Consider the following 276,685-nt stretch of genomic DNA (forward strand, 5'->3'; position numbering starts at 1 on the left):
TGTCTGATGGTCAGTTAGTGTTTAACAACGCTTTTCCTCACCATTTGACAAGCAGTTAACAACAATGGAATGAAAGGTTACCAGGAGCATGTAGGTGTTTGAAGCTGCCTCGCTGAAAAGGTCAGTTTATGATTACATTATAGGTTTATTCTGGGAACACGATGCACTTTAGCATAAAGACACAAGAATTTATTTAAATAAATTCAGTTTTATACCTAATGTTGGTCTCAAACAAGTAGGTATTTTGTGTAATAAAAACCCTTGCCAGTGTCTCAGTACCATGGAGAGCTCCGTCACTCTGCCCCATGTTGTCCCCTTCCTCCACCAGGGGTCGCAATTCAGCCGGTTTCTGTCTGCGGAACCATCGAGCAACGTCTCCTCAGAACGGGGAGTGGAAAGTGTGTGACACACTTACCAAACAGTAATGAAACGAAGGTAAACAAATGATCTATTTTTTCCTGCCTGCACATAGTATTGTTTTTTGTTATATCACCGTTTAGAGCGACCACTTTTCACTTACATTCATTCATCCACCCGAATGTGTGTTTGTAGTAATGTAATTCTTATCGGCTGGGCTAATCAATGTTAGCTGCTTTTCAATGTCAATGCTTCCTAGACTAAACGAGAATGTGTTTGCTGTCCTCTGACTTAAATTGCAACGTCACAACTGCAAAATACCACAGCAACGTGTAGTTTATTTTCCTAAAATCGTAAAGGCTTATAGCTGAACTGGAAAAGACGACAGTCTCTCGTCCGCTGCATGCTGTATGCTCCTGTCACATGCCCGGATCTCACTTAAGTATCCGACAGGAAGTTACTGATGATATAAAGTCAAAAGCGATTTACCCATAACCCATAAAAAAACTTAATTCATTATTGACTGTTTGCGGTTTACTCACTCATTAGTTCAAAAACATATAAGCCTAAAGTAAACATATAAGTAAAGTTATTGCTGCCTTGTCTAAAACTCCAACTGCATTAGACCTGCTCTTCTAAGGCAAACATCAATATGAATCTTTGTATTAATCAATAAATAAGTACATTTTTAAATACATTTTCTGTGTTTAGCACCTTTAAAGCAAGAAACACTTAGTGGAAAGGAAAACAAAAGCAATATTTTGACACTGATATAAGACAGGATGTAAAATGCAATTGTTGAAAAAAGAGGGTATAATATCAGTAATGCACAACCACCACATAAACAACTGCAGGAGCACGCATTTATAGGAAACATACATGACCGAGCTTTATTATGCGAATAGTATTTGTATTGATCATACAGAATGACACTGTATAACAATAGTTTAGTGCATTATACATTGTACAAAGGTAACTAGTTCACTAACAATGTCCATGTTTAAAGCTAAATAAAGGGGCCCCTAATGGAGGTCAGATGGAAATCCATGTGATCAGTGGACAGGGTCTGGTGTTAATTGGGCTTTCTACACATTGATCTATGCAAATAAAATGAAATGCCACTGCAGTTGTTCTGCTCCTGCAGTATATGACTCCAGCAAATTGCTGCCACATTTATTTTTGCCAGTGTTCCTCACTGCTTTGTGTGTCCAAATGATAAATGGGCACAGAATGTCCATGCTATGGGTCATTGCTCACTTGGGCCACCTGTACTAACAGTACTCATACATCGTAAGGTGCTTTGTGATTAAAAAACTCCCACGAAATGACAAATAGGTTCTTGTGGTGAACTAAAGCGAACCTCTGCAGAATGTAACAGCAGCACAAGTACTTAAAAGTAGAGCAAAACTTCTAGATACATACAGTCTACAGAACACACACTCTCGTGCCAGCTTTCTTCAGTCTTCTCCCCCTTTGAATCTTATCTTATAGTCCTAATCCCTCAATGTTATTAACCCTTTCTTTTACTTCCGGCCAAGGTTCGATGACTGTGGTGTGAGGGGGTAAACCAATATGGCCTGCCACCGTGTTCCACTGGTCCTGCTAGCCTGTGGCTCTTTTAATCCCATCACCAACCAACACATGAGGCTTTTTGAGCTGGCCAGAGACCACATGCACAGCACAGGTATGGTTTTATATTATATGGTTTATTTGACTTTTTGTATCTGGAAACCCTCAGGGCCAAAGCAGCTTCTGGGTAATGTCCACCTATTAATATTCTTTATGTTTACAATAAATTAAATGACTGTGTGTCTTCTAAAAGAGGTTGCTCACAGTAATGAACTAACACAGAATTATGAGCCAACAGCTCAACAGAGTTTTTTAGAGTCACCTCATTATTTTTATTTTATGGCCTACAAATGTACTGTTTGCTTCAGTGTCCTCATTTTCATTATCCTTGCTTCCAGCAACAGCAGCAGCAGGCAGCTGTTTTTTTTTTTAACAAGCCCAGATAAACCGTCTGTCTCCGGTCTAACCAGAACTAAACACAAGATATACAAAGTCAGAAACTAAGAAACTAGCTGGATAAGACAGCTAACAATGCAGAGTTTTGTCTCAGGAGTTGGTTAAATCTGAAAGCTCAAAAGAGAGTAACCTTGCCATAAACAAATTGCTCTTCACCTTCCTTATATGAGAATAGGCTATTTGCTAGCAAAATAGCCTATAAAGGGCAAAAACAGGTCTTTATTTTTCAGATTCTTGTGCCCCCTAGTGGCCCAAATATCAACAATGCAGCTTTAAACACCAAACATATTTTAGTTTGAATCAAGAATCAAGAATAATATTGATAAATAAACAAATAGTTATACGTAAATCTTCTTTTGCTGCAGGGACCAAGTTTAATGAGACGGTGTAACAATGATGTCAGCGAACACAGTTTCCTTTATATAAACCAAGGCCCAAAGCTGCTCTGCATAAGATTACTGGCCCGATCACATGACCATAACGACATCATTGTACCGTAACAGTTATACACTGGTCCTGAGTCAGCTCCCACTCTTAAGATGCTTTGTGAAACTATGCATAGTGCAGCATTTCAGTGGGCAAGAACTGAGAATAATGCTCTTACCATTTCCCTTTGACCCCTCACCTATAAGACATCAGCTGATTAGTTTAACAACAAGAAAATGACTGTTCTTGTGATGCAGGTGCAAAACATCTGATTTTGAACAGCGTTTTTTATATGCACTAGATTTAACACAATTAGCTTCTCCATTCCCCAATAAAGCTTGGGTTTTGGTACGTTTACTAATTGTCGCTTGGGTTAGTCCAAACATTCTCTATACCTCTATAGTCCCAAAGGTCAGAAATGGCCGACCTTTGTTAAATCCCTAAAATAAAGCAGCTTAATTGCATTTCAAACCCTAAATCTATGTAGCATGAAGTAACAGCCTGTCCTTTATGGCCCACTTTTTTAAAAGCTGGGTTTTCCCTTTTCACAGTTTAATAAACAAAGTCACAAAGTGCTGGAGAAGCATTAACACATCTTACAACAGTTGTTAAAGGGAAACAGCTAAACCCCTTGTTTAAAATACAATAAACCTAACCCTGGTGTATAGCTTTCAATGGTCATTGTAGCTATTAAATAGTTGAGAAAAATATAATTTGGGGGGTGGGGGATAGTGGGGTTATTAACCCTTCAGACAACTCAATGGTTAAAAGAGTTTCATTACATTTTACATTACATTACGATTGGCTGACGTTTTTATACGAAGCGACTTCCAATAAGTGCAAAAAGCATATCATTTAATAATCTGAACAACAAATCGATTACACATCGATGACCTGTAAGTAATGACATTGTTTGATAAGCCTGTTTTAAATACATCAATCATAGCATGTGTCTTCAAATGTGAGATCTGGAGAAGCACTAATAATATTAACCTGAGTATCTCACAGATCTTTATCTACTGATTTATATTCCGGGTCTGAATCGACTGTCATGGTCCAGATAACACTGTATTAATCTTCTTCTCTCCCTTCAGGCCAGTACCAGGTGGTGGGTGGCATTGTGTCTCCAGTCGGTGATGGCTACGGAAAGCAAGGCCTGGTTCTGGCTCAGCACCGTAGCGCCATGGCAAAGCTGGCGCTGCAGAGCTCCGACTGGGTCACGGTTGATGAATGGGAGAGCCAGCAGGCAGACTGGACGGAGACCGTGGTCACCATGAGGTGTAAAACAAGTTTATAGCAACATTAGTGTTCACTTCACTTCATTTATTAATGGTTTCCCAGCAAGAAACTGTGGTGTAATATCAGTCTGGACTCTCATTGTGAGATTAAATGGTGTGTGCAGCTAGTCAACAGATTAAGACTTTTCATTAATAATAGAATACATTTCCCGTACCCTCCCATTTTTTTGTGTTGACAGAGCCAAACACATCTTATTCCCAGTTTATATCCACCACCCAGTAGCTGATATTTGTTTCCATTTGCTTTTACTCTCATCTGTTTCTCTGTTATAGTCTTCTGACATCATCGAGTTTCAGCACAGCACCAGCAGAGTTAACAGACTCCTTCCACTCGCCCTCTTGCCAACCTTAACTGCATATACAACAGTGTGTTGCCAGGTTCTGGTCTCTTGTGGGCCTGCCAGACTAGACTGTTTTTCATGAGGTGAAATAAGGGGCACCTGCTGTTAAATTCATTGGCAGAGATGGGAAGCTGTTAAGCAATTGGCTACCTTGGACATGAGTTTGTGGGAAAAGAGGCGTAGGTGCTATGAATAAGGCATGTCCCAGTTTAAAGTGTTAGATTAATTGATTAAATGTCAGAAGACAGTAAATAAAGGTCATCCTAGTTTCTCAAAGTCCAAGAGGATGTCTTCAAATATTTTGTTTTGTCAGTCCAAACCCAAAGATATTCAGATATATTTAACAGAAAGAAGAAAATCTCAACATTAAAAAACAGCATTTTCTGCATGAATATGCACTTTAACAACTATCAAAAACGTTTGTCATTATATAAACTAAAATATAAGTCAACTAACTGTTGCAGCTCTGGAAGGGAATGAATGATCTTTTTTTTTTACTGCATACACTGAGTAATTATTCATGCTTATTTTTAGAAAGGTCTCTTACACTTGCATCATTGTACTTCTTCCGCTTTATTAATTCTCCTTCTTCCCTGCTTTCGCATTTCTTACAAATCCCCTCCTGAGAGTTTGCGCAACAAGGGTGCTGATCAAGGCATGAAGTGGCCTGTTGTTATCCAGAGGCTGTGAGCAGGCCATGTCACAAGTCCTCACACACACACACACACACACACACACACACACACACACACACACACACACACACACACACACACACACACACACACACACACACACACACACACACACACACACACACACACCTACAAGAACACTTTTAAGAGGCTTTACTTAAAAGAGTTTTATTTTTATTTTTACAAGTTCCTCTGTCAATTATCAGCATTTCTCCATTTACTATTCAGTTCTGTTTGATAAAGATTTATTGGCATGATGTTTATATTAAAATGTTGCCCCTTAATGAACAGAATAAGGCCAATTATGTTTTAATACTTGACCAGCTACTGTTAACAACACAAGATGAAGAAAGAAATACTCAATATCTGAAGAGAAAATATATGTATTGCCATTTGTAAAATCAAAGACATTAATTATATTCTCTGCTTGACATGCAGGTATCATTATGGCCGTATCTTGAAGGAGTATGAGCAGAGCACAGGAAAGCACAAACACTCCATCGGAAACACATCTCCCCTCTCAAGTAAGAACCTCTCACTCTTGTGAACTTGGGATCAGCTCAGAAACCCTTTGACCTCTGTCTGTTTTCGGGCATTATAGGTCTGGTTTTAATTTATGGCGTTAGCTGTGAATTTCTCTCTTATTGGGATTTTAATGAAGGTTGGATAGATCACCACTTTGATCCAAATAAAATGAAAAATAAATATAAATGTCCCAAAAGCTTTTCCAGGATTTGACCTGAAATTGAATATAGATATAATGCTTCCCAGAGGATGAACACATGACATTGTGCCAAAATACAGCCCCACAGATTCACTGTCACAGAGCAGTTGTAGGCTTTTAAGGCCTACATAAAATTGGCATTCTTCCATTGTAACAAACACACAGTGCCTGATTATTTAGAGTATATTAGTTCATCAGGTCCTTACCAAGCCCAAGTTGGGCATTATGGATTTGCGTCAATCTTACGTAATGGGCCTGTGCTTAAAAACCTAATGGTGCTCTGTACTCCTGACCAATGGTGATTAAAGAGTATTAGGGATAGGTTTAATACTTTGAAAACTTTTGTGCTTGTGTGTTGTATAACTGAAAGCAACACAATCAGTATTCAGGAACAACATCCAACAACTAAACATCAATAAAAACATCTATCCAAAAATATTATGATTTTAGTTTTTTGGTTCCTTTTAGTTTGCATTATGTCTTCTGAACAAAAGCCACCATCCAACGTTTAGCTTTAGCCTTCAGCCCCATAGATATTTAAGTAATGTACTTGTTTGCAATTAGTTAACCAGCTCTAGTAATGTCAGGTCAATTCTCAAATTGTTCACTTCCAACTTTTTCCTTGATATTGACATCACTAATTATTCCAGTTTGAGATCCCTTTGAAGAGAATTATAAGATTGCCAGCTTTTGTAGTTTCATCGTGAAGTTGGCCAACACCCACTGAAATATTTCAATGAATCTAAAGGAAACACCAGGAGGAATATGTCGGCTTCTTTGCTTTTATATACTATATATACTGTATATATATTCGAGTGGTACCTCTGGCACGTCATTGCATTTGAAATTATTTTCCTGAAATGTATTCCATGCTATGTTTTATAGTTCTATTTTTATGATAAATATCAGTCAGCAGTTGTCACCATTTCTCCACCCTCTCCCCTCAGGCCCCTATCCCCAGTTGAAGCTCCTGTGTGGAGCTGATTTCCTCAACACTTTCCAGATCCCTGGCCTGTGGCTGGATGACCACGTAGAGGAGGTGGCCGGACATTTCGGACTCATCTGCGTCAGTCGGGGGGGGCTTCATCCCGAGCGAGCCGTGGCCATGTCAGACACACTGTCGCGCCACAGTCAAAACATTTTCCTGGTCAGGGAATGGGTGAGGAATGAGACGAGTGCCACCAAGGTCCGCCAGGCTCTGAGACAGGGCTTGAGCGTGAAATACTTGATCCCAGACTCTGTGATAGAATATATTCACCAGCACAACCTCTACACGGAGGAAAGCGAGAGGAGAAATAAGGGCACAGTGCTGAGGCCGCTCGCCAAACTGGCACAACAGCCAATGCAGAGTCTGGATGACTGATAGCTGAGCATGAAGGCCTTGAAGTGTGAACTCACTCACAGATCAGTGCTTCTCTTCAGGGACTGCAAGCTCGGCTAACTTCAACTGGACTGCAGAGTGATAAAGCTTTGAACATCCTGCTAGGAGATATACAAAGGCCCAAATGTGTTTTTCCAGGCATCACTTGTTGTTAGTAAGAAGCATTTTCACAGTGCTGTGGTGTGTTTTCAATCATACACTTGGACTGTTGCAAATACTGAGTCTCATCTTTGTGCCACAGGGTCAATAAACATTTGCAGTTTTTGAAGTGTACTTTTAGTTTTACATATCACATCATTGCAGAGTTGGATACATTTAAATAAAATACTGTATATTTAAAGTATTTTTGTCTAGCTGCTGTTTTTTTCCCACTAACAACCCGAATACCTAATATATGTATAAAAATACAACATATCAGACCCTTTTAAAGATACAATTATAAACCGTTATTTTAACAGTGACAGGCATTCCATTTTTACACTAAGAGCTAACAAACTATCGATGTTCCTTTTTTTCTTAGAAGCAGCGAACATGGGAAATCATTTCACAATAGACAATGGTTGTGGAACATAGTTCAAGGTGCAAAATCCATCAATATTTTTAAAAGTGACAAAATGGGTTGAATTCTTTTTCATTAAAGTGTGATTATCGTGGAGAAATACAAACATATTTTATTTATGTATACATAATTTGGCCCTTGTATCTGAAAACCTAAGGATCTGCTTTTGAAATGCGGCCACGTGGGTTTTGTGTGTCTTTTAGTTATACATCATTGTGTGCATCTTAATCCCTAGGTTACCAGAACGCCTTGTGTACATTTTTAATTGAAGAATACTAGATTCTGTTTGCTCACATATTAAGATCATTGTTAGTGTTTCTACTCTGCAACAGTCTCCCAACAGCAATTTATTGTAGTGCTATTCAGTTCCCCAATTATCATCCACACACCGTGTGTCTGTGAGTCGGTGTTTTTTTTTCCACCAAAGGATTTAGAGTAATCCTGACAGTTGCTCAGCTACAGAAGGTGTTTTTTCATTGAGGCCAATGGCTGAAAGCGCCACTGTGACCGATACTGACTGGCATCCTTTGAAAGGTGGTGTGTCTTTGTGTGTGTCTTTGTCTGTGTCCCAGTCAGTAAAGGATTTAGACAGTTGCTGTGCTGCAGCTAGCCTTTAAAAGAGATTATCAAATTAATTGAGTTATCTAGGCGAAACAAAAGTGATGACAGTCCCTATTGTGCTACATTTAATTGTTTCAGTTGGATCCTTCTAAGCTCAGGTGGTGCTGCTTTGCTATTTTGCTGCATATTATTCACACTGTGTTCTTCACATTCACTTGCTGATCTGTGATAGAACTTTTTGTGATTTGACTACATTAGGCTCATTGGTTTTTGCCCTGTATATTGATTATTACTTTTATTGATTATCAGATATTGCTAATGTTATACAACAGAAGTACGCCAAATCTGCTACACGTGGAACTCTGTATAAGTGCGGTTGTGTCAATTAATAAAGGAAGTTTATTCATCCTAATCCCAAATAGCCGGAGTAAGCACTATCCAACATAAAGCTACTCCACATTATGTATGCATGCCACGTTTTCCCAGCATCCCATATGCTGGAATAGCATGGTGAGGATTGAGTGGTTACGTGGAGGGGAGTGGGAGGTAATCGGATTAAAGTGAATTTGGTTCAAATTGAGGCTTTTGATAGCAGGTTCTGCACTCTGGAGCAAGTAGCTGTCCACAGCAGACTTCTTCATCATTCACTGGGAGTAAAGAGAGCAGCACAACAACCGCCAAAATGCCAGTCGATTTGAACGGATATTGGAAAATGATCTCCAGCGATAACTTCGAGGAGTACCTGAAGGCTCTTGGTGAGTTTGTAGCAGGGGAGAGTGGAGGACAAGCCTACTAAAGATAGAGACAATGGGGCAAATGTATCATCATTGGAGCTTTTGATAGCAAAGTTCTTATTGTAAACCTGCAAATACTACTATATATACTTTAGTTAAGCGAGATTGCAGCTATTGCACGATGTATAAGTAGTACAATAATGAGAGAAATCCAAATTTGTTATACTTAATATCTTCCAATTACTTTTATTTAAAACTAAAGAATACACAATACACAACTTAACAGAAATGTACAACATAACCAAAAAATAATTTTAAAAAGTCTTACAAAATACTGTAAAAAAAAAAGGAAACAAGTGTATGAGTATACTAAACGTAGAGCTTCCCATGTTTCTTACTCAGTTTCTCACCCTTCTTCTGGAACTTGTTGCAGATGTAAATGTTGCCATCAGGAAAATCGCCACCTTGTTGAAGCCTGACAAGGACATTAGTCACGATGGGGACCACATAATCATCAAAACCCTCAGCACATTCAAAAACTACAACATGGACTTCTATGTGGGCAAGGAGTTTGAGGAGGATCTGTCTGGAGTGGATGACAGGAAATGCATGGTGAGAGTTTTCAAACAATGTAACCAGAAGGGATCTATTATACATTTTAATGAATGTGCTGTATCACACTTCTGAGAAACGTATGGAACCTTTCAGATTTCGTCTCGGTGCATATAAAACTAACTGTTCTCTTTGGCACACTTCCAGACTTTAATGAGCATATGGTGTAGGAAGACTGTATGCAAAACCTCCCATCTACTTACAAAACTTTGTTTTTAACTTTTCCCACTCAATGTGAATGAACTGCTGTAAGACCCAGTGTCAGATACCGTAAGAATAGAAAGTGAGAGAGAAAGGGAAATAAGTATAGACTCAAGTTCTTTTAATCAGATTGTGTCCCTGAATACTGAATAGGATCAAAGATTATCTGGGTCCCCCTTGAAAAGCTTTTTTGTATGCTGATTATAGAAAAGCTGTTTGGAGGGTGGTGAGAGAAAAGGGTTATGTGTGTGTGCAGATTTAATAGGAGTAATTATTTATGGGTATATATTTAACATACCTCTATATGACCATGCAATTACATTGCTAGATTTGAAAAACTTCTACACTAGTGCATAATGTTCTATAATCCCGTTCTGGCTTCATGCAGACCACCATCAGCTGGGATGGAGACAAGCTGGTGTGTGTGCAGAAGGGGGAGATAGAAGGAAGAGGCTGGACCCACTGGGTGGATGGAGATGAGCTTCATCTGGTAAGAAAAACATCAGCTTCTGCCATGAATAATAATTTATGCAATTTGGACACTTTAATCCAAATCCAAAATGCCTCTTAGCACCGTATGTGCGCTGCATTTATTATAATGTGTGACTCGAAAATTAGCCCACTAGCTCCAGCAGTACAGCAATTTATTTTGTGAACTGCATGTGTATGATACTCATTTACTGCCAAGTAAATCATATATTTCTATCTCTAAAGTTACTCTTTTAAGAGGAAAAACACACAATTCTTGAGCGTTCCAGTGATCAAGCACATAACAGACACACCTATGCTATTATCTTGACTTTTCAATCTAATTTCTGTTAGAACTTCAATAACTTTCTCTCCTCTATAATTTATAATTTCAGAGTGTGGTATGCAATGAAAGCATTAGCATTTGAAAAGACTTTAAAGTAATGGCTAGCACATTACCATTTTCATTAGCTCAGCATTAACAGATAACCCACTTTGTGATTACTGCTATCAAAGCTAGGCAAAAAATGATCTGCCAAATGATCTCTTTTAGCTCTGCCAACAGATGTTTTCAATCAACTGGCATGAAATTAGATATCAGTTGGAAGTTTCCAAGGGCTGGCAGAGGGTTATGAATGTTGTGCAATAGTGGCCTCTGGTGGCAGAAATCACTTTGCAGGTTGGATGGTAGAAAGTATTCTATCGAACAGATTCTGTCCTTTAAAGTATCCTAAATTTAGTCAATATTACATTCAGAGACAAATCTAAATATATCTAAAGTAAAACTATTGTCTTTTGTTACCTGCAGGAGCTGAGAGCTGGTGGAGTTGTTAGCAAGCAGTTGTTCAAGAAGTCCTAAACTGGCTCTTACTGAACAGGACGACGCCCCCCGGTTGACATCGGCCTAAACAAACACACCAGAAACATCCCATGTGTCTGACATCCCATCCTACATTCTCCATAATTTCCATCTATCCATGTGTTTCCTGTATTGAAAATGATTGTCATGAAAAATTCAGTTATATTCCATCCTAACTGTTGCCTACTCTTCTGAAGCAAATTCAGAGGGGCAGGGGCAGTATGCATCAGGTAACATCACAACACGCAATACATCTGTGTCAGGTTGGGAGCTCTTTTGATTAACAAGTTTAGAAGTGTTGGCTGCATGCACACTAGGTGAAACTAATCTGATGGGTGACCCAGATTGACAACGCATGCGCTGAAATGACCTAAAGTAATAGATGGCATTGAAGACAAGAGAGCGTGGGTTAATCCCATTTTAGTTCCCTGAAAAATTGCTTTGGATGGCAAAAAATAAAAATCTGAGTGTGTGAGGGCTGTGAACTTCTTCACTACTGATGCTTAGTCTCCAGAATGGATATAGATGTAATGCTGTGTATTTATCCCTCCCAGTCCCTCTGGGAATGTGCCAATATAGTCAAATGAATCAATTAATAAAGTAAACAATGCTTAATTATGTTGGTTGTTTTTGTCTGAGTGCCATTTATTCACTGCCATTTATTTTGATAATCAGACTTGTTTGATTTGGAATGTATTTGTTTGGTTCAGTCATACAAAACATAAACAATTAAAATGATTGCTTCTAATAGACCAAAGTTTCTCACACCAACACATCAGGTGTTGTGGCTCTTTTTATCTAAAAGTGCCTTTTCAGACCCGCACAAGGATTCAGATGGCCTCTGTTTGATCATTCCAGTGAGTGAAGTGAAGCCCGCGGAGCTCTGGCTAGAAAACTCGAGCCAAGCTGTGCTCTGAATCAGCTAATCTGTCCACTCACTTTGTGCCTTGCCATTAGCAATTGGGCAGTCAGCTGTCCAGCTCACTTGCTCATTCTTTGCTTCAGCTGCTGCTGCTGCTCGTCCTGCGGTTCAGCGTCCTGCTGTTTTTTGTGCACTCACAACCCGCCAACCCTTGCATCTACCTGCAGGCTCTGTTTATGTATGGTTCCTCAGGGGGCTGTTATTGATCTCTCCCTGCTCTTGCTATGGCTGGTTGAAAAAAATGATGGTCTCAGGGATGTGGTCCAAACAGAGTCTGGCGCCAGGCTGAAATCTACATTTGCATTTGTTCTCAATAAAACATTTCTATTGAGTGCTAGTCTGGTCTGGAGGAAGGTCAGTTACTCAACTCGTATTTTGATCAGCAATCAACAGGCAGAAGTTATATACAGGGACGATTTTCAGCCATTTCTCATTTTACAAGTTCCACTGTGCTAGAAAATTGGTTTATTTGACTTTTTTACCTTGACTTTGCAGAATGATGTAAGTGCAGAACTTTGCACTTGGAAACTGTTTTGACATTAATGTGCGAAAGCTTAACCCTGCTCACCTTAAATATGGTGTTGAGTTTTTTAGTGTTTAGGACCACACATGATTATGTGAACTCACAAACTTGCAAAACTCTTCATTGTTACATGGACACATATATTATATCATATTGTACCAAAGGAAATGAGGATGAAGTCGTGTGTGCAGTGGTGGAAGTAAAGACTTTAGTCCTGGTTGATTTTGTGACACCTATGGTAACTGGATGTAATTCTGTGAACGTCCCACAGTTCCTGTTTATTGATCACTGCAGGTAGCAAGAAATCCCTTTGAGCCTTAACATGATTAGCTTCCTGGGAATATTTTGTGAATATGCACTGCATATTAATCCAGCATGGAAATGGTTGGTTGCACCACTGAGAATGCACAGTACCATATAGAAAGTTACTGTAAATATGTGACCATTTAATGGCTTTAGCAGTTTAATTGACAACATAAATTGTATACAAAGTTGAGTTTTATATGATGAAAATCACAAGGATTATAACTTGAAACTTAAAATAAGAAACAAAACAGACAGACATTATTATTCACCATCAATGAATTCAATAAATCGTTTAACATAAGTCACAAATGTTTTACTTTTCTCAAAACGTATTGAACTTTAGTTACCTTTTTGTTCAAAATTCTAGGTATTCTGGATCGGCATTTGTACATGCCACAGAGAAGAACAAATAAAGAGCACACACTGTTGGCAGATGTTACAAAACAGTGTCCCCGTCTGTACATTGTACACTGACCATCACTGCACCGTCTGCATGTGCATGTGTGTAAAGGTGCATGTGAGAGAAAGCTTTCTGTGTGTGTGTGTGTGGGGGGGGGGGGGGGGGGCACCCACATATATGCCTATCATAAGCCCCTCCAATGACCATGTAAAGACGGGAAGAAAAGGGTGAGTCCCCCCTCTCACCTGAAAAACAACTGCCACTGCCAATCCTGTTCAAGCCATAAACCCATTTATCAATAGTTATCTGCCCTCATTCCCCCTGATTGTATAAAAGCAGGAGGACACCCTGCACCTTTCCCCTCTACTGTCTAAAGTCTACACACACATCAGCGTAACCAGCTGCCATCATGCCTGCTGACTTCAGTGGAAAATGGATACTGGAGAACAATGACATATTTGAGGAGTATTTGAAAGTGTTGGGTGAGAAATGTTTCATTTAGGTATGGGATGTCTTAGGTATGTGTTAAGTGATGTTACTGGCAGAGCTGCACTAGAGACACATGTATCCACTTCCATGCGTCTTTATATATTTCTGTACATAGAGTATTTTTTGTACTGTTCAATTTATTATGTGGCTAATACAAAATATAATTCTAAGGTTATTTCATTATGTAAACACTATGATGTCAACTGCTAAAACGCTTTCAATATTCCATGCCTTTAAAAATATAATGTATGGACTACAGTCTGTCTCCTCTGGAAATATGTTATAATTAAGTCTCTGTATTCTGATCCTAGACATTGACTTTGCTACAAGGAAAATTGCCATCTCCCTGTCTCAGACCAAAGTTGTATCCCAAGATGGAGACAAGTTTACTTTCAAAACACTGAGCACCTTCAGGAATTATGAGCTCTCCTTCACTGTAGGGGTGGAGTTTGACGAGCACACCAAGGGACTAGACAACCGAAACATCAAGGTGGGTGGACCTCTCATATACGGAGTCCTTGAAAAAAATGTGAAAAAAAGTTAGTGATAGTTTATCTGATGAGTCGCTGTTTCTCCTTTTTGCTTTTGAGAACATGTTATATAAGTGTGTGCAGGGCAATGATTGGTATCTGTGTGTATGACCAAACTTTGTTCCACAAAATGGCGTGCTAAGGGTGCTTCAGTTACTTGTAGGCATATTTGCATTGATTATCAAGCTGGAAAGAAGAAGAAAATGTTGTTGAAAGAGCAAAATAAAAAAACGTTTAAAGGGAAAGCATCACATTTTAGAGGTCAGTAAAATGATAAATTAAGGTTGTCTGTTGATAGTATCGTGTTACTATTTTTGAGACATTATCAGCATATCATTAGTGAGAATTTTCACTTATAAGTTTTCATAGAGACACACTGACTGAGAAATGTAATACATGTTAATGCCAAAATAAGAGCAACTTGAATATGTCTACATTTGGCACTTGTTTCAGCCAGTGCTAATTACAGAACAAGATGAAAGCAAGCCTAAATTGGCGAGTCTTTAGTGGTGGAAGTAACCTTTGAGTCAGAACGTGAAGTGGTAAAAGTAGCCATGGGGGATTCTTGAGTGACAGGGGTCACAATGGTAAACTATTTCCTTTTAAATGTAAATTAAATATATAATTCAGTTATTGAATGAATGCACATTGTGTTTTCTTGTAGTGTCTTGTGACCTGGGAGGGGGATAAGCTGGTGTGCACTCAGAAAGGAGAAAAGGCTAACCGTGGCTGGAAACACTGGATCGAAGGAGACAAACTCTTCCTGGTGGGTTGACAGTATCTGTCATGATAATTAGATTTTTGGTGAATTATTTGAACCAGAACACGGCCTGATGATGAATAAAAGAGAAATGTGTTGGATTAGTAGGATGTATTGCACAGCGGAATGTGATTATTGAGTATGATGAGGACACTGTTATTGCTCTCATTTTTCTCTAATTATCCCTCTTTCCTCCCACAGGAGCTGACGTGTGAAGATGTAGTTTGTGTGCAGGTGTTCAAGAGAAAAGCATAAACGGAAATATCAGGGTTTTTTGTATTTGTGCATATTTGCTCCTCAATCACGTTTTCCCAAACGTATGAACAAAATGAATAAAAGTGCTTTTCAGACATGTTGTGTGTTAATAGAGACGAACCTGATTTTATACTGAGTTTAAATGTTTACAATGGGTCTTAGTTCAGAATAGGTAGAGCTTCTTTTTTAGGGAAGAGAGTGAACGTTTTACCTTACATAAGGTGGCTGAAAGTGTATTAATGAATCTGGTTTTACACTCTAAAACACTTGATACTAACTATATCACGCCATGCAGTCACATCCTGTACAAAAGACTAATAAGCTCAAGAAGGGTTATCATTTTTTTACACATTTTATAAAACACATCCTACCATAGACTGTATATATAGAGTCTATGCATCCTACAGTCACCTCCCCATGGGCATTTTTATAACCAAATGCTTATATCGCCATCTGCTGGTAAAAAGTATGGTGGTATCCTTCAATATGACATCTAATATACAATCTAAGCAACAGACATTACAACTCTGTTTATATGAAATTAGGGAGTGACATGCATCACTGTGTAAAGATTACCTTTTTTAACCATATTTGCAATAAAGTAGTAACAAGTGAAGCATCAATAACTTCTACCGGTATATCCTAGTTAAAAGTCGATAGCAATATGTCATGAAATGTGTAAAACAAACAGAATCTCTTGTAAATACATCATGTTTATTCTCACTTTATTGTTCATTTGGGGACGTCAGCCATCGGCTTCAGCAGACCTTCATGTCACGTCAACACTTCCAGCGCTCAACTCACGCGAGATTGAGATTCAGGAAGTTCCACGTCAGTATCCAGTGCTGTGTTCACTGAAGTCGCAACATTTGGACCCCGTTTTAAACTAATTTATCTTGTTTTATTGTGACACCAAGGGGATACAACATGGTAAGAGATATTGAAATGACTTACCAGCATGTTTGTTTTCAACACAGGTCATCCTCGGCTCCTGGTGTAGTTTTTTTAAGTACCGTGAAACTGTCAAATAATAATGCACTATTGTAAATAGCTTAACGGCTAACTAGCTTGAGTTAGCCTGAAATCTTGTAGATAACGGATGTTAATATTTATGACAATGGCTGTTTGGAAACTTTATTAATGTTAACTGTTGAATCAGTTGTCGAATTAATTTCTATATGATGTACACCTACGTTAAAGATTGTTGGTAGCATTGAAATATAATAGGCTAAATGTTAGCATGCTAACGGCTATGTTGGATTTACTACGTTATCTTTTTATTCTTGGTCTTTTCTCGAACGCTGAGGAGTTTATAACAAATAATTAAATGCCCATGTAATGTTGCGATCAAACGGCATAGAAAATACCCCGATGTCCTTTGTTTTTTTCAGCCTCTGCGGCTCGACATTAAGCGGAGGCTGACAGCCAGGTCAGATAGGGTGAAGAGTGTGGACCTTCACCCAACGGAGCCATGGATGCTGGCCAGTCTGTACAACGGGAGTGTCTGTGTGTGGAACCACGAAACACAGGTGGGATCACTAACCGATGGGCCTCCCGTAACACGTTGCACTACACAGTATTGAAACAGTAATGACTAAACAACAACGCTTAAATATGTCATTTCATACTTATAAACTGACTTAAAATACACCTAAGGGGATGGTGATGATGATGATGATGATGATGATGATGATGATGATGTAGTAACCAAGTTCATTGATTTTCTTTTCCCCCCAGACTCTTGTCAAGACGTTTGAAGTATGTGACCTCCCTGTTAGAGCTTCTAAGTTTGTGGCAAGGAAGAACTGGGTCATCACAGGAGCAGTGAGTTATATCCATTGTTTGTTTCCCAAACTCTTAACAGCTGTCATCTATAACAACAGCATTTTTACACACTACTAGTTGTAGGAACCTGAGAGTATTATCTTGCAGAGATGCTTAATTTAGTGTTGTTTACATGTTTTTTGTATGTGCGCACGTGCAGCGTCATTACAGTAAAGCTTTGTTTGTTATTGTGTTACAGTTAGACTGTACAGATACCTTACTATACAACAGCATATACCAATTGCTTTTGTTATAACATATATTTTGGTCTTTTGTATAGATGTTGTTAATAAACTTCCACTGCGTAAACTGCTCTGATTAAATCTTTTTTTCTCCCTGCGCAGGATGACATGCAGATCCGAGTGTTCAACTACAACACCTTGGAGCGTGTCCACATGTTTGAGGCCCACTCTGACTACATCCGTTGCATCGCTGTCCATCCGACCCAGCCCTATATCCTCACCAGTAGTGGTACGCTTGTAAACTAAGAACATTAAACAACTTAAATTGCAATGGCATTTTAACATAAGGGTCTTCAATTGTATTAGCATTGTGTGCAAAACATCATGAATGTATTTATATTTCTTTGCAGATGACATGTTGATCAAGCTATGGGACTGGGAGAAGAAGTGGTCGTGCAGCCAGGTGTTTGAGGGGCACACTCACTATGTCATGCAGATTGTCATCAACCCCAAGGACAACAACCAGTTTGCCAGTGCCTCTCTGGACAGGACCATTAAAGTAGGGGCCACTTGCTGTTGTCACATTTACTGCTGCTAATTATATCTTGTGTTTGGGTTAGTACTGCAGATTCTACTGCAGCTTTTTAATGACCATGCATTAGGCACATCTTTGCCTTTTTAAAATAAACATATATTTAAAGGTCTGTGTCTAAAGTGCATTGAGTGTTTCTGGTTCCTCTTGGTTTTTTAAGGTTTGGCAGCTGGGCTCTTCGTCTCCTAACTTCACTCTGGAGGGTCACGAGAAAGGAGTCAACTGTATTGACTACTACAGTGGAGGAGACAAGCCGTACCTCATCTCAGGGGCTGATGACCGCCAAGTAAAGATATGGGACTACCAGGTAGGAAAATGTTTAATTCATTTGATTCACTACTATATATCTAATGTATTAATACGCCATACTATTGATTTCACATTCTACTATATTATAAAAAAGTACACATTGCAATGAAATATGTTGATTCAAATCTAATCTTGTGTTAAATGTGTTTAATACATAGCTTTGTTAACAATTATAGCATACTAAAATAGTTGATTGTTCTTTAAATCATGTCACTTTTCTCCATTAGTCTTATATGTTCTTTATATGAGCATCCCGTGGCATTGTGTTTGTACACATGTTAAACGGTCTTCCTCTATATGTTACAGAACAAGACCTGTGTTCAGACTCTGGAGGGCCACGCCCAGAACGTCTCTTGTGTCAGCTTCCACCCCGAGCTGCCGATCATCATCACTGGATCAGAGGACGGTGAGCAGGAACCGTACTCATCCTCACCTACATAGGAAAAAAAAAACCTTAAGAATGCAAGTCACCTCATGGCCTCATTGATCATTGCTTTATTCTACTTTACCTCTTTCCTCTCTAGGTACTGTTCGCATCTGGCACTCAAGCACCTACCGCCTGGAGAGCACTCTCAACTATGGCATGGAGAGGGTGTGGTGTGTGTGCGGACTCAGGGGCTCCAACAATGTGGCGCTGGGCTACGACGAAGGCAGCATCATTATCAAGGTGAGAGGAGATGTGTTATTTTAAATGTACTTTGATTCTAAATAAGCTTCACTATATATACAAGACAAGCTAAATAAGGGGGAAAATAGTTTTAAAAAAGTGGCTAACATAGATTGGATCCGTAAAAGCCATCCAGATTAAATATATAATTGTTGTATCCAAACCTAAAATATTAGTGATCTGTCTTCCTCTGCTGTGTAGGTGGGTCGGGAGGAGCCGGCTATGTCTATGGACTCCAACGGAAAAATAATCTGGGCTAAACACAGTGAAGTACAGCAGGCTAACCTTAAGGCCATGGGTGATGCTGAGATCAAGGACGGCGAGAGGTTGCCTCTGGCTGTCAAAGACATGGGCAGCTGTGAGATTTACCCTCAAACCATCCAGCATAACCCCAATGGAAGGTAGGCATACATTCACCCAGGCCCTTTGACTGCTAATTATTACCTCACATGACATCCTGGTTAGCCAGATTAGAGGTACATTTTCAATAAGATATCTGTCAGTCATTTTTACGTTTTTCTGTGCACCAGGTTTGTTGTGGTGTGTGGAGATGGAGAGTACATCATCTATACTGCCATGGCTTTGAGGAACAAGAGCTTCGGCTCAGCGCAGGAGTTTGTCTGGGCCCATGACTCGTCTGAGTATGCCATCAGGGAAAGCAACAGTATCGTCAAAATCTTCAAAAACTTCAAGGAGAAAAAATCATTTAAGCCTGACTTTGGAGCTGAAGGTAATGTGAACTGTGCTTTATAGCAGACTTCAGTTTTAGAAGTGGATTGTTCTCACTGTCTTACTCACTGGATGTGTTCCCATTCTCCCCTGCAGGGATCTATGGAGGTTTCTTGCTCGGGGTGAGGTCAGTGAATGGCCTGGCATTTTATGACTGGGAGAACACGGAGCTGATCCGCCGTATCGAGATCCAGCCCAAACACGTAAGACTGACTCGTTTTGTGTTTTAAGTCTTGATCTCTGTTTGATATAAATGTAGTCATTGGAAATGTACCAATTTCTTGTGATAAAACTGTAGTGTTTAGTTTCTATTCTTACTCTGTTTCATATTTGACCCAGATCTTCTGGTCAGACTCTGGTGAACTGGTCTGCATCGCTACTGAGGAGTCCTTCTTCATTCTGCGTTATATGTCAGAAAAAGTAGCCGCTTCTCAAGAGAACAATGAGGGAGTGACCGAGGACGGTATTGAAGATGCCTTTGAGGTTGGTGGTTTTAACTTTCATTGCTAAAACATATTATTGAATCTTGTTTAAACCTTGCAAAGTATCCCAGCGCAGAGCATTACCAAAAAAATGCTTTGTAACTACAATAAAAATGTGTTCTTCAATTTAAAACTATACCCTTAATTCATCACCTTTGTGTGCTTGTTTCTTATGTCCAGGTCCAGGGAGAGATCCAGGAGATTGTGAAGACTGGACTCTGGGTTGGAGACTGCTTCATCTACACCAGCTCTGTGAACCGACTCAACTACTATGTAGGAGGAGAGATCGTCACTATTGCTCACCTGGACAGGTATAAATACAGTACATACATTTACAGCTTGTATGCTTTTTTTTAAAGTCCAACTTGTTAGTTTGATTGCTGTGAAGGATTCTGCATCTTTTACACCTATTGTCTTCTCTCCTTGCAGAACCATGTACCTGCTGGGTTACATACCAAAAGATGACCGTCTGTACCTGGGAGACAAGGAGCTCAACATTGTCACCTACTCCCTGCTGGTCTCCGTCCTGGAGTACCAGACTGCCGTGATGAGGAGGGACTTTGGAATGGCGGACAAGGTGCTTCCAACGATTCCTAAAGAGCAGAGGACCAGGGTGGCCCATTTCCTGGAGAAACAGGTAAAGAAATATGATATTCTTAATAATAACCTCAAACTGATTTTTGTATTTAGGTATAGTTTTTGCTTGTAGGATGCTGATGTTTGTTTCTTTGTCTTTTCAGGGCTTCAAGCAGCAGGCTCTGGCTGTTTCCACGGACTCAGAGCACAGGTTTGAACTGGCGTTGCAGCTCGGAGAGTTGAAGATCGCCTACCAGCTGGCTGTAGAGGCAGAGGTTAGGGCATACTTGCTGACTTTTGAAAACTTAAGCAAACTCTATAACATGTCAAATCTTCACATCTTCTAAAACATTACTAGGAAATTCACAATGGCTCCCAAGAGTTTTCCGTTGTTGTAATTTCATGTTATTGTTCTCTGTCCAGTACATTTCTAATATTTGAAATTGTAACCTCTGCAGTCGGAGCAGAAGTGGAAGCAGTTAGCAGAGCTGGCTATCAGTAAATGCCAATTCGGCCTGGCCCAGGAGTGCCTGCACCACGCCCAGGATTATGGAGGCCTGCTCCTCCTTGCCACCGCCTCCGGTAACGCCACCATGGTGGGCAAGCTGGCTGAAGGGGCAGAGAAGGACGGCAAGAACAATGTGGCCTTCATGACCTACTTCCTGCAGGGAAAGTAAGTACCAGAAGAATGTAACAGTGATGGAGATATTAGGTAAAAGAATGTATTCATAATGTAAACTTATGGTTTCTGTTTTACTCTTTTCTCCGCAGTCTGGATCAGTGTTTGGAGCTTCTGATCAGGACAAACAGACTGCCTGAAGCTGCTTTCCTGGCTCGCACCTACCTGCCCAGTCAGGTGTCGCGTGTGGTCAAATTGTGGAGGGAGAACCTGGCTAAGATCAACCAGAAGGTCAGTTCTGTTACAGGGAACATTGTTAAAATTTGACAGAATTTGAAAAATCCAGATACAATAAAGAACTTACAGATTTAAGAAATGATTAGCACCAATGGAGGGGTAGAGGCATTGTAATACAATTCACTGGACTGAGATTCTTGGAAGAAAAGAGAATGAAGTTGTTTAATGTGTAGATGTTTCTTCTTGACCCTGACACACTGTAATGAATCTTAATTACAGGCGGCTGAGTCCCTAGCCGACCCCACAGAGTATGAGAATCTGTTCCCCGGGCTGAGAGAAGCCTTTGCAGCTGAGCATTACCTCAGAGAGTCCTGTCTGGGCACCACTAGGCCTGCCAAGGATTTCCCTCTCGTCACAGTGAGTTGCACATGTTTGAAATTGACAAATGGAGTAGATGTGTCGTGTGCAGACAATATTTCAATAAGTATCTCAATCATCTGTCTTGTATTTTAACGAAACTGCCAACCTTTTTTTAGCTGAATGAAGACAGGAATATTCTTGAGGAGGCTCAGGGATACGAGCCCAAAGGAACCTTCATTCCTTTAATCCCCAAGGTTTGTCTTCATTATCCAACATTTTCTTATGAAACATATTTTTTATAGTAGTTAGCTAATTACACAAGAGTTAAAGCCTTTAGCACCAGACCTCACATGCTTTGTTTTTACCTTTTGTAATCACTAAGAATGGAATTTCTAAAGGGTTCAATAAAAACTAAGAAGGCTCAGCTATATTCAAACTTTATTTCACTCACTCTTCCCTCAGACCCAGGACAGTGAGGAGTCAGTGGCAGCCGCTCCTTTCGCTGCAGCACTAGCAGCTGTGATGTCTTTACAGCCTGAACCTGCTGCTCCTACTGCAGCGGACAAAGAAGAGGAGGAGGAGGAGGAGGAGGAGGAGGAGGACGATGATGATGAAGAAGAAAAGGAGGAAATCTCAAAGTCACAAAAAGAGGTTGGACTTGACTTTCTTTTGTCTTTCTTCTTTTCTGAATATTTGTTTCTCACCATTTAATAATATATACAGTAAGATTTGTATTGTTCATACAGTGGGGACTGATGGTTCATCAGAGTCATAAATAGTCAATCAAATATGGTTTAAGCCAGTTGTTTAAACAACATGCCATTTAGAATGTTGCATGCAATATAGGCAGTTTATTCATATACAGAAATACCATTTAAATTGGTTCACAAAAAATAGTAAATTCACAATAAATAACTGGAACATTTAGGAGAAGAATAATTCTAATGAAAAATCTCTTGTGTGTGTTGTTTTGTAGCATCTTGACGAGCTGGAAGTGGACTTGGACAACATGGAGCTGGACGACATCGACACCTCGGACGTTAACCTCGATGATGACTTTCTTGATGACTAAAACATGACGCCACTCTGCTGCCCAGCACTATTCAGAGAATTCTTATTTAAAAGGAAGAGACCAAACTCCATTTCCCTTTTTTTTTTGTATTTGTACGTTAAAATATTATATTGTCAAGTCCTACTGCAGGGGCAGGATTTAAGTAGATTGTTATGATGATGATGATGATGATGATGATGATGATGATGATGATGATGATGATACCAGTAATGTTTTATTCTCAGTAAAAACATAAATGCATCCTATCTATTTCAGACACCATGGATTGATTGTTTGACAAAACTTTCACTAACTGCCCATTGGGTGATATGGTGTATTTACTTTGGCTTTTTGTTGTCTGTAATTGCAAATCAAATTTCATTTAGTCCAATAAACTGCGGATGCTGTACATATTCACATTTGACTTGAGAGTGTTCTGTATGAGAGGCTTAAACACAGTGATACTACCCCTGTTGAAGGGGCTTTGTGCTTTAGTATAAACGTTGCATCTTCTAAATATGTCAATATATGATATAATATGAACATGTTAATGGAAGATTAATTGGCCAGCTTGTATAATTGGTTGTATGTTGATGCTGATATTATTCATACATTAAAAGCTTAATATCAATGAGGGGGAACATTTGCTTAGGGGCAAATATGATTGAATTTGCTCATTAAGACTTTTAAATTACTCAAGTGCTTGTCTTACTTTGGGAAGTCTGTCCTGAAAAATAGGCCATTATCATTTTAAATCAGTGTAGGTTTTCCACATGTATTTTGCATGTATTAATCTTTCTTAAAATGTATGGGCACCTTTGATATTGTTCAAGTCTGTTACTACTGAAATGGTATGATTGTGAGGACTACCCAAGTCGTAAAAAAGAATAAACATTTTCCTTTCTTTTTTATTTGCTGTATACTGGGAAAATATATGTAGAGAAAATGATAATGTTAGCGAAAAGCTAGCGAAATGTTGCTCAGCAACATTTCTGTCATATTAGCAAAGCTGATATAACTGCCACATCACATACTTTTCTGTCACTGATAGGGATGCCACCCCCCCGGCTGCAGGAGCCTTGTGCCCTCGTCTCTATGCCCGCCTCTGTTGACTCATGCACTGCAGCAGGGAATGATCTCCAGAGCTGTCACTCTCCTCCCCTCCTGTGGAGGGCGCCCCTCTGAGACTGGCTTGGGCGATTTCGTGCAGTTCCGTGCGCAACAAAGTACCGAGCTTGGCAGCAAGCGAGAAGAGAAAACCAACCCGTCAGAAATTGTTTATCGTTACTGCGTTTTCAAACTGGTTTTCAGTCATTTATACGCTTTCAGCGGCGCATTGGAAGTTTGATACATACGAGAAGTTACGCGATTCAATCCTCGGACAGTGTAAGGACGATTTGTGGAGGAGCAAGGTGCTTTTTTGAATAGAAAAGCAGTCTTAACGTTAGCGAACTGGCGTAAAAAGAGAGAACCAGGGCTACGCAGCGAGTCGGTCAGCCAGGGAGAGCCGGGAGGACTAGGGCACAGCCGCCGCCAGCGCCACGGGGAGTCGGGGCCCGAGAGGGAGCCTGCCAGGCCCTCGGCTTGATGCACCCTGCCTGCCTCGCCTTAGCCGCAGTCCGAGATGGGGGAGACCAAAATTATCTACCACCTCGACGACCAGGAGACACCGTATCTGGTGAAACTGTCGGTGCCGGCGGACAAAGTCACTCTGGCAGACTTCAAAAATGTCCTCAAGAAACCAAATTACAAATTCTTCTTCAAATCTATGGACGATGACTTCGGGTAACTGTTAAAGGGTTTATGTGTTCAACATTGAATCAGCACACCACTGCTGGGGGGATCTCTAAGTAAATGCAGCTAGTTTAGTTGATACCTCTGCCAGCTGGCTTGTCACCAGTTTCTGGTTACCTGGCTGTAGATCATTAGCTACGTGCATTGCAGTTCCTTTGTTAGCGGCTAGCAGCGTTAGCAGGTCTGTTCAGCGTCCCGACGCCGTTTGTTTACATTGCCTGTGTGGCTAGCTTATGCGTCTTGTGCCTTGACTTTCTCTGACCAAGTTTGGTATTTGTCAGTTTCACGAACACTAGGGAAAGTCCCAAATGACACATAAACGTGTCTAATGTAAGGTGGGATCAGGGGTATTTGACAACCCTCTGAAAATAAGCAGTTACTGACTGTCAGCTGGGGGCTAATGTATGGTTTGTGCTAACATGCTAATGTCAGAATGTAAACGGTCTCAGTCAGTGAGCCCAGCAGGCCCCTGCTGTTGTTGTCTATTAGCCCGAGGAATGCAGAGTTGGACACAGGAATGCCCTGTTCATCACTCTGGCAGTTTTATGAGTATGTTCTTTTGTGTTAAAACAAGGCTCGAAAAGTAGACGTTTTATGTTCCTCCAGACAGTGTCTTCTTCAGAGTTAAAATGGGGTATAAATGTACTATTTTTCAAACCTTTCAGCCAGGTTTCCAAAGTTGTTTTTGGCTAAACTCAAACTAGGGTGGGGCAAATAACTTTGTAACATTTGCAAGTGGGAACGGCATGTTTTGAATGGAACCTCAGCTATTCATGTTGTGAAGAGAGAAGGTATATTCTGTACATATATTTTGAAAACCTTTTCACCTAAAGGCTGTAAAGATTAGGCAACCTGCTGGACTGGAACAGAGTGGGGAGTCCATATTTACCCAGACTCTCCAAGAAAGCCTCCCTGACCATCACTTTCGCTTCTCAGAAAGGCACAGCTAATCTTATCACCAGCAGTCTGATGCTCTTTAAAATAAGTGCATTTGTTTTAGATTCTTCCTAGTTAGCACAAAAGTATGTTGAAGATTGATTGAAGTTTGCTGGAAACTCCTTCAGTGGAACTGGTTAAAAACACACAGGCAGAACTGTGTTTGCCAAAGGAAATATATATTTGTTTGACTTAATTTTATAGCCAAGAACTTTTCCTTTTTACTCAGCCTTTGATCCAAAGAAAGACAGTCCTTCTATGTAAGACAGGGGTGTCAAAACTGCGGCCCGGGGGCCAAATGCGGCCCGCAGGCCATTTTGAATCGCCCCCCAGCAATTTTCTAAAAGTATTTTGGCCCACAAATTAAACTTTTGCTTGTCTTATATTGTACTTCTCAAATATATATGTTAATATATATTACACAGTATTCATTTGTTACTGAGCCCAATTTTCAAATAATTTCAGCCATTTAGAATTTAAAACATTTTCTGACAAATCTTAGTTGATTTAAAAAATAAAAACAATAACTTTTTTCTATAACAAGCTTGAAATTGAACCTTCATATTAACTCTGATTATCAGCAATCTGAGGCTTCTGTTTTAAGGAATGAGCTGCCAACAAAATAAATGAAACACTAAAGACAGATGGGATGTAGGCTGTTTTTTCCGTAAAGCATTTTCAAGTAGGCTACTGCGCATTACTCGCCTACATTTGATTTATTTTGCTAACTTATAACTTAACTTGTGAGGCAATATTCACCTCTATAAGTCGCCCAGCTCTCCGTATATTTTTCTGTATGTGGCCCTCGGTGAAAAAAGTTTGGACACCCCTAATGTAAGGCCTTAACAAGTTGATTTCAAACTCTAAGTTAGCTTTCAGAAGTGATGTCTTTATGCTTTCTTCTTTCCCTTAAACATGTTCTTTATTCATCTTATTACCATCCAGCTAATGCTGATGCCAACTAAAAAGCATCAAGGAGCATGTTTATCTTTGCTTCAATTTGAACAGTATATACTTGAATTGTTAACCTGCCCTTATCACACAATACTCAGGACTGACATTTTATAATAAATGTTGTATCTCTGGCTGGTAGTGTGCAACAACAGTGTAGTAAGTGCACTAATAAAATCAGCATTTGTTGTTTCAGTTGTCTCATTGCATCCTGATTGAAGCATTGCCCATCTCCAGGCTCATGTTTATTGCCCTGTGAGTGCTTTTGTGTTGTTAAGGTTGCTGAAACCAAGCTTTGTTCTCTTTACAGGGTGGTAAAGGAGGAAATATCTGACGACAACGCTAAGCTGCCCTGTTTTAACGGACGTGTGGTGTCATGGGTAGGTTCACAATACATCTTGGGGTCGTTTTCTGGGTTGTTAACTCTGTTTTTTTTCTCTGTGTGCTTGTCTGTGTTCACTGTATTTGCGAGTTAAAGTGGCTGACTTTGTTGCACTTGTGTGCATGCATGTATAACAATGATTCCCATCTGTTGCTCTGTTACCTCAATCATACTCCGTCTCCTGGGAGATGCCCTATGCATCTGCCCGTTAATATCATTATCACGTAATGATCCCAGGAGCAACAGACTCATTCAAACACCCTGCCCTTCTGCTTTCCTCTTGTTTTTAACATGTTTTCAGAAACTAAGCTACACTATTTTTAAGTAATTTCCTTTAAGACCTGACACACGCAACACATACATGTACTTGCATGCATTTAGAGGCTCTATAATGAGGCAAAATTCTCCTGTCTCCACAACACAAGAAATCTCTTGCTCCCTTCCTCTCCCCTCAACATTGAAATTAGGTTAAGAGCAAGTGAAATCACAGGATAGCAGGAAAATACCCGGTAACAAAGAGCCTCACTACATGTCCTTTTAACAAGAAGATTGAATCTCACAGGGTGTGGAGAATAAAGTTCAGAGAAAGAGTGCTCTGTTTCTGGATGTGAAAGGCTCATGCAGTTGGTTAATTTACTGGAGTGTGGTTATGATTATAGGTTTTATTTTAGAGTCATCAACACAGTGTTATCGCTGGTTGTGTGCGTGCATAATCCAGCAGGCTTGTTCAAATGCGTATCTCTATTGTGGTCGTTTTCATTAGATTTTGTGGTTTGGTTGGCTGTGGTTCAAAGCCCGTTTCTCTTTTTGTGCATGTGTGTGTTTGAATATGTTTGTTATCTCCTGGCTTGTTGAAATGTTCCATGTATAATGAAACGTTATCTTTGTTGCAGTGTGTCCATTTGTTTGTCTCCAGCGTTCATCTGTTGCTTCAATGATGTGATTGATAGTCCTCTGGGGGCCGAGGGGCCTGGCTTGCTATCATCACATCAACAGGCCAGCACCCCAGTCTGCCCTGTTGTATATTAATGTCAGCTGGCAATGAGATTTTGTCTATCACCATATTATTTAGCTTTCTCTTGTTGCATCTTAACTGTCCAGTAGTACTGTTAACTGCCATTTAACCTGTACCAGCACAGTAAACTGGATAAAATGGTACAATGGTAGGGCTCATGTTCATTATGCTATTGTATCTAAGGTAAAAACAGTTCCTCTTGTTTGTATGATAGAGCTGAAATGATTTACTAATTGTAAAAATGCATTGTTTCATGGCTCAAGCTTCTCAAATGTGATCTTGATTTACTTTTTCTCCTTGATGTATTGATAAGTGAACTGAACAACATATTTGTGTTTTACACTTATACTATATACAAAACACTTCACCTGGACTCTTTTTTATATTCCCTGACTTCCAAAGTTCTAATGAACTATCAATAATGAAGATACATTTTAATTCATGAACACTAATGTATCATACGACCAGATTCTTTGCACTGGTCTCTGTTCCAACAGCTGTTTTGCTCCTCATTATACAACAGATGCAGTGTACTTATAAAAATAGTGGGGAATTATAGTCATAAATAGCCCAGCTATGACATAAACTTCAAGCTAATATTGGTTTCACACTGAACAAATGTTAGTTCTTAAGCCTGTTTTTCTTGCAAACCAAGCAAGTACATGCTTTATTTTTTAATATGGACAACCTCCAAGTTGCTGTAAAAACTTAGGATCTATTTCAGAAAGTCCAAAAACAATATTGTGATCACAATTAACTTTGACTGTAAAGGGCTAAAAGAAAACACAGTAGTGGTCCAATAGATCCATTCTTCCCACATTTTGGTGACTTAGGCAACTCTGTCGGGTAGACAAACAATGACTAGGCACAGACTCTTTCTTGCAGCAAGAAAATTAGTGGAAGATTTTTTTCTTTTAATGAGACATTGTAGTCTATAACAATCCTTTATGCTGCCAAGCCTAAAGGCAGTGACAATAAAACAGGATATACCACCCAGCCCTCGAGTACGGAGTAGTGTAAACACAGGAGTGCTGCCCACTTGCTCCGTGTCTTTCAGTAAATGCTTCCCTCTGAATGTCTGTCTCATTCCTCTGACTGACCCCACTCTGGTTTCTTGGTTGACAGCTGGTCTCTGGAGACGGGGCCAACACAGACGCAGGCTCAGTGGCCGACAGCACGGAGGCAGCACCACCTTTGGAGAGAACAGGGGGCATCGGAGACTCGCGACCACCCTCTTATCAGTCAGTATATACAGAAAATACTTTTTGTGTATTTCTTTTATTGTGCAGTGGAGATTTTTTTGTGACTGGGTGCGTGCGAGAGAGGAAGATGCCATGTGTACTTTGTGCGTATCTATTGAATGGCTTCTTCTCTTTGTCCTAATAACCACTGTGAGAGAGGAAAGCGAACTGAATAGGAAAAGTATGACACCTTGTGACGGCACAGGAAGAAATAAAATCCACCTTTTTCTCAAACACTTCGATTATTAGGTTATTATTATCTCCATTCTGTAAAATGTTCTGATATGTAGAGCACTGACTCCCCGTGTTCAAGCTTCCATGTTGTCATGCTTTGGTTCTTCAACATTTTTGTTAAAAAGGATACAGTACAGAAATTGCATACTGTTCAGTGTAGCCTTGTTAGACTGCAAGTAAGAGCAACGTTTAAAGTGTGTATACCACACCTGTTGATGAAAATAATAAAAAATAAATGGTTATAACTTTACTAATATGTTTTGCTTTAAATACAATAAACCCAAAAAGCAGCAAATATGGAAAAAGATACATAAAAGGTCAAATATGAGAGAAACAGATATGACTAAACACACAAAACGGAGATCAAATTAAGAGCAGATTTAATTGTTAGATAAAAGAGTCTGGTCTTGTTAGTTCATATAAAAGCCTATTTATAAGAGGGTGTTTTTAGAAGGTGAAACCCATTTACTAGCTTCCAATAGAAAGGGAAAAAAAAAACTAGAACCAAGTCAACAAGCACCACAATTTGTGCCAAATGTTCAACAACAGAGTGCAACCTCACTAACCTACACTGAGCAACAGAAGGCTTGATGGTAAACACAGATTCTAATGGGATTATAACAAGAAGCATTTAATCTAAACATTAAGTGGCTAAATGAGCTTCACTAACTTGGTAATGCGGTGTAATTCTATCTCTTCTAAACACTAATTCTGTGCACCGTCTCTGTCTGCAGTGGAAAAGCAGCGAGCGCTCGGGACAGTTTGGACAACGACACAGAGACCGGCTCCATGGTGTCGCAACGGAGAGAGAGGGAGAGGCCGCGACGGAAACACTCCAACGACCAAGGTCAGAGAGATGTTTGCTATGTAGGGTTTTTCTTTTTGCCATTATGAATCTCTCAACAAAGCAATTTATTTGATGGTTGCCACACATTTACAGCTGGCTTGTGCAGATGTTTTAAAAAGGAAAAAAGCAAAGTTATCGCCGACTAACATGACGCTGCTCTGCGGTGGATCTTATGAATATTCTGTGTTTGCGTCTGTTGTGTTGTTCTCTCACAATACTTCACCTTTTCAATTCAATTAATTCATTACATATTAATAAATAAGTAACAGGAAAGGTTTGAAGAGTCCTTTTTGTTTACTGAGACATGATAGTTGAAGGCAAAGAGTGGATTCTGACTCCTGACAGATTGACTCAAGGCCTTTATTTATCGTAACAAAACACCTACTGTATACCTACTGCTGTCCCGTTGCAGGTGGAAGGCAAAATGGCTTCCAGTCCCGTTCGATGGGACGCGGCGGCCCCGAGTACGACAGTTGCTCGTCCTTCATGAGCAGCGAGCTGGAGTCTACTTCCTGTTTTGATTCGGAGGATGATGATGCAACCAGCAGGTCAGATGTTCTGTGTAGATGTTCAGAAGTCTCATGAGCGCAGTTTCCAGTGAGAAAAAGCACTCTGGCTTGAGGCATGCATCTGGAATTACAGATGACGGGTTCTGGCTGAGATTAGCACAGTCTAATTGTCTGGCGGTTTTTGTGGTGAGCCCCCCAGGTTCTCCTTCTGGAGTCATAGAACAATCTGCAACCCACTTTAGAGACTCGGCTGTTCTCAGTCGTTAGGCATCTACCAGGATGTTTTTCCTGTCGATCTGGAGAACAGCTTTATTGGTATAAGTTTCAGGTCATAACTTCTAAATGAAGTGGGTTGGCTTTTTAACAAACAGTTAAAGCTGTGTCCTGACTCCTGGGAAGCCTTATAATGGAAATTTGTTTTCAAGGTTTTTTTTCATTAAGTAGGTAACTTGAGGCTCTAATGTGATATTTGGACTAGACTACTTAAATGAAAAAAAAAGCTATGAGGTAAAAAAGCTTATGTTACCTCACTCACAAGTTGATGTTTTAGTTTTTTTAGCTTAATTCAGGTAGCTTAATTATTTTTACTGAATTTATATGGTATAATTGACTCAGTGAATTAGTAATGTAGCTTATATTTAGCCACATATTATACCCTTTTATATGTTTGTAAAGTGTTTTAAATCTATGGTATATTCTGTTCTTGTTTTCAGATTTAGCAGCTCCACTGAGCAGAGCTCCTCTCGTCTAATGAGGCGACATCGCCGTCGCCGACGGAAACCCAAGGCTTCCAATATAGACAGGGTGAGAAAACACACTTGGAGGAAGTAAACAAGTTTTAAAAAAAATGTATACTAGTTTGTGATTTTCTTCTTTTTCTCATATTTTACTTTCTTCCCAATTTCTTCTATCCAGTCCTCCTCATTCAGCAGCATCACAGACTCCACTATGTCTCTGAACATCATCACTGTCACTCTCAACATGGGTAAGACACGTTTAGGCTTCACATGTAATGCTATTTAATTGGCTGGGATAAATACTGTTCCCTTAAGAAAATATGCCCAAATTGTTCCATATTGATCGTTCTTTCTCCTTTTCACAGAGAAGTACAACTTCCTGGGTATCAGTATTGTGGGTCAGAGTAATGAAAGGGGAGATGGAGGAATCTACATCGGCTCTATCATGAAGGGAGGAGCCGTGGCTGCAGATGGACGTATAGAGCCCGGGGACATGCTGTTGCAGGTGTCTGTCTGTCTGTCTGTCTGTCTGTCTGTCTGTCTGTCTGTCTGTCTGTCTGTGTTAGACTAAGAGAGATAGACACACAGACACAGGATGGAAAATGTGTGTCTCTGCATACCTGGGACATGAACCAGGAAATTGTGTGTGGGTAGGGGCTGTGATGCTGTGTTTGCGTTTAGTCCAAGCGCCTGCAGTGGACTGAAAGCACTTAGTAATGTGAGACCGATTCAAGTATTTTTTATTCATTTGCACGTGTGAGGGATGAAAAAAACATAGATCTCAACTTTGATCAACACAATTAATGCATGTGGCAGTTTATCAACACTATTCCCATTATTTTCCGTCTCACTCCTACCTATTTTATCTCAAGCGCATTATAATTTCCTGTATGAATCAGTCAGCTGTGTGTATGGGTCTCATGGTAATTTTCCATTTCATTATTGCAAAGCCTCTTCCAAATTTTAATATGTTACGCCATGTTGAACACTGCCAGTCCCACTAATGGCTATGTGTAGTGGGATTTAATGGAATAATGGTAGCTCTGTCAAGCGTTTATACCCCTTTATAAACAAATACATCAGTTTAGTGAAAGGTCAATCTTTTGTTTCTCATAATGAATTTTCTGAATATGTATGTTTTAATTATTGATTGCTTTTTTTCCCCCCCTGCAGGTGAATGACATTAATTTCGAGAACATGAGCAATGACGACGCAGTCCGAGTACTAAGGGACATAGTGCACAAGCCAGGGTAAGCAGCAATCTGGCAATCATTAATACATACTAGGGTGTTCTAAAGAGTCTGTAAAACCCAGGTGCAAAGCAAGGACATGACTGAATCCTAGGAAGCTGACGTATTCTTTGTCTGTGTTTATCTCCAGCCCCATAACTCTGACTGTGGCCAAGTGCTGGGACCCAAACCCTCGGAGCTGCTTCGCTCTGCCGAGGAGTGAGTGTCTGTCTCTCTTTTTCTTTTTTCATTTAATTCAAATAAACACAGCAGACCAATTTGTTTTGCTAACGGCTTACCCTACATTGAATTAAACAGGTGAGCCAATCCGGCCCATTGATCCAGCAGCGTGGGTGTCCCACACGGCAGCTATGACCGGGGTTTACCCTGCGTATGGCATGAGCCCTTCCATGAGCACCGTCACCTCCACCAGCTCCTCCATCAGCAGCTCTATCCCTGAGACTGAAAGTGAGTCAAATCACACCCTGCCTCCAATTTTTAGGGCTTATCAAGATACTTGTTTCTTTAGAAAACTACTTAAGTCCTATGGATTCAGCCTTTTTTTAAGGAATCAGTTCTACAGTAGGTTATCTGTTTACTTTTTGACAAATATAATTAAATGTTCACAGTACAAACATTTGATAAAAGCACAAATTCCTCCTTATATAGTTGATATTTCAGGATTTAACTTTTTGGAGTTCCCCCTCTCGATTCTTCCAAGTAATAGCAGTATCTTTCTCAGACTTGTTAGTGTGTTTCTAAAGTGTGGCCCTGCCCTCTCTCTGCATTCCTGCAACTTCTCTCTGCTCTTGGTTTTACTGTGTTCAGCCTCACAACTTCCATCTGCTCAATAATTCTTGTCCAAACTAACTCATAACTCACAACTATCATCTTCCCTGTAATCTTTGGAAGAGCGGGGAGTGTCTTCTTTCTTTCTGGAGAAAAATCGTTCCTCTCACAACACCCTTTCTTGAACTAATAGACATAATTTTCATTTTTTGTCAGTTCCCCCCTCAGATTGAACATACGTTTCACATCATCACATTTATGGCTACAATTTAGTTTTTTTTGCTTCATTTTTCATTTTCTTTGGATAATTGGCCCACATTTTTGTTTTTTTGGTGCAACTAAAGATACTTTAATAAGGAGAAAAGAATGTCTACAATCTTAAATGTCAGTGTGTGAGTTATAAACCTTTTTTTTTTTTACTGTTTGAACCAGTGTTCAACAATCATACAGTTTATCTATATGCATAATTTAAACTGGCAATCCAAAAAGGTGTTCACACTTTGTTTGGGATGGTCACTAGGCATTCTGGGGATTAAAGGAAATAACTTTGAGGTAGATGAGACAGGTAGAGGGGAAGTGGGAACAGCAAAAGTAATAACAACACTTCTTATCCTTTCTTGAAATGAAACTAACCTCCCTTTAATGATATGTTACTGCCTGGGAGTGTTTTAGGGAGAGCAATATTTATTATGATCTGACTTTTGTTGGAGTTTTGTGAAGACCTGCTAAGTTGAAGTCTTATTCAAACAAAGACCAGCATAATCGGTCTGATTCATGATCAGGAAATAACAGGGGTCGCATTTCAGTCCAAACCACAGGAAGCCAAATATTATGAGGCAAATTCCAAATCAGATTAAGATTTCTGGTGTTGTCAGAGATATGCTGACACCATGTGCCTGGCTTTCACTAAGTTTATGGAAAACAAAACAAAAATGTGTGCAAGTTTAATTTGTTTGCTCATTCCTCTGATCTTTCCCAGGATTCGATGACTTCCACCTATCCATCCACAGCGACATGGCAACAGTTGCTAAGGCCATGGCCTGCCCAGAGTCGGGTCTGGAGGTGCGGGACAGGATGTGGCTCAAGATAACCATCGCTAACGCCTTCATCGGTATGTCTGCTAAAGCCAAGAGCAGGATCCAGCGTTTATTATTGCCTTCATCAGCATGCATGCAGAGCATTCTCTGATCTTTGTTTGCTCCGTTCAGTTTGTAGAATTGATATGATAAGTTCAATTGCGGGGAAAAAAGTGGCAAAAATGGCTCTTTGATATCAAGATATGCTGTCTTTATCTTAAATAAAATGTAATATCTTTGGGTTTTGGACTTAAAATAAGACTTGGAGACATCAACTTTGATTTTGAGAATCTAGCATTGGACATTTGTTTGTATTTTCTTATATTTTATAGATCAAAATTAGTTTTTTTAATCAAGAAAATAAATGGCACATTGTTTAGTTAGTACAAAACAAATGTTGCAGCCAATTTAAAACCTTTTCTTTTTGCCTATCATAGAATAAGTGTTTTGTAATATGGCTTCATTGCTAACCTAAACAGTTCGTTTTAACAGACAGAAAAAAGGTCACATAAACAAAGATGATTCAAATAATATTTTTCTGTATTTTATATCATGAAATATTTCAAATCTGATGAGTAAAACCATACCTAAAATGTGTGTGTCTTTCTGTCCTCAGGCTCTGATGTGGTGGACTGGCTCTTCCATCATGTAGAAGGTTTCTCAGATCGCAGAGAGTCCCGTAAATATGCCAGCAACCTGCTGAAGGCCGGCTTCATCCGACACACTGTCAACAAGATCACCTTCTCTGAACAGTGCTACTACGTCTTCGGAGATCTCTGTGGCAGTAAGTGGACGCTAAGATTAGCTTATAGTGCATCCATATTTACAGGGGTGTATTGCTGTGGAAAACTAAATCTGTTTTTTTCTTGTTTCTCCCCCAGACATGACCCATCTTTCTCTCCATGACCATGATGGTTCCAGTGGGGGTGCTTCAGATCAGGACACTCTCCCCCCTCTGCCTCATCCTGGGTCGGCCCCCTGGCCCATGACTCTGCCCTATCAGTTCCCCATTCCACACCCATACGACATGCAGCAGCCCCTCCATGGTGGACCAGGTGCCGGCAGTGCAGGAAGCCAGCACAGCGGTGAGTGACGTACATTCAACAAGTATTAAAGAATAGATCAGGGACAATTGGTGGAATAGAAAATGAATACTTCCTATAGACTTAAAACTTGTCTGTGTTAAAGTTTGTATTTTGATCCTTCTCAAAAAACAGCCCCAGCAGTGAGGTAGAAATCATCATGTCCGTTTCAGGATGGAAACATTTATAAAATGTCTGTAGAAGCTTCTCCAATGCCGGGAAATCCCTCTTCCCAATTATTCAATCGTGTGCTGCAAACACTGTGATGCGCAGTTTGGCGTCACAGATGTCCTCGTCCTTGAGCTTTGAAAGGCGCCTAAATAATCGATCGATATTTTGACATTTATTTAACCCCTTTTCAAGCCTATGGAAACAGAGATGTGGCAGAGTTTCATTTTGAGATGTTGTTCGCCATCTTATCCAGAGCCAGATGAGGAAATCCACAGAAATTCTATCTTCAAACTTACTAAAGAGTCGACTTGTTTAAATTAGCTTTCTTCAAAGAGCTCTTTCAAGTGTGAACAAATATTCCATCAAACAGCTCCAAAGCAGCCTTATTTACATGTTTTATTTGTGTGTTTAACATGCTTAGAAATAGAAAACCAGAAACAGTTTGCATAGGCAGTGGAGATATTCACTGACTGACAACAACTGGGCCCACTGGCTATGCAAAACACCTCAGATGTCCAGTCTTTATTTGGTGGTTGCACACTACCATTATTTTATACTGCTCAATAGTATAACAGGGTACAACATGTACATAAGAGATGCTATACTGTGTTTTTTCTTGCTATTTAGGAAATATTTCACTAGTCCTCGCAGGGCTAAGCCACTCTCAAAACTGCCTATCTTAAAGACGGTAGATAAAATATATTCTCATACGTATGTGGGTTTGATGACAACAAGCATGCTTCTTAAAAGGTTAGAAATCTCTCAGCCTGGAGAACTCCCCTCTAAAGCAAGCAGGCAATTTTGAGGTAATAAAATGAAAACATTTAATTGCTTTCAGTAATGGCTGAGCTGTTTTGGCCTCTGAAAGGCAGTGAATGCTTGGTAAGCGTGTCTGCATTAGTCATGCATCTCTCCTGAGAGTCTCCCACTAACTGGGTCAGTACTGCCTGCGTCACTTCACTGGCGACCAGATGGGTGGATGAGGCTCATGTAGGTCACTCAACTTTAAAATAAATGCAAAATGTCAGTTAATTACACACTAATAACACTAATATTCTTTTCTTCTGCCTACAGGAAGCAGCGGCTCCAACTGCAGTAAAAATGAGGGGAAGAAGTCAGGCGGCAGTGGCAGTGAAACTGAGATCAGGAGCCACCGAGCTCCCAGCGAGCGCTCGGTGGCTCCCCCTAGTGAGCGCAGCATCCGCAGCTCTATCAGCCACCGCAGTGCCAACTCCCACTCAATAGCCTATGCTCAAGGCCTTGTCTATGGCCCCCCCGGGCTGCCCCCCCAGCCCCCACATCTGTCTACAACTGCACCAGGCGCCCCGCCAGGCAGAGAGCTCACCTCTGTGCCCCCTGAGCTCACTGCCTCACGCCAGTCTCTGCGCATGGCGGTGGGCAATGCCGGAGAATTCTTTGTTGATGTGATGTAACGAAGGTTGTAGGCCGACAACAAAAGTAGCAGATTGGTCTTCCTCGTGTCATTATGAGACCAGGAAGAACAGGAGGGAGGGAAGATTGCAAAAGCTGTAACCCAAGGCCTTGATTCCACTCTCCTAAAAGCAGAAGTGCAACCAACACTGTTGTGTATGTTGAGAGAAAATGTTCCTCCTCCCTTGTGCTTTTCTTCCTAGTAGTAGTGACCATACTTTCTTCAGTGAAGAAAACCCCCTCGCTCAAGATGGAACCAAAGCGCCTTTGTCAGTTTTCACTCTTCAGTGGGGGAAGAGTTTGTGTGAGGACAAAGAGCAAGAGAGGAAGGGAGGCGGTGGCATTGGACAGCTGGGGAAAATGACTCAGCATTTTTCTACAAGGATGTTTTTCATTTGTGGTCTTCACTCTTCCCTCTGCCTGCCTCCCTTATCTATCATACTCTGTCCTCCCCCACCCCTGTACACGTCAAAAACTGCAAGAAAGAAGCCTTTTCCCTCCTTCCGTTCTTTCAAATTCACCCCTGCTGACCTCCTAACAAAGAAAAAAAAGAAAGCTCAAATGAACACTAACTGTTAACCATATTCAGACTTTTAAAATGTTTGCTTGACTTAAGAGAGAAAGAAATGGATACATGTGTATGTAGTGCAAAATAACTGCAGTCCTTCTAACTGTAAGAATGCATTTGTTTTATTATATACGTAGTTGGTCACAACTAGTTTCATTTTACAATCTAAACGTGAGCATTCAGTTTAGAGTCATTTTTACACTACACAGCTGCATTTTCATCTGTCAACCAGAGCATTTTAAGACTCTGTCTTGTGATAATGTAAAGTCGGGAAATATTTCTTACCATGTCTTTCACACTACTCTTTTATCGAGGAAAAATGTCTTTTTATTTATAAATATAGTTTTATGACTTAACTTTGCTTCTTTGTGATGTTGTTATTTGAGTGTTTGTTAAGCAGTATTTCTCAATATTCTGTTTTTTTTTTTGTTCAAGTTAACTGGGGTCATGTTTGCATTCAAAGGCAGTGGATTCCAGACTGTCCAAGATTAGGAATGTGAAGGTTAGGCAATCTGGTGAACAGATGTGTGTGTGTGTGTGTGTGTGTGTGTGTGTGTGTGTGTGTGTGTGTGTGTGCGCGTGTGTGTGTGGGTTGGGGGGGGTGTGTGCAAGCGTGTGTGTGTGGGTTGGGGGGGGGTGTGTGCAAGCATCAGCCTTGTCTGTGTACATTTAGACTGGGTTTAGAACTGAATGACCCTAGGCAGAAAGTTCTCTGTGGTTAGAGAAGGGGGGGGGGGGAATCCTGTAGAGAGGTGGTTTAATTCAACTTGGACAAAAAAAATAAAGAAGAGTTGAATCAGATGGAATCTGCAGGACAGGATACACCAAGACCACCCAAATAACCTAGTTTTAAGGACAAACACGTTATATTTCTGCATTCAGGATAATCAGTATTTTTGCACCATTTTACAGAAGGTGGGAGTTTAGTAGAAACTAAAAAAAACAATACCACTGTTAGTCAACATTTAATGAAATAAATTGGATTTGTGCCAACATGCTCCAGAGATTACATTTTCAAAAGAGGACAAGCCACCCCTTGATGCACTGTATAGTTACACAAACATAACCCTGAAACAAATAATTGACCAGTAGCCTGTGCAGCTTATCATAACAAGGCCTGGGTGCGGTTTACACATCGCTCCAGCCGCGCCTTTTCCTGTCACAACGGAACGGCTGTGCGTAAGGACGGCGGGTCAGCTGACAGCTATCAGAGGACCCGGAGGAAGGAGCGGAATTAGCGGGTGTGTGAACTGGGAAGCGACTGGATCCTGGCAGAAGCTATATCCGAGGACATACGGGGAGCGAAAGACTGGTGGCGTTCGTGAGAGAACTAGGGTAAGTTCACTATAGCTGAGACGGTAACGTGTTTCTCGTCAAAATGATCAACTGTAGCGAGATAAATGTTTCGGGAAGCCGGTGAAACTGTTACAATCGGGTTCGATGCTAGCATTAGCATTGTTAGCTGCCGCTCCGTTAGCTAACGTCAAGCTAGCAGCGGCAGGTACTATGCTAACCGACTAGAGGCTTCTTTTCTACTAAATATAAAAGCACACAGTATACAATGTCTGTAATCAGTTAACGGTTTGATTTATTTGTGAGCAGTCGGTGTTATACATTTACATTTCTAACGTGTTCGCTGTCGGTAATTAATAGTATTGCGTGTGAAATGGTGGTCAAAAGGTCTGGTTTTCTTTTACCGGAAGTCCGTTTAAAATTCCGCTCGGCTCAACGCTGCTTGGCTGAACACCACCGCCTGCAAGCCTGCTATCGTAAGCTAAATTAGCTAGCTACCTTTCACTCGGTCTATTCTCCATCACTTTGAGCTGAAGGTCAAGTCTCCATCAATGTTGTAGGCACTTAAGAAAGCTTAACACCAAGGTGTACATGCAAACATGTCCCCTATCGATCGACGAGAAATGAGAAAATATGAAAAATGTATGAACGTTAGGAGATGGCCCGACCGAGCAGACATCTTGACTTCGACCAATAAAAGGCCGATTAATCCCGCTCACATCTTTTGCACGATTTACTCTGTCACGACCCGGCCAATTCTTCCAAGGAACATTATTTTTTCATATTAGAAATGGTTGTGTTGTATACTTCCTCTGTCCGCCGTGTGTTTAAGTTGTCTGGCCTCTGTCTTCGTGGAATTTCAAGCATGTCCTTCATCCTCTGGTTTCCAGAACCTTTATTTTTGAATGACAAGAAATTGCTATGATTTGTTTCTCATAGACGCAAGCAAGCTAACACAACATCTTCACTGTTTCTAGTTGATATTAATCATGGTGTTTAAGTTTAATCTTACATTGGATTTAACCAGATTCAGACTGCAGCAGGTAGTAAAATGCAACCCAGTCAGAGCAACAGATTTGTAGCTGGCTACTTGGTGACATCCTGCTCCAAACTGGTGGCTGCTAATCTGCTGTTAATCTTACTTTGTACAGAAACAAGGATTTGACTGTAGAGTGGGGGGGTGGTGGAGTCTCCCCAGTCTTTTTCAAAGGGATTTTTGATGTGTGTATGCACATGCACGTAACTAACATGAGTCACCACGGTAGGGCAGCTGCAGGATATATTCAATTGGCAATAGAGTGATGTGTGTGCATGAGAGAAAGAGAGACAGGGAAAGCGGATGTGAGAGACAAGTGCTTCCCTGTACTGTTGGTCACTCCCTCACTTTTCACTGCTTTCACTTCTTAAGCATCCCTTGTTTCTCTTTCCCCGTTTCCTTCCTGCAGTCTCTCGCTCTTCTCATGCGGGGTTTGGTTTCACCATGGCCAGTTGGGACTGAGAAGCAGCCAAAATGATCGGAGGATTGTTCATCTACAACCACAAGGGGGAGGTCCTCATCTCCCGGGTCTACCGAGATGACATTGGGTATGTTTCACAGGAGCAAAACTGGTATAATATGTATCCTACGTTTTGGGGGACTTCACTTCAAAGAGAAGGGCTTGATCCAGCAGGGGTGAAGGGTTCAGATTGATACGGAAAGGTAGAAGGAGGATTATGTCCCTCTTCCTAGCTTAGTAGTTGACATAGGTGTCTTTTTAAAATTTTTTAGTTATCTTCTCGGAAATGTGGTAAGCCAGGATTAAATTTAGGACAGTATTACTAGCCCTTAGAGAAAAACAAAGTTTGTCATGATTAGAATATGTAGTATTTATTTACAAGTAGAAACTCCCAAAACAATGATAAATAAATTAAAAAAACCTAGGGACTTTGATAAATAACCACAATAATACAAAAGTAATATTGTTGTTTTCATTCAGTATTGAAACTCAGTTTCGATACACGACACAAGTTTTCTATTTATATCAAAATGGGACTTAAATACTGATACCTCATGGTCAATCATCTTAAATAAAAAATGCATGGAGGGATGGGGAGTGAATACGGTCGGTGGCTCATTTTAAATGTTGAACTAAAAACAGACTAAAACAACAAATCAAGCTGAGGCAGGAGCCAATTCCTTTGAGTGAGTATGTAATGGCGAGCCGTACTGTAGCTAAAGAATGTGAATATCTATCTTATTTACTGTTGGTCTTTCTTCCTTTCCTACCTTATTTGTTTGTTTCTTTGTGACACATGCTTGATGTGATTCACCTGTATTGGACATAGCCTTTCTCCATGCATACACCCAGTTATCACTTTTTTGATTGCTTTGAGGGCAGGTGTCTCCTGAGCAGACACCCGTCCAGTGCCATGTAGATTTACACAGTGAGGGTCGGCAAGGTACAGAGAGGGCACATAGTGTGAGTTATGTAGGTACGCAGCAGGTTCAGTAGGTTATTTTTGTGTGTAGACCTTTAAACCAACATTTGTACTCAGTCATTTCAGGATTGATGGTCCCTAAAGTATCAGACTGCATTTGAACGTATTCCTCCTATGAGAAACATTGACAGTACAATGCATGTGCATTTGTTATGATGATGGATACTTATGAATGATCCAAACATATAATTGAGGACCTCTTTAACAGCCAAACATCAAGGGCATCAACAGCATAAGACATATCGAGCCAGCTAATATTACTTAACTGTTATTGTTGACCGCTCGGCTCCTGTTCGTGCACAGTAAAGACACGCACCATAGCTGCATCCCCCCCTTGCCCCAGGCCTGAACACCTTCTCTACGCAGCTGACCAAAACTCCTGTGCTAGCAGAGTAAACATCAACACCTGCCCAGTGCTCCCAGTCCAGGCAGCACGGCTACCTGAGCCAACAGCTAACTAGCTTTTGGCAGTTCCTAGTTCAGTTAGCATTACTTAGCATTAAGCTAAACTTTCTGTCCATCAGATAAAGATAGAGAACACTAAAGATAAGATAAGAGGTACTTTATTAATCCCAAACTGGGAAATTTCCCCCAAAATCAGTCCATTTACAGGAGCCTTACGCTCCCTTCCATTGAGGTTGGTCGACCCGCTCAGCAAAGACGCATAGTGCAAACACTGTCAGTCCGTGCACAGTCAGATGGAACTGACAGACGCCATTATCCCTCCTACAAGTCAGCGTAGCATCAAGGTTATATAGTCCCCCATGATAGGCCCTAAAGCCTTTTAAACATTTCATTCCGTGAATTTGTTTTCCTTAGTTGTAGGGTGAGAGGCGCTAAGAGTCCTATGAATATGGGCACAAACAGAGTAGTATATGCTGCACTGACTAAGACGCCATAAAATATTTAGTTTGCAGGTTTGTGACATGCAGGTTTACTTTACTGCGACAATCCCTTCCATCTTTTGTCCTGTTTCTAGGCAGCAATCAGTAAAATAATGGTCGCTGCTTTATCATTCCAGTCGTAGCACAAATAATATGCAGCTGCTCGCCTCCGCCTCTTCAGACACAGCACAATGTATATTACAGAATATCACTGATTGGTTCTCGAAGAACCAAAACAATTTTCATGCCCCAATAACCACAGTTTCTTTAGCCAAATAATGAAAAAAGGAAAATCGTCATTTAGAGAAATTTCCCTGGAGTGCTGCAGATATGACATATTTTTGAAGGCCAACAGGGAAGTAAGCATTATTCTCTCAACAAGAAAAAGCAACCTCTAGCCTCATTGAGCCCTTTTTAAGGATGCGTAACAGCTAAAAAATGACCTTGTTTCTTGCAATTAACCCAAAACCCATTAAAAGAAAAATCTGAAGTGTAAAAATGCTAACGTGAATCCAGGTTTAAGGCCAGAAATTGAGCTTTCTTATTATGTTCAGTAGAAATCCAGGTTTTGTCTCCACTATGTTCCCACGGCGTCATTTGCTAATGGTGATCCGCCCTGTTGCCGCAACACACAGAGTAAACCAGACTGATAATGTTGCGTTGGAGTCTATAATTGCACTTGTTTTGATATTGCAGTTGAGCTGAAGTAGAAATGGATTCACTTGAAATAAATATGCGGTTATGGAGCGACACAATGAATCAATATGCACTTGCCATGCTGTTGTCAGGCTACAGTATGTGAAAGAGCAATATGTTGTGCTCGGACTTGTTCCCGACATGTTCAGTAACAATGACGGCATCCTAACAAACACCATGTTACTCACTCTGTCTGTGTACACGATGCACGAAAATGTCTCTTGTGCATTTTTGTCTCTCTCCTCTCCTTTTACTTCATCCTTTTCTTCCTCTGTATCACCATTTTCCTCCATCTGTCCATCTTGGCCCCTGTAGGAATAGGTAAGAGATGCTCGAGCCTATCAAGCATGACCCCTCCCCCGCTCATGGCCACCGACCAATGACCCCCCTCCCCTGAAACCCCTAACTGCATGCCCATTGATTCCACAGACGACTTCCTGATACTTCCTCTGAGCATGAGTCACCTGTCATGACATTGCAGTGGTAAATAAACCACCTGATCCTGAAGTGCAGACGTCAGTTCAAACCAAGGCAACACATCTAGCCACTGCCATTCGATTTATTACTTAAGTATTAGAAGTGTTATTGATACTCGCAAGCAGCTTTACAAGTTCCTAAGCATGTAATCTGAGCATGGGGGATGGCGGTTAACGTAGTTCGTACCACCTTTGACAACAAAGAAATTGGAAAACTGTTTCGATATGTAGAAGATATAGTAACGTATAAAAGGTGTATGGTCACAAATAACCTGAACAAAAATATGGAATTTTAAATATTTTAGGCCTAGAAAGATACTCAAACAATCAGGTCAAAGGTTTAGGGGAAAAAAGAGATGGAAATTGGCTTAATATTATCCAAATTAGATAAGACAACTTCTTTCATCATTCCTCACCAATACTTCACTGAATGTTTCATGATTTTTCTTCAGCCATTTCATTTTTAGAGCGTATAAAAATAGTAGTGTTGAATATAAGTGAAGTTTGTGCCAGGATTGGGTGTTCCTGTCAGAGCGTGCTGCATCCTCTGCACTAAACCCTGTTATTTACAAATCCACATTCAGAAAGGCTGCGTCTCCCTAAAGCATTGTGGCACTAAGGTGAATGTTATCGCACTAGACTTTTCAGTATTGGAAGATAACTCGCTATGGAGTCCATATAATTAAGTATTTTGTTGCCTGGGTGTCATCCTAAACTCTTCCCTCTCCCTCCTGGTAATTATGTGCATTTACACAAAACAACGCTCCTGTTTTCTAAGTGCACATACTCAAGGTACCGTCTCCCAGTTGGTTGGGAAATGTTTTGATTATTTTGTGTTCCTCGTAATATGCTGTTGAGGTCTGAAGGGGTGATTTATTTTGAGTCCAGGGGAGAACTGGATCTTAAATATTCTCCCAGGATGTCGTAGGATGGGTTGGTGTTAACAACATTCTGTTATGTGAAAGCCTGAAACAATTCTCCCAACTCAAACGTCCCTGTCTCTTTTTCTCTGTCTCTATTCCTCTCGTCCTCGCTCCCGATTTCAGGCGCAACGCGGTCGATGCGTTCCGTGTGAATGTGATTCACGCCCGACAGCAGGTTCGATCCCCGGTGACCAACATCGCCCGCACCAGTTTCTTCCATGTTAAGCGCTCGAACATCTGGTTGGCGGCCGTCACCAAGCAGAATGTCAACGCCGCCATGGTGTTCGAGTTCCTTTATAAGATGTGTGATGTCATGACGGCCTACTTTGGCAAGATCAGCGAGGAGAACATCAAGAACAACTTTGTGCTCATCTACGAGCTGCTGGATGGTAGGAGACGGAAACTGAGATGTTGGTGTGGAATCCATAATGTTATCCTCAATATAATCGAACAAATCAGAGTCTGAGCATCCCAGGATCTTGTATAATCAAACCATTATTCTATGAAGTATATTTTTAATAGTAGAGATGCCACAAGGACTGATACTTCAGTACCCAGATGATGCTAAAATACTGAACTGTAAGAAAAACAAGTGTTAGCCTCGTGTCTAATGGTGTCCCGGAGTGACAGTGTGTCAACAGAGGCTCCATAAATCAGAATCTGATTCAGAAGTCCTTTTAGTCCCACAAGGGTTTTTATTATCATATGCACAGTAGTTCCAGTGTAGTTATGGCAATGAAATCTTAGGTCCTGAGCTCCTCCAACATAAGACAACAAAATGAAAATAGTGCAAAATGAAACACAGTTTGATGAATGAGAATAAATAGTGCAGGTTAGGTTGCTAGACCAGTCTATAAGTAATGCAGATGAAGTTAACGATATACATGTCAGAAAAATAAATAAATACAGTAAGCTAAATGATGCAGGGAATGTTGATAGTGACCCAGTATATGCAGGATTCTATGTACATGTAAACAGAACAACAAGTACAACAACAGAATGTAGGGGATACATATTGTACAGTGAAACCCAATGAAATACTGTTTGAAGTGATAACTATTAAGATAATAAGTTAAATAAATAGTGAGATGAGCGGGGAAATGAACTTTTGTTACATCAAAAAGTGGCATAGACGCAAAATAGCACAGCATAAGCTAAGCTGACTTATTAGGATATAGAAGAAAAGCACACGTAAATGATACTAGAATAAAGTAGGTAAGTTAAAAGGTGCATTCGGCAACTGTATAAGCAAAGTAATTATGACTGTCCAACTTCCTAAATATAAAATGGTAATAAAGAAGTGCACGCTGAACACTACATTTCTGAAATCGTGACAAAACCAAATTCAAAGGGATCCGTTTGACATTATAAAATTTGACTCGGTTCTTTCCACTGCTGCATGACTCGTCTCACCCACCTTATCTCTTACCGAAAGTTTATCTGTTTGTGTTCACACAGAGATCCTGGACTTTGGATACCCCCAGAACTCAGAGACTGGAGCTCTGAAGACCTTCATCACCCAGCAGGGCATTAAGGGACAGGTCAGTAAGAGGAGTCTCAAACTGTTACAGTCCTGAAGCTTTTAAAGTTCACTTTATGTTGAAACAGCTTCTGAGGTGTTGATTCAGCTACATTTTAATTTAAGAAGCTGTAGTTTGTGGTGCTGTTGGGTTTTATTGCATCACACTCAGATGTATGTGCTTATATCAGTGTGGGTAGACTAAATATCAGAAACGCCTCTCAATATAACCAAAGACTGGAGAATCACGAGTCATAGACGGGTGATAAATGTGTAATGGGGATGCCTTTTTTCTTAATCTGGGTTAGGCGGAGACATTAGACATTTTTATTGCAGTCTACGATGGTGTGATGTAATTATATCCACACTGACAGTGAGTTAGAGACATTCGTGGAAATTATAGGAGGTACTGTAGACACAAAACTACAGGAAGCGATTAGTGGGAAGGTGTAATGTTAAAATACAACTCGTAATATTGTTTTTATTAACATTTATTTTCCTGTTCTCTCCTTGTTTCCCCTCAACTGCAATCTTGGACTCTGCATAATTCAGCACCAGGTAAGAAACAACGTTCTAAGGAAATCATTTTTCTCCAGGTCACCTTTGTTCGTCTCTCTGTAGTGCAAATGATCCTCTTTCATCCCCACCGTCTGTTGGCGGTCTGCTCTTGTCAGTGGTGCTACAGTTTCTCTCCCTGTCTCCCCAGACAAAGGAGGAGCAGTCTCAGATCACCAGCCAGGTGACGGGGCAGATCGGCTGGCGGCGTGAAGGCATCAAGTATCGCCGCAATGAGCTTTTCCTGGATGTTCTGGAGAGCGTCAACCTGCTCATGTCACCACAAGGTCTGTACACCGGGTGGGGGATGGCTGAGCATGAATAATTTATTGGAACTGTATCATACAGAACCACTGCTGACAGTACTTCACCCCGTCTGTTTTTAATACTGCTCCGTATTTATAGTCAATATCTTTTATAGTGTACATAAGACATTTATTTATCAATGCTTCTCGGACTCTATGAACGATCACATACAATCTATTTATAAGGTCCACTTTGAGGCTGTTTGTGAATCTTTCTCAAACTTGATCTATTTCACTTCCAAAATTGAAAATCAGAGCAGAATGATTGCCTACCGACGGCTCTAAACATACTGATGATCGGGAGCCTAGCAGCTAACGATGCTAACAGTTATACCCTTAAAGGGAAAACTGTAGGCCTGGCTTTCCGTTTGCCCCCAAAATCCGCCAGTCAGGACGAAATGATTGCCTGTAACCACCGTGTGAGAGCAAAGTAGAGTCCATTAGCTATCCAGAGGGACATGCATACGGACATACATGAGCAACAAGCCTGTTCATGTTTACCAAAAAAAAACGAGACGTTTGAAATGCAACAGAGGGACGGAGACCAAAACATTACTCCACCATATCGTTACATCGCAAGTAGTTAATGCTTTATCTACATTAGTGTTGCAAATCTTTAAAAGAGAGCAGAGTGCTAAGAGAATTGAGTCCTTAAAACAAGAACCAAGTGGAGGAAAATCTGATTTGTGGTGTGTCCGGTCTGAGACTCACGTTCTTCCCCATCGTGTCCAGGCCAGGTCCTCAGCGCCCACGTGTCGGGCCGAGTAGTGATGAAGAGCTACCTGAGCGGGATGCCCGAGTGCAAATTTGGCATGAATGACAAGATTGTCATCGACAAGCAGGGCAAGGGAGGAGCATCGGACGACGCAGGGAAGAGGTGAGAGAAACATCCAGCACGCTGCAACATTATTTCATAAAATCAACTGTACTTTTAAAAGCAAGGCTGAAAATCATTTAATATGCAATCCCGTTTCTTTAAGAGTGTTACTTCTTAGTCTTGGATAGATATTCACTGTGGAAATGTAAGAGAGCACCCTGTCTGCTGTAGCCCTGTGTCTGTGCTGAGTGTTGTCTGTCTTGCTGTTTGCAACGGGACAGCTTTTACAATTTATTTTTCCATTTTTTCTTTCCTTTGGATGCATCTCTCCTTTCTTTCCCTCTCTTTCTTTTCTATGTGCTGTACCTCAGTGATTTAGGGGGAGGAAGGTACTGTACTGACAAATGTCCTCATCCTCTACAACACACACACCTACACACACCTGTCTTGTTGAAGTACATTAAGTATCATCTCATGCACTCGATACAAATTAAACACTCCATTTACGTATTTGGTGTACATGCTGGTTGTGTCCCTATTCTTTACAATAGATGGTTTATTATTGACTTATTTATTTATTACCCCACCTTACATCTAACGGGGGCTGTGGTGTTTTATTGCACGAAAGTGTCATCAACCACCAGGTTTTCATGTCTTGAAACTAGCAGTTTTATCTCTGTCCTTTTCTTCTGCTTATGGTGTTCTCCCTATTGACATCAATTTAGGGAGAGAAGTAGTCTTATCTATTATTATTATTACTAGATATAATTATATAAAAAAGTGAACTAATGTAGTTGTCTCTTTTTGTGTGCGTCTCTGAATGTGTCTTTGTCTTGCAGCAGCGGGAAGCAGTCCATAGCCATCGACGACTGCACCTTCCACCAGTGTGTGCGCCTCAGTAAGTTCGACTCGGAGCGTAGCATCAGCTTCATCCCCCCGGATGGAGAGTACGAGCTCATGAGGTCAGTCGGATTCTGAAATCATTTTAAAACCCTTCTGTCTGTTATCAAGCTCATGTGACAGAAAAGCGTGGGAGGGCAAGAGTGAGAGTAAAACCTTATTGAAAGCATAAACATGGAGCATTCTATCTATAGATATTTATTGTTCTGAGGAATGAACAAGAGAGGCATTACCACTGAAATAGCTTGAGGAAATCCTTGTTTATGCTAGAGGAAATGTAATTGAGTTACATGATCCTCTTATCTCCCCATCTCCTGGCAGGTATCGCACCACTAAAGACATCATCCTGCCGTTCAGAGTTATCCCTCTGGTCCGGGAGGTTGGCCGCACTAAACTGGAGGTTAAGGTGGTCATCAAGTCCAACTTCAAACCCTCGCTGCTGGCCCAAAAGATCGAGGTGAGCCCTTATCAAAGTTACTGTGCTAATAAATGCTAACAGCCACTAGCATCAAACACAGGGCATCTCTCCTCACAGCTCATGAGACTGTTTTAAAAGCGTGTATAAAGAATGTTTGCTTTGATGTTAAAAGCTCATCTGTCCTTATTATGAACTCCTCAGGTGCGCATACCCACGCCCCTCAACACCAGCGGCGTGCAGGTGATTTGTATGAAGGGAAAAGCAAAGTACAAGGCCAGCGAGAACGCCATTGTCTGGAAGTGAGTGATACAACCTCACACACCGCTTTATGCTCTCTGTCAGGTTAATGATTCACAGCTTCTCTGTGCCGTTTGCTTGTTTAACCGCTCAAAGATAGTCCTATTCACTCTTGTAAAACTGTTGTACTTATTTACTCTTGTTAGGGGTTTAAATTTGGTCCTTGTTGCTGAGTTCTGTCCACTAACAAAGTATGTGTGTGTGTGTGTGTGTGTGTGTGTGTGTGTGTGTGTGTAGGATCAAACGCATGGCTGGGATGAAGGAGTCTCAGATCAGTGCTGAGATCGAGCTGCTGCCAACCAACGATAAGAAGAAATGGGCCAGGCCTCCCATCTCTATGAACTTTGAGGTCAGAACACTCGCATGGTTGTTGCAGTCTCTGTAACTCGTAGCTTGTAAAACCTGTAACGGAAGTCATTTGAAAGAGCTCTGCTTCATCAATTACAGAGCTTTAAAAATGAATGCATTGTTAGTCAAATGTATCGCCAACTATTTTGAAAGTGTTAGTAATCTAGAAAGAAGGGAAAAAAAAAGAGTTCTCTGTTACTAGCTTCCTAAATGTGAATATGTTCTTCACTACTCGTATATTTAGAGTTGATATTCAGTGCTCTGGTCAAAAAGGTTTTTCATCATTTTCTAAAATAATAAACATCAAGTTAATGAATCGAGAAAAGCTCAACAATAAAACTGAGAATAATCCTTAAACGCATCCCTAAACTAGCAACTCATTTACTACCTGATTTAAATATGAGCTATCCTGTTGCGTATACTGAACTTTGTACAGAGTTGGACACCACACACTTTGACTACAGATTAAAAATGATGCCGGTATCAGCCATGTAAATCACACTGCCTGCTTCATTTCCACACCAACAACCTGTGTGGCCTACATCCCCAGCATGCCCCGACACGTCTTCCTAACCTCCCTCTTCTGGTCTCTCCGCAGGTTCCATTCGCTCCCTCTGGTCTGAAGGTTCGCTACTTGAAGGTGTTTGAGTCCAAGCTCAACTACAGTGACCACGACGTCATCAAATGGGTGCGATACATCGGCCGCTCTGGCATCTACGAAACCCGCTGCTAAAGCCGCTCCCGGCAGCGAACTGACCACTGCTCTCCCCTCCTCCCCCCTCTATCCTGTTAAGATTTTTTCTCCTGCTCCTTCCTACTTTGTCTCTCTCTCTCCTCCCTACAATCCTTATAGCTCCTCCCACCCACCACCACCTTCTCACCCCTTCCTAATTAGGTGTTGGAGATTGAATTTACATCGTATGAAAAAAAAAAGTAAATATGATATACTGCACAGATATATGCAAAATGTGAACCATTGTACCGTATATATCTCGTAGTGATGAGTAAAAACCTGTAAACCAACTGGTGTCCGAAAGATAAAAAGACGTGATGCAGGTGTGGACCAGGGGGAGAGGACCGGAAGCACCTCTGGGTGTCCCTCAGGGTCGCTCTCTTGTGTTTATCCAGTGTTATTATTCCACTATCTACTCTCCAGTTACTTTAGAAGTCCCCCACGTCCTAGAGGTAATCCCTGGTAAGATGAGTTGTAGCTGTTGTGCTTTAAATGAATCCCGATATAGTCCCTGTATGATTCTGTCTCAGTAGAGTCTACCCTTTAAAATCCAGATGCGTTGTCGGATTCTGTATTGTGGACTGATTGATATTGATCTGTGTTGTTTAGGACATTTGGATCAAAGGTCTCATTTCAAAGTCTCTTAGAGATGTTTTAAAAAAGAAAGAGAATGAACTGATAGTGGCTGAACTGTTTTTGTACTTTCTGGAAAGTGTATTGTTTTTTTCCCCCCTTGCTATTTTTCCAATACTAGTGAGCAACATTAAACAAAAGGGGATAATTCCAGTTTTGCGGTCTGAACATCATCCCGATGAGCTCGTCTGTGACCCTACTGTCCGGACTCTTTAGCACCGAGATCTACTTTGTCACACTGGTTTGATTCAAATGTTTTTGGGGAAATCAGTGTGTGTGCAGTGGGGTGAGGTCTCCCCCTGGTGTTTCTCCTCGTCACTGTCTGCCTCTTCATGTTTGTAGCCCTGGTGACCATTCTGTCCAATAAAATCTGACTATGTAACCAACTCTGCCTCCTCTCTGTGTTAATGTGTGGCTAAAATAATAAAAAGTTGTATTGGTAAAGCCCTGTTTGAGATATATATATAAGAAAGATGTATTAAATCCTAAATTTTGATTTGGTAGAAAACATCAATCTGATTCAATTATGGAAAAAGAAAATATTTTAACTATTGATTCTTTTGAGAATAATAAACACATTGTTCAGATGCTATTTGCACCCGGGTGAAAAAAACATCTCACAACAAAAAGAATTGATCACGGTCCAGAAATGCTTTGGCCAACATGTTTAATACACTTTTCCTGTCTCGCCTTTCCTCTACATCCAGGACTAAAAACAACAAAAACTCAAACAGTAAAATAACACATGATTAAAGCGCAGTTTAAAACATTTACATTTGTATCTAGCAGTAGTGAAAGTTTTCGGCTTGCCCTTCAGTCCTTTTGCCACCTCTGACTCCCGGACATGCTGACTGAGAAGTTCATACGGATTTAAAAGAACAGATTCCACAAGAATCGAGACGAGGGTTCCCAAAAGTATCTTAACACCAAAATCACCGCTAGATTTGCTTTTAATTCCAAGAAATAGGAATTAATAACAATGGGAAATCTGAATCACACCCTGGAGAATAGAGGCTGTAGCGGAGATTGATTTGATTGCAAGTTATTTTTGGGAAACCAAGCCTAACAACATTTATATTAGAGTCATCTCACAGTATTGCATTACATCTTCAGATCAGCTGTAATGTTTCATATTTCAGTTATATAGGAGACAACACACGCATACATCACTGGAAATGCAGGGAAAGCAAACCCAGGCCTGAAACAGATATTCCACCCAGTACCCTTGCTTCATTGCTGTAACCACAGCTCCGACCAGAAAGAAAAATAATGTTTAACTTTGTGCTCATCTCAGGAAACAAAATCAGTTCAGGGAAGGAGGAGGTAGCTACGTAAACGTTGATCTGGAGTTTTTAGTACAGAATTATGAACCCTCGACACCAGCAGTAGTCCTGCAGATTGGGGTAAAAAAGCTCTAAACGTTGATGCTTTTATATATTTTGTGTGTGTGTGTGTGTGTGTGTGTGTGTGTGTGTGTGTGTGTGTGTGTGTGTCCAATTTGAATGATTAAAAGGGGGGGGGGGGGGTCCAAAAAAAACCATAACATATACCTCCAGCCTGGCTCATGTTGATTCACTGCTCAAACTGTCCAAGCACTTCCAAACAGAAATGGTTAAGATAACTATCTGTACAGAGGATAAAGACGGATGAAACCTACAAAAATAAGTTTTTCTACATCAACATTTAAATGGGTCGTCCTTTACGGAACTCGTTGCGCCGCGAGAAAGGCGTCCAGTTTAAAACTAGTCTTCCAAAGACTGATTCTGGTCCACGGACATAAACATTTTTAAAGCAAATTTATAACTGTACGCAGTAAAGCTGAACCCAGATCTGTCAACAGGCGTTCGAACATGCCGACTTCAACATCACATGCACACACGCGCACGCAGCACCCCAAAGCAGGCAGACAAACTTGCAAAGCTGCTGTTTAGTAACACACTCGACCCCCAGGTTCAGACTCGACATCCTCTGGAGTTTTCCTGTTATTTTGAAGTCATGTCGGTTCCTTGTTAGTATGAGCAGAGTATAAACTGCCCCACATCATTTAATGGTCCAGTTTCCTGACCTGCTCTGAAAGACTTCCAGGAGTTGTGTCCACAAGCCCCCCGCTCCCACAACAAACTACACGTGCTGCTCCAGCCAGAGACCCAAAGCCACAAGCCGTCCCGCTAAAGCTATGACAAAAACAAAAAGCCCTACTTCACCACGCCACCCTGTAAGAACTCGTTGTGGATGGAAGAGTGCACCCCTGAACAAAGTGCTGGTGAGTGACTGATTAACGTAACATGAAAAAGTGACGGAGAAAATGTAACTAATATTCGAAGAACGTGACTAGTGGTACATTTTACTGACCAATACACAGAAACAAAGAGGGTAAAAATGGCTGTTTAAATCAAGAGCTGTGGAGGATTACAGGTAACGTGACACTGAAGTGCTAAAAATGTTAAATCATAAACAGAAAAAAAGAAATGGAAGCAGGAGCTGGAGGAAAACCATCGACAGCTCGGTTAACCCTTAGCGTCTGACTGCTACCCGACGGATTCACATGTGCTCTAGCTCTCGTCGTCTTCGTCATCGTCGTCCTCGCTGACGAGGTATCCGCGGGCCCCGCTGTGGTGGGGCGGAGGCGAGGGAGGAGGGGAGGTCTTGGTGAAGAAGGGGAGGCGGAAGGTGGGAGAGGGGGAGCGCTCCTCTCGGCTGGGGCTGCTGTTAGGGCTCTGCCTCGGGCTGATGGCCTGCAGCATGCGGCCCTTCCCTTCCTTCAGCATGTGCTTCTGTGGAGAGAAGGAGGAAACGTTAGGAGGGCCGGAACATCCCCAGGTGATGAAATCAATTTGATGCGAGCACAAGACGTAAACAAGGGATGAATTAAGGACTAAACACCATGCTTCAAACAGTCAGAGAGCCGTTGTGAGGCTTGTTTAATTCAGCAACATTTTATTCACCACTCTGTTTTCCCGTCTTAATGCTAAGCTAATGTAGCGGTCTGTCTAAAATACAAGGAAAAAATAAGTACATAAAACAAATGGACATCACAGACATGTTCGTGGATAAAAACACATTCTAAATTAACACTCTTGGAATCCAGAATCCCTTATAGATAGAATCCCTCTTTATTGTCACATACATGCACACAGCAGAGCACACACAGTGAAATTGGTCCTCTGCATTTAACCCATCCTAGTACTAGGAGCAGTGGGCAGCTATTGTGCAGCGCCCGGGGAGCAATGGGGAGGGGGGATTGGAGGTGTCCGGTGCCTTGCTCAAGGGCACCACAGCAGGGCCTAGGAGGTGAACTGGGACCTCTCCAAGTAGCAGTCCACTTTCCATATTTCAAGTCTGTTCAGGGACTTGAACCGGCGACCCTACGATTCCCAGTCCAAGCCCCTACTTACTGAGCCACTCTGGTTCATACTTATTGAAATCATTTATAAAAGGTTGACATGCAAAACAGCACATTTTTACCTCTACCCTGACTTTCTATCGCTGTTAAATGGGCTGTACAGTTTGTACAAACTGAAGGTGTCTCTGAGCAAGGCACTGGTCCCCGGGCACCGTACATACGGCAGCCCACTGGTCGGAACACTAGGATGGGTCAAATGCAGAATTTAAATGTCCCCTCTGTGCACACATTAAGGGTTCCTCCTTCCTTTTCTTTAATGTATGAATACTATTGGAGTGAACCAAACCTGCTTTAATGTTAGGTTAGCATTAAAACCCAACACCCAGTGACCTAACTCAGACCAGAATAGATCATTAGCATGTTTTGTTCCATTCCAAGGTTAATATGTTATTTTGTTAATATGCCATTTTAAAGTCTCAGGTAAATTAAAACATGTCCAATACATTCAGTGAAATAATGAATGCTTTCTGAAGCGTGTATTTATTATTACTATTATTATTATTATTATTATTATTACTATTATTATTATTATTATTATTATTATTATTATTACTATTATTATTATTATTATTATTATTATTATTATTATTATTACTATTATTATTATTATTATTACTATTATTATTATTATTATTACTATTATTACTATTATTATTATTATTATTACTATTATTACTATTATTATTATTATTATTACTATTATTATTATTATTATTATTATTATTATTATTATTATTATTACTACTATTATTATTATTATTATTATTACTATTATTACTATTATTATTATTAATAATAAACAAATATAGTAGCAAAAGGATTAGGCGTTTTTTGGTATGTTTTTACATTTCCACTGGAATACAAAGTCTCGGGGGTCAGTGCAACAGTAAGCAGTGTGACGGTGTGAAGCAGGATGTGTTTGTAGTCCAGCTGCTGGTTAAACAATGATTCAAACTAAACCAACATCCTCACCAGAGCTCCCTCGGGGCCAAACATCTGGAGGAAGTTGCCGATGAATTCTCGGGATTTCTCCTCCCATTTCTGGATGAGGTCGATGCTCTTCTCCTCCACCTTCTGGACAAACTCTTTGCTCTTCTCCTCCACGTCACGCACCTTCCTCTTCACTTTGTCCACGCGCTCCTGCAGGTGGTACTTCTTCTCCTGGTGATGAGTGGGACAGCAAAAGTTAGAAAAAGATGCAAATCACTAATTACAAATGACTGCCTTCACATTAGAAGCACCAGCTGAACGGAAGCTAATTGCCGTACGTTGATGAAGCTGACGTTGAGTTCCTTCGCCGTGTATCCTCTCTGCAGGTTGCGTCTGACGTACACATCGTAGTCTCGGACTATGCGCGTGATGATGTCAGAGGTGGAGATGCCCTCTGTCCGCTGGGTGGGAGCGAACATCCCTGTGGAGGGGAGCGGGGGAGGAGAAGGTCAGTACTCACCAGATACAGATGTAGGAATAGTTCACCCTTCCCTTTAAGGCTTCACTGTAGGTATCTGAATGCATGGAGTTATGCCTTAATGCTGCAATACCAAGGATTACAAACCCGCCTATAATATATCGATACTAAAACTGGAATGACACCACTGCAATAATCTGAAACATCAGGAATAATAGATGACTGAGCAAGGGACTTAAAATTCTAAATGTTGTATTTGTTATTAAAGAAACAAGGAAAATATTTTATACTTCAATTCAAGGCAGCGGAGAAAGGGAGAAGAAGCCACAGAACAACAGGAGGGAGTTATTGTACTATAGGGTGCATATACAGCCGTGGAAAAAAGGAAGAGACCATTCCAGTGTCTGTTGAATTCCAACAGAGAGAAAAATGATCAGTAGTTTATAGAATATAATAAAAAGAAGTTAAAAAAACATTTAACTCAAAGACATGCCTATCAATAATGAAGCCAGAGAAACTGATAATGCTGCGGTGGTCTCTTAATTTTTTGCGGAGCTGTATATAAATATATATATATAATCTTCATTTAAAAGACATTTAATCAGATCTTCACTGCTTCACATTTCTCGGGGTAATCCCTGCAGAGATCACCTAAAGAGCTATTCTACTGAGCTAGCTCTCACTGAAAAGATCTGAGGGAGTTTGAGTTTCTCTGATAAGCAGTGTACACACACATGAGGCTTCAATGTGCTGCAGTTAACAATGTTGGAGCATTTAAGAGTTTGCTATCTTGATTCAGAGTAAAAGACCTCTGTGTTATTTTTTATAAACTTATGGCGGCTCACAAGCCTCTGCTATGATACTGTTGATAAGCCGCCGGCATCACACACACACAACACCTGCTGACGCACTATCGACACAACTCGTAAATACGACTCATCGCTGTCTTTGTACTAATAAAATGTGATATTTAACAGCAAGGTAAACCTCTAGATTGGTATTCAAGCGATACTAATAATGACTTGATGAGTAAAGGTTAAACCACAGTTAAAGCAGGTAACCGCTTCCTGTAATTACATGTTACCACACCCCCACTCTTAGTTTATTTGCCACTCACCAGCTTCTTTGATGTGCTTGTACACGTCATCACTGCCTGCAGAGGAGTATGGGATGTCGTCGTGGGCCACAAAGTCAATCTGGAGAAGTCATTACAACACACGTGAACACAGCAGATTCACATCTACGAATCGTTACGAACACGCAAAGATATGGGGGGGAAGTTACAGAGGATCAGAATGGTGGCTTGTCGACTCTTCCACTCACGCGATGTTTTGCCAGGAACTCCGGCGTCAGCGTCCAGGGAGCGTTTCGCACCACTTCATCCACGTAGCGGCAATGGCTGATGGCATCGTATCGCTCATCCTCATTCATCACTGTGAAGCCCTTGTATTTGTGGGTCAGGTCATCACTGCACACTTTGAAAAGTTAAAAAAAATATATATATATATTGTTGGAAATTGTCAGGCTGAACTGGAACTGTCTAGATTGTTTTCCTGTTTTCAAGCTTCCGAAAGCAGCAGCTGATAAAAGGTCTGCTGCTGTGAAAGCCTAAACGGACGCACTTGTTCACACAGAAACGCTTACCTCCTACGATGAGGTGTGTGTTGGGGAAGAGGCACTTAGCCTGCATGAGTGCTCTGGCGTGGCCTGAGTGGAAGACATCAAAGATACCATCTGCATACACCCGCACAGGTCTGTCGGCTGGACGGAGACGAGGAAGCTAGAGTTATTATTCCGTACAGGGGGAAATTGTGCTTTTTGTATGACTATATTCAAGATTGAGCGGTCTTGTGCTGATATTGGGGGGAGGTGAAAGGTTAATATGATCAGGAGGCAATAAGTAGACATATTAACCGACAGAGTAAAGCATAAGACTCACGATGTGTTCCCCTCTTCGCCTCCTCCATGTTGACTCTCACGTAGGGTTTTTTAGTCACTGGCTCCAGCTCATCTGCAAAAGGCGCAGGGTGCTTCAATCCCTACAGCACCCATTCCAAAAGAAGAACAAAAATGTCAGCCATTTAGTCATTTGTTATTTTTTCACATCAAAATTATAACAAGACACCTCAGTGAATACGTTTCTATTCTTATGTTGACTATGGAAAATGATCGCGCTATCATTTTTTAATATCCTTTCCTGGAATTTTGTGATGTGGCTGTTCGTGAATGTGTGACACAAAAACCTTGGTCAAGAAAATACATTTAAAAATGTTTTAATGATTGTGAATTCTGCGGGACATAAATATAGAAGTTTTTCTTCTGGTAAATAGAGCTATGCATACACATATCTATATGGAGAGAGAGAGACAGTCATAGCGGCCTACTCAGAGCCAATAGAAACTGCTGGACACACACGCTGCTCAATGACAGTCGAAGAACACAGCTGACTCACCACAGTACATCTGGGGATTTTCACAAGCCTCTCTGCCTCCTCTGTGTCCCGAGTGGAGCTCTCTCTTCTCCTCTTTCTGGACAGCAGCATGTCGCTGGAGCTTTGGGCCTCCATCTGTGTCAAATGTCAAGACAAACGATATTAAATCAGATCATACTGAACACACGCCGTGCACTGCTTTCACACCTTAGAGAAAGACAGATGCAGATGCTGCAGTCTGACTCGGTATAGTGTTTCCACATACTGGACATGAACTCACTGGACATAAATATAGTAGTCATTATATATAGCATTCAGAACACAGATATAGAGTTCAGTGACTAATGGCGGATGACATATCCTGAGTCAACCTTGACCCAGTAACAAAGAGAGAACTCAACCTACTCAACCACCAGGAAGCATTGGATAGAAAAAGCAGCTTTCCCTGACACATAGGAAGGTCAACTGGAATTTTTAAAAAACACCACCTGTCTCAACATGAAACATTTTTCCTGCTGCTATCCTGATGCAAATAAGTAAATATTTACTTTTACATGAGAAGATCCAGCCCTGCTTCACCAAAAGTCTGCCAATTTCTGTATTACATGATTTCAGCTGAATGAAACTGTCCATATAAAAGCAAGATGGATGAATTTCCTTATTCCTTCCTTAAGTACTGTATATACATTTTTAAAAGTATAAAAAAATGTAATCAGAATCAGAATTCCTTGATCAGTCCCGCAGCCGAGAGATTTACAGTGTTTTACGGCAAAGGCATACAATAATAAAGGATTTCAAAGCGGTATGTAGATATATCAAAATATGCCTGGAAAAAAAGAAACTTAAGCCAAATACAATACATTTTTCAATTATTCCTTGAATTGTTGGGTGAGTAAAAGACAGCAAACAGTAGGTCAACTTCATGAAACATCTTGTTTTACCAATACAGCACATGAAAACCTAAAGATAAAAGCAGTCACTTCCCACATTAAAGAAGCTGGAACCAGAAAATAAATCAAACCTAGAAGAGTGTAAGTTAGTGTCGTGATCCCATAGCTATCCTGCTATAACAGAACTTGGACCTTTTATCTTTTCATAGCTAAAACCGAGATGGAAATACCTTCAGAGATCCCAGCCACGGAGATGATGTGACATCCACCCTGTACGTCTTATTTAGTTAAACAATAGAAACTCCTGCTGTTGTCCCAACACGACAGATCCTGTGGGGGTAAGGCTCTGATGCATTCCACACATTCCATCAGGCATAAATAAATAAAGCCAGCTAAAAGGGCGGGACCCATTCAGTGTCTTGCCTCATCACTTCTTTAAAGGGACAGTTCGGATTGTTTTGCGGGGGTTGCATGAGATTCTTCAGGAACACCGGCACTGAAGATAAGGGGACTGAAGCTATTTAGATTCTCTTTAAAGGTGCCAGACTACTTTGAGAAACAGCTTAATTTTACCTGACAGAACATGTGAGTTGCTGACTGGACATTATACTCCAAATATAAAAAGGCACACTTGGAGACTAATATCATTTCTAAAATATGTGTTGGTGCTGCCCTGCCCACAGGAAAGTTTGCTTAGCCTCTTTGTGTGCACACCTGACTGCTTCTCTTAGCTGGGGGTGAGCATTGCCATCTACTGTAGGCAATACACTCACTATGGACAAGACCCTCATACACACCCACTTTAAAATATATGCAGTATCCCTTTAACTTGCTCAACAACCCTTGGCTGAACTGAACGGTCAGTTATGAAAGTGTGACTCAGTAAAATGTGTGATAGATCTTATTAGTGACAGCTACCTGATCCAACACCGGGCTCTTGCACAACTATCCCTCCGCCTCTTTATCTTGGCAACAGCTGAGCTAAGAGAGCAAAAAGCCCTGCAGGATTTCACACACTTTCAAAGGAGATTTACATGAGCAGCACATGTCAAAATAACTGAAACAGGCTGCTATAATAAGAAAGCAACCAAGGGACAGTGCACAGTCTTTTGCTTTGCAGCAGAGGTCAATGATAGCCCCTGCAACCTTAGTAAGACAATGCAAAAAATGTGATTGCAATGTGGTGTAGCTTTAAGTAAATTCAGGGCTGTTACTAACACAATTGGAATTACAGATAAGATTCGAGTAAATGATGTCTCTAGAAATTGTGAACACTGCTTGTCACAATTCCCCAGAGCCCCAGATGAAGTTTTCAAATTGCTCATGTAGGTCAAACAACAGACCAAAACCCAAATATATTCTGTTTACAACCACATAAATACTCAGATATGAGAAGTTGGAACCAGAGATTCATGTTTTACATTTGTATAAAAAAACAATAATGATTACTCGATGATCAAAATAGTTGTTAAAGCTATTTTCTTTTGACTGATAACATTGTGGACTTGGAGATCCATTAAAAAGACACCATTATAATGTTATGGTGCTTTTGGTGGAGTTAAAATTCAGAAGTCAAAGGCCCATTTCGCTCTACGGCCTGAAAGTTCCCGGACACAGGCTTCAGCTGCATTTCACACAATGTTCCCCTTGTCTGCTTTCCTACTGAGTTTAATATGTCAGTTAGATAACGTCACACAGGCATGCCAAAACGTATTCGAGTTAGCATAATACACAGTAAGCGTTGTTAGACTAATGACAAAGTTAAATCAGTGACTAAAACAGCTGACAGACAAGTTGACTGGCCCCACTGGTTGTGCAGCTCAACTGTCAAACACTGGCTTTCTGGACTCTTTCGCCTCCGGCAAAAATCATTAAAATCGATGTGCTAATTAAACCCAGATGGTAATATTAGCTAACGTTCAACATCTTGTTCAGATTTCTGCTTACTTACTTGTGTACGATTTAGTCCGGAATGCTGCTTTGCAGGAGTGGGCGGCTTCCTAGACTCGTACTGCCAGCAGGCTAGCTAGCTAACTGCAATAAAGCTAGCTAAAGCTGCTATATACCGTCGAATGCTAGCTAGCAAGCTAGCTGTTAAGCTGATTCGATTGTAAGCTAACTTTAGCCGTTAGCTCGCCGGTTAGCTGACACCAGCAACAACGGAAAGTACGACAAATCTGTAAATCCAACGCCCCGGATATCGCTGTGTTGCTGGCCAAAAACTGTTACTAACGTTACCAAAGGGACATATAAATTATCAGCAGTGACAGCTTGCACTACAACGCTGACAGGTCACCATCCAGGAACTTCTTCTTTTCTTGAGGTAAATTGGCGCTTGACAACCAAGGAAGCATTACCGCCACCTACTGGACTGGAGTATTGAATAATAAATTCAATATTTTTTCAACGTCTGAGTGTAGCCTACAGGCCTTCAGTCAGATTAAGCTTGGAAAACTGCACAGTTTCACTACATTTCTGGATGCCTATGTGAACTTGTTTTTGGCAGAAACTCTACAATGCATGTATTCGTCTCTGACTCAGGAAACAGTTAACCCCCCTGTGTCTATATCTGTATATCTTCTTTGATAATTAATGCAATCGCTAATGTAATATTTGCTATACTTTTGTCCACTGAACTTCCCAATATATACCAAAAGGTTGTATATTCAACTGATTTAAAACCTGCAAGAATGATTTCTCAAGCCTCTTGGGGGCAGCAAAAATCAAGTGTCAACAACACTCACACAATCTTAAGAAGTTTAGGTATGGTAACAGGCAGCAGTAAGAGAAACAAGAGCAAAGGGTGAAAGGACCAAATGTGCTTTGTTTCTAATTAAAACAATTCCAGCTTTTAGTTACGTTTTTTGTATATCTCTAATTATGTTTCTGTATGCCAGAATTTTATTAGGAGTGGAGTATTTTCACTGTCAAAGTCAACTTTCTCAAAATCCAGAGGAGTAGAAAAAATATATATATACGTACACCTACGTATATAGGTTGCATGGTTAAAACAGGAATACGGAGCAGCACCTTGAACAAGCATCATGGAAATATGGCCCAAGCATGGCAATGGAATGAAGGGTATGGTGCTGAAAACATTACTCTAGAGCTGTTCCTCTTGTGTCCTGCAGAGAGCTCCAGGACAAGCTGTAATTTCAGTTGAAGATCAGAGGGGCACACGTTACGATAATTGATACCCTGAAGGTGCTAGAAAAGCTACTGTACATTGCAGTTATGCTGCTATTCTGTGGTCGCCTCCATTCTGGTTTCATTCAGAGAAAGGAGAGCAATAAGGGTATTTGATGCTGTTAAGAAGTGTTTATCGCCACAAAGGTCACTGGTAATCCTGTTTTGAAAATGTGTTTTAATATAGTGTAAATGTTCCCAGATGTGAGATCCTGCAACCCTCATATATTTTTGGGATTATTAATCACTAAACAATGGAGATATAACTTAGAATCTTATTCAACATTGTAAACGCTTTGTAGTTTTTTATTTCCACAATTTCCTTCTACAACAAGACAAATCCATATGCGCTTTTATCCACTGACAAGTAATGGCTCAATTTATTGTTTGAATACAGCCAATATTTAGAAATAATGTAAAAGTGTTACGCTGACAAGCCTGCAAAAATTGAAAAGATAACGTCAGATTCCTACGGCATTTGATGTTGTTTTCTTATTTTATTTTTGCCATTCTAACAGCTTCTGTAAAATAGGTAGATTTATTCTGTACGGCTGCTGTTTGTCCCAGTATACAGGTAAAATAAATGTATACCATTTACAAGTAACAGGTACCCTGACCCTTCCATTTTTGCGTGCAAAGCAATTACCAGATGATGTTCACCATTAGCCACCTGGCAAAGCCCCTATAGACTCCCTGTCTCCTTCTTGCTCTCTTTGATCGCAGCCTTGCCTGCTGTTTTGAAGGATAGAATTAGCTTCACTGTTGAAATGACAAACACTGAGCAGGCAGGCGAGCCCCGAGGATGAGGGTAGTCAAAAGATGACCAATAAATTCATTGAAGCCAGAAAACAAGGTATGTGGTTGCTCTGAGGGAGGTTTTTGGTCTGATATTATCACTCCATTGCATTTTCTAGCCAATGGGAAGTCCAAAACAAAGACTAACACACATGGCATTTGACTCTAATGGGTTATACAACAACTTTACTACCAAAAGTCATTACTAAATTAAGCCTATTCAAACGTTTAGAAATGTGGGGTTGTTAATATAACATGGCCACATTATTTTATGGATAACTATCTTAGTTTGACAACTGAACCCACACTTTTGTCCTTAAGTCAAAATAAAATAAAGAAAAATGTTTTCTCAACATTGTATTTTCAATGGAGAAGGGACGGACAATGTGTGTGTATGTGTATGTGTATTTTTCTATTTAGGCATTCAGAAATATATGCATCAATGCGGAAACTAATAAAAGTGGTGTTTTTAAGTCCCTACACAACAATTTCCCAGGCTGCGTTACAGTGGTGTTTGGAAGAAGCTAGCCCATAATTCTTGCACATTTCTTGGGGACTTAAACAGCAGGTAACTTGGCTCGCCCTCTATTTTTTGACTGGCCAACATCAAGTTAAAAGGACATATCCAGCTGTTTTGGGACAGAGGGTTAATTTCTACCTTCCAGGCATGTTTTGTCAAGAATTAGGCTACAGTAAGAGGGGTGCATGTCGCAATGGTTTGCATATTTTGGCCGTAAAACTAAAATGTTGTTATGTGTTTGGCAGCTAAAGATTTAGGAAGATGGAATTTTTCTTTAATGCATACATGCTACATCCACTGATGGCTTCTTCCAGGAATATGACACCATAGCAAGAGCTGAGAAACTGGACTGCTTGGGCACCCATAGGTGCCCTGCTGTTGCAGGACCATTTCCTGTGGCTTTACAAGAAGACCCGTTTTGTTTGAAGTTGGTCTTTTACTGTTGGTGCACACTCAGTGTGCTAATGAGATGTTCCACGTCTCAACAGAAAATGCATGAGGGTGGAGTTATACGCTAACTTGCTGCTCAGTGGCCAATGGAAAGGCCCCGGTATTATCAGCAGTATTTATGAACAGTTATGTTGTGCAGCACATTACAACAGGACTGGGGAGATGCACCATCAGGTGAGTACGTTGAATTTTCTTTCTCACTTTTATAGGTCAAGTTTAAAATTCTCATAAGGAACATTTGCTTCGCATTTGTTTAAAAAAAGACACATTTTGTGCAGATATCTCTGCCAGATGTTTGGAAGATACTAGTTAGTTACTTCACATGAAATTAAACATCTTTGGAAGGTGATTTTCTTTTTTTGGGTATTTTGCTTTGCCAGCAGGGTATCTTCAAGTGTCCCTGCATATTTTTATTTCAAAAATGTTTTGTGTTTTCAATATGCATGTACCTGCTTATACTTATTTAATAGACTTATGTTTTACAGCAGTGATGTAAGACTGAATGTAAAATAATGATTTTGCTTGATATTTCAACTGCAGATGCTGAGGATGATTTCCCAGGTATCCTCATTGAGGGCATTATGCTATGTGTTGTTAATGCCAGGTTTGTCTGAATAAATGCATTAAATCATTCTATTTTCATCTGACCTTGACTTTGCAGTAAAAATCGTTTCTCCTTAGGTTGCTGTGTAATATCTAAAGTGGGGTGGCTAATATATTCTCTACTTCTCTCCAGGTTTGCTAGAAGCAACATCGCTGATGAAATTAAAGAACCCTGGAGGTATTCTAATGTGTTACTTTATTTCAGATTGGAATGCTATAACACAAGTCATTTTGTTAATTAGAAAGTAATAATATACATATGAATAATAGGTTATGTGTATATGGTAAATTCTTGCAAAGGATCGCATTACAATTTTAACTTATATTTCAATGATCACTTAAGAACCGATTAGTACCTTTGCTAAAATTAAGATAATTCAAGACATAAATGTAATAAATTAAGGAACCAAAAAAAAAAGGGCTTGCCCTGTGATTTCAGTGATATTATAACTAAAACTAACTTTCTTCAATTGTTATCTTGTAAGCTGTTACTAAACGTTTAGTTGAGATTGTATTTTTTTTCATAGAGTAATACTCTAAGGAATTAGAATACCTCGGCTAACCCTTGGATAAATAAAATATAAATATAGAGATGATTTAGTTTTTTTTTTCTTGCTGCATATAAAACCCTGGTTGTGTTTTAAACTGTGATGTGTGCCTTGTTAAAGCACTAAACAAATAAATTGTATTTTTGTCAATGATTAAACAAAATAAATGTTCCCCATTAAATTCCTGATTCTGTGTTTTTCCATAGGTAATGTTAACATTGGCTCTGCTCAGGCACATGATTTCCTGACTAACTCTCGCCCTAAGAGGGACATTGACCCAAAGTGGTACAAAGGCACTCCTGATTTCCAGTCCTACTACCGCTTCTACAACAGTATTGGACACACTGAAGGAGTAAGTCGGATTGAAGATGTAGATTATTACATAGATGGTGGTACTACTTGTATTACAATATTTAGCCAAAATTCTCGTCTTAATTTTCCATCTCATATGTTTCTGTGTTCAGCTGTATGAGATCGACAGGATCCGGATGCTGTATCAGCAGATGCGTCACTTGGAGTTGACCTATGGCCCAGATGCCTCCAGTTACCAAAGTGTCATGGGTGTTCTGACTACCACCGCACCACCAACTACTACCACTCTGCCTCCCCCACCCCCCACCACCCCTGCTCCAACACCAGACCCTCTGGAGAATGCTCAGAGGATCTATCTGTGTAACCCCAAAGACCCCCTGTGCAAGCCTAACATCGTCTACCTGCCAACAGGGGCTGTTCCAGTACTGTGTGACCCACGGGTTAACCCCGCCTGCAGGCCCATAACAGAGGCGGAGATAAAAGCTGCTGCTCCTCCCAAACTACCCCCACCCCCACCCCCCCCTGCTCCCAAAAAGGCTGTCCCACCTCCACCAACTCCTGCCATCACTGCTAAAGGTATGGAGTATGACTGCGATCCATACTGGGACCCTGACTGCCTCATCGACCACCCTCCCCGCCCTATCGAGGCAACAGCTGAACCAGAGGCAGCTAAAGTCGAGGAACCTGTCCCTGAAGCTCCAGCCACAGAGGCAGCCCCTGCCTTTGACCCCTATGATTTCAAGCGTGACCTTTATGACCCCTTCCGTTATGCCGATCCAGCTCCCGAACCAGAATAAAAATAAAGCGCTTAAGATATGATAGTTTTCTATGCAGGGTACAAAATGAAATCAACAAACCAAACCAAGACAAGACTGTGAGCAAATCCAAATAAAACAAGTGTGTGGATAAAAAGGGTCAAGTTCAAATCATTCCAAAAATCAAATTTCACATGACAGTGTAGAAAACGATTGAACTGTATACCCCATACTATAATTCCTTTGTATGGGTGTTCATGAAATATGCACAACAAAAACTTTTGAATGGAATAAAAACAATAAATAAGAATACAAAATGACTGACTTAAATAAATATGTGTGTTTTTATATGTCATTGTGGTATTTTATTCTGGCACTGGTATTAACTTTGGCGATAAATATTTTTCTTGAATACATATCATTAGTCTAGAAAATATTAAGAAATATCTTTGACTGAATAGCAGAACAGTACATACAACAGCTAAAATCAGCTCCATTTCAGGTTGTTGTTATGTTATATGTTATGATTTATATGTTAACAGAAAAAAATCCAGCATAATAATAGGTTTTTTTAATGTGACTTATTTGACATTCTGCAGTATTACCTATGCTCTCTCTTCTATACACATCAACCTCAATGTTATTATCTTTTTACCATCAGCCAGACATCTGCTTCACTTACTGTTTTATCACTGTTTACACATACTTTTATCACTTCTCAAAATGGATTAGGACCTACATTTACATACATAAACATTTCTGTTTAAATTCAGTCATAGAGGTGCTTAACCTTCTACTACAAATGTAGCCTATACATTTTAATCATGTTTATATTTTAGCTGTACAATTGATCTCAAAGTATTTAATGTCTCAGATTCTCATTTTGCTTTAACTTGGAACATTTTTTGATGAATATTTATTAAGCATGATCCAGTCATTTGACAAAAATTGCTTCTCTATAACTGTCGTGCGAAGAACATGAAAATTAAAACTTGAATAAAGAACCTCACAATCCTTCTGTTGCAGTGTAATGAAGGACTTTTAATTGTAATTAGATTAGATAAGATTAGATTTACTTTATTGATCAAAATGTGGGATGTTTTTTTGTTAAGGCAGCACACATAATGTGAAAATGAAAAAAAGAACAAAACAAACGAACATAAAACATAAACATATCAAAATATAAAAAATAAAACAGAACTAAAAAGTAAAATATATGTAACCATGTTTGTGGCATTATTTTATTTTTTTACTGAAATAAAAGATTTGAATACTTCTTCCACCTCTGCAGATCATTAGAAAAACTACAAAACCCATGAAGCGTTGAGAATCGTTCAGTGAAATATAACTTCTGCCGCTAGTGGCGGTAAGACCGTACGCTGTGCCGCAACCACAGAAGAAGAAGGCCGCCGCTGCCCTCTCTCTTCCAGCATCATCAGTTTCTCCACCATCAATTCTCTTCAGATTTAACGAAGACACAACTGGATTATATTGTCATCTGTCTCCTTAAATCTAACATCTGATATCAGGTATTTCATCAAGTCTTCATAATTGCGTTGCTTCTTGGCGGGTCAGCTAGCGGGACGGTGAAGCGGAAAGGCTCGGGCGTTGGTTCCCAATGCTACCGTTATATTCCGCTTATTGTGACAGTAGGCCCGCCGGCTGCCATGGAGATTAGCATGCTAGCCTGTTAGCTCTCCATGGTGACTGCAGACGTTAATCAGATTATAAAATGTTTGACAAATCCTCGACTGAGAAAAACGGTTTTATAACACAAAGCGTTCACAAAAACAAAAAAAACGTTATAAAAAAGATGAAATGGACACAGTAGCATCTTGGTTGTCCATCTTCACTGACCCTCACGACACAACTCTTTAATAATAGGATTAGGATATGCTTGTGTAAATTACCACTTTTGTAGCTTTTATGTGTGTAATATCATATTAATGCTTGCTACCCTATCAATAACTACAACACCAACACATCCACTCCTCCCAATATAGCTAATAATTCTGGAGTTAAAAAGTACACCATTTTTAAATAGCTATAAAGAACTGTGATCTGTCACCGTCAATATAAATTATTCAACCTGTATTTAAAATATGAATACATGCACACACTTTAAGTGTTGTTATAGTTTTGGTTATTTTTTGCTTCTTATGTGTTTTTATGTATTGGTTAGATTTATATCCAGTTTTGTTTTCCTAGCTGTCTATTACTGTGTGAGTACAAAGAGAGCAAAACTAAAACATGTTGTAATTCAGATTGTTAACACTGCTCTATGACTTAAAATGTGTTTATAAGAATAAGGGTCAAATTCAGACCGGAAATATACTTTTTTTGCAGTTATAAGTGAAGTATTTATAATATTCTTGCCTAATTTTTTGAATAACACACCATCCCTGTTATCTAAGATTATCTGTGTCATTATGGAGAAATCTCATAAAGAGAACATTGTTATCAACAGCTGGGTGGTGTTCACATGTCATGGGTATGACAGGCCCAGGGCTACTGTTAACTACTGCTTTAAATATCAGAATCAGGATATTGCAGCGCTGATGTGTGTAGTCTGAATGCTGTATCGGCTGGTTTTCTGATGCTATGCTTAATGATCAAAGAAAGACTGGCTTTTTCTCAATTCATTTATTAATCGGATAACATTTCATTCTTTGTTTTATCCATACAGCACTCAAATATATTTAGCTTTCTAATATTTATGACAAAGAAAAACAGTCTTCAGATTTAGAAAGCTGGAAACGCAGGATGTTTCCGGGTTTTGCCTAAGAATCACTCAAATAATCAAGATTTTTTTTAAATCCCATGTATCATCTATTCATTTCAGCTTTAAAAAGTCCCACCCCTCTCTCTTATCCATTTCTACATAATCCCCTCTCAAATAAGTATAAACAAATGGCAAGAAAACAAAAACAAGCTGTCTCTTTCTCCTGCAGCATGTCTGACAAGAGTGAGCTGAAGGCTGAGCTGGAGAGGAAGAAGCAACGGATCGCCCAAATTCGAGAGGAGAAAAAGAGAAAAGAAGAGGAGAAGAAAAAGAAGGATGTAAGTGGTAGAAACTTTACTGTAAACACTTCTTACTTCATGAATCACTGAACGACCTGCGGGGCTGCTGCTTAGTTTTCAGCTTCTTCTGCTCTCTGCAGGGAGACTCAAAGCGTGGAGGTGAGGCGGGCGGAGGCTCCTCAGGTGGCCATGACGACTCTGACCTGGAGAGGAAGAGGAGGGAGGCGGAGATGCTGCTGCAGAGCGTCGGCATCAACCCTGACATGCCCCACGGTAAGAGACGCCTGCATGCTTCTATCTTTATCCTTCACCCTCACTTATCTCCCATCGTTTTCTGAGTGTCTGCTTGGATTTGCAGTTTTTACAAAAGTCACCTCTAACTTTGTGGTTTGGCTTGGTTTCCGTCACTGCTGCCTCCCCCCCCGCCCTCCCCCCACCTCACAAAATATCTGAACATTATACATGTTGTTTACTGTTTATGCATGACACCTAAAAAACCTGCCTGCCATTTATTTTCATTCTCTCTTCTCTCCCCTTTGTTTGTCCTTATGTCTTTTGTCCTCCTTACTGCATGCAAACTCATCCACTCACTCACACACTCATTCACACACCTCTTCCATACCTCACTCCCTTTCTCCCTCACTCCCCCACTCGCTTCCTCACTCACTCATTCATTTACTTACCACCATGCACACACACTCGCAGCTCAGCCGCTGAGGGTAGTAACAGAGGATACGTGTCTGTTTCACTACCTAGTCCCCGCCCCCATGTCTCCCTCCAACAAATCAGTGGGCAGCGATGCAGGAAGCCAGGATTCCGGGGACGGAAACGCAGGACCAAGGTGTGTGTGTGTGTGTGTGTGTGTTTTAGGTTGTACCTGCATGGAAATTGTGTATGTATTAATATGTTAAAAATACTTGATGATTTCTGACCTGTCTTTTCTTTGCCTTTTCACCGGCACGCTGATGTTTCTCAATTAACTCGCACTCCTTCTCTCTCTGTCTCTCCTCCTCTCTGTCTGTCCCACCTCTCACATCTTATTGGCTTACCTTTTGCCTGTCTTTTGTGTTTGGTTTCATCCTCTCTGTTTTCCTTTTTCTTTCTGTCTGTCCTGTCTTTCTCTTACTAACACCGTCTGGTGGTTTGGCTGTATTAGGACATTGCATTGGGATCCTGACCCCTCTACTCTGCAACTGCACTCCGACTCTGAGCTCATGGGGTACTGCTCCTCCTCTCTCCTTTAGCTTGTCTTCCAACTTGATTCAATTTTTTGTGGTTTCATCTTAGATTTGTCTAAATGTGTTAATATTATGTCTGTGCATCATTATTTATGTCTCTAAATGTACATTTTGCATTGAAATTGGCCTGGTTTTGCAAACCTGTGTATGTGTGTGCTTATTTCCATTATGATATGTTTGTGTAGACGTGGAGCCGTGAGGCTGGGCATGTCCAAACTGACCCAGGTGGACTTTGTCCCGAAGGAAATGGTGTTGTACTGCAAAGAAACACAGACACCCACAGAGGCACTGACACACACTGATCAAAAAGCAGGTAAAACAAACATCCACATGTTTTCCCAAAGTTTTACCTTGGCTAATTTAAAACTGAAGGTAAATGAAATTAAATGTTTGCGTGTTGCAGATGAGGAAGAGGATGAGGAGATGACTGCTCCTCCTACAGTGGATGATGGCCAGGAGGAGAAAGAGGATCAGGGTGAAGGGCAGGAGGAGGGTAAGGAAATAGTCTGAACTGATAATCTTTACTACTTTTTGACTCTTACCGGTACTGATTTCAACTCATTTCTATCCATCCAGAAATATGATACCAGTAAGCAAGATCTTTTCTGGTCATTTTCATGTCTATATTGAATTCTTTGTGTATAGACGGTCCCAAAGAGCTGACGGAGGAAGAGAAGCTGCAGGTCCTGCACTCTGAAGACTTCCTGTCGTTTTTCGAGCGAGGCAGCAGGATTGTGGAAAGAGCTCTGGCTGAGCATGTGGACGTCTGCTTCGACTACAGCGGCAGAGATCTAGAGGATAAGGAGGGGTGAGGCCCTCACAAAAGAAAAAACGTTTTGTTAAATCACAGATAGATGGATGGACAGGGTTGATTATTTTTTATTATTTTCATGGTCCTTCGCAGTGACTTGCAGGCAGGGGCTAAGCTGGTTCTGAACAGGCAGTTTGCAGATGAGCGCTGGACTAAAAACAGAGTGGTCACCTGTCTGGACTGGTCCCCTCAGGTGAGTTTGTTTTTCATTCAAACAGATCAATATATTCATTCATTTGTGACTCTTAAGTAAATATTTCCTTGTTTCGCTGAGTCTATAATTGTCTAATTTCTCCCTCTCAGTATCCAGAGCTGCTGGTGGCCTCGTATAACAACAACGAGGATTCCCCCCATGAGCCTGATGGAGTGGCTCTGGTCTGGAACTTGAAGTACAAGAAGGAAACGCCAGAGTACATCTTTCACTGCCAGGTGAGGAAAGTATTCACATGGAATTGCGCTACAAACAACTGGCATAAAGACATTATCTAAAGAACAGTCTACATTACGAAATAAATAGTTCTAGGCTTTCGACAAAACAAATATTTCGCAGATATATTGAAATGGTTTTATTTCTCTTCCTCCAGTCAGAGGTGATGTCAGCCGGTTTCGCAAAGTTCCACCCCAACCTGGTGGTGGGCGGGACGTACTCTGGACAGATTGTCTTATGGGACAACAGGAGCAACAAGCGCACCCCCGTTCAGAGAACTCCCCTGTCTGCAGCTGCACACACAGTAAGGCGCTGGAGCTTACACACCTTTTTTCTACACACACTCACAACTGCTGAAGTTGAAGGTTCAAGGGTTTTTATTATCATATGCACAGTAGCTCCAGTGTAGTTATGGCAATGAAAATCTTCGGTCCTAAGCTCCTCCAACTATGCAACGTATTATATATATAGGACACAAGACAAAGAATTCGAGCAAAATGAAACAGAGTAGGATAAAATAGTGCAGGTTAGGTTGCTAGACCAGTCTTAAGTAATGCAGATGAAGTTAACGATATACATGTCAGAAAAATAAATAAATACAATAAGCTAAATGATGCAGGGAATGTTGATAGTGACCCAGTATATGCAGGATTCTATGTAAATAGAAGGAAATATACAACAACAGAATGTAGGATTAAAGATTAAATATTGTACAGTGAAATCCAATTAAATACAGTTTGATCTACGGATATTAAGATTACAAATTAAATAAATAGCGAAATGCGACCAGATAAATGCTTTGGGTTATGGAGGCACTCAGCTTTAGTTTTTCTAATGTGATCAACACAACTGTGTATATTTGTGTTTGTTTTTGTGTGTCAGTTGTCTAACTCCTCTGTCTGTGCTCTGCTGCCCTCAGCACCCGGTCTACTGCGTGAATGTGGTCGGAACCCAAAATGCTCACAACCTGATCAGCATTTCCACTGACGGGAAAATGTGCTCCTGGAGCCTGGACATGCTCTCCCAGCCACAGGTACTTGGAACTTGTGTGCGTGATGCTCAGACTTCCTCTAATAGCATCAGATGTCAGAGACTGAGGCTGTGTGTTGTGTTACCTGCAGGACAGTCTGGAGCTGGTCTTCAAACAGAGCAAAGCGGTGGCCGTCACCTCCATGGCGTTCCCTCTGGGAGACGTGAACAACTTTGTGGTGGGGAGCGAGGACGGCTCGGTGTACACAGCCTGTCGCCACGGGAGGTTTGTGACCTTTGACCTCTGCCTTCATTAGCACCAAAGCACAGATTTACGTCTGGTTCACAACCAGCATGCAGCAACACTTTGACTTCCAGGTGCTGGAAAAGCCTTCCGGGGAAACCAGGTATTAGTTAGTGGAGAGTCCTCATAGTCGTGTGTGTGTGTGTGTGTGTATGTGTGTGTGTGTGTGTGTGTGTGTGTGTGTGTGTGTGTGTGTGTGTTACAGTAAGGCAGGTATTACTGAGGTGTTTGAGGGCCATCATGGTCCGGTGACCGGGCTGAGCTGCCACAGTGCCGGAGGGCCCGTCGACTTCTCTCATCTCTTCATCTCCTCCTCTTTTGATTGGACCGTCAAACTCTGGAGCACCAAGGTGAGACATTTACAGTCACACACACACACACACACACACACACACACACACACACACACACACACACACACACACACACACACAGTTATTCTATTCAGTGCAGTATTAGTCTTGTTTCTTACTCCCTCTGTTCTCCTGCACAGAGTACCCGTCCTCTGTACTCATTTGAGGACAGTTGTGACTATGTCTATGATGCCATGTGGTCTCCAACACACCCTGCTCTGTTTGCCTGTGTGGACCTGGCTGGACGTCTGGACCTGTGGAACCTCAACAATGATACAGAAGTACGCACACACTCTAGGGAAAACCTAAAACTTTAATCTTTCAAAGCACGAGTGTCATTTTTGAAACACTTTTATACAATTCTCAATGGTTACTATGAGGCTAGCTTAGCATTATCACTGGAGACCGAAAAATATTGGATTACTGAGAGGTTTGTTTATCTTTTCATCTAAATTGAATACGCATTTATCCTACAGACATAACAGAATTTATTCCTAATATTATTCTTCAAAAATGAACATGTGGTGGTTTCAGAATGGGAACACTGTGGATCATCTGTAAATCTGCCATTTTCTTATCTGTTGTGTGTTATTTAGGTTCCCACCGCCAGTGTGTGTGTGGAGGGGGCTCCAGCCCTGAACCGTGTGAGATGGGCTCACTCTGGCAAAGAGATTGCCACCGGGGACTCGGACGGACAGGTACAGGTGTACGACGTAGGGGAGGTGAGAGGCTGCTGAGTTACCTATGATGCTTTGTTTATTTCCATATGGAACTTACTAACGTTTTTAAACCATAAACTGCTTCTTTCTTGACATGAGAATAACCTGACTTGTCCTTTATTTTCTCTGCAGCAAATCTGCGTGCCTAAGGCTGATGAGTGGACGCGCTTCGTCAGGACGCTGGCTGAGATCAATGAGAACCGAGATGAGGCTGAGGAATTGGCCAACGCCTGATGCTACAAACCCCACACTGACAAACGCTCATAAACCTCCCTCCAGTACACTACACCCCCTATAGCACACTACACCACACTGCCAGAGGAGCTGCGCACTCCGCTCACTGGCTTCCAGCTTTTCCACCTACTACTACATGAATGGGCCTGAGGAGATTTGCAGAGCTAGAATGGATAGAATAGACCGCTTTAGACAAGTTTTAGATGTGTGTTTAAATGTGACGGTAGGGACAGAGAATGTCACTCGTAGCAGCAGTAGTACAGATACCACAGGGAAGTGGTTGAAAGTTTAACTGACAGGAGTACAGGGAAGTGATTTTCATAGATGGGACTTCTAGCTTTGAGGAAATCCTCAGGGCTGCAGACACTGCTCTTCTCCTGAGGCCTCAGCAAATGGTCCTTTTTTTAAATATGCAAACCTTTGTACCTGCACCTTTTATTACCATTTGAGTGTTTTTACATGTTTTAATATTTTTCCCAGACACGCTTGTGCACATGGCTGGTAAAGTGTTTCTGCAGAGCGAACAAAGAAAGCTGACATATCACTATCAGACCTCTTTATCCTCAGCAGCACTTGGATTTGATGACTAAAATCAGCTCTCTTGCCTGTGCAGAAGTGTGCCATTATTACATTTCAACCACTACAATATTTAATATTTATTCTGGTGGTTGTGCTTATTTAAATATTTTGTGTTTTGTTTAACAAATGCTGCTTTGTACTTAAAGCTTGAGTAGTACATTCCTAAGATAAGCACTACAAGCTTTCTAGCAGGCATAATCTGTTCCTATACTTGCCTTGATTTTATTGACAGTAGTACAGTTGAAAGTGATTTCTGTACCAAAGGTTATTGTTTTATACTCTGTAACTGTAGTTGAAACAGTTTCCTGACTTGTCCTCTTTATGAGGATCCAAATAAACTACGTTAAGGTTAAAATGAAGGCGTACAGCTGAGGTTGGAAACGTTTAACCCAGACCATGAATTGATTTTTGTTATTTTCATTTTCCATCCTATGTTTAATTCCCTCCAGGATGCAGCAGTCCAACTTCAGCAGGCTGGTATAAATTTCAGCTTCAAACGCTTTATCTCTTTTATCTTTAAAATGAGCTTAAAACTATAAAATGCACTGTAGCAACCATATTTGACATAACATGAACAAGATCAGTATTGTGCAATGACTAATTGTACTGTATTCTTACCCTTTCAACTGTTCCTGATACAGCTAACGGTTGCACTTTTCCATTGGAATAAAACTCAAGACATATTGTTAAAATTAAAACCATATGGATGATTTATTTCAATAAAATACAATGGCTGAATTGCGATACATTTAATTTATTAATATCTAATTCTCTTCTCATGATTATGTTTCAACAAGAAAACACTTAATTGAAAAGTTCTGTACATCAGTAAGAGTGATTCTCAGAGACCAGGACCGAAGACCCCACTGTCTTCACATTACAGTAACTGTATAATGCCGACTGAGCGTTACGGAGCTTATAACTTTTTTCCTTCCTGTCATCACGTTGTCTCAGGACAGTTATACAATATGTACAGTATGTCACCTCATGAGGGAGTGAAGCCCCGCACACCATGCCGACCAATCTAATATTTGCTATGCCCGCTGTCCAATAAGAGAGTCGCACTGAGTATCAGACAGAAACTGAATATGAATCAAATCAGGGACTCATGAGAAAGAGAGGAGTAGTTTCATAAGAAAGCTGGAGAGGATAACACAAAAGATGGAGAGGCCAGGAGCGTGCAGCCACTGAAGACACAACACAGTCAGCATTCATCCACAGCAGCACCTTCACCCCGCTGTTGTTTTATTCCTAAATAAAATGCCCCTACTTGTGCAGTGAGTCTAAACTGTGTGTATCTATGCAAGTGTCTGGCTCCTGGTGGAGGAGGATAGGGATGGCAGAGTGACGTGGAGATTTAGACCTCTATGGGTTCTGAGCCGGGGTGGCAGCGACAGGCTCTGGGTGATGTATGGACACCACGCCCGAGGACTTGAATTTGGGAAGGTGGAGGCCGAATTTGTTCTCCACCCCTGCAAAGGTAGCTGCTGCCAGGCGGTAGCCCCCGACGTGGTCGGCGTTGATGGGAGGAAGTTCTGAGATGCGAGACTTGGGTGTGGGCTCGGATCCGGCAGGACGACTGCAGAGAGGAGAGAGGAAGTGATCACGCATGTTTTTGAATTATGGTTAGGAAAAAGGTTGCTTTAAACCTTTATAGTTACATTTATTATCAAGTATTCAGGCATAATTTCAAAATGTAATGACACTATTATCCTGGCCAAAATATCCCAATATCCTGATAATCATAAAAATATGCTGAAAACTAAAAAAGGCACTAAACTGCATTTCTTGCATCTAAAGCCAGATGTTCTTCAATTCTATACACTTACTGTCCTCCGAAGTCAACGTTTAACCACTGCTGCAAGAGCTCGTAAGTCACCAGAGTCACGCCAAACTGAGGAGAGGACCGGCACATACGAGCTGGAGAAAAACCAAGAGACAATTAAACACTGTTTACATGCAAAGAAATACCCGAGACACACACAAACACTGTGTGTGTGTGTGTGTGTGTGTGTGTGCATGCGGAAGTACACAAACACACACCTCCTGCTCCCTTCCACAAAGCCCTGAAGCCCTCCTCTCTCATAATCTTCCTGAAGCAGTCGATGACCCCTGTGTAGCTGGTCTGTCCTGCCCTCGCTGCCACCTGCAGACGAGTCTTGATGACGTCGGCGGGCGTCACCAGGGAGGCTGCAGGGATACCTGGGAAAGACAGTTACAAAGAAGTCAGATGACGCATGTTCCCTTAAACCTGTGTAAAATGTTAAGGAGAAGTAAAGGAGAAGTCCGTTTTAATCAATAACAGGTATCTGTTAGAGAACAAAACAATGCTCTCACTATTATCAATGAAACTGGCTACGACAATATTCCCTATTTTTATTTTTACGTGATGTGTGCATGGCCCTCTTAAATGAAAATGTCCACAAGAATACAGGAAATGACTTAATGCCTGTCGATGGAGCCAATTGGCAGACAGATGGAATAGTTGAACTTGATGATTTCCTGACTAAAACAAATCTGATTTCCTGATCATTAAAAACTGTTAAAGGGTATTCATTTCTCTCATTGGCAGTATTTAGTGCCTCTGCTTTTCTGGGTCATAATGTGAAGTTACCTGCAATCGCTCCAGCAGTGAGAAGCTGCAGAGGGCCCAGCTTGCCTTGCTCGTCAGTAAACTGAGTCTTGAGGTGGGCGTACGCAGGGAAGTAGATTGCAGAGAAGGGGATGTCCCTCAAGAAACAGGCTTTAGCACCCTAGACAGACACACAAAGAACAGACACAAGTATGAGACTTGAGAGTATACTTTAAAAAGAGTATGGTGAAGAGAAAGAGTGAGAGCCAGTGATTTAAAAAAGGACCTGAGAGAAGATTATATTACCTTGTATAGGCCGAAGAAGCCCAGGTCACGGATCACGTTGAGAGCGCTGACTCGGGGTCCAGTGGTGATCTCGCCCGCCACTTGCAGACGAATCTTCACAATCTCCAGAGGGTTGGTAAAGATCACCTGTGAGCCTCCAGCCTGGATACATGGGGAGAGGAGCAGCTTGATCACATATTTACAATTTAAAAAAAAGATCACTCCTCCTGCATCTCACATGCACACTGCTGAGGGATCAGGAGCCAAGTCTTGCACATGAAACATATCAAAAGTAAAACATCAAATCCTGATCATTCATTTACTTTGCCAATTCCTCGGAGGGTAAGGTGTGCTGGACCAATGTGTGTAAGGATGCACAACGCTATCAAAACAGAAACAGAAAAAATGTTGCATTGGACAATGGCAATGTAACCCCAGATGCAATGTAGCATCGCAGCACTCTGTTAGTAAAGTCATTGTGAACTCTGCAAGCAAGTTATTACAACACATAAATTCACTGTTCATGCAGGACTTACTTTCAACAGCCTTCACAACAAAACAGTCATAAGCCCTCAGGGAACCTTCTCGTCTAGTGTTTATTCATGCATTCACAAACAGGTCGAGCAGAGTGTTTTGGACCTGGTACTTACACAACCTCCAGCCAAAATCTCAGCAAGCAGAGGAATAGAGTTGTCATTGCTGGTGAACTTGTCTCTGACAAAGTCATTCATCTGAGGGACACAAACAGAGACAATTCTGAAAAATCTATCCGAAAATCAATCAAAGTCTTTTGCGAAATGTTACCGTGTATTTACAAATACATCCTGGTCATGTGATGTGATGATGTGTAGGCTTGTATTATTAACATTGATGTGAAGAGGATCCAATAAAATACATCACATTATTACAAACGGCACATGAAAAGTGTGTAATTATGGAGGATTAAGGTGAGGGGAGATACTCACAGTGAGTTTGATAGCCTTCTCAGGTGCTACGCCTATAAGCTGAGGGACCAGACCTGTGGAGCATCATGGGAGATTGAGTGACATGAGGATCTCATTGTTATTTCAAGACTGCAATACTGTGTAGTAAAGCTACAAGGTGGTCTCATTTTCTATGGGTGGCGCCAAAGAGGCATGTTATTGTGACAAATGATGGGCTTCATTGCACTTCAGCGTGGATATGCTCAGAGATAGATGGGTGTGAATTTTCAAATTGGCTTACAATTAATTAACTAATTGTTTTCAGTTGGATGTCAAAACCTAGTGTTGGATTTGCCTCATTCAGAATGTGTATCAAAAGAACAAAAAATAAAATTACTCAACTGATCAAATGTATTTTTTAAATTCAAAAAGGACAGGAGCGCACCCTCGACCACATACTGAAGGTCTTTTCAGCCCTTGAATGAATTTCATAATAAAAGCTCCAGAGAAGGAATGGCATGAAACGTGTACAGAAGGATCACCCACACAGCTAAGATGAAACAGCACAAGGACTGGAGTCTGAGAAGACAGGACACAAAAAAAATGAATCCTTGGTGTTGTGGCTGCAGCTGGCCTACCTCTATAGAAGCCGAAGAAGCCCTCGTAGCGAAGCACCTTCTTAGCACAGTCAAAGCTGTTCTTGTACATCAGCTCTCCAACAAAGGATCCAGTGGACCTCTGGTTCTGCATCCGAGTCTTCACCAGGTCGATGGGGTACACTGCCGTGGCTCCCGTAGCTGTGCGAACCAATTCAGTCTTCGTAAGATCCCATATACATAAAGTCAGATACATTTCATGTTGCTGTGCGTCAGGAGCACTCACCTCCAGCGATGGAGCCCAGGCCGAACCGGTAGGCAGACTCTGCAACCTGGAGCCACATGGGCCTGGAACTGTCCCCGTGGGTCTGATGCAAATTCACATATGGAATTATAACATATTTTGAAATGAGTTGATGATGATGACAATGATACCTTTTCTGGAATCCTACCTGTTTTTGGGCTTCAGCCAGGTGGTAGGGCATACATCCTTCCTCTAACGGAGCTATCCTCTCAATGTCAGCGAGATTCAGGCGCCTGAGAGACAGATGTTTAGTTCCCCGTTATTTAGATTACTGTCATCGAACAGATCTGTTCCTCAGTATTGGTCAGTTTAGTACAGAGCATTTTAAGAGCAACACAGATTCTATCACAGATGTTATCCAGGTCTCAGAGTGATTGTTTACCCAGAGGGGGAGTGCAGGCCTGACAGCTGGTACAGGATGTCAATTTCCATCGGAGTGATCTGACCGAACCTGTTGGCAGCATGAACAAACTCCTCTGCAGAGACATGGAATAAGAGAAAATTACTTTTTTTTTTTAGGACATTCCGGTCACTCTTATGCAACATCGGTAGCTGAAGGTCAAAGATACAATGTAAAAGCAAAGTAACAATTTGGGAACCTTTGGTCACGAGGGTGTCCTTTCGCGTGCCAGCCAAGGTGCTGTAGATCTTGCGAATTATCTCCATGTTGTTCAGAAGGGAGTTGAAGGCATTGAAGTAAGAGAAACTGACCAGGTGAGAAGTGCTGCCACCTGCAGCCTGGGAGAAGAAAGGCACATCACACATAGATTTTACTTTAAATAAGATGTTTGTGTGATGTATGTTTTAAGCTGAGAAATACAAGATCCAAAGTTTCAAATATTATAATACCATCTTGTGTAAATGTAAGCTTTTTTTATCAGAAGGGCCCAGGAGGAGTAACTTTCTCCTCTATTGTAGTTGTCATTGTACCATATCTTTTTTTTTTTTTAAATAAAACCGGAATTAAGGGAACAAGTGAATGAATATATAGCAAAAAATATAGCCTCAACTTAGCTTAAAAGATTATGAAAACTTGAAATGCACCAGGCCCTAGTTGAAAATAGCAAGTATTATCCTCTAAGACTAATAATCCCAGATGTTAGTCTTAGTGTGTACTTTCGTAACCCGCAGGTCAGAGAGAATCACACTGCCAACAGCCTGGGACCAAGTCCTTTTTTAAAGTTTGATTTGAACAGTTTGCTAGTCTAAAAAGTGAGATGCCCTAGCTTTGTAAAATCTTAGAAAAATGCAAACAATGTATGCTTCCAGCTAGGAAAAGTCATTTGAAGACGTCAAAGCTATGTTATCTTTAAAAAAAAGTTGATCAGAACTGAATGTTTTCTATGCCCTCAACGACTGTCAGTAATGTTTCCATGCACACAGAGACACTCACAGAGACGAGGTTTTCCTCCACAAACGGCGTCAGCACATGGTGTCTGATGGTGGCCATAATATCGCTGAAGTCCATGGCGGAGATGACTCCGTTCTTCCCCTTGTCCTTCTGGGCGAACGCTTGGCGTGCATGCTCCAACTGCAGCTCCTACAAACAAGAAACCACAAGGCTGAGTGTATCGGTATTGAGAAAGACGGATAAAAGTGAACATGCAAGAAAACAATAACTCATTAGTGATTGAGTGTATCATCTGCACACCTGTAGGAACTGAGTGAACTCGAGGTAGCTGAGGCGCTTCTTGCGGTCGTTGCCGAAGTGCAGATGGATGAACTCACAGTCCCAGTTAAAGGGAATGTGGTGGTGCACTGTGGTCTGGCTGAAGATGTCCCGTGCATTCTCTGTGGTACAATCATATATAAAAAGATCAATCAAAAAGCAATCTTTTAACATTTAAAAGTTAAATTATTTTAATTCCACTCAATAAAAAGTGAAATGTAAGAAAAGTAAATAAACGTAGGAGGGGAAAAACAAAAAGGTGCATGAGTGCTATTATGTAAGTCCAAGACCGAGTAGTAATGTGGTTAGCAATGTCACATCAGGAAATTCTTTCTCAAAATTGCACTGCAAGGAAACATGGAAAATGCTGTAATGATGAAAACACAACAGGGATTGATTCAGTGCCACTGCAATTCAACTAAACAATAGAGTATACAGAGCTATATTTCTTTTGCTCGTACCGAAGGAAATGTTTCCAGTTCCATTCTTGTCAAAGAGCTGGAAGGCTACGATGAAGAGGGTGTCGGGCGCACACAACACCGATTCAAATGCCAGGAACTCCTGGAACGAGATCAGCCTGTTTTGTTTGTTGGAGGAGCAAAATAAATATCGTCAAACACATGCATCGAAAAATTCATAAAGTATTGCTTAAAACGGCATAATTCACAGAAATCACACAAAGTGCATGTTCTCTGTTCATTGGGACAGCTATCACCATTTATTTGTTACCTTTGATATAAAGATGTTAATGGGCAACACAAACAGTCACATGCTATAGTGTTAACTAAAAGGCCATAGAAACATCTACCTACAGCTGACAGATAAAAAGATGTTCATTTATGGGTGAAAAGCAATTTTGTCACTTTTTAAACACATCCAAACAGTAATTTGTTTGGTAAGTGTGTTGGTGAATGTGCACTGATAACTGCATGCACCAACAGTCTGGGAACCAGGAGTCATTATCTTATCAGTTAGTAGCAATAATTGCAAATACAGATCAGACAGGGCTCAATAAACTGCCAATTAGTAAAGATAAGCTACATGTGTGTTTATGCAGTGGGGCTGTTGGAGAACGTACCCGTCCTTTGTGGTGTCGGCGACAGCAGCGATGAGCTGCACAGTTTTGGGGTTGTGGTGGATCTGCGTATGGAGTCCTAGATACCTCTGGACAAAGTCCCCTGAGGTCATGAACCTCTCTCCATCCTTGTCCGCTACACTGGCATACTGAGGGGGTCAAAAAACTGAAAAATCACATCAGCACAGACAACAAACTCTTTTCCCTTAAGCCTAAATGAACTAACCAACTGTGAGTCTTTTTGAAAAACTATTATAGGAAGGGTTCCTTAAACACAAATAGTAAACCACACAAAAGGTTTATATAATCTACAGAACAAATAGTGCCTTCACACTTCATGTTAGTTATATTTGTAAATTGTGTGCAGCATTTACATAACTTACAGTTAATCCATCTCAACAGCATGACTTAATATTAGTAGTAGCAGCTTTGTTAACAGTGCCCTAGCTGATAACCTCTTAGGCCAGAGGAGTGTGGAGCATGACACGTGCATGGCTTCATGAGAACCACTGGTCAGCATGATGTAGGTAAAAAGATGCATGTAAAAATGTAATATCACAAGCTGTATAAAGCATGATTTATTATGCTATATTGACATCTTTATTCAATGCTACTTTGACCTTGTTACAGCAGCAAATTATTAACAAAATTGTTCAAATAGACTATAATTAGGTCAGTGGCTCACACAATCATCAGCACTAGCATTGGTCTTGTTACTGAACTTTGCTGGGGATTCATGCTGCACCTGAACAACCAAGGTCATTCATCTTTGCATTGCAGCATGACATGTCAGAATGGTCCACGTGCACTCATGTTTTTAGCTTGAGATATTTGACCTATCAGGATCTTGACAACTGCTGGTCCGCACAGTGGATCACACACTCTCAGCATGCAGGACACAGTGAAGTAAGGTGAAGGTTAACCAGATCCACTCCTATTACACATTGCATGCTTCGACACAGATCAGTCTCTCGTATCCTCTGACATGCATTACCCTTTAGTTTGACTCTAAATGTTTTGACATACATAACACAACCACTGATGTGACACTGTGCTCCATGTTCTGTTAAGTAAAAGCACATTCAGGCCCTTGCTTTTGCTGCACTGCAGGTAGTGAAACAAAGCGGACAATTATGCCTAAATAGGGACTTGAAGTTTGGACCCTCAAATTAAAAGTAAAATGCTCTACTGACTACCAATGCTAACATGGAAAATACTGACTCGAAAACCCACCAAAACATTCCCTGAACTTGCCATGATAGTCATAGCAGATTTTGACTGAGAAGAGCATCACTTCTCTTAAATCACTGAACCAATAACAGCCTCTCCATTCACAACAGCTGGTGCTGACTCAACAATTATGTCACAGTCATGTTTAGGCTTTAAACTTCTGTCAAAAACACAATTCTTTTATGTTAACTTGTGGATATAACCACAGACAAGCTATTCCGTTACATGTACTTGTGCTTCAATTTAACAACACGAGTCTGTGCTGGACTTTTAACTGTGGCTAATGCTGTAATTCAAACCCCATGACAAACGTACATGCTCATTCCACAAACAGTCCTGTGGAGCTATTTTCTACACTGTTTCACAAATACATCCGACACATATATACATGCTGGGCACACACATTAGGCCTATTATCATGACACAAAGATGAAGTGACATTTAAGGCTGATTTTGTTATGATGTAATCTGTGCAACACCTTACCTTCTGGAAGATTGATTTCAGCTCAGTCGGGTCCCCGCGCTTGGTAGATTGCACCTACAACGGTGCACATTAATATAACGTTAGAAAACTGTTGGACAATTCTACATCTCCAAATTAAAAGGTGCAGGCGTTGTATGGGGCACAACATGAAGCCAAAAAAGCGGACTGCTTTGGGTAAAGGTCTCTTTTACAAGACTGCTGTGAAGGAGAAGTAAGCGGCAGTCAGACGATCACAGCCAGCTAAACGACTACACCTGGCACATCCTCAAGTAACGCATGTTTATACAGCTAAATACACAGTAACCCATCAGCCAAACAGCTAAAAAGCCCAAACTAACATCACAACTGGGTAGCCGGCTAGCAAACACAAACTACTCTTATATGAAGAGGACACACACCGTGGCAATGTCATGTTAAGCTTTAAATCTGCAAAAAGCGAGAGGGCGAGGGTCAAATGACGAAACGTCGGCTGCTGCGTAAAGATGCAACTTCAGCTCGCGTGAGTGGGTTTTTCACGAAAGCAATAGCAATAGCAATAGCTGTTTAGCATTATCTCGCTAACTTGGAGGTTGTGGATGTCTCATCAAGGCCAGCCACCGCCGGGCGGCAGCTAGCCCAGTGATGCTATAGCAGCCTCAAGAGCACATCACTCCACAGACCCCCTGCCCGGACAGCACCAGGAAGTCTGTCTGTCATAAGTCCTACACACGAAAACCAACAGAAGACATGCAGACATGTTAGAGTAGAGGGTTGAAAATCGCACAGAGAGCGATGCCGAAGTCACCTTGGCCGCCATGCTGGTCTGACGTCACGTACAGTGAGTGAGCCCGAGAGAGGGAGCAGAGCCGAGCAAGGCGCAGCAGCGCACGCCCTCGGAAGTGTACGAGTCCCGGCATGAAAATGAAACTGCGCAGCCTGTCAGAAACAACTGCAGAAATATCACTTAATCAATAAATACGTTAATCGTCTATTAAATGAATGTATAATACGTTACAGGGCAGTACAAATGAAGGTGTTATTGTGATGGCGAGGGACTGAATCCAAACGTAAGTTTTTCTTTAATCGTGCGCTGAAAAAACCGTAGATTCAGTAAAAATACCAAATTGCAGGAATTCCAGGAATGAAATCCCCTCTATTTTAAGAGAGCTCGAGGCGATGGTTGTGCTGTGCACCAAAAAGTTTCACAGACCAAGTGAGAGAGATTTCATCTCCAAATGTTGGGTTTTGGCACCATGTATCGTAATTGGAACAACACTGATTGTTGATTAATGGAACTTATATGGAATAAAAGAAACTGTTATATTCACAAATGTATGTATGGAGCCTGCAAGCTCTGTTTTTATTCCTTTTCCTCCACTAGTACTGTTACTCCCACTACTAAAGTCACCCTCTCAGTCACGTGATATGCTGTTTGTCCTTTATGCTAATTGCAGCCTTTTGTTTGAGGTGTGCATTTTTGAGGTTTTTTGTCTGTTGCTGGTTGCCTGTTCTCCTGTCCCTCGCAATTTTACCCAACCTGCCAGCCAGCAGTCATTCCTGGGATTTGCCCCTCTTTGTATACCTTTCCCACTCCTTAAGGAAAACTCCTGCCAGTCTCCCACTCACATTTCCCCTCTTAAATAAGTACTTTTCCCTCTAAACTGTCTGTCCTGCATCTGGATATGGGTTCAACCACGGATTCGAAGCCTACATTGGTGGAAGTACTCTCATTTAACCCAAATAAAAGTGTACAGTAAAATATATATAATATAGTCAACTTGATACTACTGCTGTGAAAAGTGCCTATACTATTGGCTTTTAACTCTCCTGTATTCCTTACTAAATACTGGGGTTGTTTTAACAATCACTATTGATAGTGAATATAGTAAAATTGAAAACATTTCTCAGCACAAAAGTAAACAATTGCTATCTCGTGGTCAGGTGTCCATATTGACATGTCAACAGTGTTTGTTGTTACTGATAAGGCTTCAGGATGCACTACCTGCACATATACAGTATGATAAAAAAAAAGTGCTCTGCGTATCGTAGCAGAAATTATATTATTGCAGCATTTACACGTTTTAGGCTGATTTGAAACAAATAGCTAAATGAAATGTTATTCAATGTAACATAATACCATTATCATTTTTCTATATTATTATTGCCAAGGGTTTATAACAATGGATTGAAAGATGAATTTATAATGTGTGTGCAATGTCAATCACATATTTACAAGTTCTAAATACGTTTTGGGAAATTGGCTGTGCCCTATACTACAAATAAGTGACGTAAAAAAATGTAATTGAATTAAATTAAAACTAAAAATCATTATCTTGTTCGTAACACTTAGAAAGGCTTGGCTCATTTGTAGCTAAGGCAGTAGCAATTACAATGTTGTGGCTTATTAATTGCTAAGGTACCTGGAGTATTCCTGAATAAAAGAAATACTCTTACGGTAAAAACAGCATACAAGAATAATGGGGGACAGCAGATGTCAGTCTTTGCATTAGACATTTTATTGTCACGGAAGACATACAACCAAATAACGTTTGGAAACAACCAGCTGCAACAAACATGATGAAAACAAGGCAATAAAACAAGAAGAAGCAGAGCAAATAGGAATTATTAAAAAAAAAAAACATACATAATAAAATGCACATCAATTTTAGAAAGGGAGTGTTTTTCTAAACTGTTTTCGGAAAAGGAACAATAGTATATCCTACACGTGTAGGAAAATCGTCACATAAATATTCAAAGGAACAAAGATGGGCAATAAAACACATTAAAGAGACAACACAGCTTAGAATGTAAATTATATAAATACAAGACTTTATATATAAACATGGACTGGGCGAACATTTATAATGAAGTAAAGTAAACAAAATACACAAAAACTTTATATAATACATAACACTTGACATGGCCTGGATGACAGCCTGGATAGTGCAAGAGCGTGAACCTTAGTATTCGTGTGGCACGTCACTTCCGTACCACATGACCATCCATAAAAATCCATGGCGGCGCACTGTTCTGCACGACTTGCAACAAGAGCAGCAGGTACTCAGATAAACAATCACTGTCCACACTCTACAGACAGCTAACAGCAGCGGATGCTTGCACTACACATGTCTTCGTGTTACTGATAGATAAAATACTTCTTTAACAAATACATTAAAACACGACAGCAGCTCTAAGATTGTGTCAAAGAGTGGCGGTGTTTTACCTACTGTTAGCCTGCTAGCTAACGTATCGTTACGTCAAATTAACCCATGTATCCCGACTAAGTAAGGGGTCAGAATATTAGAAAACACCCCTGATTATTATGCAATCCAGTACAACACAAACAACCCCATGAAGACCTCCTTGTGAAAATGTGTGACACTTAGTTGAAACAGTTGTCCAGACTGCATTACATTGTACAGGCGTACCTTATAAATTGACCACAAAGTGTACGTTGCAAACAATTAGATTTTACTCGCACCCAATTGAACTGGATATTTTCCTTTTTGCCTCCCAAGTTTCCATTGAACAAAGTGTACATTCTAGATAAATTATTGTTGGACCGCTTGCCAAAGTTTATTTTACATATAGAATTGTAATAATAAAGTATACTAGTGTCTACAATGTCTTACTTCTTATGGCATGTAATGTGTATAGCAAAACTCTTTATTTGTACAATTCAATTGAGATGTCATAACCTACTCAAAATTATATTTTCGTTACAGAGAAATGAATGAAACAATGCAAATAGTACAATTACACCAAGTAAAGTGTGGTCTTCATGTAATGCCAGTAGCCCTGACTTCTGATCACATGTTTAATTTTATTCTATGAAGGGGATAACATATAACAAAGTCTACCTTGTCGGTGTACTAGAGCTCTATGTCCAGGACATCCCATGTACTTGCATATTTGAGGATGTCCTCGTCGGATATGGTTGAACACACATGGTCAATGTTGTTTAATTGATTCAAAAACATTTGTGAAGGTGGTTCCCAGACAGCCCTATCGTAAATGTGCTATTTCTACCAACCCTTCTATCTTCATTGTCTTGCTTTACTTTTTTCCAGGCCTGGGTGGTTTTCTGCAGAGGGTTTGCTCTTTAAGAAGCTGTGGAATTCCCACAGCCCTACTGTGTCAGCAACATCGCCACCTCTTCTGGAGGAAGTGGAAAAGTTCTCAAAATGTAGTTCGCCCAGCTACTGTTCGACCTGCCTATGCAGTACCTAAGGTAAGGCCCCTCATGATTTTCTAGCCAGTCAGCTCAAATATCATATTGTCGTTTAGTTTGTATCTCTAAATAATGAGTCCTTTGATTTCCCCACCCTTTATACTCTGTCTATCCCCCCCTCCCTTACTGTAGCACATTGTGCAGCCTGTCTATGTAGCTAGTGGGCTCGTCCCGGAATGGCCAGACTACCTAGAAATAAAAGACCAAGAGCAGATTGATGGCCTCGCCAGAGCGTGTCAGTTGGCCAGACATGTACTGCTCCTAGCTGGACGCAGCTTGAGGGTAAGCACCTAATTACAACAGGGGGCATCTATGAATTTCTAACATCAAAAACAATGCTCCAATCTTGATCTGTGACTTCCAGGTAGGTATGACAACAGATGAAATAGACTTCATTGTGCACCAAGAGACGATCAAGCACAACGCCTACCCATCCCCCCTCAGATACGGGGGTTTTCCCAAGTCAGTCTGTACTTCTGTGAACAACGTGATCTGCCACGGGATACCTGACAGGTAAAAGCACAGTGTATCACAACCTTTAGATGATGGGTGTCCAAACGTTTTCATGGAATAAACCTTTTTGTCCTTTGTCATGAGCCTTTTTATTTAAGCGACTATCATAATAAGTGAGTTTAAGGGATTTATACAGTAGGAACTTCATTTGAATACATTTAGTGAGCTAAATATAATTAAAAAATGATCTCGAGTCACATAAATTAAGATGTCCTACTAACACACCCTATTTAAATCAACACATCTTTATTTGTATTAAAAGGTCTAAAATGTTTAATATAAGGAAATGTTAATCTGGAAAAAAAACCTGTCTCAAAAGTAGAACACATTTAACCACATGCAATATGATGTTGGTTAAGTTTGGAAATAGTTTTTATGCAAAAAAAACCAAATTATTTTTGAACAGAATTCTTTGTCATACCATTTGTCTGCTTAGATAAATATAATAAATACAGAATTTTAATATAGTTGTATATTATAAGCTGAGGTACTATGGTGACGCCCAGTATCAATTACTATAATTACGCAGAAGTGATATATGGTTAAGGATATGAAAGATTCTGCTTATGTCCTGCAGTCGGCAACTGGAGGACGGAGATATCATCAACGTTGATGTCACTGTGAGTTGATGCCTTAACAGACTCAGAAACAAACTCAAGACATTACTGCAAACGTTACCAAAACATCACTGACCTCTGCCTGCTCCTTACAGGTGTATTTAGAGGGTTACCATGGTGACACCTCAGAGACCTTCTTGATTGGCCAGGTGGACGAGGTCGGGCGGCGATTGGTGGAAACTGCCAGGCGCTGCCGAGACGAAGCCATCGCTGCCTGCAAGCCGGGTGCACAGCTCTGTGTTATAGGAAACACTATCAGGTACACACAATGTACATACATGTAAAACTAAATATGTCAAAAATAATCACATCATTCATTCTTATGTTATAATAATAAACTAAAAAATAAAGCTAGAACAAAAAGTGTGAAAAATATTGTTAAAAGTGATAAAAACAATATCTTTTAACAACAATAACTAAAGTGAAACTTTAATGGGTGAGTTAAATCAATAAACAATTAAATCAATTCATTTCAGTTTCAACTTTAAATATACAGGAAGTCTGTTTCCTTGACATTCCAGGAGATGGCGCTATGCCGCAATATTAAAAAATGTATGAAGCATTGTTTTTCACATGGAGCCTACTCTTGTAGACATAAATACCAAGAATGTGATTTAAATATTGTAGTAGATCAAATGCCATTTAACCAAGATGTTTAGTTCATGGCTTATGTTAACAAACAGCCATTTTCTCCTGAACATGAATGAGAAAGGGATGTTGATTACCAAAATAAAAGATTTTAACATTTTACCCATTCTTACACAGTTCTCTACCCATGTATTTTGTAGCTACATACTTCATAGACATTATGCCTGGCCCTAAGAAAAAAAACTATGACTAAACAGGTAAACTAAACCCTTCTGAAAAACTGAACTAAATTAGCGAACAAACTCTAAAAACAAATAGAAAAAATCCAACTATTCATTGTTTCTAAAATGCCAATTGATATTTCTTATTCTTGTGGCAGTGAAGTCGCGCATGCCAGTGGCTTCCATGTGTGCCCTTATTTCATTGGACATGGAATAGGTTCCTACTTTCATGGCCATCCTGAGATTTGGCACCACGGTAAGTTTGAATGAGCCTTTGTGAGATGTTATCACATGTGTGTTTTTGCATGCAGACTCTGCGTTTTCAATATTTTCTTTGGGATTGTATGGGTTCCTTTAATGTAGCATGTACTGTCTGGAGAGAATGTATATGGAATACTAATAGTCTTTCAGAAGCGGCTCATACTTGTCTAGTGTGTAAGTCTATGACATTAAAAAGCTGTAATCTGGAAACCTTGCCAAAAGTCATTCTTAATCATTGAAGAGAATAATCTTTTTCTTTATTTCCAGCAAATGACAATGATATGGTGATGGATGAAGGGATGTCTTTCACAATAGGCAAGGGACTTTTATTCTTCTACAGTATATCCACATTTAGATGCCACCGTATATAAACCTGGGGCTAACATCTCTGTTTCTTTGTAGAGCCCATACTGATGGAGGGGTCTGCAGAGTTCAGGATACTGAAGGACAAGTGGACTGCAGTTTCTACAGACAATAAAAGGTACATGGTGGACAACTTCTAATATTTTGGCTCTGTGTTTGAGTAAAAAATATTTTCCTGACCCAATAGTTTACAAGCTAGTACCATTATAGCACATAAAAGTGTTAAAACTAGAACTGCATAAGATATTGCACGGCTTGGGATTTTTTTAAATTGAAATGTGTGATGTTACCCTTAGTCTCATGTTTAATTTATTCAATAAAATAAAGAATTTCCTTTCAATTGTTAAGAGTTCATCAAGAAATATGTTGTATTTAAGCAGTACACTGAATGCAGCAGAAAGGAAGATCTGAACACCCTCTTATCATTATTTTATAACACAAGTATTAATGTAATGATGAAATTCAAGGTATCTTGTTTTTTTCTTATATGACGCAGACGTACATTCAACAAATCACTGTTTGGGTCTATGTTTTACCAAATTAACCAACGGAAGTTTCATTCTCGTACGAATTGTTCCTCTTAAAGCTAACACGTGTTGTTTTCCTAATTGACATTCATGCAGGTCGGCTCAGTTTGAACACACGGTGGTCATCACATCTGACGGGGTGGATATTCTCACCAAACTGCCAGAAGAAGAAATTCTAGACTTGAATAAATGAGACTGCTCACGCCAACAAGTTAGGAATTTGTTTACCTCAAAAAGATCACATGGTGATTCACCTGGACAGTTAACGCCTCTACCTGTAAAATGTATGAAAAATATTTGTTTTCTTATTTTGCTTGTATTTATTAAGTAAGGACAACACGTACAGTATCTGTATTTTTAGTTAGGGTGTTTTTTTCACCCTAGGTTTTAGCGTACACAGAGATAAAGTGGCTACTGGTGCATCGTGTTACCCCAGCAGAGATCTATGCATGTCTTGAGTGTTAGAACTGTCACTTTTAGAAACCCCATTTGTCAGTCTGTTCTATTGCTATCCATCAGCAGCTGACCAGCTGATACATTGGACAATGGAAGTTGATAATGATTTGTGACAATTGAGAGGGACTTAAATGGAAACAACCCGAGTAATGCCTTGGTGTTGATGTCTAAAATCCAAATTCGCCCGTTCACTTAAGAAATTAAAGACTTGCATCAACCAAACACTGTAAAATATTCTTTCTGTTTTACCTTTCATGCAATCATTTAAGTGTTTCATTGTATTATCTCTAACTATCTCTCATAATAATGGTCTAAATCTTTCAAAGATTCCTCTACACTGTAATGCATGTAATTCAGTTATAGGAAACCAAATCATGTTTGAAACATCTGACAATCCATATTTTTGGAACTTTAGAATCCAATATTCTCTATTTCATAAAAATACAAATCCCCACGAAAATTACATTAGCAATAACAGTGGAAAATAAACTCAGTTGTAGGATCTTAAAACAAGCTTCAGGGTGTTGTGTAAATGTGCTCATGACATTTTATGCACATTTCTACGACTGTGTTATGAAGTATAACCAGTAGAGGCCAGCAAACATTTAAATAATGTTTTTTTTAGCATGTTGTAGCAAGCTCAGGCTTCACATCCCCCCTCATGTCTGTCCAGATGAGCAGAGGCACAACACACCGCATCTCCCCATCAAAAAGCTGTTTGTGTCACATAACCATACAGAAAGCACTACTAGATTAATTTAAACCAACTATTAACAACATTGGATTGCAGGGCCTGAGGCAAACCTTATGATTAACCACTCATGGCCGTCCAATGACAAGGGTTTTTCACAGTATTACCCAAAGCACTTTCCAAAGCATGACAGAACTTGTTCATTAAAATGTGCAAAAACAAGAGGATCCACAGCATTATACTTGTTCTAATGCTCTAGTTCATCTCAACTATCTATATATTTTGTCCAAAGGTGAATTTAATGAAGGAAATAACATGTGATCAAATATCTCATAGGGTCTTTCTCCTTAATTCACCATCTTTGTGTTTTTTACAGAAACCCTCCTGCATATTATCTGACAGCTCTTAGTTGAATAGCTAAAATGACAGGTTTGTTAATTGTCACAAATTAAATCTCGGTGTGCAGTGGTTATGTGATCATTTCTTTAGGGAGTGCTTTCTCTTATATGTGAATTAAGCACTGAAGTACATATGCTACAGAGGAAAAAATCATAGAAGAACCAATTGGATTCTAGCCAACAGGGTGTGTTTTCACTTCCTGCCAATGTGCTCTGTGTGCATGCCTGTGCCAGTTTGTAGGTGGGGCAGGAAAGGATTAGGCAAATAAAGGTGGATCAGCTAATCAAGAGTCTGGCAATGTCCAGCCAGGAAATTATTCATACAATTGTCATTTTATTTGACGGAAGACAAATGATGCTGCCGATAAGGATTGCTTATTTATTCACCTTAAATAAACTTGAGGGATTTTTAAACTGCAAAGAAAGACCTTCTGAAACATTGCAGTGAAGTGAACAATCTTGAAGCAATACAGTACTCCCAATGTGAAGTTCGGGCAGAGTGTAGTGTGTGTATGTTTGTGTTGGTGGGTGTCTGAAGGTGTGCAAGCTTCCTGTGAATCAGTAAAGGAGTCATGTAAAAAATGTTGAATGTTCTCCCTCCCTTATATGAATGATTTAATTTGAAACATAATAATATTAAAAGATGTATGTCAGCTGGAAGGAGAGAAAGTGAAGGCAGAGAGCAGAGGTTGAATATTAAGGGGAGTAGAGGTGGGAAAGATTTAGGGAGGAGCAGGGAGTGGTAGGGCGAGGTGTTGGATTGTGGTCATGAATCCTCTCTCTCATTCCTGTCCTGCATGTTGGGACTCATTCCTGCTCTCTCGCCTGCTCTTGGTTTTCAATCTTGAAAAAACACATCTTTAAAAAGGTGATAAGGTTCAATTAATTCTTCTGACTAATGAGGAGTTTGTTCCTACTTGACTATTCCAAGGAAATTTGGTGGAAATTTAGGCCATGAGCCAAAGCAAAACACATCAGTTGTTTGGTACAAATGTACAAAACTACAACTTTATATTAAACATGCAATGTAAGACTTGGATTTGGTGCATGAGCAAAAGTTTATTTTTAATTATAGTTAGCTGTGTTCCTATGGTTGCTTGCCAAATCCATGTAAGTGTGACATTTGACATCCATTGCTATAATGAATACTTTGTTTAAAATCTGTGTAAGAGCATTCATTCAGACGTCTGACACAAGATACATCTTCAGAATATAATGCAACGTGACATTACAGATATTAGTGATTTATTGAAAAAAATATACGGCGTCTTTGTTCATTCATGGTGGATGCTGCTTAGACGTCAAAACACTGTATGATGATATGTGATTTAGCTTTACGATATACCAATTACAATGTTCTGCTCCCCTAATGCTAAAGATTCAGTCACATGTGACGTTCATATCTGCCTTCCTGCATTCCTAATTTTGTTCAGTATGTGTAAGGATCTGTGTGTGTGTGTGTGTGTGTGTGTGTGTGTGTGTGTACATATTCACCCTCTATATTGTTCTGTAACTACTGGATGAGTAGAATAATGTGTTCTCCCACGTTTCCACATTCCAGGTGTGCATACCTACATCCCTGTGTATGAGGCTGAGACTGTTATATATCACACTTACCTGAGATTTCACTGAGGAGCTCTGCAGGAATTCTTGGTTACCTTGGTGACCTGTAAACTTTTGGCATTAACAAGGTGAGTTATCATTTTCAGACTAGTGAAGACAGATCTCTCTGACACATACACAAACGGCATGTCATGTTTTTGACTGAGCAACCCTCTCTGTAAGGACTTAGTCACCATAAGGCCAACAGCAGAGCTTGTCAGTAGGAATGAAATGTGCACTGTGCCGGGACATGCAGCTACAGGGTGATGCTGAAGGTGATTAAACACCTGTGGTCCTTGACACGAGGAAAACAGAAGAAACAAACCTTGAAAAGAATAGACTGTAGAGGCTGCACGTCTGAACAGCGAATGGCCTACTCTGAGCTAAGATGTCAGTATACTAACATGCTAACAATGACAATGCTAACATTCTGTACTAATGTTAAGCTGAATGATGTTAACCATGTTCACCATCTGTAGTTATTTTGGTCTGGGAAAAAGTTTAGGACACTTGTATGAGGGATGTGTTGGTGTCAATTTAACCCACATGGGCTACTATAGTATGGAAATGTTTTCTGAATTAATAAGTTTTCATGTAAAGAAAATGTTGCTCGTTTTTAATTAACAAAATAACTCTAAAACAGAAGAGAGGCTTTCATTAATTGAATACAACTGGATTAAACTAACAAGGGCCAGAATTGTTTTTTTCTATGAGGGTTTTTAAATAAATAAGAGCTTGTCACTGATTTTGAATTTTTTTGATAATTCAGAAAACCATGCAATTTCTTTCCTTTGAAAACTTTTCTCAGAAATCTGAGATGATAATCTTGTTAATTCATTAGAACGGTGCAAATATTTGTTCTCTCAAGTGAATGCATTAAGCTTCCGTAACAGAGTATGTGTATGTCACAAGTTACAGTTAATGTGCAGGAATGTATTTGTGTGTGTGTGGCAGAGGACGGTTGTAAACTCGAGTCACCAGACATGGTGCAGGGAGGGTTCCCTCTTGATTGACACTTACAAGGCGGAAAACTTTCACTTTTGAACTCATGACACTTTCACTGTGAGGAATGCTTTTTTGTCTTTTTAACACAATGGAAATATTTTTGTAGGAGTGATCTGGTGCTCCTCAGTGTATCTCTCTGGCTTTTGTGTGTCTCTTTGATCCTTTGACACCCTTCTTGGCCGTGCGTGGATGATATGCATCGCCTGAGGCAGCTCTAAAAGGTGTCTGATAAATGGTAACTGTCTGCTCTGTTGAATTCTGAGATTCCCACACTTTCACATAAACACACACTGGAGCACACTGCCCTCTGTATGGACTAGAGGAAAACCGGTTATGCTGCTCAGAGCAGTGTGTGTTTGTGTATGTCTGGGCCTCACTGGAGGGTGAGTAGACAATTAGGTGGGATCAGATAAGCCTGAAAGAAGAACAAGCATTTTATTACTTTAGTCCTCACAAACTTCCTTTCCAAAATTCCTTTGATTTGCTAAACAGGTTTTAGCAAAACAAAAACTTGTACATAATGAGATAAAGCCCCCACAGTGCCAAATATACCGATATGATTGTGATTGTTAAAAAACATTATCATATGTTATATTCATAATAGAGTGTCTTGATTACTGGACAGCAAGGTGAGTGATAAACATTGCATTTAGCTTTCCTGCTTTGACTGGACTCCTTCCTACAGAGTGTGGAATGTGTGTGTGTGTGTGTGTGTGTGTGTATGTGTGTGTGTGTGTGTGTGTGTGTGTGTGTGTGTGTGTGTGTGTGTGTGTGTGTGTTTGAATGTACAGTATAGTGCATGCCATGGACAAAAACAGAGGGAAGGAAGCTTTCTCCGTGGAGCCAAAAGTAATGGTGGAGGAATTTCCAAAACACTCCTCTCAAGTTCGCAAACAACGCAGTGTGTGTTTGGGTGATTACGTGTATTTATGTGTGTGTGTCTGAAACTGGTTCAACCTTATGTTGTATAGCTCTATCTGGCAACAAAAGCAGGCCATTATGAGGGAAGCTGTTTTGTTGTTCTGGCAGCTTTGAGTTATGGACTATGGGAATGCATCTGTGTGTGTGTGTGTGTGTGTGTGTGTGTGTGTGTGTGTGTGTGTGTGTGTGTGTGTGTGTGTGTGTGTGTGTGTGTGTGTGTGCATTCCTTAGAGAAAAGCTATGATTGTAGTGTTAAAGGGACACTTTTTCCATATTACACTAAGGATCAAATACATCAAATCAGATTTTTAAGCTAGATTTTGATAATGATCTGTTTTTGCATTATCCACTCTATTAACATTGTAATTCAATTCAACTACATACACTGACCAAGAGTCTACAGCTCTGTCAGGGTGTAATTATGCTAGGGTGCTTTGACATTAATGCTTATGTCAGCATGCTAACATGTTCACAACAACAATGCTAACATGCTGATGGGTTGGAGGTATCATTTTCACCGTCTTTGTTAGTTATGCAGGTATTTTCTGGTAACTTAAACACTTTGAACTGATTTTAAAACTAAAGTTCAGGGGTCACCAAAGCTGTTACAATTGTTCCTCGGGAACCATGAATGTCTTTACAAATTTCAATGACAACCCATCTAACCGTTATTAGGACATTTCACTCAAAACGACAAATGTCAACCTCATGCTGGCAGAAGAGGAAAAGTCAGGGAATCAAGTATGATTGAACCTCGGGGCACCATAAATGTCACCTCAAAAACGAATTGCAACCTCCTGAAAAGTTCATATTTAGCTATATTCATTTAATTGTGGCACAACAATAATTGTTTGTGAGAAGAAAGGTTATTAAAAACGTGTTGTTTTATGTTTCTGCTGCTTCATCCTGACATGTGAGCATTACGCAGTACTGTCACAGTGTTTTATTGTTTGCCTCTGAGCTGCTTTACTGGAGCAATAACTTTACTGTCTTTCTTAAAAGCGTAGGGAGAACAATATTTGCAACCCTATATTGCCTGGTGAAAATGGCATTTAAAAAAAATATCTATCCATCACAAACTTCACAGTGATACTGGTGTCAAAGAGAGATCCAAAAAGTGGTGTGTGGTGGAAATTCAATTTGTGATTTCAAAGTGGCATATTTATGTCCAGAAGCTAAAGTAAGGGTTAAAGACACACCATCTGAAATTATATTGGAGTTGAGTTGAAGGGAAAATTATAAGACATTACAGTACATCTGACTCTTATGAGCAAAGACAAACATCTACCTCGTCCTAAATCTGTCAGGGGAAAACCAAACAGAATGAAGGTCACATTTTCTCCCTCTGCACCTCCCTCAAGTTAGCTTACATCTTTCTGTAGCACACCTGGACCCACCAACACTCTGTCTACTGCTGTCATCTCACATTACATCCTCAGGCCTGGGACACACACATATACGGACACTCTCAGGAGGTAAATGTACAAAAGAGGGCTGCAAATTTCCCCAGGGTGTTACAAGAGATGACATCAATTACTCCTTATTTACTGTAATCAATACACTCATCAAGAAGGGTAAAGGATCTATTACTGCATCCGCTTTGTGTGTATCTTTATGTTTTAACCATGAGTATACGTTCTATAGAGGGTCAGGATCAATACTGTGAATAAGAGATGCCACATAGGGGAATGTTTATTAGACGTTTGTCCTCGCAATGTCACTTGCGTGCTAACTCATAGCTTTGCTTTCTCTTTATCAGCAGGAGACTAATCACACATGCTCAGAAATAAAAGCATTGAATCATGAATTTATTGGGTATTATACTTTAACTTGGTGTTAATAAATAAATAAATGCATAAAAACACACTATTTAACAGGAATGTGTTGACATGATTGGGTCGTGTAGATAAAGTTGTCTGTGATCTCATGATATAATTGACTATAGATATTAGAAAAATACTTTTTTCTACCAGTTGCCAGTTCAGCTATGAAATAGGAAGGAATAGTATATTTGGAATAGTACATTTTGACTTTTGTTTTCTATCTTAACAACAGTTAAATGAACAGATGTATACCACCTACAGTATATAGGATTGTTTTTTGACCTATTCCTTTAAGTTATGCTACAGCACAACATGTATAGTCTGGCCTGCTGTTACTTGAGAAGAGCTGCTGTCGACAGTCATTAATCTTCTGTCTGTCATGTGTTTTTGTTAGGTTGTTCTAGGTTTTCAGTTAAAAACAGGTTTTCATAATCAATAGAGCCCAGGGAAAGTCAGTTAATGTGCTGCTTGGTGCAATATCTCAGTCTTGGAGTTCAATGTGATTGTGGAACTGTGTGAGTGCGTATTTATCAGTATCCCCAGGCTATGTGTTTCTACTGTGTCATAAACAAACACACACACACACACACACACACACACACCCTACCACTCAGCTTATTTCGCCACACCCTCAGGTGAGTGTGCGTTTGTTTCCCTTAGTTTACCTGGAGCTGCAGCTTTAAGGACAATTACAGGGATGTGGCCCGGGCGAGTCTAGGCGCTGAGTTTTTGATATGTGTGTGTGTCAGAGAACATTGCTTTCGTTGTCATTCCTCTACTTTAGCACCCGGGGCAAGGTTTGTTCTCCTCTACTGTCGCAACACTGAACATGCTCTCCACGGAGCCTGACTCAATTCTTTGGTGGAGGTAATTTGAATAATTTGCAGTGTGTTCATCCATATATGATGTTTTATAAGGAAATCTCCTGTTTTAAAAGATTGATTAAAACTTTTCAGACCCTTTAGAAATAAGCAGTGGCTAATAGTAGCAACTTGTTATTACTATGGTTAAGGGCCATTAAGAGTTAATCATTGATTATCCATAAAATGATCAGGAAGCATATGCAGACATGTATTCAACCAATAATTTATTTCTTTAATAGTCTGTTCTCAAGCATCATATCTATACTATGTGTTTATTCAGAGTAGTTGGGAACTACTTTTGGATCATCCGCAGTTAATTATTGATACCTCAGCAGAATTCAGTGTGCCCTGACCATAAAATCATGACTGAATGTCGATACTTTCTCAACGCTAGCTGCAGTGGCCTTTTCATCAGTTTATGTGCAGGGAAAATGTGTGACCTTTATTTCCCCGGGGGCTATGAGAGGACAAGAGGAAAAGGGAGGATAATTATGTTGACAGGTTGTGTTGTGTGTGGTGTTGAGTTTAAAAAAAACAACACAATCAACAATGATTTTAGGCTGCCCTTAAAACCAGCAGTATAAGCCAACATCAGACAAAGGACGTGTGATATGTATGTTAATTAATTAGGGGTCCTACTGTTTTCATTATGTCAATATGTTTTCAAATGCACTTTGAGCATGGAAGTTTATTGTGAGAGAACAAACCAACTGTGAGCTAACACACCTCATCCTGCTGTTCTTATCAGTGATAGGGCCAATTCCTGTTCCTGGCCTTCTGCAGACAGAACCATAAACACCCCGCTGGCTGCTTACCTAGAACTGGGACAACACAAACTGACAGGGAAAACAACAAAGATGCAAAGAGAGTCAACAGGCAACTACAAAATCTAATATGAAACATCAAGGGTAATCTTCTGTTTTTATCATGTTGAATCACAAATCTGATCTGAACATGAACATTTCAGTGTGTTAAAGACCTGCATTTCAACCACATTCCCCTGGCCTTTCTCTCTTTTTGCATTCCCCTCTTGCGCCATTACTCGTTCCTTTTATACTGTACTGTATGTGGGCAGGTTCTTTCCCCCTCTCCCTTTCTGTCTGCCCTCTTTCTCAAAGTGAAGACAAAGCTGGTGTTGTATGCTGAAATGCTGTGTTGTGGGGACTGGCTTTGGGTCAGCGTCTCATGAAATGCCTTGAAAACCATCTTGTGAGGGAATGTGTTAATATGCTGGTGTGCCCAGTCTAGTCTGTGACTCATCGTATAAGTCATTACAAAAGACACAGGCCCTGTAGGTATAACATGTCATGATCTGAGGGAGAAAGGATTGTAACTCTAAATTTGACTTATTTCTAGTTTGGGATTTCTTGGCTTGTGGTTTGTAGAAGCCAGGTACTGTATTGCAAACACACGACTGCATATCTTAATTTCTTTCTGAAAATCAGTTTTTGTATCCCTGATTTTCTCTGTCTCCCCCACTCTAGATCACGATATATCTCTACTGATCATTCAAAGCTAAAAATAATTGACATTTGTATCAAAATGACTATATTGACAAACTTCTGAGCAAGAATAATTCTCCCTCTCCTCTCTCACAGCCTATTGTCTCTGCTTATACTTGTTAACTGTCAGGATGTCAGTCAACACAGTTTACTGTGAGAGTGAGGAGCAAGTGTACACATTGCACTCTCATGTCACTGGGTATTTTGCCAATTTTTCCCCTCTTGTGGGACTTAGCATATGTTTTGGTTACGCCTGTTTTCAAGAGGGTTCAGCTGAAGTCTTTACTATAAGTTACTGGTGCTTATGTACCCAGAACCGAAGCCTAAAGCACTATTTTCCTGCTAATGTGTTTTGACAAAGCCTCAGGCATCATTGAACTGCTTAGGTTACAGTATTGATCTGCTAGAAACAAATAAAAGGCAAACAAAGCGTTGGTCTCCTTTTAAATAAAATAAAAGTCAGATAACAAAACAATCTGAGGTGTGTTATAGGGTGGTTTGTTCCAGGAGTAGGAGGGGCTGCTGCGAGTAAAGTGCACAAAATGCACCCCCTCAGCAGCCATTCGCACTCTGCACCTCCTTCAGTGAGGACTCACCTTTCACCAGTTCAAGGGGAGTTTTGAATTGTATCTCATGGAGGTTAGGATCACTTGTGGACTGTGGTTGTTCGTCTTTGTTTTGGGATGTGGGCGATTATCGGCGTTCAACCTGGACACCAAGAATGTCATGCAGAAGAACGGGGACCCGGGCAGCTACTTCGGCTTCTCTCTCGCCATGCACTGGCAGCTTGCTCCGCAGGATAAGAAAATGTAAGATTTCAACTTCTTTACATTTTTTAGCATGTTTGGTGGCAGGTAAAGCAAGTTACGTATGTGAAATGCTAGCCTTAAACACGTCGTTAAAATAACTTTTGGAATTTAATTACAATGTCGCTTTAATGTAGACAACGGTAAAAGTATTTCAAAGCTGCTACATAAGATGTCCCCCCCCCGGCTAAACCACACTTTTCAAGTCACCCTTCAAATGTCATAAAGGGCTAAATGCTACATAAAGATTTGAGCTCAGGTAAATCGCAGGTAATCTCCTATGAGAAATGAACTTTTTCCACTACATTTAAGTAAACCACGTCTATCAGCTTCTCAACATAACTTTATACACATTTTGTACGTTTAATTAGTGGCCAACACATTGTTAATCTTTGCTGAGTCTTTCCTTCCAGGTTATGTATTTGTGAGTTTCTATTGGACCTCTACAACAGGTTTTGTCACGTAACATAACGGCGCGCGTCCACATTTCCCTACCCCTCTCCCCTCTCCCCTCTCGTGCTTTTGGGACCAAAACATCTCATTGAATCATTGTCGGCATTTTTATGGGCAGTCATTCAGAGGGATTTGTCATTTTGCACAAAGGCTAACTGCCATCAAGTGGTCACTGGTTTGAATAGCATGAATATCAGCAGACCCGAAAGCAGTGCAATCAAATTCTTTAATCTAGGAGTCTGTTTGACTATAAGGACCAGTCAGCAAGAAATACACGTTTTCTTATGTTTGTCACTAAAGTACTTTAAATTGTGTTGGTGGCAACAATCACTGGGGGAGTAATTGTTCAGACTAAAGGTAGCAAAAACCACACTATAAAGTCCTGCATTGAAAATGTATCATACGTTAAAAAAGGTAACTATAACAAATTACAACTATTAAAAGAAAATGCACTTAAAGCAGACAAATAATAACATCATCATCATTACAACTGTGGTGACCTCAAAGCATTAGTTATACAAATACAAAACGCAATTTGGATAACAAGAGTTACCTGTTGACTAATTACGAAGAAGAAGAAGAAGAAGAAGAAGAAGAAGAAGAAGAAGAAGAAGAAGAAGAAGAAGAAGAAGAAGAAGACATACTTTATTAGTTCCCTCCAGGAAAAGGCTGTGTATCAATGACTTCTGAGTAAAAAGCCGGTCAAAAGCAGCAGAAATAGTCACCCTGATTAGATTTGGATTATCACAAGATGCACTCATGGAGTTTCGGGTAGTGTAAGGTAGCCTATTTAAAACGACTGCAATCTAAATAAATAACATCTTGTGCTGTATAAGGGACAGTGGTGGAATGCTACCACTGCTACACACACACACACACACACACACACACACACACACACACACACACACACACACACACACACACACACACACACACACACACAGTGGCCGTTTTTTTCTAGTTTAAGGCTGTTTCTAAATGAAAGACACATGGTGATCAGCACAAGACCAAAGCCCCCCTGCTCCAGGTTGAAAAAAAAAATATATATATAAATAGATAATGTATATTGAGTCAGTGGTTGTGTCAACTGCTAAAGCACTGAATTAATTAACAAAAAACTAATATGCAATTTTCAATAATTCATTAATTAACTAACAGCTTTTTATTTGCAAAGATATGCTGAAATCTACTTACCTCTTTGTTGGATAGAAGTTTGAATCCTTTAAATTTTAGGACAGTAAGTTAAACAAAATGAACTATTTTAATACATAAATTGGGACTGGCAACTGCAATAGGATATTTGTTGGGCCAAACAATGCATTTACTGGAGAAACAGTGTTGAAAGGGGAGATAAAGGGGTTGCCATTGCCTGACATTTCTGTGGACATGGGAGACAAACCTGCCAGCTCTAACCACTGAGCTCTTGGGGCGACCCTGCAATATGCATTTGAACATCTGTCTGACATTTTGTGGATTTAACAATTAAATTCTAACTGATTTAGAAAGTAATTGGCAGATTTATAATAAAGAGTATATGTTATGTTTAGCTCCAATCCTCATCTTCAAGTTGTTTAAACATATTTATTTATCATGATACAAGGCAATTAGCCCTAATCTGTTGTCAAAATACAATTTTAAAACTGTAGCTTGAACCATCAACAGCATGTCTGTGTTACATTATAACACAAGTTTGAATGTCTGTGTGCATGTTGGAGCAGGAAGCCATGTTTGTTGACGGTGCTCCTACTGCTGTTGTAGAGGTGGAATGTGCTCTCACTGTGGACTGTGAATGTGTGTGCACATGTACGAGTGCCTGTTCGTTGTGTATTAATGGTGCTGATGCATGCTGTGGCTGAGCACTGAGGCGTTGCCCTGTTGTCAGTCATTTGGAAGGGTGTCAGAGAGCTCAGTGTGCTTCTTGAGGCAATAAAAGTAGAAATTCGGAGAATAGAAAAGAGTTCATGTGCTGAAGGTGATTTAGTTCACTAATCTACATTGCAACACCACGTGCGCATAGTGTTGGCGTGTGTGTGCTTGTGCCCCCCCACCCATGTGTCTTCCACTGCTGGGTGTGTACAGTGAGTCACAATCCTTTAGCAGCCATGCATGCCAACTTTATTCAGTCTTATATATTCCACTGTCTTTCTATCCCCACAGGGATGAGTTTTACATGTACCTGCAGGAGAGGGCAAGAGCTAATGGGATCATGTATATGCATGTGTGCACGTGTCAGTGTGGTTGTGTGTGTGTGTGTGTGTGTGTGTGTGTGTGTGTGTGTGTGTGTGTGTGTGTGTGTGTGTGTGTGTGTGTGTGTGTGTGTGTGTGTGTGTGTGTGTGTCTTGCATTCCATGGTGGGTCATAATTGCAAGATGGAGCTGTCTGTATAATAAAATCAAGATCAAAATGCATGAGTGGGGCAAGGAGGGAGAAGGAGACAAAGTTACGGGTAAGGGAAGTTTAAGACATTGGATCAAATGTAAGTGTATGTGTTTCTTTGTGTGATTCTGAGGATTTAACCCTGCTCTGGAGAAATGTAGATGTATCTAGAGTAAAGGATATAGGGGCACACTGTGGGAAACAAAAACATGCGGACATGTTAAATGTTAAGTAGTGATGTCACATGCTGTGTCTAGATTTTCTAAATGATAACAGCGAAGATGGAAGAGTTTAATTCAGCTTTTTTGTGAGTGTACATGGCCTGTGTACAAGTATGAAAGTCAGTCATTTCTTCCTTCCCACTCCCACCTCCCCCCAGGTTAGTTGAGGATATCCAACATCAAAGGAGGAAAGAAAGAGGTGATGCGTGAAAGAATGCTGAGAGGAACATAAATCAGTTTTACATCTGGGCACCAAATATCAGCTGCTATTCAGACTCAGTCGGATTCGATCCTGGCAGATTGATGGAGAGAGTTGGGAAACCGAAATAATATGAACCTCAAGATCTGCAACCCATTTGGAGGTCTAGTTGATAGGGTGCAACTTGCTGTCGCTAAGCAACGGGCTTAATCGACAGCCAGTTTGCTGCTGTTGAAAAAAAAGACACACCTCTCTCAATGGGATGTCTCTGGTCACTCTGCCTGTGCCACTGCCACTGCCACTGCCACTGCCACACACACACACACACACACACACACACACACACACACACACACACACACACACACACACACACACACACACACACACACACACACACACACACACACATTATGTCAGCACTTCACTCTTTAACAGCAAAACACAAAAATAATGTGTTGCAAATAAGATTATATACAGTCTATCTACCAAGACTAGTCTCCAATTCAGATTCATGAGCAAGGCATTTTATAATTTTGATCGAATGTAAGTTAAAACGCTGCCACTTCTTCATGGAATAATTTACAGTAGAACATTAAATTGTCAGAGAGAGTTAATATAGGGGAAAGTAAGAACACTTTAAAGGACTGACAATATTTGTACAGCACTCATGGGCAATGTGATAACTCTTCCATTTTTTACTTCACTAAAATCATTTGATAGTCAAAAATGATTTTAAATGTATTATTCAATACAGATTTCTGTTGTATTGCATATTACCTGGATATCAGTAATCTTGGTCTAATGCTGTTTGTGTACTATTGTTGGTTATATTCACCCAGGAAAACCGCTGAGGACTGACAGAGTATCACAATGTAATTTATGTAAAAGTAAGAACCCAGTGACTCCAATTCCAAGTTTCTGTTTTTGTCTTTGCAGAGCTTTTAGTGTTTATTCTCCTTCTTGTGTCTCTGAGAAAAATGGAAGATAAGGTGTGCCCTCATTGGGATTCACTGTTAGTCAGACATCTTTAAAGTGATTACACGTTTTAATCCGTCTCATCTTTGATAGACAAGCACTCGTTGTGAAAATTTGTTTTTCTGTTCAGTATTGTAGTGCACCTTAAGGTGGAGATTTGACCTCAGTGTCAAGTGTCATTTACTCCCTTAGTAGTTTAAAAAAAGCAGCATTGGCCACACACTCGTTTGGTTAGCGGTGCAAATTACAGTGTTCTGGTTTTTGAAACAAATCCAAACCAATCCAGTGGTTCAGATTGGATAAACAGTATGTGACTTTATTTCTGTTGCGTTAACTTGTCGTAATGCATTTTATTTAGGAGAAATAAAAACACATTTGAATCCATCTCCTAATGGCAGCATCATAAGTCTGTGGACAATTTTAACCAGTCATATTTATGTAATATAAATAGATTTATTGTCTTTGCTAATCCACATTGCGCCAGCTTAAATTCATAATCACGGTGATTTATGCTGTTACATTTTATATTTAAACATTTCCCACATGCAGACAGGTTTAGCAGTGTTGAAGAGTGGATCTACCGTGCAGACATGCTGATCACATTAGGTCTCAGCTCTTCACTCTGACTATACGTCTCTGTTGATTAGCTCCCAGATGCTGAGTGTGTCTGAGAATGCTTTGTGTAACGGCTAAAAATGGCTTTCCTAATGTCATCTGGTGAAGACAGGGTGCTGTTTAACATTAACTCTGGATGTCATCAGCCACACTGAGCTAGCCAGAGAGCATATAAGGATAGGATGTTATAATGACACTAGTGTTAACCTCTACAAAGTATCAGTTGAAAGGATGACATCCTCAACTTCTTTGATTTACTCTGTAAGAAACCCTGGGAACTGGACGCCCATCGTCAAGTCTTGGGTGTGGCATTTGCCCGTGACCTTGGTCCACAATGGCAGCCTGTGTGTGTGTGTGTGTGTGTGTGTGTGTGTGTGTGTGTGTGTGTGTGTGTGTGTGTGTGTGTGTGTGTGTGTGTGTGTAAAGAGATGGAAAGCCTGGCTCAATCAACCAAAGCAGACGTTTGAAAGGGGTCTTTGACTCAGTGGGACCGTGAGGACATGGAACATCAGTTTGGTGGCGGATGTGTGTGTTTGTGTGTGTGAATACAACTGCTGTGTGAGACAGTGGACTGGAATGTGTGATAGTATGATTTGCAAGAAGAAGAAATTCTTACTCTGAGTCCTAGATGGAAATGAGTTTCACTGCTTAAGACTTTTTCCACAGCGTGCATTTGATTAAAATGCAGCTGAGAATCAGTGGTACATATCCTCATGTCTGTACCTTGGAATATTGTGTTGGATAAAAAAAACTCCAAAACATTTCAGATTGCAGATTTCCATGTTCCACTTTAAGAATCACTTGTTTAACGGATTCCTTTTTGCTTCTGTGGCAGGCTGCTTGTTGGTGCCCCGAGAGCAAAAGCCCTGAGGGGTCAAACATCGAAAGTGACAGGAGGATTGTACAACTGTGACATGACCTCCACTTCAACGTCTTGCTCCAGAGTTCAATTTGATACCAAAGGTGAGATAATTAGTTACTTAGCTAGTGAAAAAGGCTAATTTAAAGACCCCTTTTCAATACTTGATAATCCTCTTTGTCTCTATTTCTTTCAGAGGATACAGAATCAGAGAGCAAAGAGAACCAGTGGATGGGAGTGACAGTCAGCAGTCAGGGGCCAGGTGGCAAAGTTCTGGTAAGACTGTCTGACTTTGGGAAATGTTTCACAATTTCAATTAAACACTATATTGTTTAGTTTATACATTGTCAAACAAGCCATTAAAAAGTATCAGAGCCAAAGGGGACATCTTCGCATTGCTTCTGGTTTTGTTGTTGTTAAACTGTTTAGAACATCTACTGAAGTTTCAGCCCGGCAGAATGTATAGGTCAAATATTGTGTAATATAAGTGTAATTTAGCTTTGTAGCTACTTAAAGTGAAATTTAACAGGGATTGGTGAACCAGTATTGCATCCACCTCTCAAGAATCATTTCAACACTAGCCTTTTTCTTCCTATGATCAACATTACTTCAGTACTACCATGTGTTTTTGTTTTCCTGTTAGACCTGTGCCCATCGCTACCAGCAGCGGTCCCATGTAGGTAAACCATTGGAGTCTCGTGACATAATTGGTCGCTGCTACGTGCTGAGTCAGTCCTTGACTATCAATCCCAGCACGGAAGAAGAGGGAGAAAGATGGCATTTCTGTGGAGGCCGATCCAAAGGCCACGAGATGTTCGGCTCCTGTCAGCAGGGCCTCTCTGCCACATTCGACAAGGACTACCATTACCTCATCTTTGGGGCTCCTGGAGCATACAACTGGAAAGGTAGTCTAGTGTGTGTAGTGTGTACTTTGTATATCTAAATTTGACTGCACATAATGATCACTTCCAAGACATGCTTTTATTTTCAGTCACGTGCTCCACATTCCTGCTAAAACGGATTACTTGTGCTATACTTCTACTCCATAGAACGTCACGTTCGGCATTGCCCTTCCTTGATGTTTAAACATAAACACATCATGCTAAATGTCTCATCATTTTTGTGCAAAGGATCACATCAAAGGAGAACAAACTGTACCCAGGGTCATCTTTCAGCCCACTACACAGTGTGCACATAACGCACTACCAATAAATTTCAAACTTGGCAGAAACCAAATAAAAGCCACCAAAACTGTCCTGGGTAATCTTTAAATTGTGCAAACAATCACTAACTCTGGTTTTGGTCAAAACAATTGTAATTCCTTCAGACTGATGTTCAAATATACTTGCTATACTGTATACAACTAATGTAATTCGTCAGTGGCAGACCATAAAACGAGCAAAAATCAAATGACGAAATATACAGACAGAGACTCCTTCCATATTAGTTATCGGTGAATTTCGATAACTTTCCATAATTAACCTGTACTCCTCTTCTCCCCCCTCAGGTGTGGTACGCTTGGAACAAAAGAATGAAACACTTGTGCTCCAGGGAATCTATAGTGATGGTCCTTTTGAAACGGGAGGCGAGTCCAAAAGGAACCCTGAATTGATCCCCGCTCCTCCCAACAGCTACTTGGGTAAATCACTGCTCGCTTTCTTCATCCATTAATTTTTTCGCCATTGTCATGTACACAACTACCTCTGACTATGTAAGCAAGCGTTTCTTTGTCTCCTTCTCCCAGGCTTCTCTCTGGACTCAGGGCAGAGTCTGATTAAGAAGGGTACTTTGACGGTGGTGGCGGGAGCTCCAAGAGCGTACCACAGTGGAGCGGTGGTGCTGCTGAAGAAAGAAGGGCAAAACAGCATGTCAGGAGAGCACACCCTGGAAGGGGAAGGGCTGGCCTCGTCTTTCGGCTACGATTTGACTGTGCTGGATCTCAATAACGATGGGTGAGTAACGCAGGGTGATTCGCACAACATGTAACTTCCATTATTGCTGCTCCAGTATACTCACAAACAGGTGTTGTTTGTTAGTTGGCAGGACATAGTGGTGGGAGCACCACAGTACTTTGAGAAAGACAGAGAAATCGGAGGAGCCGTCTACGTCTACATCAACAAAGGGGGAAAGTGGAACAAAGTCACGCCAACCAGAATAGACGGACCAAAGGACTCCATGTTCGGCTTGGCTGTGGAAAACCTGGGAGACATCAATCAAGATGGTTACCATGGTGAGGTTGCTATTTGTGTTAGCGTGTCATTGTTCATGTGCTTTGTTACGTTATTTACTTTACTTTTGTTGTGGGCCAACATAATAATTACAAAAAAGCACAATAGAAAGAACACATTAGAGTAAGGTACATTTTGTAAAATAAGTTAGCTGAAATAGAAAAATAATATTGTGCATGATAGTGGCAGTAATGTTGGGGGTTATATTGAAGAAGAATGAAATATGTGTACCTCTATAACTTAACTGTAAGTCACTGTTATCATTCTTGCTGTCAGATTTTGCAGTGGGAGCTCCTAATCAGGGTGCAGGACATGTCTACATCTTCAACGGAGGACCCTCAGGTCTCCACTCCAAAGAAGCTTCACAGGTATGTAGCCTATTAAACTGGACATCAAGATGAAGAACACTGGAGAAGACAGCATACACAACACACAGGACTAATCACAGACAAGAGCACCTGGAAAGGGCAGGTGAAAACACAAGGGCAGCAGGTGTGTTAACATGCTTATATTTACATACAGTTTTAATTATGTTCACGTAACTATATATAAATGCCTGTATAAGTGTTGACATAGTTTAAGGAAGTAGGGTATTTTGCACACGGCTAAAGTCTTAGGACAGGCAGGCAAATCTACAGGTAAATACAAAAACTGGTACAATCTACTTCACATTGAGCCCACCACTGATGCCGGCACTACAGAGTCAACTAACATGTCAAACATAGATAATCTTCATATAGAAACTACTGTTACTGAGACTAATGGCACAAATGTGTGTGAGGATGTATTTGTAACAAAATATATGTCATTTGACTCAGCAAAACAAGAAGAGATAAAGAACTGGAGTGATAACAACGTTTATGAAGAAGTTAGGGATGAGGGACAAACGTGCATTTCTACCAGATGGGTGTGTATACTCAAAGATACACACGCTGGATTAGTGCCAAAAGCACGGCTTGTGGCTAGAGGTTTTGAGGAGTTCACTCCCGAGGGTGACTGAAGGAACAATATGGAAGCTCAAAAAGTGTGTCTATGGTCTGGCAGATGCTTCACTATACTGGTACAACAGAGTCTATGAAATAATGCTTACAGCAAGAGGAAAAATGTCCCAAGTTGATCCAGCTGTTTTCTATTGGCTAGATCAAGACTGTACTGTAACTGTGGTACTTGCCTGCCATGTGGATGACTTTATATGGGGTGGCACTCAAAGTTTCTCAAGAACAGTAATACCCCATCTCAGATCAGTGTTCAAAGTGGGATGGGAGGAGCATGACAACTTCTGTTATGTGTGAATAGACTTTGTGACTGTTGACAGGAAAGTGCAAGTCCAGCAGGAAAACTACATTCAGCATATGCAGCCCATACATATGGATCCTGCACGAGCTGTGGAACAAGACTCACCTCTCTATGAGGAGGAAAAGGATCACCTCAGGTCTAAGATAGGGCAAATTCTCTGGGTTGCAAGACAGAGCAAACCGGATGTCATGTTTGATGTTAGCAACTTGGCATCAAGCATAAAAAATGCGACTGTGCAGACTGTTCACGAAGCAAATAATGTGCAAACTTAAGTCGAAGAAAGTAGCTCTGATTTCCAATACTTAGGCAGAAACAATGCTCTGAGGTTGACTCAGTTCAGCGATGCTTGCTTTGGAAATCTTTCAGATGGAGCTACTCAGGGAGGACACCTAATTGTTCTTGTGGGAGAAAATGGAAAGTTCTCCCCCCTTTCTTGGCAGTCAAAGAGAGTCAAGAGAATCGTACGGAGCACACTTGCTGGTGAAACATTGGCAATGTCTGATGGAATTGATAATACTATCTTTCTGGCTACACTCTTCTCTGAGCTAACAACTGGTGATGCTGAACATACTACACCAATAACCTGTGTTACAGACAACCATTCACTGTTTGATGCACTCAAGTCCACAAAGTCAGTCACTGAGAAAGGACTTTGTCTGGAAGTAAGCAGCATCAAAGAACTTATTCAAACAAAAAAGGTGGAGTGAGTCCTGTGGTCCAGCACAAAAGAACAACTTGCGGACTGCCTTACTAAAAAAGGGGGCATCAGCTCTCCAGTTACTCAAGGCACTTGGTGAAGGACAATGGAAACTTGCTTAAGACCAAAGATATGCATTTGTGTCACATAAAAAGAAACGGACTCAATAATAGAAGCCTGTAAAAACATGCAATGTTATTGTTTTTGTTGTATTGATGTTCAATGTTTTCTGTTTGAGTCTCAAGTCTCAATGCGTGAACTCAGTACTGGAACTGGAACTCAGTATGTTCACGTAACTACATACATGCCTGTATCAGAGTTGACATAGTAGAAGGAAGTATGGGCTCTTATTGTGAAATAAACAGGAAGTTAGTTGTTGTTTGTTTCGCTTGGAGCGTGGAGTGAACTATGGCTAGCGTCAATAAAGGAGTTGTTGTTTAACTACAAAAGTTGTCTTCTTGTCGAGTAACAGGTGAACACAATCAGACACAGGCGGCCAAAAACAGGAAGGAAAACGAGACGCTAAAAACAGTAGCCGATGCCAAAATATAAGATTAAAAACAGTACGGGACTCTGAAATGTTGGGGCATCTCGCCCGGGCGGCGCGGTTATGTTGTATGGCAAAGAAATGTTACAAATGGGATGTTAATGTCTTTATTTGCTGATTATGTGTTGTTGTATTGCTTGGGCGGTGGCGATTAAAACACCATAATTCACAAAGCTGTCTTATTTTAATGTAGGTATATATACCTTCATCTTCAAGCTGGGACAGGATAGGTCTACTTGAGTCTATGTGCGTGTGGAAACTTCAAATCATAGTGGGCATTAGGCTACACAGGATGCACACATCGCCATTTCATAAATCTGCATTGGATAAAGCTAAATCTCCGTTTAGCATGCTAATCACGAGCAACATAAATGCACTTAAACTGTAGACACACACTAACGAACTCGAACTTTGGCTACTTTTACAACTTTTTGTGTTGGCATGTCAATATCCAGTCCAAAACAAACATTGGCATAATGATTGATGCTGGATTTGAACCATAGATCTTTCGTTGTAATCCCGCTCCTCTAACTGCTAGTGTGCTACGACACTTCTCATGAATGATGAAATTGAAATAATTTACAACACTTAGCCTCGGTTGCTGGGTAACGATAAACTAACTCAAAGATCGTAATTCTTAATTTCGCTTACAAACTGACGGTTTTATGCGTTCCCTAAACAAAGATTATGGAAATTAAATACCACTTACCCATCAAAAAGCTTGTTGTAAAGAGCATAAGTTGTTAGATCTAAGACCTAGGTTCGCTACCTCTGTGCCTGCCTGTGCGCGCTATGGTGCCCGCCGACCCTCGCCAACAAGAACCCTCATATGAGATGTGACGCAGTACGTAACCCCGCCCCCGTGGCCACTATATCTATCGAAAACACACACTATAGCCTACCTAGAACAAACATAATGTGGGACTACTATTCCTTATTTCATGGGCTATTTTGGATTCATGGGGGGCAACACACCAAAAGCATGCATTTGAATACTTACTAGGACATTGAGGTATATCTTGTAGCGATGTTTGTGAAGATGATGAAGAAGTCTCCGGAGACACCAGCTTGTATATAATACGGTTTATTACAACAGCATAGTATCATACACCAACACGGGCCATACGAGGTTCCCAGAGCCAATTGTGGAAGTCCCCCAGAAATATCTTTGTGCATGCCATTTGTAGAAGAACATGTGTGTGCGCATCCAAAGTGTGTGCTTTGTATATCCCCAAATTTAATACACCACAACATCTTTTACCATGTTTGAAACATTTGGGTCGGCCTTAAAACATGCTGTAAAGTAAGTGTCTGTTCTCTTCCTCTAGAATCTGTTTCCCTCGTCTCCAGATGTGAAGATGTTCGGCTACTCTTTGGCAGGCAACATGGACCTGGATAGGAATGCCTACCCTGACCTGGCCGTCGGGTCCCTCTCTGACTCAGTCTTTGTCTACAGGTGAGTGAACTGAAACATTTTCGTCACTGTTTATCTTTTATCACGGTTACAGAGTTGCTCACTTGAGTTCTGTCCTGCCCAGAGCCCGTCCTGTTATAATCATCAAAAAGGAAGTTAAGTTCACACCAGAAAAAATCGACCTCAACAACAAGAACTGTGCCCCCAACGTCTGGTACGTGTGTGTGCAACAGGTGTTACTGGACATTCATAAATCTGAGGGAAAGCTGCGCTAGTACTTTGTCTCATTGTGGTTTTATTGTGTCCACTGTGTTTTCAGCATTGAGGTTGAGGCATGCTTCACCTACAATGCCCAGCCCAAGAGCTACTCTCCCAGACTGAGTAAGTAGAGCCTATTAAAGTCCAATTATGTCAGATTGTGTTGCTTTTTGTTCTTATTATCATAGAAGAAAGAGCAAGAAACAATACTTAATCATTTTCTTGTCATTCTTTATCCACCTCTCCTTCACGTCCCTGTCTCCGTCGAATCTAGCGGTGGCATACTCCCTCGAGGCAGACATTGACCACAGGAAGAAACGTTTGAACGCCAGGGCGATCTTCCCAGATTCCCCTGATAATAAATACGAGTCAAAAGGGATGATCACCTTTGACACCAAAGACAAGAAACATTGCATCATGCGCAAGCTTATGATTGAGGTTGCGACTTTCTCTGGACATTTTTTTCACCTTCTCTCTCAAAATGCACTGTGGTCGGGGAGTAATTTTGTGTCATTCTGCAGGACAATATTAAAGACAAGCTGCACGGAATCCCCATCATTGTGTCCGTGGACATCCAGGATGAAAACCGTAAACGCAGACAGAGCTCCGCGGCTCAACCGGCACCTGTCCTGGACACCAAAGAGCCATCGTTCATTCGATCTGAGGTGGGTATGTATGGAAGATTTCATAGCCGTGCAGCAGATTTGATGCTCCTGATGTATCTATGTAACCGTTTTTCTTTTATTCGTGTTTTAGCTGCATTTCGTGAAGGAAGGATGTGGCACTGACAATATCTGCCAGAGCAAGCTGCAGTTGAAATATCGCTACGGCTACGGGGTCACCGACAACGAAAAGTTCACTCCGTTAGAGCTGTAAGAGGATACACACATGCTTTGTTTCGCAAGAGCACCATATTAATTTTCTCCATGGTCTCATAACCACTCCCACTGCTATTTATTTATTTTTTACTTTATTTTTTGCCCTCGTTGTTTGTTTGTTTTTTGTCTGTCCTTACAACATGTAAAGCTGCCTTCGGTCCATTGAAAGGCGCTATAAAAATGTAATCTATTATTATTATTATAACTTTGATCTGATCAAAGGGAGGGCGGCGTGCCGGTGATCTTGCTCAGCGACCAGAAGAACATCGCCTTGGAGGTTACAGTCAGCAATCACAATGGAGACGATGCACATGAAGCCTCTGTGCTCGCCAAGATCCCACACTCCCTTACCTACTCTACTTACCGCCCATCTGAAAATGTGAGCGTCTTCTTTAAAGTCCATCTCTCCTAACATACACTCAATTATATGTGGTTCTGATTGGTTCTTGTGATTGATTTCAGGGGCTGCAGGTAAGCTGTATAACCAGTGATGACGGTTCTAAGGCTGACTGTAACATTGGAAACCCCTTCAAAAGAGACTCAGAGGTGAGAGACAATCTGTTTTTTGGACAATCCTCTGTACAAGTGGAACTGTAAGTACTGAAATATTCAGTTTATGCTTTTAGGTGATCTTCTACATTATCCTGGGGACATCGACCATTTCTTCGAACACTACCGAGCTTGAGATTGATCTTCAGCTAAACACGTAATAATAAGATCTTGTAATGGTATCAATAAATGAATACCTAATACTATAGATGGATTATGCATTAACATTTTACTACTGCCTGTGTGTAATCTCTGATCCGACAGGACAAGCAACCAGGATAAATTTGTCACTGTCAAAGCAAAGGCAAAGGTGACTATCATGTTGCAGCTGTCTATATCAGGGTAAGAAACACACACCTACAGCTCAAATCCAAAAACACAAAAGGAAATAGAGGTTGATGCTACTAACTGTGTCCCAATTTGTTTCCAGACAAGCCCAGCCTTCTCAGGTGTACTTCTCAGGAAAGCCCAAGAGGGTTACGGACATTAAGACTGAAAGCGAAATGGGCAGTGCCATCACACATCGGTTCAGCGTGAGTACAGGACAGCTTATAGATCAGGGTCAATTTTCTTTCCAGAGTAGTTGGTTAACCCTCATTAATCGTTCCATCTCACTGTTTCCTTTCAATTGTAAAGCACATTTTAAGCAAAGTTTTAAAATGTTGAAAATAAGAAATACAAAAATTCATCCTATTTCCATCAAATGGTTCAGTGCGGATAAACTCCCCTAGTTCTGGCAATGTTTCATACTGTCTGTAGACAAAGCCCTCTTGTTCTTTTTGTGCATTAACATTATCACTGCTACTGGCATGTCTAATACTCCAGCATCTTGCAAGTACATACTAAAGATCAATATTATGATCTGAAGTAGGGCACTGATCCTGTCTTGGTTACAGATAATCAATCTGGGGAAGCGCTTGACAGACTTTAGCACCGCCACCCTTGACATAGACTGGCCGAAAGAGACAACGGATGGGAGGTTGCTGCTGTACCTGATGAAGATCAGTGCTACCGGAGTGGAACAGATGGACTGCACTCCTAAAGGGGCGATCAACCATCTTGGCATGGTCAGCAAAAAGGCATCATAATAAGACGTGTTGGTCCTCAGCTGAGGCCATCTCTTCTTAAAGCAGTATAGATGTGTGCTTTCAGATTTTTACAAACAAATATGAAAGTTAGTTTAATATTTGAGTGTACCTCTTTTCCTCTGCTTTAAGGAGCCAAGTAAAACCAGGAAGAGAAGAGAAGCAGAAAACACTGGTAACGAGGGCGTTATCTCACGTTTACTTGACAAGAAGAATTCTGATACTCTGGTAACACCACTCAACCAAGTTCTATCCCTTTGTTATACTACAAGGTTTTATGTACATTGGCAAACATTAGTACAGAATCCCCATGGTACCTTTGCTCCCTTCTTTGTTGACAGTCCTGTGGTAGCGGGGCAAATTGTGTAAGGATATCGTGCCCCCTGCGAGGCATGGACAGCACTGCAGTCATCACTCTCAACTCTCGCCTCTACAACAGCACCTTCATCGAAGTAATAAAACAAACATTTTCTGTTTTTGCTAAACCTAATATTGAAAATCATTCTCACTTTCCTGACAGGCAGGAAGTGTCATTTATTATAACTTGTGATTAGTTAAGTTTAAATGTAAGTTTTTCAACAGATGTCCTTTTAAGGACATAGCTGTCATTTCCATAATTTAACATTGTCAATCACATATTGTCGGCATTACATTTAAAGGTTTATTGCAGAACATTTTTGGTGTGTATTTTAATGTTAAATGTTGTCCTACTCGCAACACTTTAACATGATCTTCTTTTTCTTCAGACATTTTCCAAACTCCATCATGTGGAAGTGATCGTTAAGGCCTCACTGAATGTCGATAGCAGCGCAAAGAACATAGTGCTGAAAGATGCTTTGTTTCAGGTATTGTTTATTGATCTGAAAATATTGTTTTGTCATTCAAATATAGAGCCAAAACAAATTAGCGAAACTATAAAACTGATGTTGTGCCTCTGTATCGCATTCCCAGCTGAGACTGACGGTGTTCCCAGAGAGGCGGGAAGCTCAGTACGGAGGCGTGCCGTGGTGGATCATCGTGCTGTCCATCCTGTTCGGGCTGCTGTTGTTGGCCCTGTTGGCTTTCCTTCTGTGGAAGGTAGGACAGTCTCACCCAGCTAACAAAGACACATACCTAATGAATTTTGAAGACTCAGCAGTCTATAAAGCACCTTTTAAATAACAACTGTATCTATAAGTATCCGTGACGGCAATAACACACGTGTTATAACAATTCTCCTTTCTTCAGTGTGGAGTGTTTGATAAAAAGAATAAAGAGGACCCAGGCGAGAAAGAAAAACTGACATCACATGCATAAAAAAAGAGAAGAGGGTAACATTACCCGGCCTGCCATGAATGAGTGACACTTTCTCTCTCACTCCCTTTTTTTCTACAAATACGCTGCTTTCTGGAAAAAGGAAATGTGACATGAATGCAGTTATTAAAGCTGACTCATTATTTCTGCAAAGCGCTAATGCCTCTAAGATTTTCACACATGATCATGTGTGGATCATTACAGTTTACGTGCATGACCAGGGGAGGTGATGGCTGATAAGCAAAGACTGAGGATTTACACCATTGGGGCTGATCTGCATCTCTTTCATTTCTCTCGTCCCACTTTCTTTTGTTTCCATCTCACATACGGCCTGAAGGTGCCTTTCTCTCTTTATTTAAAAGCCGGGGCAAACTGTTTTTCTTTAGGGAGTGCAGGTGGTTTGTCTACACTCTTAATGGATTCACTGCATCTTGGCTCTCGCACATTAAATGGAGTGATGAAAATACATGTCTGTTCAACCCTCTCTGCTTTCTCTAAATGCCTTTAAATAGCCTTTTTCCCTGAACAAAATATTGATTCTGTTTCCCTTTCTTCAGTGTGGATTTTTTAAGCGTGCCAAATATGAAGACAAGGTTCCAAGTTACAATGCAGTGCGGATTAGATGGGATGAGAGAATGCCAAACCCTGTGAGTGATAACTGGGAAAACGTGGAAAAGAAGCCCTGGATGACAACCTGGCACGACAAAGAACATTTTTCGTAACAGTGAGATCTGATTCCACACAGACTTCCTGTTTTTTTACTGATGAACTCACATTTTCACTAATTTTTCTTGCCTTGTCTTCGCACAAAGTGGATTGTAAATAACAAAGTAAATCATTTGTTTAAAAAAGAAAGAAAAGAGAAAAATATTTGTAGGGCCAAATTCTTGATCAAACTTCTGCTTCAGTGATCGAATTGATCTCAGACAAAGTCTGTATGAATCACTGGAAGGAGAGTTGCAGTGTGGGAGATCTTCCTGCACAGCTGCTGTCTGTGAGTTTGGGGGGGGGGGGACAGTGGGAGCCTTTTTTAGAGATCTTTGTACATGTTTTTAAATGTTTTGCAGAATTGTTTTCTATTTATTCTTGGTGACGAGTACTTAATGTTACGTGCCTTACAGGCCAAAGAGTCCTTTGAACATACACATTCAATCTGTGTTTTTCACCATTTAAAAATAGCATCTTCCTAAATGTCCTGATCATTAGTGCCTTGGGTTGTACATAATAGAGATTTCTACTACTACTCCTTCTGCAGAATTGATCTTTTATTCACTGGCTGTAAAATGGGAAGAGTGAAAGCGAACAAAGGAGTTTCTTGAATAAATAATTGTTATGTCAATGTGTTCTGTGTCAAATCATTGAGCTTTAAGCTAAAGGATTATTTAAAATGTTATTTATTAATACATAAAAAAGCATTTACAGCAAACACCCGAGTGCCTTAAATCAGCACATTGTTAAATATTAGAATAGAAATAAAAAAAAGAAACATTCTCACTGTAGACATATGCCAAGATATACATAGCTGCTGTTGTGGGTGTGAAGTTTGGTGCTGGTCCAACCATTATTTCTATCAATTGAAATAAGTAGTATTCTGTGTCCTAAATGACAGCTTTAAGATGTGAACAACATAGGATGTGCCGAGTAGTTCTAGGTGTTACTATCGACTAAATATAAAATTGGTTCAAGTGTATTTTCTGTGCTTGCTGGGCTGCAAACACTCACTCGTGCTGCTGGTTGTGTATCTCCGACATCACCTCCGTCTTTCCTTTTATAAGAGTGACTCAGTTCTGACGGTTTTGACACTGCGTCTGGCATCTTTCACACACTTCTCCACCATTATCTGCTCTTTGTCTTCTCCCTCCTTATCCAAAATGATGTTCTTCTCTTTTTCCTGCTTCTTCTCTCCTTTCTTCAGTTCTTTTTCTTCTCTTTTCTTGATCTCCTTCAGCTTCTTCTTGAGGGCAGATCGGTCACTGTGACTGCACACCCCCAGAGCCTGACAGAGGAGAAAGAATTAGGGCATGGAAATATAAAAAGAATATGCATGTTTTTTTTACAGGTTCATGTAAAAGTAATGCCCTTAAACTAAACCAGATAAATTAGAATATTGTGAGAAAGTTCAATATTGTAGACTCACGTTGTCACTCTAATCAGCTATTTAACTCAATACACCTGCAAAGGTGTCCTTCAAATGGTTTCTCAATCTGGTTCAGTGGGCTTCAAAATCATGGGGAAGACTGCTGACATGACAGTTGTCCAGAAGACAGCCATTGACACCCTCCACAAGGAGGGTAAGCCTCAAAAGGTCATTGCTAAAGAAGCTGGCTGTTCACAGAGTGCTGTATCCAAGCATATTCATAGAAAGTTAAATGGAAGGAAAAGGTGCACAAGCAACAGGGATAACCGCAGCCTTGAGAGGATTGTCAAGAAAAGGCCATTCAACAATCTGGGGGAGCTTCACAAGGAATGGACTGAGGCTGGAGTCAGTGCAGAGCCACCACAAACAGACGTATCCAGGACATGGGCTACATATGTCGCATTCCTCATGTCAAGCCACTCCTAAACCAGAGATAACGTCAGAAGCGTCTTACCCGGGCTAAGGAGAAAAAGAACAGGTCTATTGCTCAGTGGTCCAAAGTCCTCTTTACAGATGAAACTACATTTTGCATTTCATTTGGAAATCAAGGTCCCAGAGTCTGGAGGAAGAGTGGAGAGGCACAGAATCCCCGTTGCCTTGAAGTCCAGTGTGAAGTTTCCACAGTCAGCGATGATTTGGGGAGCAATGTCCTCCGCTGGTGTTTGTCCACTGTGTTTTTCTCAAGTCCAAAGTCAATGCAGCTGTCTACCAGGAAATTTTAGAGCACTCTGCTTCCTTCTGACAAGTTTTATGGAGATGCTGATTTCATTTCCAGCAGGACTCAGAAGCTGCCCACACTGCCAAAAGTACTAAGAACTGGTTTAATGACCAGGGAATTACTGTGCTTGATTGGCCAGCAAACTCGCCTGATCTGAACCCTATAGAGAGTCGATGGGGTATTTTCAAGAGGAAGATGAGACACGAGACCCAAAAATGCAAACGAGCTGAAGGCCGCTATCAAAGCAACCTGGGCTTCCATAACACCTCAGCACTGCCACAGGCTGATTGCCTCCATGCCACGTCGCATTGATGCAGTAATTCATGCAAAAGTGAGGCCAAACCAAGTACTGAGTGCATACATATGAACGTCCTCTTCAGAAGGCCGACATTTTTGTATTTAAAATCTTTTTAAATTTTTTTATTGGTTTTATGTAATATTCTAATTTTCTGAGATACTGATTTTTGGGTTTTCATTAGCTGTAAGCTGTAGTCATCAACATTAAGACAAAAAGGCTTGAAATATTTCACTTTGTGTGTAATGAATCCTTGTAATGAAAATATGACAATATTCTATTGAGCTGCACCTGTAGTAACAACTAGCAACAAAGTGACTTAAGTCCTTACCAGTCAAGCTTAGCATACATCAAAACTTAATAAATAAGCATGGCAAACTGTATGAAATCTCAGATAAATAGTACGACCACATACTGCATGTTGACTGATAAGCACAAGATTTTACAATTATTTATTTTACAGAAAATAGACAACAAGTTGCATTCAGAGCTTCAGTTCAGATTAACTAAATATGAAGCAGAGCAATAAGAAATACACCAAAATGTTAATTTGGTTACCTAGGAGAAATAAACATCTTATATTGCAACATTAAATGTGTATATCAAAATTATATAATTTTGTGTACAACAATGAAAGACACCACGATATAATCCAAATAAGTAAGGTACATGGCCCAGTTTGAAAGTCTGAGATGACAGGAATAGTCACTTGAAACAGCATATGAATGCTTTTTAATTGGCAGAAGTAGTTGTTACAACAAAGTTTTCTGGGAGTTTAAAACATGATAATTGAAAACGTTCACTCACATTGTAATCATGCTCACCTTGAGTTTGTCATTGTCCATGTTGAGCAGCTGTGTCCCGTCCACTCCTCTGGCAGCAAACTGTGGCGCGTACTCCTCCATGTTCATAGTGATTAACCACAGACGCACCTGCTGGCTGTCCCACTCCGAGATGGGTCGATTTTGCCACTGGTTGTTGTTATTGGTTGGATTTGGGTCATCGTCCAATGTCTGACGGGACACCAGAGACAATAAGCAGACAGAGTGAGGAGTGGGGAAGAAAAGAGAGGAAACTGAAATTAAAAGAGAGTAGGCTTGGGGAGACGAAATGAAGGGACAGAGAGTGCTCCAGGGGCAAGATAGATAGAAACAGGAAGGTAGGGACAGACTCACCTCAGTGGAGGAAAAGGTGAAAGTTTGAGAGTGTCCAGAGAGGGAGACAACAGAGACATGACCCACCATGCTGGAGCTGCCCACAGGAGAGCCAATACTCTGGAAACAAGAGGAAAAACACCTCGGCTGCCTGGCTGCTTCACATCAGTGGCATGCTCACCCATGCACATGTTTGTTTATAAAGATTTTGGATGGTTTAAGATGTCTAGAGCCATTTTTAGATTGGAAAGTTCTAAAAAAAAATGGGGGAGGAAGGCATGCAGGGAAAGATAATTCACACTTCTCTCTCTCTCCATCTTTTCTTACCTGATCTCTCCTCCCCCTGGTGGTCAGGTAGGGTAAGCTGCTGCTGGACACAGACCGCAGTCTCTCCCTTCCTCTCTCATCGTCCACCTCTTTTTCTCTCCCTCGCTCTCCAAACCAGGGGAAGGGGAGGCAAGAGGGCATGGAGGTGACTGAACCTGATGGAGAAATGCCATCCGGCTCATCCACCAGGTCACCATACGACCCTCTGGTGGGGAACAACGGTTGCATTTTATAAACTTCCTTTATTCAATTAGTTTTCAAAAGATGATCAAATGATGGTTCTTGTGTAACCCAAAAAAACATATTGTCTGAATTTTTAAAAATTTTTTATGTGTGTGTGCGATTTCATACCTGTTGTGTATAGAGCTTTTGCTGCGTTTTTCACTTCTCCTTTTGTTAAGAGACTTGCGAAGGCCACTGAAAAAGAAACAGACTGTATTCATCAAAAGTATACCAACAGCAAAGCAGTCAGCTAGTGTCACTACTAAATGGGAGCTGGGATTGTCTCTGAACACACTATAACACAAATAGAATCTATATATAATAGAAATCTAAACTATTTTGAATTTTTCTACCAGAAAATATTAATAAATATGTTATGGCGTCATGAACTACATCTAAGACTGAAGAAACAACAGAGAAACTGCACCTAAAGTCAGGAAATATCTTTTTGGACTTTCTGGAAGCGGAGGATTTGCAGGGTGAAGTAGTGACGGTGTCGCTGATGTAGATGGGAGGGGTGAAGACGGAATTGTTTGAAAGTCGAGTGCTGAGGCCCGAGAAAGATGAAGTATTGGACATGTCACTTCTGCTGTTCCTTTGGGTCATCGAGGGAGCAGACCGGGATAGACTCTCCTGTATTTTCTGAATGTCATCTTCCTAAAAGCAACAAAGAGACGTGTGTGAGTTTCAAAGCCAGAAAGAAGCACATTAAGTGTTGATCAGAACTGTACAACCCTGTCTCCTACCCGATTCCTAAAGCTCTCTCTGAGTTTGTCTCGAGAGGGCGGATGCCGCTTGGATTTCTGGGCCAGCTGAGCTCTGGCTTTGTGAGCACTGGAGTCTAGACGTCCTGTATCAGGAATACACCAGTCTGGACCTGAGAAACACAATTAATTTCACAAAGCATATTAAGATGGTTTCATTTTCTTCACTATTATTAGTTTGTTTAAACAATAGAAACAGCTTTGAATTTATTTTCTACATCAATACAAATGGGAACATCAAAACGTAATACTAAACTGGTTTTGAACTTTTACCAGCAGCTACACAAAGTCGTAGAGACATACAGACACATTAACCTGCACGCTTTACAGTGACTGTAATTCGGCTACTTACGTGTGACTGAAGTGTCCAGAGAGTGGTTCTTCCCCTCTTCTCCAGGCATTTTTCCCTCTAGCTGTGCTATCTGAGATACGCAGCGAGAGACAATGACTACAGGGAAATGGCAGGCTGACCAAAGTAGATCCATACAGGAATGAGGAGCCTCTTTTCTCACCTGGATTTGCAGTCTTTCAACAGTGTCTCTGTGCAGCTTATCTTTCTCCACCATTTCTCTTCTTAAATCTGCTTCTCCACTCTCCCTCTCCTCTTCCCTGAAACTCATTTGAAAAACACATTTTTACTAGCATACACTCCTGGTTATTTAGGAACATTATTTCAAATTGTGGTAGAGATAATCTGGATTAATTGAATACCTGCTCTGGTATTCTCTGACCAGTCTCTTGGCCTTGCTGTATTTGATCTCCAAGCTTTCTGATTGACTCTGGGCATCAGCCAGTCGCTGGCTCACAACCCTGCACAGGGTCTGGGCCTCCTGCCAGTACCTGATAAATAGAGTAACGGGGCTTATAAAGAACCATTGTCTTCATAAAGTTTCTTTACATCATTATCCTTGAGCATGCATTAGGGTCCCACTTGAACTTTAAGCTGTTTTTTACATTATGACAGATTAGTCCTCCATCATAGACAGTGGCAAAATACCCTTCTATGATATGCTAAAGAAAATGGTCACAAAGCAAAAAGGTCTAAAGCATTGTACTTCTCAAGTTTGTCGGCTTTCTCCTCTCCATCCTGCACTCTTTGCTCCAGTTCGTCCTTCTGGTCTTGCCAATGGGCCTGCTGCTCCTCCCATGCCTTTAACTTGGCAAAAATAATGTAAAATAAATATTATGTTTGTTTTTGTGGATGGCTGTGATAAATGTCTTATGCACAAGGGAAAAGAACGGTCTTCCAAAAAAAAGGCCCTTTCGTTTTAAGCGTCACACATGCCAAAAACTATTCTTAGAGTTGGAGAAACTGTACACTTCTTAAATCCTCTTACTTCACGGGTTTTGACACAACAAAGGAAGTGCCCACTGTTCTAACACAGTTGGGTAGAAAAAAAGCCAGATTTTCTTCTGAAATGTTATCGCCAACCTAATTATGTCTCAGCGGTGATTACTTCAAGGCAAAGGCAGAAAAAGAGGGGCCGTCATAGAGAAGTGTTGGAACGCGTCCTGTGTCCTAGTAACTCTACAACCGAGCCATCTCACACAGTTAAATGGGTCAGACTGTTCTAAAAGTGGATGCAAAAGGTAGCATAGTAAAGTGTGTAAAGTTATTGGATTGCTTTTGAGAGAGATCTCAATCTCAGTTAAGTGACCTACCTTTTCTCTAGCGTGGTGAAGTTGGGCTGCTTTGCTTTGTAGTTTTGACTGAAGCTGCAAGAGACGGAGGAAGATTCATTTGATTACAGTACAATGTTTGTAAAAAGGAAAAACAGTTACCTTTTTATACTCATAAGTGTCAGTATTTGTTTTGAGAGATTATTCTCGAAATCCCATTTAATTTATCATTGACCTGAACCAAAATATGACTGTGTACACCTTCCTAATATACGTGGTTTATGGATGTTGATCAATTATTTGGAATGATTTTTTAAAATAAATATGGCACATTAAATAGGAAAACAGTGTCTGTTTAACAATAAGAGTCACATTTTAAAATGAAAAACATACTTGAATCGAAGTGCTGAGCACCTTAATAGATGAAAACAAGAACAAGGCATAGTTTCGGATTCAAAAATCCACGTTGAATGTAAAGTACCTGCTTGTATTTGAGACAGAGTTGGTAGTTGTCTAGATGGGAAAGAACAGACATGTCCTCCTCTTCAAGTTCCTCCTCTTCCTCTTCTTCCTCAGCCACTGACTTCTCTGACATGCTACGATCATATTCCTCATCCCCACTTGCTCTTCCACTCTTCATATATGAAAGAAAGCACAAAAAACCCACTACAATTACACCACATGGGATTGTAAACAGATAGAAACAGCACTGCTTTTTTCTAGAAAAAACAAACCTTTCTGGGTGTTTTATCCATTTCCAGGCTCTCGTTGATCAGTCGAGCCACCTCGCTCTCCACACCCTCCTTCTCTCGGCCAATCACAAACCTGGAGCCGAGCAGAGAAATCACTCTAAGCTGTGAGCAATCAATCCAACAAGAGGAGCACCGGTGTTGCCAATACCTCTAACGACAGCACAGAGCGTTATGATAGTGTGAAAACATGCACAACACCATATAATTCATACATGTGAATTTCCTTCTGTGGGGGCCTTTTTGAATAAAAAACGATTCTGAGGTTGCAGTATGTCTTAATCTGCATTGAGTCACTAACTACATATCCAAAAGTCTGTGGTGTTGCTGAAAATAATCCCATTCACCTTCCTTGAAACCCCCATTTTAGAGGGCAAAGGAAAAGCTTGTGTTGATACTGAGAAAAAGGTAACTTAATGTTAATGTGGCATTAAAAGCCAAGCATTGCTTGAATTGGCAGGTTTAGAAAGAGTCTTGAAAGTGCCAATGGAGAGTTTTTAGTTTGAATCTAAAAGATTGATAGGCAATTTAAAACAGAGAGTGTAATGTCAGGTGTCCAAGTGTGTATCATGTGTTGTCAGGCCAAAAAAAACATTTTTTAAAACAACATCTAAGGGGAGGAAAACATATTTTTATCTTGCTACTACTGTTTCATCTTTAAATAACTCCAATTATGTAAAAAAACATTTAGCAGTCTGACAGTCACTGATCAGATTTTTTTTAGAAACCAGGCATTGTAATAGCCTCCAAAGACCTCACACTGCATCACTCCCAAATTAGCAGCAGCATGTATACAAATACTGGGAAAGATACTAACAAATGAGCTGTTTATTAAGATATAAGGCATTTATTTTTTAAATGCTTGCCTACTTCAACATGGTTCAATCAACCATCCTTTACCAATAGTAAAGACATAATGTCATCCCACATTCCCAAGCAACACACTATTCGCCTGTCATTCCAATTTGCTGACACCTTGTACACAAAAACTTACTTGACAAGGCCGGACGTATTCTTGAGGACTGTGGCTGCAAACAGCTGGGTGACTCCAACCAAACTCACCCCATCCACCTCCACTATCTGGTCATTCACCTGAATCCTAGCAAACCGAGTAAAATAAAATATTATGTTTTTAGAGACACACTCAGTGTCCAGTAAACAGGAGTCTGGTGTTGATGAAATGTACCTCCCATCCTTTTGTGTTGCTCCTCCTTCAGTGATGGTCTTCACAAAGATCCCCAGTTTTTCCAGTCCCTGGTCAGCTCCGACACCCATTCCTATTATACTGATGCCCAGGCCCTCATTTCCTACAGGGAGATTTTCAAAATGTATCCTTTAATTAACAACTGACTATTAGTCAGGGGAACACTAGCATAAAAGCATCCTCAGGAGAAACATAGGACTTGAAATAAGAGGGGAGGGCTTGTTTTTTTTTACCTATTAAGAATCAGCCTTGTTTAGCTAATCAAATTGACTTACGATGCATAAAAAAGATCTCTCAGAAATATGCCACTTGATATTTCTGGATTCCAGAAAGAAAATATATCGTTACTGATGTGGATTTGAACACAGATATGAACACCAAAAAACAAACATATAAGCAAAAAGAAGACAGAGAGAAGGAAAGAGCAGCTACTCACCCTTCTCTATCTCCACAGCAAAGACATCCATTCTCTCCACTCTCTTCTCCAACTCAAACTCAGCCGAGGCAGACACCGGGTCAATGTCCTCATTGTGTCTGTCGTACTCTGCATTAGAATAAGTGTTGTACACCTGAAAACAGCATAAAACATGTTTAGGGATATACAATATATTTTTTAGACACTACAGGATTCTTTTTTTCTTGCACTGGTCCATTTTCAAAGTTTGGGCTATTTTCTTCTCTCAGGCCTGGTTTAAAATGAAAATAAAAATGTTTCAAAACACTTTTGGTGCCTGTATATTTCCCGAAAATGTACCAGAAGATAACACTCCCCCCCCCCCCCCCCCCCCCCCTCACAAAAACTAAAATATGCAAGATTTCTCTGATAAGGTTATGCGAAAACTGCCAATTTAACCTCAACATTTCAGAAAAAAAGTCTAAAAAAACCCACTCTTAACATGAGTGATCAACTGGGGAGGTTTCATAGTAACATGTTTTACTTAACTGTGACAGCTTCGGCTTATGTCAACACTGATGTCAAATGTATGCTTACTGAAAATATTGCTATATAGATTTACAGCTGGTTCATGTGTTCACCACAGAGGAGAACCATCTGCTGCTATTGACACAACAAGAATCTGTTTATGTAGGCAAATCTGTCAGAGTGTGAGGGAGAGAAACAGGAAGTGCAGAGACTTGTACAAAAAACTACAATTATGCAAGCATGATTATAAGATTGCAACAAATCAAATTGTACACATGCAACTTCTATAAGTCAGAACAGATACACTGCAATATCTTGTAATGAGCTGAGCCACATAAATGCCATAAACACACAGGAATGTTTTCTGTGCTTTTACATACTGAGGCAACTCTGAGCTGGGTGCTGACAGAGCGAGGGGAAGCATGTGGGATCTTGCCTTTCCTCCGCCTCCAATGGATTAGAAACATGGCTTTGGGCTAACACTTCTCTTATATGGATTCAAAACCCAGCTGGAACTGACAGTCACACAAATCTACTATAAAAGGCTTCAGCATGACTTTATAGACAAGTGACCCTGCAGCTGTCAACTAAGCACATAACAAAAGCCAAAACATGTCATTTTAGTTTAAAGGTTTCTCTTACCTTGATTGGTGCGGAGGTGAACCTGACCTTTCTCTTTGAAACTTCTGATGCATCCTCCTCTTCTTCTTCTTCCTCCTCATGATCATCCATTTCAGGCAAACCAGGAATTTCCTCATACTGCAATAAATGCAGATTTCCGTGTATAGAAGTCTCTGGATTAGTCTGAGATTGCTGCTCATGCACAAAAGCCTCGTTCTCAATCCAAGAAGTAACTTCAGATCCTGTCTGGTCCTCTTTGCCTCCTCCTATATAATCTTTTCCATCAGTACGCTCTCTCTCCTCCACATGCTTGACCTCCTCTTGCAGCTCAGAAGTTGTTCCCTCTTCTTCAGTTTGTACCTTTCCTTGGCTTTGTTCATATTCTGCTTCCCAACCTTTCATGTTTTCCACACTGCATCTCTCAGCTTCTTTGTCATTATCCTCCTCTTGCATCATGTCTCTCTCTGTCATTCCAGCATTTTCTTCAACTCCTGCAACAGCCTTATTTTCCACGTTGTCCCTTGTTTCTGTTGACTTCTCAGCCAGTGCAATATACCCTCCGTTCTGCCCCTCCCCTTTACCCTCCCTTTCTTCATTCACCTGCTGATACTTGTCTCTTCCACCTTTCCTGTCATGCTTAGTCTGTATTTTACATGACATGCTGGGCTCTTCAAACACATCATCAACCAGCTCCTGAACATGTTCCCCTGCAACTTTGTTGATGTCCTTTCCCGAATCCTCCATAAGCCTGTTTTTGACACCTTCCCCCTCCTTTTCTTCTTCATTGTCATCACTTTCTGATGACCCGTTCTTTACATCCACTAGTTCTGCCCTCACTGGTTCCTCAGGGGTCAAGTAGGGGTCAAGAGTTGTGCTTGCTCTCCTTTTTTTCTCAGTTTGTGATCTGTGGTTTGACCATGTTTGTGAACACAGGAGGGAGATGTGTTGGGTGATTCACTAGGGCCAAACGATGCAGGAGATTTAGGGTGGCCTGTCAGCGAGTTTACAGGAGGGTTCTCCAGGAAAGTATTTATGATGGGTAGGTTTATAGATTTGTCTTTATCAAAGCTATCCTCCTCTGCCTGGCTCCTATTCCAATTTGTGTCTTCCTCTCTTTGCACTTGGTTGACTCTCCCTAACCCTTCCTCCCCTTCTTCATCCGCCATTCCCTTGATTCGTCTGCCAGCAACACATTTTGAGTCAAGCCCTCCTTCACCACCATCCTCAATCCCCTTTGTCTCAAACAATCTCCGGGTTACAGAGAATTTCTGAGCCAGAGCAGCTCTGTCAATATCAGCAATATCCTCTGATCTGGGAGATTTATCCTGCGGACAAGATTCTGGAATAGAAATGGTGGTGGTGTAGTTTAAAACAGACGAAGAACTGAGAGCTGAATGTCTGGATTCAGGGAAAGGTGAAGTTTGGAGCATTGGGGTGGAGTTTTGGGGAAAAAGAAGGGGTGTAGACCCAGAACTCTGCATTGGACCATCTTGATTCAGCTGCTGGTTGTCCATTTGCAGGAAGATGTTGTCTCTTATCTTAGTCCCCCTGGTGCTGTGGACTCGCCCTCTGCTGCCTGTACTGCTGGACATTATGTTATCTGACAGGCTGGATGGCAGCCTGGTTGTGTGCACGGCAGAGAGCTGGACAGCGGCAGCTTTGGGCCCCGGTCGTTGACTGGTAGCAGTGTCAAATGAACATTTGATGGCGTGGAAGTCAGACTTATAGGTTATTCTGTGAGGAGAGGCGCTTCGGCCTTTGCTGTCTGTCCGCATCATCGGGGAAAGTGGATGAGCTCCTCAAAACTAATGAGAGCACCTGATCATGTGTTTAACAGTCAGATACTGTTTGAGTAATTCCCAGCAATGCTAGCAATTAAGAAGAAAATGTTGGATAATAGGGATATTGTGTTTCAAGAGGTTATACTGCATTTGTTTGATGACAGCAGGTGACAAAGGCAGGGTCTTGAAAAGTCATTGTCGTCAGGTAGTCTACCCATATAAATTCACCATCCCCTCAGCAAGAGTCCCCTGGAAGAGTGGAAGGAGATAGGTTAAGTATTTATATCGTTGTTTGTTGAAAAGACACAGAAAGTATTACCTCATGGTACGAAGGATGAATATTAAATAAAGATAATTATACAAAAAAACTGAGAGGTAAAGAAGCACACATTAATTCAGGTTTAACTGGCACAACTGGCTTCGGCTACTGGAGATTTACAGTTATCAATGCTAGAACTAAAATGACCAATATCCAGGCTCAGTAGGCTACTTACACTCACTCTGAAACTGGAAGTGTAACGATTGTAATCAAAGTGAAAAACACGTTGCCAGCAGAACACACATTAAATAGTTTGTAGCAGAAATTAGATCCTCTGCACTACCGCAGCTTTCGCGTGCAGTCTGAACATAAAGTGACACAGAAGACTACACAGGTATGGTAGAGCTCTCTAGGCAAAAAGACACATTTTATATCAGTCGGTTTGATTTAGCTTTACCTTTATATATTTATATATATAATTATATATATATATAATTATATATATATATCTTGTATCTTGCCATTATGCGTCAAACTAGAACCGAGGCTGGGATTTGTACATTTCAATTTTGTTTACTCAACTTGAGTTAAGTTAATTAGTGTGACTTAACCTCAATTTGAATGCTGGTGGGTTTTACCTTTCTCTTCACTGTAATCCTTCAGTACACGATGATGACAAACTGCAATGTTTTGTACGATTAACATAGATGATATATGTGTATAAAACGGCCACACGAAATCAGAAAAGCAGAAGTTTACGACAGCATTTAAAGGCATCAAATCTTACCCACCTGGCTGTAGTGCGCGCGCAGTTTAAAGGTCGTGACAGGCGTAGGGTCGCCCAGAATGACAACAACCGCCCAAATAAACTGAATAATTAGCATTAAAGGTAGCTGTGTAGCATTGTCTTAGACTATCCTCCTTAGCGTTCAAATGTTTCTTTGCAGCCAGCCGGTGCTGGCGGCTCCCTCGCTGTGATAAATACAGACAGATGGCGACTCATGTCTCTAAATACTGTAAATGGATTATCCTCCGGTAATCCTGTGTAAACTACTCCAGTAACTGTGCAACACTGACGGTGTATGAGTACCAGCAGTAGGGCAATTTAGCCTACATTTTGGAGGGTTAATTGTTATATTTGTGTCCTGACATTTATATACCTACAAGTCTGAACATTTTAGTCACAGTTTAAGCAACTCCAACTATTGTTACATTATGTTAAATGATCATTTTTTAGAAGTTTAAGAATAAAAGATCATTTAATGGCTGTGATGCCTTCCATCATAACAAATACTGATTTTATTGCCATTTCACTTTGTGTCTCCATTATCATTTTGCATCATACATTTTACATATTATCTACTGTAGTTGTATCTCACACTTCTATTAAACATGCAGGTTGCTGATACATGCACCTACCTTTACCTGTCTTTCAGCATCCCTGCAAGCGTTGCCATCTGCTTTGTCAACCGTTACCCCACTTACAGAGGTTCTCTTTGGCTCAGAGGTAAGCTTTGTGTGAATATTCACCTGTGTGCATGATGCGAAGTCAGCCAGATCTCACACTGTCTACCTGTGCTTGTCTGTGAGTCAAACGAGAGCAGTGATGCAGCACCTGCTGGTGTGTGTGTGTGTGTGTGTGTGTGTGTGTGTGTGTGTGTGTGTGTGTGTGTGTGTGTGTGTGTGTGTGTGTGTGTGTGTGTGTGTGTGTGTGTGTGTGTGAGACTACCTACCTGTGTGTGTGATGCCAGTGGGAGCGTCGGTGCAGTACCAATGTCTGTCTGTGAATCTGGCTTGTGTGACTGATGGACTGGACTCTACTGGACTGGACTGAACCGAGCAGACCCGAAAGAGTGGTTCTGCTCGGTGTGACCTGGATCTGACTGAAGACCATTTGTCCCAGGTGGCACTGGGACCTAGTTGATATAAATACTGTCCAATCACGAAAGCCTTCTTCTGAATGAGGCTAACCAAAGGAGGGAGGGGAAGGGAGGGGAGTGAATTGAAGTAGAGATTGAAAATGAGGGAGTGATGTCAGGGTGGGTGGCAGAGTAAATGTAAAGAGTTGTAGGCTGCAAGAAAGTGAGCAAGGCAGAGACAAAGACTCGAGGCAGAAATTTAACCTGGATTGGTAGCAGCAGTGGAAATGTGAAAGAGGGTGACAATCATGTGAATTGAGTGGTACAAGTAACAAGTGCAGTACATTACTGGTGTGGTTGCAGGCTGCTGAGGAATAATAGCAAATGCCTCCTTTTTATGGTGGGTCAAATGAGTAATACAGGGATCTGTGTGTGCTGACACAATCCTCAACTCCCATTTCCTTCACCAGCAGCAGGTCACCTTGACTTCCTCACAAGTTGGTGTTCTTTCCTCCTATGGCTTGCATATAAGGCCATAAGGGGTTTCTTTTCAAAAGTGAGAATGACAGGAATGCCTACAGACACAGAGTTAACACCACTGCCCTTCTGTTTCAGATTGTGGACAATATTGTTGAGCTGGATGATGATGGTTGTGCAGGTTAAGGAATGACTAGGGTGTGCAAGAGTTAACTTCCTTTCACCTTTCAATGACTGCAAATGCAAATGTATTATACACAAGCACGTTTAACTTTTTATTTGAACTTTGCAGACACATTGGATGGTATCAGATGTCTGATAATAGATAACAAGAAACAAATGTTTTCAATTCATTTTTCTACATGGTCCCTGAAATAAATACATTTCACACTTATATTTCCAACTGGGTACATGTAACAACTTTTTCATAGGATTTTTCCTTCAAGCAACCCTTGTAAGATGTTTATGAACATACAAATGTAAACATCTGTATCAAAACTCTATCATCTGTGTGGCTGTGAAACTAATTATAACTTTCAATCCTGCTTTAATGAACTGCTCCTAAATTAACACTGTTAATTTAAAGAGTCAAATTAAGTGGAGAGGACAGTTGCATTCTTTAGACTGATATACTGTCTGACAGCTGATGATATTAGCTGTGTGTGTGTGTGTGTGTGTGTGTGTGTGTGTGTGTGTGTGTGTGTGTGTGTGTGTGTGTGTGTGTGTGTGTGTGTGTGTGTGTGTGTGTGTGTGTGTGTGTGTGTGCACGTTTGTATGTGTGCTTTCGTGTCATGTAGCCTGCATTTGGCAGACACTCATGCCCCATATGGTTATCTGTTCAGTCAACCATATTTAGAGTTTCAAGCTTCATAAGGGAATTGCACTCCATCCTCTGAGCATTTAAATGCAGACACGTGCATACACACACACATACACAAACACACAAGAACTCCATAACACACTTTCTGTTCTGGAATGAACACACAAGTCAGCATTTTAAATGAGAAAAGCACTATGTAGCATTTCTGCAGCTCTGCACACTATACGGTGCTGTTTATCAGTCTGGCATATCCCTTAAACGGCACCTTTTCATAGCTGCAGTGTTGCATTGTGGTGGTGCATTTATGACTTCATAAACAATGATACTGCCACTTTGTGTCTAAATGAGAGAACTGCACATATACTATTTTTACAACATCAGTCATAATGATGCGATTCTGCGTAGATAAATATGCATAACTTTGCACTAACACACTGACAGTTATGGATTCAATTCTCACCATGGTGAAATGCAATACTGATCTTTGGCAAAGCTCTAGGGGCTTTAGCATTTATATTTACATCCTGCATAATCCTCAGATGCACATGCAGTTACTGCATTAGATAACAGCTTTTGTAGAAATGTGCTGTGATTTTGGAACCCCGTCAAACCCCTAACCGATGAGATTACAATGGATTGGATAAGCGGATGGATTCTGCAAGACACATTCTGAATGTCAATAGATAACTTTTTCATGCTGTATTAATCGAGCTTTAATTTTCTCAAAATCTTTGACAAAGCATATTTTAAAAATTGAATTCAGAGACAGCTGGCTTTGAAACACACTAATGCATGCACGCTGCAGTTTAACATCATGTTAAAAACTTGCTCAATTACCCTCAAGTATTACAGTCATGCATGCTAAAGTGCCGTTTCAAACAGATGCAGTGAGGCAAGCATAAACACATGAACACTCACGCAAGTACACACACACACACACACACACACACACACACACACACACACACACACACACACACACACACACACACACACACACACACACACACACACACACACACACATACACATAGTTGCAACAGGTTACACATTGAAATTGTTGAAATTCAAGATGAACAGAGATAAGGAGGGTTTAAGTTTGAGGACAATGAGATGCATCAGTTACTCTTCTCCTTCCTTTTGTTACTTTTTATTATGTTACAAACAGTCCTTGTGCTCCTCTTTGCATCTGGCCTGCCATGGTTTCCAGAGCAGCCACTGAATGCAGAGCAAATCCCTGAATGTCTTTTGCATCATTTGTTCTCTCGCCTCTCTGTAACCCCTTATTTTCAGCTAGAGAATGCATTGAACATAAGTAATGGTTTTAGGTAACGCTGGATGCTTAAAACCTCCCTGCTCATCCTCATCCCCCGCTCCCTCTCTTTCTCCCTTTACTGAGGTGGTTGCAGTCATCCTGGCGACAGGCTGCATCTCTCTCTCTCTCTCTCTCTCTCACTCTCTCTCTCTCTCTCTCTCTCTCTCTCTCTCTCTCTCGCTCATCACTTGGGTTGAAACCAAACAAGTGAAACTAACACTGCTTTGTTTTTGTTCGTACACCATTTCACATGAGGAATCCTTCAAGGACACAGCAGCTGCATCTAGCACTTATCTTTATTAAGACACACAACAGTTTCAAAATACAAAAACAATGTTCATAAGCAGCTTGTTTATGCTAGTTTCTTTATGTGGATGACTTAATTCTCACAATGCTGTGATTAGGCTACTGTTCTTTATTTTGTCATATAGTTCTGGGTCATGTTTAAATGTATATTGTGATAGGATACCACATAACTTGAATTTCCATTGTGTTTTTCTTGTTCTTAACTCAGGAATAGCATTAATTGTTTAGCCCAATCTGAGATTGTTACTGAGCATTGTGTAAATCAGCAGCCCATCAGTTTCTCAAACAGTGTGGAATTGAATGCCAATTTGATGAGTCATTCTTCAGTAGTCAAGATCGTGTAACCAGTCTGCCACTTATTCTTCTGTCAGCTTTCGGTAGATCACTTTGATATTTCCTGACCCAATTCTCTCTTATTTGAATAAAGTTAAACATGTTTATTATACGCCTCCCCTTCCCTCTTATTGCATATAAACCTGTTCTCCCTACATTATTCCTCTGAAGGTGACTCATCCTATTGAAACCAAATAGGGACAGAGATATTCTTGCGATTCATTTTACTGCGAGGATTTTTACTGTAGGGGGAATATTTTTCATGCAACATATTTTACAATACACAGCATTTTTAAGAATCACAAGAGTTCTGCAATCCTGTTTTAAGACTACAAAATATTAGACTGGTTTATAGCAGGAGCTGGCAGGCCTACTGTAGTTTACCTGCACGGATATTGTATGACACTGGGAGTTGGGCTTCACAATCGATCATTTTATCCTGTATAGTGAGGAGTGAATGATTTTCAAGATGAGATCATTTCAACGTCTGTTGACGTTTACATTTGACCTGTCAATTCAAAAGTCATACAATTGGCATGAGCATACAGGAGCTCTATGGAACTGTTTATTTATCTGCAATTTGCATTCCAATGTTCTCTGTGAATTTGTAGTTTGCTAATCTGTTGGATGTTTAAGCTGTATTCACAGCATTTACTGACCAGAGAGGCCTACCAAAATGACAGGGGGCACTTGCCCTGCCCTCCCCACAGTGTTCACCACTGGCAAATCCCTTCATTTGATGAAATATTATAAATATAGTTTCTCTAACTCAAATGTGATTACTGACTGTATCCAATAGTAGGCCTACATTTCACTTCTAAGCATTAAACGTCCTATACTAAGCTTATTATAATCCTTGCACATTTGCACTATTCCAACAGACATGTGAATATAAGTTATACTTCTTTTTTAAATTGCCAGGCATTGAACTGCAGTGATGATATTGTTAGTCAGTCCTGCAGATGACCCTTTAAAACGCCTGTAAGGGCAGACTGCATGCCATGATGAAGGCAGCAGCAGCGGCAGCGGTAGCCAGTAGTTGTGTGAGGCAGCTCGAGGCAGAGGGGCGGGGAGGGGGCGCAGCCAACGACCACCGACAACCGGGAAACATCCTCCGGTAGCATCGCAGCGCTCACAGACACACAACTGGGGAAGATGGTCGCTGTGCAGACGTCCCCCAACTCGTCTCCGTCGGCGGAGTGGATCGGCTGTCTGGATAAAAGGTTAGTGGATACACTACCACGAGACACTTTCACGGCGTGCATCCCCACACAGCAATGGTTGTGTTTTTAATTCATTCATCCGCGTCAACGTGATCAATAGCAACCGGTGATCGCTGCGTGTGCAGTGTGTGCGTGTGCAATAATGGCATGATACGCCTTGTTTTTAGCTCACAATAGGTTACTGTCATTTTCAGTGAATATAGCCCTCATTCAGTGCTGCAGTGCATAACAATATACTCCCTCTTCTTGTGTGTGCACGGTCAAAAAGGCGTTGGTGGCTTCGAGGTTCACTGGGATGGCTCTGCACTATGGGCAGTGAAATATAAGACGCACATGGTTTATGTCTGTTTGCTTGAATCAAATAGCCATGCATTTTTAAAATACTACCGGTGGCGTGTATGTTGGCCATTTTATTTAAGGACGGATAAGAGGCAGGTCTATGTATTATTTTTTTCTCCAATGTTTGCCATAATGCTGCATGCCAGCCAGTATTCTCTCTGATCAGACCGAACAGGTTAGAATAACTGAACAGCCAATTTAGAAGAAAAAAAATGTGTTATAGAAGCTGTAGAAAATCTTATAGTCCATTCTATATGTTCACTTAACATTAAAGGTGCCATGCAGTGCCAAAGCATACTATCCAAGGGAGAGGGCTTGAATAAATAAAGTCAAATAAAGGGCAGCTATACAGTAATTACTGGAGATGAGGCACCTCACACCTTAAACAAACAATGATACATAAAACATGCAACATACCGCTCACACCCACACATACGGTACATACCTCACTATGACACATCCTCACGTTACTATGGGCAACCTGAATCTACCATCTTGTCTTCTCATCCTCACCTGTATGCGCAAAGTTCAGCATTTAGTAAATTTTTGAAGTGAGTAAGTGGAGGTATGCAACAACTGATTTATTCACATTTGATTAAATAAATTATTGTTTTCTCAGTTGTCAGAAAACTGAAGAAAAAAAAAAATGCTGGGGCCAAAGGTGACATGTACTTGAATAACCACTGATTATGCTTTGAGAAAATCAAACCACAAAACTTTATTTGATTTATTTATGTTATTTATTTGAAAAATGTATATATATATATATATATATATATATACACACATTATTGAGGTTATATATATATATATATATATAAGACCAATTAGTTAGTTGTCTCATTGTTTCAGCATTAGTTAAGTGTAATGTTTTGTTGAATTAAGTGAATTTGGTCAAATCAACATGTGACATTCATTTGTTGTTATGGGTGTGGTCTTTATTGATATTTTCACAATATGGTGTAGGATAAAAGGAAAATTCCACCAAATATCACACTACAGTCCTATATATTTTCAGCTAATTGCAGCAGTAGGTGGGTGTGAGTGAGGGGCAGTCAGGGTCGTAAGATTAAACTGGACAAGATCTCATTGAAGAGCACTCAGTGCTCCTCAGCTATGCACCCCCTCATTCAATCAATATCCGTCTCTGTGTGTATGTGTGTGCCCTGTGTCATCTACAGTAACTGTTGATGTGAAGACTATGAGGCGAGGAGAGGGAGAAGCTGAAAGGAAGACAGAGGTTAAGATACAACTGTCTTTATATATATATGTCCAAGGACGTTTATTGCAGTGAGTGTGAATTATATGACATAAGATTAGATTTGTTTTGCCCCTTGTTTTGCCCTAGGTAAAGCATCTGTGTCAACAGAAAAGAAAAGAAGTGCTCTAAGTTAAACCTGTTGTCTCATACACACATTATTGAGGTTAATTTGCAAAGATGACAAGGCTGGATGAGTAATATGATGAGTAATTATTAAATAATAAATTGTTAATGGAGATGTGCTGATGCTGCTTTAGTATTCAGTGTTTTTAACAGATCTCAGTTTTGATAGAATGAGTGTCGAGAGGGCCTGCATTCAAGGCTATCCCTGCTAAAGTAACGTGTTTATCTCCCACCTCTGGGAATGTGTTGGTATTGGTGGTCTGACATTTTGGTTGGCTTCCACAAATAAACCTATGATTTATCACAAATAAACCTATGATTTATTTGTCCGGAAACAGATGGATGTTTTCTAAAACAATCGGCAGAACCTTCTGGTGCTTCTCTGTTTTCTCTTCAGTGTGCTGGTCGATGTGTTAAACCTGCATGCGCATACGTGCGTGTGTGTGGCCATTAGTTGTGGTTGAAAGCTGAGATCTCTGCTGACATGAACTGAGGCTGAGGAAGGGAGAAGTCAAGGAAGAGAGACAAGAGGGCTGGGGGGAGAGTGAGAGAAGGTGAAAAGCTCTCAGGTCACATCCGTCTCACACCCACAAGGGAGGAAGATTCCTCTGGACAGGCAGGGAGTGAGAAAACAGGACAATGATAAAAAGAAAAATACCAGAATTCAACCGGGGAATTAAAACTGACGTAGCTTAACAGTTTACTGCAGACAGATGGGTGAAGGGTGATTCTGGTATTGCTCATTCAACCCTAGTTAACCTGCCTGTCTTTCCCTATAGGAGTGTGTGGGAGTCCACCTGTCTAAACCATTAACCCCCAGCCTACACTGGGATATGATGCTCTATTGCAGGACCAAGGACACATACAGTAGGAGGATGATGGGAGGATGAGTCAGACAAAAAAGCGATAGAAAGACAGAAAGAGAGAGAATAGACCCTCTCTCTAATGGCTTTGAGCTCGTGGCAGATGTTGTGTTGTGCAGTGAAGCCCTTCAGGCTCAGTGTGTTTATCTGGGAGCAGCGTCCAGGCTACTGCTCAGGAACACAAATATATGTGTTTATCTGTGTATATGCATGTGGGTGAAAGAGGAGTTGCCTGTGAGCTTTCAAAGCAGAAATAAGGGCATAATAATGGGAGGATGGTGAGTGCCGGTGTGTTAGTGGTGTGGCTTAATGGATAGAGGGAAACCAGGATTTGCAAGTAATGGAAAGGAGAAAATTGGTTGCTTTAAGATGAAAGAGGGTCATTTGTTCTTTTATCCGTCTTGCCTACCGTATTCCTGTGAAGAACTGGCATGTCTTGAGAGCGGAGAGGAGACAAATTTGAGATTAGTGAAATGTTTAGTGGAGGCAAAGAAGAGAAAGCTGGAAGCAATAAAAGAGGAAGCAGTGGAAGTAAGAGAGGGGATAGACAGCCTCTTGACTGTGAAAGAAGAAGCCTACAAGCATTAGCTATTCTGTATGAACACACACACACACACACACACACACACACACACACACACACACACACACACACACACACACACACACACACACACACACACACACACACACACACAGAATGAGCTGCTAGTAAATAAAAACAAGTGAATGAATGGGACTGACTGCTGTGTGTCACTATGAACCGTTTTGGCGCTGTGTTTTCTTTCCACCACATCACAGAGCAGAATGTTTAAGCTCTCACATCAACCTTCTGTGGGCTCTTGTGTCCGTGTAGACGTCCAATAATTATGTGCTTCTGTGTGTGTGTGTGTGTGTGTGTGTGTGTGTGTGTGTGTGTGTGTGTGTGTGTGTGTGTGTGTGTGTGTGTGTGTGTGTGTGTGTGTGTGTGTGTGTGTGCGCGCGCTCGGAATTTAACGTATTAGAAATAGCAGCAGTACAAATTAGATCTTACATCAACACCCTGTGGGGGGTCCAAGCCCGGAGAAGTAACGCCTGCAGCTCTCTACTCTTATCGCTAAGACACCAGACCGAACAATGAAACACGCACGCACGCACGCATGCACGCACACACACACACACACACACACACACACACACACACACACACACACACACACACACACACACACACACACACACACACACACACACACAATATAAGTAGTTAACACGAAAACAATAGAGCTGCTTTTTTATTTTAAAAGGACTATCTATACCAAGCAATTTTTCACGTGCCAGTCCATTAACTCCTGATTGCAAATGTTCAACATACTGTTAACTGCTTTTCCAAAGCATTGTACTGTAGGCTTTTGATTGATTTCTTACTCTCCACATGCAGATGGTGAGTAAGATAATCCATCACAGTTACCAATTGACGTCATGCAGTTAATCATTTTATGAAAAATAATTTTACAGTTAAAAGGCCAAATCTAGAAATAATGAAATAAAAACTATGGTTCTCTAAAACCTAAGGTTAGATCTAATGATGTTATTTCTCCACACAGGCCTTCGGAGCGCTCGGGAGAAGATGTTGACATTATTCTGACCAGACTGAGAGAGGTCAAAGCTTTCCATAGGTTCCCACCTCCCCTCCTACTGCAGATCTGTGCCTCGGCCTTCTATGAATGCCTTGACAAAGGCATCACGTGTATGTAACTACTGACAATTTGCAAATGGTTGGATTATGAAATATAATAGTGCACATATGTTGTCATGTTATCATGTAGCAGTCGTGCTACAGAAAATTATGTTTTATAATACTTACTCTTTTCATTTTCATTCATAAACACATACCTCTCCACAAATTATGCAAGCTATTTGTGGCTTTTATTGCATTATTTATTAATCCGTACATTTTTCCAATAATTGTTCTGTTTATTTCCCAAAGCCTGAGATAAGGTCTTTACACTGTTTCATTTCGATATTCATTTACAATAATTATTTTTTGATCAACCTATCCATAAACAAACCAGTTTATTCAGTCACCAATAAATCTTTGCAACTATTTTACAATTTGAAATTACAGTGGGCATTTTGAATAAGCATAACAACACAAGGGTGATCAGAAAATATATTAAACATTTTGCCAAAGGAACTTTGTGTGTTAGGAAATAAGATAATTTTATTGTATGGTGTAAACATATTTTACTGTCCGCAGTGTTCCGACAGGGGGACATAGGCACCAGCTGGTATGCTGTCCTGTCTGGCTCTCTGGATGTCAAAGTGTCGGAAACTGCCAACCACCAGGTAAGAACAAATTCAAGAGAGATTAAGTTATAGTGTAGATCATGCATCATTAATTGCTTATTTGAACTTGTGCTGCTGTGTGTCTGTTCTGTTTCCTGTTTATCATTTGAATCACAAATTAATAAATGAGGATGAGTTGAATCTTTAATCATCGACACTATGGAATGCATTTGGTAATTTCCTTTCTATTTGTATAAAGTGGTTGATTACCATGGCTGCCATTGACCTATTTGTATTATTTTTGTCATAAGATCTTTGTGAAGATGTAGCCTGCTCTACAAGTGCTTCTCATTTAGATTGCTGCTGGTCCTGTACGACTCTTCTCAATGCGGACATCGTTTCAGTACATCAGCTCATGTCTCCCTGCTTAAATATGCCAGAGCAAAGCTGCACAAAACAAGTCCACTGAGAGTTGAGCCTTCTGCTGCGTTATACCCTTTATGGCAGAGTGTGGAAAATAGGGTATACTGTACATAGCACGAAGAGTCGAACAGCTACTGGGGGAAGACAGAAGGAGAGAGAGAGAGAGTGAGAGAGAGGATTTGTTCCCTGTTTAAGATGTTGATAAAAAGCTCCTCCATTGTGTGTCCTTTTCATGTATTTTGTATGTAGCCCTAAAGAGCCACTGGTGGCCTAGTTTCTGTGGCTATATTTGAAATGTCAGTTTGGACAGCTGTAAGGGTTTTAAAAGCATGCACAGTATTTGTCTAAATCAATGGAGTGTCGGTATGTGGGTTTTCACATTTATCTGTACTCGCTTGCCTCTAGACTGTCCAATTATATACAGAGCCCAGGGATGTTTTTCTTACAGAAGACTCTGTTTACCCGTCCCTCATATTTGAATCTATTTGCATTATTTACCATATATTAATCTGTCTGCTCTTCATGTCTGTCCATTTTTATAAAGCAAACCTTTTGATATATCTTTTTGCTACCGCTGGGTCGTGTGTAGGCCTGCAGCGATTAGTCTGAATGGGTCATGTTACTTTGAAATTTAGTCAGTTACTGAACAAATTACATTTCTTTTTTAATTACCAATGTTATCCATTGGATCACATTATAGTATTTTTTACATTTTAAATCAAACATTGAAAATAAATAATGCACCTTTTTTAGAAGTAAAAAAAAACTGCTTCCTCAATAAATTGCCGTATTTTAAAGATTGCATCAAAAATGTAAGCATGTAATCTCTCTAATGCCACAATAATCAAATTGCACAGTTCATATGAAATCAGGGCTTATTGAACCCATAATTTGTAACCTGAATACATATTCCTAATTTATGAAATCGGTTACTACCCACCTCCTTTACTTTGTCTTAACAAGTTAATATAATTAATATTGGTTTTGACCTGTTGGTCAGACAAAACAAGACATTTAAAGACAACACGTTGGACACTAGAAAGTGTGATTAACTGAAAATGTAATGCAGTTTAATCGACTATGAAAATATTCATAAAGTTTGCCAGCTGAGCAGTTTCACACTTGTGAAATTCACTTTTAAGCCACTAGCAGAGCCAGTATAGGTGACCATTATTACTGTGTTAAAGTGCTCATTTCACTTTCACACAGGCAGTAGTTTAAACTAATATTTTGTATTGTTGAACAGGATGCAGTCACTATCTGTACACTGGGGATCGGGACAGCGTTTGGGGAGTCCATCCTGGACAACACACCACGCCATGCTACCATTGTCAGCAGGGAGACCAGCGAGCTGCTCCGTATCGAACAGAGGGAATTCAAGAGCCTCTGGGAGGTGAGAGACAAACTGCGTTTAGTTGTGAGTGTGAGCAGCAACCTCATGATTCAACATGAACTCGGTCTTGGTATCCAAAGCTTTTCCTCCCTAAAAACGTTTCTCAATTGAGACGATCATTTCAAGACAATATCCGAATGTAATTGTGCCTTCAACCACAAGAGGGCTGTCCACCGTAAGGGTAAATTCTGCTGACACACACCTCAGGTGCTGGATGTTTATATTATTTACAGTACAAGGCATGATGATCTATATACAGTATGTGTTACATATTTATTGCAGGCAGTGTAGTGGCAGTGTACATATTACCACTGTGGGCTACAGTTTCCTCCTGGGCTCATGTGCAGATATAATTTTTAACACATTTTGATTGTGTTACAACGGTTACATACATAGAGAGGATTTTATCGTCACATAATGTAGACTGGTTATAATGAAACTCTTGCTGATTAGGGAACGTAGACAACAATATGGGGTGTCCAGTCAGGACACGGGAGGCAGGTTTATTAACTGGATATGGATATGGATATGGATGGATGCACAGGCACTCAAGCAATACACTATTACCGAAATGTGTATACATGGTTCTAAAAAAAAGAAAGAAACAACAGCATTAACTAATATTAGATCTACACTTTTCTACAATTAAAAACACAGTTACTTATACACACATAAAAGGTTACAACTCAATATAAACCAACAAAGAAACAGCTGATAAACCTATAACTTAACTTTACAAATTACTAACAGAGTACTACTATTTAAATAACAAATACACATTACTTACTTGTGGTCACGGAGGCACACAAGCGCAAACTGACTCTTCGCTGTAAGGCTGATCAGCCACTTTTTTGTTTAATGAGCCAGCAAACACAAATTTGAAGGCGCTGTGGTCTAGCTACGGAGTGATTGTCTCTAATCCGTCTCTAAGTGACCTAATGATATAAAAAAACAAATATCTTAAGGTTTTGGAAATGGATTTGAATATATCATGAATTTATGACGTATAGATTGATGATATTGAAGGGATTAAGATATTAGCCGATGCAGATAGACACTGTCACCTCTTCTTCCAAATCGTCATACACTGGGGGCATTACAATAGGTAAGAGTATTGATATTCCTGGGTACATGCTGCAGATGCAACCTCCTTCAATAAAACACACCACACCTAAAGCTGGGGGAAAAGCCAGTTCAACCATAGTATTGAATAATTTTGATCACTCCTGAATATAAATACTCCGCAGATATATCGGATATAATGTAGCAGAGACTGTGTCATGGAAATTGGAAGCTTTGGATTGGATGCTGGAATCTTTTGTTGTGTGTTGGTTTTGTAGTGGATGTCTCTCAGGGGGTCTCCTTGTTGAGGTTAGCCCCTCCATTCACCGGGTCTCTCTCAGACAGGAAGTGCTGGCAGAGCAGTGGATACGTTTATTGTGGTTCTTGTCGACTACATGTGTCTGCTATGTTGTTTGATCAGGCTGTCTAATTTTTGCATTGTCATGTCAAAAACATCCAGTTTTCCATGAGAAAAAACTGCAGTTATATTAGATATTAATCAAGAATATAAAGGTTGTAATTGTTTTTGCTTTGAACAACCTCTTTGTAAAATGTCTCTAAAAATGAATGCTGCTTTGCTGGCTATTTTGTTTTCAGTACAAAACAGATTCAACCATTCATAGTTGCAATTAAAAAAATAATGACCTCTCCAGTTTTGTTATAACTAGATGAATATAAATTGGGTTTAGCGAAACGTGATATCTGAACTTTAAGGGAGGATGCAAAAGTGAGATTAGACAATAATTGGTTATTAAAGCGTGTGCCCCGTTATTATCAGGCTTGTAGTGAGTTTGTTTGTCAGCTAAGTGCACTCAGCTCCCCTCTGCTGTCTATTTCAGGATTGTAAAACATAAAACATAGCCTGAGGTTTTAAATCTCATTCAGCTCATAGTAAAAGGATCTTTGTGTTTTGTGTCTGTGTGTGTATGTGCATGGACTAATTTGTGTGCATGTGCTTGTGTGTGACGAGGACTATAAAGCCAAAGGATAAATTCGGCCATGTGTTTGATGAAAGGATAAAAGTAAAAAAAGGGCTGCTCCATAATTCAAACACCAAGTGGAGAATAAAAGGATGAATTAACAACAAGGTATAAATGTTAAACAGCGTTTCTGACTGATATGTAAACCTGTTAACACACAATATTGCAGACAGCTGATTGGTTGGCCTGTAGTGTGGCAGGCTTGTATTGTTAAGTCTTTCTCACTTTATTTCCCTTTCACCTGCTCTACTTTTCTCCTGCCCACTTCCTCTCTATTGGCCATGTTCTGTTTTTTGCCAGCCTCCTTCCTCTCCTCCCTCTCTGTCCTCAGCCTCGCTACTTTCTTTCTCTTTTCTGTCTCCTTTTCTCTGTCTCCCCCTCCCTCTCTCTTTCTCCTCCTCCACTGGAGTAGCTCGGTCATACAGAGATTCGGATCACCGTGGTAACCTGTGAGAGGAAATTGGTCTGGTTTTTGGCTGGATCGCTGCGAGAGAGGGAAAGTGAGAGACAGAGAGAGACACTGGAGCGACTATGTGCGAAAGAGAGAGAGAGGAAGAGTGAGCAGCTTGTTTTGTGCAGGATACTATCCGGTGGCTTGTGTGTGAGTTGTAAAGGAGCAGAGGGCAGCTCTCTGGGGTTTCAATTCCCTCTGCAATAGGGGGCATTAGGCTGAAGTGTGTTCCTTCAGGTGAGTCTTACTCCTCAATGTGGGAATGAAAGATAACTGTAATGTTTTCTTATGTTTATTTCTGTTGTCTTTAACCTAATTAAGTTATTTAGCCATGGTGGTCCTGGTCGTGTGTGTGTGTGTGCAAGAAAAAACAGGGATTATCAGGGAAGTGTTTGTGTCTTTAGATAAAACAGATGCCTTTTCTGTCTCTCTCTCTGTAAGTGTATGAGTTTGTGTATGTTTAAAAAGGCATGATTTGGTAATGACCTTGCAGAAGTAGAAGTATGGCACACTCAAAGTAATCTGCTGTGTTTATTTCTTGGAGAATCACTGCTTTAGAAATGCAAATATGTTTAATTGTTTCAGATGCTGTAGAGGCAGAATCTGTACACATTGAGAGGCACCGGATGCTCTCATTAAGGCTGTTGTTCAATGCTGCTGTGATTGTGCGTGTGTGTGGGTTATATAATGTTAGTTGTTCTGCATGTAAATGATCTTGATTGTACAAAGGGCTTTGTTTTGAGGGCACTTGCAGTGTGTGTTTGAAACAATCTCTTTGTGTGTGTTGGAGGAAGACAGAAAGAAAAGAAATGACTTTTGAAATTGAATAACGGAGGATTTCTTACAAATGATGTAATAATAGGATGTCCATTGATAAAATAGACACACATTGTGATGCAAGTGTACCTTTGTTTTGTAGAAGTATCGTCAGAGCCTGGCTGGACTCTTGGCCCCTCCTTATGGAGCTATGGAGAGTGGATCCAACAATGACAGTGAGTAGACACTAGAATTAAAGAAACACTGTACTGTAAATACTGCTTTACGGTTTAATTACTAAAGTGTTTACTTGTTCATAAACAATGGATATAGTAACTGAGCATATTGAAAGGTCATACAATCAATGATGAATGTAGCATAACAAGTATTTTCACTTGAAAAGGAAGGAAAGCCACATTTTTGCAAAGAAAATAACACAGACTAGAAAATGTTGAATATCTTTTATTTTACTCCTGCTTCCTTTTCAGCAAATTATACTTTTTTGACATCTAGTGTTATCAGGATCTACAGTGTAACATGCCTCCCAGTATTTTCATTGGGATTTTGGGTTCTATGCCTGGATCTGGGCTTTAAAGGTTAATGTCATTGTGAACTCACTTTTTTTTATCCAATTCTCATGAATCCAAAATCTTAAGAAGGCTTTTAGGGATTTTTCTTAAAATTGAGTGTAGACATTCATTTTAACCGGAGAATGAAGTGATTAGAAATTGGTGATCAAAGGTCATAATAATAATAATACGCTAATGAGGAATATTTAACACAAATGTCTATAAGGTTAAAATGTTAAGGGCGATAAGATGTTTAGCAGACATGAATGTGAGCTGCAATTTGATTGGTTGGCAGAGGCATGCAACCGTATAACCGTTGTATTCTAGTTTAGCACGTTCTGTGTTCGGTACAAAAGGAATAGTTTGTATTCATAGTTTTTGTAGTGAAAAGTATTCACACTTTGTAAGAAATCTTCAATTTAACTTCAACATTTGTTTCCTCCTCAGGACTCACCGACAGAGACAACATGAACTCAGACTCTGCAAACAAAACTCAAAACAAGGTAAACACTCTCCGCAGCTCACTGCCCAGATCCTGAAGGTCTGTCCTGGCTTTGTTTAGGAAGTAAAAACAAGTTCTGCATGGCAACTTGATCCTTTTAATAAACTCTGCCAGCATGTTTTGGAGACTTATGCACTTCCTCTCGGCACACAAAGCATGAATGAACCAAAGTCACAACAACCAATATACTGTGGGCCAGGCCGCTTCAGTTTGTCCTGTGTCCCTCTACGCCTCACTGCTTGTGTCAGAATATCTATAGAGACAGGGCATTGAGGTTTGAGGAAAATGTACATTTTAGTCTTGTATGTTTGATAGAGCTGGTGGTATATTGAAGGATGTTGTGATGTTTGCCAAAATGCTAAATCAGAATAAGGTTTAAAAAACACAATCCAGGAAGTCTTACTTGATTTAGGTGTCGGAGGCAAAGACACTGGTAACTGTTCAACTCTTAATGCTATGTACCAGTAGCAGCTATGTACCGGGAAAATAAAGTAAATTCAACCAGTGTCATAAAATTGGTCACTGCTGCATACTTTCATGTTTTCGTGAAAGAATCAGAATGCCAGAATGCATTTTGAAGGTGTATGCGTTCGGATAAGGGACGAGTGATGACTCACAGCTGTGATCCTCTGTAGTTATGCTAATGCGAGCTAATGCATGCACGTAGAAGAAAGATCCCATCTGCCCAATTAGCAAGCCTTTCATTTGTTGTTTTCAACAGCAGTTGTATGTGTGTACACATCTGCTTTAACACTCTCTTTCTAAGGTGCAGGTGTGATTTGTAGAGGAGGTTTTGCATGTAAGTTATGGGGTTTTTGGTACAGTTTTATTTTGGTTTGGCTGTTTAGTGCCATTACAAGCACAAGTATTGCAAGTATTGACTCTTGGATTAAAGTTAATCAACCAAATGACTCTGCTGTGTGTGTGTGTGTGTGTGTGTGTGTGTGTGTGTGTGTGTGTGTGTGTGTGTGTGTGTGTGTGTGTGTGTGTGTGTGTGTGTGTGTGTGTGTGTGTGTGTGTGTGTGTGTGTGTGTGTGTGTGTGTGTGTGTGTGTGTGTGTGTGTGTGTACTGTAGATCCCTTCAGAGAAGCTGCAGAGAGCGGGGAAAGTTCTCCGCAATGCCATCCTGTCCAGAGCTCCACACATGATAAGAGACAGGAAGTACCACCTCAAGACATATAGGTGAGTACATTTTTCCTTCCATCTCTTTCTGTTCCTTCCTTTAACTTATTTATATAATATTATTATAATTTTTTGGATGTCTTTTTTTGGGGGAATACATTTAACTTTGTAATATGTTGAAATGTTTTTTTCCACTTTAAAAATAAATTAAACACAACATTAATCCCCATATACGTAAACCACATATAGGGCATTATACTCACACATATTTTCTTATCATTAATAACACAATGTGTTCATTTGCTCTTATATTGATAGTATCATTCTAAATGTGTACATCTTATGCTGCTTTTCCTGCTTTAAGTATTATGCTAGTACTATAATATGTACATAAGTTACCCTCACATTTTTACATATTTGAAATGTTTTCCTATAGTGTGTCATTGTAAATACTCTATATGCTTCTGCAAATTGATCCCCCGAGGAAAACAAAAGACTTTCACATTTAATTAAACTTGAATTTATTTGAATTCAAATGTGTGTTTACACAAAATTATGCATGCAACAGCTTTAGGAAATGTTATGGTTTGTGTGTATTGCAGACAGTGCTGCGTGGGCACAGAGCTGGTGGATTGGTTGGTGCTGCAGAGTGCCTGTGTTCTCACCCGGTCCCACGCTGTTGGGATGTGGCAGGCACTACTGGAAGAAGGGGTGCTCAACCACGGTAACTAACACTTTGGCTATCTCCTCATAGTGCTGTTTAGTTTCACTACACTGCATGGATGTCATAACATCCAATACTCAGTTCCCAAACCTCATTTCAAAGTAAGCAATAATGTGTCTCTCTTTGACTCTGAATTGGAGCAGTGTTTATACTAAAAATGAACATCAATCACAGTCAAAGTATAAGCATGAAAACCAGTCTACTAATTAATTAGATGTTTTGAAGCAGGGACATAAAATATAGATTCCAATCTCCGATTCATACACTTCAAAGAAGATGTCTGAAATGTTGTCCTGATGAAAGAAAATAATGAATTACTAAAAGGAAGAAAAAAACAAAACCCTATGGTGATCCATTTCCAATCTAATATCCTATCATGTGACATTACTGTGAAAGTATCGTCCCTGATGCTACTGTGACAATGATGGTACTTAGCTTGCTCACACACAATAAACCTTGTGTAAGCGTGCATTGAAAAATACAGTTTCACCTTTGGACAAAAACATGAATTCTTTAGTCCTATTAAGAACATGGTCCAAGTGGCTCAATTCAGCCTCTTGTGGTTTAAATGAGAATTAAGTGTTTTTTCCCCAACCTGTTTCACACATTATTTTTTTAACTGTTAGAACCTTTGTTGCTTGTTTTTGAGTCCTAAACATCTGAGGTTACTAAAAAAGCTTTGCATGCACAGACTGATTGTCCACAAGTGTACATTGTGTTGTTTGTCCGCTCTTCAGTGGACCAGGAGCTGGGTTTCCAGGACAAATACCTGTTTTACCGATTTCTTGACGATGAGGAGGAGGACACTCCATTACCCAGTGAGGAGGAGAAGAGGGAGAGTGAGGAGGAGCTGCCGGAGACCATCCTCTTCCTTGCTCAGATTGGCCCTGACGCACTGCTGCGCATGATCCTCCGGAAATCGTCAGTAACAGTTCATTGTATTGCTTGAACTCACACTAAACTGAAAATCACAAACCACTGTTTCCTGTTCATGACATTTAATGAAAGCATGTTTAACTAAATGTAATCCCAAAACAACATTTATAGTAATACTATTTTGTGAAGAAATCGTCTGTGGGGACTACATTCTAAACACTTTATTTTAGCATTAGAATGTCATTAAACATTTTTGCTGCAGTTTAATAGGAAGTGAAGCATGCATGAAATGTCTCTGGTGAGTTGATGATGACAAACCCCTGCGTGTGTCTGCAGGCCTGGTCAGAGGACAGGGGATGACCTCGAGATCATCTACGATGAGCTGCTTCACATCAAGGCCTTAGCTCACCTCTCCAACACTGTGAGTCAGACGCTGCACTTTTCTTAAAGGGACAGTACAGGTTTGCAAGAAGGCTTTTCATTTATCAGAACCACTTGCTACAGTTTCTTTGTTTTAAAGACCAGAGGGGGATGTTGTTGTCACTAGCATTAGCGTTTATCTCACCAGTGTAATGGGACTGGTACAAACACCAATCTGCAGTGTGTTGGCAAGCGAGTCCCTAAGTTTTTGTTTTAGCTGCTGTTTTCATAATCCTAGAATCAGTTTTATGTGTATTATGTGGAATCACAATAAATGCTGTTTCATTCAGGAGATTACAGTGATTCACAAAAAGTGTGTTTATTCCATTTGTTACGTTTTCATTCCTCTTTCTCTATTCTGACTCAAAGTGTCCTAAGCTAAACTCTCCATGCACATGATGGAAGGTTGCTATAAATAATCCTTAAAAACCCTGATCTGTGCATATAACTGGTGTCTCATATGTTTTTGCAGTGCAGCTAAATCCATTATGACTTCTGGTTTGTAGGTGAAGAGGGAACTGGCGAGCGTTGTGATCTTCGAGTCACATGCAAAAGCTGGAACAGTGTGTGAGTTTTCCTTTTGTGTAGAACTGCATTTTTGTTTGTTAATATAGGCTAGGGTATTGAAAGTCTGACACTATTGCAGTTGCCTGAGACAAAATTGAGACACCTAAGTCAGTTACTGTGATTACCTTGAGGGCTTCAATTTGAGCACTGTTTGTTTTTGTTTACCTTGTGTTAACCTGGCACCACTTAAAGTATGCTGAGTTATCAGTGAGCATTTTTTTGATTGAAATGTACTTATTACTTTTATAATTAAGAAACATTTATGATGTGATATGTTCACATTTATCCTGCGGCTCACAGTTTGCAGACCTTTGATGTACGTGATGTATGCTTTAGTCATGTTTGTGGGGTGGATTTATGTTTGTCATTATCTTCCAGTGTTCAACCAAGGAGAGGAGGGCACATCATGGTACATCATTCAGAAGGGCTCCGTGAACGTGGTAATCTACGGCAAGGTGTGTTCTTCAATGCATTCACTTACATGTTTCTGCTTCATTTGATACTATTTTAAGAGTGTGTTATGGATTGAAAGGTGTCGCCGATCATGTCTGTTTGGAGCTGACCAGCAGTTTCTGCCCTGCAGGGCTGGGGAACACCAACAGTGGATTTTGGCAAACTCTGCACAGTTAACCATGACTCATCAGTATGATTAAATGGCTTAAGGGATTGTGCGCATACACTATTTCACACCACACACTGATTTACAACCACTGCAGATGCAGAGATGTACTGCACATACTCATGTCCATGCATACACATTGATCACACATGCACGCACAAACACAGACAAGTGCAAATGAATCATCCCAGTCCTGAGTTCTCCAGCTGCTTCCTTATTTATCTTCAGGGCATAAGATGACAGGGAAACTGCCATGTGTCTAAACTTGAATGTTGGAACATGTTTGTTTACGTGTAGGTTCATGTGTATGTGTGTCCCAGGGTGTGGTGTGTACGCTCCATGAGGGTGATGACTTTGGGAAGTTGGCCCTGGTTACGGATTCACCTCGTGCCGCCTCCATCGTCCTGAGAGAAGACAACTGTCACTTCCTACGTGTCGACAAGGAAGACTTCAACAGGATACTGAGGGTAATCAGATGGACATATATCGTGATGTGATATAAATGTAGTACACATGCAACAAACCAGTACATTTGGTCCAAAGAAAGTCACTGCAAAGCCAACGTTCCTCAACTTAAATAAAAAATGCATTTAATTGAACACTATCTGAATACATGGCTTTGGGCTATCTGAAGCCTCAACCTTCACTTTATAAGGTGATACTTCCTGACTGTGATGTCTTTCGCCCTCTTCTGGTAGTGGAGCTGCAGTACATTTATAATAAACCGTTTTTCTTTGTATTTAAAATTGAGCATGCATTTTATTGTGTTTTCAGGATGTTGAAGCCAACACGGTGCGTTTGAAAGAGCATGAACAAGCTGTGCTGGTGTTAGAAAAGAGTCCTCGAGCCTCCACCCTGGGAAGCATCAAGTATGTGTGTCAGTGCAAGTTTTGCATGCTTACTTAAAAGTGTACAGTAGAATGAATCCCTTCTGACATCTACCTTAACTCACCTTTTGCAGGTACACTGTGATATCAGGAACACCAGAGAAGATTTTAGAGCACTTCCTGGAGTCCATGAGGATGGACATACATCAAAGTGAACCAGGTAGCCAATGCAAAATGAATGAATATGCTTTATAAAAAGTAACTTTGAGTCCATTTTTACAGAGAAAGTCCAGAAATTCTATCAAAAAGTATCGCAATGAGAGAGTGAAGGATGGAAAGAGAGAAAAAGCCATCTAGATGGATAAATGATGAGTGTCATGTTCAATTCCTTTTGATTATTTCCTTCCTATCCCATCTGACTCTCTTCCCATTTGCCATCTGTTTTTTTCTTATCTGTTAGACCCGGCAGTGGATGATTTTGTCCTGATGCACAGTGTCTTCATGCCCAACAGCCAGCTGTGCCCTCTGCTCATGGCACAATATCCTTTCCACCATTACTCATACTGATTGTGATACCCTGTAGGTACACTCACAAATTTAGAACTGTTGACAACTCATCTCAGACATGGACTGACATGTTTGTCTTTTGCTGCATACTATAAAAGGGTTAATTCAGTTCTGTTTATAGAAGCGCTGCAGCAATAGTTGACCATCCAGTAATGAACTGTTCACAGAGAGAGCACCTCTTTTCACACCATGTCTGTTAAGTACAGTGCATATCAATCGCCAAAAGAGGTAACACGATGGTGACTGTGGATTTGACCCACTCAAAAAAAGACCTTGCAGTTTTACAAACTGCATTTTATTTCTGGTCTCTGCTAGCATTGCGTGTGAACAGTTACTATGGATGACAAAAGATATGTTTGAGGACTTCAGATGACACTTATTAAACTGAGATCCATAAACTCTCCTGCACTTTCAGCTTGTGGCAATAGGTGCCACTAAAGACAACAGAACAGAGATCTTCAGGATTCTAACTCTCTTGCAATAAAAACATCCAATACTGTGTTTGTACAGGATTTGACAGAAAGTGGATATCACTGTCTCTTTTTGCTACCTCTTTGTATTTATCTTTAACCTATTGTGCACCTACCATGCGGCGTCTCCGCCTGGCTCTGAACAGGAGAGGTTGGAGTATGCTCTCAACAGTAAGAGGAAGGCCCTCATTCTGGCCCTGCGCTGGGCTAACTCGCACACCTACCTGCTACAGGAGGAGCCTGCTGCAATCTCCTTTCTCGAGGTGACCAAAAACAAACTTTTTAATGCAGGAAATGACATACCTTATTAAATGCCATGCATATTCTCAATGCCGTTCTTCTTCTCTGTCCCTGTAGGAGTTGTATGGGAGTGTTTCAAATGATTCTCGGATATTGAGAGGTTTGAAAGACTTTATTCCTGACCTGGAGAAAATTGTCAAATTACAGTACGTTTCCCAGCTGCTGCACCTTAAACTATCACTGTTGTGTTTTATGTATAAGCTACATTATTGTATCTTTTGTGTGTTTCTACACGTTTTGTAGTTCGGAAGAAGCCAAATCCATAAAAAAGGTATACCAGACTACATTTTTTTTAACAAAATTTCCATTTTACTTGTTATATTTCTGTGGAGGCTGACTGCACACTGTCTGGTGTATCCCAACAGAAAACCTTAATACGACAGTTCAGCAACGGAGAGGAAAGGCTGCAGAAGAAACAGCCTATTAGGAATCACGATGACAGTAAGTTGGTCCATGTGTGTGAACATATATATAATTATATTTTAAGCTGAAAGATAATTTGACAACAGTTTGCTGGAATTCTGTGTTATTGTTGTTGTTGTTGTTGTTGTTGTTGTTGTTGTTGTTATAATTTGGCTCGTAGGATTTTTTATCTTTTTTTGTCTGCATCTCTATCTTGTAAACTTTATTTGTAACAAATCTGAATCGGTCACATACCATAGTATTGTATTTCAATGTTATTTTTGTGCGTATAGTCCTATTGAAGGTGTACTGCAGTGATCACACATACACCACTATCCGGGTAGCCGTGGCTGCGACTGGAAAAGAGGTGGTCAGCGCTGTGGCCGAAAAGCTGGGCACCACTGATGAACTGGTGCTGGTCCACCTCGGCTCTGCAGGTGAGAAGAATACAGAAACATTTAGATATGAAGGAGTATTTCACAGCAGCGTTACCTAAAAAGACAGATTATAAATCAGTTCACTCATTGCTAATGAATATTTCCTCGAGCAGGATGAAAACTGTTTAACTGGTTGTACCACGAGCAATGTGTATGCAAGGAGGAGTTGAAGTTGAAAATGGTCTTGGTGTGGGACATATTAGAGTGGTGACGAAAACTCAACTATCCCCGTTTTTGTTACAGAAAAACAAATGGTGAAGCCTAATGACGTTTCAGTGTTTTCTACTCTGAGCATCAATGGCAGATTATTTGCTTGTCCCCGAGACCAGCTCAACGGTCTGGTAAGAGATTCATATTGTCCCTGTTTACTTAAAATGTATGCAGTTCTTTATAAAATGGGATAAAAATATTACCTAGGTGCAGTCTTTGTTGTGATTTCATGTGACAGTGAGGAAACTTAAGCAAGAGTTCACAAAGTGATCGTCAAAGCGGAGACAGCTATGCTTAAAGCAAATTTAAGGCAGTATAAAAATGGATTTTGCTCAAATTGTATTATTTAAAATCACCCACATGTGTAAAAATGTCTTAAATGTAATACATTAGTTGTTTAATCTGTACAAATCTATACTCTGTGTCTTTTTTGTTCTGCAGTTTATTGTAGTTCATGCTCACAATAAACAACTGAATAGAAGCAGAATTTACATTATTAATAAAATAATACATTATTGTATAAATTATTGTATATCACATTATTCTATGTACATTTACAAATCCAAACCTTGCATACAACCAATTATTAATTTAAAAAATGGCATAAAACAACAAAATACAACACAAACACACTTAAACACGGAAAAAATCACAAGCAAAAAACCCTGGACAAGCAGAAAAAAACCAAAGGACTTCTTTGTGAATTAAAGGTGTGTATTTTTGTCCTTGTGCCTCAGACTCCTCTTCCAGACCAGGAGGGTCCGACTGCAGGCTCCATGTCAACCTTTGAGTTGATGAGCTCTAAGGACCTGGCTTACCAAATGACTATGTTTGACTGGGAGCTCTTCAGCTGTGTGCATGAGGTATCACGCACTGTATACACATACACATATACATGTAAAACAACCCCAGGCCAGTAGAAGAACAACAGCATGTACTGTGTTGCTTCATTTACACTTTGAAGTTTATATTCAAGTGTAACCTTTAACAGCAACTGGGCTATTTACAGCTCTTCTTTTAGATTGGTGATGTATCATTGTTCATGATAGAAACCCTGCAGGAGAAATGCTTGATAGATACACTGTAGCAGTTCCTGCTGACTGGCTTGACTCCAATCCTGCTCCCTTTAATGTCCCCCCCTCCCCTCCCCAGCATGAGCTGCTCTACCACACGTTTGGCCGGCAGAGCTTCAGAAGAACCACGGCTAACCTGGACTTGTTTCTGCGGAGGTTCAACCAGGTCCAGCTGTGGGTGGTCACTGAGGTTTGCCTCTGCGCACAGCTCAGCAAGAGAGTCCAACTCCTCAAGAAGTTCATCAAGATTGCAGCACAGTGAGTGGGACCTGCTGCCGACTGTCACACACTTCATACACAGGCCGCTTTGCACACATACACGTCATTTCTTGCTTTTTTGTGTTTGTCCACAGCTGTCGGGAGTTTAAGAACCTGAATTCATTCTTTGCCATCATTATGGGGATGAGCAACCCTGCTGTCAGCAGATTGAGCCAGACGTGGGAGGTAAACTGGATCTAATATGCCTCGATCTAAAGTAACGTGGATGTATGACATTTCTCACTGACGACTTTTGTGTTTCCTGGCAGAAACTACCCACCAAGTTCAAGAAGTTCTATGCTGAGTTTGAGAGTATGATGGTGAGTTAAATTAAATATCATTCAGCACAATGTTATTGGGGTGGCAAGAGAAACCTATAGATGTATGTACTATAGATACATATCCTAAAAAACAACTTGCTGAACAGCTCTATCAGTAGAGATAACAATGATTGTTTGGTGACAGGACCCCTCAAGAAACCACCGATCCTACCGACTCACTGTCACGAAACTGGAACCACCAATCATCCCCTTCATGCCACTCCTACTCAAAGGTATGACTCAGGGCAGAGCACATTAGTACTCCAGCCACGGAATAAACCCTCAGAGGAACATGGCTCTCATTACCTTTCATTCTTTTCCTTAACAGATATGACATTTACACACGAGGGCAACAAGACCTTTATCGACAACATGGTCAATTTTGAGAAAATGGTGAGCTTTTGTGCACATTTAAAGGGCATACGATTAATTTAAAGGGTATGTTTTATGCTTTCATCTCTCAAGTTGTTGTAATATCTAAAGAGCCTCTTATCCCTCTTATCTTTTCAGCGTATTATAGCAAACGCAATTCGGCAAGTGAGGCACTGTAGAAGCCTACCATTCAGTAAGTCTATATTGCTTTATTTTAATAACATTTCCATGATGGATTTAAACATATCTTACCAACCAAATCCCCTTTTCCCTGTTTCCTCTTTTACTGCATTAGATCCTGAGATATGCCAACCCAACAAAAACCAAGCGGAAGTACGGGGTTACGTGAGGAAACTCTGTGTGATCGACAACCAGAGGGCACTGACGCAGCTCTCCTACAGGCTGGAGCCTCGGCGGACATGAGCTCCAGAACTTCCACCGCCATCGCCTTCTCTGTGACGTTAGCATAACAAAAAAACACACACACATTACCTGGATGAAGTAACTCAACACGACTGGCAGTTCAGTAGCAAATCACAATGACTTTAGAACTATGATGGATGACGGACTTATTACTGTGCCATTAAAAGCCTCTTCTTCCTGGACAGACTGAAGCTGTTCAGCTGCCCTCTCGTCGCTGTGTCTTCGCCCCTGGATTGAGGGTTTTAACCTGTACTAGTTGTTATTTTTTGGGACCTGTTAGATAGAACTGTAATGTATAGAACTTGAATCGATTTCCTGCATGACTGAACTTCATAGGCTTTGCGTTCTATACAGTGGATTTCTATCAGAGTGTCCTGTAATGTTGTGCTACCCCAGATGAGATCTAGTTTACAATATATTACTGTACCTGCCTGTAAAACAAACCTTACTCTCCTGATGGTCCTACTCATATACAGAAAGCACCATAAACTGTAGAAACCTAGACTCTTCATTTTCCCTGTTGAATATACAGATAAAAGTGAAATACTTATATACTTCATAATCTACATGATTATATCCAAGTCTTTGAGGATCTTTAGGATTCGTCCTTCTACTAGTCAGACGTTCAAAACTACTAAACAAAGTATTAGCTGGATTAAATCCCTAATTGTTTTGCAAACAGTGTTCAAATTTGTCACTGCAGTATTGCGTTTTATTTTTGCATCGACTTGCAGCTCCTATAGGATATGAATTAATCTAGATGATGAGGCTGCTTGGTATAATGTGTTCTGAGATCACTTTTTCCAAATTGTACTTCTTTGATTTGGAAGCACTGATCCTCGATGCGAAGTCTTTAAAGGCGTCATATACTTCGAGGGGTGGGGGTGGGGTGGGATCTTGTCATCTCAATCCGTGTAATTTTATTTTTATATATATGTGTGTGTAGATTGTGAGTGTGTTCTTGACAAGTGTCATTAATTTTCTTTGATCTCAGGAGCTTCTGATGTGATGGTGTGTGTTGAAAGGCTGCCTCTCCCCGGAGCAGCCTGTAACTGTGCTTGTATGTGTGGTCTGCCTTGTAAATAAAACAATTGCTAATTTAACAGTGCTTATGCTTTGATGACCGTCTTAAAAAATTTTTTTGTGACTAAGGGTGACGCATATCAACATGTACATACTCAGACTGGATTTAACTTAAAAGGAAATTTCTCTAATTTCAAAGTAATTTTACCAGCTCTTATGAGTGGCACTCTGAGATAGACGTATCCTGGTGCAAAAGGAGGAAGCTGTGGCAGATCTGAGGCAATAGTACGTCATATTTTTAAAAATCTGTTTACAGAAAGCCTGCTCTCTTTACTTAACAAGTCCAGTGTTGTTTTTCGTTAGTAACTGTCTTTCAATATATTCACCATTAGTCATCTAAAATGCCAGACATTCTCCTGTCAATGAAAGGTAGAGTTTTGCTTGCAATATGAAGATTAGAAATAGAAGATATTGTGCACAAGTGTTGGAGAAATGGTCGACTAGATCTGAGTGAGTAAATCTGTAACACTGACTTTCATGCTTCCCTGAAGACAAAAGGTCAAAACTTAGTTCATAGATTTGTATACACTTTGACGCATGGTTCCCACAGGAGGAACCCTATGAATTGTTGGACATTATTCTCCCTGACCATTCCTGTACTATCCCTATAATTCCAAACTTTCCACTTGCAGACAAGATATTTTATTTTGTACCTGAATGCTTGCCTTATGCCTGCTTCTCAGAGGAAGAACATTTATCCTCTGGTAAGTCTACAGTCTCTGTTCTGTAGTGCTAACTGTGAGACACACATTTAGTTCTTGGATTGTTTTATGCAGCACGTTTGTACTATGGTGTGTTATGATTCATCACAGCTTCTAGGAGTTATTTTTTATTTATGCAATGAATCACTCTTATGTTTCGTCTTGCACTTCATGACCGACTGAGAAGTGTCCTAACTTCCTCGGTCTGATCTCACCTGTCCCTACGCAGTGATGTCAGCTCGGCTATCTTGCTTGATGTCGTCACTGGGTCATTCCTGTCAGGCTGAGTAACACAAGAGTCCCTCCTTGGCTTCTCTGGTGAGTGAGTGTGTGTTTTTAGATGTGTGTGTGAGATAGATTTAGGTATCTCAGGCAGTCACCCTTGTTGCAAACTGATTAACAATACCCAACACTGTGTCAGACATAGTAAATCAGCCTATGTCAGTGACACGGTATAGGCCAGAGCTGTATATCTGTGTGTGTGAGTGTGTGTCCGTAGAGCTTTATATAGCCACAGTTATCCAGGAAGAAGAAGGAATGCCCTGGATGCCAGTGACCATATTTGAACGGTGTGTCTGCTACAGCCTGACTGCACATACTGACTGCAAACTTACAAACTCACCTCCCCTTAAACCCAACTGTGTGTGTGTGTGTGTGTGTGTGTGTGTGTGTGTGTGTGTGTGTGTGTGTGTGTGTGTGTGTGTGTGTGTGTGTGTGTGTGTGTGTGTGTGTGTGTGTGTGTGTGTGTGTGTGTGTGTGTGTGTACTGTAGTTCCCCTGGATCACCACTATCAGGCAATGTAATACCTTCTCTGGTCTAGTAGGGAGAGGGGAGCTTGGACTTTTCCTGATTCACAGGGAGCAAACTTCTCTCTCTCTTTCCAGCACTTTCTGGCTTCTTCTCTCTGCCAGTCTGTTCCGCTGACTGACAACAACTGTTCCGAGCCTGTGGAGGAAACTACCCCGCCTGTCGTTATTTCTTATCCTTTGCTCTCTACCTTCTGATCTGGGACTTTTAAACTTTTTGGTGGTTGAGCGTGCACTCCCTTTAGTCTTTGTGTGTGTGTATGTTAGTGTGTGTGTGTATATGTGTGTGTTTGTATGCACGTGAGTCAGTATGCCATGTCGTCCCCTGGCTCGTCGTTTGTGCAGATAAAGCATGAGGACCTGCTCTTCTATGAGAACTGTGGAGGAGGCAGCTTTGGGAGCGTCTACCGAGCCCTCTGGATATCCCAGGACAAGGAAGTGGCTGTAAAGAAACTTCTAAAGATTGATAAAGAGGTAAGGGATGCACACACACACACACACACACACACACACACACACACACACACACACACACACACACACACACACACACACACACACACACACACACACACACACACACAAACACACACACATACACAAATAATCATGAACTTCTGCAGCATAGACACACAAACATAATAACATAATTTCCTAGAAGTTATTGACTCCTCTGAGGCATGTTACTGCTCTAGTTTCTTGTCATTTCCTAGATTCTCTTTGGACACCCATAACCCCCTCTTTCCCACCCACTCCTCCCCCCCTGTTGTCTACGGTTGAACATGTGTTTATATTAAACATACCTCTCTTTTTCCCCCTTCTACAGCCACTCTATGTAGATGGTTTGTTTTTTTTGATTCATGCCAGTAGTCCCCTGTTCCTCCCATTGTATGTTAAGTGTGTGGTCGTTTGCAGCTTCACGCACTGCAGATCAGGCCGGGCCGTTCTCCATGAGTATGACCCCGATACTAATCCAAACAAAATTTCCTTCCATGTTCCATGTTATTAATACTCGGCTGGTGGAGGCTCCTGACCCCAGTGTCAGGAAGCAGTTAGAAGTCATGGTGACCTATGGGTTAATCAGGCAGTGGGATTGTTGTGGTTGCAGATTTAAATATTATAAATGTAAAACGCATTTAAAAGAGAAGAACAGAAGTTAAGGAAACAACATGCATGGACTGAAAGGAAATAATTTGACTTTCTCACAACTACACTAAAACATAATGCAGACATGCTTAAAGTGTTTGTACAAAATATGTAAATACAAAATGATGAATCATAGGATGAATCTAGCTTGGTGGATACTTTAAAATGTGATTTCACATTTAGATTATATTTTTCACAAACACTTCAGTCACATAGTAATGGAAAAAAAATACTGACATCAATCATATAGCATCACACCATGATACTACTCATTACTATTGAATTTTTACGTAAGAAACATTAGCCAGGAAACGTTTTTAAAGTATAAAAAATAAAGGTGTTCATGCAGAATGGCCTCTGTCAATGTTTTATTAAAGTTTTACACACTTATATCTTCACACATGGATTAAAAACCATAGGTTAACTATTTATTGCGAGAATATTGTGGTGCAGCCTTTAGTGTAACCTCATATTATTGGTTGGTTAGTTGTTATGTTGCTTGGCAATGGTCACATATTCCACCGATGCAGAGGGTATGACCTATATGTCAGTTCAGATTAATTGGCATGTTTGTCACTGCTGTGTGGAAGGTCTTTGTTTAGAGACACAACCTGTGGTATGAGCGAGGTTCAGATCTCAGTTCAAGCATCGCACACACACACACACACACTCACTAACCATCCGGAATGATTTACACTTTATCTTCTTAAAGATCATGTTTCTTTGTCAATGGCAGTTATTGGAAAACTGAGAGGATGCTAATGAATTTAATATCTCTGTTTCTCTTTTTGTCTTGTCTCCTCATCCAGGCTGAGATTCTCAGTGTCCTGAGTCACAAAAACATCATTCAGTTTTATGGAGCTGTGCTGGAATCTCCCAACTATGGCATTATCACAGGTCAGACCCCACATGTGTGTGCAATTTTTATGGGACTCATCCTCTCAGAACATAAAATCTAAACATGTGCTTCATTCAGATAAGAGTTCACTATAAATTTAGATGAGTATTATTATCTTTGGGGTTGCGGCCTTATAGATATAAGTACCATAAGGTCGGAGATCAGGTCAAGGTTTAAGGTAAGGCATAAAGGGTAAGGGACAGGGCAAAGTATCCCCACATATAAAACTACAGTAGTATGTGTACATGTTATCTTTATTACTGTGTATTTGATCCTCAATGTGATACTTACGAACCCGTTAGCACATGCTCCGACTTATGTTTATGTGTGTGTTTTGAAATATTGATGTTTACTCGCAGCGCAGGTTCTTGCTGGGTTTTCTGGCAGGACATTTGTAACTGAGACCAGCATGTTTGGATGTGTTTGTAATCCCTGATGGGGTCATATGGTTAAGATATAGCACCGACACACTACTACAGACTTGCCGGGCAACAATTCTAGCTGCAGCTGAGTCAATATAGTCCAATGCTTACTAAAAATAAAAGAGTATAGTAGGCAAAAAATAAGAACTGGAGTTTGGTGCCAGTAAAATGCATTTTGCAAATAGTAAAATTGCATGAGCAAAGGACAGATTCTACTTGTTTTCAGGCTATCCTCTGTCTTCTACTTTCCTCTTTTAATTGTCTGATTTAACAGGAAACTGGAAAAGGTTCAAAGTTCAGAGATAATCTGGATTAGCTAGTCAGGGTGTGAAGGGTTTTGAGCTTTTCCACTTGTTTGAGTCTCTGTTTGATGGTCTGTGTTCAACTGTGTGTGAACACAGTTGAACACAGTAACAAGGTTAATGGGTAGCCCCATATGCTCTATATATTTAACTGTTATCCTATAATGAAAATGTGTGTGTGTGTGTATGTGTGTGTTCTCACAGAGTTTGCCAGTGGAGGGTCTCTGTATGAGTACCTCTCCAGTGAGCAGAGCGAGGAGATGGACATGGAGCAGATCATGACATGGGCCATACAGATAGCCAAAGGTACACCAAGAAGCAAAGATTGTACTGTAATAATAACTGAAAATTGAATCACCTCGCTTCTTATATCAAGAGGAGGTCAGAGCCTTGATATGATGACAAGTGTCCTGATACTGTGATACTCTAGTCGTCATGCATCAGAGTTAATTATAGTTTACACAGGTTTTTATTTGCTTGTCAATCACCGTCTCTATCCAAGCTTTTTCCAGTCAGCTGTTGCAAATGCTACGAACTGCGAAAAGGCAAAATGAAATAATAAAATAAAATATAAAATATGCAGGCTAGTGAAACATATTACTTTGGACATAATGTACAGTTATAAGTTTATAATATATGTGTTAGAAATATGATTTTTAAATGCCTGCCAACAGAAATGAGCAAAATTCACTTTTTTTTGGGTCAACCTGAAGCTCAAACCTGCACCAAAACACAATAAACATCAAAATGTTTTTTGCCATGTATTTATGCGTTTTATCCCCACAGGGATCCATTACCTCCACGCTGAAGCTCCAGTAAAAGTCATTCACAGAGACCTCAAGTCACGGAACGGTAACACACTATCCTTAACCATATTTAGAGATTGATATTATAAAACTCCTTTTCTCATGCACATCTAAACAGTTGCTTTGTCAACAATCTGACCGCTGAAGTATAGTACTATTTTATGTTGCACAGCTTTGACTCATTTCTCTTCGTTTCAGTGGTAATGACAGCAGACAGGGTCCTGAAGGTGTGTTTCCTTGTGCTGATAGCTGCATATTAGTGTTTATCATCCAGTTCAGGCCCTCATGTAAACTTGTGTTTTCCTCACTGCTCTTTGGATTTCAGATCTGTGACTTCGGGGCGTCTAAGTTCCTGTCCCATACCACCCATATGACGGTGGTGGGCACTTTTCCTTGGATGGCTCCTGAAGTCATTCAGAGCCTGCCCGTCTCCGAGACCTGTGACACTTACTCCTATGGTGTGGTGAGTTGACAGTCCTGTGCAAATCTCAGTATAGTCTGCTGTGGGAGCTACTCCTGAAACATTCTATAGGTCTCTGGCATGTATGCTCTTTGATTTCTCTTGTATTACGACTCAAGAGACATAAGTACGTACCTCATCCGGTAATTTTGAAGCATTGACGTGTCTTGAAAAGGCAGTTGCTAACAAGTGGCTTAACAAGACTGCGTCATCCCTGCAGCACTCTAATGATTGAAATTAATTCATGCTAGTGCTGACAGTGATGAAATGATTTCCAACTCTACTGTAGTTGGTATTTTGGTTTGTTTTTGTGGTGATAAGACTGAGATAGTACCAACCCATTGGTGAAATCCCATCTGTCTGAACTAACTATCACCATCTGATCCGTGTCCAGGTGCTGTGGGAGATGCTGACTCGGGAGGTTCCTTTCAAAGGTTTTGAAGGGCTGCAGGTTGCATGGCTGGTGGTGGAAAAACAAGAGGTATCCCCCTCTACTCCCAACACACACACATACATACTTTTCTGAACACTGTCAGCGTGTAGACCCACCAGAGTTTGAGAAGGCTGCAGGAACAATGCGATGCTCTCATGGTTTCCACTGCGAGCTGGTGAGGCTGGGGCTGGGTATTTTTAGGCCTGATGTCAGTTCTCTGCTCTTGTAAGGCCTGGATACACAGCAGTGGAGCTGGGCCAGACTCCCCCCTGGCTAAAGCCTTTACGAGAGGAAGAGAGACAGAGAAAGCCAGAGAGAGTGAGAGAAGGGGGGGGGGGGGGGGGGTACAGAGGAACGATTGCAGGGAGAGGAGGGTTGATTCAAGAGATTTATAGGAGGCGGGGGATGCTGGTTATACAGTGTATGTGTTTCTGTTATTGACACATACTCTCTCACACACACACACTGGGAGCTAACAAACAACTCAGAGAACATGATTCCTGCGTAGCTGTTGGCTAATCTCCAAATACTCTCCCTAAATAACTCTCCCTCTCTTTCTCTTTTCCTTTCCCAGTCTCCCTCTGATTTTCCCCTCCATTGCTGTACCTCTCTTCGTGACCCTTTTACTTGCCCTCTCTCCACTCAGAGTCTGTGATATTTTAGGATTAATCCCCAGGGAAAACTGTTTCCATTTACTGAACTCTACTATTGAGATGTCTGTGCTCATTCAGACCTTTGGCCATGCCAGGGATCTTCTAGGGACATTATCTTAATTGCATTGTGTGGTTTACAGAAGGATAAACATGGAGCCAGACTGTTTAAAAGTACCCATTTTATTTCATTAAGGTTAAGGGGAATTTCAAACAAATATACCAAACAGAAAAAGAACATTTATACCAGCCCTTGTGTCATAGTGTGCCTGTTTTCTGTCCCTGGAATATTGTAAGTTATACATTTTCAGTGATATTTAGAGCACATTTGACTTCACATTGAGTTTTGTGTACATGTGTTATTTTCTCTGATCTCTTCTTACTCATTCCAGCTGGGTGGGACTAGCAAAATGTGATGTCACACACTCTGTACCTCTGTCAGCAATACAGAAATGTTTGATTCAAAACATAAGTTTGATATTTTTTGGCTAATAGTAAAATGGCTTGATTCATATTATTTGCAATTATATCTTGTGCAAACATTTATGGTTCTCAGAGGCTGAATATTGCTGACTGATCCTTTCTTCTCGCCACCGTCAGAACAAAATGTCAATTTTTTAAATGTGAAGCCTTTATTGTCATGAATGTCAAAGTACAAACTGTAAAAACGGTAATCTTTGCAATAACACAAGGATGATCAAATTTCCCAGTTACATTTGACTGATTACAGGCCAATCAGCGTTAACAGTACTTTTTGTTTACTTATAATGATGCAATATCAGGAATGCTAACATGCTAAACCAGTTGTTGAACATGGTTACCACTATACATAAATATATTCTAACATTGTCACGATAAGCAAGTCAGCATGTCTAGGTTAGCATTGAGCTCCTAGCTCCACTTTGTTTTAGCACAGCCTCACTGAGCCCCTAACTTGATTGTTGCTTATTTAGTCGTGAGTATTTCATATTTTCATGAGTTTGCATGGGGCTTTAAATGGTTAGTTTATTTATTATTGTCAGATATCTTTTCTTTTAAAAGTAAAACGCTTCCGCTTCTTGTATTTGAATGTGATTAGAGGCTGACCATCCCCACCAGCTGTCCAGCTAGTTTCGCAGAGCTGATGAGGAAATGTTGGCAAGCAGACCCAAAGGTAAGCTAAATGCACAAAGTATGCAGTCCTCGATTCCCAATAAATGGCATTTATGCCTCACTGACATAGAAAAGTGTGTCAGCTGGTTATTATATCTGTACCTATAGGAGCGTCCGCAGTTCAAACAGGTGCTGGTAACCCTGGAGACCATGGCCAATGACAGCAGGCTACCGGAACAGTGTAACTCCTTCTTACACAACAAGGACCAGTGGAGGTACACACACACACACACACACACACACACACACACACACACACACACACACACACACACACACACACACACACACACACACACACACACACACACACACACACACACACACACACACACACACACACACACACACACACACACACACAATCTTAAATAGACATTTAAAAGAAAGCACTGAGAGTATCTGCACTGCGTCTGAGAATGAGGCAGTGTATACAAGTCTTGGCCAGAATGACAAATGCAGTCTGTGATTAACCGTACTCCAAATAAAAGCCAATATGCATGCACACCAATTCTACATAGTCACACATGTGTGTACAAGCACAGCTCTGTGGGACTCTAAAGCTCAGGAGAGAAGTTGAATGTGTGACCCCGTGCTCCACTTCAGTCTATAATAAGCTCTTTGGAAAGTGTCCATGGAAGAGATTCCTCCTCTCTGCCCTCCACCACAGGGGGAGAATAGAGAGGAGAGGGGGTAGAGGAGAAATCAAGAATGAGCGACAGAAGAGGAGAGGTTTGCAGAGAAACAGAAATGTATTGGGTAAATGTGAAATGTAAGATACAGTACAAGGCAGGAACAGAGAGGTTAGTGGGAACTGAGAGGACAGGCTGAAGGGGTGACAGGGGAGAAAAAGAGAGGTAGGGGATGGAGCAGGAGAGAGAGGTGAGAGATTCTGAGCATATTTAACATGAGTACAGCGAGACAATCAATTCTGAGTGAAGTTTTGGGTACGGGTGGAAAAAGTTGGACAAGAAATGGGGGAGGTTGGGAGGAAGAGTCAAGGGGGTTAAGGGGCGGGATGAATGAAAAGGGAGGTACATAGGGAACACAGGAAGAGGAATGGCTGTGCGTCAGATCTGTCTATATTTAGTTGCTGTGAGAGATGATTGTGTTTGTGAATGCAGGTTCATGCACAGTCACTTACAAACACTTAGTGACCTCTTGTGGTAACAGACAGTACTGCAGGGAAACTGTTCAGTCATTTGACACCAGCATTATCTTGTTCTGCAGCAAAGGTCAATTAATGTATATTAATATAACATATTGATTATACAAATATTAACAATAAAATGAATTTTATTTATACAGCACATTTAAAGAAAAGGATAAGCAGAAGGCAATGTAACCAAACAGACCAAACTAATTACACAACTAAAGAGATTATTAATTAATTAATGATTAATTTGTCTGCTTTTTTGTAAATTCTACAGGTGTGAAATTGAGGCGACCCTTGAGCGTCTTCGGAAGCTGGAGAGGGAGCTCTACTCCAAAGAGAAGGAGCTGGAGGAGAGGGAGAGGAGGCTCAAACTGTGGGAGGAGAGGCTGATGGAGAGGTCCAACATGTCTCCCAGTCCGACCTCCCTCCTCATGGAGCGCTCAAACATCTCACCAGTAAGTGGAGTAAATGTAAATCTGTTCAGAACGTTGAAAAGGACACTGAATAATATATTTCTTATAATCACTTCTCTCTAACATTACCAGTTCTTCACACCGCTGTCCATCGGCTCCTCAGGCTCCTTTTTCCGCTCGCACTCTCAGGACTGCAACAGTGCCGGGGTCAGCAGCGCTGGCGTCAGCAGTCTCCTTCGCACCCTCAGCAACGGAGACACGGAGAGGGGGGGCAGTGCCGTGCTGGACAGGGGGGTGGGCTCGCTCGACAGCGGGAGGCTGCATGCCGTGTTCAGAGGTTTGCAGGGGAGGTTCGGAGAGGAAGACGTGGAAGAGGAAGGGACCCTGGAGGATAAAAGCTGGGGGCAAAGGGAGAGAGACGAGGGTGGGAGCGGGGAGGGAGGAAGGGTGCAGGTGACACTCAGGAGCTTCCCAGGTGGTGTAGTGGAGAGGGAGGAGAGGACATGGGAGGAGGGGGACAGGGACAGAGGAGGCATGCAGAGGAGCAGGGTGACCACCATAGTCAGAGGGTATTCAGGCGGGTTTGGAGAGGCTGAAGGGGAGAGGGAACGGGAGAAGGAGGGAGGGTGGGAGATAGAAAAATTAGGGGACAGGCTAGATGAGAGAGGGTTGGAGGGAGGTATAGAAGGAGGGATGCTCCCTACTATGTTCAAGGGTCTTCAGGGGAGTTTAGGGGGTTTGGGCGACATGCTGTCATTAGACATGGATGACATGGGGGAGATGGAGAGACTAGGGGACATGGACATGAACATGGGGGACCTGGGAGTGAGGAAGGTGAGGAGCGAGCTGGGGGTCAGGGGTCGCAGAAGTGACATGGGAGTCGTGGTCCAGGGAGTGAGAGGTGACCGCAGTGAAGCCATAAGCCAAAAGATAAGAGGTGAAATGGGGGTCATAGGTCACTCGGGTGTGCAGGTGAGCATGCGGTCTTCATCCAATCAGAACTCTGTGAAGAGCTGCAGCGTGCGACACGGAACCAAGATCAATATGGCGAGTGCAGCCATGGACGTGATGGAGCTCGATTGGTCCGATAGCGACTAGAAAAGGAGCGCACAAGCACAGAAAACACACAGAAATACACACAGAGGCCAAACTAGAGAGATATTGACTTGTTAGCGCATCTGAGCTACAGTATGTGCATTAGAATCTCCAGTTGGAAAACAGCTGGTATACACACATTTGTTTTGTTATTTTTTTTTATTGAATGATTGAAACTACACCCATGTGTACTGTGAAGTGGGAAGGAGCAACAGGGCCGTAAGAGGTTGTCTTGTCATGTTGTCAGAATGACTTCACATGTGTATTTTACTGTAATGTGCTATTAAAACTGCTGCATAACATACTGTAAGAGGTACAAGTGTTACACAATAACACACTTGAATAGCGCTCTAATAAGGCAGCACTGTCTGTTTTTTTCCTATCCTGCTTTTAGACTATCTTGTAGTTTATAGATGTGATTTGTTCAAAACAAGCTTTGATGCTATCAGTTCTAACTGTGACTTAGTGTGGGAATTTTTGGCATTTCTTTCTGTATATTTTATCATTTTTCAATAAAAAGAAAACAAGCTCTGAGTCTATTCTTGTCATATTGCATTTTAATACATTGAAAAGCAGTAGAAAAATGTACCAGATCCATCTCAATCTGTAAAGTAACTAACTAAATCAAAAACATAAGAAAATGTACAATATTTGCCTCTGTACTAAAAGTATAAAGTAACATAGAAGGGATTTGATCAAGTACCTGAACATTGTACAGTACTTGAAGTACTTGAATTAATGTACCTAGTTGCTTTCACTGTTGAAAAATAGTCAGTAGAAAGCAGAGGTGGGATAAACAGAAATCCCTTTCAACTTCTGAACCTAGACCCCTGACTACTGACCCCCCCCCCCTCACACGCTAAGCAGCAGAGCCACTCCTGCCAGCACCCACTTGGCGGGCCTCTCCCTGGTCTTGAGGCTGAAGGTCCAAACATATGTGGGTCCTCTGATCTTGGTTTTGTAAAGCGGGCACTCATAGATGTTCCTGGTCTCCTGGCGGTCGTTGGGCACCGCTCGGACTGAGATGACGGGCATCCCTGGGGTCAGTTCCTTTAGACGGGCCTCAGAGATCACCCCAGCCTGAGTGTCCCACCTCGCACCTGTCAGAGGAAGTGAAGAGAAGAGGAACAATTTTTATCAAAAACTAAGACATTGAAACCTATACGAGAAGCTTTAGCGTGTAGGACATGATTTTATTAATAGAGAGGGAACATTTTGCGTTAAAGCTAAGATAATATGGTAAAATAGTCTACATCAATGATCAGTAGCAGTAAAATGACCCTCCATGTTCCCCGAAAACAGAGAGTAAATACAATACAATGTTTGTCTACCTTCCATATAAAGTCCATACACGTATGCACCCTCCCTGGCAGGTTGGTTGAACTCTTCCTTAAATTTCTTTGTCACATCCACCGTCAGGTTGACTTTATCCAGGGGCCACTCGTTCTTACGTGCCAAAGTCTGCATCACCGCTACAAAGCCAAAAAAAGATTTAAAATCTACCAAATGATTAGTGCAGAGTAAAAAGACAATGGGAGATTAATAAAAAAAATTTATCCAAGCTTAGGTAGTACTCTTATCTGTGTGCACAGTGTGTGTTACCAGTGAGGAAGGATTGTGGGTTGAAAAGTCCAGACAGCCAGACAACACTTGGCAGAGACAAATCTTGAGTCCAACTGTCCAGCTCCTTACAGCGCTGCAACACATCATTGTACCTGACACACGCACACAAACCCACAAACAAAGTCAAAATAGCCCATACAGTATATACAGTGGGGCAAAAAAGTATTTAGTCAGCCACCAATTGTGCAAGTTCTCCCATTTAAAAAGATGAGAGAGGCCTGTAATTTTTATCATAGGTACACTTCAACTATGAGAGACAGAATGGGGGAAACAATCCAGAAAATCACATTGTAGGATTTTTAATGAATTAATTGGTAAATTCCTCGGTAAAATAAGTATTTGGTCACCTACAAACAAGCAAGATTTCTGGCTCTCACAGACCTGTAACTTCTTCTTTAAGAGGCTCCTCTGTCCTCCACTCGTTACCTGTATTAATGGCACCTTTTTGAACTCGTTATCAGTATAAAAGACACCTGTCCACAACCTCAAACAGTCATACTCCAAACTCCACTGGCCAAGACAAAAGAGCTGTCAAAGGAGACCAGAGACAAAATTGTAGACCTGCACCAGGCTGGGAAAACTGAACCTGCAATAGGTAAGCAGCTTGGTGTGAAGAAATCAACTGTGGGAGCAATTATTAGAAAATGGAAGACATACAAGACCACTGCTAATCTCCCTCCATCTGGGGCTCCACGCAAGATCTCACCCCGTGGGGTCAAAATGATCACAAGAATGGTGAGCAAAAATCCCAGAACCACACGGGGGGACCTAGTGAATGACCTGCAGAGAGCTGGGACCAAAGTAACAGAGGCTACCATCAGTAACACACTACGCCGCCAAGGACTTAAATCCTGCAGTTCCAGACGTGTCCCCCTGCTTAAGCCAGTACATGTCCAGGCCTGTCTGAAGTTTGCTAGAGGGCATTTGGATGATCCAGAAGAGGATTGGGAGAATGTCATATGGTCAGATGAAACCAAAATAGAACTTTTTGGTAAAAACTCAACTCGTCGTGTTTGGAGGAGAAAGAATGCAGAGTTGCATCCAAAGAACACCATACCTACTGTGAAACATGGGGGTGGAAACATCATGCTTTGGGGCTGTTTTTCTGCAAAGGGACCAGGACGACTGATCCGTGTAAAGGAAAGAATGAATGGGGCCATGTATCGTGAGATTTTGAGTGAAAACCTCCTTCCATCAGCAAGGGCACTGAAGATGAAGCGTGGCTGGGTCTTTCAGCATGACAATGATCCCAAACACACCGCCAGGGCAACGAAGGACTGGCTTCGTAAGAAGCATTTCAAGGTCCTGGAGTGGCCTAGCAAGTCTCCAGATCTCAACCCCATAGAAAATCTTTGGAGGGAGTTGAAAGTCTGTGTTGCCCAGCGACAGCCCCAAAACATCACTGCTTTAGAGGAGATCTGCATGGAGGAATGGGCCAAAATACCAGCAACAGTGTGTGAAAACCTTGTGAAGACTTACAGAAAACGTTTGACCTCTGTCATTGCCAACAAAGGGTATATAACAAAGTATTGAGATGAACTTTTGTTATTGACCAAATACTTATTTTCCACAATAATTTGAAAATAAATTCTTTAAAAATCCTACAATGTGATTTCCTGGATTTTTTTTTCTCATTCTGTCTCTCATAGTTGAGGTATACCTATGATAAAAATTACAGGCCTCTCTCATCTTTTTAAATGGGAGAACTTGCACAATTGGTGGCTGACTAAATACTTTTTTGCCCCACTGTATATCTAACACCTACTTTAGATAGATTAATATATATGTAATGTACTGTATAGTATAGCAAACAGCTAATTCCCCACATTTATAAAAGTACAACATTTACACACACACCATATAGCCAGACTGTAAATGGAGGGGTAGGCCAGTTTAGTCCAGGTATCGGGGACGTTGTCAAAGAACAAGGCTGTTTGCAGCTTCTCCATCTCAGAGGAAATGGCCAGTTCACCCTTTGACAGAAAGATTCAACTGTTACATCAATAGAACATACATTGAAGGTGCTACATGTTGCAAATTAAGGTGAAAACACAACACTTGAAAAAAACTTGTAAAAATAACATTAAGAAAAGTTTCCCCGAAATGTTATCTTTGAGTATGCAAATTACGAATCATCTTAATAAATGTGTGGCAATTTCTATTCATTTCCAGAACAGAAAAACAAGTCAGCCAAATTGATTACATGAAACACAACCAAAGAGGTGTGAAGCGTACCTTGAGTCCCAGGTCAAGCTCCTTGAGAGAGCGGCGTATCTCAGAGATGAGTGTGTTCATGCGCTCACACTCCTGGAAACAGACCAGGATGTACGGGGAGCGTTCAGCTGTTTTAGAGGTGATGTCCGACATGTTGTACTCCTCTGGAAGCTTCTCCAGCACCTCATCTAAAATGGTTTTCACCTGAGGGAGGGTGGCTACTAGATTAAATGTTGCATTGCTCTCCACCTCCAACTTGAGAATCAATATCACTTTTAGGAAAATATATACTTCCGTTCTTTTATATGTATTCTCCAATAACCAACATCTACTCCTAAAAACAAATACTTTTCCCTGCAGGTGTAGCTACTGTACCTTCTCCTCCAGGGTCTGTGACACTCCCTCCCCCATCACAGCATCAGGAGACTGCAGCTCCAGCAGAGTGTGGAAAAGGTTATCAGACGTCACTGTCAAGAACTCTATCTCTGCATTGGGGTGCAACCCATAATGCACTGGGCTCTCATGTGGCAGCACCTCATCTATAAAATCATGGTAGCCCTGGAGATGTAGAGGAAGTAATGGTGAATTTCTTTGTTTATTTAATGTTTCCTAACAAACTACACTTTAAGTCATTTGGTAAATTTATTTAAAGTGTGTAACAGACATATTTAGTGGATAGACTCCACTAGCAGTAATGCAGTAAAAAAGTATGGAAAGCTAAAACAGTTAGAGTTTAAAGGACCTGTTTCCTCAAAGGTCTCCCCCTGTAGTTACCTGGTAGTCCAGGTTCGAGGGCACGACAAACCCAGGAGCCAAAGAAAGCTTCCGGTCAAACTGGAAAATAAAACAGTAGAAAGAAAAGTTTCAAGCTTCAGATCATTAAATCAGAAAGATTAAATTGTCCCTGACCACATAGCCAAAATGTCTTGGTCCAACAGTAGCTTAAGTCTGCCACATCAGCTTGCCAGAAACTCTTTAGTTAATTGCCAAAATCTAGCCAAATTGCTGCTAACTGGAGCTGCTCTCAGCCAAAATGTGATCCAAGTTTGCTCTCCAACAACACAGTGAAATCTGGCAGATATTTATCATCGGCATCAAAGCAAGTTTGTGCCGTTTGTGCTAGAATGAAGCTGAGTGTGCCAGCAATCAGCAAGACATTCACTTTCTCATGAATAAAAGAACAAACCTGGTTGGGCTGCATGTATTCCTCCAGGTATGTCCTGCAGAGCCGTCTGTCCCAGTCGTCAGTGATGTGTCCTCCATACATGATCTCCCCAAACAGGTACCTCAGGTCCTCCCATGGCACCTAACTCATCACAATTACTTTGAAAATCAGTTCTGATACGATCACCTTCATGCCTTAGCTGCTAATGTGACAATCCCATGCACCAGCACTCCACCTGTGCATTAGCCTCCAAGTAGTTGTAGAGGACGTTAACTGATATCGTCAGGTCTCCAGTGTTGAAGGGATACTTTCTGTTCCATCCCTGAGGACCAAATTTCCTTCTCTCAGCCACACAGGCGTGGAAGTAACACAGAGAGAAGAGGATGGTCTTAAACTCCTGCTCGCGGCTGCACTGGTCCAGGATGTCCTAAAAAACAGAGCCATGATTTAATAGATAACTAAGCAATTACTTGCACAAAGCAGCGATGAGACACTTACCTGGTCAAAATTATCCAGAGCAGCATGCAAATTAGCATGCATGCCTGTAGGCGGTTCATTTGTGATCTTGATAGCGTTTTCCAGAATTCCCTGAGCAAAACACATCAGATCAAAAGATTCACATCTGGGAGAAATCAGGCATGCATTGAATGTACCTGGGAGCCTACATGCACTCCATGTATGTGCCTGCTGCATTGACACAAACCTTCAGCACAGTGTGTCTGTACCTGCGGGATAATGTGTTCCTGGGGTGTTGGTGCCGGCTCAGCGCTCATGAACACTCTGTAGTCCGGGTGGCTGCCTTCACAGCAGCGCTCCAGCAGCTTCTCCAGTGAGCCCAGCCAGCGGGCAACCAGGTGGATGTTCTACAGGGAGGTGCAGAAAAACACCTTTTAATCTACTAGGGAGGTTAAATGTTCCAAACGTTCAGAATAAACTCATCCCTTCCAGTCAGACCTGCAAAATAACCCAGTGACCCTCCTTGGCAGCCTTCTCCATGGCAACCTCAGCCACAGCTTCCTGGCCCTGACCCAAGGACACGTTGTGAAGCTTCCCAAGGTCGATAGTGAAACCCAGCTTCCTTCCTGGGTACACAAGATTGAATTTAAAGTCTTTCTCAGTTTTGAAGTAAAATCTAAATCTCACCTTCATCTGATCACACTGAAATACATACATCTTTTATCTCTTATTTGTTTCTGCTTTTCCTCCTAAATCTTTCATATCTGTCTCTGCATTCTTCTGCAACATGGATTGAACTAGTTCCACAATGCTTTTTGCAGTTTATTGTAAAGGAACATATTTTCTAAAAGCCAACTAGGCTTAAGGACACCACTTAAACAAAGAAGTATAGCTTTGCTCAAGTAAAAAAAAATGCTATGTCAAGGCAAAAATAGTGTATTAGTGCATGCGATGTATTCATTACCCAGTGATTCTACATCTTTAAGAGGGTCCACTCCGGGGGAGAGGATGAAGAACACAGGTGAGGCTGGTCCACTTTCTCTGAAGGACTTTGCAAATTCAGTCTTCCGGCCCTCTGTGTACTTCACCCCGAGCTTCTCCTCCACAAAGTTCCTACAGTACGCCAATAGGAACAGCAGAGATAGTCAGGGTTTGGGTTAAAGTGATTGACAAGTGGATAATCTAAAAAAGGAAAAACCACCAATAACATAAGGTGAGAAAAACCCTCCTTACTTAAGAGCATAGGTCATGCGATCAGGTCTTAGGGCTCTCATCATGATGAGCTTCTGCAGGGAGCTTTTCCCTTTCCACTCCTGAGGAAACTTCTCTTTCTCCGGACACTCTGACTCCACCATCTTCTTCCAGCGTTTAGGAGAGCCCTCAATATCCCTATCCAGACCACGAAACTCATCTGTGAAGCTCATCACCTTTGCAAACACACAGGACAGCAGCAGGTTAGGTTTGACAATATCATTGCAGGATGTGAGTCAGCTAAAAAAGTCCTGTGTGTGTGTGTGTGTGTGTGTGTGTGTGTGTGTGTGTGTGTGTGTGTGTATGCACTTTGATAGCGCTCCATGCTGAGTTGGAGAGGAACTCAAGGGTGCTGACGTAGTGGTGGTCGATGTAAAAACGTAACAGGAAGTCTAGCTCTCGCACATCTATCTCCTTGCTCATCACCAGCAGCTAAAGAGAAAGGACACAGTCAGGAACAACACACACACACCCACCCACCCACCCACCCACCCACCCACCCACACACACACACACACACACACACACACACACACACACACACACACACACACACACACACACACACACACACACACACACACACACACACACACACACACACACACACACACACACACACACACTCTCTTTTGTCTCTCTTTAACGCTGACACATACACACCTGGAAGGCTAGCTGTGCAGTAAAGGTGAGCTTGTCTCTCTCAAATAGTCCCCTGCTGATGTAGTTGAAGGTGGAGTAGGTAACAAGGTCTATGAGTATGTTTACTCTGCTCTTCACATCCTCACAGGCCTCTGCCATCTCCACCGATTTGTGGAACACCACGTTAAAGGCCTGAAGGAAAATAAGACAGAGAAAGTTTGTCACATACTGTACATGGTCTCAATCATTGCATTAATGCCTCACAGATTTAAGAAAATGACTGTTTTCTTTTTATTCAATTTGTCAATGTGTAGGCTGTCAGTCAGCTATTAAAGCGACATGTATTGCTATTTATAGTTCTGGTGTGAGATGATGAGTGCTGTAGATAACGGCTTTGTGCAGGTATTATTTTCCACACTTTTTGGCAGCTGTAGTTTTTTAAAGCAAGAATATATTTCCAATAAGAAACTGCGCACAAAAAGGTTTGAGGATTAGGTTGAGTACCCGGGTCGTGGTTAATTCCATTAAGAAACGCAGACTATCTTTGACCAAAATCTCCAACAACTCACATACACTACAGATTGCACTACAGGTAAAAGAAATATGTATTCATGATTTTGGTGAACTATCCCTTTAACTTTCCCTTCTGGTTACCTTGAGGCTGAACTGGTACATGGGGTTGATCTTGTTAAGGTCGTTCATGATGAAGTACAGCAGAGAAGCTCGGACAGCAACGAGCCGATAGTGTTCTCTGGCTTCGTTTATCTTCACCTCATTGACTTTAGCTTCCAGGACCTGAGAAGTGATGGAGGGAGACAGAAGAAGAGATGAAATGATGCAAAACAAATTTATTGGAATATTCATCTCAAGATACAACAATTTAGAACAGACACTCATGCTGCTACCTTCATCTCAATCTCAGCAGCTGTATGCTTGGTGGTCTCGAGCTTCTCCACCAGCACGTTGTCCCCCAGGAAGTTACTCTCTGCAGCGGACAGCCTGGTCAGCAGCTCGTCCTCCAGGAGCTTCAGCTCAATCTTGAACATGTTCTGCTGTTTTGTCAGGTCACTCTGCGGGGATTTCACACAAAGAGCACTGATGATTCTTGGAATTACCGAGTGTACGTACAAAGCAATACTTAACCCTTACTAGCAACATTTTTGGCATACATTTTTGCAGGGTCGAGAGTTTTCTGATTTGTCCCTAAAATAAGTCTGTGATTAACTGTGTTGCAAAAATACACACTCTGAATTAAGTATACAGGAAATAATAAATGTTCATTTAAAGGGTTATAATTCTGAGATTGTGAGATTTTTAGGGCTAATGTTGGTTAAAGAATGTACTTACCGTAACCAACTTTAATAAATCATTCTATGGCTGTTATTGATATGAGAAATGTTCATTATGTTAGGACATCAAAGTAACTTTTGGTTGTGAGGTATAATGGTTAAAACATTAAAAGTTGTTGGAAAAAAAAACAATATTATAATTAATTGGTAAGATCAAGATTAAGATGAACCTTTATTGACTGGTCAAAGTGGTAAAATAATCATATATTAAAAAATCTTTGGTTTATAATTATAAATATTGTCAACAGGTGTTTGAAAGTGCAGAGTATTATGTGTTGACAGAGGTGGAGCAAAACCAAAGGAATCTCATAAATAATTGTCTCCACCTTTAGGTGCTCGAGGTCGGGTCTTTCCTGATTCACCACCTGGGCCAGGAGCTGGTCCTCTAGTCCGTCTCTGGTCACAGTGAAATTGATGAGGGTGGTCTGGGCCTGTATCTCTGGTTTGTAGTGAGGATTGGCCAGCTTGGTGTGGAGGATCAGTCTGAAGCTTGGGTTGAAGAAACACTCCTTGTCCCCAACCTTTATACAGCTGTAATAGAGTGGTATAGAGGAGGGAAGTGTCAACTATAAGAGAAACAAATTGTTGTTTTTTGTGTACAACGCACACTTTCACGTGTGTTGTCCCACCTTCCCTTCTTGATGGTGTGTCGTCCCAGCAGGGGGTCAATAACAGGGTCGATGCTCTCCTCCAGGTTCTCTATGAGGACAGTATGTCCTGCCACCACAGCCTGTTCTATCACATCTACATATCTGGAACAACATAAAAAAGAAAACTTCAGGTCAGGTCTCCCAGATCAAGGAAATAAAAGTGCTGCGAGAGCTAGCATCAGATATATAGCTCTGTGTCAGGGCCAGAGCAGGTTTATATTAAAAGACGACATCTCTACTTGAGGATGATAAAAGCGGATTTATAAAACATTCACCCTCTCTGCCCCAGACTGACGACTTTCAGGCTGCTGCCATAGCGGCTCTTGATCCATTTGATGCCTTGCAGCTGAGGGTCAATGAGGAGAGGCCAACGCTCACCTGAACAGATATACACACATTGACATTATAACCATATCATTGAATAAAGCAAACACTTTTATTGCAATAAAAGAGACTATAGTACCACTTTCTGCCCTTACTCACAGTTTGTGAGAATGGTTGCATTCTGAGTTGACATTTTGTCTCCTGGTAAGCCTTCATTGTTCCACTGGGCCACCATCGCTCCGTCAGTCAGCATCAACACTGGATCCAAGCCCTCCGTCATGGGGATGAGCATCTGGTGGAGAGATGAGGAAAGTAATAATAAAAGTTATAAATTAAATGTAAACAAAACCTCCTGTTGTAAAGACAGAATCCAGAGGAAGTCTTTGTGAAAAAGAGAGCTATTATTTTAAATCTAATATGTGACAAGAATACGTACTTTAGATCTTTAAGTAAAAATTCAATGTACTTGTACTTTAATTTAATATTTACACTTTATGTGACTGTACTCTTATGTACTACATCTCAGAGGGAAACAGTGTACTTTAACACCAACATTTTAATGTTGTTTATTTTGAATGTATGAGATAAACTGTTGAATACTCCTACAGTATTTGTTGAGAACATTCTCCATTCTTTTAATCTGAATGAACTGTATAACACGTCCTTGGTAAAGCTTGAAACTGCATCATCACACAGCTGAAAAACAGGACTGTTTTTTCTGAGCTCATAAAAAGCGATAGTAAAAATGTTTACTGCACTTTAAATACCTTTACTTTGAGTATGTAACTTAAGTTGGGTTTTGAATGCGGGACTTTTACTTGAAAATATCTCAATTCTTTTTTTCCCCACTGAAAGATAACCTTATAATTTAACACCGTATTCCTCATTGTAAGATTGTGACCTTCTGGCTGCGCAGGAAGGGCATCCAGAGGTTTTCCAGCAGCTCTCTCCTGTACTTCTTGGAGAAGGAGCCGGCGTAGGAGATGAAGGCCGCAGTGAGGAGGAGGTCTCCGCTAAGGGTTGCCTCCTGTTCATGGTACTGAGCCACTGAGTGGGCCCAGCGCACATTCTCACTCTGAAACATGCACATATAACATAAATACAATGAGACACTTCAGTATCTTACAAGAAGCACCTCTCATTCCTGCAAAATCAACTTTAAGAAACATGATTTAAACTGATCTCCCATTGGTCGCTGCTGAACACACCTCCAGTCCTTTGACCAGCCGATTGGCTAGTTCTATTGTCTTGTTGGTGCGGTTGACCTCTTCCTGAAAGCACAATTTCTCTGAAGTGGCTTTCTCAAATGCTGTTGTCAGAGTTTCCAGGCTGCTGTCCAGCTCCTGAGGGAAGATGTGAAGTAATGTGCAACATTTAAATAACCTGAAAATAAATGTAATAAAACTAAAGTAACAGTGTGAAGCCACACATTAACCTCTGTCTAGAAGGCACTCAGCAAGATAAACTGTGACGGGTATAGTTCAACAAGCTAATAAAATACGTCCAGGATCAGAATTATAAAGAGAATGCTCCAGGGGAAATGCTAGAGAGGTGGATTATAAGATTGCCTATAAAAGTCACTGCTTCAAGAAGGCGCTATTAGGACCTTTACAAAAGACTTAGTCACATCAATAACATGTGGGGCCATTTACACAAGAAGCAAACAATGTGTTCTCTTGTTCATCAGTTTATATGACAATCTGTAATGTTAGTTTATTACAAATGCAGAGAGAGAGAAAAAAAAAGGAAACATGATCAAAACAAACGTACAGCAAGCTTTTTCCTGATAGCCTCTAGTTTCTCAGCAGCTTCAGTCAGATCAGCGTTGGCCTGAGACAGACACATCCTCTTCATCTCTACCTCACAAGCTACCTGCAGAAAAAACAAAATACAAGAAAACAAAGAGCAGTTTGACCCAAAGGTAGCAATATTTTTTATGGGATCCCTAAAAAAATACAGCATAATAATCTATAGAAGTGTATGTGAACAACCACTGTGTCATACTCTCAAACAAAACCATAACCTGCAATAACTGTTTATATCATGAATAAAATTAACATCAGTGAAACATATACATTTTAAAACTGTAAATGTAGGACCACAAAGCAGAGTTGTACTTACAAAGATCTACCGAAGCAGCAATATTTGGGAAAAATAATATAGACAACAAGAATATATTACTATATAGTGAAAAAAATCACACACTGGCCTATGGATGACTGTAAATATGGATGACAGACAGTTTATACGTGTGCACCTCATGGAAGCGTATGATGTTGATCACCCAGGCACAGAGCCCTGCAGCAGCAGAGGATTTCTGTCTTACAAATTCGGGGTTGAACTCGGGGTCACTGAGGTGCTCGTCTCTCACGCACCTCACCGTGGCCTCGGGGATGTGCTCTTTGTCAAAGTTCACCAGAGCCTGCAGGAAGTCGTCCACCTGCACAAGCAGAGGTGTGTGTTGCGGAAATTGACAAGTCAAAAGCTACACACCGCATTGGCAAGATTATAATGTAACAGTGTTTGCTTAAAATCTCATTTTTTTCAGTGTATATACAGAATAGTGCTTTTTTTTTTTAGAACTCTTGTCCAAAGAGGCCAATAAAGCAGCTGCACACCACACATACATTAAAGAGGATACAAATCTACATGTATAAAGGCTATTAGTAGAATAAATGAAAATATGTAAAAGGATATATTAAGGAATAACAAGCAATCGATTCACCTTTACAACAAATATGAAAACACATTCACAATAACTACAAATATTGAATTCTTAGTCGGGTTGGCATCTCAGACGAGTGATGAGGAATAAAATAACCGTGAATCAGGTTAAATGTGTTTTGCAATATTTTTTTCTGCAGTTAATGAAATGTATTTGTGGGCTCTTTGGCTTCGTGTTAGTGAGCCATTAATCTAAGAAACACTACGAGGCATCGCTGTGAAATATCACCTTGCTCATGACCATTTTGGAAGCCTTCCAGCTGCGGTCTTTTGGGATTCGGCCTTGGGGAGACAGTAGCACCAAAACAGCTGCTGAGACGTTAGTGACAATAGCTGGAGGGTTGGGGAACGTCCTCAGCTCCGTCAGGTTCAACTGGATAAGCACACACACACACAAAACAATTAAAATAAATCAATTGTGGTAACAGGATTTGGGTTTTAAATTGATTTACCCTGTTCAGTGTATTGAGGGCTGTATTGGCGGCCTGCAGGGCAGGTTCAGCCTTTGCAAGATCGTCCTCAGTCTCCTGCTGCTGTTTGGTCACTTTAGCTTGGATTGCTGCCACCTGAATAAACATAAGCAAAGATACAAAAATCATTTGAACTCTACTATCTCGTTTTAAATAATTGTATTATATGTAAATGTATGTACACACACACACACACACACACACACACACACACACACACACACACACACACACACACACACACACACAGTGTTACCCTTTGCTCCTCTGCATCTGCCACAGCTCTCTCTTGGTTGAGCCTGTCTGTCTGTTGTCCAATTTTATCTAAGAGAGCCTCTATGTCTGAGTTCCTCTGCCACAGCTCCACCTCCTGCACTGCTAGCTTGGCTTTCAGATCTTCTACCTGAGCGACACGAAAAGGAAGGATATGACAAAACATGAAAATAGTACACATAAGGGAATACAGCACAACATACATTGTCTGACCTGTGAGGCAGTCGTCTGAAGTTTCTGCAGGCCGTTTTCTAGCCGCTCCATCTTCTGGGTCAGCTCTGTGCGTTTTTTCCCAAGCAGGTTGCTGTACAGTTTCATAAACTCCAGGAAACTCTTCGGGGTGGTGTAGTTAAAGTGTTTTTCATTCTGCTGGTACTTAACACTCACCTGTACCGTGTGGTTAAACAAGATGTTGTCAGAGAAGGTCAAAGAATGCCTTTTTTTCATCCATGGTGCTTTGCAACAACTCACCTCATTGACACTGGTGTGGGCATAGGAGATGAACTCACTGATAGACGCCCGCACATTTGGCTGCACATGATAAACACGCACAGAGACTCAGGGAATTAATACATTGGCACACATAGTTTAGAGTAACCAAATAGTTTTTAATAGACTTCATGAACAAACAACGTTGTCATTATTCATATTTATGGCTACAACTGGTTTACTATCCAAGTAATATTTCCGCTGTGAGTATGAATGCTTTATGAATGTGCTTTCACCTCCAGTCCAGGTATCTTCTCTATGAAAGTAGAGCTGACGGACTGCAGGGCGAGCTGAGGCCAGGAGTGGAACCAGTCTATGGCTGTACAATTCACCAGAGCCGGAAACTTCCTTGCACGCGTCCGCAATGTGAACCCGACTGGCGAGAAACACAAGACAACCTGGGGGAGAAAGAGGGTGGGCGTAGTTATATTTAGTAATCATTGATATGGAAGAAAGCAGGTATTACACAATATTTGGATCGCACATAATACTGTTTCAGACCTTGAGCTGTCTTCGTATCCTCTCAATAAAGAAGCTCCAGCAGTTGTCTCTGCTATCTATGAGTCCTAATCCTCTCAGCTCCATCCGAATGGAGGTCACAATCATATCCACCTCTTCATCACTGAACAGGTCTGGAATATCCCCTAAATAACACAGACAAAGCAAGGTCAAAATGTGAATTTGGTCCTATTTACAGTACAAAAGAATAATACAGAAATACAGTTGCTTTGTGCTGAGTGCTACAGTTTCTCCCTTTGATATTTCAGTATATTGAGTATATTGCTTTTGTTTACACAAGTGAGATTTCTGTGAGATTATGACCATCCAGGCCAAAGTTACGGACAGTGTGCCCAATCCGGCAGCTATAGCACTAGCTCTGCCATATTTAGAAGCCCCCTTTAGTTTATGGATTCAACTTGTGCTCACTTGTATTGCCTACTGACCGTAAAGGTACTGTATGCTAGTGGCTAATGGTCGTAAGGTCATACCAAACACACTTGTTTATTTGGACAATATGTATGTGTAATAAAATTGTGAATTAGAGTCAGTCGGTTGAACCTGGGAATTAATCAGCTTTATCCATACACCACTATATTAATGAGAAATATAATTCACTGATACATTTTCACAAGGTTTCTCATTCCACCCCTGTCCCTAACATGTATCCAACCTGTGTATAACGCATTTCCAAACACTGTTAAAATGATAGCTATTTTCACTATTTATATTGAACTTGATGATATTCCCTAAAAGAAAGTATGCTCACTTTAGCTTTTAACACACTAAATGCTCATCAACATAAAAGGTGTTTAGCACAGTCCGTGTAACCAAACCTGAGGCCAGCATATCGTTGATGAGCACCAGGAAGCGTTCGTCTGGAATCTGGGCGTCTGTATGCAGGAACACTGTCCCAATGTTCTTCACCCCCACCTTTATATACAATGCTGCTATATCACTCTAGAGATCCAGACAAAGAACATGTAAATATGGCATGCTCCAGGTTTACTTTACATCAAGTCATATCAAACAGTGAAGTGACATTGTGTATCTTATGTGCATGTGAGTATGAATGCATGTTTACCTTGAGGTCATTGATTCCATAACCTTTACGCAGTGTGATTTGGAAAACTTCCAATGAGCTGAGGAAAGCAGCCAGCCGACAAAGACTTTGCTTCCCGCTGCCCCCAACCCCCACCAGCAGGGCGTTACCATAAGGGGCCTCCAGGATACGACTGATGCGACACCTGAGCACAAACGACACAATTGATAGTGTGTGCATGCTCTATGGTTTACATGTGTGCTAATCTGTGTGAATCCTCCCTGGTGCATGTTATTGTGCAACACTCATTTTTCATGCAAATGTCTCTGTGTGTGACTTACACATGCTGGATGGCTTCTTCAAACAGTACCAGGTCCATGACGGCGTTCAGCTCATTATAATGCTCCAAAGCATCAGCCAGCGTCTTCTGGAGTTTCTCCCAGTCTGAAGCCTGACAAGACGGGCAAATAAACAAAAGTGACTCTCGGGTGAGGGCAGCAGTGTCCAAGTAACTATGTGGGAACTTCCAGATATGTAATTAAATGAAGTTCTTATCAAGACTTGAGTTGATTAACTTCCAATTCCAACCCCACACAGAAAAGAAAGGCAATTAGTTTTGCTAATGACAGTGCATTCATTCTCATTTATTTTCTGACAGATTAGACATGACAGGAGAATATGTGCCATAAGGTTTTTCAATATGGGAGCAGCTATAGTCTGCATACTAAATTGATCAAAGTCAAAAACAATTAAACTTACATGTTTTATTACCATGGTTAATAAAGATTAATCGATGCTTGATGGGAGCAACATTGTGTATAAACCATGAATGTGTCGAACCTGGTGATAGCGGGGCTCTCCCACTCCCAGAGCAAAGTGACAGTACACCAAGGGCTGGTGGATGAAGATGGACTCATCTATAGCCTGGAGGAAATGGGCGGACACAGATGTTTTTCACATTGTTGTATCTGGGGGTGTTGCTGTGTTTCTTTTATTAAAGGTATTTACAACTTGATTGTCAGTGATGAATGTTACATTACATTTACAGGATTTTTTGGGTTTTCTGAACATCGTTCACCCATGTCACAGAAAATCCATCTTTCCAAACAAACACACATTTGGCAATAGGATATGTAATCCAGATTATGGATGAATGAAGTTACAATTATTGACAAAAATATTGAAAAAAATGCTCTAATATACCATCAAAGAAAAATGTGTTGAGAATGAAAATTAACAAGTAAAAGAATAGCAAAATAAATAAAGAACAATACTATACAGAGATTAGTGTAGATGATTTCTCGAAAAGTAATGAAGGGAAGTTCACTTAAATTTACTTGGTTTCAAAAATGTCATGCAAATGATGTTGCCTGATTTAACAATAAAGGGTTTCTGAAATAGTCAGAGTGTAATTTTACATTTACAAATGTAGGGTCACATAGTACATTTCTCAATATCTTTAAAGATAAAGCCGTTGCTGTATGTTGCCTCTTCCTTACTTCAAAATATCTCTTGCCAGTGTCAAGCAGGATTTTGGTGAAGAGTTCCACATCTTTTTCTTCCATCAGTTTGTCGGAGTAGACCCTGGAGCTCTCATGCAGCCACAGGTTCACCAGGTCTGTGGGGTAACGGATACTCTCCGGCAGGGCAAACAGGATACCCTACACACCGACATACATGGAATCAGTTATCACATGATTCAGACACATTTCCTTCTCTTCATCTGTATAACTTTGTACCTGGAAGATGTTAGACAGATCTCGCAGGTTGAAGATGTAGTGGAAGCGTATTGCTGTCGGGAGGAAGTTCTGGCTGATTTTTTGGTGCAGACAGATAGCTGCCTGGATGAGAAAATCCAAAAGATGAATTGTTGAATAAATGTTTTGATGGATATTGGAACAGAAAATAGATGGTCATTACTATGGATAAAGTGGTACATTGATAGACTAATAATGGTCTTAATGTACAGTAGATAAATGAAACATACTGTAAGTGTACCTGAATGAGAGTTCCCACTGAGCGAGAGACCCCGTAGCTGAATCCTCCCTGCAGGAAGTGAGCTGACAGGATGCTGGAGAAGATGGTGGCTAATGCATCAGCACTGGGAAAATGTACCGCAAACACTGAGAAATGCCTCTGAAGGGTGTAAAGAGAGATTTGAAAATGACTTCCCATTAAGACGCTATAGTATGACTGGCCTGAACTCAAAATGTTCACCCCAAAAAAATTAGTATCAAACTACTTTTAATGTAACTATTAATTAGATCAGTTAATCTTTAGTTATTAGCATTTTAGAACATTCTCATTTCACTTCAGTTTTTTAAGATTGTTTATCTTTTCTTTTTGACTTAATTGTGTCTGGCTTTCACGGCTTATTAAACCCATTCTGTATTCATTTGCACCTGATAAATGACTTTGTAAAAATGCATAACAATCTAATTAAGTACCATAATTTTAGCACAAAGAGCAATGGTGATAATGTTTTTAGTTCATATGCACATGTGTGTGTATGTAAGTGTGTGTGTATGTGTGTGTACACATGCCTGTAGTCGGGGGTTGATAGAGAAACTCCCTGATGTTGGGTTCATACAGGTGATGTACTGGCAGTTATGTATTTCCTTTAGTACCAGGCGTTGTCTGTCATACCTACAAAAGGTGTAGTATAACTATTAACGGCACAGTACATGTTCGTACATACAGATTTGAGTGTGTACGTGTACTATACATTCATGCTAAATGTGATAAATGTGTGTTTCCTGGTTTGGTCTTACCAGTGGTTGTAGTCGAGGTGCTGTCGTATGAGTGTGTGCGGCTGGACTGTCCCATAAACATCCACCTCTGGCATGTTGAGGTCGTCTATGAAATAGATGAGTCTCTTAGCCGTAGGGGGAGCAAATTTACGACCAGCTTTCTTCTCCAGAGGTTTCTCCAGGACACCTGAGGTCCATATAAAGCAGAAGACAGTTGATGAAAAAACCTGTGGGCTGTGCTTGCAGCAAATGACTTATGAGTAATGTATTTCAAAATGCAGTCTGCAACAGGAAAAGATAATTAAAAATACATGAATAAATCATGTTCAATAAATCAAGTGCAATGATTCTTTGTCTTGATGAGGGCATACGCAGTATGGTATTACAATGAAATTTCAAAACTCTGTTATATTAGACAAAGTCAGAGGCTTATTTGTAGCAAAGACTTACATTTACTTACTTACTTTTCCCTTAAATACACAGTTTACCTAAGTAAAGTAAAGTACAAATATAAAACAGATTTAAAAACAGAGCAAAGGCATCTAAAAAATATATTCTACTAGAAAAAAACAATATTCTTTTACACGAACAATTGAAATACATCACTGTCTAGAAAATGAATAACATCAAAATAACTACATAACCTAATTTACCCCCAAAATAATGATCAGTATTAAAGGGAAACCATGTCATGCGAAACATGTTACATAGCTTTATTTATTACGCATGTTAGTAGCAGTATAAATTAAAGTATAGTTTTCAAAACCCCGACAGGGCCATGAAAGTGTGTAAAGTCGATTTTATTTTTAATACGCACAAAACTCCCCAAAATATCAGTTTCATCCTGTGATTCTTACGCTGCAGCATGGCTGACGTGGTGTAGTAGTTGAAGGGGACTTTAGCCACTATGTAGTCCTCCTTCAGCTTGGCAACTTTATCTGACACCAGGATGGTCTTGCCCACTCCTGCGTTGCCCACTAGCATGATAGGTTTTCCTCTCTGGACCAGCAGGTCCATAAAGTACGTCAGACACAGGGTTTCTGGAGTGTGGACCAACACAGTCTGAAACACACACACACACACACACACACACACACACACACACACACACACACACACACACACACACACACACACACACACACACACACACACACACACACGAAGCAGGACCTTAAAGAACTGGTCAATTCAGTTTGAGCATAATTTAAAGTAATTATCTTCTTTGCACACAAATCATTACCTGTAGTGGTATATCAGGCTCTAGCTCAAAGGGCAACATCTTCTCACTCCATGGGGTGAACTTTTTTGTCTCAGAGTCAATGTAATAGTCAAAGACGGTGCCCTGGGAAGGAAACTTCACCGCTCTCATCTCTTTAGACCACCAGCGGCTGAATTCTGCCCGGTAGTCATTCAGCTGGTTGTTGGGAAAATACGATATCATAATGTGCCATAATAATCTGAATTTGAATAGTGCAATAAAAAGAATTAAACTCTTCAAGCAAGTATTTAGTCACCACACACATGGTCCTGGAAGAGGGCCCCTCCAAAGGCCCAAACACAAGCGAAGACAAAGTAGATCTCATAAAGTTCTCGCGGTGAGTCAGGAGGAGTGTTGACCTCTGTCAGCAGGCAGTCCAACAAGGCACACAGTGTCTGATTGGCCAAAACACATACATCTGATTGGTCATTACATCGTAACATATTGCGCTTTGAGACAATATGCAGAAACACAACATCTGGCTAAAAAACTATTGAGAGACAGATTGTAATTGTAAATATTTTTGTGACAGTTTAGGTGAGATACACAATGAGCATGTTGTGTGTCTTCACCTGCACCATGCTGTTTTCTGGTATGGGAGTGATGGTTTTCAGGTTGCAGCGCACTTGTTCCAGGCAATACGGCACGTATTTATCAAACAAAATGGTTAAGTTGGCTCGCTCTGATTGGGCCTGTCTTGTGTCTATCCAGCTTGTCACATACCTGGATATACAGTTAAGATATCAGGTGTATAATTTCAGAAAAGCGAAGGAATAAGAACATGATTTTATGAGTGTGTTTTTGCTTTTTTGTGTCTTACGAGCTCCAGCCAAGATCCTGAGGGTTGACAAAGAGTATTCCAGCCCTGGACACAGTAGCTGGAGTTGCTGCCTTCAGATGAGAAATCTCAAACAGTAGACGCATCGAGGAAGACAAACTGATCCTCTCATTGCTGGCAAGAGTCAGAACCTGGAAAAAGTAGAGGCACACTAGGGTTTTGTTCAGCTTAAGCATTTGGTGATATTATAAAGCAGCGAGCAAAAAGCAGCCTGAAACATGCAAAGTGAACAGCACTGAAAGCATATTAACATCTTTGCATGAAGGACAACATTCTTGATTATAAGAATGTAAAGAATAGAAGAGAACAAAGAAGCACTCTGACCTTATTGTCATCCATGACTGTGTTGAGTGACTCAATCCACATAGGGTCGATATCCCCATCTAGAACAATCCATTTTGGTCCATCATGGCCCACTGAGGTCAGCTCTCTCATGGTAGAGGAGAACAGACCTAAAGCAAAGAGTAAAATATACAGTGGCATATCAATACCGACACAATTACATTGACCTATGCAATTATCAAATTAATAGAAAGTAATGGAATCACAGCCAATGTATTCAACATCAAAATTATACTAACTAGAGCTGACTCAGAACCAGAAAATGTACTTTGACAAATTCTAATTAATTCTGTAAAGAGGCTTTGGAATAAATGATGGGTTTGGCACCAAAATAACTCATTCTTGACAGCAACCCATAAGCTGGAGAAAAACACTAGAACAGTGTGTTAAATTCCTTGTAAAATCCTCACCGTCTTTCCACTCTCTGGTCGCAGGGTGCAGGTATCCAAACAACTCGTCTGTGGTCACAGCTTTCGGGTTGATATCGTTCCATACCGTCTTCATCTTCATGTTTGCATACGTTCTATGGAGAGTCTTCAAGATCTGTGTTTTTCACATAAGCAAATCTCTTATTGTTTACTAGATGATCCGTATATGAAAACAATGACATTCAACTCTTCCTTGACTAAAGCTCAAGGAGACCCAACATTTTTTCTTCAGTCTTGTAAAATACACTTAACAGTAAACTGAAAACATACGAGTTCTGGTACAGGCTTATAAGCCACCGATTACTAAATGAAAAAATACATGAGCAAATACTATTTTGTATGTATTAATGGAAACAGTGTATAAACAAAAGTTAACCTGGCTCTTTCCGGTTCCTGGTCCACCTACTACAAATACAGAGTGCCTGACTGCCAGCAGCTCCTCCAGCTGGGTCACCTGTAGACACAAACAGTGAATACATTTTGAAAAATGACATACATTTGTATGTACTGAATATGAATTAATTTGTATATTTATGTTCCCAATGAAAAGATCTACTGTGAGTTTTATTTACCAAAGTGACATACATACAGTCTATGTTTTCTCACACATCACAAACAAACTAAAACAGTTTTGTTTTTCTTTCAAACAAATATATATGATTCATCATTACAACTGAAACAGAGGAATTCTGTCCCTAGAGCAGAGCATAGTTATGAAGCACCTTAAGTATGAAGTTCTCCTCAGGCTGCAGACGCAGTTCACTGACTGACTGGCGAACAGCGTTCTCCAGCTCTGGGTCTCTCTTCCTGGGCACGTCCAGCTGAGGGAACAGGTCACTGATGAGCCCGAGGAATATCGGCACGTCACTGGTCACAATCTTAGGCAGGTTGAAGTCCCTCAGTGCCCGCATCAGCACCTGGGCAGGAAGAGACATTGTGGAATAAAGTAATCTAAATGCAATTATAAACTCAGATTTCCCAAAACCACAAGTCACATGAGTGCACAAATGTTCCCCATATCAACTTCCTGTGAGATCAGTGTGAAAAACAGCATTAATGATTGACAACAGATTGATGCCTACCTGTTCCTCAGGTCTGCTGCGTTCCTCTCTCTTCAGAGACCCAGCCACAACCAGGACTGATTTGATAGCTCTCAAACCCCAATCATAATGATCCTTACAGTAATAGGGAAGAAATAAGTGATCAAGCAGTGAAAGCAAGGACTATTCTGTGTCAAGTATCTTTTATTTTCCGGTACAGAGGATGATTTTCAAAGCAGCCCAAAGACATCAAATGTATCAGTCATAATGATCAGTGCAAAGACAAAACATGTTCAACAAAAGAACGACCAGAGTGTATTCAGAAGCTTCTGTTATTTGTGTTCCTATTTGTTTACCATGTGCGGAAGAGTGGAACAAATGTGGAATAAGAGTTACAATACTCAATTCTCTAGATTAAAAAGGAGAACACCTCCTAAATCAGAATTACAATAGTATGTCCATAGCATAGTAAAGTGAGTAATAGTAAAAAAATAGTAAAATAATATTGAGAATGAGCTACTCTCTAAGATCATCAGGAAAAACATACATTAATTTTGAAAATGGCATAGCTCTACTTTTAGTAGACAGAGGTTTCATGTACCTGTTTGGACAGCAGCTCCTTACAGAGAGTGTAGAGGCTGATGAACTTGCGTGCCAGCAGACGAGCGTCTATGAAGCCTTCAGCAACCAACATGATCTCACAGATCAGCTCAAAGTCTGGGATCACCATGGCACAGGGCCTGATAAGTTAGCAAAACTCATTTTAGTCATTTTTGACATTTGTAAACTCTTGCAATACTCTTTCCTCAGTTTAAATATCAGACCTGAATAGAGCTTTGAGGTTCTCTGGGAGCTCGGCCCTGCCAGCGTAACCAGGGTTCAAAGTGATGAAGATCCCCACTGTTGACTTCAGTTCAATCTCTTCTCCCAGGAAATGGAACCTAAATGCACACAGAAACAATTACAGAAGGCTAAGCAGGTCTGCAGAGGAATCTCAGCCTGGATGAGAAGACAAATTAATTTGCACACGTAGAGTTCTACCTTTGCTTCTTGTTGCGTACAGCATCTTGGATAGTCTTGACCTGCACAGCTACCACAGACAGCACCTCCACTGAGATCCTGTTGAATTCATCAAAGCACCCCCACACCCCGGTCTGAGCCAGACCTTTATAAATGTTACCTATGGACTGAAGACATGTGGTGGAGGCAAAGGGAGTTAGTTCAGGGCTGGATTGAATATAATCGGCAGAATGAATAGAGTAAATATGACATCAACGGACAGTACAGCGAACATCTGCACAGTACCTTGTAGTCCATCTGTTCTGAGCAGTTGAACACATAGACCATGATGCCCAAGGAGCGTCCAAGATCTTTAGTGGTCTCCGTCTTACCGGTGCCTGCTGGGCCTGAGGGGGCACCGCTCATAGTGAGGTGGAGGGACTGGGTCAGTGTGATGTAACACCTAACAGAGGCAGGATAGAGATTTAAAATTATAAAAAAAGATATAAACTGTTAGGTTCTCTGGTCCACACTTTTCCAAAGTGGATTAAAGTGTATGTTACAAATGTGGTATGTTATACAATATGGTCAAATAAAATGAAATTCCTTTCCAATGTCTTTCTTCACCGCCTAACTTACAGAGGCCCCATGGCACCTCTCTCTTTCAAATACACTTTTCACTTTCTGTAACAATGTCTAAAGTCTGTGTGCTTGTGTTTCAGTGTGACATACAGTACAGTACTCAGTGTGTACCTGTCAGTGAGAGGAGTGATGACCAGTCTGTTAGTGTTCCCCAGGTATTCATAGCTGAACTGGAACTGGGCGTCACAGATGTTGATGTAACAGTGTCCGGTTTCGTCATCCCAGCGATGACGTAGCTGGGACAACCAAGCAAAGGCCTGGCCTGTTGTCACCTACAAGACACATAGAGTTACACTAAAATCATTTTATGGTGTTTCTTTGCTGCTTTATTCAGCAGATGAGTGTTTCAGCATTACCTTCTGAGTTATGAGATTGGCGACCACATCTCGAGCATGGACATCAATAGTGCAGACAGTCATAATTTTCTGTCTGTCCCCAGGAGTTAAATCTCCAAGCAGCATGTGGATCAGTGAGTTCAACTGAGTGATCTAAAAACCAAAAGTCTGAATTTATCACTGAAAACCCGAAAAACTATTTGGAATGAACTATAATAAACTAACAATTAAATAATGTATCTAGAATATAATCTGCAGATAAACCAATTATGAATATAGTATTTAGTTTTAGCTCTACCTAACAACATGTTAAATTTATAGCACAACCTGTTTCCTGTTGTAGTCTTTAAGAGCTGTCTCAAATCCCTCCTCCACTCTCTCAAAGGCAATGCCCACGTCTGTGGCCCACCACACCTGACTCCCAGTCAACCCTACCTGTAAATGGAGAGAAAATAAGAGGCAGACAACAGATGATTTTAGTCTTCATAACGTTTCAGTTGTAGTCCTACAGACATTGCATTATCAGACCTGTGCAGGGAAGTCGAACATCCACTGGTCTCGGGGTTTATCCTCATAGGCGGCTACAGCCTCCTGGATCTCCTTTCTGACAGTGCAGCGCATGGTGCTCTCTAAGGCACTCAGCCAACACTCTGCCTGAAGGCACAAAAATGATTACACATAGCAACTGTTTGCAGACATGATATAATACATACTGTTAATATTATGAATAAGAGTGAAATGTAAATATAGTGGTAAGGTAAATCTACTTTGCACACACAGAAATCTAATTCTGTTTTTCAATACCTGTCCTTCACAGACACATGGCTCAAAGAATGGAACATATTCTCCCTCTCGGCTGTACATCCCTATAGCAACTGCCTCCCCATCTTCCTCTCGTCCTCCACCTCCGTCTGAGTCCTTGAAGCGAAGATCTGCTATGTTGTCAAACAGCTTCAGCAAGTGTCTAGTGACCTGAGTAAAACACATAATGATTAATAAAGTTCATTTATTATTTTCGAGGTTATGTTGTGAAAAATCGTCAAATAAAAATCTTATATTTATTATCATTCCCCACAAATCAAAGAACTGGATGGAAGAAAATATTGAAAAACATGATCAGATTGTGATCAGTCACCTGTTTGGGCTGTGTCCCCTTGGAGACAATCTCCAGCAGGTCTGAGGCAGAGACAAAGTAAAATCTGGGGAAAGTGAGTCTCTTTGTCTCCAGGTACTCGGCCAGGGCCTTCTCACACACAGAAAGCCTCTGTTGCAAAGTCTCCAGGTTCTCCAGGAACCCAGGCTGGTTAGTCACCTCTAACACATTACTGTTCTGCACCACCTCAGTCATCAAGGTCTGGGGGGTGAGAAAGAAGATAAATCAGAGAAAAAGATCATTTGGAACAACATTAGGATGTGGTTAGCCGGATGCATGTCTTATGTACTATGTGTTAACTGAAATGGTAGAAGAAGTATTCAGATGCTTTACTGAAGTAAAAGCAGTCTGTGAAAAAAACTCCACTACAAGTAACAGTCTTGCATTCTAAACCTTACCCAAGATAATCTACATCATGTAATACTTGTGTTTGCAGCATGGCAGTCCTGTGAGAAACACCCATCTCTAAAAAGTAAAGTTTTCCTGAGTCTAAACGTTTGATATTCTACGGAGGATTCATCATCCTATTAAAAAACATACATTATTCCAAAATCTCTCAGTTAAGCCTTTTTTACTTGAGAGTAAAAGTAGGAAAATGTGCGATACAATATTTGCCTCTGAGATGCAGTGGAGTACTGCATATAATGTAGTTGCATAAAAGGGAAAAAACTCAAGTAAATGACAAGTTACTCCTAATTATACTTAAGAGAATAACTTGAGTAAATGTACTTCCACCTCTGGTTACCTGGAAGTCAGAGTGAATTCCCTGGAAGCGCTCAGCATCATTGGCCAGCTGGCAGCGGATGTCGTGGCTGTTGGTGAAGATGCTGTTGAGGTGGGCCCATGTACGTTGAACGGACATCCAGGTGGAGATGACGAGGTCGGCCACCATCAGCTTCTTCTGCCATCCACTCACTTCTGCCTGGAAATACTCCACATACTTACTCATCAGGATGTTCTGCAGCTGCACCTGTAGTGAAAGAAAAGGAGGGGCCTTACATCCTGTTCTGTAAGAATCTTCTATTATGACAGAAAGCACTACAGAAGCCTGAGAAGGATATGTATATTGAGCAAGGCTCAGCATTAAACCACTGAAATAAAGTAAATATCACATCTGTACTTGAGAGAATCAGCACAGTTATCACGCTCACCTGGTTGTCCTCCAGTGTTTCTATCAGATTCTCATCGGCTTTGAGCAGAGGGGTTCCTGTGCTGCTATGAGTCTCATATGATAAGGACATGACACTCCACGTCTGGGTTATCTCTGCCAAAACCTGAGGAAATTCAGCCATGTTTCTTTAGAATTGAGCAGTCAAAATTACACATTTAAAGATGTCACTAAATATGCTATTCATCTTATTTCAGAATAACTCATTTGCATTTAATCTTTCTTGTCCATTGTGAGCCTGCATCATAATTATTTTTCAGTATTTTCTTTTAAGAATATGGTAAAAGTGACAATTTATAATAAAGGGATTTGGAAAATAATTTGTCTTTAAATTTAGGTTTGTTTTGTTGGATAAGATTCCTTTTTAAAAACATATGTCTATCAAATTATCTGATTTTGAACTTTGAAATGCAGTATGGCTATATATAGTACAGCTACTACATTAATAAACAGGACACTATTCTACAATCAAAAGCTATCTTTGACACTCACTTTCTCAATAGCCATTTCCTTCACAGCCTTGTCCACTATGTTTTTGACCTCATCCTCTACACGGTGAAGCTGTAATTCCAAAAGGTCCCCCAGGGTGGTGCCTTCCCCCATCACAAACCTGACCTGAGAATGAAAAGCGATACACAGCAACCATGAGAGTGATCCGATTTCAGATACGGATAATTGGGCTCACTGAACCGTGCAGGTCATTACAGGCCTGTATGTTGAATGAATGTTGAGCATGTAGAGAGAAGATTCAACTCTACTCAATAGCGTGGCAATTATCAAAGTGAAGGACTTAATTATTGATGAATCATTATCGAATAGGATTGTTTGAGACTTAGTGGATAGTGTCATACCCCTGTGGTGGTCATAAGCTGTTGCCAGTGTCTCTCTCGGACAGCGGAGTTTTGCAGTTCGTTGACGGCTCTCAAGGAGGTCAACAGGTTCTTTACAGTCGACTCCAGACCTATGTAGACGTCCCATGCCCTCACCTCCTTATCCAGCATCTTCATTTCCTTATATATGCAACAATAATAGTCAATACGTTTGAAAGATATTTACCATTTTTCTTTACCAGGTAAACATTTTTTGTCCATGAAAGCATGTTATACTTTGGCGAATCGCCTGAGCTCCATGTCCATCTGCTCCACATTGATCTCCTTCCATGGAGTCTTGGTCCAATCTTCTATACTGGTCTGGCACAGAGAGGAGAATAGAAATATTTCATCTGAGAAAATCAATTTCGCCATACAGCCCTACAGTCTTAAAGGTCAGCGATAGATAAGGAATTCACAGCAGGTGGGTAAGTGCAGTGTCAAAACGTCAAAAGGCTGAGCCTCAGTGCGCAGGCCTTTCTGTCTCATGAAAATACCAACATGCAGTATTTCTTTTGAGCTTATAAACATTTACCTTCACAAAGATGACCATGTCCCAAACTGCTTTGACCAGTATGATGTCAGAGCGACACTGGCGAAGTTGCTTGTAGTCTGGGAAGCTGACCTCAAACAGATCAGCTGTGTCCTGCAGCTTTTTCATTTCTGCCTCCATCACTGCTACTCCTCGATTAGACTGGAGACAGAGATGTTTTGTGGCTTGAAATTGTATTGCTTGTTCAATTCTATTTAATTATGCACTCGAGACACTACTAAGGGCTCACCTTATCCATTAGTTTATATTGTTTCTCTACATCGATCCTAAAGATTGACTCGGTACGAAACTGTTCTCTGAATTCATGCTGCTTCACCTGAATTAAAAAAGAAAAAGCTGGTCCATTAAGGATTCATTGCATATCTCTCTCCATCTCACAATTTATAAAGGGTAAACTGGGGGGTGGGGTGGATTTAGTCATATATAATGCAGGAAAAAGTGGGGAGGTTTATATGTCAGATATTGAGCTCTTTGCAGGGGGGATACAACACCGCCCCCCCCCCCCCCCCCCCCCACACACACACACACACACACACACACTCACCTCAAACCGGACACATTTCCTGCGAATAACTGAAACTTCATTGGATTGTAGTGGCGCCACTTCATGTTTAACCGTGAATGCAATTTTCTTCAGACTATTCCACTTCTCGGGCAGCTCCTGTGTTTTATGGTGATAAAAGGAAGAATGTAATGTAATGATATACTGTATGTAACATATCTGCCAGCACTCATGGAAAAGTGTGGATTTTGTGCATTAGTACACACTTCTAGCTGCGTGTAGACACTCTCTGGCAGCTGCTGTCCGTAGGTCTTGAGGAGCTCTGCAGTCGATTTGAGAGGTTTGAAGTGCTGATTGTTGCTGATCTGCCTGTCTCGTATGGCCATGAGGTGTCCCATGATGTCCACAAGGCCTGCATAGTCGCCATCTGACACCTTTTTAGAAAGACCAAAGGCCGTGTCCTGGACAAAAGAGGATAATTCTCTCACGCTGCGGGAATGAGAGGAAGGAGGATAATGTTAGGGCACATATCCTTAGTTTAAGAGTTAAAACAGATTGCTATAAGAAAGGGTTTTGCTATTGTGGGCCAGTAACCACAACCAGAAAACATTATAAGAAAAGTGGTCATTAATACGTTTGCATATTAAGGCCATTGTAGGTAAAAGAAAACATAACTAATGAGCTGGGGGAGGAAGGTAAAATTCAGATCTTTTTTATATTTAAGTTGGAAATGTATAACAAAACCTACCATTTTCAACCTACAATGGCTCAAATATGGTGCTGCACATTTACAATGTCTTTAAAAACTTACATTGTAGACAGTTCCTAGCTCTTTTTGTGTTTTTTGCCTATATATAGTATGTGTGTGTGTGTGTGGCCAGGCTTTTGCATGCTAACCTCTGGTTCACGTGGTTGAGCAGGTGCTCCTTGAACATCCAGCTCCATCTCTTGATGACATTCATCAGTGTGTGCTTGAAGGGTCTGATATCTAGCTGTAGCCAGCCACAAAACACCCTCCTGTCTTCCATCTTGCTCACTCGTACATACAGAGACTCAAACAGGTTGATCTGCGATGAAGAATAAAATAATGTGTCGATTCAGAGACATTGATCAAAGAGAAAAAAGCCTAAAGTCAATAGTGAATAAAGGCTTTTAGAAGTGAAAATGTGAGGCACCTGTTCTTTGAAGTTGTCCAGAGTGGGTGGATTCTTTTTTAGCTCGTAGTCAGCATACAGCTCGGCTTCCTCTGTACTTAACACATGGCCGTATAGTAGAAACTGCCTCATGAATTCAGACCTGTGAAAAAGGAAAAGACGACATTCCTTTAGAAGAATCTCTTCTTTAGCAAACATCTTTTTTATGGGTATTTATACTCTTCAACAGATAGTAAATACATTTTGTACAAGAACCTGTACTTCAGATAAAGAAATTTGATAAAGATTATAAAAACTCTTTTGACCTGTCATCTGTCCAGAGGTAGCGATAGCTGGCAAAGGATCCCTGATATTCTCTGACCTGAAAGCCAACACAATCTTTATAACTGTGAGCCTGAAAGTATCATAAAAGAGCCTCCATATGGGGACAGGAACTCATACCTTAGCAATAGCTGCGCGAGCCCGTGAGCGGATAACATGGCACATCTCTGACAAATCCTCTATTTCATTTATATCGCACTACAAGATGAAGAAACAGGTTAGATAAAACAAAGGTGCAGGGTGTGCGGATATATTTTATCATCCATATAAACCTAGAATCCAATCTGTACAGCACCTGATAGTTATCCAGCTGTTTATGCTTTGCCACTCTGGGAATGAAGGATGCCATGTTGGTGATGTTGGCCACCATCTTATCCACAATATCATTGAAGTTACCGCTTTGGCTGAAGTCCAGCGAGGGGTCGAAGGTCATCTCGTTGCTGTTGAGAACCAGCTGGACCTCAAACAGTGGTGCGATGCGCTGGGCTGCATCTGTGTTGTCCATGAGGTACTGCAGGGAGCAGCGCACTGCACTGGAGAAGCCTGTCAGGATCATCCTGTCCACATAGTCCGTGTAGCCCTGCCACTCACTGCTGTTCAGGTCTGTCACACCCAGCAGGGACTCGCTCTCCTGGAGAGGAGTGGAAGAGTGATGAGGGGTTAAAAGAAAACTTCACCTCAAAATGATCCTTTGTAAATAATTTACTCACCATGTCTTACATTGTAATGTGATGGAAATGTTTATTGCATGTTAAACAAAGAATAAAGAAATATAAAAGTCTTTATTAATAAATGTAAGTAGGGGCTGCATTTAACAATAGCAACTAAACATATTCAAGTACAAATTTGTTTCAAATGTTATTTTGCTCTTGTTAAATTAGCCCCATTTACTTTCTCCATTTTGGATCCTTAAGTGTGGAGGCATGCAAGAACACTTTTCTTATATTACATGTCATCCTTTAAGAAGGAACAAAGTTGATCTGATAATCACATGTACAGTAAGAATATGAAAGAGTTATGTAAAAAAAAAAAAAGCCCTTCTCTAAAGCATCAAGAGTAAGCTGAAACAATATACCTGCAGCAGTTTGTGTATTTCCTCTCCTGTACTGGTGATGAGAGTGTGCTGTTTGGAAACACTCTCGTCAATGTCAGAGAAGATGAGGAGAGTGGATCCACGGCTCTTTCTGGTGATGAAGGCATGATGGCTGAATTTCCCCATAAGGGCCTGGATGGCCTCCACATTAGCTTTACTCTTCTGGATACGACTAGAAATGCTCTGGTGACAGCAAATAGAGGAATATTACAACCAGTAATTAAATTCCCTTTGGATGACAGCTGCATGTTGCTTTTCTCTTTCAGGAGTTTTTGCCATAAAGAGGAGAGCTGGCTTGAATGCCCGGATTCATGTTACTTTTGCAGGCGACATTTTTACAGAAGCTTTTCATATTTTTATTGAAAAATAAAATCTAAAATAAAGCATTACTTTATACATGTCAGCAGAACAGGTGTAGATGCTTCAAAAAGGGTTGGTTTGTTTGTCTGTTTGATAGAAAAAATACCGATCTGAAGCCATGGGCCAGTGAAGAACCCATTTAATTTTAGAGCAGACTCCAAATTTGAGATGTATCAACCCATTATTTTTCATTTATGTAAACAACATTTAAAGGAGTTATACACTTCCCAAGGGCCCTTCTAGTTGACAATGTAAGCAAAACAATTCAGTACCTTGACCAGGTCTCGTGTGCTCTGAATGTAGTCCCACAGGTCGTCTTGAGCCCAGCTCAGCTCCCGAAGGGCCGGCTCCAGCTGACGTCTTGTCCCATCCATCTCATCTTTCACTAATCCCAGCTCCACTGCCAGGATGGTGGTGTGCAGCTTGTTATACCATTGGGTCACCAAAGTCAGTGTCTGTGTGTACTACAGGATACAATGCAGCATTAACCCTTAAACTCCTCAATTATTTCCAACCGGTTTCACAGGCCACATAGATAACAAATATAACTGTTTGATACTTATGCAATACAACACTAACAGCTTAGTTCCTTACCATGTGGAGTCTCTCCCGTTTGGAGTAGAGATGGAGAGCTGCTTTTGGAATGTTTTCGTTCTTCAGCATACCCAGATACTTCACCTCCCTCAACACTGATGTCAGCTAGGGACAGGCGCAGAGACAGGGTGATAAATGTAACAATCCAAAAATCCATGTGGCAATTCATTGTTGTGTTTAATTGTGAAAGCAAAAAATCTAAACAAAAAGGATAAGCATCTTCGAGTGGAAATCTCATTAACATTGGTACAAAGCACACACATGTATTTCATTAGAAGAAATGCTCACAGTACATCTGATTAGTTGTTTATCCTTGGCTTATAGTGCCTACTTCTGACAACGGCAGTACAAAATATGATTGCTGCTGCTCTTTTGTTTTGCCTTGTTTAATTATTTCGATGTTGAGTGCCTTTTGTGATTTACTTGTATCTGCTCAGGTACTGTGGATAATTTTGCTTATTTGTAGACGCAAAACTGTTGCTACTTTGAGACACACCAGTTATTGGATGCTGAGAAAGGAGATTGTGGCAAATATAACATCTTTTATAATTTGAGGACAGACTAAATCAATATTATATTGTGGAAATCAGTGACATGTTGAAGCAGAAAATAGTATAAACTGTATATTTAAAATAATTGAACCTCTAATTTCTGGCTTAATCGCTAACATAATATGTTAATCATGGAATGACTTTCAAATGTTTAACATATTATACTTTCCTGTATGTAGGTGTTAGCAGGGACGGCTTTAAGCACACTGCTGCCCCAATTCCACCCCAGGCAAATCCCTTTATAATTAACACAATTAGATTGAATAAATATTTGGTCATTGCCACTTCTAAATCATTGTGCTTACTGCAATACTGAAGTTGACCTGGAACAGGCCTGTGTTAGCGTCCAGTGTGAGCAGGGGGTCCTTCAGGTGGGTTTCACAGACTTCCTCAAGGCCCACAGTCCACTCTGAGAACAGCTCCTCATCATGCTGGTCCAAAACCTTCAGAACATGCTGACACTTTTGGAGGATGTCATCTGCTTCAGCTGACCCCAGAGGCCTGGAAGATCAACAGTACATAGTAAACTCAACAACAGAACTACTCTGAACGTAGTAACGTGATGGAATTGTGTCTGTGTAGGATAACTCTTTACATATTGGCCAGCTCGCAGAGATTGCTCCTGTTGGTGAGGATGCGAATCCGAAGCTCCTGTGACCATTTGAGGTTCCCGGCAACATATGGCATATTCTTCCCCAAGACAATACAGCCTGACCGCAGCTAAAACACAAAGGTTGAATTAACTTGCCTGATAATGGGGTCATACATTACTTTAAATAATACCTTGTGCAAATAAGTTTGCAGCACACATTTCAATTTTGAATAACAATACAATAGGTGTCTTACTAAATTGAGACATCTGCAGTTGAGACAGACATTAAGGCATAGTTTAGTGACACTGTTTTCTGATCCTGTATTTTTGTTTATTCTGAAGTAATCGTGTCAATCATGTCTTTAAGAATATTGATTTCCTTTTAATCTCTCTTACCCCATCTCTGTGTTTATCCAGTATAAATTGACAGTAGTCTACTTCCTGGTTAAACATTTCCAACAACACATTGTAGTTAGGCGAGAACAGCTGGTGGATCCTGGGTCTCTCAAGCAGGGTGCTGAAAATCTTCAACGACTAGATTGGACACAACAAAAACAGCAAGACATCTTTAAGACATTTAGGAAGAATGACCAAAGATATTTATAGGATATACTTTTAACCATCCCTGGCTCTTAATCTAAGCCACCATCAAGTTCCAAATAATGAATGCATGCTTCTTAGCACAGATCCTGAAAACATGCAGCATATCAACACCTTGTCCACAGATGACCTGGAGGTATATCAATACAGTAATGGCCTTTTTGAGGAGGGAGATTAGACGTATTACCTTAAAGTTTGACTTTAGGTTTTTGGAGTGTTGGAAGGCCAGATTAAGCACAGTTCCAAGCCTCTGGTCAAAGTCTCTGTTCTGCTCCATGAAGCGCCTGTAGTGATGCACAAAATCCTGGACACAGGATAAACAGGAAAGAATGTATTTTGTCAAACCCATTCCTGATTTAACAGCTTTGAGTCCACCTATTCAACTCTATCCCATTTTCAGTGCATTGAAAAATAATTTGAAACACAGATCAATTTCTGATTCAGTTCCAATTTCAATTGGCTTTGTTATAATGGAAGCTTGTATAAAATAGCTAATAGATTAAATAAAATAATTAACCGAGTTATAATGATGGGTGTCACTGATTTTTTGCGTGTTCCTTGGCAACCACTTTGCTTTGCTATTTTTCAATTAGTGTACTGCTGGGCAGAAAAATAACATCTAATTGTTATTTTTCATTATTCGGCTGTGCCTGTCAGTGCCACTTATAAATTGCTGTGATTCACAGGCCTTTGGGGCTTATTGATTTCATAGCAGTGTGATATCAAAGACAAGTCTAACCAACAATTTCACTGAGCCTCACATCATTACTATAGTCCAGGGGGTCGTATTTGCTCTCTCTGAGGGCCCTCCAGCGGTCATGAAATTCCTCGCTCATGCTGAAGACCATCTCACTCAGGACTTTCCCTCTGGATCCACCCAGTTCAACCTTCTCCAGTTTCAGAAAGTCCAGCGCTGTTGCAAAAAGTTCCTACACAGGAAAAATGTATCACACTTAAGAAAGAAACTCTCTGTAGGGTACACAAATATACATCAAAAAATAATCTATAGCAGTTAAGCAGAGTGGTGTCTTCTAGGGGGCAATATCATATTCTTAGAAATAATAGCCAGAAGTGCACATTTTTAAATGTTTCAATAAAACCAACACAAACAGAGCTAAGACTCCCACCTCGATCATAAGCAGCCTCTCCATGATGCGGTCTGATCGCTGAAACACCAGTGCTGCCGGAAAATCCCACAGCTTGACGAACTGGCTGTGTCTGTAGTACTGGGGGATCTGCTGGCGGTGAGTGTGAAACAACTTCTTGAAGGTGCGCAGAACTGAGATGGTTATCTGGACTCTCTCCACCCCCTCCTCCAGCTCCATTTTAAACAGCTCTTCAGGGATAAGGTAGGCAATGGCCTGGATTCAGACACACAATCATATTAAGAATCTCAAAGATAGACATTATGTCCCCCTCTTTCCCATACATACACACAGAAATGCATCATTGTACCTTTTCAATGATCAGGTTGCAGAACTCCTGAAGGAGGACGACCATTCGTTGTGGAGTGCAGTAGTATTTAGAATGGCTCCAGATGAGACAGAGTGTGTGGAAAAGAGGAGGCAGTAGAGCGTCTACCTGTGGGACACCCCTCTCCTCCAAGTTGCCGATTAGTTTCCTTAGCGGACGCAGATACAGATCTATGTCCTCTGCTTCCAGCACCGCTATACAAATCACACACAGAAATAGTGATCGATAACTTAAACCTAAAAGAGGGTAAGTTAAAAATATAACTACTTAATGTGTTTCTTAAATAAAAACTTAACAAGAGGTTGGGCTGTGAGTAAATTATTTAGGATTTATTACGGATCACTATTGCCGGTTTACCTTCATTGACTTTAATGCGGATCTCGTTGAAGGAGGAGTAGTAACTGCTATTGACTCTTTTAAGGATCTCCATGATGTGCTCTGTTTTAGGACTGTGGATCTGAAAATGACGAAATAGTAGTAAGGTGTGCTCAGTGGCATCTTTTTGGTACACCTGTACAATATAATGCATTTCAATACAACACCTCTGCCATAAATGCTACTTTCATAGAGTTCATAATGTACCATTTTTGATGACATATTTTGACTGTACAAAATAATGTATGTGTTTGTCACTGGAATCCTTAGTGGAGTTGCTATGTCACGCAAATGCATGTGACATCTCCTGACATTTAATAGTTCTGGCATTTCAAGCTGTGAAAATTTGGTATTTAGGAATCTAATATCTCAGTCTATGAATTAAACACAAATCTACTGGTACCCTAAGGACTGTAGCTACAGATAACAATTTAAACTAACTGCCCCCCTGCCAACTTCTACAGAAACAGTGTCATACTTGTGACTGGATGCCCAGCAGGTTTTCCCTTTGAGTGGTCCAAAACTGGAGCTCCACGTTGGGGCCTGGGTGGTCTCCCCTGAGCAGCAGCATAGCAGAGTCTTTCTTCAGGATGTTCCATATCTGTCCAGACCACTGAACTATCAGAGTTTCTATAGAGTATAACAAGCCACGGTCCAGTGGCCAACCAGTGGGGCTGAGGGAGACAGAGAGGGGGGCAATGGGTGTGGGTAAATATGGCACTATGGACTCCATTTGAGAAAAAGTAAAGTAGGTAAACTACAAATGGGACAAAAATAGTGTTCATAGTCATCATAGTCTGTTTACGATAAGGTTCCTTTGTTTGTTTGACACAAACAGGGTTTACTGGAATTACATGGTAATGTCTTGTTTGTGAATCAGCAACTTACCTATCATCAATTAGTAGCAGTGCACAAAACTCACAGAAGGTCGCAAGTCAAACTAAAAGAGTGCAAATTCACCACCAAGGACAGTGCCATGAATTTATCAATTTGTAGGGCTAGAGATGCAAACTTGCTCAAACCTCAGTTAGATAAAGCATCAATGATGTATACAGACCAAACATTCAGCCAAACCTCCCCTTTGCCACTCTCTCTGCCTTCTCTCTTTAGTAGGGGACTGAGGGGGGTTATATCATCAAACAACCAGTAGAAATAGCCCAATGACTGCCTCTTCACAAGTGTACCGTATTTTCCGGACTATAAGGCGCACTTAAAAGCCTTACATTTTCTCAAAAAACAACAGTGCGTCTTATAATCCAGTGCGCCTTATATATGGATTACGGTAATTCTGGTTGTGCTTACTGACCTCGAAGTGATTTTGTGTGGTACACAGCTCTCACGGCGCTCTGTCAAAATGTTTTAGTAAGACTTTGGTAAACTACAAATCCGCACCGCTTGCTGCATTACGGCTACCGTAGTCAGGAGCGTCGCGGAGTTGCACCAAATGGCACCGGTCAAGAGACACGCTTACGACGCGGACTTCAAACTCGAGGCTATCAGTCACGCAGTAGAACATGGGAATAGAGCAGCTGGGAGGGAATTCAACATTAATGAATCAATGATACGTATTTTACGTGTTATAACTGAACTTATTACTGACTTATCTGACTGTTTTGTTTCTGTTATATAATTAATAATTATATAATATGTATCCGTTTTACGGCATGTAGAAAAGGAGTGTGTAGGAGAGCGACATGCGGGGTGGGCGTGTGTGTGCGGAAGAAGTAGTTTTGGGAAAGTGAAGTTGTTGCCAGGTTGGCTGCGTTGTCGGCGAAGACAATAAAAAAGGATTACTCCAGCTCCGCTGTTTCCCCCTCCTCTTTTCTCAGAGTGTCACATACCCAGCTGCTCTTCACTACGGTATAGAGCATAACAACGCTGGAGGTAACAACATTTCGCTTAATGCGCCTTATAGTCCGGTGCGCCTTATATATGAAAACATTTCGAAAATAGACCATTCATTGACAGTGCGCCTTATAATCCAGTGCGCCCTATAGTCCGGAAAATACGGTACATGTTATCTTGTCTTTAGCCTATTTCTGCTCTCATCTTGGAGATCAACATCTGTAGAATATTTGACGTTTTCAAACCAGGTCAACTATCCAACACTTACACTAGTTTGAAGATAATACTTATTCAAATACATCTCTCTGTTCAATATGATACTACTCTCTATAGACTCTATACCAGTCTGTATATGTGTAACTATCAAAGGTAAACAAAGGACATTACCGTTTTTTTAGTACAACCAGAAGAAGACAGGAAAGGGGTTGACACCCAGTAGCCTAAGTGAGAACCTGGGAAGCCACCTGGAAACAGTTTTCTGTTTTCCTTTCGCTTAATATTTTAGTTTCTCTTGTTGTAGAAATCTCTTGAAATTGTATAAATAAAATAACAATTAGCGTATTGTATGGTTTTTTCAAATTATATTTATTTTATTGTATCGCTGTCCTGCAAGAAAAGCCGGAAATGGTCACATCCGCTTGTTTGTTGAACAGACTTGAAAGCACGAATATGATGCAAAAGGAGCATTTAACGAATCGGGGAGACGCGGTGAGTATTGTCAAATGGCCTTTGGCGTTTTGCAAAACAATTTAACTCGCAAAAGAAGACGAACATAATATTTAATCCTAGCGATATAGTCACGATACCTCATTGATAAAACGAAATAGCGTCAGAGATATGCACCGAAATGTACAGACTTAACTTATCTATTTGCCTGGCACACACACTGACCTGAGCACCATGTCCTCGGGCCGGGCCCTCTCCACACTCAGCGGCAGGGGCAGTAGTGTCCGCCCCTCCGCGTGGCCTCTCAGGGTCACCACCTTGTTCCTCAGTTTCTCCAAGTGCCTGTGGATGTCATCTGACACCACCCGCGGCCAGTCCTCATGGTTCAGACCATTGGACAGTACACACACTAGCACCTATTCAGTACACACAAGCAGAGGTGGAAGAAGTACTCTCGTAACTAATTAAACATTAATTTAATCTATTTATCCAAATCTGCGAAGTAACTAAAGCTATTAAATAAGCGTAGCAGAGTAAAAGTAAATTATTTACTTCTGAAACGTAGTGGAGTAGAAGTACTAAGTAGCAAGTCCCTCAAAATTGTGCTTAAATAAAGTATACTTACTTACTTGACACCACTGCACACAAGCTCATTTAAGAGGACATAACGTTTTGCAAATCAACAATTCCTCCTCTTCCACAAGTATTTTTAATACGCACACACATTTTCTCCTATAAATTGCATGCACGAAGTGAGATCGGGGGACTTCCACAATTGGCTCTGGGAAACTCGTATTGCCCGTGTTGGTGTTATGATACTATGCTGTTTGTAATAAACCTTATTATATACAAGCTGGTGTCTCCGGAGACTTCATCATCTTCAAAAACATCGCTACAGAATAAACCTCAATAGCTTTGCGCCCATAAAATTTGAATTAGTGTATGACTTTGACACTCACACAAACACACTATAGCCCACCTCGGAGATAACAACAGGAAGGTGCTCCATGGGGTATCCGGCCACTTCCCCCAGCCGGAGTTCATGTCTGAATCGTTGGCGTGAAATTCTCTTTACGCCTTTCTTCAGCACACACAATAGCTTGGTCTTCCATGGTGGAGATGTCTTCACAGATTCAGAAACAGTATGAATGCTTTCAACAGCATTGAAAGCACTAGAAATAAGTAGTGACTTATTTCAGAATTTTTTTATTTTAGATGGAGTTTAAATCAAAAACACACAACATGTTATGATTTACTGCATATGACTGCTAATTGTTTTGTATTAGTTGTATACAATTGTGTGTAAATGACTGTTTATATGAACATACTCGGGGTATGAGGAATTGTAGGTCTCATCTCATTTTAGGGATATTAGTAGACAGAATGTCTAACATACCCCTAAAGTGTTTCCAGAAAAAAACTAAATTACTCAAGGTGCAAAATGGACTTTTTGAATTGGGAACTGAAAAAAAGGTGCCTGAACTTCTTATAAAGTGATTTTATGCATATGTGATTTTCTTACCTGAGCATCCCCTGCATGCAGTGTCCCCCCTGGTCCGGTGAACAGCAGCAGTCTGTTGGTCCAGATGTGGTCCAGGTAATCCAGTATAATCTTCTGGTTTTCCTCTGCTCCGATGAAGCGGTTCCACTTATCTGTCTTCACTCGAAGCACACAGAAGGCCTGCTCCCGAATGAAGTCCACCCTTTCATCTGATATCACCACCCCAGCTTTGAGAGAGGGCTCCTGGGGGACCCACACTCCTCCAGTCCCTCCACTGCCCACACCTCTACTGCTACTTCTTGGGCCTGCAGCCTCCGCCATGAAGACTCACCTGACCAGAAGAAGAGATAAAGTAAGTCCAAGGCTACTACTACTTACTTTAGAGTGAAGTGGAATGATGACGCACATGTAAGAGTGCGATAGAATCTGCTCACTCACCTCAATCCTGATCAAGATCAGAAGCTATAAATGGTTGTTTCTCCAGTCTCAACAGTGATGCACTCTTTTCTTCTGCTGTCCCAACTGCATGTTTCTGTTCTCTTCTCCAGATCAGCTGTAAAAGTGATACACACCTTGGTGGATAGGTTCACTGGTCCCCGTGGCAACGCATTATGGGCTGGCTACATTATCCTGCTTGGTGGAGGCTGTTTGTGTAGCCTGTAAAGCCTGCAACCCTATCCTGCAACCTGAGCCTTCAGAGGAGATCTTACTACAGTGACATCTCCAGGACAGGTAAAGACATTAAACTTATGAAAAGTCATAGTAAACATTTTTAGCAGCATTCATATGGTCTGTCAGTTAAGTAAAGATTACCCTGACCATAGGCGCCGATACCGTGGTTGCTTCGGGGCCCGAGCACCCACGGAGATTGCCGAGCACCCACGGAGATTTAACCGCACACACGGAGATTGTCGAGGGTCGGGCTTTAAACTTTTTAGAGCACCCACCGGCAGAAACATAAATCGGCGCCTATGACCCTGACTTTGACAGCCATACGTATTGCCACAGGAGGCTGCAATTTGTCATAAAGGTCAAGTTTCTGGGTGTCATTAAACTTTGGATTCATATTTTTTTACATTGTAGGAGGTTTCCTATTTGGATTTGTGGTAGAAAATGTGGGAACTTGTCCTGAAAATGGATAAATATTTTCTTGTTAATTTTATCCAAATACGTTAGAAGTATAGTATTTACTGAGCTCTATCCTACTTGCATATGCAATGTGTATCATCGCCACATGGGGGCAGTGTGGTTCAATGTTTCTTATGGCATCTTTATACTATAATCCAAAGTGACCCTAGCCATGACATCCTATTACACATGTTATGCCATTTATATAAAACTTGGAAAAATGGGACATTTCCCTAACTGTGTTACTTAAAATACCACAGCAATGATTACCCTTTTAAAGATCCTTCTCTTTTTGAATTTAACCTTAATACCTGAATGCAATCAAATCTACATTTAAAATGAGCCGACTGTATAAGACAGAGCTTTTCTGGTATGTATGACATTTGATTTTATTACTAACGTTATGGTAATACATTTGACGAATACATAGGGTTAAGCAATGCCTACATAGGGATTATATAAGCATCCCCTCAATAAAAGGCATGTCAAAACTTAATGATTTAACAGCTGTAAATTGTCCTCCTCTAAAACATTTCTACAGTTTCTAAATTAAGTTTCACCATTCTTCATTTCACAATATTTAATTTCATTGTTCATACATTCACTTCATTTCCTGTAATCACTCCCTTTTGGCTTGCAGTCTGCTTTAAACATTAGATACAATTCATGGAAACGTTTTTTCACTTCGTATGACGACTGCTTAATCAATATAAATAACCTTTGGATGTTGAGGTCTTCATTTTCAACATAAGTGTTCAGCTTTCATCAGTAGTGAATAATTCCATTGTTCACACCACTGGCTGTACTAGCCAATAATCCATGGCAGTCCTCCAAGGGAATTTGTCCTTTCTGAAATCTGTAATTCCATGCCTCATTCTGTTTGCATAAGTGAACACAAGTGTGTGCTCCTAACACACGTCATTGTGTTTGTGTGTCATGCAGCTTGAATTGATGTCCTCTATATGGTATGTAAGGCTCTAGTGTTTGTATAGAATAATGTATGCATGTGTGTTTCTACTATAGTATCCCAACAAAAGTTTGTGATTGAACGTGTGGGGTTGGATGTGTGTGTGTGTGTGTGTCTGTATGCACGCCTGTCCAGAGCCTAAAGCTAGTGAGGGCATCCCTTGGGTGTCTCCGCTCACACTGTATCTAAGCCCATTTGAGCCTGCTGTCAGCAGGAGCATGACTGCCCATCTCTCTGACCTCATGCCCAATGTCAGTTGTGCTCTGTAGGGAGGGGAGGAGGGAGGCCAGAAAAAGAGATCTTAGGACAACGGGGGGACAGGGAGAGACAATGTGGGGATAAAGAGAGGGTGTGTTTTAGAATAAGAAGGGGCAGCAAGCTAACAGAATACAAATGAGACGGAGAGTAGAGTGATGAAGAAGCTGAAGAGCAACCGCAGAATAAAGATATGTACTTGGCCGGCTATTGGTGATAAATATTCAGTAGTAGTTCTGAACACTGTCATTGCTGAGTAATGTAAACAGGAAGAGTAAAAGGGCAGATGGTAAAATGTATCCTCAGGCAATATTCAAACTCCCAGCTCTTGAATGTAACTGAAATATCACCTGTAAGTGGATGTAATATTCTGCTCCAATGCAGGAAAGCAAAGCACCAAACTCTTTTTTAAGCTCCCAGCAATGTAGTTTTAACCTGAAGCATCTCCCTCGTTTGTTCTTTCCTCCTCTTGTTCCTTTGCCGCTCCTCCTAGCTCTCTCCATTTGCAGTTGCCATGACTACATGTTGCTTGACGATCAGACTGCTGCTCTTGAGTCCGGAGCTTCAGCCCGGCTCACTCTCTGTCTCTCTCCTCAACCACCTCCTCTCCTCATCACGCTTTCCCTGTCCTCAGTCAGGGGAGGAAATTACATGTAGATGAGCTTGAGGTCTCTGTATCTTTCAACCACACACACCATGCCGACCATCGTCTCCTCAGGCCCAGGGAGTCTCGAAGAAGTCCGCACTTTACAACTCTCCTCGGCCTTTCTCATTTTGTCTTGCAGTCTCCGGGGAACCAGACATATTCATGTTTTACTGAAGTAGTTGGACTCGAGGGAGGCAGAGAAATGGATGAAAAAGGAGGATAGAGGTGAGGGGGAGGAGGGGGACAGGAAGGGAGAATTCAGAAAAATATCACCAGGGAATGAGAGAAATGGAGACAGTGACAAAGACAGCAAATGCATGTACACACACACACAACATGTAATGATAATTTCAGAGCCTGCCTCCCGTTGCTGGCTCACCTCCCATGAAACGCGACGATGGCTGGCGATTGCCACGTATGTGCATGTGTGTCCAGATGGTGCTGACCAGCCGTCCCTCCCAGGGTAGATGGAGTAAATGGAGCGATTACAGTAATGACTGACACACACATCTGTCTCATACCTCTGCATGGCTGCCAGCTCTTTTGAAAACACATGCACACACACAAGCACTGTTGGCCGACACTCGTGGAGTATGCTAGAGCAAACAAACCCGGATATAATGTGCATTTTATCTGATGCTAATGTATTTTGCAGCTTTTGTTATTGTTTGAGGTAACGATGATAACATTTATGCAGCTAGTGGACACCTCAGGCACCTTACAAAGAGATTAAATGTGACCCCTCTTGTCAAGGTGACTCTGCTTTAATCCCTCTCAGTTTCTTCCTCGTAAATCCCTCTTACTATTCCTCTTTCTGCCTCTTCACCTCCATGCCACTCTGCAACTCTCTTTTTCTCCCTATTCAAATCTGTCCCACTTCAAAATTGACCCTTTTTCTGTCCATCCAATTTTTTGTGTTTCTTTGGAGTTTTATCAAATAAGTCAAGACAGGGGGACAATTCTGATGGGTCACCGGGGGCAGGCATACTCTTTGAAGTTATGAGAAAAGGCAGAGTGTCATCAGCAAGTTCTTCCTTATCAAACCTTTCCCTTTGTTCCGCAAAGGTCTTTTCCCTCTATCTGGACTCAGTGATATTTGAGAAGGGGTTAGAGAGCATGGTCAATCTCCCAGGATGTGTGTGTGTTTGTGATTTTAAGTCCTGAGCTTGCTCTCCTCTGAGAATATCAAGTGAGCGCATTTGTGCTTTCTAGTCGCGGGGACCCCAGCACCTTGTGTTCAGAAACGCTGAGTACATGCTGACCACTTCCAGGAAACTATTCACCAAGTCAACACTCTGTGAAAGAGAACACCCTTATTTCCCTGGCAGAGTGCTCCAGCATCCTCTCCAAATTCTGCAGTTACAGTATTTTCTGTTTAAAACAGGAAAGCAAAAAGGACAGCATTGTTCTGTTAGTCACAGGTACTTTCCTTTTACAGGAAGTCCACCTGAACGTGCTCTCAGGGGGCTCATTACGCTTTGCTGAGACAAAGAAATGCATTGGATTTTAAAGTAAGTTACAGAACCCACCCTATCCGAGCTTTTTTGTTGGATTTCAGTCCAGTTAAATCCTGTAGATGGGGCTGTTTCTCTTTCAGGTTCCAGAGAATGTCCCCTCCATATTTAATTTAACATTTCTCCCATGCCTCATCCATTCATTGCGTACGAATACCCATATAAGCTCTGGGGAGACATTTATTATGTGTGCTCCTTGTCAATAGCTGAATTGGATTTGGAGTTTCTCCACTGTGGGCATATAGTAAGCATGTTACAATTCTACGCATCCAAAGAGATACCAGAACACACAAACCAGGCGAAGTGTGTTTGGACAAATTCAAAGTGTTCCCTTGGTCTTTGACATAGAGAGAAAGTATTGTTTCTATTGATTCATCATCAACTCCTCCCCTCAGAGATATTAAGACCATAAAACAATAAAAGAGGAGTGAAATACATCTGGGTAACCTCTCGACAAATACAACTACAAATTAGACATATCTGGTCGCTGCAGTGGTGGGTAGCATTACAACAGCATTAAGAGCTGGAGAGGTGATGGGGGGGGCAAATACAAATGTCCATATTACACTTTGTTTCTTTAACTTTTATGAAAAAAGAGATAAGTGTAGCTCATAAGCTGTCTCAACTCGAGGCCATTTACCTAACCCCATGATGTGATTGGATAAAGAGTAATACCATACTGTACCCTATATATTGATCATGCTCAGGGATTTTACCAAATGGGGTGAAAGGAGCCGTTCTATTCCATGGTTCCATTAAAATATGTGTTAGAACAAAGCAGGGAGTTACACACTGACTCACTGACTGTACCACCACCCTTCTTTCAAACGACTACATTACTTTGTCTGATTGCCTGCCACCGTGCTCGGCCATTACATGTGAAGATGTGCTAATGAAGGTAGACAGAGGGGAAATGATAGACTGAGATTTCACCATGATGAATACAATCGTAGGGCACAGAGTCTGAATGTCTGTCATTTTGCTGCTATTCAAATGCAATCATTTCCGTGGCCAGCAATTAGTTTAATGTTGCATATAGGTTAACTGCGGTACTGTCCGATGTCCTTACTAGCAAAATGACACTGTCTTCCGTTGTTATCATTTGGGAAATGGACACCAAACCACTGAAATTAGTTTGGAAACTTTTAGTAATTGTAAGTTGAAGCCACAGGCAGGGTTGACTGGACATGAAAAACAAGCTTTAGGCTGCCTGGTTATCATGTTGCAACCGTGTCTGCTTCTAGTAGTTCCTTTTGGAAGTTTGTGATGCTTGACTACCAAATGGGATATTTATCACATCTTTGGTAAGGATTTATTGCGTTGCTCAAGGACACTTAAGCGGAATGCAAGCACATTATTAAGACCGGCTTGAATTATTAAATTCCTATGAGTGAGGGATGCTCTTCATGCTTCCTGCTGCACCAACCAGCTAGTCACACAATCGTTTTGCCATGTTGGATTGAATGCCATTAGATTTTGTATAGACATCATGATTGGTCCAGATATCAAAGGTTCTCTGGGGTGAAAAAACTGATTATGTTGGTGATTTTCTGACCATTGTCAAGTTATTTAGTAGAGGCATTCATGGTGAATTGTCCTACATAATGATCCCTGAACTTTTTTAAAATTTACCATCGGGTAAAAATTTGAATTTTTTATGATGATTTTGGTTAATGAAAGTGTTGCTCAATTAATGAGCCTTGGGCCAAATCTGTTCCACTCCCCAAGGGTGACGGGTGTCCCGCTCAACCATTTTAGTGTAATTCTCAATGAAAAAAATGTATTCACTATTTGCTTTTGTTGTACTGTTAATGTATATAAGGTGCATAAACTGCATCAGAAAATACTTATTGAGCTTGGTTGATTAAAATTAAGTATTGGGTGATGATTCCTAGAAACCCCAGAGAGAGGTCTGGGTTAAACCTTATTAGTGTTTGCTTATTAACTAGACCCTGGCCTCTTGTCATTTAGCAAAAGTGGCCCCCGGGGAAAGCAGGTTGACAAAATACTTGGTTATGACAAAATTCCTGCGGAACCCAATTTTTACTTTGTGTTTAATAACACCTCACAAATGTTAACATGGAGATACAACAAATTTAGATGGTGAACATGATAAACATTAAACCTACTAAACGTCAGCCTGTTAACATTTTAATTATGAGCATATTAGCTGATGTTAGCATGTAGCCTAAAGCAGGATTGTGCGTACGCCGCCTCATAGAGCCCCTAGCATAGCTGTAGTCTTCTTACATCAAAGCTGAGTGGTTAAGATAGAGCCTGCTTATAAAACCTGTGAAGTCTAAGAATATTAATGCAGCTGCCTAGAAAGATGGAAATTAAGATATGGAGTATAAAACACACAAACAAACAAACAAATAGATTAGACATTGATCAGGGTTAAGCTTTGATCTCTGTGTGAGAGCATGCCATGGACGATCAATAACTTTAATTCGGCCTCAAGTGTGAGCTTGCACGATTTTCTCTCCCTCACATCTCGCTCCTCTGCGCTTGACACACACACACACACACACACACACACACACACACACACACACACACACACACACACACACACACACACACACACACACACACACACACACACACACACACACACACACACACACACACACACACACACACACACACACACACACACACACACAAACACACACACACAGTCATTTGCTCCCTTTTCCAAACCCTCACATACAGAATTAAACACACACATACACAGCAACCTGATTAGGTGAGCCACAGGGGTTAGGCCTAATGACAAACACCTCAGCTTTTCAGATGAAATATAGATTTTCCACTGTCCCAAAAGCCGATGGGTATTAGGTGAAGGCATGTGTGTGTGTGTGTGTGTGTGTGTGTGTGTGTGTGTGTGTGTGTGTGTGTGTGTGTGTGTGTGTGTGTGTGTGTGTGTGTGTGTGTGTGTGTGTGTGTGTGTGTGTGTGTGTGTGTGTGTGTGTGTGTGTGTGTGTAATCTTGTTTTCCAGATTGTTTTTTATGGAAAGAAGAGGTACCAGGGGACAGGAATGTAAGTGACTAGATGCTGCTTCGTTACTGGTAAAGACCCTCTCTCCAGGGAAATAGTAGGTTAAATAACTTTGAGTGTTCTAATGTGTGTATGTTTGTGTGTCTGTGTGAGCGAGCTGTAAGGTGTGTTTGTCTGATAGATTAATAGGACTGCTGTCCCATCTCAGGGGAAATGCATTGGTACTCAAGATTACTCAAAATGTGCGTAATGAGAGTGTGTGTTTGTGTGTCTGAGTGACTGAATGAAAACCATTATTGCTCCCAGGGGAATTATATTTGCACATAGGGACTTTAGAAACCCTTAAAACGTATACCAGGCATATTGTAAAGTGACATACAGACAACAAATATAAAACTTTTATTAAAACTCAGTTTCGATTCCCTATATACACAGACATACCTAAGCTGATGCTATATAAAGTGATCAGGCTGATATTCAAAAGAAGACATTGGAACTAGATAACTACCTTACCTTTTGTGTGAAGTCTAAAAATTCAAGTTAAATCTGCACTAATCTGTATGAACTCTTCCTTCATAATTAACTGACTTTCAGACATACCAGTCAGCTAAGTGAACATCAGACATGAGAGCTTAGTTTATGAACAAATATTGGATATCAGCTGTCTTTTTGCATATGTACGCATTTTATTCACAACAACATTTAGCTGTGAGCGTGTAAAATGCAACATGATTTCCTTCTCAGTCAATGACTTTATGATGCCTTTCATGCTATTTCATCCCAATTTGATCCTATCTAAAATGTATCAGCTAACATTTCAGCCACTCAAATGATGGTATCATCAAAACCGTGAGTATGTTGCAAGTGAAAGGGATTAAGATGATTCATAGCTTTTAATTATAATCCATAACCGGTTTCTCTTTTATGCCAGCAATGATTTCTGAGTGGATATCTTATTTTAGAGAAAAAAAAAACTCTTCAAACTCTTCCAAACCCTCCGATGTGTGAGTGGTGAGGTGTGTAATGTCTTGCAGCCATGTGTGTAACTGTGCGCCGTGTTTGACTGTGCTCCGCTCGCTGTAGGTTAAGCTAAGTGGCTGTCTGGCACAGGCATCTTTGATTATCTTTATTTATCTCTCTCGCCCACCGTTGCTCCACTCGCACACATACACACCCTCCTCCTGCTAAAAAGCTAATCTTTTTGTGCTAATGAAAGGTATTGGGTTTCCTAACAGGCTTTTAAAGGAAGGTGATGGATTGAGGGATAGATGGATGTTAGGAGGGGAGAAGGGACATGGTGAGGGGAAGAAGTGAGAGGGAGGTGTCAATAAGCACATCAACCTGATCCCTTTCAGACTGCTTGGCGTGCATATGTTGCTAATGTATTCATTCATGCGCGCGCACACACGCGCACTCACGCACGCCTTTGGTCGCTCGTAAATCTCCGGGCAAAACATAAAAGCAAGTCTTTTGGTGCCAATAAGCTGGGAGATGGATTGCTAGAGATGTCTCCACCTTGACCAGTGCTGTGATAAATGCCCGAGGGTGTGTATGCATGCACTCCAATGTATTACATCAGTTGGGAGCTGTAGGCCTGTGCAGATTGGTGCAGAACTGCTGTTATTAAATGTATTTTGTGTTGCAGAGAGAATTTCATGATGTGATACTTGCCATTTTCAACACATTTGCAAGAAGAAATATCTTTTGAAGGAACCCGAACTGAATACAAAACGGTTGAACGTGTCTATTGGTAATAAACTCGGTCCCATACTTGATGAGATGATGCACTTTATGTGTTGAGCTGTGTTAGAATACTTTGGTCATACAAATAATAGATAACATTTTAAGACCTTGGATGGTGTCCAAAGTCTACAAAGGATATCCCTCTCTCCCTACAAATAGCTACATTTCCTACCACCTTGTTTGGTGCACCAGGTGAAAGCATCAGGGGGTGTCTTGGGGATCATGAGCCCCCTGCTCTCTCTCCTCCTCTTTTCCCCCTTTCTAATAAAGCTGATAATCATTTGTTTCCCAATCACATTAGCATGCCAGTAATGAGAGGGGTAAGTCAACCATTAGAATATGATCCATAATTCATTGTTGACTCCCGTTCATTACCCCAAACTCACTGCGATGAATGTTTAATAAGACTCTGTGTGTGTGTGCGTGTGTGTGCGTGTGACTTTGCAGCTCTGTTTATCATCTGGGGCACAGAGCAGTGTCAGGCTACGATGGATGGTTGATGCTGATTTACATGATGGACTCTGTAATCTACCTTTTTCCATATGCATTACGTAACTTATGAATGACGCAGGCAACAACTTTAATTGGAAATATATGCAAGGGTGCGTTACTGTGCATCTGTGGGTGTGGGTGTGGGTGTGTGTCCCTCTCTGTCTCTCTTGCCGTCTGTCTCTCCTGTGAGTGAAGCAGACAGCTGTTATCAGTCGCTGACAGAATCCTCCCATCAACCCCCCTCCTTCTGCTGTCAATCACAGCACATTGTCACCAAGTCGCCATTTAAATAACCTTCTTTCCTCTCTTTACTCAAGGAAAATGTGTGTGTGTGCCTGCATCCATGTGTGTGTGTACATGAGTGAATAATATAAAAGCCCTGCCCCTCCTGTACTCTCCACAAAAACACAAACACCGCAGGTTGATTAATACGAAAGAATTCCCCAAACACCTTCATCAGGTTTCCTACCCTGCAAAATGACTCCCTCAATAAATAAATAAATAAATAGTTGTTAAAATGAGCTGGGACATCTTTAATGTCCGGCCAGAAGAAAGTTTGTTCAAGTCGTGTGTGTGTGTCTTTTGGCAACCTCCTAATGGGATGCCTATGTTTCCCTCCATTAGTAGTTTACTAGATAGCATGGGTCGCTGAGGTTTGTAAAATACAGTAAGCTTAATTTGGCAGTGCTGGGCATAGGGGACTTTAGGGAGTATCGAGGGCACGAACAACTTCTGTAGCTTGGGATGTAAATTAGTGTTGCCAGCAATAATAGGTGAGCTGTTCAGCAGAGCCAGTGTTCCCTCAAACCAAACATGTACTTATTAAACTGCCTTAAAGGTGCTGATGTCTGAATATTATTAGGTGTAACCAGGAATTGAACGACCTTAATTTTATGCTGTTGTTAATTAGCAATCTTTTTTTTTTAACAATTTGCTTTATATGCAGGGATTCTGCACATCCAACAGTGACACCAACACTGTGAGCCATTTCAATTCTTGCATATTCTGTTTATTGAGCAAACTTCTAAACAATCTACAGGTGCTGCTATTACCAATGTGTAGAATGATTCACTTAAAACTTGGAGTACTGCTCCAAGGTAGATACCTTCTTGACATTGGGAAATACAACAAAGGCTTTGCATGGTTTCCAATGGCCCTTGAGATCCTTCCAAATTTGTGAATTTTAGGCTAAGAAATCAAGGACTTTGAAGTTTTTTGAAAATTACCTAAGACATTGAGTGCTCATTCAAAGTGATTTAATTTGCATATATTTTGTGCAATAATGGACATTTAAGTGCATTTTTATATTTTCTTGACTTTAGTAAATTCATACGGCTGTGTGCATGCGTTTCTCTAGCAGATGCATCAAAATATCTCCTTGCTCCATCTGCTGCAGGAACGTATAAACTGTAATTAACCTTGACCAAATCATAAACTGTGTTAGGTCATTGGATTTAAGAGAATTTGACCTGAAATTTCATATTTAATAGTTTGTGGGAACCTTGGCTTGGATGAGTTTTATGTCATGTTTGGATATATTTAAAACTGATGCATATCTTTCCTCTTTGCAGTTTTATCCACATTAGCTGCTTTTTTATGTAACAAAAATGCATTACGGTATATTTGACACGCTAACTGCTAATTCAGCGCCGGAGAAATGTTCTAAGCATCAAGGAGAAGGGACGTATATAGAGGGATTTTTATTTTCTTTACTGAGAACAATTTGCTCTGAATGAAAGAATGAGACACATAGTTTTTGTTGGTTTGACCTCACACACACACACACACACACACACACACACACACACACACACACACACACACACACACACACACATTTATAGCTAACTGGTAAATGACAGATGGACCCATTTTCTCCATCGTTCCTGTAACCTTTTCTGTCTGGGGCTATCAAAGGTCACTCCATCAGACCTGATTTACAGTAGGAGCACGGTGCTCTCTCTCTCCCTCTCTCTCTGACTCCCCCCCCCCCCCTGCTTCACACTGTGTCTGTCTCTCTATCTTAAGCCTATGCCACTGTATGTAATTCCTAAATGCTGTGTCAACTTAATATACTGGTGTCAAGTCTCAAAACGACCTCGAGTCATTGTTCTGTATAAGTCTCTCTGGCAGTGTGCCTAGTGTGCCTTCTAATATTTCTCAAAATGTTGTTCCACACAGCTGAAGTGTAGAGGTCACATAGCTTGTAAAAGCTATTGCAACATTTGTATAATTTTATTCACTTTTCATAAAGCTTTGAGCAAAACTAGCAGCATGGCTCTAGGGCAAGGTCTGTCTGTTGTTCCACCACTTTTTTGTGGAATGAGATAACTCAGAAACTGTTTGATGTAAAGCCCATGAAATTTTGTACAATCATTAATTTCAAACCGTGATGAATTGTAACTCATTTGGTGATAAGATAACCTTTTTAATCTAGCGCCATCATCAGGTCAAAAGTAAAATTGATCCAAAACAATGACACTTTTCCATCGTTTTTTTTTTTTCTCATCAAAATGTTTCCTTAACTGAGTCAAGGGCCATGGACAGAGGGTATTATGCTGCAGTGTCAATTGTAAATTCCCTTGAGGAACATTTATAAAATTTGGCTCTATTAATAAAATTGACATGCATATCTTGGTTTTGATAGGAGGTTAAAACGTTGTATTCTTCCTTTCCCCCCCCCTCGACACTTTATTTGACAGGAAAAATGATGGTCATGGTACTGAACACTACAAAGAGCGGAAGAGAAACAACTGAGGCAGAAAGAAGCCCAATTTCAAACCAAGCCCTTATATCATTGTAATAGTTGAGTTTGAAGGGTGAGCTAGTTTAACGAATGCCAACGAGACACATAAACACAATCGACACGTCATTGTGTCGTTAATGAGAAGACTAACAAATCTAGCCAAAAACGGTGTAGCCCATTCATGCACACAGCTCTATAATGCTTTCTGTCACACATCATGTCTGGATACAATGGAAGAAAGGTGGGGTTGGATTGAAATAAACTGAAATAAACATAAAGAGATTTTTCTGGAGGAGAAAGACACAGAATGGGAGTAATGTCTTCTTTTCTTCTCTGTAGGTGTGTGAGGCTGCTGTATTGTTTCATCAGATAATCAAATGGGAGGTGGGAATAGTGCAAAATAAAGAATTAATATCAGTATCAAGGAGTCCCAGAGCTAATATGACCCTAGTACAACATCTAGTCGGAGTGTGTGTGATTTAGTGTGTTAGATAGAGGAAATATGAATCCAGCTGTGGTAGTAGTTTGATCTAAATACAGTCTTTTTTCTATTGACAGAGCTATAACAGTATATCTGTTTTAAGTGACATGGGGAAATGCACAAAAATCTCATCCCGTGTTGATGGAGAGCTGTTTGCTCTTCGGGAGAATGGAGAAAAGTTAGATGGAGTAGATGGAGGACAGGCATAAATTTAGCATTACTCATCCTTTGATGCCGTAGTCTCTCCATGTCTCGGTTGCATTTGCCTCCTCTGATGTCATGCCTCTTTGCATCTCATCTGCATCCATTCATGTCCCATTTGTCTCTTTTGACTCCACTCTCAGGTTTGCAGGCGTCTTTGTGTCCTTGGATTTTGCTTCTTTATTACCTCATTTCATCATATTTTCCTCTCGCTCTTCCTCCCTCTTCCTCGTGTGTTTCCTCTCCTTTGTGAGATTGTTATTGCAGATCCGTCAATATTCAACACACGCAGCCAAGGCCTCGGGAGCTTTAATCTCCCTAATAAACTCAGTGCTTCATTTTCTCCTGTAATGTTTGTTTGTGAGGGAAACATATTGTTCAGTTTTTTGCTTTTTCAACATGTCAGCAGTGTCAAATTAAAACGCTTTTCCAGACTTTAATTGGAAGCCACTGTTCACTACTGATTCATTAGTTTTGATCGTTACACGTCAGGGCTGCTGTTTTTGTTTACGGTAAATTCCAACGTGACTCCTTTGTGGCTTTGTTGATTCGCCGTGTGCGGGTGTGCATGCTTTAGTGTGACTGTGTCTTACAGGAGCTAAGTACTTTGAAGTTTATCATGCTGTGTGGCGTTTGGAGAGAACAATAGAGTATTAGACTCTCTTGTTAAGCCTTCCTGAGAACAAACAAAAGCAACAATAGAGTACTTGTTGAGTCTTCGCTTCCCTCAAAGCTCCAACAGGGAGTCACACAAAATTACACACCCCTCTTTTGTTTTTCTGCACATTTTCGCTGTTGTGCAGTCTTTATCGCCAAACTACGGGAACACAATTGATGGGGTTTGTCTGTAAATGTGTTTGCTTTTAGTATCTGCGTGTACTGATGCTCTGGATTTAACCCCTGGTATTCATTGTAGGAGTATACATGTTACGTTTTTTAAAGAGCTTGTATACTTAAAAAGCAGCTACATTCAAGCCTCTCATTCTCTTCCTCTCTTTTTCTCCCTCCCTCCCCATGAATTATGATCCCTTATGGCTTGGATAAAGTCTGTGAAAAAGCAATATTGCGGAAACGCTATTACACCATTTCGACCCGATGCATTTATGCCTAATCTATGAGACTGTTTAATGTGAGACCTGTCTCATAAATAACTATAAATACTTCCCGTTCATTGTAATTATTATTGCACAGAGTGTTTCTTGTCAGCAGCTTACCTTTTTGCCAAAGCAATCCACAAGGCTAGAAAAGGAGAGTCTGTCACTCTGCTTTATGGTCCTGTCAGAATTTTTAAAAACGAGCACAAGGTCCTTAAATGCAAATAAGTAACTCATGCTTAAAAAAAACAGAGAGTTCTGCTTTCTTTGGAAGTATAACTTGAAAGAGACATATCCAAAAACAGGTAAGAGTTTGAGATTAAAACACTTCAGGGGGGTGTTTGGGTTGCTGTTTTGAAAAGTGAAATGTCTAAAAAATTGCCAACATTTTAGTCTAGCTGAATTTATTTAAGGCTCCAGGCAAAAAGATTTCTACTTTAGATGAAGTTGAAATTCATTCAGCATTTCATAACCCTATCATGAATAGGTACATATCCGTTCATAAAATTCAAGACACAACCCTTCAACGTTTTTAGTTTTTTTTACAGTTACAAGAATGTTTCACCAAAAAATTAACAAAAAAAAAAGTATATTTAAAATTGCATATCAAAATATATAATATATATATACAGTGGGGCAAAAAAGTATTTAGTCAGCCACCAATTGTGCAAGTTCTCCCATTTAAAAAGATGAGAGAGGCCTGTAATTTTTATCATAGGTACACTTCAAATATGAGAGACAGAATGAGAAAAAAAAATCCAGAAAATCACATTGTAGGATTTTTAATGAATTTATTTGAAATTATTGTGGAAAATAAGTATTTGGTCAATAACAAAAGTTCATCTCAATACTTTGTTATATACCCTTTGTTGGCAATGACAGAGGTCAAACGTTTTCTGTAAGTCTTCACAAGGTTTTCACACACTGTTGCTGGTATTTTGGCCCATTCCTCCATGCAGATCTCCTCTAAAGCAGTGATGTTTTGGGGCTGTCGCTGGGCAACACGGACTTTCAACTCCCTCCAAAGATTTTCTATGGGGTTGAGATCTGGAGACTGGCTAGGCCACTCCAGGACCTTGAAATGCTTCTTACGAAGCCACTCCTTCGTTGCCCTGGCGGTGTGTTTGGGATCATTGTCATGCTGAAAGACCCAGCCACGCTTCATCTTCAGTGCCCTTGCTGATGGAAGGAGGTTTTCACTCAAAATCTCACGATACATGGCCCCATTCATTCTTTCCTTTACACGGATCAGTCGTCCTGGTCCCTTTGCAGAAAAACATCCCCAAAGCATGATGTTTCCACCCCCATGTTTCACAGTAGGTATGGTGTTCTTTGGATGCAACTCTGCATTCTTTCTCCTCCAAACACGACGAGTTGAGTTTTTACCAAAAAGTTCTATTTTGGTTTCATCTGACCATATGACATTCTCCCAATCCTCTTCTGGATCATCCAAATGCCCTCTAGCAAACTTCAGACGGGCCTGGACATGTACTGGCTTAAGTAGGGGGACACGTCTGGAACTGCAGGATTTAAGTCCCTGGCGGCGTAGTGTGTTACTGATGGTAGCCTCTGTTACTTTGGTCCCAGCTCTCTGCAGGTCATTCACTAGGTCCCCCCGTGTGGTTCTGGGATTTTTGCTCACCGTTCTTGTGATCATTTTGACCCCACGGGGTGAGATCTTGCGTGGATCCCCAGATCGAGGGAGATTAGCAGTGGTCTTGTATGTCTTCCATTTTCTAATAATTGCTCCCACAGTTGATTTCTTCACACCAAGCTGCTTACCTATTGCAGATTCAGTTTTCCCAGCCTGGTGCAGGTCTACAATTTTGTCTCTGGTCTCCTTTGACAGCTCTTTGGTCTTGGCCATAGTGGAGTTTGGAGTATGACTGTTTGAGGTTGTGGACAGGTGTCTTTTATACTGATAACGAGTTCAAAAAGGTGCCATTAATACAGGTAACGAGTGGAGGACAGAGGAGCCTCTTAAAGAAGAAGTTACAGGTCTGTGAGAGCCAGAAATCTTGCTTGTTTGTAGGTGACCAAATACTTATTTTACCGAGGAATTTACCAATTAATTCATTAAAAATCCTACAATGTGATTTTCTGGATTTTTTTTCTCATTTTGTCTCTCATAGTTGAAGTGTACCTATGGTAAAAATTACAGGCCTCTCTCATCTTTTTAAATGGGAGAACTTGCACAATTGGTGGCTGACTAAATACTTTTTTGCCCCACTGTATATATATATATACATATTTTATATAAAACTATATAAATGTAAAAGTGATTGGAAAGGGCTGGGTCGGACGATAATAGACTGCACACGTTTGCTTCCCTGTCTCCTCATTTGTATTATTCATCATGTTGTGACTACAAAGACACACAAGAGATTTCTTAAGATGTAGTTTCAAGCTCAGTGAGTCTCAACAATGGCATCTCTGTGAAAGGGCTTATAGAATTATAAAGGCCAATAGTATAACCATACATACATTGACACAAAAATAAAGTAAACAAAAAGAGGGAAGTTACTATTGTACATCTATGATCTAGCTACTTTGGCATGACAAACATGCCCTGTATTATATGGAAGCAGGATTGGGAACAGGACATCCTTAGCTAGCTGACTAAAAGCCGTTTTGCCTGTGCCCTTTACGAATGAATTCATTTAGACCATGCAGTTTTTATATTGTTGTGTATCTGCGGCTATTTTATTTATATTTAGTCTCGGATTGAATCACTATTACTGTAGTTTTAAAAATGAAACATTTTGGAAATGTGATTCCAAAGGACCTGAATTGATTCAATATGGGTAGACGGCATGAAATAATCGAGATAAAATAATCAGCCTTCCAGGACACACACACACACACGCACACGTGAGTATACACACCTAGTGTGAAAAATGAACATGTAAAAGATTTGAGACACATTCTGCATGTCTAATGTAGAGAAGATGTTAAAATAAAAAGGTCTACAAGGGAGACTTTGTCTCGTTTTTAGGCTTCATGTTGAAGGTGCTTTGAGTTATATATTATTTATCACATCTTTTTTATTCCATCTATAGTTCTCTGAGGGGCTAATGGGTAGTAGTACGGTACCTATCAATTGTCTTTTTCTTTTTTATTCCTCCATCATTCCTCTCATTTTATGTTACCTGATGCAATGAAATTAGTGAACACATCAAGGGCAGTCTGGAATATTCAGTGTCACATCATCTATTATAGTTCAAAGTACACATCAATTTGGCCTAAGAGCGGTTAATTATCATCTGGGCTGGAGATTAAGTATTGTCCCAGTGTCTGAGCAGGAGATAAAAGACGTGACCAGCAAGGCATGAGGTGGCTTCCCCCTCTCCATCTCACGTTTACTCTGCTGCCTCAAGGTTAATCTTTATGTCAAGACTTCCCTGCCCGTCTCTGCCTTACTATTTTACTCTCTGGCGCTTTCTCTCTTCTGCCTTTCTCCCGGTTTCTGCCTCAGATCAATGAGCTGGATGACTGGAGTAAATCTTAATGGTCAGGGTGTGTGTGACAAAGTTGAGATGTTTGTGTGAGTGTGTGTGTCCTCTGTGCAGGTGAAGTATTGCTCACTCAGCACTGCCCTGCCCCTTGGGCACCACCACACGCCTGCCTGCCTGCCTCCGGTCCAGCCACAATCAATTTCACAGTCCCAAACACACACGCACGCACGCACGCACAAGACTATGCGCACACACTGTATAAAGATACATCTACACAGACAGACATCGGGGGACATAATATGACTGAGGTTAACGTTATTGGCATTATTTCAATTTGTTGGAAACGTGTCACTTACTAGCTGCTAATGATCTAAACTCATTAATTATTACTGAGCATGACTTGCACACATTTACACATACTAATCTGATTAATTTTGTCTATCCATGACTCAGTTTCATAAATACTAACATTTGATTTAGTTCAGTTGTATTAGTGCATATGATATTTTGAGAGAAACAGGTTATACAAGCGCAACCTGTATGAAATAAATCAAAGTCCCAATCTTTGTTTGACACTGTTAATATCAGAGTTTAATTACTTTACTATTTGTCGACATTACCAAGTTTTTATAGCAACAGAAAAAAAAACTCTGATTTTCTTCATCCTATTTTGTTATTCTGTGCCTTTTTTAAAGCCCTGACAATTGATTTAAGTGAAGGCTAACCAATTTGATTTTATCTAATTCTTTGCATTAATTTAGCATATGTTTTAATTTTGCTAATATATTGAAAGTCACAGAGTTTAATGAATTGGAAAGGAGGTTGAATACACAGTCAGAATCCAGCAAACAATTCCACAGTTAACATTTGATTTCACTGTTTGTTCGTGAGAGTGTGGGAATGTATGCGGCGAGGCAGCTGCAGCATCTTGCCTCTGATTTTATGATTACCACATTTCATGTTTCCTGCCCGATAATTGTAGACTATGTCTTTGCATATCTATATTGGTCTGTGAGTGCGCTCAGCGTGGGTCCTCGCTCCAATCAGGCATTCATCAGCAATTTCACTGGAGACAGATCTCCGTCCTATGTAAGTGAAAAAGAGCCTGATGAACTGCGAATCTGCCTTACCCTAAGGAGGAGAGAGATGGAGAGGGAGAGCCCCCACTGTGCTGAGATGGCACGGCCAGGTGGTGTGAGTGAGTGCAAAGTGAGACGAGTTGTGTGTGTGTGTGTGTGTGTGTGTGTGTGTGTGTGTGTGTGTGTGTGTGAGAGAGAGAGATCGGGATGGGGTGGGGGTGGCATTCAGCAGGCACCTGGTGCTGACAGCCTCTCATTGAGACACTGTGATCAAATTCAGATTCAGCCCCCCTATGATGCTTTGAAGAGCTTCGTGACAGTTCCTCTCCTTCCCCTCCTCTCTCCTCTCTCCTCCTCTCCTATCTCTACCTCTCCTCTTCCCCCTCCTCTATCCAACTCTCTTCCCTGCCTCACGTGCTCTCACAACTTCTCCTCTCTCCTTTCCTCCTCTTCCTTCTCTTTCCACTTCTCCTCTCTACCTCCACTGCTTCCTCATCTCCTTTCTTTCTAACTAATAACTTCTCCTTTTCTCTACCCTCCTCTTTCCACCTGTCCACTCTCTTAGCAATTTTCTCCTCTCACAACATCTCCAGTCCTCCTCCTCTTCCTCTTCCTCTTCCTCCTCCTCTCTCCACCTCTGCTCTCATCCTCTTCCTCTCTCCACCTCTGCTCTCCTCCTCCTCCTCCTCCTCCTCCTCCTCCTCCTCCTCCACCTCTCCTCTCGACCTTTTACGTCACTCCCAGCATTACCTGCTGATTACAGAGCTGTCATTCCTTGCATCTGACAAGCTTGCTGATTGGCATGAGTACTGCTGAGTGTGTGCTCACGTGTTCGCTCATGCCTGCTGACTTGAGCCTAATGCATGTGTGTTTACCCATCTGCGCGGGCACCTGTGTATGTGTGCAGCTATCCCTCGCCCTGATTATGATTGCAGTGTGAGCGAGTGCTGGCACTCTGCTTGAGGATGAGTGAAGTGAGGCTTTTGTTTTTAGGAAAGCAGCCTTCGGGAATAGCAGTGCGACTGAGTACTGGCACTTTGATGTCTAGTTTTTCTATTTATGCAAGTCTTTCACATCAGTATCACATCATGAATTATAGATGCTGTTTAATTACTGTACATGTGTTCATGCAGCATGTAGCATGCTGGTTTAGACAGATTACTAATTGTTGAGTAATTAGTTTCACTTCAAATTTAGGCAGAACTGAATTGCAGCACAGAGTACACATAAGGAAATTAACTTCTACATATATCGGGAAACCACTGTGTCTGTGTCGATACAACTTATTAGTAAAAACATGTAAATGCACAGGGTTGAGATTAAATGGAAGTACAAGGGTTGAATGTAAATGCAGCATTAGGTATGTCCACTCAGATTCCACAGATACCCAGGGCATTAATGTATGCCACTGCAGGGTTATTAAAAAATGCCAGACAGGGGAAGTGGCCTGATTGGCTGTTTGACCTTTAAAGGGTAATTGCCACTTTTAAAAACTAGTAAAGGCTCTGAGAGACTGAAATGAAGCCAGACCCATTTTACTGGAAACAATCAGCCCAAACAATAAAGGTATGTTTCTCCATAAAAAAACATGGTGCAAGTTATTGGGAAATGGCTCTTAAAAGGAATCAAAGTGAAAACTGTGAACAATTTTCTTTTATTCCTCTGTGTTCCCTTACCGTTAGCTCTTAAATATTTCAATCATATAAAGTCGACCCCCTGTATGTTGTAATGTGCTCTGTTCTATAAATAGCAGGGCTTGCAGCATTTTGTATAACTAACCCTTGTAATGCCAATAACTATCTTAGAAAGGTTTCTCCTTCAAAGCATAATATCCCATTTTTCTGTCTGCTAAAAAGGGAATGGGAGATTTAGGTTAAAAACTTTATGACCGGTTTACAGGCTCTGACTTAAAAGGTGCCCACCTTTCAGTCAGCATGAAAGTCTGACTTTGAACAGCATCATTTTGGAGTAAAGATTGCTTTCCATACCCAGACCCTTGCCGCTTCAAAGCCACCTGTGTTCCTTTTTGGCTATCCAGCTTTAAAAATGGTTCCTCATAAAAGTGAAATAAAAATGGAATGATATGAGGGTGGTAGCAGGGATGTTAAAGGCCTCAAACCAGAATACAAGAGAGGAAAGACAAAAGGGATAGAGGGAGAGAGGATGGACAGTAAAATTAACGATTTAAATCACAGGACTTGAGGGCACCTGAAGTGCTGAACACTAGAGGAAATGCACAAAACAGAGGACAACCTAAAGCATAAAGGTAGCTAAGAGATAAAGAAATGTAAAAGATGTGCCAGATGAGCAGGTTATGGTGAACTTGTTAAGCTTCAGTGACAAAGGAAAGACACACATAACAGACAAGAGAAAGGATTAGACGCAGAGATCAAATCAAATACAGAAATGCCTAAACCTTTTAAAACTAGACGGCTACATTTGAGAGGCAAAAGGTGGTGTTTACGAATAGCTGGGCACCAGTGTCTTCTCCATGTTACCTCTCAGCAGTGTTGCTTTGCCGGGGCAATAATTACTATCTAAGTGTTTCTTCTTAAATGTGCCCATGACAAACATCATCACCACTGACACCACCATCACCAGAGTGACAAGCGAGCACCCTGTGTTGGTGATTCAACATCATTAGTGAACAAGACTGGCTGTGGGCATTAGAGACGCAACATTACACCACTCCATGCCGGGTGCTAATGTTCTGGAAAACTAGATACCATCTCTACCCCTGCCATCCCTCAGTCATGAATCCTGTGGAGAAAAAAAGTGGAAACCTGGCAGGAGAAGAGAAGACGATAGTGAGACGTGTTTTCTATAAATATTCCGGGGTATGTGCATTTATGCGTGTTTGCATAAAGCTTGAAAAGTATAGAAGATAGAAACCAACACATGCATTGTTGTTGTTAAAGTGATCCATAGATGCATACCGCGTTTTCATCTCACCGCATGTTTCCTCTAAGACCACATTATCTTATCCTCCATTTTCCTCAATCATAATACATCACACACAGGTGGCCTCCCATAGAGGCTTTGTGAGCTCCACAGCAATAGGAAGCGTTATCCTGCTATCAGTGGGATCTGTCTTTTAAAGTAGCTCCTCCCTGCCACTAGATGCAACATCTGTGAAATACAGGAAATGGTGGAAAATCCCATTTGAAAAAAAAAACATCACAGTAAGGGCTCACTTATCTGTGAGGACTGATACAGAAAAGGTGTTAAAGTGTTCATCTGAGTGTGTCTGGCTGACTTTGTGAGTACTTTATAATATTCAAATGCGCCGACCCAACTTGTTCAGGGTTTGCATGTGTGCACAGGAACATGCCTTAGCAGCCCCACAGTAAGCACTCTCACGTCAAGGCTATCATCATTTCACCTCCTGGTGTTATCACCACTTCTGACAGCCTAGTCCTGGCTAAATTAATCTCCCCCTCATTCCAAGCCCCAACCCCCTCCAACACATCTCTACCTCCTGCCAGCACCACCCTGACCAACGCATTTCTTCGCTATTTATATTTCTTTTTAGCCGCTGTACCTTGGAATTAAATTTGTATTCTTTCTTTTGCGTTTATACCTTCTAAGAAGTTGCTACGCTTTTCTGACATATGTCTGTACCCAGTGTAACAGTACCTTCTTGAAACATATCTCATCTACTGAAGCAACAAAAAGCACAAATAGAAATATTTGAAAGGGAAACGGTGATTGTTGTGAAGCCATTTGATTGTATTGGATTTGCAGAAACCCATTTGCACATCATTTCCATTAAAAAGCACTAGACAAAGACATGGATGGCGACTACACCGTGCCTCCAGCTTCTATAATTTACATGATTCAGCGTCTCTTTGGAATAGCTTTTCAGTTCTGTCACATCCTACTCTACTGGAAAACCCACTTATTACTGTTGCAATTCTTAAATAAAAATCAAGTCAGAGATGGCTAAGAAATGGATCTCAGCTCAGACAATTAGACGCACCATCTGCCTGGTCTTCCACCCGGCCCCTATGTGATAACAGTAAATGCCAGCCAAGTTAGTTAAGTAAATGCCACGAGCCACTGGTTTGTGCTTGTAATAAATGGCTGAATATTAATATCATTGTATTTGTTGGTATGTTTATGTGAAGTAAGACTCCATTTGGTATTGTTTAAAGAAAATGGCTGGGGGAATCATTAGCTTGATTAAGCCAGGCCATATGGTCCAGTCACAGCAGAGGATCCATAAAAAACGCAACAACAGCCCTGAATCACAATGACGATGCACTAATTTGCCTTCTGCTCACAGTGGATGCACTGGACCAAACAAGGTCTCCTTCTCTCTCTCTCTATTTTGTGTCTAAATTGGGGACTCAATTTTGGTATATTCATGCAGTGCTTTGTGTTGAGAAATTCACTTTTTGTTTGAGATCTTGAGACACAAGTCTTTACTGTGTTTTTTTCATATTTTCCCGATTTGTCCTGACCACTTCATGCCTGCTTAGAGCTGGTATCGTTATCCTGGAGTTTAGTAATGTTTTGATGAAAATCCAATAATTGCTGTTGTGTGAAGCCTAATGATGTGAGAGAACTGTCTTTATAAATCAGAGTTATGATAACTGCTGTTATTGATTTATGGTCTTACATATAACCGTACTGTGGCTGAATACTGCCCTGTAGGCTACTTTTTAATACGTGGATTCCCAGGTTGCAGATTTACACTGACCGGTCAGATTTACAGGAAGAGAAAGCAGGATCCATGTCATGATAAACAGACAATCGAGAACAAAACTATGCCTCTCACTTTCCTACACTTTAGACACTTTTTTTTCGAAACACCCAACAACATTGATTTTAAAGATTGATAGAGTCTGGATTGAAAGGAAAGAACCACCCTCCCGAATAACAGTTTGGAATATATTCCGAAGAGAGGCGGCAAATGCTAAATTACTTTTGAGAATTTAGTCTTTGGACAACAAGAAGGACTGTTTTCTCCTTTTTTAATCCATCAAAACCCAGTATGTGTCTGCCAGTGCAACATAACATAAAAAAAATAGCTTTAAATGTGTAATATATTGTGATCTCATAATAGATACCTTATTGAGCTGCAGGTAGGCTTCATATTCCAAAGCTATGAATATTAAAACAATTGCATTCCCATGTGCACTCTCCTTTGTGTTGTTTGATATGCTTTGTACTGTGCCTTGATTTAAAAAATAAGGCTTTATTTCTGCCTTCTCTTATTCTCTGTATCCATGGCTGTTCTTCAATTGATTACCTCATGTCCTGTTATTACTCCATTATTCCTTAACTTCATACATTTGATGTATTTCTCTCCCAGCTTGTGTATTGCTGTACTTCCTTCTTCTTGAATTTGTTCCTGTTTTCTTCAACTCCCATCATCTCTCCTTCACCTTCTCTATCCTTTCCTCCATCCTATCATGCTAAACTATAAAGGATGAACCTTTCCGAGGAATAATGATTTGAATATCGGATGCTTCCCTGCTTGTAATGTGTCTGTCTGCTTGTGCCGTTTTGCATGTGACACACAGCGAGTGTGGGCGTAGACTCTTCCTGGGGGAAAGCACGGATGCAGCCTTTTGTTTCAGCTGTTGTTTCAGATTACAGTTTGTTTTATTAATGTTATGGTAATCTGGTTTCCTCCACCTTCTTTGGTCGCCATGCCTGAAGAATGCGGGAAAGCTCAAAGGACACCCATTGATCTAAGCGGCTCCAGAGACCCCGTGCCACTCAGCCAGATTCTACTGTGTCAATCTTTCATGAATGCTACTGGAGGAAAGTGGCCGTTTGGGAACTGCAAGAGACAATTTGCTCAAAACAAAGGAATGGAAACAAGGCAAAGCCAGGGGTGAAATACCCAGGCCATGTTGTGACTGCAAAACCACTTTTTATTAAGCGCTTATTTTTATACTGCTACTTTCCACTTGTATTACTGATTATAGACACAAAACACCCACAGCTAAACATTTAGAGCTGATTATCATACTGTGCAGGGGAAAATTAGATCATGGAGGGGCACCATAGTGTAGGTTATTAAATGGAAAACTGGTGTGGCTGTCCTCATTGTGAGGTCAATATTAATCAACAATCTCCACTGTTAATAAGATTCGACAATAACCAAGAGTATTGTGTTTTAACTATTTATTTTTGGGGTTGGACAAAAAGCGGTTATGTTTGAAACATCACTCATTGCAGCCTGGGAATCTGCAAGCTATTATGAATTGTTCATTGTCTGCCCACCTTCAGCTCAGCTCCTGCTCTATTAGGTTTGGATCTGAATTTACCCTCCTTTTTGTCATTTTTGTATCTTATTTTTGTCATTTTAAGATTGGAGTCACTAGTTAATCCCGCAGTTTGTTCAGATAAGCTTAATGACGTACATGCACATTTTCACAAATGCACATCAGAAACGTATTTGTCTGTCTTTCTCTACTTTTTCATTCCCTCGTTAAGTCTCGCCATCTTGTCTTCATCTCACCTCACCTGCAGGAGACAGCCTTTGAAATATTAATTACAATGCACTATCAAGACTATGTGCTTAGCATACTGAGGAGCCCTGTGTGTGTGCATGTGTGTCTTTCTAAGGGCTTGTGTTCTGCCTGCTAATGACTGCTGTTTCTGAGACCTCTTGCCCTCTTTTTTTTCCTACTCTTGTCCGTCTGTCTTCATTCTTTTTCTGCCCCTTTCACCTCTAATCTTGTGCTTCAGCCTCCTGCTTCTCCCTCCATTCTCCTCTGCTCCTCCTCAGCCTCTCATCCCCAGGTTTAAACAACTAGCCCTGAGCTCCGCTGACACCTCGTCAATGCAAATTGAATCCCCCCCGACTCTCCGTCTCTCTCATTTCTTAGCCGTCTTTCTGTCTTTCACTTCCTTTCAAAGATTATGTGGTAATGAGGGTGTCTTGCTTGTACAGGGTGTCTAACCTTGCTTTCTTTACTTCTCACATTTGCTTTCCCTCTCTCTTGCACTCTCATGTTGCCACTCTCTCGCAGGGTCCCCTCCCTCTTGTTACATTAATTAGGAGTGTATGTGGTTGTGTGTGGGCCAGAGGTGACCTGTGTGTTAATGTGAACAGAGGGACTATGAGACTGTTGAATGGTCTGGCTTATCAAGTGTCTTTGCAAGCCACAGTGGGCTTTAACACGGCTCAATGTCAGGGCAACAGCATAAAAATAAAAAAAATCTGAAAACCCACGCACCAACCATTAGCTTTTATAAAGTCCATTCTTATTGAATGGATATGCAGATGGAAAGCTGTGCAGCATACAGTGGGACACACAATGATCTGCCATAATGGAAAACACACATACATTTGCATATTGTTTGTGCTAATCGAACTGGTATTTCTGCTTGCCAAGTTTCTGCACGAGGCAAACGGATACAGGAGTGTGAGGGCTTGCCTTTCCAGTGAATAAGTGAATTTGATCAGTTTAAACAATCTTCCTTGCTTTTCAAAGAAGCAAAAGACGTGAAGGCTTAGCTCTACTGTAGCCTGTTCCCAACAGAAGCTATTGTTCTCTTCATTCAAATCTATGTAAAACTATTTCGCATCATAACTCAGCCCTTTATTACCACCTCTTTTCCCATGTACACATATCCATGGTATTCAACGAGGCATTGAAATGGTCCTCATGTAATGTGTTTTTGAGTGCAGACAGAAGTAAATGGTCTTTTTCAGCTACAGTCTATTATCATGCATTTAGGTCCTCAACGAGAGGCTGGCCCAGCGTGGTACAAAATGTCACCTGTCACATTAGATGATAATTGTACCAAGATGAAGGCAGCGGAAGACAGAAGGCCCTGCTCAGCTATTCAGCTCTTATCTACAATATGGCTGCATTAGGAAGGATAAGGTAATTTGCAGATGGATTCCCACATAGGAATTGAATCCTTAATGTGATGTGTGTTCTTGGTAGGGAGGGGTTTAGTTCTGTATGTGTGCAGAAGACAGAGGAGTGAATGATGGCAATGCTAGGACTGTAGTTTGTGTGGGTCTGTGTTTAACAGACATATCTATGTTGCCCTTTCACTGTGGAGCCAAGGATTCCCATGACGCTCAGGGTCAACTCACGGTCACCTACTTCCAGTGACGGATGACTCGTGTTTGGGTGTAAATGTTTGGTTAATTCATCTACAGAGGGGCTGTCACAACACAAATTGCAAAGAGGAAAAATGTATCTATGCATATGCATGCTTGTCTGTGTGACACATATCCTCTCTCTCATACCTTCCCTTTCTTTGCTTTTATAACTCAACATTTGTTTGTGCAAAAACCAGAGTCACAAATCAAAAATATTTTCCTTATGCTGTTATTTGTTTATTTATTTACTCTTGATTGGTTTCAGCTAAATCAGCAAGCTAACCTCTGGCTGATTGCCTTGGGGTTTGTGTGGGTGTAAAGTGGCTGGGAGCATGGGTGAGGGATGTAATGTATGGGGGTGTGCAACATTATGTTTATGCATATATCTGCGTGTACGTCTATTGCGGGCAGCGACTAACCCACCTGACCACTTCTACATTAAGCAGCCCCTCTCCCGGGCTTTTAACCCGCTGTCTCTATGCACTTATGTTAGATCCAACATCCAAGAAAGGGCAGGCTGCTGTAATTACAACACTCACCTTGTTGATGTCAAGCTTCTACATGGTGCGGGAACAGGAAGGCAGCCAGAGGTGATAGTAGGTGCATATGATTCATCACGTTTTACATCATAAATCATTTTGCCCTTTTTATCCGTTGTGACGTTAAACAGTGTCAAAAATATTATTTCTGACACTTTCTCTATAATTTTGGCCATCCCATTCATACTGTTGATGGTAGCCTAAAACAAACACCCCACTGTTATGCTAGGTGGTTGAACAGCGCACCACAAGACAATGATCATCATCAAATAAACTCCTCTTTAAAACATTTAAACACTGATTTTTTTTAAACCTTCATGAAATAGTATTGTTATATTTATTGCCATGGTGTATTAGCCTGCATATATTTAAGCCCAATGTGTTATAGTGAGTATATAGTCATTTTTCCTCTTTTCTGTGCCAGATTGCGTTTTAGGGCTTTGGCATTTCAGTCAAACCTCCCTGCATCCTGTTACCTCATCTGGCATACTTGCATGGTCACAGTCCCTGTTCCTATTCCAAAAATCTCCAGTGTGATCTGTTTGTCGATTTTTGTGACCTGAAGCCCGTTTGTAACCCGTATTCTTGCCTCTGTCCTTTTGGACTTGTTCTTCTGTTACATGTTGCTAAACCAAAAGCCTACCCTAGTAACACATCTTACCTTGTACATGCTTTGCTTGTCAGCCTATATTAGTGTCCTCTTCCCTGTTGCTTGTACCCAAACTGCCAGTCATATAGGGAAAAAAAGTATAATTTGGCTCACATTTTTCGAGCAATGAAGTGTTACTCGGTAATAATTTTCCAGAGTTTTAAACAAGCACTAAAAGTAGACTTTGTGGATCAGTAGCAGCACGCCTACACCAACCTCTCACTGTGTTTAAAAAAGAAAGCAGAGCTATGTCGGTGTGGACACAGCAGGAGCCCCTTGGACTGGTGCAGAGTTAGCCAAGTGATTGGTAACCCTGGAGCATTACCCCACCATTACCACTATACTAAGATGGAGAAACTAACACAGGTGGTTGTAAGGTTGTGAACTGAACATCCATGGAGTGTGTTTCTTTATACTCGAACCAAGAAATTGGAGAAAAGGGAAGTCTACTTCTGACCCGGTTAGAGGCTGGAGAGAGATCTCAAAGGGGGAACACTGTTTATAATGAGTTTGGCATGGTTCCTTTCTCAGCTCCAAATGAAAAGTGCCTTAACAGACTCACACTCATACACACCAAAACAGACACACACACTTATAACACTCGTATTCCATGTTTAAGTCATGAGGCTCCGCTGCTCTTTTGCCAACTCAATCCGCACTGCTGCCAAACCCAATTCAAACACCCACTCCTACCATCAGCCAGAGCCCACTACATTACATCTAAAAATGTCCCCCGTAATTATTTTTTTTGGAATGTGACTCACAAGTTACAAACCTCATGAGTGTAGCTTTTTTTGTGTTTGTGTTCGCAATGTCAAATAGCATCAGAATGCAGGGTGCGTACTCAAGTCTGATGTTATTTGCTGTTCATGCTAAAAGTTTCCCGCTTGTACTGAAGAGCTGCATTTCCCACAAGCCTTGTGAGCATTTCCTGGCTACAGCCTAATTGTTTTCACTAACAATGAATATGTATAATTTATAGAGGTCATTACAAAATGTGAATCAATTGAATGAATATTTAGAAAAATTAGGAACAAGGTCACTATCAAACAAGGGTTTGATTTGAACTAACTTCAAACTATTGTTACGTTTTATTACAACTTTAATCGACTGCTTATGTTTCATTCTACGTTTGAAAATTGATTCTCAGCCCTCCGCAGTTACTGTAACTTAATAAATAATACTTTTATTACCAACGAGAAAACTTTGAAAAAAATAGTCCCAGGTTGCAATAAACATGGTTTATTATTTAAATGTAATTCTGCTCTATTAAGTTTGGGATTGTGAAAAGCAAATTTAAATTAAAATATCTTCTTATTGTTCTGACCTTTTGCCTCACCACTGAATGACAAACAGATTAATCATGCAAATAGGCCTACAGCTCAAGAACACACACACATGCACACACACAATACACTTTGTAGCTGAGTTTATGGAGGGCCAGATAAGCACAATCAATGTCGGCCAATTATTCTTGCTGCTCTAAGTGATTAGCTGCGCATCTGCGTGCCCCTCTCTACGTTTGTTTGTGCGATGTGCTTCTCTGATAGCTTTATGCTGAACTGTGTCTGCATAAAGTGACCATCAATGTTCCTCTGCGCTCCACTGGGAATAGATGAAAGAGCCTCAGTGTGTTTTTTCTCCCGGTTTAATAAAGTCTCTGTGGTTGTGGTGTTAACGCCTATATGCCGACAAGCAATCAGAGTAATGAGTCAGATGTGGACATTTCAGGGCTAAAGCTTGCGCTGTTGCAGGAACTTCATCACCGCAATGAACACCTTGTGTGTGTTTGTAATTCTGCTTTTTCAAGGGCAAGTGCCTGTTTGCACTTGTGTTGTACTCTCATAAAATAGCAGGGGAAAAAACCCATCACAGGGCTGCCAGAAAAAGAAGCTGGCTGTTAGAGTACCTATGTGTTAAGGGAGTTCAACTAACTCAATGTTTGCAAGAATAAAAAAAAAAAGTTGTTTTAATGCTGAGGGGTATTTGAATTGAAGAAATGTTGGAGTTGTTATTTTGCAGAGAGGAAAATAAAAAGAGAATGAATCAGGGTCATCACTCATTTGTTCTCTTTGCTCTGGGTGTTTCATGAGTCAAACACTTGAAATCGGGGCTCCATATTCGATATCCTTGAACACCTTCCCCTGCTCCTGCATTAACCACATCCAATCTCTGTAATTTGCAGTGAATAGCCACTTTTAAGGTTGGTTCAGGTATGATACAGTGTAAGAGGCAGAGACCATGAGACCAGGGGATGGGGCGGGCAGGAGGAAGACTCTCATGAATAATGGATGGGTCACAGAGGGTCCGTGTTAGGCTTGCATATGAATGGCCTCCCCTGCAGTCACCTGGCCTGATCGGGGCTCACACTTATACCTCAGAGATGTGCTCTGAATGTTAACTCCCTTTCCAAGTTGGAGGCCAATACACTAAGTCTGATAACTCATTAGTGCTCACTCGCTGAGGCTGGAACTGCTAGTTGCTGTTAGTTGTTTTGTGGAAAAATACCCCTTGTGACTGAAGATTTTTAGGGGAGATGTAATTATATTACTTATATTGCTGGATTAATAGTTTTTCCCTGGTCCAGGGATGACTCAATCACATCTTTGTAACTACATTATTTTATCTATAACAGTAGTCCTTTTATCAGCTATTGTCAACATTTGAAAAGCTTCCTGCTCCAGACACTAAATTGTGTGGCAGTGAGTCACTTTATAAAAGAAGATGCAGACAACATCAGAAGCTTTAGTAGGTTTTTAACAACATTTTCAAACTTTGTGCAGGACCTGTCAAGGATTTGGTCCTCCACCCTGACTTTTCTATACCCTATGGAGGCTTGAAATACAGAAATGTGAATAAACAAACCCACCTGGCATCTTCTCTTTATGTAAAGCCATCTTATTGAATAAGTAGGTTAGAGGAGATTGACTTACAAAAGTGGCATTTAATGTCTGCATTTTCTTTATTTTCTGATAGAAATTTAGAGTCCACATTTGCAAACTCACTGGCAACGAACTTAGATTTTTCAATTCATTTTCAGAAAACATTGCCCATAACCAGAACCCAAGGGTATATCTTGTTTTGTTTGGAAACTTAAACATACAAAAATATTCAGTAACTCTTGTATAAAAAAAAAAAAGAATAGCAAACTGCAGCTAGCATCAGCGAATGTTTGTCTTTGGTTGCTTCAGAAATGATTCAAGCTATAACCATTTGTCAAAAGTTGCTGTTCCATTTGCCTAATCATTTCAGCTTTACCGAAATGAATCGGCTGATGAAACATTTCCTGCACTCTCTGCTTGATGATCATGCTGATGCCTCTATCTTTTGTTAATAAACGAGTTCTGTTGTCATAAATCTAGTCAGTCTTTTTGCATGCAAAACAAATCAGCGAGCTGACCCACCCCCCCTTTTCCAGTAGGTGCAAACACACACACACACACACACACACACACACACACACACACACACACACACACACACACACACACACACACACACACACACACACACACACACACACACACACACCACACACACACACCACACACACACAAGGATTAAGTTTTTGGTCAGAAGCCCCTGATTACAATATGTTTATTACTCTCGGCCAACTGCAGAGCTCTTATCAAATACACACACATACACACACACACACACACACACACACACATTGTTGTTGCACTGCTTGTGAACTGCAGAGTTCTTATTAAAAATTGATCTGCAAGCTGTGGTTTCGCTGCTTCGCTTAGGAATTCATTACCTCTTTGCCATGCGCACACACACATGCACATACACACTTACTCACAATTTATGCACGGAGCATGCCTGCTAGCGATCCCAGCCTGTCGAATAAGACAACACCCTTTCGTTTAGAATATTTGAAATGCAAACAAACAAATGCTCCAGTGGGAGGGATGATGAAAAAAACTGGAAGAAAGGAAAGGATACAAAGAGTAAAACAGAGATGGGATGACATCATGTAAAAGGCATGGAAATTGTATGATCAGGATAATGATGTCCATAAAATGATGAAAAATAGGCGAGAAAAGATCCTGCAATATAATTAATTGTATGGTGGAAGTCGTTTTAAAGGCAAGGATGGAGTGTGCAATGGTATTACACCTCTCTCTGAATCCCTCTTACATCCCCCTTTTCTTCAATGGCTCCCCTCTTCTCTCTCTGTTCTTTCATCTTCTCAAACCCGCCACTTCGACAAATCACTACTCTATCTTCTTCCATCATTTTCTTCTCTCCATCTCACTCCCCCTGTCTCAATCCATTCTCCATCTCTGCCGTGACGGCCTTCACTCTCCTCCCTTCTGTCCCCTGTTTTTGTTTTCTTATTCTACCCTACTTTATTTCTTCACCTTCAAAGCTGCGATTATTTACCAACACCATGGCACAAGCGATAGGAATTGGATTCCGGTTGAATGATTTGCTCCATCTTTACCTTCAGTTCTCGTGTATTAACTAAGACAGCGCTGATTGAAATTCAGCTCCATGCCTTGCGACCTGCCAAGTGTCCCTGAAAGCCTTGTTCAGAGTGGAGTGCAGATGAAGACACAAAAAGAGAGAGAGAGAGATAAGGGAAACAGAGAAAATGTGGAGGGAGACCAGCCAGTTTGTCTGCCTGTCTATTCCTCTGTCTATCTGTCTGACTGTTCTGGCTGTAATGACCTCTCCACATGATCAATGCACCTCAGAGAATTGCCGTTCACCTTCTCCTGAGACTGTCATTTTCTCTCTGTCTGAAACTTCTAAGTCACTCCCTTTTTTCAGTATATCTAGTCAATCTGCAGCCATTACATTTCTCCATCCATTTCTGTTTCTCTCTATATTATTTTCCATCCTGTCCTTCAGGGAGCCCCCTGCCCCTCTATTACTCAGCAGACCATATTACATCCTGGTATCTCTGTAATTTCCCATCCTTGCCTGTTTCTTTAATTGCAGACATCTTGTGGAATAGACTTCATTTGTGACATTTAAGTGCTCCATAAAAACTTTTCGAAACTTTTGGGGTAAAGTTTGATATTAAAGCCCATTTGTTTGTTTTCCAAAAGGATGGATACCACATTCAAATGTCTAATAACAGTTACCTAACCTATTACCTTACCCCCAAAATTGTTGTTTGAATCCAAAAACAAAGAATATTTTTCCTAAATTAAAGTCAATATGTGTGAATTGGAAGAGCACAAGGGTGTTTATGAGGAAGTGTTTGTGAATGATTATCTGACACTGAACCTAAGAGAAGCCTTCTCTTGAAAGTATTTTGAAAATGAGCGCCACTCAGAAAAAGAGCTTGGTGATTGAACCATCTGCAGGGTTCACACTAACAGGCACTAGCTCAAGGTTTATGCAAACTAAAACAGCAAATTCACAATCTTAATTCACAAGGACTGGATAAATGAGACTCGGAATATAGAGCAAAGTTATGTGATAATTTGGAAACTGATTTTTGTTGTTTTGTATTAAATGTGACCCCCATTTAGTTTGATTCTCCATTTTCTTAAAATAAGAAATTCAAGTAACACCAAGGTGATTCATTAATAAAGAAAGTAATTTATTTTAGGAGAGGTATTTTCATACATATTAAAGATGAAAAATGAATCTAACAGACCTGATAACGTGAAAAACTTAATTAAATGTATTATGTATTTAGTTGAAAGCAATAATATTAAGTTGAACATAATATTTTTTATTTAAACTTGATATTGTAGCTTTCAACAAACGTAATACAATTATGTAAAATCCGTTGACGTTATTATTTTAATTAAAGTCAACGTGTACATTTTTTTCTGTGTACTTATCAATAGACACATTCATTAAGATAAGATGAAGATTCAACTTTATTGTCATTGCACAGAGTACAAGTACTAGGACAACGAAATGCGGTCTCTGCATTTGACCCATCCTAGTGTTAGGAGCAGTGGGCTGCCATTATGTACGGCGCCCGGGGAGCAGTGTAGGTAACCAGTGTCTTGCTCAGGGACACCACGGTGGCACTAGGTCTTTCGGGGAATTGAACTGGTGACCTTCCAGTTCCCAGGCCAACCCCCTATGGACTTCGCCACCACCGCCCATTAACTACTTATTTCCAAAAATATTGAATTACTCCTTAAGTGTGCTTGTGTTTTGATCTTTGAATGTTATCACTAGTGTGTGAAGACTATTAAAATGACTGTGTGACAGTGGCTGTGTGTTTATGTGTACACATACCATAAAGCTTTTCGAGAAATGGCCACTGCTTTAGAGTCATCACCTAAGATTTGTTTTCTCTCATATTGCAGCATGCTCAGCTAGATACATAGAGAGCATTGTGTTTATTCAGGCTCATTTATAATCATTGTGGGACAAAGCAACACTGTTCAACAAGTGTTGTTCAGCCCAGAACCCGCAGCTCAGCTTCCTTTGTTTAAACTATTACAGTTCTGGGTCGTGTAACTGTGACTGAAACTCAGCGCTCAAATCTCCTTTTGCAATAAATCAGCTTTGTCAATTTATTTTCTACACGATAAGCTAAATAATCTCAATCACAAGCATATTCCATATTCCTAGATTTTCACAGCATGCTTTTCATTTTGAGCTGATTAGGAGATTATGAAAAGGAGGTTGGAGCTCTTTGGTATGTATTATTGTTACACATTGATCTGCGGTGCTGCCGGCATGCTGCATTAGAGCCGCTGCTTATCTACAAAGCCAAGGGCATGGGAAAATCTGTTAAATCAAGCTCCAGCTGACTTACAGTTGGATTGTAAGGGGTCCCACAGTACCAGAGGCGCTCAGATTGCAGTTCAGTACAGTACTATTAACACCGTAACACTGACCTGAATTAGTGTACTGACATGAATTACGTGTTCTTTCTTGCGTCCGTTCTAAAAGCACATTATATTTGATCAGTATGAAGATTAAACACATGGAACTGCTAAACTTTTTAAGGTTATTCATCAACAGACTTAAAATGTTGTCTTCTATATCCAATACTCTGTGCCAGGATTCTTGCTTAGCTACCTTGCAAAAGAAACGTTGGTATGCAAGCTTTGTGGCAATGAATATTCCCAATTTCTGAAGAACTAGGCTCATAAATATTCTACACTGTCAATGATTTTAATTTCACAGAGTGTGAAGTGCCATTTAGTGTTTTTGTACACAGATGAGGAAGCAAATTCTCGTGTTTCGGAGAAAAGCTTTCTTCAGTAAACAAAGCAAACAAAGTCCTGCTCCATCTCTTCCAAGAGATGAAAATCACCTAGAGAGGGGCCCTGGCATGCTAAGATAATAGGATCCCTGCTCGTCTTTGCGCTGGTCTTTGGTCCTCACAAGAGCCAAACCTGCCGCACTAAACACTTCTGCGCTCTCCCCTCATGAAATATGGATTTGTGTACAGGCGGGCACAAATGCTAATCATCCTGCAAGTGTGTGTGCATACCCGTGTGTGTGTGTAAATTCTTGTGACTTTGTGTAAAGTATGTCTATGCGCACGGGTACGCACGTGTATGTGTGTATTTCGCCGGGCCGAATTAGATTTGGGTTCCGAGGCGAGAAAGGGAAGAGACGCATGGAGGAATTTAGCTATGAGGCTCATAAATAGTTTAGCCACCCAGAGCAGATTCATCAAGTAGCGTGAGGGATAAATCACATTCCTCCCCCTACTCCTTAACCCCCTCCTCAACCAATCCTTAGTTTTTCTCTCACCATGAAGAGAAGGACGGAATAAAAGGTGTTAGATGGTAATCATGAGACTTCAGAGACCGTAATACCTATCAACACTTGTGCCATTCTCCTCCCAGATATGCATCTAATTGCATGTTCTGACTACACACACACACACACACACACACACACAAAAACCTATACGTAGAAAGCTACACATATGGTGCACACAGGATCAGTGCACTTTCTGGCCTGGTTGATGTGTGTCAAGGAAAGGGATTAGACGGTATTGACAGTAATGAAAAAGCAATCATTAGCATGTAGGTTAATATACTACACATACAGATACATTTGAACTGACATACCAGCTTCCCAAAGCAACACTTTCCCATAAGCCATGTCACGTAAAGCCCAATCGATAGTGATCTGTTGCTCTGCCTCGCCCAGTGACGTGAGAAATATCTTGTATGGCTGCCGCGAGCAACAATTTCCCCCAAATTGAAAGGCCCTGCGGCCCTTTAGGCACTGGTGTTATTTGGCTTCTGTTTTCCCCTCATGGCCATCCATGAAGGATGAACCTCTCTATATATCATCTCTGTCTCTTTGGATAGAGCCCAAGCTCAATCACCATAGCAATGGGTCTTTAGCCGACATCCCAAGAGACATACTCAATCCACAGATTGCCTGAAAGAGGTGTGTGTGTGTGTGTGTGTGTGTGTGTGTGTGTGTGTGTGTGTGTGTGTGTGTGTGTGTGTGTGTGTGTGTGTGTGTGTGTGTGTGTGTGTGTGTGTGTGTGTGTGTGTGTGTGTGTGTGTGTGTGTGTGTGTGTGTGTGTGTGTGTGTGTGTGTGTGTGTGTGTGTGTGTGTGTGTGTGTGTGTGAGCACATTTTGAGGCTTTGAAAGTGTGTGTTTGTGTGTGTGTTTCTCTGGTGTCGCCTCCATTTGTTGGCATGAATTATAGATTGCGTTGCCATGGGATTTATGATACAAGGCCGAAGGGTCTCTCAGACACACACCTGAGCCCTCTTTTCTTTTTTTGAAGCCAGAAGAAACAACTTTGAAACAACCTGATGACCGCACGCCTTTGGCTTCCTGAACAAGATGTCAGTTCCCGTGACTCTTCTGGTACCCTGCCCACCTGCTTTGCCCTAAACGTGTAATGCATGCAAATATCTCTCCATCCATCATGGCTACTGTCTTTCCACAATCTCGCCCCTGCTCCCAGCCATTTCTCTAGTTTCTCTTTCTCTGCTCCCAGCCATTCCTCTAGTTTCTCTTTCTCTGCTCCCAGCCATTCCTCTAGTTTCTCCTCTGTTACTTTACAGACTCGGCCCCTATTCTCTCTGCCCCCAGAGACTCCCCTGTCTCCAAAGTGCGAGCCTCTGAGCCGTTTGCTCCTTCATTACTTCACATCTCTCGTTCCTCTCTCGCTCTGTCTCTCCGAGGAGGGCTGCAGTGGGTTTTCATTACTCAACAAGTCAATCTTCATCACGGTGTCCTCTGTGTGCTCTCATTGGCTCAAACGCGTATACAGGTGTACACTGCCTGCATCCTACCATGCTAATACCTGCTTATACTTTTAAATGCAAGTTTGTGTACACTGCATGTTAATGGAATTATTAGCAGCAGCAGAATTGGCAAGTTGGTGAGTGTGAATGTTGGGGAATCACATGAGAAAAAAGACATTCAAATGTGATGTTTGTGCAGGCAAATGCTCTGCAGAGAGAAGTCAGACTAGATATTATTACAGATAATATGCTAATGTGGAGCTTGCTGTCTTTTCCCTGAAATTGATTATTGTTGCAGGTTTACTTATCTGCAGTTCTCTTTATTTTACCTGCGGAGCTGTTGGAAGGTAAAGCTGCCACGGAATATCAAGTAGGGACATATGCATGTATACAACGCTCCATCCCTTTTCTCATGCTTGCACATCATTACACAGGCTTATTATTAAACAAGGGAGCCAAATTGAAATGCTGTTTTATCACGCACATATCGCCATGTGGCTGAGTTACTTGCAGAAAAGTGCCTTTCTGTATGAGTGCGTTTTCTGTTGGTTCATCTCGGCCGCTGTGTGTTTGTTTGATACCGGCATTATTTTCTCATTTCTACCTAGCAATTACTGATGGAGGAAAAAAAAAACCTAGCAAGTGTCTCTTCTCAGTGAGCCTAGGGTCTCAAAATGCAGGGAGCCTTAACTCTGCTCTACACACACACACACACACACACACACACACACACACACACACACACACACACACACACACACACACACACACACACACACGGACATACATTTTATGTCCCCTTGTTGAGTGCCTCTAGAGAAGAGACAGTCTGCAGCCAGCCAGTAGTTTACTCCTGAGACAGATTCTTGTTTAGCATTTAGATTGGCTTGATCAACCACCACTTAGTGTGTGTGTGTGTGTGTGTGTGTGTGTGTGTGTGTGTGTGTGTGTGTGTGTGTGTGTGTGTGTGTGTGTGTGTGTGTGTGTGTGTGTGTGTGTGTGTGTGTGTGTGTGTGTGTGTGTGTGTGTGTGTGTGTGTGTGTGTGTGTGTGTACTCTTCTGCTTATGTTGCCGCATGCTCAACTGTAGAATGTGTGCTTTTGTACATGCACCTTTTGTGTGTCCATTTATGCTTGTGTGTTGCTATATGTATGTGCAGTTCTGGTGTGTGTGTACGTGCATTTGTGTGATGAGCCATGACTAACAGCTCTTGGTGAACACTGCAGGCCTACCGCAGATCGCCAATGAGACTTAGAGAGGCAGTGAGCCAGGGTCACTCGAAGTTACACATTAATCTTTTAGAGGGGACCCCGCCATCACCACCAAATCCACATGGTATTACAATTTGTTTTCAATGCAGTCAGTAATTCCTCTCACCTTCATATGTAATTATCCAAAATCAAATCTCCTTTTAAACATTTATTTATTTTTTGCTGCAAAATATACTGTCTGAGCTGCTTGTGTCAGATGTGTATGGCGAACCACCACTGATGCCTTGTTCTGATTAATAATTGATCAGGGATTTCAAAAACATTCAATCAGTCAAACTGTATTTAAGAACTGGTGCTTTGGAAAGCTTAAAGGCATTTACGTATGACGTATGTGTGTTTGCACACACACATGGTCAAATCTGGTGTGTTTTGCAGGCTCACTCCATGTATGTTTTAAATTAAGGTCACATTCTTTAGTATCAAATTGTTCTCACAAAATATTCATATTGTTTCTGAGCACTCCACTGTGTGTACCTTTTTGCATTTAGTCACACTGTATTTCCTGTAAGACTGATTGGTGCGTATGTGTGTGCATGTAAGTTGCACTGCCTCTAACCTCTCTTTTACCTCGAGTTCAACCGGAGTTCAGTCTCCCCTACACCACTTAATGTGTGTTTGGGAAAAGAGAGTGAGAGAGAGAGACACACACACACACACACACACGCATACATATACGAAAAGGCGTGTGTGTCTGCAGTCTGGGAGTCTCCCCAAAAGCCACTTATGTGCTCACAAAGTCATGACTGCGTGGAAAGAGACAATTAGTGTGTGTACGTGCGTTCACATGTGTATTTATGTCTCGCCCAAGCGTGCATGTGTGACAGATGTCCAGCCTTTGATGACATGGGGGTTCTGTGATGTTTTTGCCCCCCCCCCCCCCCAGCGGCTGCTTTATAGCCCGCTGTGACATTACGTCTTCAGCTCTATTTCCCGCTGTTACACAGGTGAAGGATGTGTGGTGTTTCGTAAACTACATTACCTTCTTTCTTTACTGCTACAGCAGCGTTCAACCTGCTAGCTACATAGAAATCTCCCCCCTTCTCTGCTCCTGTTCATGTAATTTTTGGCCTCTGGGTACATGTGAGAGAGGGTTGAAGGGAATGGCAGTTTATGGCAGAGCGACATAATGCATTTACTCTGTGTGTATTGGGCTTAAATAATTTAGCCCAGAGGTGTTGTGCTGGTAATGGTGCCCCCGAAAGCGAGCAGCCTTTCTTACTCTTTCAGGAAAACACACATGACTGCAGTCACACACCTGTTGTGGGAGACAGACAGTGTTGATGTGTGTGTGATGGCAGCAGTGTGCAGACAGGACGGAGAGCTAAAGCAGATTTGACAGGCTGTCCTAGGCACTAACGCTACAAATGGCTGCCTGGATGGAAATATCTTCATCATCCCAAACAAATAGGCTGTCACTCAGCCCTCCAAAGCTTCTGTTGACTGAATGCCATTCCTTCTGTCTTTCTATCTCCATCTCCTTTGCACACACACTTCGTGTTAATGTCTGTCTTCTTCTCTTTAGTCTGGAGTTAGGGCAAACCGTTTTCTGTTTTGTGTGTGTGTGTGTGTGTGTGTGTGTGTGTGTGTGTGTATGTATGTGTGTGTGTGTTTGTGTGTGTGTGTGTGTGTGTGTGAGATTGTAAATGAGGCTGATGCTTGGCCTTTGTTTGAAATATGAAACCGCTCTCAGCTGTGTAATATTACAGCAATAGAACAGCAATCAGACGTTAATTGAATCTGGGTTATGACTTTTCTGTGTTCTCACACAGCTGAGTGTCTCTCTGGCTTTTCCTCCCCGTCTATCTCTGTTCCTCCCTCCTTTTCTCTCTGTGACTTATGTTCTTATTATTCCTGTATCCCTAACTAACCCACTTTCTTTATCCCACTGCCTGTCCTGCTGCTTTTTTTGTGCACGTCATAAATCTCGTAGCATGTCTCCCGTCGTGCCAGCCCCTCCCTGCTCTTTCCTCTGTGGTTAACTGATGCCACAGCATGCGGCAGGATCCCCCTTTCTGCTTCACTTACACCATTCACGTCTCATTAAAAAGCCCTCTGGTGAAATGTCACCGTCTTAACTACCCTTCGACTTGGGACACTGGCTTTCAAATGTAGAAAAGTGATGTGTGTCTTTGTGCATGTAAGTGTGCATGGGAGGGCCCTCATGTGTGTCATTGAATCTACACTCCAACATTGTGTGTTGCTCTCAAGAAAAAAAGTCAAAAGTTGTCTGAAGAAGATCATATAATAGCAGAAATGTGTGATTTGGTTAATGAGAAAGAGTAGTTTTAATAAGTTCTACAATTTATATCTTATTTTCCGATTCAGAAACCAATAAATGTCCTTTTATCAAGTGTTTGGTGAAGTCTAAATTGCAATATTAGGCTATGTTAGCTCAATTGTTGAGTGTCTATGTTATTAAAAGCATAATCATGATCCCTTAGGCAACCAGGAATCGCGCTACTCACAACTACAACATTAAAGGGGGTCTTTTCTGTGCTCTTTATATCCAGTATAAATAGAACAAAACTATAAGGGCACTTTGAGGAGCACAGACCTCTGCCAGGAACATTTCCATAAGTGAAAAAGAATGCTCTTTGCCACCTAGTCATTCTGATCTACTCCAAAATGTAATGTGTTCTTTTATGGCCCAACCTTTGCCCTTCTAACAATTTTCATGAAGACTTGTTGTTTCTTTGTAATCTTGCTGACAAACAGCCAAACGCACCAACAAACAAACAAACCCAACCAAGAACATAACCTCATTGGTGATGTAATAAGGAATAGTAGCCAAAGCGAGGATGTGTGCTGGTCACCCCTTCTTCTTCAACAGTTAGGATTTGGGTACAAGCATAAGGTTATAATCAGGGGTAGGGTAAAGGTTAAACATGAATTGGAGGCTGAGAAGTCAGATTTAGTGGTAATGTATCCTCACAATCATAGGTGTGTGTGTGTGTGTGTGTGTGTGTGTGTGTGTGTGTGTGTGTGTGTGTGTGTGTGTGTGTGTGTGTGTGTGTGTGTGTGTGTGTGTGTGTGTGTGTGTGTGTGTGTGTGTGTGTGTGTGTGTGTGTGTGTGTGTGTGTGTGTGTGTGTGTGTGTGTGTGTGTGTGTCTTCATGAAATTGGAGACTATCTATTCAGTCTGACCTTTTCCTTAATTGCTTGGTTTGGGTTCTGTCTCTGCTCATTTCAGGAACAGTTGCCTCCCTGAAATGACTGCTGACTCCCAATTGTCTCTGGCAGAAACTCACTTTACCTGTCGCAGCTGGCAACCCATAGACCCACATTTGAAAACGCACACATTAAAGCAGAGGTGCAAAGCTAGGACACACACATGTGCATCAGCTGTTACCAGGGAAACCAGAGAGTGAGGCAATTTGTCCTTCAATGACACACGAGGTCATATTAAAAAGTAAGCACAGCACATGGCTCGCAAAGTCCTGTTAACCACAAGACGGCATGTTTTCCTGACTGTTTTACTAATTCTTTAAAATGAAAAACAAAGTGGGCATACTTTAATCGTTTAGCCTGTTTATTCCCCACTAATTCACTGAGTTAGAGTTGTTAAATCTGGCTACAGCCGAGAAAACGCATATGCTGTATGTTCAACAGACAAAAAAAATGGTTTGCTGAATAAAAATAATAATACCAAATGTTAAATCTGACGTGAAGGATCATTTATTCCAAAATGTTCTTTAAATGTTAAGGGGCATACCTGCATTGCTCGGGAGAAAAGATGAACAAACTAAGCAAAAGTAACTAAATGAAGCATGGCTTAGCCAAAGGGTCCTTTTTTAATCTTTTTTTTAAAGCGCTTCCTTAGACAGAAAATAAAAAAATCTATCTTGACAATAAATCACATTTAAATTAGTCATTTATTGATACCTGAAAAAGGTGCAATGAAAGTGCAATGTGGACTTTTAGCTGGAGGTCATCAACAACATGCAGTTTCTCCATTATTCAGTCTCTTTGAAATATTCGGGTTGGCGACTTGCTGACTCTTGCCTTTCGTTGAAGGGAATTAGGAGAAACATTTACAAGTTATTGCTCAAAGGAGGAAGTAATCTCCTCATCAGCTGCTCTGATGCTGCAAGACAGAATGTGTGTTCTGTATTAAAACAAATCAGCAGTCTAGTGGAAGACATCACAACGATGTACTGAGATTTAGTGAAAACAGGAGCAGAGAACAAGAAAGGCAGTCACATCAAATGGCTTTAAAAGAAAGGAAAATCAGATTACTTCATTCTTAGGTTTTTCTCCTCTGCTCCTCCATTCATTATTCAATGCCTTTTGGCTACTATCAGTTCTTATCTATTCTTGCTCCCTATTATCCTATGGGTTTCAAATTAATTTGCCATCATCCCATAAAGTGAGCCTGAAACTACCACTCCTCTCCTAGCCCACACAGGAGCCAGCTACCTATCAGCTTCCTCTTTATTAACCCTATTAGCTGAACCTGTAGCGCACCGCCTCCGGCTCCTGGCACTGATGCCAACATCCTAGCAGTGAGCTCCCCCACCAAGCCGGGGGGTTGTAAGTGATTATGAGTTTCATCTGAGATTATGATTACTAATCACAGATGAAGTCTCTGCTGAAAAAATGTCAGAAGATTTATAAAATCAATGTTTTATAAGCATAGACGTCTTACTTCTGGCCGAATTAAATTCAATAGGAAATGATACATTGTGGCGTAAAATGATTTAGTTTTTGATGTTTTATTCAATTCTGAATATTGAAATTTGACCTTTATTGTGAGTTTACTTGTAATCTGAGCAGCATTTCACCTCAAAGAACTACAATGTACTGACTTGGGCATATTGTCTGGGCTTTGGTGCACAGCCCTAAATGAGCATTTCAGCGCTGCCAACTTACCTGGGTTGTGTTCACTATCTCGTCTCTCCCTCTTTCTCTGTCTGGCTGACAGTCTAATTGTCATGTGGGCAGCCTCTGCTGCATGGATTTAGTGTCGCGCTTGCCTTAATTTAATTGAAAAGCTGCGGAAAGGAAGGGGGAGGTAAAGTAGTGAGGGGATGAAAAACAGATAAATAAAAAGTGGAACCAATCTTTGCCGGGTACGCTGGGCGGTAAAATGGCTGTGTGTGGTGAATAATGCATGGGGGAGATGGATAGGTCTGCGTGGTTCGAGCCCGGGACTGCTGGCGCTTCATTACCGAGGTGTTTGTATGCTGATGCTGTGATGCCAGCTCCTCTGCTTGGGGAGAGGGAAGGGGCTGCAGAGGTGGCACCTTCCTAAGCTATCTTACATTTTGTAATTCATTTTCTTCTTAAAATTCTCCCTCTCTCTTCGTCTGTAAATCTTAATGCTTTAATCCCAACACAATCTTTTCTCTTATCTACCTTTTGGTGTGTGTATTGTTTGTCATATCTCCTTTGTTAAAAAACATGCACCGGGTCTTACAGCCAGCTTCTCACAGGGCTAGTTTACATGAACGACTTGCTTTAAGACGAGAGTCATTTCTGTGCTTAACCTTTGAAGTCATGTCTTACCTACAGCTGGCCTATTATTTTAGATCTCTTCCCATTATTATTTCATTTATTTCTCTTAAAGAATCCTGTTAACCTAATAGTTGATGATGTTTTTTCTGGACACTTTTTGATTGACTTGTAATGCACACTGACTGTGTGACTCGTACTCTTTGATCAACATTGTTCTCACATGTTGCAGTGAATGTAGTCCAAGGACGATGCATAGGACCACCCTTCAAATCTTATTATCTTATATCATATTGAAAATACTCGAGAATATAGTTTGAGTTAGGCTTTAAATAATAGGAAAACTATTCAGAAGTACATAGTCAAGTTTTGTATGTATTTCTCCAATAATATGACTGCTAAATTTCAGCAGGAGTTGCAGCAAGTAACTCAAACAAAGTAAACAACTCACAAAGCACCTTCTCTGGAGATTTATGGAGCTATGTTTTGTCATCGTTGTTGTTGTTTGAAGGATCTCCCACCTTACTTGCTTTGCTTACAAGAAAGGATCCAAAGAGCTAAATGCAAATTAAGGAGAGAATGTCGTTTTACCTCTAACTCTGATCAAAAGATGCTTTGCTTTTTATTATCTTGGGTACTGGATTGGTTACAGTAGCTGCTGTCAATAGCAAGAAACAAACCATTTTTCTTTCTCAACTGTTACTTGGGAGCAGAAAATCAGTGTAAAAACATTAACCCAAACACGACAAAGACATCAGGACTCATGTGAGTTGGTCACTTGGGCCTAGAAGAGATATTTTATTAAAGTAAGAAACAGCAGAAGCTCTTGGTGCTGTGTGCCGGAGCTGTAAAAAGGCAAGGCTGTGGACGCTGGCATCCTGTAATGTATTCCATTTCATTATATTCAACCTCCCAGCCTGCTCTCATCAGTGGATCAGGAGTGTGCCGTCTCGCAGGCACACCGAGATATAATTACTTTCTAACGCACGAAGAGCAGAAATAAAAAGATGGAAAAAAAAGAGCAAGAGAGAGAGAGAGATCGGCAAAAAGACGGAGGGAGGATGAAGGAATGAACAATGGAGTTTAATTATGCTTTTATGGCAACAATTATAGAATGAAAACAGAAAGTCAATAGGCAGAAACATTGTCTCATTTTCTCTGTTGAGGTGGTCGGGTTTCGCACAGGGCCTGAGGCAAACCAAAATAAGAAACAGTCGAGAGGAAACAAAGAAAAGAGGGAGAATATGCCTGTTCATATTTATTAGAGAAAGGGAGGAGCTGGTGCACGCCCAAATCCCTCTGTGATATTCCCCCTCTCATATTTCCTCATGCAAACCCAATGCACAACATCACTAATTGCGACCTTTGCAAGTAATTAGGAAACTGTAATGGATCCCACTTGTACTCTCTCCACCTTCATAAATGTAGACGTTGGGTGTTGCCACCCCAGTGTGTGTAGGTCAGCGGCAATAATATGGTGGAATTCAAGAAACTCCACATGCAAATTGACATTTTGTTTACTATCACTCACTCAAGGAGCATCAGGATCAGTGGGATTAGCAGTCTGATTATCATGCCTCATTGGCAGCAACACACACACACACACACACACACACACACACACACACACACACACACACACACACACACACACACACACACACACACACACACACACACACACACACACACACACAAACACATGCTCAATCAGGAACATATTAATTAAAGGGAGCAGTCTAATTAGTGTCATTAAGGAAGGAATAATAGAAAGGCTTGTACATAGGGAGAAGAACTGATGCATGCTGTCAATTTGTTTACACACACATGCTTACAGTACATACACCCCCCCCCCCCCCCTTCGCAGTACTCAAGCCCAGCTATTCTGTCATTGATGTCACCGAATATTATTATATCAATTTATCTGGGAAGTGTTAATGGTGTTTGGTCAATATTTCAGTGTTGACCAATTACACGGAACACAATTTGCCTTCTTTGCATTTCTTGTGTGTGATGTCATATCTATTCAAGTAAGAAAGGGGAGTAAAAAAGTGGACACAGCTGAGTTGCCATGAGCAACAAGCCCTCACGGTAACCCTGAGTTACTCCATCGCCCAAAAATGCCTTGGGTGGACTTTTGAACAAAGGAGCCAATCAGTAACATGCGAACACAAACATGATGTCATGATTACACAAAAACACAAGTCACACACACACACACACACACACACACACCCTGGCTGAGGTTACAAGGGTTCAACATTTATAAGAAAGTAAAATGCTGGGATGCCCTGTGGCAGAACAACTTTGAACACCCTCCTCTCTTTCTTTTCCACTCGTACTCCTGCTAACACAGGCAGGCCCCAAAAGAAAAAAACAGACCTCATATTTACACACAGGCACACACAGACACACACACCTGATTTTATGCTAGAGGCTGCATAAATATGAATCAGGGGTGACAGTGTCGTGCAGAGTGGAGCCCTGTGCATCTTATTTTCATCATTTACCTAAGGCTAAATGGATTTGGAGCACTGTTGGATGGCTCACCTCTCACACTGATATACCTACTTAAATGTGAAAAATGGTACATTTCCAATCTCAACCTTACATACACTCATTTTCCTCCGCTCCAGTACTCATTGCGGGTGACTCAAGGACTCTTTGTTAAAAATGAAATACAATAATTGCGAGGCACTATCAATCGAGTAGTATGATTTCACACTGTTAGCGGTGGTTGGTGTGCACATGAAGGGGTCGAAAAATCAACTCCTGCTACAGAGGGTTAAGGGGTGAATCTTTTTTTTTTCAGGTTTTAGTCTGTTTTATAAACAATGTCAACTTTAGTTTCCTTGTGTTTCTCAATATCTTGTTCGTCGTTTGTTTTTTTGAACCAGAATTTATGAGGGTGTAGCGAATCACAACCCAACACTGAGAAAGATATTTTAGGCAATCATGATAATACCTTTTTATTATCTAAAGGCATGCTGCAACAGGGTCAAAGTTGTAAGAGGCACAGATAGGAAAGGAATATAGGACATTTTTGCGAACAGTAATTTAAAAGTACTTGTTTACTAAAATACTTGGTTTTGCGCTTATCAATAGTGCCGCACAGATTGTTTCCAGTTTATTTAGCCAGTTTTCGGAGGTGCTTTCTTTCCTTCAGCTACATTTGAGACATGACATATCGATCCAGGAAGTCCATTTTGAGTAACAGATCAATGTTTTTGAAGTCTTATCAAATGGCCAAACACAACACAATGATTTCCTAATACCATGAGACAGGTTTTTAGACCTCTCAGAACTTATCACGACGTTGATCATTTTATCTTTCTTTTGTAAACAGATTCTTTAAAAGTAATGCCCTTGACTCTACTGCCTGTCTGACTTTTGCTAACTTTCCCTCACTCCTTGTCCTTTGTGCTCACTCTTTACCCTTTCCTCCCTCTCCCTCTATCTCTTTACATCTCCCTCTCCTTCACTCCCTGCTGATGGCAACATGTTTATCCATTATTGATATTCTGACTGGGCTTACTTCCCGCCCCCCTGTCGCCCCACTTTCCTCCAGCCTGCCCTACTTCACCAGAGCCCTCATGAGACCAACTTGCACACACACACAAACACACACATACATAAATGCACGAGTTTGTGTGAGACAAAAGTTGTGAAAACCGCTGAGTGTCTATTGAGTTTGTGTTTGTGTGTATTCGAGTCAGTGAGACAGAAAGAGAGAGACTAAGTGAGAGTCCACACACATCAAGAGAAGCGTTTCTATATTTGGATCCATATAAGACACTGTTCCCAGTATCCAACTGTGCATACACAAGGCTCAGCAGTACATTACAGTCTCAGTACAGCTCCACATGTAGGGGAGAACAGCAGGTTTAAACAAGCCGTTGCTGTGTTTTAATTTTGCCATTGATCTTCCCAGTTTATTTTATTGCTTATGCAATGTAGTCTAAGTGTGGTTCACAAAATGTCCTTGATTTGACCTTCTGCATTGGTAAAAAATTGTATTTGTGAAGCTGTTGGAACCTCACGTTTCTGCTTTCCTAGTGTGCCTTGTCTTAGCCAATTAGCATGTGCAGTGTTATTTTTCTATTACAGTAAGTCCCTTGTGTCTCATAATTAAGGATGTGGGTGTACGTATATGCTGTACTCAGGGGGGCAACACACCCTTATAAACACATATATGCACATACAAGACTGCACAGATACTGACTCTTGCGCATGCACACACTTGCACAGTTTGAGAGCTTTGATAAGGCATACTGCGGAGTGTATTAGTGTGTGATCCTTTGAAGAGAAAACATGCAAACGTTTGTTGTGCTCGGAGCAAAGGTTTGTTTGGTGCTGTCGCTCGACTTGGCTCCGTGGGGCCCTCACAGTGGTAGGTTGTTTTGAAGCAGTTATCAAAAAAGATTTCTCAACTGCTGCTTTCCTTTAGCACCAGATTGGCTTTAAGCTCTGTTGAATCCTCTTTCACTTGGTTATGTACCTAGGTTTGTGGTAGCATGTGGTATTGTGTATATTTGTCTGAGTCTTTCTCCTTGAACGCCCCCTTGCATGTGCGTGTTTGTGCATGCTTGTTTGCTGAATATGTTCATTTGTCTAATCCACACGTCCTTGTGCCTTGGTTAATCCAGGTGTATGTGTGCATGCACATGTGTGTCTGTGTGTAGAATTTCCCCCGTGTTGACTTTTAATTGTTCTGTGCTTCTGAGAGTGTGTGTTCAGTTTAGTCTACAGCAATTGATCTGGAGAATAATGGTTGGTTGAGAGTCCCACATCTCCAGAACCACTGTCTGAAACTCTTCGTAATTACCTCTGGGACCACGGCAATGATGGAGGAAGAGAGAAAGAAAAAGAGAAGAAGCGTATAGACAGGGAGGAAAAAAGACGAAACTGATGGAGAAATAATGTGTGAGCAAAGTACACATGTGTGAGGCTCACTGCTTGGCAAGGACAAACTGTGCATAATTAAAAAATAGCAGATAAGTTTAAACACACTGGATTTTCTGACATATTAGGTATCAATTTGTGTGTCCTGCTGAAATAACAGAACGACCTCTACAGTTTAGATTTTTTTAGCTGTTGATTATGCATAAGAGTAACACAAAAAAAAACAACAACATATGAGTTCACTACAGGCTCTTGTCCTGCAAACAGTATGAGGCAGAAAAAGGAATATCCTACTTGTACATGGTTTTTTTCCTTCTTAGTTCTCCAAAAAAAAGATGAAAACGCAGAAACACAATTATCGCGCTGTTTAGTCTAGTGGGCAGGTTGGGCTGCGCAAACAGGCATACACACACACACACACACACACACACACACACACACACACACACACACACACACACACACACACACACACACACACACACACACACACACAGAGCCCAGCAACAATGTCAGCAGGGTCTTTGTCGTGAGAATGTTGGACAATGTAGCAGCAGCCTTCGTTGCACAGTACAGTAAAAGCACATGTATGGGTAAAAATATCTGTCAGTAAGGTTATTTGACCACGTTCCTGGTTCAAGGATATATTATGCAGCCATTGCAGTAAATGTCTGACGCCTTACAAAGGAGAAAATGTGCACAATCTGACATAAAAAGCAGTGAACTCTGTTTTTCCATTCCACACAGCAACATTGAAATCCGCCTTACTGAAAGTCATTGCAGAGGGAGTCTTTAATTTTATCAGTATCTTTAAAAGTTGGACTCATCATAGGTGAATTTAACAATCTTTACTCATTCCCATAAGTTGTTAGCAGTATAGCAGCCCAGGCAGTGTGTTTGTGTGGTGATCCAATCAACAGGAGATATGCTCGTGGAGAGCAGAGGCCAGACACAAACACACATGCTTCAGTATGATCAGCACTAACAAGTACAAGACTCCAGTGAGCTCCCAGTAGAGCTGCCAAGCAGAGAAATCGTTCATGTTCATTGTAACTTCTTTGTCTGCAGGAACGTTTCCTTCTCATCCTGCAACACTGAGCTGATTCAAATTTAATAGATTAAGGAGGTTTATTCAATATTCGGATCCTTGCAAAGAATGATGCATATACATATACACATACACGTGAACAAACACACACATATTCACCTGCAAACATGGAGAGATGAACTTCATCAGTAACTCCAGCAGTATACAGAAAATGGCTTTGTGTCATTTTTAAGGTATCATCATTGCTCTTTCTCTCCCGTTCCCCATACACAAAGAGATTACATCGGAAAGAGCGTGCAGATGAAACTGGGGAGCGTGAGAGCTGGGTAATAGGGGATGGAGAAAGCGGCAGCGCCAAAATGAGAACAGGAGATTACTGATCAACGGGTAACACAGGATGAATTTTTCATTCAGCGTTTTGCGATGTTTTCTTATCTGAAAAACACATAATGCTCTTATATTGGTGTGTTAAAAACATGCAGGTCGGGGGCTCAACGTAGGCACAGAGGATTATTGTAAAATGGAACATAAAAACGGACAATTCTCCGTGATACTGTGCCGCGGGAGGGACTCTATTGGTGGTATCATGGTGAAATTGCAGTTCATCCTACGGAGATATCAGTTAGTGCTTTTGTTCGCTTTTGAATGAAAGAAAGCCATTTGGGTGTTTAAGTCATTTAATGCCAAATCTTTTTCTAAACTCCTCGATTTGTTGCTGGGGCTACCCATTTTTAGTCACATGAGTCTATAGAGAAATATATGAAATTCAAAAAGGAATCAAATAATTACCATACGGATTCGAAAGTAATGCATAGCAATTTGTGTGTGTTACACGATGTGCCTTGGTGGGATAAGCACTATGTCCTTGTACTGCATACTTCAGTGAGTAGTGGTGCATATCCAGGGGATGATAACATTTTAAACATTGATGCGACTTTGAAAATATTGCATTAGGAGTTTATTGGCTTTGAGAGGTAAATGCTGGCAGGTGCGTGTGTGTGTGTGTGTGTGTGTATGCACCTGCACGCACACACTCGTACTATAGACATCCCTGTCCTTGTAATTGCTCCTCTCATTGCCCCGAGGCAGCATGAGCTGGCATATAAACTAAATAATAAAGCGTGTTATCCTGGCTGGTAATGCATTTCTGCCTCCTCCAGCCCGATGACAGCTGGAATTGAGCCCTGCATGTTGCGGAAGGTGATCCATACTAAATTTCTCCAGGCAGCTTAGAGCTCTGTGTCATAGTGGTGACCTTCTCCTGACAACTAGCATAATGAGTTTTGCAATAGTAGCGTCTTACATGAATGAGCAAGGTTGCTGTTCAGGTTTGACTTCATATCCAAACGCTACATCCAAAATGGGGATTCCAACCATTTACAGGAAATACTGATATGCAGCTACTGTGGTCCAGAGTCAGAATTCAGAAACTCCACTCCTCTCTGTACCTTATTTTCACAACCTAAAAGTTAAAAGAGATCGAGTACTTATTTTGCACAGTGGAGCAGTTTTTGTTCCCTCGCTGATGACATTTAAACAAAGGCAGCTGAAGTAACCAAATGAACAAAGCCTTGTTTTCCAAAGTTCCTCTGATCTATTTGCTGTATCAGAATCAGTGCAAATCTGCCTGTCAAGTTGTACAGGGAGCAGCAATAAAGTTTTCCTGCCACTCACTCTGAATTTACCTGTACTCCCACTAAACAGATGTGTTTTGACACAGTACAATGCTTTTCCGGTGAAAAATATTGCCTGGAGTTTGGCAACTCTTTGATCGGCATGAAGCCAAATGTCAGCTGTGCCGGCTTGACGTGTTAGGTACTGTAGTGTTACTGCAAGAGAGGTAGAGCCAGCCCCATGGCTCCAATAATGCCACAAAAAGAAGTAATAGTACCTTTTCAGATAATATCTTTTGAAGGATTTGTATATTTCTAACTTTGGAGCCTACTATCTACAGTAGTAACGTTTTGGTTAGTGATATTATATTCAATTGTTTTGTTTTTAAACCAATGTAACTCACTTATTTAGAGACATTTACATTGTATTTTCTACATCGCATGTTACATTTTCACATCTTTTGGTGTGTATAGCCATTGCTATTCTTTTTAATGCAATAATATTCATTGAGACTTGAGCTTATTATAATGCCTGACATCACACTCACACGTGCAGCCTTTGATAATGATATCTATCATCATTTTAGGAGTGCCTGGATATTCTGTGATTCGTCTTAGCTATTGCGTTGCTGCTGTCTTTCAAATTTGTGGAGGGGTGTAAAATGTTTCTCTCATTTTCTCTGTTGCTTGTATAATCATAATACTTAAATAAATTTCAACCAAATGTATAAAATGTGTAGATTTTGTACTTCTCTCTGTTGCATATATTATTAAATTAAACAGTGTTGTGGTTTGGACTCACTAAAAAGACCTTTATAGACAAAATGATGGACTTGAAAATAGATGGAAATTTCTCACTAACTTCTAAAATGTTATAGACCTACAACTACAGGTGGTCACAATTTTAAACATTGTAATGTGTAATTTAAGTTAATTTTCTATCTTAACTGGTAGAATAATTTTACTTACTGAATACTGAGACTCACTGGTTGACCACAAGTCATTATTAGCAATGGTAAGAAGGTCATTCACAATGTGGAAAAGATTGTGGAAAAAAAACATTCTAAAAAGTTGGCTGATACCAAGACTGTTACATTTGTCAATATGTTGAATGTGTGAATGTTTTACTGTCCATTGGTGTCTACCAGCTAAAGTTTATGTGAGAAATTGATACCAGTATTTAAACTAGTGGCATCTTTTTACAGTGTGTATTATAGAAAGGTGTGGGGGTTTCCAAAGTGAAGTGGAAGCTCGAGAGAGAAAGTGTGTAAGAGAGCGAGAACAGGGGTTATTTAATGATCAGAGCAGTGTAATCACCTCCCAGTGAGGTTCAGCCTTTTAGACGGATGATTATTCAAGGAGAGAAAACTCATTTGCATCTTGTACAGCAATATGTAAAAGTGTTAACTCTACACTAAATTAAATTGCCACATTGATTTTTTTTCACACCTAGCTTAACGTGCTTTTTTGTACTTATCCAGAAATATTATGGTTTTACACGTAGATTAATGTATCTGGCTCAAAAAGGCCACAACAAAGGAGAGACACACCATGTCAATGGTAACAAAATATATTTTTATTAAAGTAAGTCAAATTAAAGAAGTGCACAAATAAGTAAAGGATGAGGTGTGGACGTCAGTGGTATCTGGTGCCTGCGGGGAAGAGCAGAGAGGAGCAGAGCAGAGAGTTAGTGTGGCAGGGAGACTTTAAGTAGCTACAGAGCACCGGGCCCAGGCCCTGAGTTACTGCAATCAAAGTTAGACATCCCACAGCCACACCCTCTCCAGATAAACCCACAGGGGCATCACACCCCCCCCCCCCCCCCCCTTAAGACGGGGGCCCCAAAGGGATCCCCGAAAAACTCACATCAAAAAGTACAAAAACATCAATGCAAGTATAAATTTGACAGCCCCCTAGTGTACCAGAACCAGGAGACTTACTACCCCACCGGGGCACGAGAGAGAGCATCCGTGGTAACGGGTAGGAATCTGCTTGTGTCACCTTATTAACCTTACGGTAGTCGTTACAAAACCGTGGAGACCCATCCGATTCGCCAACCAGTAGGCTTGGCGATGCCCAACTGGAGGATGACTCTACTGCAATCTGATTGTCCAACATGTACTGGACCTCAGCCTCCAGTACCCTCCGCTTATCCGTAGGGCAACGATAAAATCGCTGCTTAATTGGGGTACTGTCCCCCACGTCGATATATTGCTCCGCGAGAGTCGTGCGTGAATGCGTATCGCCGAACAGTACCAAAAACGTCCCGATTAGAGCCGACAACTCAGCTCTGTGATGCAGGTAAGTGACTCAACAAGAAGTCCAACTGGCATAACGACTCTGAATTCTTCAGCCTACCACACATGACAGAAGATAGTCTTTCTATGTCCTGCAATTGTTGTGTTGAGACATGTCTCAAGTGTCAAGCTTGCAGATCATTAACAAGGTCTTATTCTCTATGCTCTTTTATAAGAGGCTGTGCAAAGACCTGTTTCATGCCCTCAGTGCTGCTCCCTCAAACAAGGCAAGGAATGTCAAGGTGGATGAACAGTTCCTCAGCGTCATTTTCTAAACATTTAAATCTACATAGCTGCTAATCTTCAGTTTCATTTCTCGTAACGTAACATTTTTAAAGTTCCCACTCTTCCCACATAACCCCTACACACCTTACCTTGGCAAGCACATGACCGGCTATCAGTATCTTCCAAGTATAAAATCAAGGACCCTGTTTTCAATCTCAGCACCTCCAATTACTGTGGGAGAGAAATGGCATGGAGCGAGGGTAATGACAGCATTTAAAGCTTTGTGGGGGAGAGGAAAAGAATACCTGGCTGAGCTCATGTCACATTCAGTGCTATACCACCTGCGGACAAATGCAGAAAGAGAGGAAACTAAGGGGGAGAGGGAAATAACATTTGGAAGGAAAGATACAAGGAATAAAACAATATGTTGGATTGTCAGGATAAGATAAGAATAAGGGCGCGAGGAGGGGGAAATTAAATCAAACAAGAAAGAAAGACGGTGATTGACAGAGAGCCATCTGTTGATCTTCATGCTTATTTCTGTTGCTTTCAGCCTTTTCCCCTCCCAACTAGTCCCTCGCGTGGCTGACTGCGGGTCAGCTGTGACTGATAGTCCGTTTCTCCTGTTTTCGTCTGACAGATGGGCGCGGGGACCGACTCTGTTGCAGCCTGAAAACGGATTCTCCATGCCTCTGTGTGCTGCCACAGCCATTTTACTCAGCTGTCAGTCACAGACAGCATGGTTGACGTTATCAGTTGTACCCCGTTTAACAGTGGAGGTCTGCCTCAGAGCTGCTGCTGGGTAGAAGTCAGACAGGGGGGAAAGGGAGGGGACGGAGCAGATTGAGGCATGGATTGAAATGATGGAGGTCGAAAATAACAAGGTAAAATGGAATCTGTGAAGGTTAAAAACGCGAAGACAGAAGGCAGGGGAAATAAAGTGAGGAATTAAAAGGGAAAAGAAAGACAGCTATGGCATGCTTGATATGAGTGCAGGGTAATTAAAATGACATCAGACGGTGGGGCCACTATCATCGTCTCCTCCTGAAGAAGTGCACATAATGAAAATGGCATCCAAGGCCTTTGGCTCGGCACCAAGAGCAGAGAGGCTAAAGATGAAGTACAACAAGAGAATCAATTCTCTCCTGCCTCCTCCTCTCTTCCACTCAGGGAGAGATTTACAGGCCAAGTTATGACAGCACACAATAACGACAGCCATATTTTACTCCTGTAGGCAGACAACAGCATCCACATCCAATCAAATCTAGCACAGAACAAAGTTGTTATCTTTAGTGTGTGTGTTTGTGCGTGTTGAGAGTGAAACAACGCTTGTCATCGCTAAATGTGATTGTGCTACATTGAATTGATCCGCTCAATTTATTGGTGTCAGAGATAAGGGATTGTGAGGATAAAGAAATAGACTTTTATAGGAAACGCATTAGAGAAATAAACACGCATAAAAGATACAACTTTAAATCACTGCGAGATGAATTGCATGAAAACATGATCAGGAAATACTTTGGGCTCTTAAAAGTTCACATGAGACCTAAAGAGGCACCAAGGGAGATGTGAAAGGAAAGAAATATGAGAGTGACTGAAAGAATACAAAGGATACTTTAGGAAATGAACGGCCACAATGGTAAGATGAGAAAATAAAATATGAGAAGAGATGCAGGAAAAAGAAAAAAGTCAACGGAGACTTACTTAAAGCTGGAGGAAAGTGTGCATGGATCAATAGATATGGATGTGAATAGGGAGACTTTTAAATAAGGCTCTGGTTTGTGTCCTCAGATTCTGTTTCACAAAGAAACTAAACTCTGCAGATCAATAGCCTGCTCCTTTCTCCATGCCTCTGTCCTGAGCAGCCTGTAGCCGGTGGCTCCTGTTGTATGGCACTGTTTGTCTTTGTTCACAGCACTTGAATCCCCTCTAACAGCCTTTCAAACAGTCTGTTATTCCCTGCAGCCCCCCTCCCTGAACATCCATACCACCTTTGGTTGATAACTGCTTGTTTATCCATTTTCCCAACAAAGTAACCATCCTGCAATTCACTGCCAAGTAACAATCTGCTTGATTTCCATTTCTATTTCAGTTAATGCCAGTTCTACTTCTCTCTATTTGCAATTTGATACAACAACATCAACACAGATAGGGATACATTTAGACCCAAGGCAAAAAAACATTTTACATTTGCACTCTGAACACAGTATTTTCCTTGACAAAATCAGTTTAACACTGAACTAATAACAGAGTCAGAATCAAGTTTATTGCCAGGTATGTTTACACTTCCAAGGAATTTGATTTGGTGGTGCAAACATAAACAATCTAAGAAAATAAAAACACATCATATCAAAGAACATACAAGTTAACGCAAGGAACTTTTAAAGGAATAACTTTTTGGGACATTAGCTTATTCCATTTATTTTCAGTGCTGTTAGCCTAGCTAACTTAGCACAAAGATTGTTACATTAAACTCACAAACACTTACATTTGTGTATGGACTTGCATATTAAAGTAACTTATGAGCTGTTAGTATGCAGATTTTAGACCGATGAAGAAAACACGGCTAGCTGCTAAATCATCTTAGCTAAGCGCCTCCATGCTTTTCTCCTCCAACTGTCACAAAGGAACCATTTAACTTATTGACCAACATCCTTAACCATTCTTTTTAAACAACTTTACTAAGAAACTATTTAATTACCAATTAACCTGTGAGGAAATGCCAAATCAATGTAAAAACAGGACTAGATATGCTACAATTATGAACACACTATACCGGCAGTAAACAGTCAATAATAAACACAATATTACAATGCTGAAATAATACTTGTGAACACTAACACTAATGCATTCATGTATAGATGCACACAGTCACATAGAAACAGTTCTCATTAATTCCTGACCAGCTACTGTGAGTCCTCTGCAGCCCTGGGACATCTGTTATTGAGATGCAGACAGACTGCCAATGTTTGGTCTAAACTGAGACTGCTTCACTGCCTCACAGCAGCCTCTGGACATGTGTGTGTCAATACCCGCAGAATGCTACATTAGAGCTTTGTTTGACCGGGGGGCTTTTAAATTGAGCCTGATGTCTGTGAGTTTACTTGCGTAAACATAGTTATTTCTTTATACCCCGTCCAAGAAACACTTGATTCTGTTGTTATGAGCAGGCTTTAATTATGAGTGAAATCTGAGTCAGAGAGAATAAGACAAAAGAGTTTGTATATTTCAGACAAAGTGTGTTTCTCTGACTGTGAGCATGTGGATGTCAGGCTATTTTCCTGCTCACTTCCTCATCCTTGTTTTTCTCATTAGGAAAAGCGGACCTTGTTCAGCTGTGATGGTTGGCTCCCACTGCGAAAATGTCACCAGAGCCCTCTCCCAGTGTCACCTCTGTCTGCTCCCTGCTGTCCCCTCTGACACCTCTGCGACCCTCCCTGCCCTTTTTCTGACAAGAAACCCTGGTGATTACACACACAAACACACACACACACACACACACACACACACACACACACACACACACACACACACACACACACACACACACACACACACACACACACACACACACACACACACACACACACACACACACACACACACACACAAGGATTGCACATGTGCAGGCAGACACACAAACCTGGAGGAAACACTGACAAAAGCATCTACAGGCATAGAGACAGACATTATCCTAATATATTACAAGTATAATAAGATGCATAGGATTTTGCTCCTGGTTATTTTCTGTATAAAAATACTTGCCTTATTATGTGATAACAACAGAAGACCCCATTGTGCTATCTTAAATCTGAACTTCATATGACACCACTTACCTTTTATTCTGTGACTCTGCATTACAGTGCCACTGACAATGTAACGACCCCAACAAATGCATGATTCAGTATGAAACACTGCTGCTATTCACAAGCTGCTTAACAGCCTTACGGATGCACCACCGGAGGACATATACTAGCTCCATTAGTTACATTGTATAGACTTGTGATGATTTAAATGCTCTCCTTTCCTGTTTGATAGCATTCACTTCAACAATGTAGAGCACACATTTGCATTGTAATTGGATAGATTGCTTTTTATCTGGTGGTAAATGGTTTGGGAAATGCTCTTTCAATTCAAAGAATTGGTGCAGTGCATCAGCGGTTGCCTGATTTAAAATACTAGTACAGTATGTTGTTTGTTGGTGACATAAAAGAAAAAAGCACAACATGTGGTCAGGAATATCATAAAAAAATGTGGGCTATGACTCTGGGTCATGGATTTTAAATCAGCTAGAAGATGTCAATAACTAGGCAAGGAAAAAGAGATGGAAAAAACCAAGGGAAGAATAGGTAGTAATAAAAAGCACCAAAGCTGAAACGTGATCAATGGTTTTATTCTGCTTAACATGTTATATGTTATATTCTTGGAAGACTTTTCCTCCTTTTCCTGTACTGTGTTTTCTCTGAATGTCAAGGGTATTTGAGTATCCCTTTACTACACTTACAGGCTCCAAGAGCATTATAAAAAACACCCACTCTAATAACTCTAAATGGAAATGGCACTACTGATGTAAGACTGTCAAGAAAAATAAGTAAGAGACTTCCATGACAACCTCAGTTGAAAACAGACCGGGCTCTTTGATCTTCAAGGAGGGAAAGGACAATCATTTTTGTTAGACAGAGTTTTTTCGATAAAGGTGCAGGCGAATGTGTAAAGAAGGTTGTGAATTTACATAGGAAGATTTGTTTGTGTATCAAGTCAACATATCCTCATACAACACTTTCTAGATTTTTGGGGGTTTTCGTACAAATGTCAGCCACCACTCCTTGGTTAGGAAAAGATGGTGGTTTGCATTAAAACAAGTTACTTGGTTAAACGTGTGTAACAAAACTAATGGGTTCAGTTTGAATAAAGTGTTTCTTTAAAATAACTACAGAGGTTATGTTCATTAAATACAGAAGTTAGGGCAACCCGTGAAGTCAACATGTTGATGTCAAATCTTTGGCCAAGATACTTAACCCTGAGTTTCTCCCGATGGCCAATGGTGCTTGAATATGTTTGAAGGTGAGCTTCCCTAGAGCAAGTGGTACTGCTCTGCATGAATGAGGTGTGAATGGGTGAATGACTTGCAGTATTTAAAGCACTTTGAGGGGTTGAAAAGACCTGATTAAGCGCTATATAAGTACAGCCCATTTACCATTACGACATCACGTGTCATCGCTAACAATTAAGTGGGTAATAAACTAATTAAAGTGCATTCTTTTTCGTAGGTTCAAATGCGTACAGGGAATTACAACAGTATTCAAGTATATGAAATAGTTAAATTCACGGCTTAACAAGTAACTTCATACTTGCAATACCACTACAAGGCACCGTTTTTCCAATTTGATTTGATAGTAGCCATGTTATTTTTCTTCTATGTTAGTTCATATTAGCAGCAGTGTTATGCTGCTGAGAGTGAGCAGTGAGATGGAGGAGATACACCTGGGTCGACCCCCACTGGTTCCTAAAGAGAGTTAAGTGTGTTTGACTCTGAGAGGTGATCAAAGCGTGCGCTGTTGGGCAGCATGCCCTCACAGTAGTCTTGTTCTTACCTTCCATCTCGTACATCTCTGTAGCTTAGCGGCTGCTCAGAGCAGAGTGCGAAAACAAGAGAGCTGTGGGGGGAAACCTTGCTGAGAGCGCTTGAAGCCGAAGCACTGTGTAACTCAACTGGAGTGAAGATTTAGATATCAGCTGGTGAAGAAATTCATTGAAATAGAGTTTTATCAAGGCTTATATAGAAACAACTGTAGATATTATCCGTGGATTTCGTAGTGCTCTTCTTAAATAGTGTTTCCTACACAAGGTTACTGTTGCGTACTGTTTATTGTAGACAAACAAGAAATCGATCCTCAAATAATAAACCTTGACTGAGCCCATTCATAGAGACACGCTAAGTGTTGAATAAGTTCAATAAATAGCAAACGTGTAATCAAACATAATCACAAAGAAAGACATTGAGTCATTTCAGAAGGCTACATTGATGATGTAAGAGAAAACAAACACTAGTGTTGGCAATATAGAGTAATAGCTAGGGCAATCACGTCAAACTATTTCACCTCTAGTCATTGATCACTATGAGCCTGTTGTCCTCAACTATAATAGAATAATAACAAAGAATGCAATAATGGTAGATGGTGTGTTTGGGGTCAATTATTCCATGAAAGGTGAACATAAAGAAAGAACGACTAAAGAGTGAGCCTTTGGTATGCTTAATGGTCCTATTAAGATTTTGGATAAGTCATTTAACCTTTCACCTCCAGGCAATTATGTATTTCCCTGCCGTGTTTAATCAATGCTATTGATTGCTGTCGTTAGGTCTGCATTCATTTGACTTGTCAAAATGCATAATCCTGTTCATAGTGTGGCTGCAACTGCCCAGGAGAGGTTATCATCAGGGATCAGAGCGGAATGGTAATGAGTGTATGGGAACAAGAGATAATACCAGACAAGTGTGCGTGCGTGTGTGTGGTGACTGTTGTGTTGTCTATATGTGTGCATGTGTGTTGTGTAGGGTTAATTTAGGTGTGTTTGGAATTGTAATGATAGCAACACCTACTATGAAGTATGCTATTGTTTACAAAAACAACATATCCTCTTTATGCTTAATTTTTGTGTGTTTGCTCGTCTTTAAGTGTGTTTACTTGTAATTATCACTGGAAAAGGTTGGTCCCCACAAGCTTGGTATTTTGCTTGTGCCACTATTTTCTATTAACAATGCATCACATGACTGCTTAAAAGTAAAAAGGGTAACAGGTTGTTATGATGAACAGATAATTATCATCTGAATCACATTTGGCTTACATGGATTTCAATTCAGCTCTACTAAATGTTTTATCTTATTGTTTTGGTGTTCTGGCCAATGATGTTTTGTTTTTAATCAGATCTTACAACACTTGTAGGATTTTCAGCAACAAAAAAAAACCTTTAACACTGTAAGCTAGCTACCCATCTCCAATAGCAGAAAGACGTAGTTAGCGAGCACTTAGCTGTTGAACAGCGAGATATTTTTCTCAGATGTTGGTGGAAACCAAAAATGGAGCTAAAAGGAGAGTGAATATCGAGCTTCATGTTACATTTTCCAAACTTCAAATTAATGATGATGTTGCATAATGATATCTAGATAGGCAACTGTTGGCTAACAAGTTGGCTATATTAACTCGAGAAGAAATACTATATGGTTGTTATGCCCACTACTTATTTTTGCTTAACGTTTGAGGTTACAGAAAAGGTTGGGCTGAGGTACAGTAACTGAAATGGTTGATAATAGTTAAGACACCGGGAAATACATGTTTGTCAATGTAATGTCATACTGTAATTGTCAGAAACATGCAAGTGTGTAAGACAATACTGTTTAATAGTGCACAACCATACATCTGCTGGACAAGTGGAGATTTGACTGTTTGATCCTATGGCATTACCCGGGAGTTATACACATGAACACGTATGCAAGAAATTATTTGCTTTTTCCAGTTGATGTTAGTTATAGATTGACAACAAAATGAACAAAACATGCCTGTCCTTTGCTTTTTAAATGAAAATATTACAGGCTCATATAATTCCTTTCTTTCTGTGGGAGAACATTGCCATTCTTTTTTTTTTTTTTTGCAGTTTTGGTTCTTATGTGAAACACAGTTTGAATCAAAGCTGATATTCATGTGCTTCTGTCACATTATTGAATTAACTGGGTTGATTTTCTATTACGTCTTCAGGGTTAGGGTTACACACTGAAATCGGCTTTTTCTTTACGCTTGTGCTGGCTCTCCCAAAACACACACATCCACACACACACATGACTGAAATTTGATCAGGTGTCCTCCAACCTGAGCTTCAGCTGCAGGGCCCTAAAAATCAGCTCTAACCATCCATCATGCTTTACAGCACATCAGACATTACAAACAGAGAGAGACGGGGAAAAGGAGGGAAATTCTCAGACTGCAATAGAAAGAGAGAGCGAGAGTATTAAAAAGAGGCAACAGAAGGAGAGGGAAGAGAGATAGAGGGAGTAAATGAAAAAAACAAAAAAACATCAACCTTTTCTAATCAATATCCATTTCCCAGGGCTGTCATGTTGTTGCGAGAGTGGCTGTTGCATTACCAAACAGAAAACGTCTGATCCTAAATAAAATATCACCTTCAATCCAAACCATCCCATTCATCATCATTTAACAAACACTCAGCTTTTGGCAATACCTTTTATGCACACTCTGCCATAGTCTGAATGAATTTGTCACGATGACGGAGCCTTGCACCTGCATGGGGGACATTTTCTCCACAGAAAACACTTCACTGTTAGTGGCTTTGTTGCGCTGCACAATTCAGTCTGGGACTCCATAGGGATGGATTGCAACGTGCAATTGAATCTGGAGTTTATGACTCATGAGCTTATGACTTGAAGATTATATGTGGGGGATTTTTGGAGTACATGACTATGGATTTATATCAAAGGCCAAGAATTAAGAGTTTTTTTTATTTTTATGCAGGGCTTACCAGAAAGTTGGTGTATGCAGTCATCCTTTTAAATTAAATATCTGTAAGATGCAAATACAAGTGTAACTGTGCTGTCCTAATGATGCAAAACATCTTTGAAAACAATTTGTATGTACGGTATTGTATGTGTCTGTTTGCTTATACATACACCTTTAAATAAGCCTAGACTGACAGCTGACCTTATCAGCAGAAAGCAGGATCTAATTTGTGAGATGATAAGTCTGAGGAAAACATAGGAATGCACAAATTGGCTTCTCTCTCTCTATCTATTTTTCCTGTTTTTCTCCTTCCCTCTCTGTCTGTCGTTCGTTTTTATCCTTCCCTCACTGTCTGTCATGGGTCTACGGAAGACATTAAGTTAATCATTTGACTGTGTATGGAATGAAAAGAGAACAGTGTAATGTCATTACTAACGTACTGCTTGCTTCCCGATTCTCACGGTTCTCTATCAATGGATTCTTTGTTTTCTGAGCGTAACCATAAAAGTCTCTGAGCCTTGGTTTGATAAATAACTAGATAAATCTGAACAAAACAGTCAGGCATTTCAGGGAAAAAATGTCAAACTTATCATAAAACCCATTTGAGCGGGGTTTACTTTATTGATAACCACACAGGATAGCAGATGAGTGTATTCTGGACTGTTTGCTGTGTTGTATATATGTGGTCTAGATCTAAAAGACCTTTTTTCTGCTCTTGTTAACAAGTCACATTGGTTGTATACTTATAAATGGTGACAACTTTGGGTGGGACCCCCTGTTGATCCCTGTCCTACCAAGTGGGGGGGCAAATGCTCAGCACTATTTATATATGTTACATCTCTAGAATCCAAAGTGGTAGTTGAATCAAAAAGGGATTTATTACACAGCCTTACTGTGTCTGTTCTACTCCCCATGTGGGCTGTCATACAATATGCGCCATATGGCATAAACGATCAGGTGGGCACTGTGTATGATGATCTTTGGTAAGAACTTTCAGTGTACACGACATCATTAGACAAAAGATTCCCGAAAACATGTGAGGTGATGCATGATGTTGTTTAGGCAAAGGCTGTCTTTTCTGGGAAAGAAATGTAAAGGCAAGCTTTTTAGAAAAGGTGTTATGTCATCTCATTTGTCTTTCTTTGCCCTCTGTTCCTCTCTTATGGCATCCTGTCGCTCTGTGCTCTGATCTGCGGAGCCGTGGCAGGAAGCCTGATCCTTAGAGCTGCATTTCCACTTCAAACACTGAGGCGACTGACCCGCTCCAGCACGGGTGGATAGCACACAGGATTATATGCATACAGGCGCATCGCATACACACCTACACACAGGACTATATGAGCGCCTGGGATGTCTTAACTCGTCCTTTGGGTCTGCCTGGGATGTCATCTCCTCCAGCAGCTGCTAACAGTCCATTTCAGCCTCTAACCCTGCCTGGGGCCTCAGCCTTACAGTGGGGTAATAATGATTTCTCTGCTTCAGTCTGTCCCTCCTTTTCCATCCATCTCTCACATGTTTCTCACCACCGCTATAACTATATCTCCCTAGTTTACTGTACTGCCTCCACTGTTTATTTAGTCTACATTTTTATAAATGTCTATCAGGGCCTGCACCTGTTTAGTATTCTTGCTTGTCCATAATTGTGCGCACGGCAGTGCATTTGCAGCTGAGCTTCTTTGTAAACCCAGCATCCATTAACATTGTGTTTACTGTCTCTGTGTCATTAAGAACCATAGACGTGTGTCCTAGTAAAAGACCAGGACATAAACTGAAGTGATGTAGCCACGGTCAGACTCACATTATTCTCTGTTCTAGTTCCATGGCTGCCTGTGAGCCTAAAAGCCTTCATAAATTACAGCGTTATTTGGGTCAAACCTCTGTTAGTAAGCACGTGGCTGATTTAGAGCGCCGACTGCTTTCCCTCAGCTGCGCTTGTGCTTTTCATGAGTGTGCACGTAACCGCACATGCACAAGCAAACACTGTAGTAATGGCATAAACAAAAAACATTAATCTAAAATCCAACAATAACACAAAGATAAAGACGGGAAGGAAGGCAGAGGGAAATTATTAGTTTTTTCTGGGGGAATAGACCACAAGTAGAGTCTGAGTCATCACTCGCACACCCTTTTAACCCATCTTGTGTGGTCAAATGTCAGCTATCACAGCGTGTGTGCGTACTGCATGTGGTTATGGGTAGTGTGTGTGCATGTGTTGGTGTGTTTGCATATTCTGGAGTGCTTTCAAAGTTGCTGTTAGTTTTCCATGACATTTCTCAGACTATGTGATTGTGGTTTAACACTGAAAAACCCAATGACTGGTTTTTCTCTTAAATAGTAATTTGCTGTTCTGTGGTTTTCTTTGAATACCGCCAAGTTTATTTTTCTTCACTTATCCCCAAGCAACACTAACTGCCATGTTACTGCATTTGATTGCTAAATGACAGTTTCAATTAAAATCAGTTCCAAATCATTCAGTGTAAAGTCTCGGGTTTATTGCCTGAAAATCTGATCTCAGTATTTATTTAGTCCCAAAATGAAACTACTTCCAACTATTGTTATTTGAATTGATTATCACTTACACAAAAATGTTCCCAATATGATACGCATCAAGAAAAGTATATAATTTGGACATAAAAGAACGTTTTGGACACATTTTCGACAGAAAATAAGATCTGATTATGTTGCTAGAGGAAAAGCTAAAAAAACCTTTTATTTTCTTGTTATTGAACTAAAATTTAAATGGTTACCGAACTACAGATATAACAAAATAAATAATAATGACTATAATGAGATGCATTAGGCCTTTTTTAGTAGGTACATACTTTCAGTGTCTGTCATTTTGGAATAAAAATCAACAAGAAATAAAACTATCCAATTAATTAGTTTTTAATTTAACATATTATTATTGCCAATGAAGAGCCAAATGTCTTGGTTACTGACCCTTGACCATCGAAAATTCTTCTCATCATCTTTAACTCATCGACAAGTCCACCATCCATGCTGGTTGATGCATTATTTTGTCCCTTTGCTTTGCTTTACTTTATAGAGGTAACAACAGTGTTACATTACATTGGTACACTACTTATTCCCAAACACTACCAGCAGCACCACTCACCCACGCTCTGTTTTGGCTGTCACCAATCAACACCAAGTAGACATGCCCTCTTGTCAATGGCAAACATGATAGATAACAGGCTGGAGGATGAGGGGGAGTAGATGCAGGACGAAAGGCAGTATAGTACAGAAAGGGTCGGCCTTATGATAGTAAAAAGATGACCTTACAGTATAAACATGCTTTTTTGTGTAGCAAAACACTTAATAACCTACATTGGCACAGTTCTTATAAGTATGATGATTTTCCAGTGAGTTTAAAGTCCTTCCAACAGACCACTACATTTTAATGTGCTTCCATTCACAACTCTGGAAAACATTAAGCGACCACACCAAATCTTTACATCTCTTTACTCAGTCGTCTCCCAGTGTTCTTGGAGGCATCACTACCATGATAAAAAAAATGATAAGGGGTTTTCTACCACAGATAGTGATTGTCAAAGTATTTTTTGGGGAAGGAAGTTTTAACGTTTTGCTTTTATTGTATTCATTTTCAAAAAGTAGTTCACACATGTTTTTTATTTTTACATTTCAGGAATGGGAAGGTTAAGTTAATTTGAGTGGATTGATACACATCTTCTTGTTTTTTTCATCTGGACAATCCTTTTAAAATTAAAAACGCCTTTTTTTTTTACCTTGACTCAGCAGTTGAAGCAAATGTCAGTCAATCTAAGGATTACTTCTCCTGCCTACATGTTAAAGAGTCCTTCAGATGCCACTAGATTCTTCTGATATAATAGGTCAGTGCATTTTATGGTCAGTAAACAAGAGGCACAATAGCACTATAAATACTGTGTATATATGCATTCGATTAATCTTTTATCAGACCTCTTTCAAGTATTTTAATTCCTACAAAACTATCATTTAACATAACAATGTCACTATTGAGCCAACAATCAAACCACCATGTAATGTTAACACTGGATCTATAAAATTGCGCTTCTCTTCAAAGTTGGGAATGCAACATCATTGCCTCATATCCTCTTCAGATGCTAAACAAAGAAAGAGGATAGGAGCAGATGATGAAGAGATAGCATATTGAAAGAGGCATGAGTAAAGAGCAATGCCCATATTGTTTTGAGGTTAAAGAAAATGGTGTTAAACCAAGGGGTTCTGAATTTTCACCTTAAGTACCCTGAAATAAACACATTTCTTACAGGTTATATAATGCAGATACTTATGTTGCAGCCCCCTTAGATTTTACACCTCCATTTGCTTTTAAAAAACATTTCCTATTGATCCCCAAACAGTAAAACAGCTCAGCCTCATAGAGAGGGTTGCTTTGGTTTCTAGGCTTCTTCCCAGTAACATCAAAGCTTGATTGATGGCAATTGAAGAGCTGTGTTTGATTATACAGGAAAGGAAACATACATAAACACACAGTGTGTACAAAAGAACACTCATGTCTCTCCTCCACACATACACACACATGTACACACACAGACACAGGACATCATGCAACACACTGCAATCTGCTGTCACACACGGGTTCATAATGAGATTTAACAAAAGGGCAGAGCAAGGCCTGTACGATTCTGAGTAGGAAGACACGAGTCATATGTTTACACTTAATAAATGAGTCTTCTATAGATACTATTGCCCCATATGAGTAACTAAGCCCCTGTAAGATATACAGCCTGTGTGTCCGTTTGAGTAATTTATAGACCAATAGATGTGGTCCTGCTACGTTTGCTCTAAATTTAGATTTTCATCAGCTTTTCTCCTTCGATAGAGAGCAGATTTTGAGCAAGAGTGAGTTTGTCTTTGGTCAGAGTCCCTCTTGAGTCAGCCAATAGCAGTTCAGCATGTCATGTCTGCCAGGCATTAAACTGTGATTTGCACATCTGTTGGGGATTATGTGGTCAATATTATCTCAGTCCCTCCAAACCCTTCCAAGTTTTTCTTCACCTTTTTTTTCAAACTCAAACACAATTTATTTTCCTCTCCTCTTATTCCGCTCACCCTCTATCTGCTTCTTCTCCATTGTGAAATCTGTTACTGATTTTAGGTGGTTACAGCTGTCCAATACAGGCGGTATTTTCGCTAATTATCTTTTATTTTTTTTACCTCTGTCAAACTGTGTATGGAAAGAATGCACTTTTTTATTTATTTGGTGCCAACAACCATGAAAGGATTATGAGGCAACAAGCCGACTTGGCACGGTAACCATTTAGTCCTTTTGATTCTCTTACATTTCATACCTCTTTTTAGTTTTTGTTCCATCTTTTAGTGGTTTTTGTTTTATTTTGATCCTTTTGACTCTTTTTGGAGTTGTTTGGTCTTTCTTTGTAGTCATTTTGAATGGCTTTATTGTGTTGAGTCTCAATGTAGGTGTTATGTAGATTTCTATTCTTTTTTTTGATCAATTTGTAGTACTTTCACATTTATTTGTAGTTGTTTTTTTGTGTTTCAGTGACATCTCTCACTTGAACCAGAACATTGAGGTGTTTTTGATTAAATACTGAATACAGTATGTACTTCAGCAATTAGTTCATACAGGAGATGAAGTGAGCGACAA

At 40.7% G+C, this 276,685-nt stretch overlaps 16 protein-coding genes across 24 annotated transcripts; 12 read left to right on the forward strand and 4 right to left on the reverse strand.

Annotated features, from left to right (window-relative positions):
- The first annotated feature begins 314 nt into the window (after positions 1–314).
- On the forward strand, positions 315–7,590 carry nmnat3 (nicotinamide nucleotide adenylyltransferase 3). Its single transcript, XM_063886364.1, has 5 exons — positions 315–435; positions 1,896–2,041; positions 3,903–4,086; positions 5,581–5,666; positions 6,814–7,590. Exons 2-5 carry the CDS (start codon positions 1,930–1,932, stop codon positions 7,227–7,229), a joined length of 798 nt encoding a protein of 265 aa, XP_063742434.1. The 5' UTR covers positions 315–435; positions 1,896–1,929; the 3' UTR covers positions 7,230–7,590.
- A 1,292-nt stretch (positions 7,591–8,882) lies between these two features.
- rbp1.1 (retinol binding protein 1, cellular, tandem duplicate 1) lies at positions 8,883–11,864 on the forward strand. The gene is made up of 4 exons (XM_063886367.1): positions 8,883–9,122; positions 9,535–9,713; positions 10,303–10,404; positions 11,191–11,864. The coding sequence occupies exons 1-4, from the start codon at positions 9,050–9,052 to the stop codon at positions 11,239–11,241; spliced, it is 405 nt and encodes a 134-aa protein (XP_063742437.1). The 5' UTR covers positions 8,883–9,049; the 3' UTR covers positions 11,242–11,864.
- A 1,847-nt stretch (positions 11,865–13,711) lies between these two features.
- On the forward strand, positions 13,712–15,521 carry rbp2b (retinol binding protein 2b, cellular). The gene is made up of 4 exons (XM_063886365.1): positions 13,712–13,874; positions 14,193–14,371; positions 15,076–15,177; positions 15,373–15,521. The coding sequence occupies exons 1-4, from the start codon at positions 13,802–13,804 to the stop codon at positions 15,424–15,426; spliced, it is 408 nt and encodes a 135-aa protein (XP_063742435.1). The 5' UTR covers positions 13,712–13,801; the 3' UTR covers positions 15,427–15,521.
- Positions 15,522–16,220: 699 nt separating this feature from the next.
- copb2 (COPI coat complex subunit beta 2) lies at positions 16,221–23,471 on the forward strand. Its single transcript, XM_063886597.1, has 21 exons — positions 16,221–16,356; positions 16,818–16,955; positions 17,164–17,250; positions 17,595–17,721; positions 17,843–17,991; positions 18,185–18,331; positions 18,640–18,739; positions 18,858–19,000; positions 19,202–19,401; positions 19,531–19,730; positions 19,826–19,932; positions 20,069–20,212; positions 20,392–20,522; positions 20,641–20,848; positions 20,952–21,062; positions 21,246–21,460; positions 21,559–21,697; positions 21,923–22,060; positions 22,180–22,257; positions 22,466–22,654; positions 22,980–23,471. Exons 1-21 carry the CDS (start codon positions 16,354–16,356, stop codon positions 23,073–23,075), a joined length of 2,850 nt encoding a protein of 949 aa, XP_063742667.1. The 5' UTR covers positions 16,221–16,353; the 3' UTR covers positions 23,076–23,471.
- Positions 23,472–24,218: 747 nt separating this feature from the next.
- On the forward strand, positions 24,219–38,407 carry LOC134866401 (segment polarity protein dishevelled homolog DVL-3-like). 2 transcript variants are annotated; one of them, XM_063886551.1, is made up of 15 exons: positions 24,219–24,839; positions 27,046–27,115; positions 29,258–29,373; positions 30,342–30,454; positions 30,867–31,002; positions 31,677–31,767; positions 31,879–31,948; positions 32,066–32,205; positions 32,874–32,950; positions 33,081–33,154; positions 33,248–33,397; positions 34,698–34,829; positions 35,411–35,578; positions 35,676–35,879; positions 37,122–38,407. In XM_063886551.1, exons 1-15 carry the CDS (start codon positions 24,679–24,681, stop codon positions 37,478–37,480), a joined length of 2,061 nt encoding a protein of 686 aa, XP_063742621.1. In that variant the 5' UTR covers positions 24,219–24,678; the 3' UTR covers positions 37,481–38,407. The 2 variants fall into 2 exon arrangements, with proteins under 2 accessions (XP_063742621.1, XP_063742622.1); XM_063886552.1 differs by having other exon boundaries at positions 24,221–24,839; positions 33,081–33,148.
- Positions 38,408–39,127: 720 nt separating this feature from the next.
- On the forward strand, positions 39,128–51,707 carry LOC134865727 (AP-2 complex subunit mu-A-like). Its single transcript, XM_063885408.1, has 13 exons — positions 39,128–39,381; positions 40,785–40,923; positions 44,920–45,185; positions 46,255–46,337; positions 46,868–46,873; positions 47,022–47,157; positions 47,908–48,052; positions 48,364–48,381; positions 48,832–48,954; positions 49,214–49,349; positions 49,512–49,609; positions 49,845–49,956; positions 50,554–51,707. The coding sequence occupies exons 2-13, from the start codon at positions 40,850–40,852 to the stop codon at positions 50,686–50,688; spliced, it is 1,332 nt and encodes a 443-aa protein (XP_063741478.1). The 5' UTR covers positions 39,128–39,381; positions 40,785–40,849; the 3' UTR covers positions 50,689–51,707.
- Positions 51,708–51,971: 264 nt separating this feature from the next.
- pcyt1aa (phosphate cytidylyltransferase 1A, choline a) lies at positions 51,972–61,773 on the reverse strand. 2 transcript variants are annotated; one of them, XM_063886650.1, is made up of 9 exons: positions 61,405–61,773; positions 58,585–58,698; positions 58,072–58,171; positions 57,777–57,893; positions 57,456–57,607; positions 57,250–57,328; positions 55,993–56,135; positions 55,697–55,885; positions 51,972–54,095 (listed from the first exon to the last, which is right to left on the reverse strand). In XM_063886650.1, exons 2-9 carry the CDS (start codon positions 58,696–58,698, stop codon positions 53,874–53,876), a joined length of 1,116 nt encoding a protein of 371 aa, XP_063742720.1. In that variant the 5' UTR covers positions 61,405–61,773; the 3' UTR covers positions 51,972–53,873. The 2 variants fall into 2 exon arrangements, with proteins under 2 accessions (XP_063742720.1, XP_063742722.1); XM_063886652.1 differs by lacking the exon at positions 61,405–61,773 and adding an exon at positions 59,684–59,802.
- Positions 61,774–65,152: 3,379 nt separating this feature from the next.
- On the forward strand, positions 65,153–66,854 carry and3 (actinodin3). The gene is made up of 3 exons (XM_063885176.1): positions 65,153–65,185; positions 65,762–65,907; positions 66,020–66,854. The coding sequence occupies exons 1-3, from the start codon at positions 65,164–65,166 to the stop codon at positions 66,662–66,664; spliced, it is 813 nt and encodes a 270-aa protein (XP_063741246.1). The 5' UTR covers positions 65,153–65,163; the 3' UTR covers positions 66,665–66,854.
- Positions 66,855–68,005: 1,151 nt separating this feature from the next.
- On the forward strand, positions 68,006–76,021 carry LOC134865849 (dynein, cytoplasmic 1, intermediate chain 2a-like). Of its 4 annotated transcripts, none has more exons than XM_063885622.1 (17): positions 68,006–68,151; positions 69,574–69,682; positions 69,784–69,916; positions 70,349–70,484; positions 70,800–70,862; positions 71,067–71,194; positions 71,285–71,374; positions 71,527–71,689; positions 71,786–71,885; positions 71,996–72,121; positions 72,277–72,423; positions 73,039–73,152; positions 73,241–73,374; positions 73,598–73,742; positions 73,886–74,026; positions 74,342–74,467; positions 74,597–76,021. In XM_063885622.1, exons 2-17 carry the CDS (start codon positions 69,575–69,577, stop codon positions 74,696–74,698), a joined length of 1,956 nt encoding a protein of 651 aa, XP_063741692.1. In that variant the 5' UTR covers positions 68,006–68,151; position 69,574; the 3' UTR covers positions 74,699–76,021. The 4 variants fall into 4 exon arrangements, with proteins under 4 accessions (XP_063741692.1, XP_063741693.1, XP_063741694.1 ...); XM_063885623.1 differs by having other exon boundaries at positions 70,400–70,484; XM_063885624.1 differs by lacking the exon at positions 70,800–70,862.
- Positions 75,961–85,285, reverse strand: LOC134865848 (electrogenic aspartate/glutamate antiporter SLC25A12, mitochondrial-like). Of its 2 annotated transcripts, none has more exons than XM_063885621.1 (18): positions 85,200–85,285; positions 84,416–84,469; positions 82,705–82,850; positions 82,088–82,203; positions 81,609–81,748; positions 81,351–81,497; positions 80,557–80,695; positions 80,340–80,433; positions 80,106–80,190; positions 79,940–80,021; positions 79,696–79,854; positions 79,100–79,152; positions 78,785–78,865; positions 78,156–78,296; positions 77,892–78,030; positions 77,321–77,479; positions 77,107–77,197; positions 75,961–76,856 (listed from the first exon to the last, which is right to left on the reverse strand). In XM_063885621.1, exons 1-18 carry the CDS (start codon positions 85,209–85,211, stop codon positions 76,643–76,645), a joined length of 2,052 nt encoding a protein of 683 aa, XP_063741691.1. In that variant the 5' UTR covers positions 85,212–85,285; the 3' UTR covers positions 75,961–76,642. The 2 variants fall into 2 exon arrangements, with proteins under 2 accessions (XP_063741691.1, XP_063741690.1); XM_063885620.1 differs by having other exon boundaries at positions 85,179–85,217.
- Positions 85,286–87,335: 2,050 nt separating this feature from the next.
- Positions 87,336–92,393, forward strand: metap1d (methionyl aminopeptidase type 1D (mitochondrial)). Its single transcript, XM_063884887.1, has 10 exons — positions 87,336–87,451; positions 88,465–88,625; positions 88,758–88,907; positions 88,990–89,138; positions 89,716–89,758; positions 89,851–90,014; positions 90,723–90,820; positions 91,093–91,140; positions 91,228–91,306; positions 91,812–92,393. Exons 1-10 carry the CDS (start codon positions 87,409–87,411, stop codon positions 91,906–91,908), a joined length of 1,032 nt encoding a protein of 343 aa, XP_063740957.1. The 5' UTR covers positions 87,336–87,408; the 3' UTR covers positions 91,909–92,393.
- A 9,150-nt stretch (positions 92,394–101,543) lies between these two features.
- Positions 101,544–119,070, forward strand: LOC134865859 (integrin alpha-6-like). Of its 2 annotated transcripts, XM_063885646.1 has the most exons (26): positions 101,544–101,785; positions 107,463–107,590; positions 107,683–107,762; positions 108,130–108,391; positions 108,994–109,125; positions 109,231–109,438; positions 109,523–109,716; positions 109,991–110,082; positions 113,583–113,710; positions 113,793–113,882; positions 113,988–114,049; positions 114,201–114,364; positions 114,448–114,591; positions 114,683–114,798; positions 115,027–115,183; positions 115,267–115,350; positions 115,431–115,510; positions 115,618–115,695; positions 115,784–115,886; positions 116,250–116,420; positions 116,571–116,666; positions 116,780–116,890; positions 117,185–117,283; positions 117,390–117,515; positions 117,666–117,748; positions 118,289–119,070. In XM_063885646.1, exons 1-25 carry the CDS (start codon positions 101,610–101,612, stop codon positions 117,732–117,734), a joined length of 3,150 nt encoding a protein of 1,049 aa, XP_063741716.1. In that variant the 5' UTR covers positions 101,544–101,609; the 3' UTR covers positions 117,735–117,748; positions 118,289–119,070. The 2 variants fall into 2 exon arrangements, with proteins under 2 accessions (XP_063741716.1, XP_063741715.1); XM_063885645.1 differs by lacking the exon at positions 117,666–117,748.
- On the reverse strand, positions 117,387–131,447 carry LOC134865858 (neurabin-1-like). Its single transcript, XM_063885644.1, is given in 19 exon segments — positions 117,387–119,727; positions 121,706–121,894; positions 122,363–122,567; positions 122,714–122,779; positions 123,012–123,241; positions 123,331–123,461; positions 123,701–123,770; positions 123,861–123,963; positions 124,060–124,188; positions 124,404–124,504; positions 125,011–125,064; positions 125,450–125,602; positions 125,703–125,793; positions 126,712–126,816; positions 126,904–127,024; positions 127,358–127,490; positions 128,486–129,369; positions 129,372–130,494; positions 131,296–131,447. Coding segments are annotated over 18 exon segments (3,864 nt in total). The 5' UTR covers positions 130,243–130,494; positions 131,296–131,447; the 3' UTR covers positions 117,387–119,499.
- A 5,283-nt stretch (positions 131,448–136,730) lies between these two features.
- Positions 136,731–158,689, forward strand: LOC134865777 (rap guanine nucleotide exchange factor 4-like). Of its 2 annotated transcripts, XM_063885483.1 has the most exons (30): positions 136,731–136,837; positions 141,010–141,152; positions 141,663–141,751; positions 143,361–143,507; positions 146,920–146,992; positions 147,773–147,828; positions 148,903–149,009; positions 149,552–149,673; positions 150,411–150,594; positions 150,886–150,970; positions 151,476–151,536; positions 151,915–151,991; positions 152,476–152,622; positions 152,930–153,024; positions 153,117–153,202; positions 153,443–153,521; positions 154,132–154,282; positions 154,377–154,465; positions 154,563–154,590; positions 154,685–154,760; positions 155,015–155,158; positions 155,402–155,499; positions 156,106–156,231; positions 156,521–156,699; positions 156,795–156,885; positions 156,969–157,019; positions 157,165–157,252; positions 157,348–157,412; positions 157,530–157,584; positions 157,687–158,689. In XM_063885483.1, the coding sequence occupies exons 1-30, from the start codon at positions 136,770–136,772 to the stop codon at positions 157,812–157,814; spliced, it is 2,988 nt and encodes a 995-aa protein (XP_063741553.1). In that variant the 5' UTR covers positions 136,731–136,769; the 3' UTR covers positions 157,815–158,689. The 2 variants fall into 2 exon arrangements, with proteins under 2 accessions (XP_063741553.1, XP_063741554.1); XM_063885484.1 differs by lacking the exons at positions 136,731–136,837; positions 141,010–141,152; positions 141,663–141,751; positions 143,361–143,507 and adding an exon at positions 145,995–146,237.
- A 1,702-nt stretch (positions 158,690–160,391) lies between these two features.
- LOC134865528 (mitogen-activated protein kinase kinase kinase 7-like) lies at positions 160,392–169,871 on the forward strand. The gene is made up of 11 exons (XM_063885105.1): positions 160,392–160,878; positions 162,360–162,447; positions 163,377–163,478; positions 163,959–164,024; positions 164,177–164,205; positions 164,304–164,441; positions 164,833–164,919; positions 166,600–166,674; positions 166,782–166,888; positions 168,104–168,284; positions 168,375–169,871. Exons 1-11 carry the CDS (start codon positions 160,699–160,701, stop codon positions 169,338–169,340), a joined length of 2,019 nt encoding a protein of 672 aa, XP_063741175.1. The 5' UTR covers positions 160,392–160,698; the 3' UTR covers positions 169,341–169,871.
- A 318-nt stretch (positions 169,872–170,189) lies between these two features.
- Positions 170,190–204,555, reverse strand: dnah9l (dynein, axonemal, heavy polypeptide 9 like). Its single transcript, XM_063885921.1, has 87 exons — positions 204,483–204,555; positions 204,108–204,319; positions 203,780–204,013; positions 203,414–203,581; positions 202,840–202,956; positions 202,449–202,586; positions 202,056–202,180; positions 201,766–201,961; positions 200,910–201,014; positions 200,588–200,779; positions 199,938–200,138; positions 199,158–199,493; positions 198,983–199,060; positions 198,847–198,902; positions 198,563–198,683; positions 198,285–198,454; positions 197,654–197,876; positions 197,430–197,546; positions 197,115–197,201; positions 196,868–197,026; positions 196,570–196,653; positions 196,315–196,473; positions 195,956–196,078; positions 195,447–195,569; positions 195,041–195,265; positions 194,278–194,496; positions 193,947–194,114; positions 193,671–193,796; positions 193,470–193,577; positions 193,164–193,295; positions 192,919–193,079; positions 192,472–192,628; positions 192,208–192,353; positions 191,991–192,107; positions 191,768–191,906; positions 191,209–191,301; positions 190,849–191,043; positions 190,503–190,580; positions 190,109–190,241; positions 189,681–189,808; positions 189,339–189,487; positions 189,091–189,241; positions 188,782–188,913; positions 188,501–188,674; positions 188,115–188,319; positions 187,279–187,444; positions 187,051–187,153; positions 186,506–186,643; positions 186,247–186,348; positions 186,007–186,168; positions 185,348–185,431; positions 184,849–184,958; positions 184,550–184,712; positions 184,302–184,425; positions 183,469–183,611; positions 183,204–183,365; positions 182,950–183,009; positions 182,692–182,865; positions 182,462–182,608; positions 182,188–182,301; positions 181,965–182,108; positions 181,269–181,451; positions 180,782–180,883; positions 180,220–180,354; positions 179,913–180,086; positions 179,171–179,303; positions 178,963–179,065; positions 178,667–178,789; positions 178,364–178,568; positions 177,594–177,758; positions 177,343–177,483; positions 176,710–176,880; positions 176,356–176,478; positions 176,029–176,222; positions 175,760–175,908; positions 175,294–175,421; positions 175,065–175,202; positions 174,838–174,927; positions 174,575–174,766; positions 174,361–174,480; positions 173,949–174,008; positions 173,550–173,732; positions 173,196–173,378; positions 172,818–172,933; positions 170,940–171,052; positions 170,669–170,809; positions 170,190–170,437 (listed from the first exon to the last, which is right to left on the reverse strand). The coding sequence occupies exons 1-87, from the start codon at positions 204,553–204,555 to the stop codon at positions 170,190–170,192; spliced, it is 12,642 nt and encodes a 4,213-aa protein (XP_063741991.1).
- Positions 204,556–276,685: the final 72,130 nt, after the last annotated feature.

This window comes from Eleginops maclovinus, chromosome 6 (assembly GCF_036324505.1).
Source record: "Eleginops maclovinus isolate JMC-PN-2008 ecotype Puerto Natales chromosome 6, JC_Emac_rtc_rv5, whole genome shotgun sequence".
In the NCBI taxonomy this organism is placed as follows: domain Eukaryota; kingdom Metazoa; phylum Chordata; class Actinopteri; order Perciformes; family Eleginopidae; genus Eleginops; species Eleginops maclovinus.

Coding starts and splice junctions, on each gene's coding strand:
- LOC134865777 (XM_063885483.1), top strand. CDS start 136,770: ATGGTCGCTGTGCAGACGTCCCCCAACTCGTCTCCGTCGGCGGAGTGG. Junction 141,752..143,360: donor CGGAAACTGCCAACCACCAG/GTAAGAACAAAT, acceptor ATTGTTGAACAG/GATGCAGTCACTATCTGTAC. Junction 157,020..157,164: donor CTGAGTTTGAGAGTATGATG/GTGAGTTAAATT, acceptor GTTTGGTGACAG/GACCCCTCAAGAAACCACCG.
- LOC134865849 (XM_063885622.1), top strand. CDS start 69,575: ATGTCTGACAAGAGTGAGCTGAAGGCTGAGCTGGAGAGGAAGAAGCAA. Junction 71,195..71,284: donor ACACACTGATCAAAAAGCAG/GTAAAACAAACA, acceptor TGCGTGTTGCAG/ATGAGGAAGAGGATGAGGAG. Junction 73,743..73,885: donor TCAAACTCTGGAGCACCAAG/GTGAGACATTTA, acceptor TCTCCTGCACAG/AGTACCCGTCCTCTGTACTC.
- LOC134866401 (XM_063886551.1), top strand. CDS start 24,679: ATGGGGGAGACCAAAATTATCTACCACCTCGACGACCAGGAGACACCG. Junction 31,768..31,878: donor AGGCTTCCAATATAGACAGG/GTGAGAAAACAC, acceptor TCTTCTATCCAG/TCCTCCTCATTCAGCAGCAT. Junction 31,949..32,065: donor CACTGTCACTCTCAACATGG/GTAAGACACGTT, acceptor TCCTTTTCACAG/AGAAGTACAACTTCCTGGGT.
- copb2 (XM_063886597.1), top strand. Junction 20,213..20,391: donor GTATTGAAGATGCCTTTGAG/GTTGGTGGTTTT, acceptor TCTTATGTCCAG/GTCCAGGGAGAGATCCAGGA. Junction 22,655..22,979: donor TCTCAAAGTCACAAAAAGAG/GTTGGACTTGAC, acceptor GTTGTTTTGTAG/CATCTTGACGAGCTGGAAGT.
- nmnat3 (XM_063886364.1), top strand. CDS start 1,930: ATGGCCTGCCACCGTGTTCCACTGGTCCTGCTAGCCTGTGGCTCTTTT. Junction 4,087..5,580: donor GAGACCGTGGTCACCATGAG/GTGTAAAACAAG, acceptor CTTGACATGCAG/GTATCATTATGGCCGTATCT. Junction 5,667..6,813: donor AAACACATCTCCCCTCTCAA/GTAAGAACCTCT, acceptor CTCTCCCCTCAG/GCCCCTATCCCCAGTTGAAG.
- and3 (XM_063885176.1), top strand. CDS start 65,164: ATGAAATTAAAGAACCCTGGAG. Junction 65,186..65,761: donor GAAATTAAAGAACCCTGGAG/GTATTCTAATGT, acceptor GTTTTTCCATAG/GTAATGTTAACATTGGCTCT. Junction 65,908..66,019: donor GTATTGGACACACTGAAGGA/GTAAGTCGGATT, acceptor TTCTGTGTTCAG/CTGTATGAGATCGACAGGAT.
- metap1d (XM_063884887.1), top strand. CDS start 87,409: ATGGCGGCGCACTGTTCTGCACGACTTGCAACAAGAGCAGCAG. Junction 88,908..88,989: donor TAGCTGGACGCAGCTTGAGG/GTAAGCACCTAA, acceptor TGTGACTTCCAG/GTAGGTATGACAACAGATGA. Junction 89,139..89,715: donor TGCCACGGGATACCTGACAG/GTAAAAGCACAG, acceptor TATGTCCTGCAG/TCGGCAACTGGAGGACGGAG.
- LOC134865859 (XM_063885645.1), top strand. CDS start 101,610: ATGGAGGTTAGGATCACTTGTGGACTGTGGTTGTTCGTCTTTGTTTTG. Junction 113,711..113,792: donor GACTCAGTCTTTGTCTACAG/GTGAGTGAACTG, acceptor TGTCCTGCCCAG/AGCCCGTCCTGTTATAATCA. Junction 115,887..116,249: donor CCATCACACATCGGTTCAGC/GTGAGTACAGGA, acceptor TCTTGGTTACAG/ATAATCAATCTGGGGAAGCG.
- LOC134865528 (XM_063885105.1), top strand. CDS start 160,699: ATGCACGTGAGTCAGTATGCCATGTCGTCCCCTGGCTCGTCGTTTGTG. Junction 163,479..163,958: donor GGCCATACAGATAGCCAAAG/GTACACCAAGAA, acceptor TTATCCCCACAG/GGATCCATTACCTCCACGCT. Junction 164,920..166,599: donor TGGTGGTGGAAAAACAAGAG/GTATCCCCCTCT, acceptor GAATGTGATTAG/AGGCTGACCATCCCCACCAG.
- rbp1.1 (XM_063886367.1), top strand. CDS start 9,050: ATGCCAGTCGATTTGAACGGATATTGGAAAATGATCTCCAGCGATAAC. Junction 9,123..9,534: donor GGAGTACCTGAAGGCTCTTG/GTGAGTTTGTAG, acceptor AACTTGTTGCAG/ATGTAAATGTTGCCATCAGG. Junction 10,405..11,190: donor ATGGAGATGAGCTTCATCTG/GTAAGAAAAACA, acceptor TGTTACCTGCAG/GAGCTGAGAGCTGGTGGAGT.
- pcyt1aa (XM_063886650.1), bottom strand. CDS start 58,698: ATGGAGGCCCAAAGCTCCAGCGACATGCTGCTGTCCAGAAAGAGGAGA. Junction 57,894..58,071: donor GGCGAAGAGGGGAACACATC/GTGAGTCTTATG, acceptor GTCTCCGTCCAG/CCGACAGACCTGTGCGGGTG. Junction 56,136..57,249: donor CAAGCACATCAAAGAAGCTG/GTGAGTGGCAAA, acceptor TCCCCTCCACAG/GGATGTTCGCTCCCACCCAG.
- LOC134865727 (XM_063885408.1), top strand. CDS start 40,850: ATGATCGGAGGATTGTTCATCTACAACCACAAGGGGGAGGTCCTCATC. Junction 47,158..47,907: donor CCTGCTCATGTCACCACAAG/GTCTGTACACCG, acceptor CATCGTGTCCAG/GCCAGGTCCTCAGCGCCCAC. Junction 48,955..49,213: donor GGAGAGTACGAGCTCATGAG/GTCAGTCGGATT, acceptor ATCTCCTGGCAG/GTATCGCACCACTAAAGACA.
- LOC134865848 (XM_063885620.1), bottom strand. CDS start 85,211: ATGGCGGCCAAGGTGACTTCGGCATCGCTCTCT. Junction 80,191..80,339: donor GGCCTGCACTCCCCCTCTGG/GTAAACAATCAC, acceptor TCTGTCTCTCAG/GCGCCTGAATCTCGCTGACA. Junction 78,031..78,155: donor GCTTCTTCGGCCTATACAAG/GTAATATAATCT, acceptor GTGTCTGTCTAG/GGTGCTAAAGCCTGTTTCTT.
- rbp2b (XM_063886365.1), top strand. CDS start 13,802: ATGCCTGCTGACTTCAGTGGAAAATGGATACTGGAGAACAATGACATA. Junction 14,372..15,075: donor TAGACAACCGAAACATCAAG/GTGGGTGGACCT, acceptor GTTTTCTTGTAG/TGTCTTGTGACCTGGGAGGG. Junction 15,178..15,372: donor AAGGAGACAAACTCTTCCTG/GTGGGTTGACAG, acceptor TTCCTCCCACAG/GAGCTGACGTGTGAAGATGT.
- dnah9l (XM_063885921.1), bottom strand. CDS start 204,555: ATGGAGATCCTTAAAAGAGTCAATAGCAGTTACTACTCCTCCTTCAAC. Junction 200,139..200,587: donor GCACACGAGACCTGGTCAAG/GTACTGAATTGT, acceptor TGCTGTCACCAG/AGCATTTCTAGTCGTATCCA. Junction 193,296..193,469: donor AAGACTACAACAGGAAACAG/GTTGTGCTATAA, acceptor TTTGGTTTTTAG/ATCACTCAGTTGAACTCACT.